This window comes from Ictidomys tridecemlineatus, chromosome 4 (assembly GCF_052094955.1).
Source record: "Ictidomys tridecemlineatus isolate mIctTri1 chromosome 4, mIctTri1.hap1, whole genome shotgun sequence".
Classification (NCBI taxonomy): Eukaryota; Metazoa; Chordata; class Mammalia; order Rodentia; family Sciuridae; genus Ictidomys; species Ictidomys tridecemlineatus.
Window position 1 is genome coordinate 18,794,159 of NC_135480.1, and position 288,358 is coordinate 19,082,516.

The 288,358-nt window shown below is 44.3% G+C and overlaps 1 protein-coding gene and 2 long non-coding RNA genes across 5 annotated transcripts; 1 reads left to right on the plus strand and 2 right to left on the minus strand.

The window, feature by feature from the left end:
• Positions 1-23,975: 23,975 nt before the first annotated feature.
• Ptprj (protein tyrosine phosphatase receptor type J) lies at positions 23,976-204,822 on the minus strand. 3 transcript variants are annotated; one of them, XM_078046007.1, is made up of 28 exons: positions 204,351-204,822; positions 96,643-96,661; positions 95,376-95,579; positions 89,339-89,602; positions 85,024-85,287; positions 80,697-80,960; positions 74,808-75,071; positions 69,016-69,279; positions 66,109-66,327; positions 64,942-65,172; positions 61,958-62,221; positions 60,501-60,758; positions 55,672-55,923; positions 54,490-54,768; positions 51,583-51,873; positions 46,699-46,830; positions 45,218-45,428; positions 45,008-45,132; positions 43,889-43,976; positions 41,968-42,009; positions 41,300-41,387; positions 39,857-39,947; positions 37,877-37,950; positions 37,640-37,774; positions 34,045-34,164; positions 30,662-30,822; positions 29,801-29,936; positions 23,976-27,711 (listed from the first exon to the last, which is right to left on the minus strand). In XM_078046007.1, the coding sequence occupies exons 1-28, from the start codon at positions 204,792-204,794 to the stop codon at positions 27,553-27,555; spliced, it is 5,343 nt and encodes a 1,780-aa protein (XP_077902133.1). In that variant the 5' UTR covers positions 204,795-204,822; the 3' UTR covers positions 23,976-27,552. The 3 variants fall into 3 exon arrangements, with proteins under 3 accessions (XP_077902133.1, XP_077902135.1, XP_077902134.1); XM_078046009.1 differs by lacking the exon at positions 204,351-204,822 and adding an exon at positions 203,731-203,882; XM_078046008.1 differs by lacking the exon at positions 80,697-80,960 and having other exon boundaries at positions 204,351-204,821.
• LOC144377031 (uncharacterized) lies at positions 99,438-102,635 on the plus strand. The gene is made up of 2 exons (XR_013437566.1): positions 99,438-100,954; positions 101,047-102,635. It is a non-coding gene; the product is annotated as an uncharacterized LOC144377031 (long non-coding RNA).
• On the minus strand, positions 170,731-181,113 carry LOC144377032 (uncharacterized). Its single transcript, XR_013437567.1, has 2 exons — positions 178,771-181,113; positions 170,731-170,801 (listed from the first exon to the last, which is right to left on the minus strand). It is a non-coding gene; the product is annotated as an uncharacterized LOC144377032 (long non-coding RNA).
• Positions 204,823-288,358: the final 83,536 nt, after the last annotated feature.

The following is a 288,358-nucleotide window of genomic DNA, read 5'->3' on the forward strand; positions in this document are numbered from 1 at the left end:
AAAGAGGACACCAAGGAGGAACTTTCAGTCCAGAACTTTTCCTTTTTACAGTTGGCACCTGAGCCTAAGGGACAAAAAGTGACTCACCCCAGATCACACAGCAATTTGAAGCCTCTTACCCACTCATTGCACCTGAGAAACCTCGTGGTTGGGCATTACTTACCTTCCTTGGGTAAATATTCCATCTCAGAACAAAGAGTTGAACATGGAGTTTCCACTCCTTAGGTTCTGAATAACGGCCTTCCCTGGTGGCACGGCCTCATCACCCAGATGGATGGCCAGGCCTGAGGATACTGGAGGGGTGTGGCTGGAACAAGACTGAGCAAGACTCCTCCAGCCGGTTCCAGGATCTGCACTGAAGGCACCCAGGGGACTAAACCACTTCATCTGAGCCAAGGCACCAAGGGAAGTCAAAGACATTTTAGAGCTGAAAGGAATATGTACACCATTAATCTAATCTCTTTAGTTCCCAGACGATAGGACTAATGAACAGAGAGTTTAACTGACTTCTCAAAGTCACACAGCTAGTTATTGATCAGGATTCTAACATAAAAATAAATGCTGCTCCCAGGTTTTTATTTTGTGGTTGTTATCATCAATCAACAAATAAATCTTACTTTTTTTGGTAACAAAATTCCCTAAGTCCTAAATTCCTTTCATAAAATGAACAGCTTATGGTGATGTAGACAAATCACAAAAGGAAAGATTTAAGAAATCAATCCCATGGTCAATCTTTGGATCAGTTATTTAGAAATAGAAAAACAACTAAAGGGAGCAGCCAACCAATTGTTTTTAGATTCTGGGGATTATTTTTCTTTTTGTTTTGTTTGGAAAACCCATTCTCACTGGGTCCACTTCCCACTTATAAGATCTTGGGCAAGTTAAGCACAGTCCATGAGCCTCAGTTTCTTGATACAAAGTGATGTTACTTACTGTCTTTATCCTCTGGGATTTCTGTGAGAATTCAATGATGGAAGTGAAACAGTTAGAACAATATCTGTACTCAGTAAATGTTCCCTATTAAGAATCTAACTGTATAAGCCATTTGCCCAGAAATGTAAAAGAAGATCCTTTTATATTTTACTTTCAAAATCATACCATATTTAAAAGAAAAAAAAATTTTTTTAATCCAGAGAAGTATAAAAATCCAATAACAGGTAAATAGTGAAATTTACTATTTCACTATCCTTTCTTCTTTCTCATCTCATTTGGCTTCCATTTATCAAAATATCTTGCAGAATCCATCAGTATGTCCTTTGAAATCCTTACTACTTTGATATAATAAATGTGCATAATTTTCTGAACTGAATTGAATCTCTCCAGACTCTAAATCCCCTTCTGGAATTTCCTCCTGTGACCTCCCCCTAGTCCAGTATGTGAGCCCTGTGACCGCCTAGCCGAGCTTCAGTGCCATCTATGGTGACCCTTCTCTAGCATGCTTAGGAGGGATTCTGCATATCAAACCTTGAAGAAAAAGGAATCAGTCACCAGATATTCTGCTTATACAGTCATGTGTTCATTCAGTAACAGCATTTTGCCTTCTTTAAATGATTTAAAATTCATTATTTCAGAACATCACTGCATAACAAATGAGTCTTTAATGCTAATAGTAATGAAGATACATTCCATCTTACAAGGCAACAACAAATTTATAATCAAATGCATGAAGTGGACATTTGAAAAGGAAGGAAGCCCACTCACTCACTAGAAGATCAAGGATTGTTTTCCGATACTGAGATCCTTGAACACTTTCAAATAAATTGGGCTCACTTTGTGGATCAGGAAACCAAATTCCCCTTGGAATTTCTTGTCTCCAGTGAAACTTGGCCAAGCAATTGAGTTAGGAAAATTTTCAAAATGTGTTTCAATTAATTCAGTTTCAAAGCATCCATGGGCATGCTCATGAGAAGGGACATTGGGAGAGATTTTATGCCATTGAGTTTCTATGTCACCATGGGAAGATGAGACCAAAGGGAGAAGAAAAAAGAGGGCTGGTCTGGGGGTATAGATTGCCGACTGGGTGCCGACTGGGTGCCAACTGGGTGCCAACTACTCTATCTTTAATTACACATTGAAGAATAGAGACCAATTCTTGGAGAAGTATTGCAGATGCCATATGGGACAGCTTTTGTACCCATGGGGAAAGGGGACTTTGGGAACCAATTAATAACAATGCACAATAGGAAGAGATAATGTCTAGTCTAAAAATGTTCATCAAAAAAATGTTCAAGAGAAAAAAAATATCATAATGGAAAGTATGCATCAGGGAAAAGACAGCTACAGATTGTTTCTACCATTTAGTAACTTGAGAAAATTTAGTTAACAGCTAGAAGCCTCTGCTTTCTCATCTATTAAATGGGGATAATAATATATACCTTCAATGTTGTTAAAATGAGAAATCAAAATGACCTGGGTTGAAATATTTATCTAACATGGTGCTTGATGTATAGTAGATGTTGCATGAATGTGCATTAGGATTTTTAATTATGTGGAATTTCTTGTCTCCAGGGTGAAACTTGGTTGAATTATTACCCAGTTTAATGTGAAGGGGTTTGTATTGAATTTTATAGGGGAAGGGACACTTAAGAGTAAATTCAGGCTGGGGTTGTTGCTCAGTGGCAGAGTGCTTGCCTCGCACATGTGAGGCACTGGGTTCAATCCTCAGCACCACATAAAAATGAATAAACAAAATAAAGATATTGCATCCGTCTATAACTAAAAAATATATATTTTTTTAAAAAAGAGCAAGTTCAGCAGCATCCAAAAGAACCAATAATATTTCTTTCTTGCAACAAATTGGATAAAGACATCTCTTCTTCTATGGCAGTTACTGCTCCTTCCTTTGTTACCTTTACTCCTTTCTAGTCCTCAGAATAAAACAGTCACACTCTCAGACTCCCTTGCAGCTAGACACGATCTTATGACCCAAGTCTGGCTGAAGAAATGTAAGCAAGTCATGGGTGGAACTTTTTTAAAATGTTAAAGGGTTCAAACCTAGTTGGTATGCCCAGAAACACACCTGTTCCTCTTTCCTCTCCTCCCTTCCCTCTTTTTTCTGTCAACCAGGTGCCAACTGAGTGCCAACTACTCTAATTTTAATTACACATTGAAGAATAGAGGCCAATTCTTGGAGAAGTATTGCAGATACCATATGGGACAACTTTTGTCCCATATAGTACAGAGATGAGGAATAGGATCTGTATCAAGCTTTCAAAGAATTAAATAAATTGAATTAAAACCACACCCATAAGCATAGAAAGAAAATTCCTCCAAACAAATGTCCTACGAAAAAAATCTGAAAATGTGAACAACAGAACATCAGTTGATGAAAATGATGTAAATTCTTCCTAAAAACACAAACACAAAGCTGAAGAATTGTGCAACACCATAATCACAACTGAATTACAGATACACAAACACAAATTTATAGATAAAATTAAAACTTTGAATTAGAAATACAAAAAATTAAGACAAAAATAGATTTTAATGATCAGGATGAAATGAAGTGAGAGGAAAAAATAGAATAAAAAAGAATCCATATGGATAATGAAGATTAAAATACCAAAGGGAGAATAAATTAAAATATAATAAAAAGAATGAAAGTAAACCAAATAATCAAAGTAAAATGAAATGTAAAAGAAGTAAAAAATGTCAATAAGAAAAAGATAGAAATGACTAAACTGAGGCTATCTGGCATCTATATAACTGATGTCCTGAAAAAAAGAAAATCAGGCCAATGAAATGGAGCCAATATTAAAACTGCAATCCAAAATATGTTCCAGAAATTTTAAAAATATCTGAATCTATTCAGAGGCACCAGGTTTGATCCTCAGCACCACATAAAAATAAAAATAAATTAAACAAAGGTATTTTATACATCTACTATATATATATAATTTTTTTAAATATCTGAATCTACACAATGAAATGATCCACTGATGTCAGAAAAAAGTAACATAAACAAACAACAGGGGCTGGAGTTGTAGTTCAACAGGAGAGCACTTGCTTGGCACCTGTGAGACACTGGGTTCAATTCTAAGCACTCCGTATAAACTAAAAAATATATTTTTAAACTATAAGTAAACTATATATAAACTAAAAATATATATATTTAAAAAAACAACATTAAGACGTATTCTAGTAAAACTATTATAGATTTAAAATAAAGAAAAAAATCCCCAAGCACTCTCAGGAGAATAATAAAACAACTTACAGAAGTAAGAAAATTCTGGTGCAACTGATTTTTTAAAAACAGTATACAAAGCAAAGCAATAGCATAGCAGCACTTTTAAGGAAATTAAGAAAATATAAAACAAAATCTTTTAACCAGCTAAGATTTTCTCTGATAACCAAAACTATAGCACAATAGTTTTGCTTGTGTTGGGTTTATTTTTAATTATCAATTCTACCTTTTAAGATCTCACATTGTCTTTGGTAAAGTATTTCATTCCTTTTTTTTAATGCATAACAACACAATAAATGCTGCACTTAAGCACCCTTCTGAGGAATCTACCACATGATGAAGTTCATCCAATCTGTTATGGTTTCAATATTAGGTGTTCCCCAAAAGCTCATGAGTGAGACAATACTAGAACATTCAGAGGTGAAATTATTGGATTATGAGAGCTCTGACCTAATCAATTTGCTAATTCACTGGTAGGGATTTGGTGGTAACAGTAGGCAGATAGGGTGTGGCTGGAGGAGGTGGGTCACTGGGGATGTGCCTTTGGGATTTATGCTTTGTCCCTAGTGAGAAATGCTTCTTGATTGTCATGTCCTGAGACAGTTTTATCCTTGCGCTCTTCTGCCCTGATTTTCTGCCTCAACTCCAGCACAGAGCAATGGAACCAGCCATCTGATCTCTGAAACTGTGAGCCCCAAATAAACTTTTCCTCCTCTACCTTGTTATCATCAATTCTTTCTGTCACAGCAGCGAAAAGCTGACTCAAAACACAATCAAAAGTTGATTGGGAAAACTTTGGTAAAAGAACCATCAGCTCTATACATTTTGTCATGTATTTTTGAGACTCTGTTGTCAAGTGCATAAGCATTTAGGATTATTATGTTTTCTTGGAGACTTGGCCCAGTTATCATTATGCAATGTCCCTCATTACCTCTGGTAATATCCCTTGTACCAAAGTCTACTTTTCCTGATACCAACATAACTGCTCCAACTCTCTTCTGATTAGTGCTTCTATGGTATATCTTTTTTTATAATTTTACTCTTAACCTATGTATGTCTTCATATTTAAAGTGGGTTTCTTAATGGACAGAACTTGAGAATATTGTGTTTAAGTGAAATAAGCCAAACTCAGAAGGTCAATTGTCATGTTTTCTCTCACGTGTAGAAGCTAGAGAGGAAAAAGGAAAAGAAAGGTGGTGGGTAGAATCTCATGAATATCTAAAGGAGATCAGTAGAGTAACAGGACCAAGAGGAGAGAGGAGAAGAGAGAAAGCAGAAATACTGGGAATGATATTGGCTACATTATATTGTTATATTGTGTGCATACACAATTATATCAATGAATCCCATTATGCACCATTATGGACAACTATAATGGACCAATAAAAAGCATGGAAGAAATAAATAAAGTTGGTTTCTGGCCTGGGGTTTTGGCTCAGTGATAGAGTACTTGCCTAGCACATGTGAGGCACCAGATTCCATCCTGAGAACCACATAAAAAAAATAAACAAATAAAAAAGTTATTAAAATTTTAAAAATTTCAAAAAAATAAAATGAGTTTCTGTGAACAGAATAAACTTGGGCTTGCTACTTTATACAATTTGAATTTCAAATTTGTATGTTTAGACTATTGACACTTAGTACAATTATTGATTGGTTTGATTTCAATCCAGTCTTAATCCTTGTGTTCTATTTGTTCCGCCTGACTTGCGTTTCTTTTTTCCTTATTTCCTGCTTAACTTTGGATTAATTGTACATTGTACCTCACCATTGGTTTATTATTTATACCTCTTTAAAAAAAACATTTTAGTAGTTTCTTTCGGAAACATTGTATGCATCTTTGATTGTTCAAATCTACCATTAAATATTTTTATACCTCCCCACATCCGTGTCAGAACCATGCAGCAGCCAAGTTCTAATGCCCTTCCCCACATTTGTGCTGTCCTCGTATCGCTCACTTTTACATTAGCTAAAAATCTGCAATATATTGCCTACTACTTTTGCCTTACATAATCAATTATCTTTAAGAGCAACTTTTCCAAAAAGTATTCCTCTATGTTCACCTTTATTTTAACCATTTGGGAGCACTCCATTTCTTTGTGTAAATCCAGATTTTTATCAGGTGTTATATTCTTTCTTCCTGAAGAACTTTAATATTTCATATAGTGTGGAAATTTTTGTGCAAATACTCCAAATACTCCATTTTTGGATTTTGCCCAAAATATCATCATTAGGCTTTATTTAAAAAAAATTTTAACAATGGTATCAAACTAGAGATTAGCTGGGCCATGGAGAGTGGACGGTTCCCAATACTTTAAAGCCATCGCTCCTTTATCTTCTAACTTGTATAATTTCTGATGAGAAGCCTGCTCTGATTTGTTTCTTATTTTTTATATAATGTGCATTCTTCCCTGGATGCCTTTGTTCCTTTTCTCGTTGCCTTGGTGTGAATCGGATTCACCATGTGCTATATCCATACCAACATTTCAGCAATGCTTTGCGCTGGTATCAGCCCACTTGCATGAACCCGGGTGAGAAAGAACACTCCCACAATGAGTTAAACAAAACAACTTCACTACTCATAGATACACACCGAGGGACAACAACAGCCTGGGATTCACGATGAGCCAGTCCTCCAACGCTCAGGAAAACTGTCCAGGGTGGATGGAATCCCATCTGCACCCATGTCACACTATGGCTGATGGACAGCTAAAGCATGCTGGGGCTGGCACCTGGGAGCTACTTGATCCTCTGGGCTAAGCCCTATAAAACAATGTGTCCAGGAGAGATGTTGCTGAGCCCAGGCTATTCAGGACCTTTCCTCTTTGCCTCAGGATGATGTATTCTTGACCCCATTTTAGTTATTCTTGAGAACTACTAGCAAGAGAGTGAGAAGAGCTGGATCCACTGAGGCCACCTGGGGACTTGTCCTGTACTTCAATTTTCAGCAGGTAGGACCACATTCCTTTTGTCATTGTCTTTTCTGTTTGGAGTTCTCTTGGATCCTTGGCTCTGTGGTTCTATGTATTTCATTATTCTTTGGAAATTCTCGGTCAGGTTTCAGGGGGCTGAGTCTAGCTTCATGATATTCGCTGTCAGCAGGTTGACTGACATCTAGGAAGGCCACACTCAAGGGCACAGTAAGAGAAGAGGACACACAAAAGGTGTTTCCATGGAACATTCTATCCCAAACAGGGCAAGGGGTAATATTACAAAGGAACAGGTGAGTGTAGCTCCACCCATGGGGCTGTAGGAAGGTAGGCAGGAACCCAAGAAGGGCGGGGCATGTAGCAGCATCTGCCTGAAGCCTCAATCACCCAGGCAGGAAGTGACTCAGGCAGGTGCAAGGTTGGTCTCCCACATCAAATAAAACACAGACACACAACTTATCTTTAATTCAAGCCCCAGGATGTCTCCTCTGCCCTTGGCCTCAAGTTTCCCAAATGGGAGAATGAGGAATGTCACGAGAGGCTGGCGAGAGACAGAGAGCTAGCACGTTCAGGAGTGGTCTTTAATTGGGGGGACTCTCATTCTTTAGAAATTTTCATCCAATAAAGATCAAGAGGGGCGGGGTTACAAGGACAGGTAAGATAACTGCACCCCTGGGGCTGTAGGAAGGCATGCCTACGCATGAAGACGCATTTTGTGACATTTTTATAACTTCCAAGATCAGGGCTGCAGTCTAGGGCCACTTGATGTGGCCAGATCACGGAAAGTGACCAACAGAGCCTCCCCAATCAGGAAGGAAAACACTGGTCACATGGTGTGGTGGCCTCCCACGAGAATCATGGGATTTTCTATAGGGACCACAACAATGAGATAACCCTGTCACAGGGGCGGCAAGACCAATAGACTAAGCCAAAGGTCATATAGAGAACAGACTGGAACTCAGGGAGAAACCAGTAAAGGAGAGAAGGAAGCACAACCCATAATATCCTATAAAACAATAAGGAAAAGTTCAACAACCAAAGCTAATGAAAAGACAACAGAAGAAAAATACAAGTAGTCAATAAAACATGAAAAAAATTCTCAACTCACTAGTAGGGAAATATATATTGCTTTAGAAAACATCATTTTCACCATCAGTTTGGCAAAAAAGAAAAAGAAGAGATTCACTTTTGGTTTGCACTAGGATGTATCTGTCTTTGTGGACGTCCAGATTGAATTGGGAAATACATTTGTAGGTTTAAAAAGAAGTACAAGGTTGATAATGCCCATTGTTTGGTACTGTGCAGGACAACAGTACCCTCAGATATTGCTGGAGGGAGCATTAGTAACTGGGGCAGAGATCACTAACTATCCACCAACACCCGATATCCCCCTCCTTAGACACACAGTTTGACCACATTGCTGGCAATCAAATGTTCTATTGTATTTAGGTATAATTTTTTTTATTATGTTAAAACTATGCTTTATGTCATAAGCAATGATATAGTGCCTTTCTTTGTGTATTTTAACCACAAATGCAATTAGGGAGGCAATTAAATAGCTTTTCACCTGCTGAGCATGAGAAATGATGTAAGCCACTGACTCTGGAAGTCCCCCATGCACACACTCTATAATCTTCCTCTTCCACTACCTGGATACAGATGATGCTGAGTCCTTAGTAGACATCCCTGAATGACAGTGTAGGGAAGAGCCACCCACAAGCCTGATACTGCCCAGAGCAGCTACCTGATACTGCTTAAGCCCTTGAAGTTTTCTGGACCTTCCACTAGCCTGGCCAATCCTAACTTAAGAAACTGAGCTGTTGAGTTTTTAGCAGAGCAATTCAGCCTCCCCCTTTAAAATATAAGCATCCCAATGACCCAGAAATTCTCTTGCTATTTACTTCTCCTAGATCATTATTGCAGATGATCAAAGAGAGATGTACACAAAGAAAGGCACTATATCATTGCTTATGACATAAAGCATAGTTTTAACATACCAAAAAATTATACCTAAATACAATGGAACATTGCCTGCTTGAAAGGAATGGGAGAAAGAAGAAGAAAGAAGATAAAAGAAACACACAAATAAGAGGGACCTTACATGGATCAGTGACAAAACAGTGAAAGGAGCTCAATCTTGAGGTTGATACACGTATGCGGCTGCACACACACACTTGGGGACATGTACATATAAAATACTAAGAAACAGTCAAAAGAATGAATGTACATATACTGACATTGAAAGAAATCCAAAATATAGTGTTGGTTTAAAAAAAAAAAAAAGCAAGTTGCAAGATAGTGTTCAGAGTATAATGCCATAGGTATAAAACAAATAATGCTTGTTGGTTAAATCCATGTTATTTCATTATTTTCCACAACTCTCCACAACTCAGATGTTGTCCTCTTTGAGTTTAATAGAAATGCTCTCTGCTGATACCGTGATCACCAAGGGGAGAAAAGGGGCCAATTAGCCCTGTTCTGTGAGTTTGATGATCCTTCAGTCCTCTGCCTTCTGGGTCTGTGCCCAGGCTTCTTGGCATGGTGACAGTCGCTGGCAAGTAATTATACCCTAAGGAGCAGAGGCAAAGAGTTAGGAAAGTTTGCAAAGAAACAAATTAATGCTATCCCTTGGAGGTTCTTCAGAGATGACTGAGAACTTCTTTTGCCTCCTTGAGATTCCCAGGAGCCTCAGATCACATAATTAGTGGCACAATTAGCGGCCAGGTGAACACATCCTCGCTGATGAGCCAGGACTTGCAGCTCCAACTCCTCCTGAAGCATAGTGTAGACCATGCTGTGGCCTCGCCAGGAACCCTGTTAGGTCCACAGCACACATTGAGAAGGAGTGGGTTGCCATGCCAACCCAGGAAAACAGAGGCCACATCCCACTTCTTTGCCCCCTATTCTTTCTCCCCACAGGTTGCTCTGAAAGGAAGGATAGTGCCATTTATGGAATCCCTACTGTGTACTGAGTACTGTGCTGAGCCCTTTATCCAATACCTGACCAATGTGGCAGAGATGCCAGCAGCCAGCATCATCCACAGTTGGGCACACAGCTAAATGCTATTTCCCTACCAGAGGAATGTAGATGAAAATGATACATGTCACTTCCAAACTTGACCCATGACCCACTCTGCAAACTGTTCCTATCTTCTAGCTAGATGGAGACACTGTGGGTGATCTTAAGAGGTGTGGGTTAAAGATCATAAAATCTCATCCAGCCTAAGTCCTTGAGCGGTTATCAGCCACGTGTCACATGGGTATAAAGTCAGGGTGATCTGGTGGTTGTTTGTAATAATAGTAAATTTACCCAACTCACAATCTATTTCACCATCTGGAAAATACTAATCAAATCATATCTTCTGTTTCCCCAGCCAATGGATCAAATCCTCACCTGCCTTTTTAGCAAAATATCCACTCTCTCTCATAGAATGTCTGATCCACCTCCATCCAAACTGTCCAAGAAAATCCAAAGAACACTCAACCAAAAGGATTTCTGCTGCCAAAAGCCCTGGGGGGGGGAAGAAAATTAAAAATCTGACCAGTCTTTAATCCCAGCCACTCAGGAGGCTGAGGCAGGAAGATCACAAGTTCAAAGCCAGCCTCAGCAACAGCGAGGTGCTAAGCAACTCAGTGAGACCCTGTCTTTAAATAAAATACAAAATGGGGCTGGGGATATGGCTCAGTGGTCAAGTGCCCCTGAGTTCAATCCCTGGTACCAAAAAAGAAAAAATATCTGACCAATGATTGTTTTCCATAGTTGGCCCTGCACAATCTGGGGTGGGGGATGGGTCTACTGCCCAAAGTTGCAGGGATGCTGCTGCAGGTCTGGACTCGGCCATGCCATGGTTAGTCTCCATACTCCAAGGTCAGAGTTCTCTTCATTAATTCTCACATGCTCAGCTATTGATCCCCCAAACACAGTGGTCCAGGATGGCTGGATCTAAATGCTGCACTGTATCAAGCTCCCCACCAAAACCCCAGTTCTGAACCTACATCACCAACACAGGTATCCCTTTCCCTCATGGTAGGATCCCTCTTGGGAATTCTAATATTCTTTTATGCGGAGAGAGCAAGCATAGTCAATGTCACCCTGAAACACCAGAAGAGGCTGACCTAATTGCAAATCTCAGAGTTCAAAGTTGAGGAATCTTATCCTCTTCCTTCATGAAAACCCCTCGTTCTTTGTGAAAAATTTACTTATAAGAGGAGAGTCATTTTTTGCTCTACCTCAGGACAAATAGGTATCTACACTTGCGACATCTGCACTCTCATGCAAGGCACACAGTTAATTTATCAGAACAAGGACATCTAATCCAAGGAAATTTTCGGCCTCTGCTTATATAGAACAATAGTTAATCTTGAATTTTGCACACATTATCTCATTTAAAATTTAAGTAGGATATTATCACGATTTTCACTCTACAGGGAGGTGGAGTGGCTTGCCTAGTGTCACAGCTAGTAGGTGGTTAGCCAGGACACAAACCAGATGCATCTGGCTCCTAAGTCTGAAGTTTTCCCATCCCGGTACCACCTCCCCGCCAGCCCTGTGATTCTACCAAGTATCTTTTGCACATCTCTTCCCCACCTCACTCCTTCTAAGCCTCCTCCTTTTCCCTTTTCAGTGACTCTGCATATTGCAGCTTCTCTACTCCCTTGACCCCATGTGTCACCACGCCTCCTGTGTCCCCTGCTCACTAAGTTGGAAGGAAGGTCCACATCAGAAAGCTGACCTAAGAAGTAGCTCCCTGGTGCAAAGCCAGGGTGGAGCCGTGGACACAGCCCTGACTTTTAAGCCAAATAGATGGGGGCCCAGTTCCCAGGATTGTCACTTGCTGACTGTGTGGCTTTGGCAATGCTGGTCACTTCCGGTTTCCTGATAAGGATTTTGCAGGGCCTGAGAGAGATGGACTGCTATTCTAATTTGATGCCAAACAAATCTGTTTTTCCCTTTGTTTCTCTCAACAGATTTTAATATTTCATGAGAAGGATAGATGCGGGCTACAAAAAGTTCTGATTTGGCTTTGGCTGTTAAAATAGACGGTTGAAATAAGCCAGTCCCACTAAGTCAAATGTCAAGTATTTTCTCTGATATGCAGAAGTTAATCCAAAATAAGGGGGAGGATAAAACAAATTTTTTTTAAAATGAAAGAAAGATTGGTGGAGTCAATGAAGGGGAAGGAAGGGAAGGAAGGAGGGATGGAATAGGAAAGACAGTGGAATGAACGTGACCAAACTTTCCTGTGGACATATATGAATATACCACAGTAAATCTCACCATCATGTACATCCATAAGACACTAATTTTTCAAACAATTTCTGATAGCAGAAAGATCAGTAGATTAGGGGGAAGGGAGCAGGGGAAGGGAGGAGGGAAGGGGAGGGGAAGTACTGGGGACCAAATTAGAACAAATTATATTCCATGCTTTTATAACTCTGTCAAGATGAATCCTAATGTTATATATAACCTAGAAAACAATAAAAACTAAAATTTAAAAATAGACGGTTGAAACACTCATGTGAAAAGAATATGCAAAGCCAAGTTCAATGGAGCAGAGTCAGTGTCACCCTGAATCCATTCTTAATTGCAACTCTGAGAGTTCAAAGTTAGAGAACAGCTTTTCCAACAGGGTCTTCCAAATTCCAGAAACAATCTATCTATCAAGAATAAAGCTCAGACTCTAAGGACACAATTTTACTGTAACTACAGGAAAAGAAAACAGAATATGTGACAGGGAGGAGGTGAAGAGGCTGTGGCTGAAGGCTGAATAGAAAGAGACATTCAGAGGGAACTATACTGGAGCCCCTGAGGACTTGCCCAGCTCCTGACAGGGATCCTAGCATCTCGCCCTTTTGCCACTTGACCTAAAAGCAGGAGAGTTGGGACTCAAGACAATAAAAACATCAGGTGGAGGGGCTGAGGTTGTGGCTTAGCTCAGCGGTAGAGCACTCGCCTAGCATGTGTGAGGTGCTGGGTTCGATCCTCAGCACCACATAAAAAATAAAAACAAATAAAAATAAAGATATTGTGTCCAACTACAACTAAAAACAATATTTTTTTAAAAAAAAATCAGGGGGAGTTGAACACAGTGGTGCATGTCTGTAACCCAGCTATTCCGGAGGCTGGGATTATAGGATCTCACATTTGAGGCCAGCCTGGGCAACTTGGTGAGACCACATCTCAAAAATTTAAGAAAAAGTCAGGTGAAAATTCCAGATGGTGAGAACATCGAGACGGGAGTTGCACCCCGACCTCCAATAGAATGAATGGTGGAGCTTCATCAGTGAAGGAAGAGTGACAGCAGTACTGTGTACGGGAGACCCAGAACTTTCCATGTAGCCCCATCCCAGAAGTTTCAGGGCTGCTGAGAAGACCTCTAGACCCGAGGTGGGGACAAGAAAGTAGCCTAAACTGGAGACCTCAAGACAGTAGTAATAACAGAATCCATGGCCAGCAGCAGCAGACATGATGGCCAGGAGCCAAATTCATCTCCTTAAGATTCAGCAATGATCAGAAGCAAGCAGAGGCATCAAGAGAAGGGCCTTCACCCATCAGCCTGGAAAACCACGGGCCTCCCCCACAACCAGCCTCCATCACAGAAAGACACAGAGGACGATGGAGAAAACTTGATGGCTGAGAACTGATGCAAAAGAATCTGAGTTCATCTAAAAAACGGTTTTTAACCAGAAGACGCTGGATCACCTGGGACAAGTTGTGCTTTCCCTGGCCCTTGGCCATCAGCAAGGTGGGCTTCAGAGCAAGATGAGGTCAGCTGTGGACCATCAAGACCTTTACTCGGCTGAACTGCGGTGCACATTTTGGACCCCACAGCAATGCCTATCTCCTAGGATTAATCCAACATTTATAAAGTGCCAGACAGCCTCAACCAGTCACTCCACGAACATTAGGTCATTCTCTCCTTCAAGAATGGAACTTTAAGCAGTGGAAGGAGTTGAGTGGAAGTGTTTCCTGGTATCCTTTAACCATATTATGGCAATAATGGCCCACTCTGAATATGTATTTCTGCATGCACTCATTCATTCATTTAGCAAACACCAGAAGCCAAGCCCTGTGCTGGCCTCTGGGAAATTGTAATGACTAGGAAAGGGTTCCTGTCCCACAGAGTGAGGGTAAGGCCACAATTACGATTCAGAATTGCAAATGTGATAGACACAGCAGCAAACTGTTTTTGGATGCCTTAGTGTGTTGCAGGCACTGTGTGAAATGTCACTTAACACTGACAACAACCCTGCGACCCTAGGTTTTCAGATGAGGACCCTGGGCCCCAAGGTTACCTAAGAGACTCTATGGTAGTGCAAATCTAAATAGGAATGAGGAACAGAGGAGACTTTCTGGGATAAGGAATGCCCGAAACTGAGTTCTATGTCATTTTGTCTGAGCACAGAGAAGACAGAAGCATCTGAGCAAAAAGAAGCTTCTGTGGAGAACCGGGGGAGGAGGTGCGCTGTGGCTGGAGGGTGGATTCTGAGCAGAATGCAGAGGAGGTTGGTAATTGGATCTTACCATGGAACCTTCCAGTATGAAACTGAAGTAGCACACAGGTCTGTCCCAGCCCACCCTCCTGCCTCCCCTGGGTACCAATGAAGGGACTGAGATGAGGCCCTGCCATCAGAGGTCCATTCAAAGGGCTGATCCGTCCTGTTCTCTGATGCTTTCATTCCACCTTCGCTGCTCCCAGAGCTGAAGACACAGCACCAGGAGCTAGACCTCACGGAGGCACAGACTCGAGGTCAGGCTCCAGGCTCCTGGGCCCGGCCTTCTCCAGCTGAGCTGCGCTGAGGGGCAGCTGACCTCTAGGGGACTTCACTCCTCAGGAGGCTTTGTCTCCTGTTTAGCAAACCTGCCTTCCTGTCACTGCTGCTAACAGGTCCTCCATCAGCCTGTGGGGCCTCACGAGACACGTCTGCTCCTTCTCACCCGTGGTAACCTTTCACCCATTCCAAGAAACCGCCCGCCTTCTCCCTTCCTCCAAAGATCCTGCCACTTACGTAAGCTTCCAGGCCAGGTCCCGTAGACACGACCCAGGCAGAGACCAAAGACTGATTAGAAAGGTCTTTAAAGATCCTTCCCATCTTGGGAGCTGATGCCTTGGATGGACCTCACTGCCCAGGCTGCTGAGGTCAGGACCTACAGGTGGGGATCAGGTTGTCCCAGACACAGTCGTGACACCTGGCTTCACACCCAGGGCTGTAGCCATGGGAACCCCACAAAATTCCCTAGATCTTCAATGCATGGCACTGACTAAGTGGGAGAATTGGGCTTCCCAACTCCACGTAAAGGTCCCCAGAGGATTTTCTTTCTTTTTAATTTGTCCTAAAGTCACAAAGCATCTGGGGTTTGTTGTTGTTGTTGTTGTTGTTGTTGTTGTTTTGGTGCTGGGGATTGAACCCATGGGCCTTAACCACTGAGCCACATCCCCTGCCCCCCGCCTTTTTTAATATCTTTATTTTGTTTATTTATTTTTATGTGATGCTGAGGATCAAACCCAGTGCCTCACCCATGAGAGGCAAGCGCTCTACCGATGAGCCACAACCCCAGCCCCTCCCCAGCCCTTTTTTTATATTTTATTTTGAGACAGGGTCTCACTGAGATGCTTAGGGCCTTGCTTATTTTCTGAGGCTGGCTTTGAACTTGTGATCCTCCTGCCTCAGCCTCCCGAGTCGCTGAAATTACAGGTGTGCACCACCGCACCCAGCTCCACAAAGGATGTGCTTATGAAGTGCAAGGCCCTAGGCCCAATAACTAGCACTAAAAAAAAAGAAGAAAAGTCACACATAAATACAAGGGGGGTTTGTTTACTATAATATTTATGTTGTCAAAGGTGCAGAGAACCCTTCTCAACACTGATTAGAAGGAAATGGCTGTCTAGAAGGAAATTCCACAAGATTTTATCTCAACTCTTAACTTTTTATATGCATTTTTGATTCACTCATTTTATATGTATGGAAAATTTGCTAAAACAGAAAACACTAAGAATTAGACCAGAAACTTTGCAACTGAGAGAAGAGAACATAGACCCAACACTCCAACATATCTGCACAGGCACCGACTTCCTTAATTTCCTGAAGTGCAAGGAATAAAACCAAAAATTAATAAGCAAGATGGCATCAAACTGAAAACTTCTGCACACACACCAAAGGAAACAATTCAGAGCATGACTAGAGGCCTACAGAATGGGAGACTTTGGCCAGCTGCTCCTCAGATAGGGCATTAATATTCCAAGTATATGAAGAACACAAAAAAACTTAACACCAAAAAAATAAATAACCCAATCAATAGATGGGCAAAAAACTAAATAGACATTTCTCAAAAGAAGAAATACAAATAACCAATAAATATATGGAAAAAAATTTTCAATATCCTAGAAATCAAAGGACTGCCAATCAAAACTACACTGAGATTTCATCTCACCCCAGTTAGAATGGCAATCATCAAGAATACAAATAATAAAAATAAATGCTGGTGAGGATGTGGGGGAAAGGTACACTTCTACCTTGACAGCGGGACTGAAAATTAGTACAACCACTATGGAAAACAGAGTGGAGATTCCTCAAAAAAAAACTAGGAATGGAACCACTATATGACCCAGCTATCCCATTCCTGGGTGTTTACTCAAATGAACTAAACCCTGCTCTGTCAGTATACTGATACAGCAACATTAATGTTTATAGCAGCTCAATTCGCAATAGCCATTATGGAACAAGCCGGGTTCCCCAGCAACAGATGAATGGATACAGAAAATGCAGTATATATACACAGTGAAGTATTAGCTATGAAGAAGAATGGAATCGTGGCATTTGCTGGGAAATGGATGGAACTAGAGAATCAAGGGTCAAATGCTTCCCGAATGCAGAAGCTGGATCAAAGTAAGGGAAAATAAAGGGGTGTAATCCCAAGAAAATAGAAGAGAGATCAATGGAATAGAGAAAGGGGAGGGAGGGGGGAAAGGGAAAGGGAAAGACTGCGGAATAAAATTGACTAAATTGTGCCATGTACATATGTGAATACATCAGAGTGGATCTCACCTTTATGTACATCTATAAAGCACTAATTTAAATAACACTAAATAAATAGAATGAAGACCAGTAGAGGAAGGAGAATGGGAGAGGGAAGGAAGAGGGGATTGAAAGAAGTACTGGGGACTAAAGTAGAGCAAATTATAGTCCATGCGTGTATGATTAGGTCAAAATGAACTCCACTCTTATAAGTAACTATAATGCATTAATAAAAACATTAATTGGAACGTCTTCAAGATCAGGTTACTGCAAGAGATGCTGCAGCCTTGCAGAGAGTCAAATCAGAAATGACCTAATGTCAATCAACAAGAGTAGTTTAGCTAGAGTGACATGTAGCTGTCCTGTGGAATGTTATGCAGTCATTAAATGGTGAATAAGATGAATAACTAATGGCATAGAAGAAAAGTTCTGACACCTCAGCGTATTAATTCAAAAAGTGCAAAATCAACTCATTGTGTCAATAGTCAGGACGGTGGGAAGCGTTGCCAGGGAGCGTCTGGAGGAGGCCCTGCGGTTCTCTGGAGCGCTGGTCGTGTCTATTTCTTGATTTGAGGTGAGGGCCAGTTGCATAGATGTGCTCAGTTGTTTTTTTAATTCCTCAAACTACTGACCCATAATTGGTCCATTTTTCTGTCTGTATATCAGGTTTCCAAAGAAGATATTCAAAGACATGTTAATCTTAAAAAGGGAATATTAACATATTTGACTCCAGTTTTGCAAGAAAAAGAGTGTGTGTGTGTGTGTGTGTGTGTGTCTGTGTGTGTGTGTATTGTGATGTGTGTGTGTGTGCTCTGTAGAGAGAGAGATTAGGAGGATGAATACATGCATTGAAAGCTCTTAGAATTATTGAAACCAAAATGTTAACAGTGGTATTACGTGTCTGGTGGAATGTTCTCACCTATGCATTAGTTATCTCTCACCATGAAATGAATAATTCCAAAATGCAGCAGCTTGAGATAGCAAATCCCATCTCAGTGTCCATGGATCAGGAATCTAGGAGTGGCTTCTCTGGGTATTTCTGGTTCAAGGTTTCCCACGAGGCTGCAGTCATCCAAAGGTTTGACTGGGGCTGGAGAGCTGCTTCCAAGCCCTCTCCTGTAGCTGCTGGCAGGAGGCTGAACCCCCATCCCACCTGGGCCTCCCATAAGACTGCTGAGAACATGTCATCTGACTTCCCCAAGAACAAGAGATCTGAGAAAGGGGGGCACAAGGAAAAGAGAGAGAAACCAAGAGAGACACTGCAGAATTTTATAGCCTAATCCTAGAAGTGAGCTATCCCCACTGCCTCTGTCTTCTGCAGTCACACGGACCAACCAGCTACAAGCGGGAGGCTACTACCCAAGGGTGTGCATGTCAAGTGGCAGGGTCACTGGGGGGGCCTCTCACTGGCTGGTGACACATGGGATTTCTTTCCACTCTGAATTTCCCAAATTTTTCACCATGAATATATTTTATGTATAAAATTATAAGAGAAAGCTACTAGACTAACCGCTGACAAGGGCACTTGCTTAGCCCCTTTGTTACTATTGGAGCTTCTCTCACCTCCTCCTGGTTCCTTTCCCAATCCTACTTAACTCCATTCTTGCAGCCTGGCCAAGCGTTTTGTTTTTTTTTTTCTTCAGCCTGGACCTCTGGCACCATCTAGTGGCAGCCTCCAAAACCACCACCTTCAGCTGACATTTGCCCAACTTTTGGGTCAGACCTCACCTGCATGCAAGAGGGTGACTTTGATAGGATGCAACAGGTAAAGCCCACGATCTCTTTTCCCACATGGGCCATAGAGATTCTCCACATTCATCCCCACAATACCAAGGACTTGTGAAATCCCAGAATGGGTAGGAGGGCTGTCACAAGTTTGGGGAATGGGAACCTAAAGCCCTTCTGCACTGACTGCTCATTCCTCTGGCTCCCCAGATGCCAGACAGGCCCTGAGCCCTCGCAGACCACGCTCAGCCAGAAGCAGAAAAGTGGTCCCTTGTTTCTTATCACATTTCAGCTCAGAATCTAGTATCCAAAACTTTTCATTTTTAGCAAGCTGCTACCAACAGGGGGTGCTCAAAAAACAGAGATGGTTCACACACATCTAAAGAATTTGACAAAATTTCACTATTTTAAGATATGTTGTAGCTTTGGGTTTTGAGGCAAGGGGGAAAATAGACTATGTTTTTGTTGTTGTTGTTGTTGTTGTTGATGTTGTTGTTGTTGTTTTGCATTGGTTTGACTTTGGTACTAAGGACTGAAACCAGTGAGCTACATCTCCGGTCCATTTTTCTTTTCTTTTCATTTTTTCTAAAGATAGGGTCTGATCTCACTAAGTTGCTGAGGGTCTAAGTTGCTGAGGCTGGCCTTGAACTTGTGATCAGTCTCCCACGTTGCTGCGATTACAAATGAGTGCCACTACACCCAGCCAAGTTTTTAACTAGTTATGATGATGATGATGTACTCTATGCTTAGTTGGAGAAATTAGAAAATATAGGCAAGTAAAAATAAAAGCCACTCACAATCCTATTGTTACATTACTCTAGAATTGTCTCTTTTTCCTCCTATGTATTCAATTTTTAATGAGATTATTTTCTACTTAGAGTTCTGTACGGTGTTTTTCTCAGTTATGCCTGACAGGTGATCATTTGATTGCTCCTTCCCATGATAGCTCCGTCTCTAGGTTATACCCAGGCCATCTTAATTAAACTAAGGGCAAGTGTTCAGAAGACGCTTGAATGCTGTGTTATTTTGGTCAGGGTAGCCTGGTTTTATATACAAAATACCCAGATAACATGTCAGTGAGAGTCTGAAGGTCTCTTGCATCCTCCTACCAATAGTGTACGCACCAGAGCTGTGGGACAACTTTGGCCTGGCACAACAGGAAGAGTACACACACTGCCCCCACCACCAGCCCAAGTGTGGTCACTGCAGGAAGCTCAGGATCTACCTACAACAGGATCTTTAGTGAAGGCCTTTGGGGTAGAGGTGTAGGAAAAATTTCTTACTGTTTTATCTCCTGATATTTTCAGGTTCTATTCGTAGTTGTCTATATCAAGAAAAAGACTGTTTTAAACTCTATTTAAAGCTCTAGAATTTATTCAAATCCCAGGACCACCAATTTCCTACTGTTAATTACCTAAGTGTTTCAGGTAATACCATTACTTTGAGAATTAGGATTTCCATATGTGAGTGGAGGGCCTGGAGGACACAGATGTTCAGCCCAGAGCATTACCGTGTTCCCATCATCTCTTTCCTAGACCACTGCTAAACCAGAACCATGACAGCCTTTCATCTTCCCTCCATAATCCACTGTCCATACAGTGAGTGGCACAATCATGACACTCCCTGGTCTAAAACTCTGGTGACTTCCCACTGCTCACAGACTAACACCCCACCTCCTTATTATGGTTTATGAAGCCCAACAGGACCATGTTGGAGGGGACCTGATACCCCTCCAGCTCCCTATCACACTCTTAGCTCCCTCCCTAGCTTCACCCCAGAGACCTCAGTCTTTGGACTAGTCTCCATTCGTGCCAAATCCACTCTTGCCTTGGGGTCTTGGCCTCTCTGGTCCTACCTTCTGTCCTGCCTGGCCCTTCTGCTTCCTCCCTCCAGGGCTGACATTTCATCCTAGCCACACTGTGAGCGAGGGTACCTGCTTGGTCCCTTTTTAATTGCAGTCTCTCCCATAGATTCTGAAACACACAGGGTAACGATTGTGGCTGCTTTGTCTACACGTGTACATATCCAGAACTCACTGCCAGCCCAAAACAGATCTGCAGTAGAAACTCAAGTTGAAGAGTGAATAGCTGCCACTGTTTACTGTGGTCCAGGCAACATCCCAAACGTCTCCGCATGCAACAGCATCAAGACTTTAACAACACTCGTATGTGCAAAAGACTCGCCATCTTTTCCTTCCTACTGAACCTTAAGTGAGTAGCAGAGTCTGAGGCATGAAAGTGGGTCCCTGTAAATGTCCCCCTTGAAGGTGTGATGGCCAGATGAGATCAGGGCCAAAACTTACCCATGGGAAGCTGCCCTTTAGCAGTCTGAGTGTAAATGTAAATTAACAAGATGCCACACCACTTCCATCACCCTGGACAATCGGCAGTTTCTGCACTCCCAACACTCAAGGAACACTTCAGTTCTCTGCCACCTAGTGCTGACCACAAGGAGAAATGGTCTGTGGTTTCCACTCCACCCCTTGAGGTGGAGGGAGAATCCAGGTGAAGGGAAAGTTTGGGACTTCCTACTTTGCACCAGTCAGTGTACCGCCACATATCCAGAGGGATCTTCTCTTTTTTTAATATTTTGTTTTAGTTATCATTGGACACAATACCTTTATCTCATTTTGTTATGTGGTACTGAGGATTGAACCTAGCACCCCACACGTGCTAGGTGAGTGCTCTACCGCTGAGCCACAACCCCAGCCCCCAGAAGGATCTTCTTAAAAGCAAAATACTTTCTACCCTCAACCAGCACACTTATATTTGGAATGACTTATGCCTAATCAGAAAAAAAATGGTTCAATAGTCCTTGGACTGACCTGGACATACTAAGGGACAATGTGCATGGAACTGACCTTATTTCACCCACTGTTTCGCATCCATGCCTCGAGAGTCTAGTTATTTTGCACGTAGCAAGCAGGCCAACATTTAGGCATGGCCCCCAGAAAGGCTGGAGGAGAGAACGAGGAGAGGGACAGAGGCGGGAGGGAGTTGGGGGTGGGGGCAAACTCCTGACCTGCCCCCATCAACACCTGCTGAGAGTCTGGGGGGACCTAAGACCAGGGAAACGTGTCTCCCACTGAAAGTGCCTCAGCATGCCCTGCTCAGTGTTGCAAACTGTTATCCTGTGTCCACATTAACAGGACTGTACCTTCTGCCTGTGTCTGGTGTTATCTTTCTTTCATGCTATGGTCACTTGTGTGACCACTATGCACTTCCCCTCACAAGAAAACAGTGAACTAGAGAGGCTGAAGCAGAAGGATCCCAAGTTCAAGACCAGCCTCAGCGACTTAGCAAAATTCTGTCTCAAAATAAAAAACAAAAATGATTGGGAATGTAGCTTGGTAGTTAAGCAACCCTGGGTTCAGTTACCAGTATCAAAAAAAAAAAAAGAAAGAAAAAAATACTGAAGGTAAAATTCTGTGTGTGTGTGTGTGTGTGTGTATACGCCCACCTATCCACCTACACACACACACACACACACACACACACACACACACACACCTGTGCAATGGTTTAAAGGCAAGACCGTTTTAATCACTTACCTATTTCCATTACATGCTACCGCCTCATGGCACCAGGCCTCTGCCTGCACGATCCTGCTCTCCCAGCCACCCCCCAAACCTTCCTGTTCCCCAGCAAAGCCTGCACTTTCATGCCCTCCACCTCTCCCTTCTACCCCGCTGCTAAAACTCTGTATCTTTAGACTCCACTTCAATAGCACTGTACTCGTACCTCCCCCACATCCCTGGTACCCCTTCCTTTACACCTCCTCAACGCCTCTGGCAGGTTGAGCGTGGGGTTCACTGGCTTCCGAGACACACAGGCCCAGGCCCCTCCTCCTAGGCTATCTCCCCCATAAGGGAGGGCTCCTGCTCCTTCCTCGCCTCCCCACATGCACAAACTCTCTCCTCTCCTCTCTTCCCCCAGAGCAGGGTGGGTGTGGAGGGTGGGTCAGAGAGCTCTCCCCTAACAGCTATTGAGTGAAAATGGAGAGTTGCTACGTGGAGACGTGAAACCCCACGTTTCCCCATGTTTTCACACTCTAACCTACTGAAGACGTGGTTTAAGTGTGTTTCTTGTTCATCCCTTCTTATCAAAACGTAAACCCCACAGAGGCAGAGATCCTAGTCTGTTTCATTTCTGCTGAACCCTCAGTCTCTGAGCTGTGGCGCCTGCCCCACAGCAAGCCCTCTGTCAGTCACTGCGGCATGAATCTGTCCCACAACAGAAGCATCTTGACATGCCAGCAATTTGGAGATCCCCAAATCCATCAACAAAGGAGTAAAAATCCCGAGAGCAAAAAAATAAAAGTAAGAATCCTGGGAGCCAGGTGTGGTGGCACCGGCCTGTAAACCCAGCAACTTGGGAGGCGGAGTTGGGAAGATCGTGAGTTCAAGGCCAGCCTTGGTGACTTAGCAAGACTCTGTCTCAAAATAAAAGTCAAGAAATAAAAATCCCGGGGACTTGCCCAAGGCCGGCATGCCTCCACCAAGCAGGTACCTGCCCATCTGCGATCCATGCATCTGAACCTCTGAGAACCCACAGCCATGTCATCTGAGCCTCATCTTCACTAAATCACCCGGCATGTGTTATGGGCTGAACTGTGTCCCCTTAAAATTCATATATTGGAGGCCTAACCTCCAGGACCTCAGAGGGTGACTGCATTTGGAGATGGGATCTTTAAAGAGGGAATTCAAGTAAAATGAGGTAAGATGGGCCCCAATCCAGTGTGACTGGAGTCCTTAAAAGAGATTAAACAGAGACGTGCACAGAGGGACAACCATGTCAGGACACAGGGAGAAGCCAGCCAAGGAAAGAGGCCTGCTGACATCTCGACCTCTGACCTTTAGCCTCCAGAATTGTGAGAAAATAAATTCTTGTTACTTAAACTATGCAGTCTGTGGTATTTGTAATGGCAGCCTTAGAAAACTAACTCTGTGTGGAAAATCCCAAAGGGAATCATGTTTTTGGTGGGAGGGGGTTGTTTATTTGTTTTATGTTGTTGTTTTTTTTAAGCCTACCCCAGGCAAATATAAGCCAATAAACTGCTTGGTAAATAGTGTGAACATGAAGTAAAGAGAGAGGGGGAAATAAAAGAAAAAAACAAAGGCATAATGTGTTGACATTTTGTATATTTGGTATTTGTAAGTCTTTAAAAAAATTTTTTCAGGCCATTTTTTTCCTTAAAAAAAAAAAAGCAACCAACAGCAATACTCTGTACAAGTATAACAAACATTAGAAATATGCATCATTCCAAAATAGTTACAAGAAAATTACAGTTTAGAGTCCACATCAACATGTCCTATTCATATGTGCCCCCAAGGGAGAAAAAGCTACAGTATGTTAAACACACAACTGCTACACAGTAGTCTGAAAACTCAGAAACTTGGACTTTTGAGGCAAATCAACATCAGTCACCAAGACTTTGTTTTAGCTCATCAAGCGCAATCAAGCATTTCAAAAAAAATAAAATAAAATAAAATAAAAATCAAGCTTTTTCATCCCACATGAAATACAAATATGAATCAGCTGCATAGTTGACCCCACCCCACCCCCACGCCCGAGAGCCTCTGACTTCGCCAAGTACAAATCCAGTGGAGTCAATTATGTCCAAGTCTGGTTGGAGGTCACAATGCGGCCATGGGGAACAGACACCAAATGTCACTTCCCACTGGTGCCAGTCGTTACTAGATTCAACTTTGGAGGCAAAATGTTTTTGCTTTTGGGAGAAGATATTAATGGCCCAAGCCCCCCAAACCAGCTGGTCACCAATCTGTAGCCCTTTCATGGACAGCGGATCACACTGGCTGCTTTTCTATGTGCAACTGTCAAATACTGAGCAGGGAGCACAAACCATCCCCACGGTCCCAATGGACTCTCCAAATTCTAGTTCATTGTTCCTGGGAGGGCTTGGGACAGAAGCTCAGGGCACCGTGGTCTTATATCAGACCCGCTCTCAGCCTGTCCTTACTATTTACACATTCATCTTCCCTTTCCAATGACAGTGCTATAAATACACTGGCCACCCCCAGTGGCTGGTCCCCAATCCTTCCCAGGCTGCAGAGCATCATCATGACCTTCGTGTGACCTACCCATTTGGAATTCCAGACCTCTCCACCTCAAGCCTTCCTCCTAGGATCGGGGTGACGTCGGAGAGTGGCTTGCTGGGGCTGTTGCCCAACTATTTCCCAAGCTCACGTCAGGCAGGGGAAGGAGGGTCTCTGTGCTTTGCAATTTTTACACAAGATGTTTACAATTATGTTGACTTAATCTTTTGAGGGACTCTGATATTCTAAAGGACATTTTTAGGGGCAAGTCTTTCCTCTGGTTTTTCCGTGGCAGCAGTGCAGACAGAGCAAGGCTTAGAAACTACAGTGGGATTTGATACTTCAGGCCCCCACCATGAGTGGGAAAGGTGTGGCCCAGAGAGTGGCTATTGGGACAGGGAGCTCTGAATGGTGCCTGGGACTCTCCGCAGCCTGCATGAGTTGGGGGCAGATCAGTGTGAAGGTGCCGGAGCAACAGACCCAGAACCAGCTCCACCCCAAACCCAGGGACGGTGTGGCTTTCCTGGTCCCCACCTACAGAGCCACAGCCCTCTGTGACATGGAGTTAGGAGGGCCCAACCTGGCCTGTCCACCTCATGCTTGAAAGCCTGATACTGAATGGACTGCTTACTACCTAAGAATGCAAAGGATTCAGCAAAAAGTGCAATTTCCATTTGAGAAGCAAACTCTCCCCAAATCATGACACCACCATGACCTCTCCTTTTAATCCTTTCAGTACCTCACAGGGAAAGGGGGACAAAAGACATACAGCATGAAACCTCTGAACCACATCGAGGGCTTTCAGTACATTGAGGTTCATCCTATATCACCCTAAAATACCCAATAACATGTCCAGTCGCTTCTCAAAGTGCCAGTGAGGTGAGGAACATGGCAGCATCGGGTGGCAGGATCCCTCGGGCCCACAGTGACCAGGGAGGCAGAGAAGTCCCCGCTCCCATTCTCAACAGGACACATGGTCCTGAGTGTGCAGCAGGATGTGTTACTGTGGGACACGGCCACAGGACTCCAAGGACTCGGTGATTCCTTCATAAGACCTTGTATACTTCATTGCCTATTGGAAAACAAACTCGAAACTTCTTCAAAATATAACCTGAGCCACAATATAAAAGAAACAAATCCTTTCATGTTAATGCCTTGAGAAGTTTACAGATGATGTACCCATAAAGTAAACCCACATAAATTCTGAAATTCTTGGTGAATACACACCTGAAGCCAAAAAAAAAAAAATTAATCTACATTAAAAATCAAAGTAATTACAGCAGCAGTATAGTGAAAAGAGGTTTTAAAAATAATAATTACATCTTTGATACAAATCAGACTTTGTACACCTCAATTCATAGGAATGACTGTTTTAAGAGTTTAGTATTTATATGTACAGTAGATACCGATATGTGTCACTGCAGATAGGGACTAAAGCCAGTGGACTTTGGGGGAGGGGGATTCATCTGACACTGAATTCACACCGAAGTGTTCACAGATTGCCACACTTTAAAACACACACACACACACACACACACACACACACACACACACATACAGACATACAGACACACACAAAATGCCAACCTGAGTAAAACATTACTAAAAACCCAGAGCATCATGAATCACTAAGTCACATATTGCACCTTTAAATAATCCTTCTTACCAAAGACAGAAATGAGAGAAGGGTTGAGACAGGGACAAGGAAAGGATTTATGTCACCGTAGGATTCCTCTGCTTCTCCCATCCCCACCCGCAGAAACTCTCACTGTGATATTTTAGTTTCCATTCTCACCCAACCAATGGGCTGAAAATGTTGCCAACAGAAGTCTTTGGAGAAAACTGGGAGGGAAAAAAATAAAATAAAAGCAAGAAAGAAATGGAGCACAGATGTCCGTGGGGGGAGGGAGGGAGCAAAGAGAGGCCTCCTCGAGTTGGGTGAGAAGAGGAATGTGAGCGAGAAGGCGAACCTCGGATGCTAAACTATTGTTTAAATATTCCACATACTCCAATTATGAGATTCGATACAAAAATAGAGATATCTACTGAGTTTTGCCTGTGGAAGCATAATTCAGAAAAGGCACATGTTCAAATAGAAAACTTATGCGGAAGAGGCACCGCATCCCCCTCCCTACACAATTATCACCCACAATTATGTATTTTCCATCAGCTAGATTCCAAGATACAGTAGGTAAAAATAGACCTCTGATACTTAAAATATATTCAACCCAACACAATCCTGGCTTTAGCATGTGAATCATATAAAATAGTCTCTTTTAAAAAAAAAAAAGAAAGAAAGAAAAGAAAAGAAAGAAAAAGAAACCTGTTTTGAAAAAGAAAAAAAAAATCGTAGCTCACTTTTCCTGATTTTCCACAATTCTCAAAGAAAATAAAAAAGTGAACTCATCCCATTGGTAACAGGAATGCAGTTGATTTGCTCACCCCCATCCACAGCCCCTGAAAGCCCCAGCTTCTCATCTGCCACGTTTGACATGCGCAGCTTCACACCCTCCAGAGTAGTTCTAACAGAACAGAACACAGAATTGAGATAAGAGACGTATGAAGACATGTCAACATCGGGGCGTTTTCCTCTGCTGTGGGTGCGTCGGTCTGGTTAACTTCAAAAAGGATCTGCTTTGGAATTAGGCGATGTAACCATTTGTTTTTCCAAACATGCTCACTGGCTCGAGGTTTTCATAGATTGTCATTGCAGTCATATTCTGGTAGATGAGATTGACTTTGGAGTCTTTCTGGGATCTGATAATATCCAAAACACACTGATTGAGGAAAACATACTGGTCCTGAGAGAGAAAAGGAGAGAGCCAATGAGCACAGGTCCCAAGATTAGCACCCAAACTACTTTCCAATACATCATCCCTGTCACCAACCACCCAAACTCCACCCCACCCAATGGCAAGCAGCGAGCAGGTTTTAAGAGGTTCACAACATTCTGGTAAAATCTGAAAGCCCAGACAGCAAGATTTCTGCATCAGTGATTCTCAACCAGAGAGGCACATTCCCCCCTGCCCTCCCCATGGACACATATCGGAATCCTGGGGAAGGGGAGGATGTGGAGGAGATAATGCACAGATGTTCAAAAAAATAACAAGCCCAGCAAGATTTCCTGGGCTCGGGAAGCTGCGCAGCAGAAGTAAATCATAATTCTCAAGATAGAAGATGGGATAAAGGAGTGATGAGGTGAAAAGCAGTGAGAACTACATCAGGATCTGCAGGTAGCCATGGGGGAAAAATGAAAGAGAGAGAGAGAGAGAAAGGACTAGGTTGTGGCTCAGTGGTAGAGCGCTTGCCTAGCATGTGTGATGCACTGGTTCTTTCTCACACAAAAATAAATATATAAATAAAAATATTGTGCTTATCTACAACTAAAAATATATCAGAGGAGGAGGAGGAGGAAGAGGAGGAAGAAGAGGAGGCCAGGCACTGTAGTACATGCTTATAATCCCAGTGGCTTGTGAGGCTACAGCAGGAGGATCAAAAATTCGAGGCCAGCCTTGGTAACTTGGAGAGGCCCTAAGCAACTTAAAGACCCTGTCTCAAAAAATTAAAAGGGGCTAGGGGTGTAGCTCAATGGTTAAGCACCTCTGGATTCAATCCCCAGTACCAAAAATAAAAAGAGGTGTATGCCAACACAGAAAGATAACCATAATCCTGTAAGGAAAAAAAAAATGAGGAAGCCTTATGAAGAAAACAGGATCCATTTTTTTCAAAATACTCTACTCCTTTTGAGTGAGTGAGTGAGGCTGTATATATACTGAGGAACATAAAGTGGCCTATAAAAGACATATTCCAAACTAGACCCATTGACAGCCTCCAGGAAGCAAGCTTGGGGAAGAAAAGGGAAAAAGGAAAAATATACTCTACAAAGTCCTATATTGCTAAATTTTTTAATGACTAAGTACTATTTTCAGAACATAAAAAAAAAGAAAAGAAAAAAATCCACAGGCACAAGACTTCTGTATTTCTTAAAAGAACACAGAGACTGAGAGATAGATGACTCTATACAATTATAGCAGAAAAATGAAACTCAAATACAGGAGATAAATGTTCCTCTTTTCATTCAATGGCACAGTTCACCTTGAAGCACACAATGTACCTGGGCCTCCAGAACATTCCCTGCTAGACTCAAAAACACAGTGCATATTCAGAGGGTTCTAAATTGGTATAGGGCAACAGCCGGATACAAAATTAATATTCTGCTCTCATCTTGGTCAAGGCACATCCATCCCTTAGAGGAAGGCTAGTCCCCACTGTACTGTGACGAGAACATGCCTTGAAAACACTGTCGATCGGGAACATTTCGGGGAAAACAAATCTAACAGTCCTGCACACGTTCCATGGTACACAGTCAACGTTCATTTTTCCCACTGGCCGTCACCTCTGTATCTCTTGACAACTAATGTTCTTTAACGGCTACGAGGATGGGTGGGGACTAAGTGCTGCATTAATGCTTAAGCAGAATCATGCTATTTCCTAGCTTTCCTGCTTAAGACATCTGTTTGGTCAGCTTACTTTAAAGATGTCAGATCTTCTTAGAAAAAAAAAAAAAAGTGGAAGGATCAGTTTTACTAAAACCCAGACACCAAAGTTTGGAGACGTGAAAAGATTATTTGATAAGTCAGAGGCAGCACGGTGAAGGATCCTGACACTATCCAGGTAGTTCCACGACTGGGATCAGTGCCACTACGTCACTTGTATCAGGTCATTTAATTCCAACTCAGTTTAGGATTTGCAACGAAATTCAGTGTTACTCCAGAGCCAAGAGCTAGAAGACCTGGAAAGGTGAAATATTCTAATGCAAGCATGTGACCCCGTGCCACCTTGAGAAACAGATGGGCAGGGCAGAGTGCCCGTCACGGATCCTGGCCTCACCTCTGTCTGCACCATGAGAGGCCTGTGCATCCGAAGGTCATACACGATACCATACACGTCCACAGTGTTCTCGTTCTCTATCTGATAGATGAGACGGTCGATAGCAATGAAAGTGCCCGTCCTTCCAACCCCAGCACTGAAAGAAAGGGACAGAAGCCCATCACTGTGGTTTGCCTCAACTGTGGACTTCCAAAAATGCCCCCATTTGTTCTCATTTCTTGTTCTTCTCCACTAGCACTGTTGGAAAGCCATGGCCAGGATCAGCCAACCTTGGCTCAACTGAAATGGCAGCAAGTCAGGATGCACTAGCTCGAGCCTAAGGCCTAAGTCCCAAACTCACTTTTGAGTTAAAAGTCTTAAATAAAACACCTTGTCACAGAGTCTCCACTCATCCCACTCTAGTGGCCACCCTAACCTAGGAGAGGACCTTTCATCTATTTATTTCCCCCACAGAGCAACAAAGCCCCTCCTCCTTTCTTCAGCCCCAAATTAATTCCTTTAGCTTTAAAGTTCACTTCTTATTGTTCCAGAGTAGGAGTGGGCACACTCTTTCTGCAAGGGCCAAATAGCAAATACGTTCAGCTTTGCAGGCCGTAATAGCACTGTGCATGAAGGCAACTATAAAAGATGTGTGAACAAATGGGCTGGCTGTGTTCCATTTTATTTGTAAAACAGGTGACTGATCACAATTGGTCCACAGGCTACAGTTGGCCAACCACTATTCAAGCACCTTGGAGCTTAGGGAATCAATTCAGATCTTTCTTGAATTTGTAAATGACTACTGCAATCCTTTATGCTGTTTTCGTGAACTGCTCATAAATCGCATGTGGAATTGTCACACATTTAGTGCCATCTGCATACCTGCAATGCACCAGAACGGGTGACTCAGGAGGACTCTGCTTCATGTAGTCACGAACAAGGTATCGGAAGTTGATGAGCAGGTCCGTGGTGTCGGGTACGCCGTGGTCTGGCCAAGAGGTGAAATGGAACTGTCGCAGCGGGTGACTCTCACTGGTCTGGATCTACAAGACAACAAAGGGGTCAGGTTCAGAGACAAGAACTGTTTGACAATGTCGCAAAGGAGAGCAGAGCTTGCTCACTGCATGCCTGGGACAGACAACAGGCACTGCAGCAGGAGTGGGCACAACCAGAGAAGAACTTCACAGAGTACCAACGCCTGCTGTGGACCTTCCACATCCTTTATCCTCATCAAATCCTCATAACGTGCGCACGAGGAAAGGGAGAGTCAGAGGAAAGTGAGTGGCTTCCCCGACATTCACCTCAGAGCCAGCCGAGACATCTACTCCTCCTCCCGTTCCGATCTCTTCTTCCCTTTCCAGTTGCTGGCCAACAATGGACTCACATCTTTGAACCTGCACCTCCTGAGAGATTCACAAACCCCCTTCCTAAGCCCACCTGGGGACGTCGCTGACCACAAAACCAAAGGTAGTTTACCCAAATAAAACCATGAGGATCCACACCTCATAATTCATCAAGGTCCTCCAGAGACTCCAAGAGAATGGCAGGCAATTAGCAAGCGCCAAGCAAATATTTACAATTGCAGGGTTTTGAGAAAGGTTCCTGCCCACCCTGCCCACTGCCAAAATCTATTTCAACATCTAATAGACAGTAGAAACTGGGTCCTGTTCCAACAAACTAGTTATTATGCCTACTGATTTTCTACCTCTGACCAAACATGTACTTTCAAGTATCAGAACTGACCCAGCTACAGCCCATGACTGAGCCTTGGCCTCACCAAGTGGACTCACAGCTGGACCGCAGGCATCTCCGTCTCTTTTATGAATGCTGTCCTTTGAGGCTAACGTTTTACTCTGTATTTATTATAAAAATCAATGATTTCACATTAATCAAAATTTTGAAAACAGTTGGAAGAAAGGGCAAAGTGAGGTGGAGCCTCATCACAAACAAACTTAACATCCCCAAGTTTCACCAAAAGTCCTCATCCAAGGAAAGGGGCTAGCTAGGCAAAGTAGGAGGAGAGAGAGGGACAGAAAAAGAAATCAAGGAAGGAAATAGTCCTCACTGTTATTTCTGCAGAGGGGCTCAGGTTAGGGGTGGTGGTAAAAGGAAAACTCTTAGCTGTATTAATGCTCTCATTTTTTTTAAAGGAACATGTATTCGTGCATTTTATAAAATTAAAAGAATAATATTTTACTAAATGCCATCTGGTAACCTGGATTGGATTCTAATATAAGAGAAAGCTTTAGTGGGAAAAAAAAGTGAAATCTGAATTAATCTGGAGTTTAATTAATGAAACAATAATGACAGCCATAACAATCTTTTTATATGATGTGGGCAATTTGACCCACAGTTCCCCTCCACAATGGCAAACTCCAAGCAGGAAAAGCAACCAGAGATAAGCCACTCAGTTTAAATGGGCAAAGCATACAGAAGTAAGCAAGGTTTTTCAACTATTAAACCTAATTGTTTAGGCAGCCCAGCCAGTGCCTGGTAACAGCTTTGACAACAAAGGAGGAAGTAAAATATTAATTGAGCCTAGAATCTTTGAGACACAGCAATAAGTGAAGAATTAATATTTATTATCCTGTGCTTTACCTCTGACTTATAGAACCTTCAAGGATAATCCTTGTCAACTAGAATTTAACACCCCAATTCCCAGAAGAGTCGGCACCACTGGGTCTGCTGCCCGGCTTTTCTTCCACACACTTTTCATAACACTCATAAGATTTCATCTCCTCAAGTGTCTCAGTCACATTATGTTCTAACATCTCATGATGACAGTCATCCCTCAGCAACCTTGGGGGTTCCAGGACCCCCACAGATATGAAAATCCATGGATGCTCAAGTCCCTTAAATAAAACGACACAGTATAAAATGACACAGTATTTGCACATGACCTACACACATCCTCCTGAACACGGTCATGCACAAAGTTTCAACAGCAGACCATCTAGAAGATATTGTGTGTGCATGACCTAGGAGTGCAGTAGTTTGTACCATCAGGTTTGTGTAAGCACACTCCATGTCGTTCACAGGATGACACACTTCTCAGCACCTACCCCTGTCATTAAACAACACATGACTGTACTTTAAGTCATCTCTAAATTTACTTATAAAACCTAAACTATAATATAAATACTATGTAAATGGTTGTTACACTGTATTGTTTAAGGAGTAATAACTGGAAAAAGAAGTCTATGCACTCAGTGCAGATACAACTTTTTTTCCTAAACATTTTTTGATGGTAAGTTGGTCAAATCCATGGATCTAGAGCCTGGGTATCAGAGGGCCAGCTGTATACATACTATGTATATGTATCATTTCAAATAAGTGAGTAACAATATAGTTAGATAAGTCAGAGTTTCTCCTTTCTCCAAAGGCTGGGCATGTGCACGGTTTCCATCTTTCATCCATTATAAATAATGCCCAGACTCATCTTTATGACTAACAAAGCCTATTCCTGTATTTCCTACTATTTCTTTAGGGGAGAGACTTAAACTTGGAACCAGAAGATAAAAGAGAATAAATTGCAAATAGTTAAATCCATCTACACAGCTGTCAGGAGGTATCAGTGTCATTTCATGGCATGGCCTCTATTTCAAACACTGTTTAAAAAATAAAAATAAGAACATATAGACTTGATGTCCTAGAACACCTGCACAATTTAATTGGATTTGTGTTTGTAACTTTTTGGGGAAAAGATGCAATGTGCATAGTAGAGAGGCCCTGAAATCCTATTAATATAACCCTTATAAACCACTCCTGGGCTGGGCTTGTGGCTCAGTGGTAGAGCACTTGCCTAGCACATGTGAGGCACTAGATTCGATCCTCAGCACCACATAAAAACAAATAAATAAAATAAAGGTATAAACCACTCCTAACAGCAATTGGCACCCCTGATGACATATTCCCAACCAAATAATCCAAAAGGCTTCAGTGTGTGACAAAAACTCCCTGAACAAATCACCTGGAGGAGGGAGGAAAGAACTACTGATGCAGGGTCATGCTCTTAAGACTCATTTTATTCAGGAAAAATTCACAAAATTTCTCTCCAGAAAATAAATACAAGGAGTTGCCTTTGAGTGTATTTATATAAGAATACCTTTATTCTGCAAAATAAAGAAAAAAGAAAGAAAACTAAAATCATTTTCCTGATTCAAAAAAAAAAAAATAACCTAACAGTCAACATCAATCTAAACGTACACCCCGAAATCAGAAACTGCTAGCTTTTTAAGATCTATCTATTTTCACCTCTTACTTACATTTTTCACTGTGAAATCTCTGATGGTCCATTCCGGAAGAACAATTTCTGATGTCATTGCCACAGTTATGTCCCCATAGTCCTGGGCCTGCTTGGAGGGCCAGTACTCCTCACATTTTGTCTGAAATAAAATTGCAAAATTGCACTTTTCATGAAAAGACTCAGATCACATCAACTACTATCACTAAAGCCTCACAAGGAAAACCAGGTAACAGAAACCAGCATGAGGGACAGAACTGGTCCCTTAGCAGGGCTCTGGGTTGACCCTCTCTGGCTTTTAATTTATAATTCTTGTCAACTCCTTTAAAATGGGAGCTTTCAGACTTTGTAAAAATCAGACCTGCCAACACTGGGTCATCATTTTCTCTCCCCTGCCATCCCCAGTTTTACCACTGAGCTACATTCCTGGCCCTTTATAATTTTTATTTTGAGAGAGTATCTTGCTAAGTTTCCCAGACTGACCTAGAGCTTGTGCTCCCCCTGCCTCAGCCTCCCAGACAGCTGAGATCACAGGTGTGCACCACCGGGTCCCATCATTTCTGCATTTCTGATTTAGAGCCAAACACCTGCGATCTCTTGACATTGGGACACAATCCCCATCCAGTTCCTTTTGGCCTTTTGAGGAGCCACTCCACGACAGAGCACTGCACTAAACTCAGGTTGGCCCATAACCCCAAGCAGCCCAAAGAAATGAGAACTATTCCCAGCACTTGTAGATACACCCCATTTGCAGTCCAAATACACACAGCAGTAAAGGGGATCAAGTTGAATCACACTGAGATCTTCGATTCTGATAAAGTTGGTGAGCAAATGTAAACAGAAATCAAAACTAGGAAATAACTGCTCTTCAAGAATAGCTGAATCCCCATTTGGCAAATACCTTACACACCAGCGCACAAATACACAACTTCCCAAGGTGTGTTCACTTGCTAGTAGCTTCAAACTTGACTGATTATCTGACTTATCAGAGAGGTTTGTTTTGTTTTTAAAAACAAATGCCTGGGTTTCCCCTCCAGAGATATGACTCTGGCTGGGGAATCTCTGCTTGTTTTTTTTAAAGATCCAAGCTTCAAGAAAGAACTCAAGACTGGGATACATTCTAATACAGATTGGATTCCCAGTTCAGCCTCTTATCAGCTGGATTCTGTTGCTACTTTGTGAGCAAGTTATAAGGTTCTCTGAGCCTCAGTTTCTCCCTCTATAAAGTAATGATAATATCTCCCAGGGTTGATCTAGGAAAACCATAATAAATATGGCAGCAACTTAGGCTGTAAACAACTTAGTGAGACCCTGTCTCAAAATTTTAAAAAATAATAAAATAAAAAATTGTTTAAAAGGGGGATGTGGCCCATGTGGCACCCCTGGGTTTAATCTCTGATGTCAAAAAAAAAAATGCAATTCTAATGCAGAAAATGCATTGGCTTCCTTTCCCTTTGACCCAGTCAGTAACACCCACTTCTACCCTGACCTAAGATGAATGGCCCATCTAAATTCATCTTCATGTTCTCCACACATTTAACTATTCATTTTCACTTGTCTAACAGTTATGATAATATTCCACGGACAAGGTCCTGGGATCAGCAGTACTGTAAAGTTTATCTGCATTCATAAAATGACGGTTCTTTCATGCCCTTAAGAGCCTATTGTCCTGATGCAAGAAGGAATGCAGAACCCAGCCCTGCGTATCACAGGCAACCGGAAGCCGAGCACCATCACCTGCCGACCCTTGTGATCCCTCCTGCTCCATGACCTCCACTAGCACAGGAGCTTACCCACACTTGAAGCTGGATAAACATCTAGTAACTTTATGTTTTAAAGAACTACTTAATAATTTAGCCACATTCCTAAGATACACTCATAAGATAAAAAGAAGAGGTTTTAAAAGCCTCAGTATAATGTCTATTATGAAATAATAGTGTGTGTGCATTTATACACATTGACAGAAATTTTACTTTCAAAAATAACCAGAAAAAAGAAAAGTGAGTAACCATCCAAAACTTTTTTTAAAAGAACATTTTTTTTTTAAATGACAACTGATGAGTTCCCACTATCACCTAGGATGGTACCAACTTAGTATGTACCATGGACTTCAGCATCTGTATCACCTGGCCACTGCCAGAAATGCTGTTCTCAATGAGAAACTGGGGGTAGAACCACCTTCCAGGTGATTCTGAAGGACATCCAGTGTGAGAACCACTAGCTTAAGGAATCCATTCCTATTCCTCAAGAAGTAAAATCTACATTTTTTTTTAAATCAAGAATGCAGCTCAGTGGTATGGCTCATGCTTGGCATGTACAAAATCCTGGGTTCAATTCCCAGCAACAACAGCAAAAATTCACGGAGTAACATCAGGCACCAAAATTTTGAATTCAGCACGTTTTTCTATCTTCTTTATATCCACTTAGGGAAACACAGAGTCTTATTACCAGAAGAAATCTTATCATTGATGGAAACAATAGGAGGATTCCAGGACATCAGGAAGAGCTGCTGCTGAGACTTATCTGGGGATAACACTGAGATTTTGCTTCAAGGAGGGGCCTCACTGATAAAAATCTAAGTGTGAAAATCACCGAATTGGTGAAACCTCCAAGCTGAAAGATAAAGAAGCCTGCTACTTACTGACAGGGTGCACACAGCTGATTATGGAGAGAGCTATGCATCTCTGTTATAGTTTAGATATACAGTGTCCACCAGCTCCTCCTGTGTGAGACAATGCCAGAATTCTCAGAGGTGAAATGATTAGATTATGAGGTGTGAGCTAATCAGTGGATTAATCCACTGATATGGATTAAGTGGGCAGTAATTTGGGCAGGTCAGGTGTGGCTGGAGGAAGTAAGTCACCAGGATGTGCCTTTATAGGGGTTTATGTTTTAGTCCCTGATAAGCAGTCCCTGAGAGCTCTCTCTCAGCTTGATGGTTGTCACGTTCTGAGCAGCTTCCCTCTGCTGCGCCCGTGCGCCATGATGTTCTGCCTCACTTCAGGCCCACAGCTGTGGAGTCAGCTGCCCATGGACTGAACCTAAGAAACTATGAGCCAAGATACATGTTTTCTCCTCTAAGTTGTTCTTGTCAGGTCTTTGGGTCACAGTGATAAAAAAAATTAACTGAAACAGTCTCACTGGAGATTTTCCACAGCACTAACCCAACTCTTGCTATTTACTAACTCCAGCAGCAGTGACTTAATGAATTGAGGATGTTGCTATTTGTATACAAATGAACATAATGAAAAATCAGATGTTTTTCAAGATTAAAAAAATATAACATGAAAATCAACAGAGAGACTTTTAGAGGAGAGGAAGGGAATCTGGAGGAGGAGGAAGAGAGGCTAATGGGAAAGTGAACATAATCAAAATGTTATCTGCATGTACAAATATGCCACAATCAAATCCATTATTCTGCATAATTAAAACACTAATAAAAATGAATAAAAGCTTAAAAGAGAAAAAACTTTTTAAGGAATAAAAGGAAAAATAAAGTTCTAAGAATAAAGATAGTAATATTTAGGAGGAAGGTTTTTTTTAAAGACATAGTTGCACCACAATTAAAAAAAAACATTAATTAATTTCATTTGATTTTTAAATTTTTAAAGACTTACCCTTCCCTGTTCAACACATTTGGTCAACATCACAATGGCATAGACATTTTTCTCCCAAACCATGCGCCAAAAATCCTTCAAAGTGTTGGGTAAAGGTCCTTGTGTGGCAATAAACTCTCTTTTGGAATGGTAGCCCTAAAGACAGGAAACACATACTCAGTGTCCAAGAAAACAGAAAGGAACACTCTGATATTTCTGTCGTAACAACCCAGGACTATGAGCCATCTGCCGACTTACTGGCATGTAGTTGGCATTAACGTAGTCATCAGTGGAATGGGTCTGGACTGAAAGTTTGACTCGAGAAATATCATCTGTAACCATAAAAGGAGAAATCAAGGTCCACGTTAGAAGCCAGCGTTTTAGAGAAGTTGCAGACATGAAAGAGAACAGGAGTGCAAGATCTGGGCTGTGTCTCTTGGAAGAGGAGCAGCTTAGGATCCTCAACATCAGCTCATTTAATCTCACGGTCATCCTGTGTGACTGCGGCATGGAGGAGTTACACGGTCGCCCAAGTAGGGCTCATAAATGGCACAGACAGGGTTAGAACCCAGGAAGCCGGACACCAAGGCCCCAGCTCCTAACCACACCAGTCTCCCTGCTCAGACAAAGCAAGAGGCCGCAGGTGTCTGCCATGAGCAGAGTAGGAATTGTACTGGGCAATTTTTTTCATTCCTCAAAAGCACCCCACAAGCTTTTACCCTGTTTTACAGAAGAGGAAACTGGGGCTTATGAGTTGAAGTGACTCATGGGAGCCTTTGTATCTGGTGAGCAGCAAACAATGCAAAGTTAATGCCTGTTCTACCACGACAGGGTACACGCCCAGGTAAACCTCTTCCACCCTGCCTCTATCCTTATATAAAAAGGTTGTTATAAAAAATACTAAGTTCAAGAATAAACTGAATGTATAAGACTACTATGCATAGAAGTGTCAAAGTACTCACGTTTTCTAACTATGACTATCATTTTCAAAAGCATGACACACAAATTTGCCTGATTCCCCAGCAGTGAAATAACCTTAGAACTCCAAGAGTCAGGACAGGCCTTGAGTGGTACCACCGGGGCTGCCCTGTCTCTGCCCACACCCACCTCACCTTCTCTGGGACAAAATAACACAGCAATGTTAAACCCAGTGACCAGTGTGAGTCTCAGTCAAAAGTCTTCCAACAGAAACCATACCCAGACACCAAATTCCCAGCCCTCGCTCCAGATCCGAAACTCTGCACAGATGTTCACAAGAGCAGGCTGATAATCTGAGGTGGCCTCAGAAGCAGTGCTAGGGCAGCTCCCCCCAACCCAGACTAAAAAGATTTTTCTCAGAAATGGAGTCAATACTCCTTGTCAAGTGTAAGGGGAGGAAATGAAGAAAAAAGAACCCAAGAGCTAGAGAAAAATGCTGAGACTAAACTGAGAAATTCATGTTTTTGTCCAGGAAAGAGAAAACATGGCTTCAAATTGAAAAGACAATGTCTCTAAATAGCCTGATGTACAAATTACCCACAAGTCTGTCAGTTTCAGCTAAATCAGAACATGGCTGCCATCCACCTGCACTTCCTTCTGGGCCCTAACTAACCCCCATCCCCAAAGAGAGACCACAACCCACTTTCATCTAACAGCTGATGTAATAAATGATTCTCCTTTTAAACTCAACTTGCTGTTTTCCCTGTTGGTTGTGTGGCAAACATGGGTAATTCTTAAAAATAGGAAGGATCCCACACATAACTCATATTTAGCTGTGGAATGTGCTTAGCCAATCAAAGGAGTGTCTGGACGAGCAGCAAGTGCAACCGGCCTGTTATGCATCTTCCCACCTTCACCCTGAACTCTACAAATTGAAATAAACAGGCTGAGAGACAGACAGCGGGGTTGAGAGCACAAACTCTGGTTTTCCTTGAATGAGGCTTGCAGCCTGGTCCAGAGCCTGGTTTTGCCCTTCCTGCCTGTGTGACCTTGAACAAATCACCTACACTAGGTGCTGCGTTTTCCGCATCTACTCATAGTAGTTCTATACATTCAGTTTATTCTGCTACTCAATTCACAGTGTGATCATGAGCACTCAATTAAATGAGATGTCCCTGAGAGTAGCATTGAACATACAATAGGTGACCACTGAATAGTTCTGGAATGTGCCTATTAGTTAGAGCCACTATGCCCCGACCCCGTTAGAGAGGTGTCGGCCAGCAAGAAAGAAGGGAAGGGCGTGTGGGCGAAGTCTCTTACAGGGCAGAACGTTATTATAGCGATTCTTTCCTCTGTTCTCTGCCAGCTCAGCCGCATATTTAGGTAGACTAATTCCAACAAGCTTCAGATCCTGAAAACAAAATGAATGAGTTGATTATTCAGTCTTCACATATGATTACACTGAGCACAGAGTGTGGCAGGACCAAGGGGGAATGCAGAGGTGATCATTTATCTGTGTCCCCCAAAGGTATGCTGAACATCCAACTTCCAGTACCAATGATTAGTGGCATCTAACTGGAAAACTCCATAACTATTGACGTCATCAAATTAAAATGAGGTCACGCTAGAGCAGGGTGGTCCTTAATCTCATATGGGTGTATTGATGTAAGTGGAAAAGAGGCAAAGAGAGACTCACACAGGCAAAAGAGACGCCACGAGAAGATGAAGGTAGAGATCAGTGACGCTACCACAAAACCAAGGAACAACCGGGGCCACCAGAAGCTGCAGGTGGGAAGCGAGGACCTTCCCCTAGAGCTAAATTGTGCCTAATCCCAGTGACACAGGATGCTGAAGCAGGAGGACTACAAGTTTGAGGCCAGACTCAGCAACTTAGCAAGACTCTGCCTCGAAAAATAAAAAGGGCTGGGGGCTTGACTCAGTGGTAGAGCATACGTTTGTTTACATAAATACATTTCTGTGGGCTTTAGGCCCAGAAAACCAACACACAGCTAAAAGAAGAAGAAAAAAAAGGGCCAATTCCTGCCTTTCAGGGCTTGCAACCTAGGGGAGAGGTGTAGACAGAAATCGCCAACATGACAAGACAGAATTGAACAAACACCGAAGGTGGAAAACAGCAACGTGCCACAGGTGGAACAAGGCAGTCTGAGGACAGACACTGCAAAGGACAGAGAACTGCAAGGACAGACAGAGACTTCATGTTCCCCCAATGGGATCTGAGGAAGGGACATGGAGAAGGGAGTGTACTGTGAGCTGTGCCAGGTGGCGAGCAGGGTCTCGGGGGTGTAAATGTGGAGGACCAGTGTGCAGGGATGCTCTGAGCAGGGCAGTTCCAGGGCTGCTCTGGGGGGCAAAGGCAGGGATGGAAGTCAGACACTGGCAGTGAAACTGCACATAATCCTCCAAGTCAAACTTGGAGACCTCTCAAAGCCCCATCTGGTTTTCTTTCCAGCTCCTACAGTGTGCTAGTTATTCTATTCAATAGTCCTCTAACTTGAATTCCTAGTTTCTCTACCCCTCTGCGTAATCCCCAAATATCAAGATTAAACACATAATCTACCAGAAGTGACAGTCAGTCCATCTGAGCTCTCAGGGTCAACAATGGGATCTCCAGGGTACAGGCACAAGTTTCAGCCCTCTGACATAGTCACCTCTTACACAAAGCATCACCTTAACACAAAGATTGTCCAGACACTCAGGAGAAAACACAAAGCAATGGAAAACACAACATTTGCAACCACGGACCTCATATTCCTCTGCAAAGCCACAGTTGGAGTCGGCTTGCTGTTTCTTAAAGTAAGCCTCAAAATTCTCCACTCTGATTAACTTGGACCTAAGAAAACCAAAAAAACAAATTATTAGCATTGTGTTTACATTTGCAGAAGTTCATACTAAAAGTAGAAAAATGTAAGTCATTAAAAAAAGGTGTTACTCACTTTTTAGGTCTTCATCACAGAAGGGGAAAGAAAAAAGTAAGCAATTAGAAAGACTTGCTAATTTGGAAAGTAAAAATCATCTCAAAAGAACAAAACACACAACATAATTTGTTGGGGGGAGGGTAGGATGAGGGCTGGAGATTAGAATAATATTATTCATAAATCACTGAACTGTGAATCAGGGAATCAAACGCTCTTCTATAACTGATCATATCTCTCCCCTTAAATCTAATAATTCACTTAGTTTTTTAAAGAAGAAAATCACAAAGTATGTGTTTACTGATAAAACAATAGAACAAAGCAAGATGCTAGCTTCAGATTTCTTGTAGAAAACAGCCAGCAAGAACTTGCAGATGATCATAGCCAACTCTGTCAATCAGGAAAAATGACAGCAAGTTCCATCAGGAATTCTTTTGTCGCTGAGCAGATTGGGGGATTGGGTGTCCTAAAGTAAAGCTGATAACTATAGAAACTTACTTAATTTGAGAAAAGGACACGTCATTGTTCTTTGCATCTTTCCTGTTTAGAAAGAAAAAGAGATCCATTAGACAAAATAGGCTCATTCTGCATTTCCCCCTTTCACACCTGCACTAAAGCCTTGTCCCTGGGCCTGGGTTCATATCAGACACTAAATCCTGCTCACTAATACCAAACTCAACAGCCCAAGAGCAAAAGCTGGTTACAAATCTGGAAAGTTATTCTCTTTTATATTCTGGGAAAGTAGGTGGAAATCTTACTCAAGAAACTGTCAGGAATTTCCTTGCAAATACATATCAGTGGCATTTCTTTACTGAAAATCAAGACTTGTTCATACTCCCATTTGTGTGAAGACCTGTCTGGTAAGTTAACGTGATAAACCAGAAAATCACGTCAGACCCAGAGCTGCCATGCTGGTGGGCACCCGCATTCTTCCCCATTGCCAGCTCAACTCCATTCTGGTGATTAAAATACACTTTCTGGAAGGCAATTTGGCAGACATGTACCAAAATTGAAGACATGCATACCCACTAACCCAGTAATTGCCCAGTTTGGAATTTAACCTCAAGAAAGAATCATGAGTGTGCCCAAGGATATGTAACTATGGCCAAAAATTAGAAACATCCAATAAATCAGTTAAATAGATGGCACATCCACACAGTTAAATATTCCGTGGCCACTTGAAATAATGATGAAGCGAAGCTGTCCACTCTGTCTTACGTGGATGTGGCAGGCCAGACACTAACATGTAGGATATGACTCCACCCATGTGTGAGCTTTGTAAGCACATCAAAATGGTAAGAAAAAAAAAAAGTTAAGAGCAGTCTTGTGTGTTTCTACAATTATGGATTCCTTTTTTCTCTCTCTCTTTTTTTTCTGTTTTTTTTTTCCCCTTGCATTCATTTTATTTTTCAGTACTGGGGATTAAACTCTACTACTAGGCTACAGCCCCAAGTCATTTTTTGAAACTGAGTCACACTAAGTTGCTGGGGCTGGTCTCAAACTTGTGGTCCTCCTCTCTCAGCCTCCTGAGTCGCTGAGATTATAGGCATGAGCCACCACAGATTAGGCCTACTCTATTTTTATAACAAAAACACTATAAAGCTGTTTCACCCAGCCACTGATCTTTCCTTCCCAAAATTTAAGAACTGTGAGCACTGCCATCATCTCAACAGTGCAAGGTAGCAGCACCAGAAACCAGACACAGGTCACATTAAAAACCCTGGGTCAGGGAGGAAATCCCCTGGTTGACGGCACCTGGATGCAAATCAACCCCAACACCCAGGTTTCCCACAATCAGGCAGGAGGGTAGGCGACAAAGTGCAAAGACCACGTTCAAGTTACGTTCTGCACCTCTGCATTCATGGAATGGGGCTCACAAGATCTGCCTCTCCAGATCCTTGGGAAGGAAATAATTCATGGAAAGCACAAACCCAAGCACACTAGGGGCACCTAAAACAGGGCTGCTATTTTCCATCACTACTTAACCACCCACACCTGCTTACACAGGTCAAATACCAGCTCTCGAGGGATAAGACAGTGTGCAAAGCACTTCACCTTCCAAGGCTCCGCAGCCTCCAGAGCTGGGCACGATTGTTATCCCCACACTACAGAGGAGGCTGCTGAGGCTCAGGTTCCCAACAGCAGGTGAGAGGGGGATCCTAGGTTGGAACCTGGCTGACTCTAAAAGGAAACCTCTGACCACTACCCCGTGGAACTGCCTGTGGACTAGAACACTCTGAGGGAGCACAGCATCCTACGCCGCGGGGTTCACCAACAGCCCAATGCAGCAGCCAAGTCAGGCTGAAAGGAACAGGGCGCTCTCCCAGTGACTCCTTCCAACCCTGGGATGTCTGAAATTTCCCACGATAAAAAGCTCCCTTACGGAGTAGAGTGTTACAATCAACATAAACAATGTCACCTTTTCTTCCTCCAGAAGATGAAGCCTCCCACAGCCACGATGACCAGGGCACCAAAGATACATCCAAACACAGCTCCGCAGATGACACCTGGGCAAAGTCCAAATGGGAGGCACTTGGAAAGGTGTTCCTGCAGGACCCCCAACAAGCAGAGAACTGGCCAGGGGCCTCATAGCACAGGGTGGGGGGTATGGTCAGAGTGCCAGAGTACACGCATGTGCATGTATGTGCACACGCATATGGAGCATGGTTACCTATCTTTGGACCTTAAACTAGTCCAGGCATTTGGAAGCTAGGCTCTTTATCCCCATTATTCCACCACTACCTGGACAGTTGTGAGAAAGGCCTAATTCATCTCCAGGTCTTAGTTCCTCAACTACAAATTTAGGGAACTGGGCTAGATCACTGATTATCCTACCACTTTAGGGTTTTTGAGCCCAACACCCTGTATGAGCAAAAAACACTTTACGGCACCATGCTAAGGTGATGTGGATCTCTCATTTACTGGGGAGGAGTGGGGACTCCCCAGATTTTGCTCCTAGGGAATTCTTTTTTCTACCCAACAACTCCCAAGTAGAAAAAACAGACAAGTCAATTTGTCTCTGGCATGAAGGTGGGGGAGGTACCTCCCTTAGGTTCCTGAAGCTCCCATACCACTCAGTTCTACCACGATGGATAGCAACACTTGACAAGGAGTCCAAGGCCAGAGTTTCAGGCCTCTAAGCCGCTGTGTAACCCTCGGGAAGTGACTTTCCATCTCGGGGTCTTAACAGCCTTGTTTCTAAAACAGATTGAATGAGGCAATTTCTATGATTCCTTCTGATGCAAATATTCGAGAATTCTATGCACCAAAAGTCACACAGCGTGCCCAGCTACTCTGAGATTAAAGGACTAAATAATCTATGCAGATTGGAAATGCAGCTGGCTTTTCGAAAAGGGAGAGTGAGGGTCAAGGGCTGCCGGGACCTCAGAATGGGGAAAGCTGAGCTGAGCCCAGTGAACAAGTGACATCTCCACTTCTAAGAGGGGAGAGGCAGGCACTCCCACCCCCTGGGGTCCAAAGGAGGTGGACACCGGAATTGATGACGGAATTGATGACGGGACTCCTGTCTTTCCTCTACCTGGATCCTGGGGCAAGAAAACCGCCTCTGAATAGGGACCAAAGGTCACGTAGCTCTCAGCTCCGTTGATGAGTCCATCACTTTGAAGGTTAAAGGTAATATTGGTGAAGCCAGCAACACAAGCCCTGTGGATGACAAGGACCACAATCAGGCACACAGAGCTCTGTATTCAGGAGGCTCGGCCCCAAACACAAGAACAAAGGGCCTCACCGGTAGGAGCCCAGAGGCTCCAGCTTCCCGTTGTAGTAGCCGTGGGTGGTTGACTCATTCCCAACGTTGATCTCGTATTTCAAGACCTCAGACAAGCCCTGAGAACGTCCCTTTTCTTCTGTGCTTATGAAGTACGTCACGTAAGTGTTGGAGGCCCCGTTTTTGAAATCCTTATATGTATACTTCAAAACATCTGCGGAAGGGTTATCAGCTAAGAAAGGCACGGAGAAGGCAAATCGTTAAGTGACAGCAGAGACTTGAGTCTCCCGTTCACCTACCGTATGACACTGACGCTGCGTGCCAGTGGCCTCTCACTGTCGGGCTTTGCTTACATTAACTCACTTCACCCCCACGGATCCCATCACAAAAGCTTATTATCCCCACTCTATAGACAAGAAAATAAAAGCACAGGTAAACGGACAGGGCCTGGCCCAAGGTCACAGGGCCCCCATGGTCCTGGATTTCTAAGCCAGACCATCCGGCCCAAGGCCTGGGGTCCCGTTCGTCACAGGCCAGTACTGGTCAGCAGTGCCACTAGGCAACATCAGCACCCTCATTCAGCAAAGGTCTGAGCTGTGGGATTTGTTGAAAACCCTCCCAGCAAAATAAAAAAGAACTTGAAACAGACTCAAAGAGAGAAAGAGAAAAGAGAGAGAAATGTGTCTCAACTCTGCTCTTTGAAATTTTGGAGCCAGCAAACTTTTATCTCCTAGGATCCCTGCAGAGTGTGTTTGGTCCCCGTCTTCTTCAAGGAGATGAGGACAGCACCACAGGCTGAGGTACAGGGAGGGCAGAGGTGGCCCTGCATTTTTCACATGAAAGAATTGCCCCAAACAACAAAGCTTGGCATTTTAAATTCAGGCCCATGCGGTGCCCTCACAGGCAGCAATTGAGGACACTCTGTCATTCCCTTCTGACCACCAAGGAATGTAACGGAGCCCCCTAAGGAAAAGCAGCCTGAATCCACTTCTGCAGGGATGCACTCTGTAAAGGAAATCGTTTTCTGTTTTCTTTCAAAAGAAAGTCATCCTTTAAGGATGATCTGGATGGGAGGGAAGATAATATTGGTTAAGACTAAATAACATTCTGCCTCTAAAAGACCCTGTGTTGCAAAAGAAAAGAAAAATCTACATCAGAGGTTGGCACCTTATGGTCTATGACCCAAATCTAGCCACCACCTGTTTGGTAAATAATGTTTAAGGAGAACAGCCACCACCATCTAGATGTCTCTCCTACTACAACGGCCGAGCTCAACAGGCAGAGGCTGTAGGGCAGGCAAAGCCTGATTCATTTGCTCTCTGGCCCTTCACAGAAAGTTTGCTGACCCCAGATCAAGACTATCAGGCCAACAGCCAACTCCCGCTCTGGGTGCCAAAACAGGGGCTGAAGTGTGAAGAGAGGCATGTGCTTGTGTCACTAGTATGCCCCAGTGGTCACGGCATCTCTCGCCCACCGATTTACCCGTGGCAGCCCCTCCTTACCTTCCCCAGTGGTGAGAATGACAGCGTAGGCTTTGATGGGTCCGTGGCTGGCTTCAAACCCACTGAACTTGACCTTTACTGAATTATGACTGACAGATGTAATATTGGGGGATCCATCTGGAGGAGGGGGGTCTGAAAGAAAACAAACCAAAACCAACGTGAGCACCCAACACATAAAACCAAAACAGGAACAGAAACATTCCTTAGCCAGAAGCAATAGCCCATGCCTAAAATCGCAGGGTAGCCCGAGACAGGAGGATCACAAGCTCGAAGGCCACTCTGAGCAACTCAGCAAGACTCTGTCTTAAAACTTTGAAGGAAAAAAAAACAAAACTTCAAAAAAAGAACAGGGGAAGGCTGGGTTGTGGCTCAGTGGTAGAGCACTTCCTTGCATGTGTGAGGCCCTGGGTTCAATCCTCAGCACTGCATATAAATAAATAAATAAATAAAATAAAGGTCCACTGACAACTAAAAAGTATTAAAAGAAAAAAAAAAAAAGAACAGGGAGGTAGCCCAATGGTAAAGCACCACTGGGTCCAATCTCCAATACAAAAAAAAATAGGGGAAGAATGTGCTTGAATGTCCTCCTGTCCATGCTCTGTCCATGCTCTGGGAGCTGAATGACAGGTTAATGCAAAGAAAATCCAGAAGGGAGAGGCAGGAAAGAGAACCAGTGATGAGGAGAGACTGTAGATCCTGCAGAAGCCTTGATCACAATGACTCCTTCAGTGTGTCTAACCACATTTCCAGGGTAGGCTCCCAGAAACCTCGTCTGACTTCTAACAACATAGACTTTTATTTTCTTTTATTTTTTTAAACAGATTTGTGGAGGTAAAAGACTTGTACACTGAAAACTACACAACACTGCTCAGAGCATTAAAGACACAGGTAAATAGGAAGACATCCCATCTTCATGGATTGGGAGAATTCATATTATCAAAACGTCCACCCTACTCAACGAAGTCTACAGATTCAACGCAATCCCTGTCAGAATCCCAATGGCATCTTTTTTATAGGAATAGAAAAAAAAAAAACAATCTCAAAACTCCTATGAGCCTATGGAAAGAGAGAGAATAACCAAAGTGATCTTGAGAAAGGAGAGCAAAACTGGAGGCCTCACACTTCCTAGTTTCAAAATATCTACAAAGTCACAATAATTAAGGAGAGGCATAAAGACTCACATAGAGCCATGAAACAGATTGAGAGTGTCCAATTAAACCCACGCATATGCAGCTGATTGATCTTCAACAAGAGTGCCAAGATACACCGTGGGGGAGAAAAGACAGCCTCTTCTGCACAGCAACGGAAACAAGTGATACGGTGAAAAGCCAGCATCCCGGTTGAAGATAACCTGCCTTTTCCATCTCCCCACAGACCTTATAGCTTAAATTGGGCCAGGTCCCTTTTCCAGAGAAACAGGTGGAAGGTCAGTGAGAGAGACCATGTGGGTAGAACCCGAGGTGTGGACTAGGGAGCTGTACACAGACATTTGCTCGCACACGGATGGGTGCCGGGATCATCACCAGCTCACAACAAGGATGAGCCAGATGCCCGGAGACGAATCAAAGACGAGAACGGGAGAGGACTCAATCTCTCCTGAGACCTGGCCACGCTTCTGCTTCCCACCCTTCAAGCTGTAATCCCCATTTTGGGTGGAGTTGATCTGAAATGCCACCTAGAAAAACTGAACCAACCCTTTTTCCTGAAAGCAGAAAAGCCCACGCTGGAATGTTCCACGGGTGACCTTCGGGATTATACACCTTCCCTTTCCAAGCCAGGCTCTGAATTAGCACAGAAAAAAAAAAAAAAAAAGAAATGCTGAATTAAAGTGAATCCCTCTCTACCTAACCTGTCTCCCATAGACAGTTTGGGCTGTTTTCATTACTACATAAAGATTCATAGAGAATGAAAAAACCAAAGTCCAAAAAAACCCCACAATACAATTCTCTGAACTCGCGCTGTCCAAGATGGCAGCCTATGCCCCAGCCACGGGCAACAGTTGAGCACATGAAATGTGACAAGGGCCAATCCAGATGTGCTACAAGCACAAAACAGAGAGTGGCTCTCAAACTTAGTAGAAAAAAAAAAGGGCAAAATATCTCATTAATATTTTAAACAGATTATATGTTGATTTTTTTTTTTTTTTTTTTTGGTACCAGGGACAGAACTCAAGATCACTTAACCACTGTGCCACATTCCCAGCCTTTTTATTTTTTTCATTTGAGACAGGTCTCGCTAGGTCACTTACAGCCTCGATAAATTGCTGAGGCCGGCTTTGAACCTGCAATCCTCCTGCCTCAGACTCCCGAGCCACTGGGATTACAGGCATGCGCAACTACACCCAGCAAGATATTTTTAATATAAAAGTTAAATTAAGCGTTATTGATTTTAGCTCTTCCTTTTTACATTTTTGACATGGCTCCTAGAAAATTCTGAATGATAGTGAGGCTCTCATGAATGAAAATGAGGCGCCCATTCTAGTGAAGGGGTGGCTCTGTGCTACATGCTGGGAAACCTCTCATGTAACGGACAGCAATGACCACTTGGAGGTGCTACTCCCACGTATGTCAACTGTTCCAACAGGGGTTTCCAAACAGACTCCCACACCTTCCATTAGCTCTGCCTTTCAGCTTGCCAGAGAGGGTCCCCAGCTCTCTGCCCTCGGACTGGCACAGCATGCCCGCTCCCCTACTACTAAACCTGGAAATCCTTCCCTCTCTTTCTCTATCTGAATCCTGAACTCAGCAGGGTCCCTGCCGACCTTGTCTACCGCAGTGCCCCTTAAGTGTACCACCACCATCCCCCCAACCCTGGCACACAGCAACAAACAGCGAATCCTGGCAAAGACTATCACCCTGGCTCTCCTGGATCCACCCCACCTTCCAACAGCTCCAAACTCTTGAGAAAATGCAGCTCCACTTTCATGTGACACACACTACATTTATATATAAAAATTCATCTGCAAAAAGGAAGCTGTGAATTAGAGTGAGAGAATCGCTGGACTAAATGATGAACGGTTATTATCCAACCCTGACCCACGTTGTTCAGCCTCAACAACTAATTCTGCTGCTCTCCTGGGCTTTGTCCTGGAAACACATAATCCAACATGGTTTCTGATCTTTAGTAGTTTATACACACTGAAATATCAAAAAACAGAACTATGGAAAAGCAAACAAAATGTTCATTGCTTCTATTATGTTCTAGAGTGCTGCAGAAACCCAAAGGGGTGTGACCCAGGGTCCCGTGCAGTTGTGTACTACATAACTTCAAAGAGCACCCCCCCACACACTGCACTCAGTCTCCCTAAATGGTATCCCCAGGAATTGTGTAGTGCACAACCTAAGCAGCCACACGTGGCAACTCTAAAGTGGTCTCTGGCTCACATTACTTCATCTAATTTGTACAACAGTCCTAGAAAATAAGTATTATTTCCCCTTTTACAACTAAGAAAAACAAGGCCCAGAGAGGTTAAACAGTTTTTCTGAGCTCACACAACTGATAAACGGCAGATCTTGGAATCCAACCCAGGTCTGCCTAAATCAAGGCTCTGTCCATACAATTCCTCAACCACTTTCCAAGGCAGCTCTCTGAAGTAAGAGGCTTTGTTCCTCCCTTACTATTGCAAGCACTAATTCTTTAGATTGTTAGGAACATTCTTATGTCCTAAAGAACATATATCCAAAAGTCAAAAAGCACAAAGTAAGACGGATCCCTACCAGGTCATTCAAAGACGTAACTCTGGCAAAGACACAGGGAAACGGAGATCAGAAGCAATGGAGCACAAATTCATAGAACTTGGTTTTTTCCCCAAGCACAAACACACACATGTGCAGCAAAGACCAGGCCTGAAAAGGTTACTGAGGAGGATCCCCTGCATAAGAAGTGTCTGCTTCCCCCGGCAGCTCCAGAGCTTGTTAACAGGGACGTACTCCAGGGAAATATGAAACTTGACTGAATATCTAACAATGATTTTTTAAAGGTCTTGTTCCATTTAAAGTAATATTATTGTAGCTATGTCTGAAAGAAAGAAGACGGGTGTCCCTGACTTGAAGTAATTCCTACTGAAATATTTACAGTTAAAAGTACACAACCATCAGAACTGGTTTAAAAGTCATCCTACATGGGAAAGGTGGCGGGGGCGGGCGGGAGTAAATAAAATGAGATTGGCCGAGTGCTCTTCACGCGTGTTCAGCTGGGTGCGTGAGTTTTATCATACGTGGCTACTTTGTGAGGATTTCTATAGAAATGTCTTTTTTTTTTTTTTTTCCTTTTTTGGTACCAGGGATTGAACTCAGGGGCATGCGACCACTGAGCCACACTCCCAGCCCTATTCTGTATTTGAGAGACAGGGTCTCACTGAGTTGCTTAGCACCTCACTTTTGCTGAGGCTGGCTCTGAACTTCAGATCTGCCTGCCTCAGTCTCCCAAACCACTGGGATTACAGGTGGGCGCCACCACACCCAGCTACAGCAATGCCTTTTCAATGCAGGAAGAGAACTCCCTACTTGAAAGAAAATGTGGCAATATGCTATTCTACAAAGCAAGAGAAGCTCCTAGGATGTAAAAAATGAGACCCTCTTATTCTGCTCTTCTAGACGAATTTCTACAGAATGGGATACCAGTTGATGCCAATAAAAATAAACATATGGGGGCTGGGGTTGTGGCTCAGTGGTAGAGCGCTTGCCTAGCATGTGTGTGGCACTGGGTTCAATCCCCAGCACCATGTAAATATAAATAAATAAATGAAGGTATCGTGTCCATTTATAACAACAAAATTAAAATAAACATTTGGGGGGAAACTTAAAATATAGATTTCTAGGCTACATTTGCAAACCACTGGGTCCACCTGTCCAGGCAAGACCACCCTCCTGCCATGCAGCTCACCTGTGATGCCAGTGACACAGGTGTTCTGGGTGGCGAGTGCCTTCTTTCCACAAGACAGGGTGGTGATGCTGAAGTTGTACGAGGTAGAGAAATTCAAATAGGTGACTTCTTTCCTGTACTCGGTGCCGTTCTCGGAGGTGCAGCTCTCCAGGTTTGTCACGTTGTCCCAGGCTCCACTGCTGACCTCTAGCATGAAGCCTTCATTGGTGCCAGGCGGGCAGGCCCATTTCAGAACCAAGGCTGGCTCTTTGGGGACCACTTCACAGTGGAAGGGGGCCACTGGGGCAGGCTCTGCAAAGCAAGCACAGTGCTTTGTGAGATTCTGGAACTTTTGCTTTTGCAAACATGCAGACACGGGGAGCAGAAGGATACTGGCCCAGCCATGATGAACAGACAGGCCTGAACTGAATTGGGCAACACAAGATAGTGCAGCCTTGGATCAGCCCCCACCTGCTCTGAGCCTCCACTGCAGAACTTTCTAGGGTCAGAGGAAACACTGGGTGTCAGTCTCTGAGCAAGTGGGAAGGCAAGTGGGCTCCCTGGCAAGTCCCATACTGTGAGTGGTAGCAAGCTCTTCACCTGCAATGCCCCACGTGGGGCCCTCTTGACAACTCTTTAGGGGCAAAGTAAGGTCCATACTGTTCCGTTTTGCAGATAAATCAGCTGCAGCTTAGCCAGGTGAGTCATCTGCAGAACAAGACACAGCTGGGGATCAGCACCGCCAAAACTGGATCCCAGGTTTTCTAAATGCATGCTCAGGGCACTTCCTATCCACACAGCATGCTGAGGGATCCAGGCCCAATGGCATCAGTGTCTTTGCCTTGAAAATACAGTATTATGTGTCTCTGTCTGAAGACCAGCAGTTTCACCAACGGAAACATCAAGTTGATGTCAATGGGAAATTGTGCCCACATACTGGAGGAGGCTGTTATCACTCATGCCACAGAATTCTAGAGCAGGGAAAGCTCTCACCAGTCACTTGTGTGGCTCCCACATCCCCCCCTCACCCCGAGGCCTGAAAAGTAACCTACCCAGTGCGCCCACTTCAGCAGTTCTTGTTCCATCCTCCATAAATAGGCGTATGAATTTTTTCTCTTGCTACAGGCTGCAATAATTATAGCTACGACAGGCATCAGAAGTGGAAGCCACCCAGATGCCGAAGATCAGAGACTAGACCAGTTGGGATGCAGCCCAAGTTGGCAGGGGTGACTCAAAGCTGCAGGTTTTGTAGCCACCCCATGGGAAAGGTCAGAGGCCAAAGGTCCTGCTCCAACACACAGGGGAGCCGTGGTCCCATGAGATTCCCACCTCGGAACCTGAACCCACTTGAACGATGTGGTCTAAGGAAGAGAGGCTGCAGGAGCTAAGGGAGCTGAGAATGAGGGGGTCCAGGGTAGAGAGGTGACAGCGCGCCACCATCAACAGAGAGCAAGAGCACTCATCAAAACCACCGCAGCGTGGGCTGGGGATGTGGCTCAAGCGGTAGCGCGCTCGCCTGGCATGCGTGCGGCCCGGGTTCGATCCTCAGCACCACATACCAACAAAGATGTTGTGTCCGCTGATAACTAAAAAATAAATATTAAAAAATTTAAAAAAAAAAAAAAACCACCGCAGCGCCTTCCCTGGATGCTCTCTCAACACACCCGGCTCAGCACGGGCTCTTCTCCATCCCACCTTCTGAGTTGTGAGATGGGTAAAAATCAAGAAGGGAGAAAATGTTGAGCAATATCCTCTTCATCTTTTTCAATGGAAAAACCAGGCCAGGAACTACAAGGATGTGGTCCATGCCCCGGCCAGTCACCTCTAGCTCCTGTGGTCCACTCCTGCCACTGGCCTCCTGCTCTTCCTCCAGCACAGAGGCTCCCTCTAGCTTCGGGTGTGGTAGACCAACCTTACATGTGACTGAGTCACACTCCCCGGCTGGGTGCTGAGGCGCTCAGTCGCAGAAATGTGGCAGAGCTTTCCCCACCCTTCTTGGGTCCCAGGGTCGGTGCCTCTGCATGGGTGTGTGTTGCTACAGCCCCATGGGTGAAGCTACGCTCCCCTGTTCCTTTGTAATATAACCCTTTGCCCTGTTTAGGATAGAATCTTCCATGGAAGTGCTTGTGTGAGTCCCCTTCTCTTACTGTGCCCTTGGGTGTGGTCTACCCAGGTGTCAGTCAACCTGCTGACAGTGGACATCATGAAGATGGACTCAGCCCCTGAAACCTGACCCCTTGCCTCATTTGAATAGCTTCTCTTCAATAAAAGGGGTCAGCGCATGTGCTCGCTCTCTCTCTCTCTCTCTCTCTCTCTCTCTCTCTCTCTCTCTCTCTCTCTCTCTTCCTGTGGACCCTTAAGGTCAGAGGAGCCGTCACAGCAACCCCAAAGACAAAGGAATTTGTGTCTCTTGTGTGGTTATTTTGCACAGCCCAGTTCAACTGGAGTGACCCCTGAGCCTTTTAATCGAGAACAGAAACCCGGCACTAGGGCCTTTGCACGGCTGCTCCTTCATGTGTGATGCTTGGATACTCTGACAGCCACACGCTGGCTCCTTCCCTTCTTTGGGATCTCTGCTCAAAATTGCCTTTTCATTGAGCCTTGCCTGGACACCCTAGATCAACATCCCATGGTGCCCTTCTCTGTGTCTTCCTCCTCTCTTTAGCAGTAGTGATCACCTAACAATTTACTCATTTATCTTTATTATTTGTCTTCCCAGCCAGAATAAAATAAATAAAATCTGGCACCCAACAAGCGCGCAGTAAACATCTGCTGACTGAAGGGCACCAGGACAACAGGACGTCTCAGCCAGCCACCTACTACTGCACACCACCTGGGACCTAAGAAACCACCGGCCAGGGAGGACGACGTGAGGACATGGTCAGCACCACACAGGCAGAGGACCGAGAGGCACCTGGGGCTGCTCACCTGTACAGAATGACTCCAGGAATGGCAGCGACTCGGTGGCATTCCCCACCTGTGCAAAGATCTCCACTCTATAATGTGAGCCAGGCATCAGGTCCCCGACTGTGGCATTAGTGACCCCAACGTCTGTCCTGACCACTTGAGTCGCGCTGCTGGAATTATCAGCCTTCGCAATCAGAAGGCGGTAGGAGTATGAGGAAGAGGCCGTGTCCTGGTTCCACCACTGCAGGGTCGCCGCTGTGCTGGTGGTCTTTATTGTCATGTTGGACACATTGCTTGGCCCTTGATTTAAAAAAAAAAAAAAAAAAAAAAAAAAAGATTTAAAGAAAAGCACAGACTAATTTGAATTCCAGGACTATTTTACTTACCATATGCAAAAACAGCCCCGTTTCCTTCAGAAGAATGAATAAAAGCTAATATGTGCTGGCTCAAAGGACAGAAGACTTTCCCAAAAAGACACTCAGGAAATAATTATACAGGTCAAATCTGAAAAGAGTTAAAGTTTTTCAGACTTCTTCTAATACCTCAAGGTGTATCTGAAATGTATTTTTAAGGTCTGATTTCCAATCTGTTTTTCAAATCTGACTGATGAAAAGGGGGAAATACACTGAAGGTATATTATAAACTAACATTGCTACCGTCTGTTTGGTTTGAATATTAGCAAAACATCTCCCTCCCTACAAGCAAAGCTCCTCATCCAAGCAGGATTTTCCAATACCAGTGTGACCAGGTGACTCTCCTCCAGTCTGTGTTCCCAAGGAATGAGTAGAACAGTTATGTCCTCCACTCCCATGGAGTAGATCGCTTTGTTTCGAAAGCCAGGTACGGCAGTATACACCTGTAATCCCAGTGACCGATGCAGGAGGGTTTCAAGTTCCAGGTCAGTCTGGGCAATTTAAAGGGAGCGAGGGATGTAGCTCAGTGCTTGCCTAGAATGTGGGTTCCATCCTCAGGATCACAAAAAATAAACAAGGACAATTCCACGTTCGCACAGGTTCCACACCAGGTGCTGCCCGACAAGAACAGGAGAACCTTTGCCAAAGCTGAGGTTCTCCACTGAAGCCACTTCAAGGTCACCCTGGATCCCAGAAACACAATGGACCCTTATCCCATCATCCAACCAGTGCTGCCCCCAAGTGATAGGCAGGGAGACTCTCACCTAGAAGGGCATCCTAAGAGACTTACGTGTGTACTGGACAATGGAGCTGGGGTGCCCCTTGTCAGCGACTAGAGAGACTGAGATGTTGTATAAGGTGCCCGGCTTGAGGTTCTGCAGTGTGACGGCTTTCCCCGAGATGTTCTCTTCCCTGATGTAGTTCTCAGACCAGACAACCAAATGGTAGATGTACTCAGCTGCACCATCTGTGTTCTGCCACTCCAGCTGCATCTCGTTGGTGGTGACACGGACCACACGGATGTCAAACACCACACTAGTGTCTAATCAGAGGAAAGAAAGGAAAAAGGAAAACACGACCATCGTGACAACCGGTTTCCTTTCAACTCGTCCAACCAAAAAAAACCTGCTCTTCTGTCATCAAACTCCGCAACGAGCTCGCAGAGGGCAAACTCCAAAACTGGGGAAAGAAATACACCAAGTTCTTTCAAGAATCCAGGCTCCTCCGTGACTTGGATGAACTTACCAGTTCTCGGGTCTTTTGATTTTGTTGAAAAGTGACCCCTTCCAGGGGTTTTATGAAGTGGAAATCGTGCTTGGTTCTTTCATCTGAGCTGGTACTCCCGTGTGTTTGGTTCGTGAAAACGTATCACACTATGTACCGAGGATGTGTGTGCACTTTTTGGTTTGTACACCACACCTCAATAGAGAGCTTGTTTGTTTTAAATCATTCCCTCAAAATAAAAAATGCTTTATTGTGACAGAGCCTGGAACACTGAAAACTGAAAAGGGGAGTTGACTTATTACTAAGTTGGAGCACCTGAGGTTGGGGGAGGAAGGGAAGAACGCCCAGGAGTGCTCCCACCACAGAGCTGGGAGTCCAGAGAGAAGTCAGTGCGAGCCTGGACTTGGACCGCTCCATACCTGACCACGTACAAGGTGAATGCAAACTTGCAGCCCGGAAATAACAATGTAAGCAGGGCGTCTTCTCTGCCCTCGCTTTCAAAAGCCTCCTCTCTACCCAGTCATCAAGGTCACCTCCGGGGACAAGAATTGGGTGGTTGGGGGACAAGAAAGGGGAACATTTCCACTATAACAGTAATACACGTAGGTACTATTTGCACCAAAAATAATTAATATTTTAAATGGGTCCTCCTAAAGGGAGCAGTGTGCAAAGCCTTGTTTCCCTAGCCCCAATTTCCTGATGTCAAAGGGACCCACAGACAAAAGACTATGCAAAGCAGCTTTTTTCTATAAACATACACAAAAAAAAAAAAAACAGAAATAACCTAAATATTCCAATAAGGGTGGTAGGGGAGCTATGGGCTGTGATAACTATGAGGGCATACTGGTGTCCACTGAGTAAAACACAAATTCAAATACAAAATAAAATCATCTGCATAATAACTATGATGATGTAAATAAACTCCAGACCCAGAGAGAAACAGAATTTGATCAGGTCAGGAGTCGTCGTAACTGTCTGTTAGTGTACCACTCAGTGGCTTTAAACACATTCCCTTCCTGGTGTAATCGCTATCACACCCCAGACATTTTCATCATCCCAACACAAGCTCTGTGTCTATTGAACAGTAACTCCCGAGCCCCCGTAACCCCTGTTCTACCCTCTGTCTCCGCGAGCCTGCCTACCTAGGCACCTCATGTGGTGGAATCCCACAGCATTCATCCTACCAAGCACAACATTTCCAACCTCCACCCATGCTGTACGTTATCAGAGCTCCACTCCTTTTTACGGCTCAAGAATATTCTGCTGCATGGAGAAGCCACGTTTTGTCCATCCGCTCACCTGCTGATGGACCCTGGGTTGCAGCCACCTGTTGGCAATTGTGCATACACCACTGGGAATACTGGTGTGCAAGGAACTGCTCCACACCCTGATTTCAATTCCCATGGATGTATACCTACAAGTGGAATTGCTGGGTCACATGGAATTTATTTTCCTTCTTCAAAATTGCCTTTCCTGCTGTTAAACTGGTTTTTCTCAATATCAGTGACGGCTACTCAACAATGGACAGGTAACCCTAGGCCTCTAGGGCCTCCCTGCGAGCCTTCTTGATTTCCCTTCCACAGGACCCAGCTCCAAGCTGCCCTGAAAGACATCTTCTCCTGGTGGATACTAGACTGCTGTGCAGCCACACCACATCCCTGTCAGTCCACACGGTGGTCAAACCCCTGGTCTCCATGTGCCGTTCTGTCACGCTGGGCCATTTACTAAAACTCACAGAGCGCCCCCCCCATTTCCTGTTCTATCAAACAGAGATAACAGAACCTATCCCACCAGGTTGAAGATTTTAAATACAGCATGGAGAACCCAGCACTCCGCAGACTCCCACCACATCACGTGATTATTACAATAACTCGGTATTAGCGAGTCACACGGTGTATCAAGGGTTCTCAGAGATGATCTTCTTACCAATGTTCAGAATAAGACTGAACCACCATCTCAACAGTCTCACCTAAAAGGTGAGCTACTGAATTTTGCCTGAGGGACAGATTTTACCTGTTGCAGTATTTTGGAAGCAGACTAGTAATGCTTTGCCATAACCAGCACCACTTCACCCACCCAAGGGGGTGGAAGACACCTCCCCAGCCAGAAGGACTTGTGTGTCTCAAAGACTCCAACTCATTATTTTTCTTGCCCTTGATATAAAGGGTCTTAATATCTTGCAGTCAAAGATAGAGGAATACTGTATGTTTTCCATGCTTTCTGAAAAATTTATGCCAAACTTTAAAAACAACAAAAATTAACTTTATGGCAAGAATGTGGGTAAAAAGGTTCACTCATACACTGCTGGTGGGACTGCAAATTGGTGAACCACTATGGAAAGTAGGATGGAAATTCCTCGGAAAACCTGGAATGGAACCACCATTTGACCTCATTATCCCACTCCTCCTTTTATACTCAAAGAATTTTAAATCAGCATACTACAGGGACACAGCCACATCAATGTTTATAGCAGCTCAATTCACTATAGTTAAACTATGGAACCAACCTAGATGCCATTCAATAGATGAATGGATAAAGAAAATGTGGTATACCTATGAGATGGAATATTACTCAGCCATAAAGAAAAATGAAATATGGCATTTGCTGGTAAATGGACGGAACTGGAGACTATGATGCTAAGTGAAATAAGCCGATCCCCAAAAACCAAAAGCCCCATGTTCTCTCTGGTGTGCGGATGCCAACACACAATAAGGTGGGGGATGGGGAGAACAGAAGTTCATTGGATTAGACTAAGGGGAATGAAAGGAAGGGAGGGGAGATGGGAATAGGAAAGATAATAGAATGAATTGGACGTAGGTTTTCTATGTTCATAGATGAAACTCCACATATGTATAATATATCAAAAGATACTCTACTGTCATGTATATCTAAAAAGAATAAATAAATAATAATAGTGATAATAATAATGTGCAAGGAATTCCCAATTTATAGAACTAACATAACTGTGTCACAAAGTTCTTTCTGAAATATCTTAAACAGTCGAGGTGCCCGAACACAGGGTAGTAGTTGACTTACAACAAACACATCTAGACCACAGCTCTTAAAACATGTTGGTCTCCAGGCCCCTTTCCCTTCTTAAAAGTTATTAAGAATCTCAGAGAACTTTTTGTATATAGGTTATATTTACCAATATTTACCGTATTAGAAATTAAAATAAGGAATTTTTTAAAACATAAGAATGCAGAGCATACATCCCACTGGCCATCAGAATGAAAATGACATCCCATTTCACACAGTATCTAGAAATTTCCACTATATACTCTTGAGAGAATGATCGGGAAAGTCAAAAAAGATTTTAGTACAATGATGATGATGATGGTGGTGGTGGTGATACCTCACAGAGCCCCCGAAAGAAAACAGGGGGCCACTTGTTAAGGTTAGACATGTGGTGTCTCTCAAAAGCTCATGCGTGAGACAAGAAAGTTTAGAGGTGACATGATGGGGTTGTGACAGTCTTAACCCAATCAGTGTGTCAATCCCTGATAAGGATTAACTGGGTGGTGAGAGTGGGTGGAGGAACTGGGTCCCAGGGGTGTGTCTCTGAGGTTTATATTTTGAGAGCTGAGTGTAGTCTCTCTCTACTTCCATGTTGTGACATCCCAGGCCGCTTTCCTCACCCTCACCCTTCCACCATGATGTTCCGCCTCACCTCGGGCCCCAAAGAATGGAGTCGGTCATCTATGGACTGAGACCTCTGAAACCATGAGCCCCAGATAAACTTTTCTGCTTGTTCTTGCCAGGTCTTTTGGTCACAGCAGAAAAAAAAAAAAAAAAAATCTGACTACAACACTGTTAGAGCTCCTGGACCACACTTTGAGAACACTGTTCTAGATCAGGGGTCAGAAAACTTTCTCAGCCAGGATCAGAACATAAGTATTCTTTCTTTTTAAGCCATAAATTCTCTGTCAATGCTACTCACTTTGTAGCATGAAAAAAGGCATAGACAGTACACAAATGAGCATGGTTGTGTTCCAGTAAAACTGAAGTTACAAAAACACACACACCCATCAACCATTACTACCTACCAGTCCCAACATTTACACAATGGAATACAAGGTAGGTGTCAAAAATATCTTGTAGAAACACTCACATTGACAGGGGAAAATACTGATAACAAACGGTTAAGTGGGCTAAGACAGGTGACAAAACCACATGCATAAAATGACCTCAACTGAATCACCTGATAGGTTACATGCATTTTTTTTTCATTTGCCTGTTTTTTAAATCATGATATGCAAAATTGTCATGAAAAGTTTTTAAAGGTTTTTTTCCTTAATAAAAAGAAAAGCAACACGTGGAAAACGTGACATCTATAAATCATACAACTTTCCTTTAAGAAGCCTCACTGACAGAAAGCACAGCCCACTTGCTTACCGGTTCTACTGTCAACTGTTTGGGGTGGCCCTTCAGTCCCATCCGGTCCTCGTGGAAATATTTCAAAATGATAACTGGTTCCAGGGGACAAGTTACCAATGGTAATACTTTGGTTGGTGGTTGTGTCATTTTTAAGTTCTCCAATTTTTTCCTGCACAGTAAGAATCCTAAAGGACTGTGAGTCATCGCTGCTCCAGGCTAAGCCAATTTCCCTGATGCTGACATTCGTCACTCGAAAGTTGGACACTGAACCAGGGGCTGTGGGAAGACAGAGGATGATTAGGTGAAGAATCTGCACCCCGAAAACAGGGGTGAGCAACTCTCACAAAGTATCGACCCTGAGATGGAAAGCACACAGGACACCTGAGCTCTCGTCTGCTGTTCTCTGGCCCATCAACTATAGCACCGGCCCACGGACACCTGTGTTTCTCCCCATGGAACAGACACCTGGCCACACGGGGGCAGATGCTGTGTGCTTACGTTATACAAAGCCATTCCCAGGAAACAAGAGGAGGCTAGAGCCCAGGAACATGGGCTCCAGCTCTGGGTAGATAACTGGTCACTGTGGCCTGCTTTCTAAGCCTCTTAGGAAGGACCTCTGTTTACAGAGCAGAGTCTGCGGTTGACCTGCAAAATACATCTCCATCCTACCTCCACTTCCTTTGTCACATACCCGCAGATTTTCAGCTATGTACATGAGTATAGGGAGTAAAGACTACATTTCCCAGCCTCCTTTGCAGCCAAATGGAGCCATGTGACTAAGCTCCAGCCAATCTGATGTGAGCAGAAGTACTGTGGGACTTCTGGCAGCAAGTAAAGTCCTCAAGGGTGAAGCTCTAGGCTCTGCTGGGCATCCTTGTTATAGCTGGAAAGTGGAGGTGATGGCTGGCGCTCAGGCTGCCTGGCTCTAGAACCAGCTAGGTCTCTACCATGCTAGAATAGTCACTACCCGCACAGGTTGGAATGGAGACAGACCAGAGGTCTAATCTCCCCTGTCATTTAGCAGGTGTGACACCTGCCTACGCCACCTCTCAGTCTTGCCCTCTTCATCCATAAGATAAGGCTAATGGCAACCACATCACAGGGTTGTTGTGAGCATTCAATGAGATAGCACAAGGAAAAATGTCACAAGAAGTTCAGTGTGTGCTAGGGGCAACCGGTGATCACACAGGCCAAAGAAGGGAAGCGTCCCTGTGGGTCCACAGGATGCTCTGGGGACTCCTCCAGAGAAAGAACAGAGCTTCTTTGTCTTAGAGCTGGTCCTGGCACATAGCAGGATGCAAGAAAGGTCAGTTAAGAGCTATGGTTGTGGCTCAGTGGTAGAGTGCGCATCTTGCGTCTGTGAGGCCCTGGGTTTGATCCTCAGCACCACATAAAAATAAATAAATAAAATGAAGGTCTTTCAAACTAAAAACACATATATTTTAAAAAATAAAAAGAGCCATGGGTGAACTCACGGGTATACACTTGGAGAAAGCCTGGCGTGCCCTCGACGTCCCCCAGGAAAGGCCACACCGTGATGCTGTACAAGGTACTCGAGTTGAGTCCCGAGACCGTGGCATGAGTCTCCTTGACAGTGAGATTGAGGACACTGGCCTCCCCGGCCACTTGTATCTTGTAGGAGTAAGCAGAGGATGACCCATTATAGACGGCTTTCCAGGTCAGGGTCATGCTTGTGGCACTGACGTTCACCGCTTTGAGGTCAGAAACCTGATTAGAATCTGTTAAGACACAGAGAAGTGAAAATTAATCGGATTGCCAAGCCAGAGTGGGGAAAGGGAGAGGGCCACCACGAAGCACGTCACGGGGCCTAAACACCGGCAGGAATGGCTCCTCCTCCCTGCTACCCCTGCCAGGACTGGAAACACACTCGGGTCCTGGAAAAGTCAGGCATCACCGGTGGGAGAAGAATCCACCTGGCCCTGCACAGATGCCCTTTGTTATTTTTTGTGAATCAACCTTCAGAGAAATGACAGGCTCCTGATCAAACAATAACATGGATTCTTCTGATGCCAACCCCCACTTGGTGCCCAGGTGACCCAGGAAAGTCCTCAAGTATATCCATCCTGGAGCGAACACTGCAAAACTCCACATGAACAACTAAAGACCACAGGCTCAGGCTTGAGGCACATCTGATCAAGGCTGGCTGAGCTTTAATAGTCAGGCAGACCTTAGAAAAATCATCTCAGCTCAATTTGCGCATCTATAAAATGGAGATAACAACCCTAATCTCAAGCAAAAGAGAACAAAAGAAGCCAGACAGGGTGGGGCCCTCCTGTCAAACCGCTCAGGTGGCTGAGGCAAGAGGATTGCAAGTTCAAGGCCAGTCTAAGCAACTTGACAAGGCCCTGTGTCAAAATTTTAAAGAAGGGCTGGGGATGCAGTTCAGTGGTCCTCAGTCCCAGAAAAAAAGAAAAGTAATTCAAGAGCACACTCGTCACTGTCCCTTCCCACCCCAACCTCCCAGTCCATCCTCTTTCCTCTTTTCTGCTCTGTGCCATCGAGGGCTGAGCATCACTGGGGGCCCTACCACATGGCCTGTGCGCAGGTTCCACAGTGAATGACATGTCGGGCTGCTGAGGGCAGGTTGGAGGAGAGCAGTCGGGGTCCTTCCTCCATGCTCCTGCTCTGTGCCCCATGTCCTGGCACCTGTGTGCCCTCCCCTGGCTCAGCACTCCCTGGGATCCAGAAAAGCCATCGCCTCCCCTTGCCTTCAAGATGTATCCCTGCCATGGGCTTATGTGGGGCACCTCAAACCCCTCTGGTTTCCTTAACCCTGCCCCACCTAACTAGTCACTTGGAGAATGCCAGGCATGTGTGTGCATGTGTGTGCAAGGGACTGAACGCTTATGTCCCCCAGGTATGTGGAAATCCTAACTGCTGAGGCAATGGTACAGGAGGTAGGGCTGTGGGAAGGGGATCAGGTCATGGGGGTGGAGGCCTGTGGATGGGATTAGTGCTGTCACAAAAGAGGCCCTGTCTTACCCCTTCTGCGTGTGAGGACCCAGGGTCTACAACCCAACACAGGGCCCACAACCAGAAACCAACTATGCTTGTGCCCCAATCTCCAACTTCCAGCTCACAGGACTGTGGGAAATCAATAGCTGTCCAAGTCTGTGGTAACTGGTTACTGCAGCCCAAGCTGACTAAAATGTAAAATGCAAACACACACACACACACACACACACACACACAAATTCAAAGCTCCCCAGATGGGCCTGGAAAGGAGAGTTACAGTCCCCCATTAATCTCCCCTCCACCGCCCTCAGCCCTCTACCTTCATACCTGGGGTCTGTCACTTGCTCTTTCACTCAGGACATTTCCTCATTGAGGTGTCCTGCTCTCCCTTCTCTCTATCCTAGTCCTATTGCCCCTCCAAAGGGACTTCAGATCCTCCCTACAGAAGAGGTCTTCCCTCGGGAACGGAAGTTAAAATCAGCTCCCACCTCCAATAGCCACAGCACTCCCTGGGCAGACCCAGGGGTCGGTGCCCACGTGTTACCTGTGCAGTAAGCATTCCTTCCATCAACACCCCAACATCCTTGGTGGGAGGAACCGCTTGTCCCTCACATGGAAGCTGGGGGACAGTGGCTCCTTCTCCCCACACAGCCACCCAGCAAGCAGGTATGACATTCTCTCCTTCCAGACTTTAAATCCTGAGGGGGTCACTGGACCTGGTGTGGCCCAACCCTCCCAGAGCTTTCTGGGTGCTGGTGTGCTTCCTGTCCTTGCTCCGCCAACCTCCACCCTCAGTCCCTCAGTTCTGTGGGCCTGTTCACAGTCCTGCCACCAAGGCCCCAGGAACTGTGATGTTGCAGCCTTTGTCCCTGAGCCCCACCACCTTCTTCTCTATGAAGGTTTGTCTCAACTCCCCATCTGCACTGGGAGCTCCCTGAGGGTAGGAACTGTGTATTTCTTTACTCCCTCATCAGCACTGACCCCAAAAGCCACCGAGCACTGGTCAATTGATAGAGCAGAAGTGCTGATGGATCACAGCTAGGGAGGAGGGATGTGCTCATCAACAAGCGTTTCCACAGAAAGATCAGCGTGAATTCCAAGGACAAGCCAAAAAGGGAAACTCATTTCCTCATCTAACAGTGGGGAAAATTAGGCAACGATTATCTATTTATAAGAGAAAAAAACATGACCGCAGTTGTCTCTTGAACTAACAAGCAGAGACAGGAAAGACACGTGAGTTGGGGCCACAGCCTGCACACAGCAGCTGCCCGGGTGCTCTCCTGAGCCTCATGAAAGGCGTACTACAGCCACAGACGAAAGGAGACACCCCACAGATCTGTGCTGCCCAAAATCTCTCCCAGAAAACTCTCCCTGACCACAGAACTCATTGACAAGCCACAGATAACTCAGATCCATAATCACAGGAGGTAAAACTCTGTGCTGGGAAACCCAGGTTGAAATCATCACACAAAATCCGACATACTTGTCCTGAACTCGATGGCCTGGGGCTGTCCTTTTGTGCCATCCGCCGCTTGAGAATAAACAGTGGCCTTGTATTGAGTGTTGGACTTCACCCCAACAAGCAGGACGTCAATGTGTTGGGACTCCTGGCCAGAGGATGGGTCTGCAGATACACGGCAGTATGCAGTCACGGGGCCCGGAGGGCTGATGCATGGCGGGTGTGTGCTCACCTCCTTTCCCGTGTTGCTGGCATCTGTTTTAAGTGCAGAAAGCAAAGACACTGACCACAAGAGAAACACATCCCCAACTTCTTTCAGTGTCCCCACTCCCCAAAAGATGACACATCTGACCATGCCCACATTTGATACTCCATAAATATCTGCTCCCTTCCTCCCCTAAAGAGAGATATGGTCTCTTAAAAAGGCCTTGATATTTTACTTTGTGTTGTTATTCCAATAACACCCCAGATATTTTGTGCTTCTCTCTCAAGTTCGCTATTTTGGACCATTCTCCCTTCTTTGGGACATTTTTCTTCTCCCATCCCAACATGATCTTCCAGAGACGGTCCATGATTCAGATTTTGCTAACCAAAGCCCACTCGGGGAATGCCTCTCTGGACCGCAGTGGGTAGGGGAGACGCAGGGTACGAAACAGGGAGGCCTGGTGGCCACTACTCCCTGAGTGTGTGGAAGGGGCCCCTCTGACAAGAAGCTGCCAAACAGAAGGAAGAAGAGAGGAGAAATGCCCCCTATCTTTCTTTAAGGCCTTGCTGCCTGAGGTGGGGAAACACACTCGCACCATGAATCCCTCTCCAAAGTCTGATTTCTGTCTGTCACTTGCAGTAGAGAATCCTAACACCAACTTTATAGCTCTGGCTCTACTTGGGTTAATCCACCTGTTACTTGTTCCAGTGAAAAATAAAAAGCTAAGAGGTCCGCCTACTTTCATGGATGGCAGAGTCCAGAAGTTTGAAGACCCACTGCTTTCTGAACCCCAATTCACCTGTAAAATAAGAACACTCTTTCCTCCTTCATAAAGGAATTGGATCAAACTAAAGTGTGGTGGGAAAGCCCTCTACAAACCCTGAAACCCTCTACCAATATAAGAATAATGTTTTTTAAGTAAAACATTGCTGAAAGGCAAAACTAGGAGACACACGTTCACAACTTCCCCCAGTCACTGTCCATACCCAGGGTGTCTCCTTGTGTCTCGTTTGATTCTGGACGAAGCGGAAACCCCGGCTTCAGGACTGAAATATTGATGGCCAAGTCTCTGGTCATCTCTGTCTGACTTCCATTGGTTTCAAGGAGAATCTGGAAAGACTCAGTACCGTTGTCCTTGATCCAGGTAAGAGCAAGCAGCGTCACACCCATGAAGGTAACACGAAGCCCAGACACTGGACGAGGCTCTATTTTAAAAACACACAGTGGACATGACTGGACCAAGATATCTGCAATCATCTTTCATTAAGTCACTGACGTTTCGATGTGACCCACTAAAACATTTTATTTATACCGGGATCCAGCACATATTCATCATGTCACAGGAGAGGTAAAAGGACATTATATAGAAAGAAGGAGGAATAAACCTTAAGACCAAAATTGTCTAGGATCTGTACAATCCCTCGACACTAACCCCAATGAGGATTGGAAATTCTTTTTTGAAATGTCCCTTTAAACAGCAGCATTTAATTATGTTTGTTTTAGACACTAACAATAAAGGATCAAATAAAATGATTATTTCCTAAGTCTAATGGTCTCAATTCGAGATAAGGCACACAGCATCATTTTATAATACCAAGGCACTTAGGTTACGGAGCACATCCTGTATTCTAACCCCTGAGGGGATGGTCCAAAAGTCTATCTATGTACACCATACCCTCGTCCTTCCTTCCACTACCTTATTTGGCTGACAGTGACATAAATCAAACCATTGCCTCTAACATGACATCTACTCCACTTTTGAGATGAAAAAAAGACCCAGAGAGGCAGGGTGGCTTGCTCAAGAACACACATTACTGGTGGCAGTGGGGAAAGTAGAATCCATACACTCACAGGCAATATTGCACATAGAGGAAAACACTTAACCAGAGGTCTGCAGGTGGCTCAACATAGAGACACCGGCCCTCTCCAGCCCTGCAGCAAGGTGGTCTGCTCTCTGATTTCCTTCCTCACCTTAAATATCTCTCATGCAAAGATTTCTAAGATTTCTAAACCAGGTCACTCAGGTGCGTACGTGTGTGTGTGTGTGTATGTGTGGTGTGTGCTAGGGATGTAACCTGGGCCCCACTCATGCTAGGCAAGAGCTCTACCACTGAGCTACATCCCCAGCACTCTTTTGCACTACTAGTATTAAGAAATGTAACACTAGTAAACCACTCAGCTTAAGGACTCTGGCTGCCTATTATGTGCGTCGTGGTACCACAGTGGACTGCAGACAGGTTCCCTGGGCTCCAATTCCATCACCTGATATTGGAAAATCTGGTATCTTGGAAGAAACTTAATTTCTCCACATTTAGTTTTTTCAGATGTAGCTAGATGGGCTACTATGAGGACAAGCTAATCAATTAGGGACAGCTCTGCACACGGTAGGTGCTAGATCCACAGCAGCTGATGTGCTCTGCACTGACACCAGAATACTCAGCTCCTCTGCCAGGTGCTTCCTGCCACCTTCCATCATTCCTTCTCCATCATTCTACGTGCTTTTCTCTTATTCATCTCCTCTATTGATCCTCTGCTCTCCTTTCCCTCTGTCTTTTACAAGGCAACAAGGAAAACCTGTAATGTGGGCTTGTTATCCCCCCACAACTATGCTCTGAGAAGCTCTAGGACATTTTTGTGAGGTACCTGAGACACCCATCCCTGTGGCTCCTGTCTCCGGTTTTGTTTTATTTTAACAAATGTGGTTTCTGGGCAAGATTTTGTTTAATAAAATGGCTTCCCAGCTTTAAAAACAAAAATGCTGAAAGCCACTGGTTTGATATTTGCCTATTCCATGTCCAGATAGGATATTATACTAGATCTAGCTGACTTCAAGTTGTGGGACCCAAAGGCCGGGTTTCCACAGCCTTCACCAGCCAATGAGATCACACACCAGCCTCAACATCCAGAAAACCAACAAAGGGCCTGTTTTCCCTTCTTACCTTAAAAAATAAAAAAGAAAAAAACTTAAATTTCCAGCTATAACAGGAGCCTTACAGTACTGGTATCCAAGCTACGCCATAATCTAACCTGCCTAACATTATCTAAAGTCTAAATGTCATCAGGCCCTTCTGTCATTTGAAACACACGTTTTTCTACAATGCATACCAAACTCTCCCACACAAAAGAAACTCCTGGGAATACAAAAACAGCATTGATTTCCTAAAGATACAAAATTCCATCATTTGCGGGTAAATGAATGGAACTGGAGAATATCATGCTAAGCAAAATAAGCCAACCCCAAAAACTCAAAGGCCAAATGTTTTCTCTCATATGCAGATGCTAATGCACATTAAGGGTGGGGCACTGGGGAAGAATAGACTTACTTTACATTAGGTAGAGGAGAGTGAAGGGAGGGGAGAGGGAAAAAAAGGATAGTAGAAAGGATCCGGCATTATTACCTTATGTACATCTATGACTACACAACCAGTGTGATTCTACATCATGTCCAACCTGAAGAATGGGAAATTATACTCCATTTATGTATGATGGGTCAAAAGTGCATTCTACTGTGCCATATAACTAATTAGAACATAATAAATAAATAAATAACGTCTTTAAAAGCTAATAATTACTGATATCATCAAAGCATACTTCTAAAGCAGTCTCCGCTACTTAAGTCTTGGCAAAACAGTAGGCATGAACCAATAACAGCAAAAGAAATTTTGAAAACAAAACAGGTGGAAATAGTTAAAACTCCCCAAAACACACAGAAGCTTAACACTGAAGGGTCTGGCAAGCTGAACTCCTGGGCTTGACACAATACACACGCTGTTCTCCTCCTCTAGCAAATGCACACCCACCTTATCACAACTGGCAACCTGAATGGACAAGGTTCCAGAAGACAGAATGAGAAGAAACAGTCCGTCATCACCCCTGGGAGCCACAGAGCTCACCTGTTGTGACAGTTGTGGACGTGGGACTTCCCCACGTCTCATTGGCTATTCCTGGAGTGATGGAGAATTCATAGGAAGTTCCTGGACTTAAGCCTGTGATGGTACACTCTGTTTTATTTGTTACAATCATCCTCCAGGCGTTGTCCCTCTCATTCTTTACTGCATACGTGTACTCAGAAGCATCTCTGTCATTGTTTTTCCAGGTCAGGACCACGCTGGTTGGACTCATGGAAACAACATCAATGTCAAACACAGGACTGGGTGCTGTTTATAGGTTGTTTTCAAGGAAAAAGAAAAAAAATACATTAGAAAAATACATGTGTCAGGTCTGCTGTGTCTAGTATAAAAAGCAAATCTTACAATGTCAGTTTCATTTCTCTTCATTTGCCCCTTAGGCGTTCCTGCAACAAAAGGCATTTAAACAAATATGCACATGTATGAGCATGTGTCCCTGAAATGGAGGCTTTAAAATGAGGCAAAACTCATAGAGGTTGACCTTGTTGTCTATGACTTGAACTTAGGGTTAATTCTGTCTAGCAGCAGATACAAAAAGAGATATAAGAGGCAAAATGAGTCTGTCTCCCAATTCTCTGGAAACTCTGCATGTAGAGAGATGGCATAGGATGCAGAAGCATGTGGTAATCATTTTGCCAATCCCTGGCATCATAAGGAAGCTCAGACATAAGCAGCTCTAGGAATCCCAATCTGGACTTCAAGACCTGCTCCACTTGTTAGCTGCGTCACCTGCAATCTGTCCCTTGAAACACTCTCTGGTTCCCCTGTTGACAGGTATAACACACCACCAAATGCAAATGATTACTACTGGCCACCATAACATGGAAACAAGACACTAGACTTGGACATTTAGAACTCTGGGCTAAGACGCCATCCTGCTAGTCACTAGCCTTATAATTTGCTCAGAGTCGTCTCATCTACCCAACATCACTTTCACCATCTATAAAATTGCAGATGTACAGAATCATAAACTAACGGAAGCCATCATGTTTATAACAGTAAGAAGTAAAAACCAGAAACCACATAAACACAGATGATGTGGCCCTTACCCTCAAGGAGCTTCTAACTGACCCCAAATGAGCAGAGACTCTCCAAGTGACACCATCTTGGCATGAGCATGGAGAAGGTACCTCATCTGGCTCATAGGAGGTGAGAATGTTTATCCAGCAAGTTAAAAAAAGGGCAGGAGAGATGATTAAAGAAGAAAAAAAATGGAACAAGTAGGAATCATGTCAGGGACGATTCAAAAGGTTTCACGACATGAAGTTTCCTCTTTCTAAAGCAACACACACCAGTGTCCGAGAAGCAGTTTTGGCAGATGATCACTGGGGTGCTGCCCTTTACACTCAGATGATGATGGAGGATCATGAGAAAACAAGAACAGCAGCAGGGGCAGAGGTACCTTCTTTGGGGGCTGGTCATCTCCCTCACACTGTGCTAGGGCACAACTTTCAAGGAGAAAGAAATTTTGTTCACTCATTTAGGGGAGTTTGGGAAGGTCCGGGAACGAGATTCATAAGTTTCAATACTTCGGAAAAGAAAGAAATGGGGTTTTTGTTTGTTTGTTTGCTTCAAACTCTATTTCCTACATTTGCTATCATCCTTCATCCTGTCAATGTGAGATATCGGGGTAATACCACTGCACCATCCTTGCCTCCCTGGAATGAATCCCACTTCATCACAGTTGAATGGTCTTTTAACTGTACTCTTGAATCTAGCTTCCAGTATTGCGGTTAAGGATTTCTGCACCTGCATTCACTGGGAATCCTGGCTCACAGACTTCTTGTTGCCATTGCTGTCCTTGTCTGGTTTCTGTATCAGGTAGAATGCTGTCCTTGTAAAACCGTTTTTGAAAATATTCTCTCCTCTTTGATTGTTTTGGGGAAAAAAATTAGATAAATTGATATTAATTATTTTTTAAATAGTAGATAGAATTCCACAGTGAGGCCATCAGGTCCTGGGCCTTTCTTTGAATGGGAAATGTTTTATCACTGATTCAGTTTCCTTATTCACTGGTGATCTGTTTAGATTTTCTCCCTTCACACTTCAATCTTGGTTGGTTTATGTGTCAAGGAATTTATTCATATCTTCTGGGTTATCCAGGCTCATGATGTCTCTTTTTATGCTTTGCATGTCTGTGGTGTCAGGTGTAATTCTCCTTCATTTCTGATATTTAGTGAGTCCTCAGTTTTTTTTCTCTAGTCACATTTCTGGTCAATTATTACTATATTCACTTCTCTGAATTCTTTCTCTGTCATCTTCTGAAGTTTACTGGGCTTCCCTAGAGGAGTTATTTTGTCAATTTTGTTTGTCTTTTCAAAAAACAAGTTCTTCCTTTTTTGATTTTTGTATTATATTTCTAGTTTCTGGGTTGTTGTGGTTTTTTTTCCTTTCTTTCTTTGATCTTTATTATTTCCTTTCCTCCACTAATTTTGGGCTCAGTATTTTCTTATTTTTCTAGTTCCTTAGGTGCAACACGGGGTTAAGATCTTTCTTCTTTTTCAATATAGTTATTTGATGCATAAACCTCCCTCGTAGAACTCTTCTTGCCATATCCCATAGGTTTGGGCATGTGATGTTGCCACTGTCATTTTTCTCAGTAATTTTTTAGTTTCCCTCTTAATATTTTTATTAAACCTCTGATTGTACAAGAGAATAATGTTTACTTTCCAAACACTTTTAAAGTTTCCAAAGTTCTTTTTTTTTTTTTTGTAGTTCTACATGGACCTTTGTTTTATTTGTTTATTTTTTTATGTAATACTGAGGATCAAACTCACTGCCTTATGCATGCTACGCAACTGCTCTGCCACTGAGCTACAGCCCCATCCTTAGTTTCCAAAGTTCTTGTTATTAATGTCTACTAGTATATTGGATTGTTACAAAAGATAAATGAGATAACTTCAGTATTCTTATATCGTTAAGACTTGTTTTGTGACCTCCCATATGATCTATGCCAGATAATGTCCCATATGCAACTGAGAAAAATGAATATTCTGAAGCTACTAGAGGAAACGTTCTATACACATCTGTTAGGTCAACTTGGTCTCAAGTACAATTCAGGTCTTTTTTTAAACTTTGGCACTTTTAATCTATCATTCCACTCACTCATGGACTGTAAAGTTTCTGCTGAGAAATCTGCTCCTGGTCATATTGTAACTACATGATATATTATTTGCTTCTTTTCTTTTAAGATTTCAAGATAATGTTTTTGCCTTTGATATTTGATGGAATATTTATAATTTGTAGAGGTAGCTTTATTAGGATTCGATATGAAAGGAGATTTTTCTACTTCTTATACCTTGATATTTATATCTTTTTCCAGGTTTGGAAAGTTTTATGCTATCGTTTATTTAAATAAGCTTTCTAAATTTTTGTATATTTTAAAATATTTTTTAGTTGTAAATGGACTTTTATTTTTTTTACTCATTTATATGTGGTGCTCAGAATAGAACCCAGTGCTTCACACAAGCCATGTAGGCACTCTACCACTGAGTCAAAACCTCAGCTCATACTTTTTTGTATTCTTCTTCTCCCTCTTGAATTCCAATGACTTGAACACTTGCTCTTTAAATGCCATTCCATAAATCCCGAAAGGATTCTTCATAACTTTTCTCTTTCTCTCTCCTCCCACTGTATATTTTCAAATAAGTTCTCCTCAAATTCCTAGATCCTTTCTTCAGCTTTGTCAGCTCTGCTAATAGTGCTGTCTAAGGCACTGGTCCTTTCACTCACTGTATTTTTCAGCTCCAGGATTTCTGTTTGATTTTGTCTATACTAGTTCAACCTTTGTGTACAGTTCCCATTTCTGGTCACTTACTACCATACTCACTTCTTTGAATTCTTTGTCTGTCATCTTCTGAAGTTTGCTGGGCTTCCCCAGGAGTTATTTTGAATTCTTCAGAATTCAAACATGCATCTCTATCTCTTTTTGTCCAGTTGCTAGCAACTGTATCTCTGGTGATATCGTGGCCTTTCTCATTATTCTTAGTTCTTGTCACTAGACATTAATATCAATGCATTTGAAATATAGGGATCATTCCAGTCTTTGAAGACTGGTTTTGTCTGCAAGGACCAGCTGCTATGTTCCCGATGCCCAGCACCACTGTGGCCACTGAAGCACTTGAGGTGTCCTCAGACTGAGACCAATTTTAAAACACCACTGATGACATAATCTCCTTAGGAACACCTAAAATTTCCTTATCTTGCCCTAGGAACAATTCGGTAGTTTGTTTAAACTGTTTTCGAAGAATAACTTTATCAATACCAAAAAGCCTCATAGAACTAACAAAATTATTGCATCACAATGAAAATAATCGACCTATTCCACATTATGAGGTAACTAGTTATACAGCTTACAAAACCTGCAGACCAGCAGTTCTTATACTTTTTTGGATTAAGGACCTATTTACCCTCTTCAAAATCAGGAATCTAGGGAGCTCCAAAATATTTTTGTGGAGATACACACTCATCCCTGTGGCTACTTTCTCCAGTTTTGTTTTGTTTTAACACATTGGGTTTCTGGGCAAGATTTGTATAATGAAATAATTTCCTAGCTTTAAAAAACAAAAAATGCTGAAGGCCACTGGTTTGATACTTGCCTATTACATGTCCAGATAGGATACTATACTAGATAGAGCTGACTTCAAGTTATGAAACCCAAAGGCCAGGTTTCCATGGCCTTCACCACCCAATGAAATCACACACCAGCCTCAATAACAAGAAAACCAACAAAGGGTCTGTTTTTCCCTTCTTACCTGGGAAGTGGGGGGAAAGGGGGGGTTCATTTGTCAAATAACTTTTTAACTTTGGGGGGTACTTTCAGCTTAAAAAAAAAAAGAAAAGAGCTAAACTTCCAGCTATAACAGGAGAATTAGGGTACCAATATCCAACGACACAATCACAAAAACTGCTTAAAATTATTTAAAGTCTGAGTGTCATCAGGCTCTTCTCTCATTTGAAACACACATGTTTTCTACAATGCATACAAAACTCTCCCACACAAAAGAAACTCCTGGGAATAGAAACACAGCACTGATTTCCGAAAAATACAAAGGGACGAAAATTTTGCAGGAGAATGGATAAAACTGGAGAATATCATGCTAAGCAAACTAAGCCAACCCCAAAAACTCAAAGGCCAAAGGTTTTCTCTCATATGCAGATGCTAATGCACATTAAGGGTGGGGCACTGGGGAAGAATAGACTTACCTTACATTAGGTAGAGGAGAGTGAAGGGAGGGGAGAGGGAAGCGAGGATAGTAGAAAGGATCCGGCATTATTACCTTATGTACATCTATGACTACACAACCAGTGTGATTCTACATCATGTCCAACCTGAAGAATGGGAAATTATACTCCATTTATGTATGATGGGTCAAAAGTGCATTCTACTGTCTCATATAACGAATTAGAACATAATAAATAAATAAATAAATAAATAACATCTTTAAAAGCTAATAATTACTGATATCATCAAAGCATACTTCTAAAGCAGTCTCCACTCCTTAAGTCTTGGCAAAACAGTAGGCATGAACCAATAATAGCAAAAGAAATTTACAAAACAAGTGGAAATAGTTAAAACTCCCCAAAATACACAGAAGCTTAAAACTGAAGGGCCCGGCCAGCTGAACTCCTGGGCTTGACACAACACACACGCTGTTCTCCTCCTCTAGCAAATGCACACCCATCTTATCACAACTGGCAACCTGAATGAACACGGTTCTGGGAGACAGAATGAGAAGAAACAGTCCGTCATCACCCCTGGGAGCCACAGAGCTCACCTGTTGTGACAGTTGTGGACGTGGGACTTCCCCACGTCTCATTGGCTATTCCTGGAGTGATGGAGAATTCATAGGAAGTTCCTGGACTTAAGCCTGTGATGGTACACTCTGTTTTATTTGTTACAATCATCCTCCAGGCGTTGTCCCTCTCATTCTTTACTGCATACGTGTACTCAGAAGCATCTCTGTCATTGTTTTTCCAGGTCAGGACCACGCTGGTTGGACTGATGGAAACAGCATCAATGCCAAACACAGGACTGGGTGCTGTTTATAGGTCATTTTCAAGAAAATAGAAAAAAAAATACATTAGAAAAATACATGAAAGTGTCAGGTCTGCTGTGTCTACTATACAAAAGCAAATCTTATAATGACAGTTTCATTTCTTTTCATTTGCCCCTTAGACTTTCCTGCAACAAAAGGCATTTAAACACATATATGCACCTGTATGAGCATGTGTCCCTCAAACAGAGGCTTCAGAATGTGGCAAAACTCATTTTGACCTTGTTGTCTGTGACTTGAACTCAGGGTTAACTCTGTCTAGCTACGGATACAAAAAAGAGATTTACGAGGGAAAATGAGTCTCTCTCCCAGGAAACTCTGCATGTAGAGAGATGGCATAGGATGCAGAAGCATGTGGTAACCATTTTTGCCAAACCTTGACATCACAAAGAAGCTCAGACATAAGAGCAGCTTTGGAATCCCAATCTGAACTTAAAGACCTGCTCCACTTGTTAGCTGTGTCACCTGCAATCTGTCCCTTGAAACACTCACTCTCTGGTGCCCCTGTTGACAGGCCTAACACACCATCAAATGCAAATGATTACTACTGGCCACCATAACATGAGGAACAAGACACCACACTTGGACATTTAGAACTCTGGGCTAAGACGCCATCCTGCTAGTCACTAACCTTGTAATTTGCCCAAAGTCATCTCATCTACCCAACATCACTTTCACCATGTATAAAATTGCAGATGTACAGAATCATAAACTACCAGAAGCCGTCATGGTTATTAACATCATTACATGTGTGCATCTTAATGATATTCAACATTAAAGAGTAACGACCAGAAACCACATAAAACACAGATGATGTGGCCCTTACCCTCAAGGAGCTTCTCACTGACCCCAAATGAGCAGGGACTTTCCAAGTGACACCATCTTGGCATGAGCATGGAGAAGGCACCTCATCTGGCTCATAGGAGGTGAGAATATTTATCCAATCAGTGAAAAAGGAAAAATGGAACGAGCAGGAATCGTCTCAGGGACCACGATTCAAAAAGTTTCATGACATGAAGTTTCCTCTTTCTAAAGCAACAAATGCCAGTGTCCGAGAAGCAGTTTTGGCAGATGACCACTGGGGTGCTGCCCTTTACAATCAGATGATGATGGTGACGAGGATCATGATAAAACAAGAACAGCTGCAGGGGTGGAGGGAGCAAGAACAGCAGCACCCTCTTTGGGGGCCGGTCGTCTCCCCCACACTGTGCTAGGGCACCATTTTCATGGAGAAAGAAATTTCCTTCACTCATAAAGGGGAGTCTGGGAAGGTCTGGGAAACAGATTCATAAGTTTCAATAGTTCAGAAAAGAAAGAAATGGGTTTCTTGTTTGTTTGTTTCAAACTCTCTTTCCTACATTTACTATCATCCTTCAGCCTGTTCATGTGAGATATCAGGGTAACTGACTTGCAGGCACCACTGCACCACCCGTTCCTCCCTGGAATGAATCCCACTTTTCAGAGTTGAATGGTCTTTTAACTCTACTCTTGAATCCACCTTCCAGCATTTGGTTAATAATTTCTGCACCTGGGTTCACTGGGAATCCTGGCTCGAAATCTTCTTGTTGCTGTTGCTGTCCTTGTGTGGTTTCTGTATCAGGTTGAATGCTGTCCTCGTAAAAACACTTTTGAAAATATTCTCTTCTCTTTGATTGTTTTGGGAAAAAAATTTAGATAAATTGATATTAGTTCTTTTTTGAATAATTAATAGAATTCCACAGTGAAGCCATCAGGTCCTGGGCCTTTCTTTGAATGGGAAATATTTTATCATTGATTCAGTTTCCTTATTCACTTATGATGTGTTTAGATTTTCTCTCTTCACACTTCAATCTTGGTTGATTTTTGTGTCAAGGAATTTATTCATATCTTCTGCTTTATCCAACCTATTGGCACATAATGGTTCATCATAATTCTTATTATGCGTTCCATGTCTGTAGTATCAGTTGTAATGTCTCCTTTCTTTCTGATATTTAGTGAATTCACACTCTTTTTTTTTTTACTGTAGCTAAAAATTTGTCAATTTTGTCTTTTCAAAAAACAAACTTTTCCTTTCGTTGATTTTTTAGTTATATTTCTAGTTGGTATCTTTTTTTTTTTCTTTCTCTGGTCTTTATTATTTCCTTTCCTCTACTAATTCTGAGCTCAGTATTTCTTATTTTTCTTGTTCCTTGTGTGCAAGACTTGTTAAGATCTTTCTTCATTTTGATATAGTTATTTGATGCATAAACCTCCATTTTAGAACTCTTCTTGCCATAACCCATAGGTTTGGGCATGTGATATTTCCACTGTCATTTTCCTCAGTAATTCTTGACTTTCACTTTTAATATTTTTATTGAACCTCTGATTGTGCAAGAGAATAATGTTTAGTTTCCATATACTTCTAAAGTTTCCAAAGTACTTTGTGTGTGTCTGTGTGGTATATCTACATAGATAAAATACCTTTATTTTATTTCTTTATTTTTTATGTGATGCTGAGGATCAAACTCAGTGCCTCATGCATGCTAGAAAAGTGCTCTGCCACTGAGCTACAGCCCAACCAACATAGTTTCCAAAACTCTCATTACTAAAGTCTACTTTGATATTCTGATGGTTAGAAAAGATGCCTGAGATAATTTCAGTATTCGTATATTGTTAAGACTTGATTAATAAACTCCCATATAATCTATGACATATAATGTCCCATATACAACCGAGAAAAATGTATATTCCGCAGCTACTCGAGGGAACATTCTATACACATCTGTTAGGTCAACATGGTCTCAAGTACAATTCAGGTCTTTTATTAAACTTTGGCACTTTTAGTCTATCATTCCACTTGCTCATGGATTGTAAAGTTTCTGCTGAAAAATCTGCTGCTGGTTATATTATAAATACATGATATATTATTTGCTTCTTTTCTTTTAAGATTTCAAGATCCTGTCTTTGCTTTTTATATTTGAAGGATTAATTATGTATAGGGGTAGCTTTATTAAAGATTTTTAATATAAATAGAGATTTTTCTTCTTATACCTTGATATTTATATCTTTTTCCAGGTTGGGAAAGTTTTATGCGATCATATCTTTAAATAAGCTTTCCAAATTTTTTATTTTTTTTAATTTTTTTTAATTGTCAATGGACCTTTGTTTTTTAATTCATTTATTTATATGTGGTGCTCAGAATTGAACCCAGTGCCTCACACAAGCCATGCAGGAACTCTATCACTGAGCCACAATCCCAGCCCATACTCTTTGTATTCTTCTTCTCCCTCTTGAATGCCAACTACTTGAACACTTGCTCTTTGGGTGCTACCCCATAAATTCCGAAAGCATCCTTCATATCTTTTCTTTCTCTCTCCTCCCACTGTATATTTTCACAATATACAAGTTCCTAGATTCTTTCTTCAGCTATATCAGCTCTGCTGATGGTGCTCTCTATGGCACTGGTCCTTTCAGTCACTGTACTTTTCAGCTCCAGGATTTCTGTTTGATTTTGTCTGTACTATTTCAACCTCTCTGTTACAGTTCCCATTTCTGGTCACTTATTACTATACTCACTTCTTTGAATTCTATCTCTGTCATCTTCTGAAGTTCACTGGGCTTCCCTAGAGAAGTTATGTTGAATTCCTCAGAACTCAAACATACATCTCTATCTCTTTTTAACAAGTTAATAGCATTTGTTATTGTATCTCTGGTGATATCAAGGCCTTTCTCATTATTCTTAGTCCTCCTGACTAGACATTAATGTCTATGCAGTTGAGAGAGAGAGATCATTCCAGACTTTATAGACTGGTTTTGTCTGCAAGGACCATCTACTTTGTTCCCAAAAACCAGCACCACTGTGGCCACTGAAGCACTTGGGGGTCTCATAACACTGAGATCAATTTTTAAAACACCTCTGATCAACATAATATCCCTAGGAACTCCTATAATTTCCCTAATTGCCAGAGGAACATTTCAGTAGTTTCTTTCAACAGCTTTAGAACAAGAATTTTATCAATACCAAATAGCCTTACAGAACTAACAAAATTATTGCATCACAATACAAATAATCTACATATTCAACATTATTAGTACTAGTTATGTAACATACAACACCTGCAGACTACCAGTTCTTACACTTTTTTAAATGAAGGACCTATTTACCTTCTTTAAAATCAGGGATCTAGAAAGCTCCAGAATACTTTTGTGAAGATACATGAGACACTCATCCTTGTGGCTCCTTTCTCTAGTTTTCTTTTGTTTTAACGCATTGGGTTTCTGGAAAAGATTTTCTTTAATGAAATAATTTCCTGGCTTTAAAACAAAATATATGTGTGGCTAGGGTGGTGGCTCAGTGATAGTGCACGCGGCTAGCATAAAAAAGGCCCTGGGTTCAATCCCAGCACCACATAAAAATAAACAAATGTATTGTGTCCAACTACAACTAAAAAAGAAATATTAAAAAAAATACTGAAGGCCACTGGTTTGATATTTGCCTATGACATATCCAGATAGGATAATTTCAAGTTGTGTAACCCAAAGGCTGGGTTTCTAAACACTTCACCAGCCAATGAATCACACACCAGCCTCAACATCCAGAAAACCAAAAAAGATCCTGTTCTCCTTTATTTCCAAAAAAAAAAAAAAAAAAACTGCTCATTTGTCAAATACTTTTTACTATTTTTTTTTGGTTACTTTCACCTTAGAAAAAAAAATTAAAAGCCTACACTTCCAGCTATAACAAGAGACTTAGGGTACTGATATCCAAACTACGCCATAATCTAAACTGCCTAATATTATCTAAAGTCTAAATGTCATCAGGCCCTTCTGTCATTTGAAACACACATGTTTTTCTACAATGCATACCAAACTCTCCCACATAAAAGGAACTCCTGGGAATACAAAAACAGCATTGATTTCCTGAAGATACAAAATTCCATCATTTGCGGGTAAACGAATGGAACTGGAGAATACCATGCTAAGCAAAATAAGCCAACCCCAAAAACTCAAAGGCCAAAGGTTTTCTCGTATTGCAGATGCTAATGCACATTAAGGGTGGGGCACTTGGGAAGAATAGACTTACCTTACATTAGGTAGAGGAGAGTGAAGGGAGGGGAGAGGGAAAAAAGGATAGTAGAAAGGATCCGGCATTATTACCTTATGTACATCTATGACTACACAACCAGTGTGATTCTACATCATGTCCAACCTGAAGAATGGGAAATTATACTCCACTTATGTATGATGGGTCAAAAGTGCATTCTACTGTCTCATATAACAAATTAGAACATAATAAATAAATAAATAACATCTTTAAAAGCTAATAATTACTGATATCATCAAAGCATACTTCTAAAGCAGTCTCCGCTCCTTAAGCCTTGGCAAAACAGTAGGCATGAACCAATAATAGCAAAAGAAATTTTGAAAACAAAACACGTGGAAATACTTAAAATTCCCCAAAACACACAGAAGCTTAATACTAAAGGGTCTGGTCAGCTGAACTCCTGGGCTTGACACAACACACATGCTGTTCTCCTCCTCTAGCCAATGCACACCCATCTTATCACATCTGGTAACCTGAATGGACAAGGTTCCAGGAGACAGAATGAGAAGAAACAGTCCGTCATCACCCCTGGGAGCCACAGAGCTCACCTGTTGTGACAGTTTTGGATGTGGGACTTCCCCACGTCTCATTGGCTATTCCTGGAGTGATGGAGAATTCATAGGAAGTTCCTGGACTTAAGCCTGTGATGGTACACTCTGTTTTATTTGTTACAATCATCCTCCAGGCGTTGTCCCTCTCATTCTTTACTGCATACGTGTACTCAGAAGCATCTATGTCACTGTTTTTCCAGGTCAGGACCACGCTGGTTGGACTGATAAAAACAGCATCAATGCCAAAAACAGGACTGGGTGCTGTTTATAGGTTGTTTTCAAGGACAAAGAAAAGAAAATACGTTCGAAAAATACATGTCAGTGTCAGGTCTGCTGTGTCCGCTGTACAAAAGCAAATCTTACAATGTCAGTTTCATTTCTCTTCATTTGCCCCTTACACTTTCCTGCAACAAAGGGCATTTAAATACAAATATGCACCTGTATATTTTTGTGTCGAGGGGTTTATTCATATCTTCTGCATTTTCCACCTGTTGGCACATAATGGCTCATGATGTCTCTTATTATGCTTTGCATGTCTGTAGTGTCAGTTGTAATGTCTCCTTCATATCTGATATTTACTGAGTTCACAGCCTTTTTTTCTCTAGTCACTTTTCTGGTCACTTGTTACTATACTCACTTCTTTGAATTCTTTCTCTGTTCTCTTCTGAAGTTCACTGAGCTCCGCCATAGGAGTTATTTTGTCAATTTTGTTTCTCTTTTCAGAAACAAGTTTTTCCTTTTGTTGATTTTTGAATTAATTTCTAGTTTCTGTTTTTTTCTTTTTCTTTTTCCTTTCTCTGATCTTTATTACTTTCTTTCCTCTACTAACTCTGCGCTCAGTATTTTCTTATTTTTCTGGTTCCTTAGGTGAAACACCGGGCTAAGATCTTTCTTCTTTTTTGATATAGTTATTTGATGCATAAACCTCCATTTCAGAACTCTTCTAGCCATATCCATTAGGTTTGGGCATGCAGTGTTTCCATTTTAATTTTTGTCATTTTAATATTTTTATGGAACCTCTGATTGTACAAGAGAATAATGTTTAGTTTCCATACACTTCTAATTTCCAAAGTTCTTTTTGTGTGTGTTTTTGTGTGTGTTTGTGTGGTATTGCTACATAGACAGAATGCCTTTATTTTATTTGTTTATTTTTTATGTGATGCTGAGGATCAAACTCAGTGCCTCACACATGCTAGGCAAGCGCTCTGCCACTGAGCTACAGCCCCACCCCATAGCTTCCAAAATTCTTGTTACTAATGTCTACTTTTATATTGTGATGGTTAGAAACGATGCCCGAGATCATTTCAGTATTCGTATATTCTTAAGACTTCTTTAGTAACCTCCCATATGATCTATGCCAGATAATGTCCCATATGCAACTGAGAAAAATGTATATTCTACAGCTACTAGAGGGAATGTTCTATACACATCCGTTAGGTCAACTTGGTCTCAAGTACAGTTCAGGTCTTTTTGTAAACTTTGGCACTTTTAATCTATCATTCCACTCGCTCATGGACTGTAACGTTTCTGCTGAGAAATCTGCTCCTGGTCATATTATAACTACATGATATATTATATGCTTCTTTTAAGATTTCAAGATCCTGTCTTTACCTTTTATATTTGATGGATTAATTATGTGTAGGGGTAGCTTTCTTAGGATTCGATAGGAATAGAGATTTTTCTTCTTATACCTTGATATTTATATCTTTTTCCAGGTTTGGAAAGTTTTATGCTATCATTTATTTAAATAAGATTACTTAATTTTTTTATTTTTTGAATGATTTTTAGTTTTCAATGAACCTTCATATTTAATTTATTTATTTATTTATTTATTTGTGGTGCTCAGAACCCAGTGCCTCACACAAGCCATGCAGGAACTCTATCACTGAGCCACAATCCCAGCCCATACTCTTTTGTATTCTTCTTCTCCCTCTTGCATGCCAATGACTCGAACACTCGCTCTTTGGGTGCTATCCCATAAAACCCGAAAGCATTCTGCATAGCTCTTCTTTCTCTCTCCTCCCACTGCATATTTTCACAATATACAAGTTCCTAGATTCTTTCTTCAGCTTTATCAGCTCTGCTGATGGTGCTCTCTATGGCACTGGTCCTTTCAGTCACTGTACTTTTCAGCTCCAGGATTTCTGTTTGATTTTGTCTGTACTATTTCAACCTCTCTGTTACAGTTCCCATTTCTGGTCACTTATTACTATACTCTCTTCTTTGAATTCTATCTCTGTCATCTTCTGAAGTTCACTGGGCTTCCCTAGAGGAGTTATTTTGAATTCCTCAGAATTCAAACATACATCTCTATATCTTTTTATCCAGTTAATAGCACTTGTTTTGGTATCTCGGTGATATCATGGCCTTTCTCGTTATTCTTAGTCCTCATGAGTAGACATTAATGTGTATGCATGTGAAACATAGGGATCATTCCAGTCTTTGTAGACTGGTTTTGTCTGCAAGGACCATCTGCTATGTTCCCAAAAACCAGCACCACTGTGGCCACTGAAGCTCTTAGGGGTCTCCTGAGACTGACACCAATTTTTAAAACACCACTATGAACATAATCTCCCTAGGAACTCCTAAAATTTCCCTAATTGCCCTAGGAACAATTCAGTAGTTTGTTTAAACTGCTTTCAAACAAGCATTTTATCAATACCAAATAGCCTTACAGAACTAACAAAATTATTGCATCACAATGAAAATAATCGACCTAGTCCACGTTATGAGGTAACTAGTTATATAACTTACAAAACCTGCAGATCAGCAGTTCTTATACTTCTCTGGATTAAGGACCTATTTACATTCTTTAAAATCAGGAATCTAGGGAGCTCCAGAATACTTTTGTGAACATACATGAGACACACATCCCTATGGCTCATTTCATTTGTTTTCTTTTGTTTTAATGAATTGGGTTTCTAAAAAAGATTTTCTTTAATGAAATAATTTCCTACCTTTAACATACAAAAAAAAAAAATGCGTGGCTAGGGTTGTGGCTCAGTGATAGAGCACACGCCTAGCATAGGAAAGGCCCTGGGTTCAATCCCAGCACCACATAAAAATAAACAAACGTATTGTGTTCAACTACAATTAAAAAAAATATATTAAAAAAAAAATGCTGAAAGCCACTGGTCTGATATTTGCCTATTACATGTCCAGATAGAATAATATCAAGCTGTGTAACACAAAGGCCGGGTTTCCAAACACTTCACCAGCCAATGAGTCACACTCCAGCCTCAACATCCAGAAAACAAACAAAGATCCTGTTCTCCCTTCTTACCTGGACAAAAAATAAACTAAAAAAAAAAAAAAAAACCTGCTCATTTCTAAAATACTTTTTAATTGGGGGCGGGGTTACTTTCAGCTTAATAAAAAAAAAAAAGGAAAAGACCTAAACTTCCAGCTATAACAAGAGACTTAGGGTACTGATGTCCAAGCTACACCATCATCTAAACTGCCTAATATTATCTAAAGTCTAAATGTCATCAAGCTCTTCTGTCATTTGAAACAAACATGTTTTTCTACAATGCATACCAAACTCTCCCACACAAAAGGAACTCCTGGGAATACAAAAACAGCATTGATTTCCTGAAGATACAAAATTCCATCATTTGCGGGTAAACAAATGGAACTGGAGAATATCATGCTAAGCAAAATAAGCCACCCCCAAAAACTCAAAGGCCAAAGGTTTTCTCTCATATGCAGATGCTAATGCACATTAAGGGTGGGCCACTTGGGAAGAATAGACTTACCTTACATTAGGTAGAGGAGAGTGAAGGGAGGGGAGAGGGAAGCGAGGATAGTAGAAAGGATCCGGTACTATTACCTTATGTACATCTATGACTACACAACCAGTGTGATTCTACATCATGTCCAACCTGAAGAATGGGAAATTATACTCCACTTATGTATGATGGGTCAAAAGTGCATTCTACTGTCTCATATAACAAATTAGAACATAATAAATAAATAAATAACATCTTTAAAAGCTAATAATTACTGATATCATCAAAGCATACTTCTAAAGCAGTCTCCGCTCCTTAAGCCTTGGCAAAACAGTAGGCATGAACCAATAACAGCAAAAGAAATTTTGAAAACAAAACAGGTGGAAATAGTTAAAACTCCCCAAAACACACAGAAGCTTAATACTGAAGGGTCTGGCCAGCTGAACTCCTGGGCTTGACAGGACACACATGCTGTTCTCCTCCTCTAGCCAATGCACACCCATCTTATCACAACTGGCAACCTGAATGGACAAGGTTCCAGGAGACAGAATGAGAAGAAACAGTCTGTCATCACCCCTGGGAGCCACAGAGCTCACCTGTTGTGACAGTTTTGGACGTGGGACTTCCCCACGTCTCATTGGCTATTCCTGGAGTGATGGAGAATTCATAGGAAGTTCCTGGACTTAAGCCTGTGATGGTACGCTCTGTTTTATTTGTTACAATCATCCTCCAGGCGTTGTCCCTCTCATTCTTTACTGCATAGGTGTACTCAGAAGCATCTCTGTCATTGTTTTTCCAGGTCAGGACCACGCTGGTTGGACTGATGGAAACAGCATCAATGCCAAAAACAGGACTTGGTGCTGTTTATAGGTTGTTTTCAAAGACAAAGAAAAGAAAATACGTTCGAAAATACATGTCAGTGTCAGGTCTGCTGTGTCCGCTGTACAAAAGCAAATCTTACAATGTCAGTTTCATTTCTCTTCATTTGCCCCTTACACTTTCCTGCAACAAAGGGGCATTTAAATACAAATATGCACCTGTATATTTTTGTGTCGAGGGGTTTATTCATATCTTCTGCGTTATCCACCTGTTGGCACATAATGGCTCATGATGTCTCTTATTATGCTTTGCATGTCTGTAGTGTCAGTTGTAATGTCTCCTTCATATCTGATATTTACTGAGTTCACAGCCTTTTTTTCTCTAGTCACTTTTCTGGTCACTTGTTACTATACTCACTTCTTTGAATTCTTTCTCTGTCCTCTTCTGAAGTTCACTGAGCTCTGCCATAGGAGTTATTTTGTCAATTTTGTTTCTCTTTTCAAAAACCAGTTTTTCCTTTTGTTGATTTTTGAATTATATTTCTAGTTTCTGTTTTTTTTTCTTTTTCTTTTTCCTTTCTGATCTTTATTATTTTCTTTCCTCTACTAACTCTGGGCACAGTATTTTCTTATTTTTCTGGTTCCGTAGGTGAAACAACGGGCTAAGATCTTTCTTCTTTTTTGATACAGTTATTTGATGCATAAACCTCCATTTTAGAACTCTTCTAGCCATATCCATTAGGTTTGGGCATGCAGTGTTTCCATTTTCATTTTTCTCACTAACTTTTTCTTTCCCTTTTAATATTTTTATGGAACCTCTGATTGTACAAGACAATAATGTTTAGTTTCCATACACTTCTAATTTCCAAAATTCTTTTTGTGTGTGTTTTTGTGTGTGTTTGTGTCTTATTTCTACATAGACAGAATGCCTTTATATTATTTATTTTTTATGTAATCCTGAGGATCAAACTCAGTGCCTCATACATGCTAGGCAAGCGCTCTGCCACTGAGCTACAGCCCCACCCCATAGTTTCCAAAATTCTTGTTACTAATGTCTACTTTTATGTTGTGATGGTTACAAATGATGCCTGAGATCGTTTCAGTATTCTTATATTCTTAAGACTTCTTTAGTAACCTCCCATATGATCTATGCCAGATAATGTCCCATATGCAACTGAGAAAAATGTATATTCTGCAGCTACTAGAGGGAATGTTCTATACACATCCGTTAGGTCAACTTGATTTCAAGTACAGTTCAGGTTTTTTTTAAACTTTGGCACTTTTAATCTATCATTCCACTCGCTCATGGACTGTAACGTTTCTGCTGAGAAATCTGCTCCTGGTCATATTATAAAAACATGATATATTATATGCTTCTTTTAAGATTTCAAGATCCTGTCTTTACCTTTTATATTTGATGGATTAATTATGTGTAGGGGTAGCTTTCTTAGGATTCGATAGGAATAGAGATTTTTCTTCTTATACCTTGATATTTATATCTTTTTTCCAGGTTTGGAAAGTTTTATGCTATCATTTATTTAAATAAGATTACTAAATTTTTTTATTTTTTGAATAATTTTTAGTTGTCAATGGACCTTTATATTTAATTTATTTATTTATATGTGGTGCTCAGAATTGAACCCAGTGCCTCACACAAGCCATGCAGGAACTCTATCACTGAGCCACAATCCCAGCCCATACTCTTTTGTATTCTTCTTCTCCCTCTTGCATGCCAATGACTCGAACACTCGCTCTTTGGGTGCTATCCCATAATACCCGAAAGCATTCTTCATAGCTCTTCTTTCTCTCTCCTCCCACTGTATATTTTCACAGTATACAAGTTCCTAGATTCTTTCTTCAGCTTTATCAGCTCTGCTGATGGTGCTCTCTATGGCACTGGTCCTTTCAGTCACTGTACTTTTCAGCTCCAGGATTTCTGTTTGATTTTGTCTGTACTATTTCAACCTCTCTGTTACAGTTCCCATTTCTGGTCACTTATTACTATACTCTCTTCTTTGAATTCTATCTCTGTCATCTTCTGAAGTTCACTGGGCTTCCCTAGAGGAGTTATTTTGAATTCCTCAGAATTCAAACATACATCTCTATCTCTTTTTATCCAGTTAATAGCACTTGTTTTTATATCTCGGTGATATCATGGCATTTCTCGTTATTCTCAGTCCTCATGAGTAGACATTAATCTGTATGCATTTGAAACATAGGGATCATTTCAGTCTTTGTAGACTGGTTTTGTCTGCAAGGACCATCTGCTATGTTCCCAAAAACCAGCACCACTGTGGCCACTGAAGCTCTTGGGGGTCTCCTGAGACTGACACCAATTTTTAAAACATCACTGATGAACATAATCCCCTAGGAACTCCTAAAATTTCCCTAATTGCTCTAGGAACAATTCAGGAGTTTGTTAAACTGCTTTCGAACAAGCATTTTATCAATACCAAATAGCCTTACAGAACTAACAAAATTATTGCATCACAATGAAAATAATCGACCTAGTCCACGTTATGAGGTAACTAGTTATATAACTTACAAAACCTGCAGACCAGCAGTTCTTATACTTTTTTCAATTAAGGACCTATTTACCTTCTTTGAAATCAGGGTTCTAGGGATCTCCAGAATACTTTTGTGAAGATACCTGAGACACTCATCCTTGTGGCTCCTTTCTCTAGTTTTCTTTTGTTTTAACGAATTGGGTTTCTGGAAAAGATTTTCTTTAATGAAATAATTTCCTAGCTTTAAAAAAAAAAATTATGTGTGGCTAGGGTAGTGGATCAGTGATAGAGCACGCGCCTAGCATAAGAAAGGCCCTGGGTTCAATCCCAGCACCACATAAAAATAAACAAACGTATTGTGTCCAACTACAACTGAAAGAGAATTATTAAAAAAAAATTCTGAAGGCCACTGGTTTGATATTTGCCTATTACATGTCCAGACAGAATAATATCAAGTTGTGTAACCCAAAGGCTGGGTTTCCAAACACTTCACCAGCCAATGAGTCACACTCCAGCCTCAACATCCAGAAAACAAACAAAGATCCTTTTCTCCCTTCTTACCTGGACCAAAAAAAAAAAAAAAAACCTGCTCATTTGTCAAATACTTTTTAATTGGGGGCGGGTTACTTTCAGCTTCAAAAAAAAAAGGAAAAGAGCTAAACTTCCAGCTATAACAAGAGACTTAGGGTACTGATGTCCAAGCTACGTCATAATCTAAACTGCCTAATATTATCTAAAGTCTAAATGAAATCAGGCTCTTCTGTCATTTGAAACACACATGTTTTTCTACAATGCATACAAAACTCTCCCACACAAAAGAAACTCCTGGGAATACAAAAACAGCATTGATTTCCTGAAGATACAAAATTCCATCATTTGCGGGTAAATGAATGGAACTAAAGAATATCATGCTAAGCAAAATAAGCCAACCCCAAAAACTCAAAGGCCAAAGGTTTTCTCTCATATGCAGATGCTAATGCACATTAAGGGTGGGGCACTGGGGAAGAATAGACTTACCTTACATTAGGTAGAGGAGAGTGAAGGGAGGGGAGAGGGAAGTGAGGATAGTAGAAAGGATCCGGCATTATTACCTTATGTACATACATGACTACACAACCAGTGTGATTCTACATCATGTCCAACCTGAAGAATGGGAAATTATAAACCGCTTATGTATGATGGGTCAAAAGTGCATTCTACTATCTCATATAACAAATTAGAACACAATAAATAAATAAATAACATCTTTAAAAGCTAATAATTACTGATATCATCAAAGCATACTTCTAAAGCAGTCTCCGCTACTTAAGTCTTGGCAAAACAGTAGGCATGAACTAATAACAGCAAAAGAAATTTTGAAAACAAAACAGGTGGAAATAGTTAAAACTCCCCAAAACACGTAGAAGCTTAATACTGAAGGGTCTGGCAAGCTGAACTCCTGGGCTTTACACGACACACACGCTGTTCTCCTCCTCTAGCAAATGCACACCCATCTTATCACAACTGGTAACCTGAATGGACAAGGTTCCAGGAGACAGAATGAGAAGAAACAGTCCGTCATCACCCCTGGGAGCCACAGAGCTCACCTGTTGTGACAGTTTTGGACGTGGGACTTCCCCATGTCTCATTGGCTATTCCTGGAGTGATGGAGAATTCATAGGAAGTTCCTGGACTTAAGCCTGTGATGGTACACTCTGTTTTATTTGTTACAATCATCCTCCAGGCGTTGTCCCTCTCATTCTTTACTGCATACGTGTACTCAGAAGCATCTCTGTCATTGTTTTTCCAGGTCAGGACCACGCTGGTTGGACTGATGGAAACAGCATCAATGCCAAACACAGGACTGGGTGCTGTTTATAGGTTGTTTTCAAGGACAAAGAAAAAAGAATACGTTCGAAAAATACATGTAAGTGTCAGGTCTGCTGTGTCTGCTGTTCAAAAGCAAATCTTACAATGTCATTTTCATTTCTCTTCATTTGCCCCTTACACTTTCCGGCAACAAAAGGCATTTAAACACACATATGCACCTGTATGAGCATGTGTCCGTCAAACAGAGCCTATTAAATGAGGCAAAACTCATAGAGGTTGGCCTTGTTGTCTGTGACTTGAACTCACGGTTATCTATGTCTCGAAGCGGATACAAAAAGAGCTGTAAGAGGCAAAGGAGTCTCTCTCCCAATTCTCAGGACACTCTGCATTTAGAGAGATTGTATAGGATGCACAAGCATGTGGTAACCATTTTGCCAAACCTTCCCATCACAAGAAAGCTCTCACGTACGAGTAGCTCTTGGAATCCCAATCTGAACTTAAAGACCTGCTCCACTTGTTAGCAGTGTCACCTGCAATCTGTCCCTTGAAACACTCACTCTCTGGTTCCCCTGTTGACAGGTCTAACACACCATCAAATGATAATGATTACTACTGGCCACCATAACATGAGGAGCAAGACACCAGACTTGGACATTTAGAACTCTGATCTAAGACGCCCTCCTGCTAGTCACTAGCCTTCTAATTTGCTCAACGTCATCTCATCTACCCAACATTACTTTCACCGTCTATAAAATTGCAGATGTACAGAATCATAAATTAACAAAACCTGTCATGGTTATTAACATTAAGGAGTAACAACCATAAACCGAGTAAAATACAGATGATGTGGCCTTTATTCTCAAGGAGCTTCTAACTGACCCCAAATGAGCAGAGACTTTCCAAGTGACACCATCTTGGCATGAGCATGGAGAAGTCACGTCATCTGGCTATAGGAGGTGAGAATATTTATCCAATCAGTGAATAAGGGCAGGTGAGGTGATAAAGAGAAGAAAAAAATGGAACGAGCAGGAATTATCTCAGGGACGACGATTCAAAAAGTTTCATGACATGAAGTTTCCTCTTTCTAAAGCAACACATGCCAGTGTCAGAGAAGCCGTTTTGGCAGATGACCACTGGGGTGCTGCCCTTTACAATCAGATGATGATGGTGACGAGGATCATGATAAAACAAGAACAGCTGCAGGGGCAGAGGGAGCAAGAACAGCAGCACCCTCTTTGGGGACCAGTCGTCTCCCCCACACTGTGCTAGGGCACCATTTTCATGGAGAAAGAAATTTCCTTCACTCATAAAGGGGAATCTGGTAAGGTTTGCGAAACAGATTCATAAGTTTCAATAGTTCAGAAAAGAAAGAAATGGGTTTCTTGTTTGTTTGTTTCAAACTCTCTTTCCTACATTTGCTATCATCCTTCAGCCTGTTCATGTGAGATATCAGGGTAACTGACTGGCAGACACCACTTCACCATCCTTGCCTCGATGGAATGAATCCCACTTTTCACAGTTGAATGGTCTTTTAACTCTACTCTTGAATCCAGCTTTCAGCATTCGGTTAAGGTTTTCTGCACCTGGGTTCCCTAGGAATCCTGGCTCGAAGGCTTCTTGTTGCTGTTGCTGTCCTTGTCTGGTTTCTGTATCAGATTGAATGCTGTCCTCGTAAAAACACTTTTGAAAATATTCTCTCCTCTTTGATTGTTTTGGGAAAAAAAATTCAGATAAATTGATATTATTTCTTTTTTGAATAATTAATAGAATTCCACATTGAAGCCATCAGGTCCTGGGCCTTTCTTTGAATGGGAAATGTTTTGTCACTGATTCAGTTTCCTTATTCACTGGTGATCTGTTTAGATTTTCTCTCTTCACACTTCAATCTTGGTTGATTTTTTTTTGTCAAGGAATTTACACATAGCCTCTGCTTTATCCAACCTATTGGCACATAATGGTTCATCATGTCTCTTATTATGTTTTGCATGTCTGTAGTGTCAGTTGTAATGTCTCCTTCATTTCTGATATTTAGTGAGTTCACAGTCTTTTTTTTTTTACTGTAGCTAAAAATTTGTCAATTTTGTCTTCTCAAAAAACAAACTCTTCCTTTTGTTGATTATTTAATTATATTTTTAGTTTGTTTCTTTTTTCTTTCTTTCTCTGGTCTTTATTATTTCCTTTCTTCTACTAATTCTGGGCTCAGTATTTCTTAATTTTCTTGTTCCTTAGGTGCAACACTTGTTAAGATCTTTCTTCATTTTGATATAGCTATTTGATGCATAAACCTTCCTCGTAGAACTCTTCTTGCCATATCCCATAGGTTTGGGCATGTGATATTTCCACTGTCATTTTCCTCAGTAATTTTTTAATTTCCCTTTTAATATTTTTATTGAACCTCTGAATGTACAAGAGAATGTTTTGTTTCCATACACTTCCAAAGTTCTTTTTTTTTGTAGTTCTACATAGACAGAATGCCTTTATTTTATTTATGTTTTATGTGATACTGAGGATCAAACTCAGTGCCTCATACATGCTAGGCAAGCGCTCTGCCACTGAGCTATAGCCCCACACCATAGTTTCCAAAATTCTTGTTACTAATGTCTACTTTTATATTGTGATGGTTAGAAACGATGCCTGAGATCATTTCAGTATTCTTATATTCTTAAGACTTCTTTAGTAACCTCCCATATGATCTATGCCAGATAATGTCCCATATGCAACTCACAAAAATGTATATTCTGCAGCTACTAGAGGGAACGTTCTATACACATCTGTTAGGTCAACTTGGTCTCAAGTACAGTTTTTTTTTTTTGTAAACTTTGGCACTTTTAACCTATCATTCCACTTGTTCATGGACTGTAAAGTTTCTGCTGAGAAATCTGTTCCTGGTCATATTATAACTACATGATTTATTATTCGCTTCTTTTCTTTTAACATTTCAAGATCCTGTCTTTACCTTTTATATTTGATGGATTAATTATGTGTAAGGGTAGCTTTATTATGATTTGATATGAATGGAGATTTTTCTTCTTATACCTTGATATTTATATCTTTTTCCAGGTTTGGAAAGTTTTATGCTATCATTTATTTAAATAATTTTTATTTTTTTAATATTTTTTAGTTGTCAATGGACCTTTATTTTTAATTTATTTATTTATATGTGGTGATCAGAATTGAACCCTGTGCCTCACACAAGCCATGCAAGCACTGTATCACTGAGCCACAATCCCATCCCATACTCTTTGTATTCATCTTCTCCCTCATGAATGCCAATGACTTGAACACTTGCTCTTTGGGTGCTATCCCATAAATCCCAAAAGCATTCTTCATAACTTTTCTTTCTCCTCCCACTGTATATTTTCACAATATACAAGTTCCTAGATTCTTTCTTCAGCTTTATCAGCTCTGCTGATGGTGCTCTCTATGGCACTAGTCCTTTCAGTCACTGTATTTTTCAGCTCCAGGATTTCTGTTTGATTTTGTCTGTACTACTTCAACCTCTCTGTTACAGTTCCCATTTCTGGTCACTTATTAGTATACTCACTTCTTTGAATTCCATCTCTGTCGTCTTCTGAAGTTCACTGGGCTTCCCTAGAGGAATTATTTTGAATTCCTCAGAATTCAAACATACATCTCTATCTCTTTTTATCCAGTTAATAGCACTTGTTATTGTATCTCTGGTGATATCATGGCCTTTCTCATTATTCTTAGTCCTTGTGACTAGACATTAATGTCTATGCATTTGAAAGACAGGGATAATTCTAGTCTTTGTAGACTGGTTTTTGTCTGCAAGGACCATCTGCTATGTTCCCAAAAACCAGCGCCACTGTAGCCGCTGAAGCACTTGAGGGTGTCCCTGAACTGAGACCAATTTTTAAAACACCACTGATGAACATAATCTCTCTAGGAACTCCTAAAATTTCCCTATCTTGACCTAGGAACAATTCAGTAGTTTGTTTAAACTGTTTTTGTAGTATAATTTTATCAATACCTTATAGCCTTATTGAACTAACAAAATTATTGCATCACAATGCTATTTATGGAAAAAGTATGAAAATAATCTACCTATTCAACATTATTAGATAACTAGTTATACAACTTAGAAAACCTGCAGACCAGCAATTCTTACACTTTTTTGGATTAAGGACCTATATACCTTTTTTAAAATTAAGGATCTCAGAGAATTTCTGCTTACATAGGTTATATTTATTCATACTATAGTACAAATAAATAGGAAATTTTTTAAACATAAAAATACAGAAGCAGGATCTGGGCTCGTGGCTCAGCTGTAGAGCACTTGCCTTGCACATGTGAAGCACTGGGTTCAATCACCAGCACCACATAAAAATAAATAAAATAAAGGTATTGTGTCCATCTACTATTTTAAAAAATTTTTAAAAAATATATACAAGCATACATTCTATTCGCCATCGGAATGACAATGTCTTCCCTTTCCTTACAACATCTGGGAAACTCCATTGTGTTCCCAATAAAGAATGAAGGGCAGGAAAGCCAAATAACATGTTAGTATTATAATACTTCATGAAGCCCTGAAAAAAAAGGGGGAACCCTAGATTCCTTTGAACCATTATGTTAAGAGCCAATGATCTACCCCAGAAGTCAGAAAGCTTCTTCTATGAATGCCAGAGTGCCACTCCCATCCATTACGTGTGGTGATGCACAATACCACACAGACACAAAATGCCTTTATATGAGCTTCAGGACGGCTTCCCCATCTCTGGCCTCAGGCTCCCCAAAGTGGTGTAAGAGAAGGCCACAGGAGACTGACAGGAGTGAGATCACGTTTGGAAGTGGGCTTTTATTGGGGGGAATGCTGTTTCTTAGAACATTCTATCCAAAAAAGGCAGAAGGGGTAGGATTACAAAGGAACAGGTGAGTGTAACTCAACCCCAGCAAGTGACACCTACACCTGGAGCCACACCTTGTCATCCGAGCTGGGGTAAGCCCAAGTTACTGCAGAAGGAAAGCAATAATTGTTCAGGACCCCAGGGCATCAGGACTTAAAGGCGTGTTCATCCAGGGTGGCTCCCTGCACCAGAGAACAAATACTTCAGGCTTTCCATCCCATAAATTCCCTGTTATGCCTCCTCAATTCTAACAGGAAAGCAGACACAGAGAGTACAGAAACAAATTAGCAGGACTGTGTCCCAGTAAAACATACATATAAAACATACAAAAACGCAAAGTGGACCTGTTTTGGACCATGGGTCATTATCATTTACCAACTATGATTCCGACAACAGACCGGCAGGAAGGTGTTAAAAGTATGCTATATTCAGGCACCTTGGCCCACTCCTGTAATCCCAGTGGCTTGGGAGGCTGAGGCACGAGGATTGCAAGTTCAAAACCAGCCTCAGCAAAAGCAAGGCCCTAAATAATCATTGAGACCATGTCTCTAAATAAAATATAAATAGGGCTAGGGTGGTGGCTCAGTGGTTGCATGCCCCTGAGTTCAATCCCCAGCAACCGCCCCCCCAAAAAAAAGTATGCTGTAAAAATATTTATATTGAAGAATAATATTCATAATAAACTGACTAGCAGAAAAAAATATATACACATGTCTTAAAATTATAAAATAACATCATAATTCATCAGTGATTGTTTCTGATTGATGGTTCATACGATATCTTTTTGCTGAGATGCATTTTATATTATGAATACGCACTTTCATAAAGAGAAATTTCAAGTCTTTTAGATGATTAAAAGAAAATATTTAGAAAATATGATATATACAGATCTTACAAGTTTCCTTTAAGAAGCATCACTGACGAAAAGTACCACCCACTTGCTTACCAGTTCTACTGTCAACTGTTTTGGATGTCCCTTCAGTCCCATTCGGATAACTGGTTCCAGGGGACAAGTTACCAATGGTAATACTTTGGCTGGTGGTGTCCTCACTCTTAAATTCTCCAGTATTTTCCTGCCCAGTAGGAATCCTAGAGGACTGTGAGTCATTGCTGCTCAAGGGTAAGCCAGTTGTGGAAACTGAACCAGGGGCTGTGGGAAAACAGAGAATGATTAGATGAAGAATCTGCACCTCGAAAACAAGGGTGAGAAACTCTCACAAAATAACGACACTGAGATGGAAAAGTTCACTAGGACATCTGAGCTCTCGTCAGCTGCTCTCTGGCCCATCAGCTACAGCACCAATCCACAGACACTCATGTTTCTCACCATGGAGCAGGCACTTGGCCACACGGGGGCAGATGCTGTGTGCTTACACTGTACAAAGCCATTCCCAGGAAACTAGAGCCACTAGGTTCCATCAGTTGCCCCCAGAAACACTCTGGGGTAGACCCCTGGCCGCTGCTGCCTGCCTTATGATGACTGTGTTACTAAGCCTCCCAGGACCTCTGTTGACAGAGTTGCAGTAGAGCCTGCTGTTGACCCGCAAAATACATCCCCCCTGCTTCCTTTGTCACATACCCCTAGATTTTCCAAAGGTTATCCTAGTATATGGCTTTTTTTTTTTTTTAACATAGCAAGGTAGCACCAAAAGAAAATACCTATGGAATAACAGCACATAAAACATAAAAATACTATGTTATAATTTCTAATAAGTTAAATCACCCCTCGGTATTGGGGGGAAAAAAAAGTCACACAGTATACATTTTTCTTAAAAGACAGGGTTTCACTATGTTGCCCAACCTAGTCTTAAACCTCTCAGCTCAAGTAATCCTCCTGTCCCAGCCTCCCAAGTGGCTGGGACTAGAGGTACACAGCATCCAACTTAGAAAATATAAATTTTTATATTTTATACAATATAATTTTTTTATAAATAATCAGGACTGCAGGATTATTTGAAATTTTTTTCCTTTTATTTGCTGATTCCATCCTCACCCCACTTCTTCTAAAGAAAATTTGGAAAGTTACAGGGCTTTAACAAATTATCCTAAAACAAAACTAGATATAATAGTTAAGTTTGTTTTGTTTTAATATCAGGGATTGAACCTAAGGGTATTTAAAATTCTGTGATTTTTCACAGTTGCCGTTAATGTTGCTCTGTGTTCACTAGGGGGCAGTAGCGAACAATACAAGAACAGAGGAAAATGGTACTCACCATCACCTGCGCACACAATCTGTAACAGAAAAAAAAAAAAACAGAAGTCAGCAGATTCATTCAGACATGGAAAATGCAAATCAGAAATAGAGCAGTTGAGGATTTAATAATGGGGGGTGGAGTGGTACGTGCATTAAGCTAAGGCTTGCTGGCCAGGGCTCAGGTGTCTTGGGACATTAAATATAGGGACTCAGAGAAATCAATGGTTAACTACAAAGATTAACTGGGCAGCTGTTGGCTACGCAGTGTTTTTCCCACGGACAGCACTGGAGCAGCTCCCAGGCCAGCACCTCTCTCCTGCCCTTTTTTGATGAACTGGGGCTGTCAGGACCAGACTGGTGCACCCCTTCCCCAGAATGATTTCCAGGTCACAAGTGCAACATGCAAAGCCAGATGTAGCAGGAGAAATCCACTGGGTTGGGGGTTTTCATTGTACAAAAATTCATCTTCTATCAGTAGGTGGCAGTAACATATTTTTTTTTAATCATAGGACGACCAGCTTTGGGTGGAATGAATCCGCCATCTCCAGATCCTCAGCAGGTTGGAGGGGGGTCCTCAAGGATATTCGTTGTGATCCATAAATTATTTCTCTGTCCTTTTAAAGCCTAAAATAATTCAAGGCGGTATGTCCCATTGTTTCATAAACATATCTTTTTGGTGAGCTGGATTGTTCAAAGGATGATGCTCAGGAAGAAGAAAATAATCAAAAGTAGTGGGGAGTGGTGGGAGTCCACTAACTTCCCACCACACTGAGAATAAAATTCCACCCTTCAATCACAGCCCGCCCAGCCCCTCTGGTCTCAGTGCCCCTCACGTTGTTGAAGCTGGTTTCCCCCTTAGGTATTTATCCCTCCTGAAGCTTTCTGCCCCAGACCTTCCTTCTCATGGCATGGCCAAAACTGTCCCCTCTTCACCAAGTTCTCCCAGTCAGCCATGGAAATCAATGCCCCTTATCCCCCGCATATCCCATCTCCCCCAAATACAATGCATGCCTCATGAGAGCAAAGACTATGTTGCACACAGTAGGCCCTCAGTGAATGCCACTGAAAAGAAAGAATGAGCCCAACAGGCAGGGAAGCCTGCCGCAATGTTCCCCCATTCTCAAACTTCCCACCCCCACCCCTCCACGTCAGCCAGTAAGCCCTCAATGCAACGCTCACCTCGGGCCCCCGCCCCGCCCTTCAGTCCAGGCAACACACCAGTCCACATGGTCTGAGACGGGCAGGGAGTCAGTGGCCAGGCAGGCAGCACAGGGCGGTAAACGAATTCTGCCCAGGAGTTCGAAAATGTGAGACCACAAAACCTCAACACCCTGGGAGGGCACGTCCCAGCCCCTCCCAGTGGCATCTCTTCGGCATGTGCCATCCTCTCTCCTGGAACCTATCCATCTAAGTATCACCTAAAATCTTCACGGATCTCGGTCCCGCCCGCAAGCTGTTTCCTGGAAAGTAAGGGAAACGCGACGTGCCCAAAAACAAGTGATTCAGGAGAAACACGGATGGTTGTCTAACAAGCGATTCTCAAGCACCTGAGTGGGCCAAGCACGCCACTCAAGGGCCAGAGCTACAGCAGACAGCCTGTGTGTCGCAGGGAGGATGGTGGCTGAACGCAGCTGGGGGCTGGTGCCATCTGACGGTGTCTGTGTGTTCCGATGATCTGGCCCCTAAGTCAGAGGCTGATGACCACTACACGGGACAACACGTCCAAGGGCTGTGAGTTCTACCGTTAGGAGCGCAAGGACCACATCTTGGAGGAAAAGGCAGGTTTACGGGAGATTAAAATCACAGCTTTGAATCTGTATTCTCAACCTGTTTCCCAGGCTGGGCCCTGTTTTAAGTGCTTCCCAAAACCAGTCTCGTCCTGCAAACAACCTGGAAGGCGGCACAGGTCACTAATGAGCTGGGGAGGTGAAGGGCCTGGATCTGAACCCAGGCACGCAACTCCAGAACCCCTGGGCTTAGCCACTAGCCATGTGCCTCCCAAGTGCACAGAAACACTCTAAGAGTTTGGGATAACTTATAAGTTAGTTTCAAAAGATGATATCTGTGTGTCCCTTTTTAACCTCCACCCTCTAAAAAAGTAATGCCACCATGTCCTTGTCCAGGACCACAGAGCACCGGGAGAGAGGCAGAGCCAGGATCTGGGTCATCAGCCAGACCTCCAGTCTCTGGGTAAAAAGGCCCTGGGAAAGACACCATGGGCAAGACACCTGGCACAGGGGGTACTTCACTAACACCTTTTTAGAGAACGCAATCAACAGAAAGCTCATCTTTCTCCAATAAAGTCAAAGACCAATTGTGCCAGAGGAGATCAGTTTCCATAGACGCACATGCAAAGCAGAAAAGAAACTTTTGGGGGACAATTTTCTACCAGTTGACAGAGAGGCATAGTGACAAGAATAACCTCAGCTCCTTCCCCACTAATGGAGAAGGACTCCACAGAAATAATCCCTCGTGAATGACCTTCCAACAGTGGGTCTCCACCCCAGCCTCTCCCGATCCTAGAAGGCAAAGAAGTGAGCACATCACAGCTCCTCCCTGGGACTCCGGTACTGTACAGCAGCAGCTGTAAATCTCCACTTGACAGATAAGGACCCTGGGTTACACAACCCAAAATCACGCAGCAACCATAACTTGCCCCAGGGACCAGGGAACAGAGGAAAAGAGCGGGAAAGAGGGGCTTCAGGCTGGAGATAAGCCCATCCCGCCCACTCCGTACTTCCCTCTGGTGGAAATGAAACCTGATAAAGAGGGGCAAGCTCCGTGCCAGGGGCACATCTCCCTGAGCTCCCAGCCCTTCCCTTGGGACCTGGCAGACCCTTGGATCAGAGGGTTATCAACCAGCCCGCCCTGTGGCCAGGGCTGAGGGGCACCAGAAGTCAGTCCCAAAACCTAAACTGAAACCCGGGGGCCATGCTCGCATGAAAGACAGCACGTGTTAGGGCAGCCGAATTCGCAAAAGCCAAAAGGCAGAGTCCACCCAACCCGTTCCAACAGAGGCTGAAGTGCGGTCTATCCACGGGACCAAATATCCTTTGACCACAAAGAGGAGCAAAGTACTGATCCACGCTACCACGGGGACGGACCCTGAAAACATTACGGAGGCCCCACTTGTTGTATGATTTCATGGACATGTAACATCCGGAACAGGGGACTTCACAGAAACAGAAAGCAGGCTAGTGGTCGCCCGGGCTGGGAAGAGGGGAGGCTGCTAATGAGTTTGGGGTTTGGGGTTTCCTGTGGGTAACGTGTTTGGAACTAGATGAAGCGATGGTCACACAATATTGCAGACGTACTAAAGGCCGCTGAAGTCGAGTGTTTCCTCTTATGCTATATAGGTTTCACCTTGATTTTTTAAAAAGATAAGAGTGGGTGACTGTATGATCAAGCCCAGCCACTGCTGGGGGAGAGGGGGGGAGGCTGTTGTTGGAAAATAAGTCTTGGGAGGTGGATTTGGGGAGGCAGAGAAGAGGGAGAGCAGTCACCCTGAACTGAACCAAAAACACTGGCGCTCCAGAGCCCGGGGCAGCCGGAGGAGGATGAAGAAGTGACCCAAGTTCACTAAGTGCCAGCCCCGTGCCGGGTGCTGGGCTGGGCTCTCTGCAACCCCCGTCTCAGCAGAGTCGTGCGTCAGGCTACGAGACGGATCTAGACTCCGACACCGTGAAGGGCACCACGCAGCAGCCCCGGCTGCGGGCAGGCAGGCTGCAAGCTCAACCTCTGCTCCCCGACCCGTCTGGCTCCTGGGGGTGAGGAAGAGCGTCAACGACCTCCTTCAGCTGCCACTATTACCGTCACCTTCACGGCAACCCTGCAAGGTGCTTCTGTCCCCTCTGCACAGATAACATGGCCAAGGCTCAGGTCCCATTGACAAAAACCATGGATAATCTGAAATTCCTACTCTCCTGAGTATTCTTTTCCCCCAAGTATGAAAAGGAACCATCCAGATACAGAGGAGGCCATCAAGGCCCAGAGACAGTAAGTGGCTTGTCCAAGGACACACAGCCAGGGAGGAGCACCAAAACCCAAGCCCAGGTCTCGGCCTCACCCCCTCTCACCAAGGGTCCTCAGCCCCTCCTGTCCTGGGTACTCAAAACTCACCCTTTTATTGCTACTGCCCTGAAAGGTCACTCATACAGGGGACCCAATGCTTCTGCCGACCCCCACAGCTGGACAACAGGAGCAAACCCTGAGGAGCGAGAAGACACCCAGCGATGACAGGAGGAAGGGAGCGGTGTCCTCTGTCCTGTCCAAGGCTTCGGCTACCCAGACCCCCCAGGTGTGGTGGACAGCCCATCAGACAGCGCCTGGAGGTAGGGAGAGTCTCCTCCTCCCTGCGGAGCCCTGGCTCCCTCCCTCAGAGATGGGTTCCTGTTTCACAACTTCTCCTTCCCTTCTGCTGAAGAGGCAAACCCTCTCTGGGAACCACCAGCCTCCAGGAACTGTGGCTCCAGTCACAAGGATCTCCCCCTGGCCGGAAAGAAAAAGCAACTGTCAACGCTGCTCCTCACGCCATCCCTGTTTAGCCAAAGCTGCAGAAGGGACATCAGTGATCCACTCTGAACCCTGGATTCTTCTCACTCCACAACTACGCAACAGGGCCTCACCCGTCATGTCCGCCTTAGACCTCTAAATCCCCACCCCCCTCACTCTCCATGAAACACTACACACCAAAACACCCCAACCTCTTCTCCTCCTCCCCGCTGTCTGACATGACCGTTCCTTGATACCTGTCTCCCTGTCTACAAACTGTGGACTTCTTGCTCCCTGGGCTCTGTTTCTCGGCCCGACGCTCCTTGACTTCCCTCTTCTCCGCAGTAGCCAAGTCCTCATGACCCCGAATGGAACAGCCTCACCCTAGGGCTGAGACAGACTCAGGTGGGATCCATTTTTTGATGCTCCCCATAAACACATACACATACAATCAGCAGGTGCCAGACAGGATTCTATCTGCTACCATATATTTTTGTTTCAGTCTGTCAGATTCTCACTGTAATTCTCTCTAGATCCTCTTGTTTGGAACATAAAAGACCAAAGCCTAAAGTCTCCTGTGAACACGGAGGGGGGACAGCCGGGCCCTAATGTACCCGGATGCCCCTCCTCTAGCAGCCTCTCTCTTCAATCTACAGAGGAAACGTAACAGAACTACTAGACTACTTCCCAGAAACATGTTCAACCAGGGTAAGGAGAGTTTGAAAGGTCTGTTTGCAATGTGTGGGTAGGGGAAGGGACATTAGCAAGGGATGTGCAAGAATCCTGGGGTAGCCACATTAGGAAAGAGCAAACAGGCATCTCCCAGGAGGCCCTCTGGCTGGGGCCTCCTGCTGGGCTGGCCCAATGGGAAGCCAGAGGTCAAGGTCACCCCTGGTGTAGAACATAAAGGTCAGCCTCATCTTGGTGGGCAGAGCAGGTTGGGGACAGGTGAGCAGGGGTCCACAGGAGCACACAGAACAGCAGCACAGACCTCAGAACGTCACTGCCGAGAGCCTGGGAATCTGGGGTCAGGTCCAGCTGCTCCTGGTCCTTGCGCTCTCACAGAGCCACCCCTTCACCAACTACAGAATGACAGAAGGTGCCTGACCTGTAGGTGCCACGTCTAGGTTCTCCTAAGACGTGAACAAAACAGACTTCCTTTACTCCCAGCTGACGACCTTCCCCTGCTCCAAGAACCTCTGCCGCCGCTGCCCCTGGGCTTTGCTGGGCGACCTCTGACCTGTGCAGTCCCTCCATTCATGCCTCCTCCTCCACCCTGCACCGTCCCAGGCTCTGAAGAGATGGGGGGGGGGGGGAACTCAGGTGGTCCCAAGAGCTCACCAGCAAGAGACCCACCAAAAGAAAGTGACAGTGTGGCAGGGCGGGGGGGGGGGGGGAGGGGGGGCACACCTGTCGTCCCCGCAGCTTGGAAAGCTGAGGCAAGAGGACAGCCACTTAGAGGCCAGCTTCAGCAACTTAGCGAGACCCTAATTTAATAAAAAATTTAATAAAAAATTAAAAGGGCTGGGGAAGTAGCCAGTGGTGGGGCCTCCAAGTTCAACTCTGAGTACCCCCCCAAAAAAAAAAAAAGTCAAAGCCTGATACCACAATGTGGACAAGCAGCCAGGAGCCACCGGAAGAGCAGGCAGAGGATGCAAGGACCTCGTGAGCTTGGGGACAGGAAAGGAGGGGCTCAAGTGGTTTGAGGGCAGCCTGCAGAGGAAGAGTGGCAGAAAAGCCTCAGGAGTGGCCCTGTCCCGTGAAGTTTAATCCTGGTCGGTGCTACCTGTTAGGCTGACTGAGCTCCTCGCTGCTGCCCAGTCACTGTGCTTCGGCTTAAAACGGTCCCGGGAGGCAGCAGCTGTGTTTATCCCCATTTTACAGACGTGGACACGGGCCCTCAGAAAAGTCAAGAGCCCCGCTGGGTGTGGCAGCCCCCGCATGTCATCCCAGGGGCTCAGGAGGCTGAGGCAGGAGGATCACAAGTTCAAAGCCAGCCTCAGCAACAGTGAGGCCCTAAGCAACTCAGTGAGATCCTGTCTCTAAATAAAATACAAAACAGGCTCAGGATGTGGCTCAGCGGTTGAGTGCCCCTGAGTTCCATCCCTGCTACAAAAAAAAAAGAAAAAGAAAAGTTAAGAGCCTTTAGGGCATCTTACAGATTCTGGCCCAGGTCTGCCGAGCCCTGAAGCCCTTGACCTGAACCACGCCCAGGCAGCACTAAGCAGCTTCATCCCCAGGAAAGTCTCCACTGAGACCAGGAAATCAAAAGCAAACCCCAGGCCTGCAGGTGGCCGGGCCCAAACGGGCCTCACAGCCAGGTGCCATCAGGCCAGCCGAACTGAATGACTGATGCGGCTTTTGCACTATTCTTAAAAAAAAAAAAAAAAAAAAAAAAGGAGCCAACTGGCAGAGCCTGGATTTTAACAACTGACAAAGCTTCAGGTTTTCTATTATACACGTTGGTTTTTCAAGGGTGGGTAATAAGTGACTGAATAGCACAATGGGTAACAATAGACTCTTTATCCTTCTAAAACCAAGCCCACACACCATATGACAATAGTTATTTTTACTCACTGACGTAATTAACCAAAATGTGAACCGCTTCAAGCAATGTTTAAAATCAAATAGCATTTTATGGGATCTGGAGCATGCAAAGACTTCATTTCTCAAAGACCATCATTCTCCCTAGTCCTCCTGTATCTCCCATGTGAAAATCACCCAACGGCTCCCTAAAATAAAAAAAAAAAGCCCCCAAAGCAAATCATTGATCGTGAAAATGGCAGATTGGGTGGGCCCTCCCACCAAACCCAGAAGCCAGGCAGCAAACACCTCTGCAAACACTTCCCACAGGCAGGTGTGGCATTGTGGGGTGGCCTGAGCCCCCGGCATCTGCTTCCACCCTAGAGTCCAAGAGGCAGGGGATGGGCAAGCCAGCAGGCAGCGTGGCCAAGGGTACCCAGGGCCCAAGACGGCAGGCAAAGCAAGACGATCACGGCTGGCCTACTCTGCCTCGTTGGCAAGTCAGTGACTGAACTCGTTGCTGTCAGCCAGAAGGAAGGGTGGAGAGGAGAGAGCACAACCCACAGTTCTGTGCTCAAAAAAAACCACAGGAGGCTTCGGGGAAAGAGAGGAGGACCAAGCACCTTGCACAGCCCAGGTGGCCCCTCTCCCCGAGACCCGGGCCAACTGGAGGCATGAGGGACTCTACCAAAGGCACTGAGAAGAGAGTCACCAGAGGCACTATTTGGGTGAGACTATGTGAACTCTTTGAGATTTAGAGCTGAGGGTGGCGAAATCCCAGGCCAAAAGTGTCCATGGGTATTTTTAGCAGCAGAACTATTGTTTAAGGATCTTATGAAGAACTACATATAGACTTAGAATTCCACTCTTCATATTTGATCTAGGTATGTATGAATGTAAACCTGTGTGTGTGTGTGTGTGTGTGTGTGTGTGTGTGTGTGTGTGTGTGTGTGTGTATGTGAGCGTATTCTTCAACGAAAGCAGCCTCTTCCGAGTTCAAGTGGCCCTGCTCTTCTTTTGAATGTAACCAAGTGAAAAGGCTGAGAGCCTCGGCTGTAGGCAGACTTGGCGGGAGAGATGCGGGGACAAGTATTTTCATTATCATTTTAAACACACTCAAAGGGTGAGGGGCGGATATGAAATGAAACTCAGATGGACATTTACGGATTTCCCGAGCGACCTCGAGAACACAAGTGGCCTACCTTCCCTGGGACAACTGAAGGCCAGAGTAAGCCCCCGCGGGGGTCACCACCAGAACAGCGCTGGGCCTGAGGCCCAGGTCCCAGAGCGTTCCTCAGGGCTCAGTCCTCGTTCACCGAGGCCAGAGGGTCTGAACCCCTGCTCCACCTCAGATACCAGGTCTGGGGGTGCTAAATCAGGGCTCCGTCGTCTGGATCTAGCCCACTGGCACCTTTTGTTTGACCCGTGATGTTTCTTAAAATCTTAAGGATTGAAAAAAAAACAGGGAGACTTAGCAGTTTTTAAATCCTGATTTTCAGCTTCTCAAATAAAATTTTTAAAAAAAAAAAAAAAAGGATTTGGTTTTCTTATCTGGCCACGTTCAAGTTATTAATTGGATCTGACTGTCAATCCCCTTTGGGGAGGGGGGGGGTGCTTGGTGTTCACAGTCTCTCCCAGATACTGTCACCCCAACGCTGAGGACAAATGGCAGTTGCCAAGCAACGTGGCACCCACACTGTGGGCTTCCTCCACCACACGAAGGCCTGAGAGGATGTGACTTTTCACAATTTGGCCCAATCCATTTATTTATGTTCCCAACTGGCCCTGAAGACATCTGAGTTTGGTGACCTTTGATTGAAGTGTACCTTGTAGCCACAACACCCGGGTCACAATCATTAACAGACTGTTTACTTTCTCGGGTTCTCTCTCAGGAAGAGACTTCTAGCCAATGTCAGCCGTGAAGAATGAGCACAAAGGGAATACTAAATGTACACTCGACTGCCCCCAAATTCCCACTGCCTCCCCACGCCTCGCCACCAACGCTAGGTCCAAACCCCCCAAAATCAAAATGCAAGGCAGAGAGTTCGGATCTTCTAGTCGAAGACTTCGATTCCATCCCCTGAATCTAATAAAACTGCTCCATAAATCCCACCAGTCCCCTTCCCTCCTGCCCTGTCCAGCCCCCTTAGAGTAAAAACAGCCAATAGCCACCATGGTACGCCAAGCCACCGCCCACTGACCCTGCTATTCTGAACTGAGGGGACTGAGACAAGGGGACTGAGACAAGGGTAGAAAAATCAGCAGGACTTGGAGTTAGGTCTGAATCCTGGCACCAAAACCTTAATCAGCAAAGAGTCCGAAGGCCAATGACCTGACTTCATGAGTTACTCCACCTGTGCCATGTTTAAGAACAGTGTGTCCCCACCAAGCTCCCACTGAGACCTACGCCCTCCATGCAGCAGTGCTGGAAGGCGGGGCATGATGCAAGGTGTTTGGGTCAAGGGGGCAGCACCCTCGTGAGTGGATCAATGCCTTTCTCAAGTGAAGAGGGGACTGGCCTGGTTACCATGAAAGCAGGTTGCCCTTCTGCTTCCCCCATGAATTAAGACAGCATGAGGCCCTCAGCAGATGTGGTCCTAGACTTACAAAACCATGAGCCAAAAGCAACCTCTTTCCTTTATAAATTTCCCAGTCTCTGACATTCTGTAATAGCACCAGAAAACAGACTAAGACAGCTTGTAAGTTATGGTCTACTCTGCAGGATCCATGTAAGGAATTAAGCAGCATGGAGTACGGGCTCTATCAATGTCAGCAGACACCCATAAGAGGGAGTCAACCTGGCACTGCCACCATGGAGCACAGGAATTACAGAGGACACACTCGGGAATCTACTTAACCACTTTCGACAATTATCAACAATACCATCTAGCTGGAGCAAGGGCAGGGTGAAATATCTGAAAAGGACTGAGCCTGAGAGGTGGGTGTTTGGAAGTTCATTTTTGTACATTTGATAATTTTCATAACTACAAGAAAAGGGCAGGGATATGTGAGGTACATCTGTAACTTCCTCTCAATTTTGTTGTGAACCTAAAACTGCTCTTTAAAAAAGTCCCCCCGCCCTCCCACTTCTCGTGGTATAAACAGTATTTACCTCATACGATTATTGTGACAAGTCTTCAATCATAAAATCCACGTGAAGAACTCGGCATACAGAGGGTGCAGAGTCAATATTAGCTATTATGATCATTATCACCTCCAGCAGGGCCTCGGGGAGGAGGGTGGAGTAATGGAGCACCAGAGGAGTGGGCCGTCTCACAAGACTGAGAAGAGCAGGGCTGGAGGGGAATCTGCCAACACAGGAGCCTGAACAGCAGGGGAGAGCGAGTGGGCGTTCCGGGCTCTCTTGCATGCCGAGGGGACCTGGGGTTACGATCCTCGCTGCCGCTTCTCGGGTCTCACTGCCCATCACAGCCAGAGTTGCACCGAGCCCCCAGGGAGGCCAGGCTGCATCAGCCAGGAACACACTGCTTCCCGAAAAGCCACCACCAACCCCACTCCCCACACCTGCCAGCAGGGTCTGCCAAGGTTGGCTGAGCGCCCAAGACCTTGGTGCCCTTCTCCCCGTGTGCCAGGACAGTCTCAACGTGGGCTCAAAGTCTGGGGGCGGTGGAAAGTCAGCCTTACGGATCTTCCCATCCAATGCACAGCACATCCCCAGAACATCCACACGACAGTTCTCCAATCAGCAACCTAACAGCCCCCAAACACGGGTTTCACAGGAAAGCCACACAGTTATCACAGCAGATGCTGTCAAGCCATAAACATCACCCAGGAGACACTTTTTTATTTAACATCCAAGCAGTGAAAAGAAGACGGAGTCGTCAAATAAATTATTGGAGAGCTGGCGCAGCAGAGCTGGCCCACAGAGAAGATGGTGATAGGAGATGACAGGTGATTCTCAACATCTCATCAAGCCTGATGAATGTCCTAAATTGAAGGGTCAACAAACTTCTTCTGTAAAAGGCCAGACAGTAAATACTTCAGGCCCTGCAGGTTGTACAGTTCTGCCAGTGTGTAGCTGGGCATGGTGGCACATACCCCGGATCCCAGCCACTCAGGAGACTGAGGCAGGTAGGCTGCAAATCCAAGACCAGCCTGGCAACTAAGTGAGACCTTGTCTCATAATAAAAATAAATAAATAAAAATGGCTGAGGATGTAGTTCACTAGTAAGTGCCCCCTGAACTCAATCCAATACTACTCAAAAAAAGAAAAAGAAAAATACTGCCAGTGTAGTGAAGTCAGCCACCTACAATATACTAATGCCCATGGCTGTGTCTCTATACAATTTTATTAACAAGCATTAAATTTGCATTTCATGTGATTTTCATGTGTCACAAAATATTATTCTTTGATTGTTTTTCAACCACTTAAAAATGTGAAAGCCATTCTTAGCTCATAGCCCATCCAAGAATAAGCAGTGATTGAAACCGGCACACAGGCTATAGTTTGCTGACCCTGCCCTAAATCACATATTTACCCTGGACAGAACCCACAAGTATGGGCCTTGTGGTCGGATCCTAGCTCCACGTCCTGGTTCTGACAATTACCAGTTTCAGCACTGAGCTAAAACTCAATTTTCTCATCTAAAAATAAGAATTATGATCAGACCCTCCTCAAACACTTGCGAGAATTAAATGGAATGGTATCAGGGACAAGGCAATGTTCAAGAGAGGACAACTCTATTATTATTACCATTGTCTCTTTGCTTTGGGCTGGATTTCAATCAACTCAGTTTTGGAAAGCACACAGATCTCTCAAGGCTAGAATGAAGTTCCAACTGGAAATCTTTGGCTGATAAGACATGGGATGGAACAAAGTCTTTCTTAATGAATGCAGGGTATTTGGGAGATTGAAATAATTTGAAATGTGAGTCCATCGTCAACAGAGGATACCTGGTGATCAGAACAGCATGGGGCCACGGAGATGCCTTCCCAGAGCAGCCCCGTGGCATCCTGTGCATGCAGCTGACCTTGTGGGAGCACTCAGCATGCACCAATCTATTTGACCACATGCCCACCTCCTCTCTCTGGTTATAGTACAAGCTCTGCCAGGGTAAAATGGGCTGCTCTTCCTATCCACCCACGCCTAGCCCTTCGCCTTCCCTGTTCTGTGCTCATTCGGCACGGGCAGGTCAGAGGACTTTTACCGGGATCTCTGGGGTCTGAGACAGCTGGCCTGGGCTTCCATGGGCATAGCTGAGTGTGTGAACTTCAGGGCCTCAAGGACAATCAATGATGAATGTGATCAGTCACACAGTAGGATAAAATCTTAGGGATGATCTAAACCCACCTGCCTCTATTTACAATTGAGGAAACAGGCGCAGAAAGCTAAGAGTGATCTGTCCCGCACACCTGGGTCTGAAGCTCATTCATTCATCCCCCGTTTACTGTTGTGGCTCTGCCAGGCCCTCAGATCACTGGAGGGCACAGAATGAAAGTCTCCTCAATCCCAAATTGCTTTTTTAAAGGCCAGCAAGAGAGAGAAAGACTTTTATCTTATTTTAGGTGGAACCACTAAATTTAATTTTTTAATTTGGCGCGAACTCCTTTAATATTCCACTGCTTTATGTCTCTCCTTTGTCATCTTCATAATTTTTCAATATACGGGCCTTTTTTTTTTTTTTTAACAGAGGTACTCAGGGCTTCTGTAGAGGAAAGGGTGACTCATGAAAGCGGAATTCCCGTTGCACACAGGCTTTTCCGCACACACACACACCTCAGGGGCCCTGAACCACCCGCGGTCATCCCCTACTCTGGCCAGTGCTGCTCCTGCCACCTAGAAAGCAAGGCCGTCTCACTCCCTCCTTTCTTTACTTGACTCTGGCTCCTTCCCCTGCCAGGATAACTCACGGAAATCCCTCCCCAGCGGAGCCAGCGAGCTCCTCTGTGGGTCTGCTCCGCACCTGGCGCTCACCTGGAGCACAAGGCACTGTCGCTGTCCACTGACTGGCTGACAGGCGGCTGGACGGGCTGAGCAGGATGTGGGCTGAAAGGATGACAGGGCAGAGGGCGGGCAGCGAGAAAGCCAGCTGGAATTGGGCCTCGGGGAAGAACAGAGAGCCGTGGAGCCGAGGGTGGGGAAAGGATAGCACGTCCAGAAAGCACAAAAAGGGGTTCTCGGACTCTGGCAGGTTCAGAACTGGGAACTTGGTAAGAAATACAAAGGCCCGGCCCTGTCCTACCTCCACTGCTCTGGACGTTGGTGCTCTCTAAGTGACCCTGAAGCGTGAGAACCACTGGCACATGGCACTTTAGGAGAAAGGACGCTACAGCCCAGGGTCCCCCTGACTGCAGCAGCCACAACGCAGAAGCCTCCAGAAAGGTCCCGAATGCCCTAGGAGAAGGGTTGGGAGTTGTTCGACCAATAGGCTGAAATAACTTCTAATGGTTTTTCAACAAGGAAGGGCCCGGTTTCCTGGAACCCCCAGGCCACCTGCCCAGCAGGTTCTCACTGGGCAAGAACCAGACTAATCTGGGAAGAGAACCAGGGCCAAAGAGAATGCTCCCTTCTTCTGACAGCTTCTTCCAGTTCTCCCTGCGACAAATCCAGTAATCCAACACATCTTAGAAAGTAATCCCGTCGGCCTAGTTGCGAATTTGGGCTAAGAGTGATTTTCCCCACCGAACAAGAACTTGAAATGTTTTTCCTATCAAGGTCAGGAAGACCCATCCTCCACCTCTCAGCGCGTAGTAAATCCCGTTCCTGCCCATTGACTGGCACCATCTGTCCACCCAGCACATTACTGGTCACATTCGTGGACCCCTGGCTTGGCTTTGTGTGCTTTCAGGAAACAAAGTCAACACTTAAAATGCACGACGGACGTACACATAGTCTGTCAACTGCAATGAACTGTGCTAAATTAAACAAGTCAGCATTTTACAGAAAAAAAAGATTGTATGGTTGTGGAAGTCACTGCTGGATTAAGATCTCTGCCCCACCATTTAGTAGTTGAAGGACACTGGGTGAGTCACTGATGATCCTGAAGCTTCAGTCTGCACATATCCACAGGAGAAATGCTGCTGCCTGACCCCCCCCCACAGCTGTGCCTGCCCCCCCCCCCAACGAGAGCCCTGGCAAAATAGAGGGCTTAATAAATGTTAGGCAGTTACATCCACAAGGTAGACTCTTCTTCAGAAGTAGCAATAGCTAACTCTTTGGAAAAAGATTCTCTTTCTCTCTCAAGCTCAATGGTATTTTACCCAGTTGAAGATAATTATTAGCTATTAACAATAATTACCTCATTGTGCAAATAAATTGCATTATAGAAAGAGTCCCTCTCTTCCAAAGTTTGCATTAACAAAGAAAAAGCTAGAATTCTCAAAGTCTCCTAAGTCCAGTCCATCTTTCTTTGCCATCTAATAAAACACTTTTTATTTCCTTTCATGGGCTTAAACTTCACTAAAAGGCAAATTGTCTGAGGGCATGCTGCTGAGACAACAGGACTCTGTGTGTGCTCAAATAATCCCCTGTTCCAGTTGACTGTTTTCTATTTTTCTGAATAGACACTGTACAGAATCAGGAATCAGAAACGGTCCTGTGATCTCCCTAATTGCTTCCACAGACAAGTCCAAAATGGGTAGATTTTTTTTTAAAGACACAACTGATTCAAACCCTAAATGCTCCTCCAGGAGCTCTCAGCCTTTCTCCCACAATGGCCTGCCCCCCGCCCCAGCCCTCATACCCCAGGGCTGGGCAAGAATTCAAGTGGCAGAAAGGGTCTTCCCTCCAGACAAGACCCATCTCTGCCCAAGAAAGGCCAGAACTCAGAAGAGGAAGGCCAGGAAGTGGAAGACAGCATGTTCTTGGGCAAGCATTACCCTGAAGCTGGTCCAAAGTCTAATCCAAAATCTAGCATTTGGGAGCGGCTTTATTACCAAGAACTCCCATAGACCAAAAATATCCATAAAGGCCACAAAAGGACTTCAAATACACCCATCCCAGTAAACACAGCAAAAAGCTCACCCAATCTCAGGTTTGACAGATATCTCAGTAGAGATCAGGGTCTAGGTCTGCCCAGCACTATTCACTAGGATTCTCCAGGTCCAGTTAATCATAAGGTTGGGCTGACACGTTTGAGCAGCCACTAATGCTGGTCCAAATTCCCAACAGGTTTAACACAGACGCCACTGATTTCAAACAACAGCCTCTGTCAAAGCCATCTCAGTAAGCTTATGCCACAAGTATCTCATTAGGGTACTCGGTAAGCTTGATATTGATTATTGCCATTTGTTAAAGATAATAAGAAGCTCCAGCAAGATCTCTTGGTGATGAAAGAGGGAATTTTCTACTCTTGCATGTTTTAACAAATTAGATAAGAGGGAATTTTTAACTTGGTCCCTGCTGTTCAAAGAAAAATTTCCCTGTGCGCACTATAGCTTCTGACATCCTGCCAAGTTTCAGACGCTGAAATATGAATGGGATTAAAAAGGATTAAGACAGAGTAAATGCTATTAACAGCTCCTCCATTGCATGCATCTATCTTACTCAGGAGCCAATGACCCACCAGGGAAAAAGAAGGGCTGAGAAGGAACCGCGCTCATTCAACACCTACTCGCTGGGGATGGCAAGGTCAGCAGTTAATGCTGGGCTCTCTCCAACCACAAGCCTGTCAAAGGTCCGCCCCACTCACCTTGACACATAATCAAAGCACACTTCATCATGGATCGTCAGGGCCGCAGAAGCCATTAGCAACCAGTGGCTTCCCATTTTTATGCTAGAATAGCAAAATCCTCCTGATAAATTAAATGTTATGAGAAACCCACATAAAATCGGATAACATTATTAATAAGCCTTCATTTTAAAACTACAAGTTTATAACATGTGCTTTTTACAGAGTATCGAGTCTGTTTTTAAAAAAGCAACTCGGGAAAACACAAAACCCAAAGTCATTCCATCCATCTCTGCATCTCATTGGACTGCAGGAGATCAATAAAAGTCTGATTCGCATAGATGTAAACCTGCAAATGGTACAAGGTTAACAATTCATCTCCACCAAACAGAGAGCAGAGACTTTACTCATAACGATGTCATGAAAACTGGTGAGGCTGGAGGTCAAAGGAGCATGTGGACAGCTACCAAGGGTAAAACTTTTAAATAATATAAAAAAGAAATATAAAAAAAAATTTTAACCAAACATTTAATGAAAGTCCTGAAACACATTACAAAGCATTTCCTTCAGACAGGCTTTCGTTACTCATCTACACTCTATCTTAGACAAACTGTACTAAAGGATTATTTTTTTAAACGATGAGCATTTCCTCACCCTAGGAAGCCAATATAACCTTGATACCAAGACACGCAAGTACAAAATGAAAAAGGAAAGTTACAGGCCAACCATATACATGATCACAGATGCAAGCATTCCAAACAAAATTAATCTAGCAATGTATAAAAACAATGTCTGTCTGGATCTAAGATTATCCTCCAAAGGGCTCATGCATGAGGAAATGTAGTGTTCAGAGGAGAAAAAACTGGATTATGAGAGTTGCAACTTCACCAGTGGATTAATCCACTTGATGGATTCCAATTTGGGTAGACTACTGGATGGTAAATGTAGACAGGTGGGGCATGGCTGGAAGACACAGGTTGCTGGGGGGCGTAGTCCTGGACTATATCTGTCCCAGGCCGCCTTCTTTCTCTCTCCCCCGCTCCCAGGACTCGGCTTCCACCTGCTATGAGCTAAGCAGTGTTCCTCCACCATGCCCTTCCACCAGATGTTCTGCCCCACCCCAAGCCCAGAGCAATAGACTTGACTGACCGTGGACTGAACCTCTGAAACCATGAGTCCAAAATACTTTTGCTCCTCAAGTTGTTCTTGTCAGGTTACGTCACAGTGACAAAAAGGCAAATTAAGCAGTATCCCAACCAAACTGATTTACCAGAGGAACAAAAGTGTGATTTGTAAATAGAAAATATATGTCATTTATTGTGTGATTAGATTAAAGGTAAAACCTACCAAGTCACCTCAGTGGGTATAGCAAAAGCATTTGGGGATATTCAACAGTCATCCATGAAAAACCCTTAGCAAACTTAGACTAGAAAAGAACTTCCTTCGCTCCATAATGGCCACCCACCATGTCCCACTGTGGCATTATTCACCACAGCTAAGAGAGGAGAACAACCTGACTGCTGGCCCATGGATGACTGGACAAGAAATGCTGAGACAGATATACACCTCAACATACATATCCACAGTATTCTTCTGCCTCAGAAAAGCAGTAGATTCTGCCTTTTGTAACGACTCAGATGAACCTAGAAGGTAATTCGCTAAGTGAAATAAGCCAGGCCGGGGGGAAAAAAAAAAAAAAAAACAACTTCATGATCTCACTCACACAGTTATTCATCACTTAACATGGGGGGTACTTTCTGAGAACTGGGCTAGTCAAAGTCATCACTGTGCAAACATCATGGAGTGAACTTACACCAACCTTACAGGTCCATCACTCAATGTGGCCTCTTCATGCAATCAGGAGACATGGTTAACACGAGACTCATATGAGGCTGCTGTTTTACAGAAAAAAAAAAAAATCTTAAGCCAGGCATGGTGACACAAAAACTTTTTTTTAAGCTGAGCATGGTGACACACACCTGGAATCCCAGCAGTTCAGGAGGCTAAGACAGGAAGACTGCAAATGCAAAGCCAGTCTCAGCAATTTAGCAAGGCCCTAAGCAACTTAGTGAGACCCTGTCTCGAAATGCAAAATGAAAAGGACGGGGGATGTTGGCTAGTGGTTAAGCGTCCCAGAGTTCAATCCCCAATATCATTAAATAAATAAATAAATAAATAAATAAATAAATAAATAAATAAATAAATAAATAAATAAAAAAAAGTATATAAGTCAATACATGAACCAATATCATAATAGTTTATTAACATTATCAAAGTAGTATGTACTCTATGTAATTATATGTACCATATGTTACTAGCAGTACAGTATGTTTTACACAAGGAATACCACAAATTTGTGAAGACTACACTGGGAAAAAAACACTATGACAATTTCAATGTCACAAGGCAACATGAATTTTGTAGTTCATTATAAACTTTGGGGCTGCAGTCCATTGTTATGCAATGTATAGCTGGACTTGGAATCTAAACGTAAGTCAACTTCACTGTAACAGCAGAGCTGCAAGTCCTAAGGGGTGAGGGAGAGCAGGGGGTGGGGTCACACAGATCAGAGGGTACACACTTGCAGCTATGTGGGAGGAATACATCTAGAGGGCACTGCACAACATGGGACCTATAGTTAATAAGGGTGCACTGTGTTCTAGAGAATAGATTTTGGATGCTCTACCACACACACACACACACACACACACACACACACACACACACGCACGCACCAACTCTCATTCCACGCACAGCAAGACACATGTGCATCAGGAACAGCCCAACAGGTAGGAAAAGCCAAATGTCCATCACTCAGGAAAATGAATAATCTACAGGATATCATACCAATTAATGGTTCACATCAATAAAAATGAATAAACTGCTATAACGCTACAAGATGGATAGATATTAGAAAATTGATACTGAGTGACAAAAAAACAAGTCAGCCAGAACCATGTGACCCCACCTTAATATACTCCAGGTCAGTAGGTGACCTGGAGCCATGCACAGATATACTAAAAGCTACTTAATGCTGAGACCCAGTAACATCAGAATGGTGTGGTCTGGCTGAGGTGCGCATGTAACAGGCTACAGAAGCAGCACAGCACAGGTAGGTGGAATGATCAGGCTGTGGATTCACAGGTGTTTGCATTATCACAGTACTCACCCCTCTATCCTCTCCAATCATCGAATATTACGTTTCAATTTTTAATCCACTAACATTATCCATTGTCGTCGTCATCATCATCAAGGACAATGACACCAGCTAACTTTTATCAGGAGATTACTTGATTACTAGACACCAGGCACTGCTCCAATTCCACAAGCGAGAAATTAGAGAAACCAGGTGACCAGCCCAAGGTAGCACTGCCAGGTAGGAGGCAGGAAATAAAACCCAGACCTCCTCCCCCCTCTTGGCCAGTGCTCCCTGCACCATGCCCAGTGCTCTGCTTTGTTCCCACCTGTGGGTATCTGTTCACCTCATTTCTGCAATTACAGTGTCCATTAAAGGGCATGCCTTATCACTCTCTTTGCTCCCTTCTGAATGCTTAGCACACAGTAGGTGCCCAATAAATACCTGTAGGCTAGATGCATAGATGAAAGGCGCCAGACCCTCAACCATAACTTGTTCTGTCATTTAAAGAAGATCCTGAGAAACTGATCCATGAGCACACGTGGGCACCCTAGAAAAAGCTTCCTGCTTTATGCAATTTGCAACTAATCATTAGTTTCCAGAGAAATGATTCTTGGCCAATAAGGAAGCAGCAGACAAGTGAGTGGCCATCCGTCAGGAGAAATACTGCCTATGAGGTGTTACTAATAAGCTCATAAATGGTTGGCTTCTTGTCAACGCAACGTTGAGCAAATCTGTGGCTCTCTGCAAACAGCCACCGCAGGCGCTCTGAGCTAGGAGGGAAAGGGATGGGTGGATAAACAGGCTACCAGAAGCTTGGGTGCAGAGTTGGGGTGGGGAGGTACGGAGAACCTAGACTCTAGGAGGAGCTGGGCTGTGTCGGCCAGCCAGCAGGCTGGGTCACGTGGAAACAGCACTAGAGGCCACCATGGTCACAGGCCACCCTCCTACTCTACAACTGATCTAAGGACAATGAAAGAATACCTGTACGTCTAGAGACCTGCATTCTGGTCCTGGATCTAACTACCTGTTCCATCCCTGGGGTTCCATCCCTCGCCTTGGTTGGGCCACTGTTCTTGGGTCTATAAAATGAGATTTGTCAGGCCTGCCTTCGAATTTCACAGAATCATTCAAAGATCCCGTGGGATGGCACATACTGCCCCCTCTCCTACTGCAGACTATTCAAACGTGACACAAATTCTTTTCTCTCAGTGAAAGTACATATTTAAGAACACTTTTCAGAAGCAAGTCGCCAACCTTATCAGTCTGGCAACAGCCTCACTGTCTCACAGCTAGAAGCACCTGCATTTCTGGACAGCACCCAGGGGAATTCAGAAACAAGGAGTTCTGTTGCCAAACACTACAGACTACGTATGTTCGGGCTTCACAGGGAGACTCAACCCTACCCCACAGAGCAGCCGTGCCCCAGGCCCCAGCCCAACTCCCAGCCGATGCTGCCTCCTCTGGGCCCAGAAAACAAGCTTCCAGTGGGGAAGGGACAACTTGAAATAAGTTAGGATCAATCCCAGAGGCTCAGGAGGCTGAAGCCCAAGGATCGCAAGTTCAAGGCCAGCCTCGGCAACTCAGCAAGGCCCTAAGCAACTTAGCGAGACCCTGTCTCAAAATGAAAAATAAAAAGGGCTGGGGATGTGGCTCCATACTTAAGCACCCCAGGTTCAATCCCCAGTAAAAAAAAAAAAAAAAAAAAAAATCAGTACTTTTTGGAAGTTACTTCCCAAAAGTTGACTTCCCTTGAATTGGTTTGCTTTGTCCTGTCTTGACACCAATCCCGAGGAAGCAGGTGATCTTAAGAAATTTAACAATCACCTGAAGGAACAAAAGGTCAAATCCAGAGCAGAAAGGGAAAAGTTGTCACATCAACAACTACTGTTTTTCACTAGGAGGAAGCCAGTCCAGACCTGCCTTTAAGAAGACAGCAAGGGTGAGAACAGCTGGGTATGTGACTTCTCCCCCGTCACCCACCACCACTAACCAAACAAGACCCATCCTGCCCTGCAGTTTCCAATGAGTTTTATGTCGGAGACTAATCTTTTAAATACAAATACACACGCTTAACTCCTCACAGGGAAGTAACAGAAAATGCAAATTTATGACAGTGATGAGAATAACGTTAGGACAGCGGCACACTCTTACAAAGCTCTGCCCGTAGGCCCAGCGATTTTTCTCCCAACACTTCCAGCAATCCCAGTTGCATTCCTGTGAAATGTGGGATGCTATTAGCTGCATTCTACAAGTGAAGAGTGTGAGGTGCTAACATAAAATGGGAATCACCCAAGGCCATGCAACTAGATGTGGCAGCTCCAGGAGCTAAGTGCCTGACACAGGCCCTCCCTCCCCGGGAGGCCACTTGCCCACGGCCTTGATGGCCCTGATCACAGAGGGCAAGGCCTGCCTGCAGACTGAGGAACCCCCGGGCAGACAGGTAAAAGCCCTTGTCTGCGCTGTCTGGAATGCAAGTGATAAGCAGCCTTGGATGGGAAGCCCTGCACCAGCCCAGAGCCTCGCCCGCTCCAGTGGGCAGGCCGTGTCCTCCTCCACCGTGGGAAGCACAACAGGGCTTGGCCTAAATGGCTCAAACATGGAGGGCACTGGCCACATGCCTGGGCAGAAAGGACCAGCTGGCCAACAGATCCAGGAGGAAACTAGAAGACCAGCACCCAAGACCTCACCCTCTCGGGAAAGGACAAAGGGGCATTCCTGGACACACAAGCCCACTGAGAGCCGGGGCAGCAGATATTCCAGGGCAAAGGAAAATGGCCTGTGAAGCCGGAGTGCCCACTTCTGGTCTAGGAGGGCAATGGAGACACTCGGGCCACCCAGATGTGCAGGTCTGACTACTGAGGGCCAGTGGGCTCTGCTCTGGCCAGGAACAGGACACCAGAGCCGCGTCCTTGGTAAGGTTGAGGGGACAAGGCAATGTTGGGTGCAGGAGCTTTAAGAAAGGGCAGGTGGTCTGGAGGTCTGGGAAGGAGAGACCACTCTTACTGACGCCCTGAGGCTTGGGGAGCAAGTGGCTGTGAGAGCGAAGACGTGCACCAGGAAGGAGAAAGGCGTACAGCACCTGGGGCTGCACAGGGGAGACGAATCCTGTGTCTGCCTCCAGGCCATTTCCAGGCTGACAGGGGCCCTCAGGTCACATCAGAAATTAAAGAGAGTGTCCCTGATCCACTCAGACTAGAGGGGTGGAGGGAGAGGGTGAAACACTCACTTGGTAGAAAAAGGTGTCTACCCACATTCCTCCTGAATGATAACAGTCACCTTTACTGTGAGCTGATAGAAGGCAGCACTGCCCTAAGGGCCTGATGTGGGCTACTTCATTAAATCCTCGTGACACTGCTTTGGAGTTAGGCTGCACTCCACTGCCTGGCTTGGGGCCTGGAGCAGGGTGCTCCGCCTCTGAGCCCGCAGAAAGACTCCTGTCACCTCCTTTGAACATGGCTGGGTGCCAAGCATCGTGTTAAGCATCTCACACACACGATCTTACGACCACCCTTGGAATGAAGTATGCATCAACTCCACCTAAATTTTGTCCACGGACAGTATGACATCAATTCTTGAGCACGTTTTTTTAAAAGACACAGGCTAAATCACTAACGATGGTGTCTTCAGGTGGTAGGTGGCGGGAAAATTTTTTTAATGTGTTTTTAACACAGGATACAGCTTCCTTTCACAATAAAAACAAATGAGACAGTATTTAATTCCGTGTAATACACATTTGGGCACGATAAACAGCCAAAATAAAAACGTTCAAAGTGGTTCTCAACCGTAGCAGGCAGATGGCCCTCCCAGCCACATGACTCACTGACCAGCGATGACAAATGGTGTCACACTGAAATTACGAGAGAGAAGTGTGCTAACTGGGTAGACGATGGAGGATGAACTCCTCGCAGAGTTCTAAAGCAAAGTCTGTCAGCTGACTTGACTCAGCTGGTGCAACTTAAATTTTCTTAATATGACATGCCAGGGTAGAGACTGCCTTGTTAACACCACCCAGAGCCGAGCACAACAAGCCCCAGCACAGAATCCACACACGATTCCTGGCCTTCACCTGGGGCAAAGGAGAGGGGCCCATCTTGGTGCACAAATGGGCCCAGGATGGGAATCTAATTCACCCATCCTTCAGAACCAATAGCTAAGTAACAGGTAGAAGACCTCAGAACCTGGCCAGGGTCCAGAATCCCAGCAGTGTCGACCACCGCCTAGGAAGGGCCACTGGACACGAAGAACAAAGACAGTCATTTTTCACACATCACTGTGCCCTGGTCTCGAGGACAATCCTATGGCAACAAGCCAGGGGCATTTGGGACCATTTGCCAAGTCACCATGTTTCCTTCATCTGTGAACAGATGGAGTCACCACACTGTCACCAGGAAAGCACGGTCCGCCAGGACCATTCCATTCCCACAAGGTAATTTATGTCAGTTATTATAAGGCTTCAAGAGGGAGCACGGAATGTTCTTTGGTCTTAAAATTTGATGGTACGTCATGAGAATTTCTGCATGCTTGCGACTCTGTGATATCTCTGTTAAAAGGCTGTTGCCGGGTGCCCCAGATGAGAGTGAAAATGCTATAATTGAATGTTATCACTGTCAATCATCTTAGGTCCCAAAAGGCAGGCAGGTCATCTCAAGAAAGAGAAGAGTGACAAGCTGCATAAACAGCATTTGAGTCTGAGGCAAAGCCTTTCTTACTCTATCCTCCTTAGACCTGTGCCTGGGGCTGGGGACAGGGAGGCAGGGGTTTCAGATCTTTGAAACCATTCAGCAGTTAAGAACAAGAGCCCTAAGAAAAGGCTGAGGAACAGCCCAAGAAACAACTCAGATTACTCAGAATCATAAGTAGCAAATGCAGAGTCTTTGCTAAAAATAAAACCCTCTGGCTGCTGTCCCTCACTGACTTATCACAAGGACCTATGTGTTAATGGGGGAGGGGGCCAGGCAAAGAGAAGAGGGTTTCCTTTGCTCTTGAGCCAAAATTTCTCCTAAGCCAAGTCATCTCATTAAAGGATCGTGTGAACCACTTGCATAGGTACACCAGGTAAGACCTCAGCTCATAAATAAGTGAGAGAGGATTTAAGCACAGGTGTAGCTAACTCAAAAAACTGGTGCCTATAACCATCCTGTCTGGATTTCAGCCCCTGACTGACCTCCAATCTGCTGGGTGACCTTGGGCAAGTCCCATGCCATCTCTGAGTCTCAGGTACTTAAACCGTAAAAGGAAGGTGGTGTGCCTTGACTGATTCCTGAGATCCCATCTAGCTCTGCTGTTTGATTTTTATCTACCAGTGTTTGGGATTTCACAGTCTACTGCATTTTCAAACATCACACGTACCAAAATGTTAAAGGTCAACACAGGGCTCACAACTTTTTACCTTCCCACCTATCGTCATTCTTGTTTCACAAAAGGATATACTTTCCCCCTGAAAACTTGAGCTCTGTATATGTAGTAAGAATTGTAATGCATTCTGCTGATATACATAAATATAAATAAATAAAATTTCAGGAAGGACTTATTCTAACTGAAGGAGAATTCTTTGAAATGAGTAACAGTTAACTCCGTGAGAATCTCAGTACTGTGTCCTTTTCACTCTTCTTAACATGGACCCCCACCCCAAAAACTGGACCACTGGAACAATCTGCAGACCAGTGTTTGGGAACCACTGTCACATGCATTTCTAACCCTGTTAATCCCAGCAAATGAAACGCAGCACTGTGCCTGGCATACAGGAAGAACATAATGTTTTTTTGTTATTGTTGTTTTGATTTTTTTTGGGGGGGGGGGTTAGGTTTTGCACTGGGGATTGAACCCAAGGTTGCTTAACCACTGAGCCACATCTCCAGCCCTTTTGATTTTGAGACAGGGTCCTGCTGAGTTGCTTAGGGCCTCACTAAATTGCTGAGGCTGACTTGGAACTCAAGATCCTCCTGCCTCAGCCTCCCAATCCGCTGGGATTCTAGGCGTGCACCACTGTGCCCAGCTACAGTATATTTTAGTTGCAGAAAAAAAAAAAATAACAAGGTGAGTTGTACAAATCTTCTATCAAGATTACTCAAGAGAAACAACGTTGATCATCACCACAATGCATGACATCATCATCAACATCATCACCATCATCATGGAGCCAGGCAACAAGCTCCAGTGTATTAGAGACATTGGTTCATTTGATTTTCTCAACCCAAGTTTTAACCATTTTCTGTCAAAAGTGTGCAGCTCCCCAGGGCACAATAATGTGAAACACACTCAGGTTAGGAAAAAAAAACAGATTTCAACATCATTTGACGTTCAAAGTGGGGAAGCACACGCACGCAGTCTTTTTTTAAACCACCCTTGCTCTGGGAAGAGCAGCAGGAAGCTGGAGAGGAGCCACGAAAATAAACATGCAGTGTCTTCTGGCACTAACTGGTCAGCTGGGAGAGGCAGGTGGCCTGAAGCCAACCACCTCAGTGACCCAATAAACACCAGGACAGAACCCCAGGTGAGCTCACTGCTGTCGTCTTGGACTACAGGGTGAGGATAAGACACCAAACTTCAGGCTACAGGCTGGGGAAAGCCTGGGACCCAGGATGAACGTAACAGCCCCAGGTCTCAGAGAGCCCCCATTTCCGTATCAGCAAGGTGCAGTGGTCCCCACATCCAGAGGTCCTTCCTGCTCACAGGCGACCCTGGTTCCCCATTACCTCTTCCCTGAAACCAACTCTCGCTGCTGCAGTTCTCACCAATCTCTTTTCAGAGGGGTGAACAATGCTAACAGATGGAGAAGGTTCCGGGAATTAAATACGAAAGTGTCACAGCTGGAGGAAAACCATCGCATTTTCCTACCACACAAGCCCCCGGCCACTCCGGCCAATCTTTAAACACACAAGACAACAAGACACACGGAGAGTGCGACTCACCCAAACCTACGAGGCTAGGAAGGCAAACAGATCAATCATTCAGACAGACAGCTCCTGACATCAGGGAGGATGAATAAACCTGATCAACCACCTAGAAGAGACTCCTGAATGATGTGCTACAAGATCACTTCGGTCCCCGAGGCTCCGTCTTAACCAGCCCAAGTCTTGAACAATCTGGTTTCAGGGCCCCTTTATGCTTGTAGAATTTCGAAGACTCCAAAGAGCTTTCACTTATAATAAACCTATGGCTCGTTAACATAAATAACCATTTTATGAAAAGTGATGCTATTTTCCAGTGCAAACAAAAGTGAGAAGAGTGGTGACGTGATTTTAAGTTCTTGCAAGTCTCTCTCAGATCTGGCTTGAGAGACAAGCCTCTGCGTTCGATATGTTACAATTCAGTTTTTTAGGTGGTGAAGAAACCCTGGACTCACACCAACAGCAGCTGGGAAAGGGGTGTCTTCACAGGCTTTTCAGTAAGTGTGGATATTTTTCTTGATGCTACACCAAAACTGTACAAGTGGATGGCTGGCTGCAATGTGGAATCTGAAACTGTCCGTGAACTTTTCATGTTGTTGTATAAAAATCCACTGGTCTTTGCATCTATTATTGTACTTTGGGGGTTTTTGATTGTTGTTCTTTCTTTAATTGACAAATAAAATTGTACATACTTATAGGGTGTCCCCTGCACTTTGAATGGCTCCTTTTACCCTGCATAGCTTTGTCATCAAGCATCGGTTACTTGGGAAATACCAGTTCACAGAGATCTGCACATGAGAGAATGAGAGGGAGAAGGCAAGTAACAGTCGACTAACACTATGGACATAGTTTTGACCTTGCAGGCTCCCAAAGGGGTCTCAGGAACCCCCAAACCACTCTCTTTTTGAGTAAAGTCAAAAAACTTCACAGCCAAGTGCTTGCTCATTCGTTCGTACATCCATCCCACAAATATTTACTGGGCACCCGCTACATGCCAGCAACCGCTCCAGGAGCTGGGAATTGAGAAGTCAACAAAATGAAGCCCTGGCCTCGTGCACAAACGATACACAAACAAGCAAGCAAACGTGCTCTCTCGTGTCAGACAGTGGTAAGTGCTGGTAGAAAGAAGAAAAAAAAAAAATGAAGCACTGTTTCACCAGACGTTTGCACATGAGGGATGTGGTTTGCCTGAGAAGCCTACTTCACCCAGCCTGAGATTTGCTAATTTAAGGGTTTCACAATAAAATATGGGTTTCTTTTTAATACCAAAATACTTGCAGACCTGGGGGTGGAGCAGGGGGACCTGCCCTAGAAAGGGCTGAGAGCCCATCCCTGAGGATTCCTTTCCAATTCTCTAGGAGGGGTGAACCTGAGACGCTCTGCCCTGGGGCAGGGCCCAGCATGCCCTCCCTGCTCACACACACCATCGCTTCTGCGGTCCCAGGCCTTCACACAGCACGGTCACATATGCTGGCTGGTCTCAGCCCCCAGTGACTCCCAGGCAGTGGAAGAGGTGGGCACTATTCCTCTATTTACAGATCAGGAAACCGAGCCTGGGTGAAGTTAATAAGTTCAGAAATACACAGTGCAATCCACCACACGGATCTTTACTGTTTCTTTAACTTGTGATAGTGCTACATGTAAAGAAGAGAAATTGAGAAAGGAATGGGGGGGGGCAGGGGAGCAAGAGGTTTTAAAAAACAATGTAAAAAAGAGGCTGGGGACGTTTAGCTCAGTGGTAGAGCACTTGCCTATCATGCACAAGGTGCTGGTTTCCATCCCCAGCACTGCAGGGGGGGGGGAGGAAAAGAAAGAGAAAAAAACTGGATGAGACACTAAAAACACAGGTAAAAATCCTTCCTTCCAAAGGTCCGTTTCCTCAAGTCCCCATTCAAACAAGTCAAACCCGTGAAGGCAAAAAGAGCTGAGGCCCAACACCCAGCAGGTGCTAGTATCGGGAGTTTTGAGCTCTCCAAGTATTCATGGAGACCCCCTGTGCCAGGACCAGTTCTAAGCAGGGGGGACACAGAGATATGCAAGAAAAACCAAGTCCTCATCCTCCTGGAGCTTATGCCCAAAGGACCCATCATCCACACAGTCCCGGGACACCCTTCACTGTGAGCTCCCTGAAAGGGTTAACTCTGCGGGCTTCCTGAGACTTGCCAGTAGCATCGGACCAACCACGGAGCCCTGTGTCCAATCCTGACATGGGCCTTGAAACATCCCTTTCAGGAGATGAAAGAAGCTTTATGGCTCTGCTCCTTTAACCCACCCATTTTACAGACAGAAAAGCAAGCCCAGGGCCCAGAAGCCACGCCCTCTGGATCTTACAATGAGTCAGTGGCCTGGCTAGGCCAAGCCAGCTCCCCTGTCTTCCTGTGAAGCCCTGGCCTCAGCCCTGCCCGATTCTCTCCTTTCAGCATCCCAGGAGGCGTCCCTGAACCACTGCCACGCATTTGTGGCCAACGACCAACACACAAGCCAGCCAAGGAAGTGACCATTTAGAGAGGAAAGAGACACCTACAGCAATGGTCTCGGCGGCCACCCAAAGTACAACCAGCCCCAACCTTCGGCCAGCCCCGAGCCCCACACTGAGCTTCCTATCCTCCCGGTTGGCCTTGCCAGCACGGTTCCCACCCGGGTTCAGAAAAGAAGTGGAAGTTCCCTTCTGCCTGAGAGGCCGGCACATTCCACTGACTCAGACTGTTCTGGGCACCGTGGTGGAGAAGACACTGTTCATTTTCCCTGGGTTGAGAACTGGCCCACATCCGGACCTGTCGCCAGCAGGAGCGGCACTTGGCGGCTCAGCACAAACAAATGAATGAAGAGCTATTTTTAATGCTCAGTTCCTGTCTTTATTCCAGGAGGCTAGGCACCTGTGCCAGGGTTGCTCCAAGTGTGGCTCGAGAGCCACCCGCATCAGAAACACCTGGGCAGCAATAGACAGCTTCTGGGATCCAACTCAAAACTGGGAGTCAACCACGGTGGCAGGAATCAGGAATTTGAAACCCCTCCCCCAACTGAGGATTGTACCCTGGGGCTATCACTGAGCTATATTCCCACCTCTTTTATTTTTATTTATTTTTATCTATCTATCTATCTATCTATTTATTTATTTTTGAGGCAGGGTCTTGCTAAATCGCCCAAGCTGGCCTTGAACTTGCAATCCTCCTGCCTCCGTCTCCTGAGTAGCTGGAATTACAAGCATGAACCACCACCATTCCCATCTCAATGAGTCTTTTGCCGAATATTTAAGGATCACTGGCTGTCTAGGTTTGTATTCATTCATTCACTCATTCATTCATTCATTTATTTATTCAATGAATGAGTTGCTGAGTATTCTCAATAGGCACCAAGCTTATAAGTAGAAATACAAAGATAAGTGCACATGCTCTCAATTCTGGGGTCCAAAGGAGACGCAATGCAGCCTGCAGTGCTAAAGAAAAAAAGCATGAGGAGTTCAAAACTGGGAGAAGTCAACCTGCCCAGTAGGTTGACTTTAAGGAGGAGGGGACCTTGGAGGGCATTGGCATCCCCTTTGGCTTGGCCAAAGTCAAGGTAGTGTCCAGCCTGTCCCCATCTAACCAGTGTCCTCCTGACTTCCCACAGGTACTCAGTCCACATTTGGTGAACAAATAAAAACCAGAATGGCCTGGGCACCGTGTGGGAACGTGAGTCAGGAAGCCACTCCAGATTGCTTTATCTGCACCTAGTGGTTAAGGCCTCGGGCTCTGGTGGAAACTTTAAAACATAAAAAAAAAAAAAAAAATTAAAAATTAAAAAAAAACTGAAAGCGGGGGTACTACTGGGGAACCAGGAAGGGGGCCAAGATAGGGCAGGAAGAGGAGGCTGAATGGACATGGTCGATATACAATATATGCATGAATGGTAATGTAGCAACAAATCCCAATAAATTGCAAAATTAATGTATGTTAATAATTGTGTATATATATATATATATATATATATATATATATTTTTTTTTTTTTTTTTAAATACACAGGCTCTGAGGTTAGATTAGGGGTCCATGATCATCTCCAGTTCGCCTTCGTCATCTGTGAAACAGGAACAACAGGTACTTCCCAAGGTTGTAGTGACCAGCATCAGCGACTATTTCTGTACAGGACCTGCATGTAAATTATCCAGCCTGGAACCCAGTATGCCCTTGAAAAAGTTAAAAGGCCTGAGATTAAGTCCAAGTTCTAACACCAACTCTTTTTGATAAATCCATCTACTTTGGGCTTTGGGTCTTCACCTACTAAACAAGAGGCTGAGGCCAGATCCTCTCTCAAATCGCTTCCAGCAATAAGACTATTTTTTAATTTTTTTTAGTTGTTGATTGATCTTTATTTATTTACTTATATGCTGTGCTGAGAATCGGACCCAGTGCCTCACACATGCTCGGTGAGCGCTCTACCAACTGAGCCACAACCCCAGCCCCAGGCTCTATTTTTTTTTTTTTTTTTTTTTTTTGATGAAGTAAAAGTTTAATTGCCCAGGGTCTTTCCTGGACTGATGGGCACTGCCCTCTGACTCACGGCATTGGTGACGCCCATTCAGCACCCCTGATGCTGGGAAAGTTGTGCCTTGTCCCCTCTGGGAATAGGCCTCAGGATGTTGCACTATGGTCTTGAACTCCCTTCTCACCCTGTGCTTCCTCTTTGTACATTTCCACATTCAAAGCGCTAGGGGTGGCACTCACCCCCAGAAGCTGGCACCTGACCATAGAGAAGTTGACCTCCCAGCCTTGTCCTCACTTGAGGCTAATGGAGTCACTCCCAGAGGCAGGGAGAAGAAGTGTGAACCGAGCCAGAAAAAAGCGCTCCAACTTCTTAGGTCATACACAAACACACCCTTGAGAAGCCGCAGCTGGGGTGAAGGCTGCCTCTGGGAGCCAATCCTCCTGATCCTCCTCCTCCTCCTCCTCCTCCTCCTCCTCCTGATCCTCCTCCTCCTCCTCCTCCTCCTCCTCTTCCTCCTCCTCCTCCTCCTCCTCTCCTCCTGCCTTCTCTGCAGAACACAGTGGCCCCCAAAGCCTCCTCCATCAGCTGGGGGTGGACATCTGAATTTCCATTCTCATCTCACTTTAGCAGCCGGCAGGTGCCCTTGGTCCAGCCAGGAGACCAGCAGTGGACTTGGAGCCACCATCACCAAGACTGGGATTTTATCAGAAGAAAAGGCTCTCCCGCACTGCCTCTTCCTCTAAACTGACCCCTGATCCTCCATCCCTTCCTCTCTCTCACACTCTCTCACCCTGGCTGGTCTTCACCAGCATCAGCAACTATTTCTGTACAGGACCAGAAGGTCATTATTTTAGCTTTTGCAGGCCACACAGCCTCGGCCACAACTGTTCAGGCTGACACAACTATGTGAAAGCAGCCACAGACAACACATAAACGAGTAAACACGGCGGTGTTCCAACTCAACTCGTGGACGGACACCAACATTTGAATTTTATCTAATGTTCACATCATAACATATATGGTCACATTGATTTTTTTTTCAATTATTTAAAAAAAATGTAAAAAGCCCTTCTTAGTTCCTGGGCTATACAGAAAGAGGTGGCAAGCCACAGCATGTGGCCCCTGGTCTACCCCTGTTATCTTGCAACTTTCTCCTACCCAGCCTTCCCAGCACCACCACCCCCGTCTCCACCCCACCCCACCCCTCCCCACTCCTCCCCCTTGAGTTCATCCTGCTCACTCCTACTCAGGCAGATATTCCTACAAATTCCACTTTAATCATCCCATTCCTTTTCTAAAAATGGCCGAACACCTTGGCTGGTATTTGAGGCCTGTCTCTATAGGGCTACAGGACACTTTTCCACCCATGTCTCCTCACAACCTGAACTTCCTAAGTTCATCCCATTTAATTTTGTAAATAAACTGTATCCATCTGCAAAGATTTGGCAGCAATCTCTGCCTGGCCACTCAACCCCACCTCAGAATCAATTTCTACAGCCCTTGCCAATGCCAATCATTTATCTATCAAAATGTGCAAGGAAAAAAAAAGTGGAAGTACATAATTACAGTAGAATAAAATAATTCTAACATTTGTTCACAGGTTACAAATATTCAGTTGCTATTTACAAAGCAACCAGCTGAGGGGAATTTTAGGGAAAGGATCCATCAAGGATTTACACCTGGAACTTGAAGTTGAATAAGGATTCATCAGACAATAAGAGAACAAGGTTTGGAAGTTAAAGAAAGACATATTCCGGGCCAGAAAAATTTGTGCAAAGGCACAGGGTTGGGCAGAGGGTGTGTGCAGGAGCAGGTGGCAAGATGTGAGCTCATGAGGAGGACAGCATGCTGGGTAAAGCTGGGGAGCAGAGGGGCCAGCGTGGGCCTGAGACTCAAGAGTGGGATTTGGGGACTCAACATACAAACTAGGAGGGATCCACTTCTCATTCCTGAAAGAGTCACTTACATCAAGCCTCAAAAAGTCAACAAACAAGAGCATCAAAGGGTCCATGGAAAGAGACCACTGGTCTTTAATCTCCCTCTCTCTGTTCTGCCCACACCCTCAGCCAGGAGGAAAGCTGGTGAGAAGGCTCAGCAGGCCCAGCACTCTTCTTGTGCTCTATAACACGCAACCCCACTTGGCCATCTTGGGAAATGCTGCCCACAAGTCAGGGCTGTGTTTCTATCCCAAGCTCTTGTAACTAGGGCAGAACAGCACAAGTAATCTTTTTTTTTTTTTTTAAGAAATAAGACTTGTTCTTTTTTTACCAACTATAAAATCACTTTTTTTAAGCTATCTTAATTTTTTTTTAAATTGCACTGCCTTATATTTGATGTTTTAAAGAAGCAGATGTTTCAGTAACCCTCCTCCCCCGCCCCTTCCCCATTAAAGAGATTATAAAAATAGAAGTTTGAAAAAACCCTTGAATGCAACCGCCACAGGGTCCTCCATTGACGCCAGCTCCCGTAGGCTTCACTGGAGAGTATTTCTGGGCTGAGGGGGCTTTGAAGTCAACTCTTTGAAGTGAGCCTGGTGCTCTCTGAGTACTAAAGGAAGTAAAAATGGAAGCTAAAAGCTGAGGAGGAAGACGGAAACACAAGAATGAGCCAGGGGAAGAAGGCCCTTTTGAACACAGGCCCTCTGTGATTTCATTCCATTTCTGGAGTTGACTCCAGACCAACTTGATTCTATAGATACCAGCAATGACACTTACTTATGCACAAAGTGTTGTGCTAGACACCTCTGGAGAAGCAAAGAAAAAACAGTGCCATTTTCTGGAAGATTATATTTCATGAAAAATAAGACGAAGACACAAACTCTGTGGAAATGGAAAGACCTCCTTGGAGACACCACTGTTTAGAGAGACGTTCCCAAGGTCAGGCCCTATATTAGGTGCTCGAGCTATTCAGTCTCATGAGAGTCAGGGACCCTCTGCACCCTGTTCTCAGAGCTGACCCTCCCATATCATTCCTCAGATAAGCAAACGGGCAGGATGTGAACTCAAGTCAAGCCGCCTTGTTCCCCCCACAGGGTAGTCCAATAAGAGAAAGGGTCGCTGGGTGGGATAGGGGGAAGACCTCGAGAGGCTTCGTGAACAAAGAGGCCTTTGAGCTAAAACCTTGATGGCCAGGACTTTAACAGGCATAGCTGGGAAGGGAGAATATTCTGTGCGAAAGACTCAAACGCCTGACTTTGGAGAGAGACAATGCGCAGGCTAGCTGCACCAGAGCCTGGGCTGCGTCTAGGGAAGGAGGCCAGGGGAGGAGGCCTGGCAGAGGGTGCGGAATGCCAAAGCAGAATGTGGCAGAAAGCAGCAGCCAGCTGGGGCCTCAAAGCAGGTAAGGGTCATGATTGTACATCAAAATATTATTCTTGAGCGTCTCTGGGAAGAATGCTAAGAGGAAAGAAGCTAGCAGTCAGTTGCAAACAAAGACCAAAGAATCCTGGAGATTCAACAGTTCTCAGCTACTCTTCATAGCTCATCTGATGTACTCCCACGGGCTCCCCCTATTTGCAAAGACACCTAGACAAGGGACTGACCTCTCCCCTCTCTGTGCCTCCCTGGACTTAAGGCGCAAAACTTACATAAAATACATAAAAAGTGAGAATCTTTCATGTTAATAGGACCAACTCCTGACCCTAATTTGGTGAAATCCCATATTCTTTTCAATTATTTTAGCAAGCACTTTGTGACCCTCAAAAATACCTAAAAACCATGACACACTGTACTTCAGAGAACATCAAGCAGGATGGTCAAAACATTCTTTGAGGCAGTGGCATAGGGCTAAGGGTCAAAGCCTCCATGACAGGTTGACACTGACTTTCCTGGTTTCACCCAAACTGCACGGACACAAAAATTGATTTTTTTTTTTTCCTCAAACCTATTTTATCAACAACCTCTCATTTACAAAAAGAAAGGGTCAATTAATTTCACACCAAGGCTCAGAAAGGTGATGTACCTTGCAGAGGTTCACAGAACAGGTGGCGAGGAATGATTTGCTAACACCTAATCGTTCCTCGCCACCACCTAAATGATACCAATTTCTATGATATAGTGTTGCCTGAAATCTAAACAGTGCATGTTAATTTGGGTCCCACGCTGGGTGATGACAAATTTGAGCATGATAAATGTGATTCTTATCAAGCAAAATGCTCTAAATATACCCAGACACAAATTAGTCCACCATCCAACATGCTAACAACTGAGGACGGCTGAAATCATTAAAGCTACAAAAATAAATTGGGAACACAAAACCTATGAAGATAGTTAAGGTTCTCACATTTAAAGTGCCTTAAACACCTTTTTTTAAAAAAAAAAAAAGTTTTTAAAATTTAGTAAGTTTTTTCCTCAATGGTTTGAAAATTTAAGTATAATTTTGCCATGTAAATATACATAAACAGCCAAGCAAGGTGGTACATGCCTGTAATCCCAGCGGCTTGGGAGGCTGAGGCAGAAGGATCTAGAGTTCAAAGCCAGCCTCAGCAAAAATGAGACCCTAAGTGAGTGGTTGGGTACCCCTGAGTTCAATCCCCAGTCCCCCCCAAAAAAACATACATATGAATATATACATAAACTGCTACAAGCTATCTTAAATGTAATATCCTAAAGATTTTCAAAGTGCATTGGTCAACTAAACACTGGAGAAAGTTCTTTTAGACGCTTTCAGCTCCATGGATTCATCCTTACATCACACGCACATGAACTGCTTTTAAATAATGAGACTCCAACCATCACCCAGAAAAAAAGGAGAAGAGAGAAAAATGAACTTGAAAGTGAAAAGATTAAAATTAAACATCCCTTTTTTATTTTCTTGTTTAATTTGAAAGGAAAAACTGTGAAAGGGAATTGGGAAGAGGATCTTTCACTGTGAGGCCAAGAGTCTTAAATCAGGAAATTTTCAAATTACAGCTGATTAGTTCATATTAACAAAGTTATAATCAAAAATCAATATGACTTGGCTGGGGTTGTGGCTCAGTGGTAGAGCACCTGCCTAGCATGCGTGAGGCACTGGGTTCAATTCTCAGAACCACATATAAACAAACAAATAAATAAAGGTCCATCAATAACCAAAAAAAAATTAGATAACAGTATGATCCATTTTGAGTGACTTTACAATAGCAATGATCGTCTGTGTAGAGTAAGCACTGTGTGTTCTCTCTCCAGACTGTGAATGTGGAAACTGAGGTGCTGGGTTCGTAAGACCCAGGGGTAGACACCAGGTGGGAGGCTGGACTGCCCCAGTGTCACCATTAGGGAGCAGCATTTCCAGAGCTCCCAGGGGGATCTGAGTCCAGGTGGGGAAGGAATGGGGCAGAAAGACCAGGGCACGTGGGGACTGACAGCTGGGGAGGTTCAAACTGCCGAAGAACACACAAAAAGGAACAGAAGATATAGATACGCAGGCTCCCTGCATGCGTCTCCAAAAGAGCCAAATAGCAGAAAGTGCCGCCCAGGAGACCACCCCATGGTAAGAACTCTCCAAGCAGGAGAGCCACCTCGACAATGGAGAACAAATGCCCCTCTGGAGTTACTTCTGACACTCAAAGACCACTACTGTTATTTTACCATAGCCACAGAGATCTACACCGTTATCTATTTAATACTTTTCTTTAAATTGACCCATGTATTTTTTACTGAGATGAGCTTTCATTCTATGCAATACGACCCAAGAAGCCATGAGGTTCGTGGTATTATGGGGTTTTTTTTTCCTAAATTCATATTAAAATAGTTGACTATTAAAATAAATATTCACCTAATTAGATAGCATCTAAAATCATCCTCTACGTCAGTAGTGACATGACCAACACATTTAGAAACATAAATCAGAAAACAGGTCACTGGCTTGTGGATTAGACAGTTATGTATTAAAACTCCATGCTATGCATTTTCTCACCTGCAGATGAATACGATATAGCTCTAGGTCCACTGTTAGGGTGGTTCACCCTAGTACTAAGCACCATGTCAAGGACCTACTAGTTTGACACTTCTTATAACCCACCTCTACGGGTGTTTTCACACTGTCTGACATGAGAGTTGCATCAATAGTCAAAAGCTATTTTATCTGCTCAGAACCTCGTAGAAAATTCCCTGCTCTTGGAAGGTGGGTGAAACAGGTGGTATCTTACCCTTTTATTAACTTGTGTGAAGTTCTAGTGAACAAATATTCAAAAAATCCCAGGAAAACCAAGTCCCGGCACCTCTCAGAAAACAGGTAACAACCTATTTCCTCAGCAAGAAGCACTATTGTGACATTCAGGCCAGCTAAAGGTCCTAGCATATAGCACAAAATTACCAGATTTCCCTCTACATTTGACAATGTCAAGGCCACTTCTTAATTGAAGAACACAAAACTAGTTCTGTCCTCCCAAACAATAATAATGAATGATATTTGCTGCTGTGGATAAACTGCCAAGGGATAAATAATAAAGTATACTTCAGTAATGCCACTTAAGAAATTTTCCACTGGGCTGGGGATGTGGCTCAAGCGGTAGCCATCATCACATACAAACAAAGATGTCATGTCTGCTGAAAACTAAAAAATGAATATTAAAAATTCTCTCTCTCTCTCTCTCTCTCTTTAAAAAAAAAAGAAATTTTCCACACAGAACAAAAACTCTGAGCAATGGTATATTTATATTATAAAAAGAAAAATAACTTAAATACAGCTGGTTATTCTACCCACCCTCTGGAGTGAGCCTGAGTTGAGAGACCTAAATCTACTCTAGAGTTCATCCACCTCATGGGATCTAACTTTTTAAGAATATGGATTTTCCATTCCACACAGCCCTTAAGTATAATATTTTGTCTGGTGCTCAATCAAATAAATGGCACTTCTTTCATCCTTGGAGAAGTAACTGGCCGGAGTGGGGCTTACTAAGAGATGGTATGTGTTCCCCAATACGGTGGACAAATCACTTTGTATACTATATGGGGAGGTGGTTCAAGGGATAATTTTTCACTTGTGCTTTTGACTAAACCTCACTTCTGCCACCATTAGTAGAAGAATCTACTACAAATGAGAGGCGCTCTCACTACATTTGCTGTTACTTTGAACACCAACTTGGCATCCTTACTGGTGACCTTGCTCCAAAACCAAAGTAAGTCTTATCCAGTCAAGCTGCATTTGCCCACCACCAGCAGGCGATACGGCATTCCATGCCAAAACAAATAAAGGCCAAAGCACTTTTTAATCACAGTCAACTGGAACAGCTAAAAGTTGAAAGTAGGCACACATCTTATTCTCAACAGATGTTGCCTCCTTTGCACCTGCTCATGGTGATCTCAAGGCTGGGTTCAAACATTACTTCCTCTCCAAAGCTGCCCTGGACCGCTCCCTGGGCAGATGTGGAGGGTGAAGGAGCATGAGAGCAGCTCACAGGACACGCCACACTGTACAAGGCACTTTCCATGCCTTTTCTTGCTTAATTTTTCGGAAAGATCTCAGAGGGTAAAACTGTTCCTGATCTTCGATTCATACAGAAGCCAAGTAGGAATTAGGAGAAAGGGACTTGGCCAGATCTTCTTGAGAAGGTAAGTAGCAGGGCCAGGTTCAAGGCAGGACTTCTCCTGGCTGCAGGATCCTCGGCCTTGGCGCTCCCCCATCTCAGTGCAGATCACAGGGATTCTCACCACTGATGAAGTCCAAATTCCTCAGGCAAGTCTGCGTCTCTTTCTCTGCCTATTCCTAGAACCTGTGCAGCGGCAGACCTACAGGTCCAGCGGATTAATGGCCCAGAGCAGGGCATCCTTTCAATCAAAAGTCAATCTAATGCAGCCATGGCTAACAGGCCCTGCTCAGCTCTGCTGCCTCTTTGCATAAGGAATAAAAAATGATGGAGATCTGTATGACTCACACTGTCTCGTCTTTTTAAACGGACCATGCTGAGTTGAATACTAGCACTCTAATCTTTGGAGGGGGACTCTGATCCAGCAAGCAGACCACTTACGTGAGCTGGATTAATATTTTCCAGTCCAACTAAGGTATGGACCTTCTGCACTCATTAGAAATGAAAGCCGCAAAGGTCCCCAGGGTCACAGTTATTTGAGGGCTTTCGTCTCCTCTTTTCAGTTCCTCCTGTCATACCTCCACCCGGGCTACTCATTCGTATTCTGCAGATCTCTCCTATTCCTCCTAATTTCCTGCTGATCTGGACAGGAAACTGGAAGAACTACATTTGTGGGCCATCTTTAAAGCATGAGTGAGAAGACTCTCCCCTGAGGAAAACATCTCACAGGCTCTGGGGGACTCCCGGCCTGCTCAGGCCCCTGGTGGGCTGGGTGCAGGGCAGTGGCTTACATAATTGCTACTGCCTGGCCAGTGGGATCTGAGGAAAAAAGCAGCTTCCCGGGATAAGGTTCCCGTCTCTTTCCAATTTCCCTAAGAATTCACAGAATTCAAGGCCCTGCTGATGGTCTGAAACTTTCCTTCTTGGACAATAGGATGTGGAGAGTGAAAGCAAATCCCATCCGAAGTCGACCTGTTGACTGGGGGACTCCAAGTGGAGCATTTTCAAAGCACAAGCCCGAGGCCTGCATTGAGGAAGTCATCGGCACCACGGGCCAACGCATTGCTTTCCCTTCCTTCCCCCCATTGTTTGTACGACAGTGTCTCCTCCAGGCTGGTGAGGAAGGTTCCAGGCCCAGGCTCTGCCACTGCACTGGTCAGGGAAAGGGCTGGTTTTATCACAGGAAAGGGACTCCCTTCCAGGAGGCCTCCTAATCCCCTCTCTCTCCAGGAGAGAAAAAAGGGAGGGGAGAGAAGAGGGGGAAAAAAAAAAAGACTCGTCCTACTTCCTTCTTTTCTATGTCCCCACCACAAGTTTCAGATTTTCTAAACTGAAACTGAAGATTTGCATTCTTCTGTCAATTCCCTTTTTCACTGTGGCCCTGGAAGGTGCCCGAAACAACTGAGAGACCCTCTATTAACAACGCAACCAGAGCATTCCTATACAGAAGCACCCTACACACACACACACACACACACACACACACACACACACACACACACACACAGTTCTCCAGGTGGCAGGCGGCACTGAAAAGGGGAAATCTGAATTCAAGTCTGGCCTCTTCCCTTGCACCTGTTCCTGGAGCAGACTTCACTCTGGAGCCTCCATCAAACCACCTGCAGGACCAGGTGGGGGCCTGCTAGAGTGGTCAGATGTTATGATACTTAATGAGTGAAATATGTAAGTACTCCACGTGGAGGGTCTGTCAAGGCATCCCCCTGTGGTCCGGCTCAGGGCATTAAAGGAGAGGGATTCTCCCTTTCTGCTTTTATGCATCTCATGTTATCTGAGTGTTTTTTGCAGTGCATATTATCTTTGAATGTTTTTTGAAAAAGTTTTTCCTTTTTGAAAAATAAATTAAGAGTGATAAGTCCTAATCCTGCAAACATGCAGGCCAGGGAGGTATGGTTGTTGAACACCAGGATTCTGGAGCTCAACCAGCTGGGTAAGAGTCCCAGCCCTCCATTTGGCAAGTGTGAGGCCTCAGGAGTGTCATTTAACCTCCCTCTACCTTCATCTCTCCTCTCTACATTCAGGGGGGGACACCAGCCCTCTGTGTGGTTGTGAAGTTTAGTAAATCAGCATCACGAAGTTCCCTGAACAGAACCTGACTCGGAGCAAGCCCTACAACAAAGTTCTGCTGTTGGTGTTATTTAGAAGTAAGAAAGTGCCTGAGGTGCCCTGAAATCTGAGATGTGCTATACAAACACACTGCAGCAACACAGAAAGACACTGAGTTTTTACGTTTTCAAGTCTAACCAAAGATATACAATTCACACACAGGAAAAGGGCTTTGAGGTGTTTCCGGAACATGTAAATACAAATCCAGGTGATGGGGGAAAGCTGATGGGTGCACAGGGAGCGAGCAAGGACAAGAAGAGTGTAGAGGTGGACACAGGGTCACCCCCTCCAGGGAGGGACCATGCTGGGGCGTCAGGGAATGGGGAGGGCTAAATAACCAATGCAGCCAGCAGAGGCAGGCCCCAGACCAGCTGGAGCAGGAGAGCGTGCTCCTGGTCCCCTCAGACTGGCAGCTCCTAGCAGAACTGATTCCTCTCCCTGCTCCACGGGAACATTCTGAGGGTGCTGGAGGAGGAGGGTGGGCTCAGGCAATGCCCAGTAGACACCTGTGCCCAGGCGGCTGATTCTGTGCACAACTGCCCCTGGGCTGCTGCCCACTTTGGGTCCAATCATTCCTCCTGACGGTAACCTTCCTCCACCCCCACGGTTCACACCCCTCCCACTTTCTGAACTAACCCAGCCCTTGGGGGAAGAGAACTTGAGTTCCGCAGAGGAAGGGCCATGAGCAGCCAGAGCACAGTGGCCTTCAACATCCCCCTGCAACCGCACGAAACTACCCCCAAGGAGAAAGCGCTGACACACGGCTACAGAACTAGGGTTAGGCTGGAGGGATGGGAAGATGGACTCTGAGAGACCCTGTCCACATGTGAACTAAAAATAGAGGGAAACACAGCTGGGAGCATCAAGTAGAAGGCCAAAGAAAATGGTTTCCAACTCACCCCTAAAACTGAAACTGAATGTTGAGCACCCACTTACGAGCTGGCCTTCCAGGGAGCAGGAAAATCAACTCACAGGCATTGAGGGGGGCGGGGAATCACTGGGAATCAAAACTAAAGCCAAAACATGAGCTCTTAAAAACACACACACACACACACACACACACACACACACACACACACACGCACGCGTGCTCACACGCAAGCTGAGAACTTTCTCCACCAAATGCCACATTTTCACTTGGGAGAAAAACAGAAGCCTTTGGGTAAAATAAACAGGAGGGGGGGAAAGTTCTCCTCCCATAAACCAAGGGGAACCTCCTTCCTGCAGATCTGAGTTCTGACCTTTACGTGAACTTGAAATAACTAGCTCATGATTTCACAAAGCAAGAGGAATGGCAAGCATTTTGAATGATGCTAAAAAATCTTCATTTCTTCTCTGGGTTTTTGTTAGGCAGCCAAGTGTATCAGTCAGAGCAAAAGTAGCTAAAAAATGCACACTTCCCTCAGTCGGGAACTAGGGAGGTGTTCAGTAACCAGCCACCCTCCTGGACACTGCCCCATTTGTGAAAACCGGAATTTTCAATGAGAACTAAAAACGGAGGCCAATTCCTTTTGTTAACTCCGTCAACAAATACTTACTGACCACCTACTATGTGCCAGTGACTATATTAGAGCAGCTGACAAAATAGCCAAAACCCCTCTGTTTGTGGGGCTAACTTTTCTGAGTTCTCTTTTTACAAATGGACATATAAGACATTCCCCGGCCCCGTGCCCTCCTGGTACCCAGCTATGTGCTCTTACCTGGCCCCTATTTCTAGATAGCTCACAGCCTGGAATAAAAACCAACTCCATGGCCCCTGCATCCATCCAAGTATTGACTGGAGCAAATCTTAGCCCCAGGCTGGAAGGAAACTCTCCTTGAAAAAAAGGGCTGCTAGCAGTCATAAGGGAGCAGGTGATTACATGTGAGAACAGATGAGAAAGTGCTTCAGAAACAAAGCTGCCCAGGGGCAACTCCATCTATGGTTCCAAGTCCACCCCTCTCCCCTGCTGCTCCCCCACCACCCTCCCTATCCCTCCTGGGCTATTTGTGTCTCCAGGTGCACTGAGCATGGTATACAGTAGGAGATCAATAGTCACTGCGTCACTTAACCCTGCTGTGACAATAACAACACAGCAGTGCACATGTGCCAGGAACTTGGTTTCTAAGAAACAGCCAGGATCCCAGCTCTGCCACTCGCTCCGTGTGTGGTCCTGCAGAGGTCCACAGCCCATTCTCAGCCCTTGGATTTCTCATCCATCCAATGGAGATCATTAAAGTACCTATCTTACAGCAGGGTTACTGTGAGCAAGGAACAAGTTCAGAAAGGGGGCCCTGAAAAGGACATGCCACACAGATGCACCGTGTCCACTGGTATTGATTACCATCCGCTGTGGCAGGGGCGTGACGGTGCACATCCAAGCACCACCGCCTTGCTCCAACCACTCCGGAGTCAATCCTCTGTGCAGGGCTCTTCCAGAAGCCTCACCACGGGTGATGGCAACTTGCAACCACTTGCTAGAACCTGTCACATGGCCACCCCATGTGTCAGTGACACACAGAGGCTTGTGTCCAAAGGAGATGGAGAGTCTAGCAATTGAGGAGGAAGCCAGGAGCATCCACCAAAGTGACGGAGGCAGGAGAAGACCCAGGCAGCCCAGAGCATGTGTCTCCCAGAGGAGGGCTCCCTGGGGCAGACTGGGCAGTGTCCTCTGCTGAAGTCACTGATCACACAGGACTCAAGAGCCCCTTCACCATGCAGAGTAGTTTTCCTCTCTGTAAAGGGACTTTTCCATAATGTTGATATTTTTTTCTAACAAATCTGTTGAGGTATTGGTTCTAACAAAAACATTAAACTGCCTCAGAGCTCCTTCCAGAGTTACTAAAATTAACAGGAGCCCTACCACCCCTCAAAAAAAAAAAAAAAAAAAAAAACCTGGCATTACCTCACTGTCTTCCGACTTCTTCAATCCTGCATCTTTCCAAGTTTGTGGGTGGGTAAAGCAAATGTTTGTTCTTGGAACGTACTGGTTTATTTTGCTGTTTGTGTGGCAACATGAGTTTAGATTTTTTTTTTTAATTAAAAAGAAAAAAAAATAGCTTCTGTTTCTTTAAGTTATGCAAAAGTGGCAGCTCCCAGGAGCACGATCTGTTTATAGTACACCACACACACACTCTGATGGAGAAGAGTCTTCCTGGAGCATGCTTCCTGGCTTCTAAAAGAACTCCTCGAAAATGTCTTTCAAAAGATGAAACTGCATTCAAATATTTCGATAACACACCTCTTGGATTCTCAGTTACCATAAGAATCATTTAAATTTTGTGAATAGCAAAAGCCTTCTTCACAGACAGAGAGGAAAAAGACAGGCATATCTTCACAGGTGAGCGCCTGACGTACTGCACTTAACTCAGAAAGCAAACTGACTTTGAGAACATCAATCGGCTTACCAAGGAAGTCTTCATCTACAACATCCCTTCCCCCAGGCACAGTGGCGCATGCCTGTAATCCCAGTAGCTCGAGGATGAGGCAGGAGGATCACGAGTTCAAAGCCAACCTCAGCAAAAGCAAGGAGCTAAGCAACTCAATGAGACCCCGTCTCTAAATAAAATACAAAACAGAGCTGGGGATATGGCTCAGCGGCTGAGTGCCCCCTGAGTTCAAACCCACTACCCCCTAAAAAAATCCCTTCCAGGCCAAAGTCTCCCAGCCCTCAGAGCACCTCGTTACCACGCACAAGGCTCCTTGGTAGCTAGCCCCAGCCAAACTGGGTTCTGAAAGCAAACTGAGTGGTCAGTGGGGGCAGTAGGCATGGCACAGACTCAAGGGGCTGATGCTCGGTAGCATCGCACAGCAGATGTGTGGCCTGGGGTTAATTAATTATCCTTTCTTTGCCTCACCTATTAAAACGGGGGTGAAGAAAACTGCTACCTATTGGGGTCTGGGAGGAAGCACTTGGTACTACATAGGCCATAGTGACAGCTTTGCAAGTGTGCACTTCCTTATCACCAGGGAGTCATACCCTGTGAGGGTGAGGACGATGTGTGTGCCTGGCTCCTACTCCTCCGTGGGCACACACAGCACAATCTCCAGTATTTCTTCCAGGACCATATTCTCCACCTACTACCCGAGGGGCTGGAGATGTATCAGCTGACAGAACAGATCAGCATCCCCAGACATCTCCCCTGCTGGTTTGGGAGGGGCACTATCATACACTAAAGATGGTGAATAAAACACAGGGCAGGGTTAAGGGGAGAGCAGGAGTACGGGGTGCTGCTGTAAGTGGGTGATCAGGGCCTAAGAAGTGAGGAAGGGCCCCATGCACCACAGATGCTCCTCAACTTAGGATGGAGCAATGTCCAAACAAAACCACAAGTCCAAAATAAGGTAAGTCGAAAATGCACTCACTACTCCTACCCTGCCACAGCTCAGAGCTTGGCCTACCCTGCTTTGAACACGCTCAGAACCCAGTTGGGTGAAATCACCTAGCACCAAATGTATTTTTTTTTAAAGAGAGACAGAGAGAGAGAGAGAGAATTTTTTAATATTTATTTTTTTGTTTTCGGCAGACACAACATCTTTACCTGTATGCGGTGCTGAGGATCGAACCCGGACCGCACACATGCCAGGCGAGCGCGCTACCACTTGAGCCACATCCCCAGCCCCAACACCAAATGTATTTTATAATAAAGTGTTGACAACCTGACCTCACATAGTGGACAGGGAGCTAGAAATCACTACTGCTGCCCAGCATTACAAAGTCTCAGAACACATATTGCTACCCCAGGGGGGAAAGATCAAAAATTAAAGTTTCTAGTCAGTGTGTCCCACTTTTGCACTATCACATAAAATCATAAGTCAAGGGGCTGGGGTTGTCGCTCAGCGGTAGAGCGCTCACCTCACACATGTGAGCCCTGGGTTCCATCCTCAGCACCACATAAAAATAAATAAATGAAATAAAGGTGTTGTGTCCAACTACAAAATAAATAAATAAATAAATAAATAAATATATATATATATATATATATATATATATATATATATATATACATTTTTTTTTTTTTAAATCATAAGTCAAGCCACTGTAAGTCAGGCCCCGAGCTTGGGAAAGGACTTCCGAGCAGAAAGCACAAGGCTGTCTGAAGCCCTGAGGCGCTGTGAACCTGGTGTGGTTAGGAACTGGCGGGGCTGGTGGGGGCCCTGCAGGGAGGGCAGAAAGCAGAAGGAAGAGAATCGGTCAGCAAGCTGAGGAGGAAGATCATTCTGGGCTGTGTGAGGACCTTGCCTTTTTCCCTGCGTGGGAATGGGGAACGCAGGAACACGATCCAACTTCAGTTTTCTGGCTGCCTCATGGGAATAGACTGACTAGGGTCGAGGGCAACAGTGGGAGCCCAGCAAAGAGAGCCAGGCACCAACCCAGGTGGGAGACAACAGTGCCTTGGACCAGGGCCGTGGCTGGGAGGTCAGAGACCCCGATCCTGGCTCTGCTCTGAAGGTCAAGCCCACAGACTGGCAGATGGACTGGCCGAGGGTTTAGAAGAGAGGAGTCAAGGATGACTCAAAAGTTTGGGATGTGAGCAACCGGAAGGCGGAGCAGCCGTGGACTGGGAGGGAAACGGCTGGAACCAATAGGGGAGGTCGCTTTGCTGTTTCTGGGCAGTCGTTGTGACCTCTGTGCCTCTTCCCTACTTGTGGCTTCCAAACAGGGCTTTCCGCTCAACACTGCTGGCTTCCATCTGCCCCTCACACAGCTCCCCCCCAGGAAGCAGAGTGATTTACCCACCCAGGTGGTCCACTCCTCCACCCACAAGCTGCACATGGCAGCCCCACACCCATGCAGAAAGGTGCCAGGGGACCCAAGGCTGCCAGTGAGGGTAACGGGTAAAAACATCCACCTAATTCAGGTTCACACCTGAGCCACGTCCTCCAGCAAGGCTTTACCAGGAATAAAGGCGAGATTTCAACATTCTTTAAGCTGTGCCCCTCACTGAGTGGTTCAGAAATGTGAAAAAATACGCATGCTTTTTAAATCCTAACATTAAGTACCTTGGAGTATTTCAAATAACTACCAACTTTTACCTAGTTTCATTGGAACCTCATAATAACCCCTTCAGCTGGTTAATCAGCAGATGACTCCTAAGCACCTATTATTAAGCACTCTCACTGCAACACCATGCCAGGCAATGAAGGGAAGGGTGGGGACAGGGTCTAAATCAGCAGCTCCACTTGACAGCTGACAAGGCCACTCAAGAGTTAAGTACACTGCAGTCGGCCACATCCTGAGATGACACGCAAGCATGCCATCCTGGTCTTCTGATTCTGAAGCCCAAGCTTTTATTTTTTACTTATGAGCTGGGTAAATTACTTGACCTTTCTGTGCCAGCATTTCATCATCTGTAAGACTGACATTATGAGAGCATGTCCTTCCTTGTTTTACTATAAAGATGAAGTGAGTTAACTGATACAAAGTTCTCAGAGGAAGAGCTGACACACAGTAAGTAGGCAATAAGTGACATCCTCGCCATCATTAACTACCCTACCGAGATGCCCCTCTAACAATTAGGATAAAAGTTACCATCATTAAATCGCTCTGTGGCAAGAACTGTACACCAAGGGCTTCACATGTAATGACTCACTGAAACCTTACAACAATCTATGAGTTTTGTCTCCGTTTTACATTCAGAAATCTAAAGCTCAGAGCAAAGTGGAGTGTACTAGCTAGAGCTCACCCAGCTAGCAAGTGTTGAAGTCAGGAGCTGAACTCGTGTCTTAGAAATTATTTTGCGGAACCATATTTGCGGCACAAAATAAAGTAACATGTGTACCCCTGCCTTGTATTCAAATGTTAAAAATACATGCAGAATTCAGGGCACCTCCCTGATACACAAAGCTCCTTTTGAGGAGCCTTAGCCCAACAGTACAAAAGGAAAAAGAGGCTGCAAGGTCCCGGTTAACTTTATCCACAGTGTGTAACAGTAATCACCCCAGACCACATCCTACACCCGCCACAACCTGAAAACCCACTTCCTCCCTAGAATACATCCCAGGGAGCAAAAGTCAACATCCAGCTCCGGCTTCTCCGAGAACACCTTGTGTGTTGACCTACGCATGCCAGCAAGTAACCAGGCTGGAAAAACATTCTCCCAGAGCCCAGAAAGGAATCCAAGTGATCTGGATTGAACTGCTTCGCGTCTTCAACGCTGCTTATTATTCCCAGCACCAGGTGGCTGAGCCCACCCATCTGGTAGCATCCTGCAAGACCTTGAGATCAGCATCACAGAGCAGAGGTAAGCTGGCCCCAGTGGTCTGCTCTGGCCCTGACTTCAGGGATCTGTCTTCAGCACCTGACCCGGAGGCCTTCCAGTGGAATGGAACCCTCATGCCCCCAGGCCTGCACAGAATGGCAGGAGGGCATCTAGCAGCTTGGCTGAGAAAGCTGGGCCCCCCTTGAATCATGGCGCCTAGGGGCCCTTCTAAGGATCTGGAGCAGGGGGTGGCACTGTTCTTCACATGTCCGTCATGAGACCAGCTCTCAAGCCTCCCCAGTCCAGAATTCATCAGAAACATTCTAGAGAGAATGTGACTGTCACACTGGTGGAGACGGAAAAAACAGACACTAAGAAAGAAGAGTAAAAGGCTGACCATGTGTTAACCCAGAGATGTGGCGGGAGACCTGGAGCCTCACACACCAACAATCACTGTTGTATCAAAAGTTCCAGGCCTGCGGGCAACCGGCCAGCGGGGAAATGCAGTCTGTGGCCCTGAAAGAACCCAGATCCCATACACAAATGTCAAGTCCTGAACACCTTAGAGGGGTGTCTGCTGAGTGCCGGCGTGTGCCAGTCCTGGGCGAAAGCTTTACATTCCCCTCTTCAGTCCTCCCCGGGAGAGATGGGGACCGGCCCTGTTTTACAGATGAAGAAACTCAACACCCAGGAGTGATTTACTTGTTCTGATACAAAGCAGACTCTAAGGTGGTACAGAATTAAAACCTCGGGCTCAGAGCTCAAGTTCAACTTTTTCTCATAGAAAGGTATCGTCTGGAGTGACGTCACGAGAGACCAGGTGAACATGAGCAGCGGGCGAGTCCGCAGAGAGGCAAAGGTGCACCGGCCTAAAAGGACCCAGGAGTCACAAGATGATGGTCTCTAGCTGCGCTAACCGGTAACCTTTCCAGGCCTGGATAAGGTGTCAACTTGAAATAAGATGATGCAGACAGAGCCTGTGGCACAGAAGGCCAGCCAAGATGTCAGAGATATCATTTCTCTCCACGCAACTTCTCAGTGAAATAGCAGCAATGCCCTCTACTTCCTAGGGTGAGAGTAAGGGTAAGCAAGAGCCCCGCCCTCAGGCAGCTTCACACTTGGCCTTCAGGTTGCCAAAGCCCCCTCTTCACCATGGTCTCCATCACCATCTTCATCAAGGCACAAACTCACTGATGGCTCACAGCCGCTCCACACGCTACACACTTCACCCTCAGGAGCACACCCAGGCGTGACTACTAGCCCTATGCAAGCGATGAGAAAACTATACTCCAGATGCCAAAGAGAAATAATTTCCCAATTTTCAGCCTCAAAAAGTTTCTAGACTTTGTCCAAAATGATTAAACCAGAAAGAGGTCTCATTCCCAGGCACTGTCCTCTGCTCCCTCCCTCCTGGCTGCCTTGGGGTCGCCACTGCCAGCAGTTACTCTGCACCACCAACATTCAGGCTGCATATGCCACTGTGGTGGGCCTTCTACCAGCACCCCTGGCCAGTAGCACCCTTAGAACTCCTTGCACCAGATCATGACACCTCAAAAGGTCTCCTGGCATTGCCAAGTGTCCCATGGGGTACAAAAATGTCCCCAGTTGAGAACCACACAGTACACCCAGGGCGCAGTTCAGAACATATGGCAGAACAGGTGAACTGACAGAGGAGCACCTTGGGCATGAGCCGGGCCTGAGTCCAAGCCCCACACCCTTGGGCACATAACTTGGCTCCTCCTCTTCAATGCAGGAAGGATCATGGTGTCTCCCTCACAGGGCAGACGTGAAGAAGGACCTGGTCTGGTTATGCAGAACACTTAGGTCAGTGGCCGCTTCTCGTAAGCTATTGGTAGCATAGTGATTCTGTCCAGCTGGTTGAGACCCTCCCCACAGTGTCCTTGAAAACCTCTCTGGAAAAACAGAGCAGGTTTTTCCACATTTCAAGTTAAGCAAGCATCAGGGGGGAAAATTTTTTTTTTCCTATGTCTTGGGAGGAGAGAGGGCATGATCAAAAGACTTCCTCTAAATCAAAAACAAAAAACCACAAGCAGAGGTTTACATTTGATGTGGAAGTTGACTCTACCAGCTCTCGCCTGGATTCCAACAGCCTATCACACAGCCTTGGTACTGAGGGGTCAGTGTGCACAAGCACATGTGGGTGCACATATGTGAGCACGCGCATACGTACACACCCTGAACAACTGAGCAGCACCGCAGTCACAACTCTTCACGACCATCAAACAACAGAACAGCAAAATGCCCAACATCAGAACAGTTAAATAGAGTCTCCAACAACTTATGCTGGCATACACACAGAATTACCAACATGAGAAAGCACACGTCACTGTACACAGACAAGATACCCAAAAAATGATACATACGATCTGATCAGTTTTGTAACATGTAGAGTCATAAGTCATAAGGAAACACGGTTAAATGGTAAAAGGTTAACAATGCTGATCTCTAGACAGTTCATTCAGGGATTTTTTTTTTTCTTCTTCTTCATTGTACCTTCATTCATTTTTCCACTTCTTTACCTCCAACAACCACCCAAAGCTAGAGAGCCCTGGGCTGTAATTCTAGTTCCACCGCGTACCTGCTGGTGACCCTGAGCCAAGTATTTACCTTCTCTGAGTTAATAACATTTCTAATAATAGCAAGGATCCTGAACAGTAGCTATTATTATCACCCTTATAATGCAGAAGGGGTTAAGCCTTGGGAATAAAAATAATGATATACTATGAGATAAAAGATGTCATCAGTTAATTGGCTGTCGCCCCAAGGGAGCTACGTTAGCACTGAAAGGAAGGCAGAAATATCCACCAGGCATTTTTGCAAAACTCCTGTTGGAGTTACAAGTGAGCCATTTCCTGAAAACCATCCCGGCTCACGAAATGGACTAAAGGTAAGATCAGCAGGACACTCCCTCAAAGGGCTGCTGGCTACAGAAGGAAGCAAACTACATGCTGGCTCAGCCGTGTCCCAGGAAAGCGTAGGCAAACAGGAGCTGCAAAATGAAGTCCACTCAGGACACAACAAGCAGGAGCTCTGTTCTACAGAACACGAGAAATGAAGGCACCATCCAAAAAAACAGATCGCACTGTTCCATTTGAGGTCTTATAATAAATTAGATTTTCTCGGTAAAGGCATCTCATCAGGTTGGATGCTCTAATATTTAATTAACTCCAAATAAATGCTGGGAGGCTTCAAATGCAGCCCAGCACACAGTAGGCACTTAAGCATTCTAACAAATGAAATGTGTGAACAAATGAGCACCACACATGGAACCGAAGAAAAGGAATCACGATACGTGTCATGATGCATTTGTCCAAGCACACAGAACACTCAACACCAGAGTGAATCCTAATGTGAACCTGGACTTGGAAAACAATGTGCAACCGTAGATTCCCCGATTAAAACAAATGTGTCGTTCTGGTAAGGGATGCTGATGAACGGGGGAGGCTGTACACGGGGGGGGGGGGGGGGGGGGGCACAGGAAGCCCAGGAGAATTCTCTGTGCCTTCTACTTAATTTTACTATCAGCCTAAAACTACTCGAAAAGCATAAACACCATTTTTTAAAAAATCATATTTGACAATCCGTGGCAGGTTTACCAGCCACGTGTACTAGTAAAATCAAACTCACACAGGATCGGGCACACACACCTCAGAACGCATCTTCTCACACCATCTGGCTGCAGAGGCTATGAAACCAGAGGAGCAGGTTCACCAGGGGCACTGAGAAAGCAGGGGAATGTTCTGCACACCACAAGTGCTCTAAGGATCAGGAGACTCGCAGGAAGCCCTTCTCACTTTCACCTTGTTCTTTCAACAACAACAACAAAAAAAAAAAGTGCTTTATTTTTTTAAAAAAGTGCTTTAAAAAAATCTAAGGCTACGATTTCTTTTTCTCCTGCCAGTTCCAGTGCAGAAAGAGAATATTTTAAGGGGCTTCATCTACAAGACGCCCCCAGGAGGCACACAGCACTGTAATTTTCATTATGAAAGGTTATCTCCAAATAAAGTCCACTGTCAATCTCTCTTTCCCAGGCAGAAGACTGTAGTTAAAGAAACGGAAGGTTCCCAGTGTTCTCAGAAGACAGGCGGGTGTAAAATATTCTACCTGTCCCCATCTCCGCACGCTGAACATCCCAGCACTGGGTTGGAAATGATCGCCATAACACAGTGTTTCTCCCTGAGGTGAAATCTGGCTCTCCAGGGGATATTCTGCAATGTCTGGAGACAGTCTGGTTGTCACAGCTGGGAGCAGAGGGGAGGTGCTCCTGGCACTAGTGGGTAGAGACCAGGGATGCTGCTGGCAGTCACACAATGCATAAAACAGCCCCCAAACATCACCAGGTGCCACATGGCAGCAGTGCCACGGCTCAGGAGCCCCCTGGTAAGGGAAAGCTGAGACAGCTCTAACACACAACTCTCTTCTCAGGACTGTAAGCGGGGTTCATGCCTAACAGCGCCCTGTGGGCAGGCAGCGCCTCCACCACTGCCTGTGAGGGCTGGGATAACCACCCACTCCCTCCACGCATCTGCCTCTTGGCTGTAAAATAGGGACAACAGAAACACATGCCACCCAAACACTTGTGAAAATGACATGACAGCCTTATGTCCATAAAGCCCCCCGTGCCTGACTTCCCAACCCCAGACCACCGGAGCACAGGGAGGTCCTCCAGGCTGCACTGGTGGACGCAGCTCTGCCTGCGGGGCACGAGCGCCCAGGACCCACAGGGCAGGGACAGGAGGCTTCCTGAGTCGGACAAGGCCCGAGGAGACCCAGAGATCTGGGACAGATCAGGGTTCTCTGAGAAGAGACAATAACAACTGAGCAGAGTGTGTTGGGGTTACCTGGCCCCGCCCCCAGGATGTCTGAGAGGGGAGCAATGAACTCTGAAGCACAAGCAAGGAGAAAGCAGAGTCCGAATTCCGGGCGGCCCTTAGGCCTGTACTGGGTGGGAAGAGGCAGACCTACCAAAGACAACCGTCATCATTCAGGGCCCCAGGAAAGAAGAGTGGCCCAAACCACACCCCCGTCCATGTGTCTGTTGATCAAGGTGCACAAAAACTGGGAATGTAGTGTCCAGGGCCCCAAGCAGGTTCCCCAAAGATGCCGCCAACTACCTACAACACACCCTCCAAGACAGCCACTCATGATAGGAACCCAACAGAGCCGGTAATAACCAGTCTGGGAGGCTCACAGGCCCCACAGAAGCCCCATAAAAGGTGAAGACGCACCACCCTGGAAATTCTGTTTCCCAAGAGCCACTGCAGAGACTGCAGAGACAGTGTGATCCTCCCCCTCCCCCATCCCGTGTCACACTCATGCTCATGTGCGGGTGGGGAAGGAATTTCCAGACTTCCGTTTTCTAGAATTTTGAGCAGAGTTTTCAAATACTAAGAAAGGTCAATGTTGGCAACAAATTTGAGAAAGCTTATTTTGAAAAGCTTATAAACCCCAATCCCAAATGGAGCATATATGTCAGACCACGACCAAGTTCATCTCTTAGATGAGACCCTCCCTTCAGACCACAGACAACCCACACTCCTCAGAGTCCAAATTACAAGAATTGATCCAGGCCTCCACCCATATTTGGTAGCAAATTTGAACTTCCTTCAAAATATGTTTTGAGAGTTCAACAAAAGATTGACAGCCTAGAGCCAGGCAGGGTGACACACACCTGTCATCCCAGCAACTCAGGAGGCTGAGGCAGGAGGATCGCGAGTTCAAAGCCAGCCTCAGCGACAGCGAGGTGTTAAGCAACTCAGTGAGACCCTGTCTCTAAATAAAGAGCTGGGGATGTGGCTCAGTGGTTGAGTGCCCCTGAGTTCATTCCCTAGTACCTGCCCCGCAGCAAAAAAAAAAAGAAAAAAAAAAAAAAGATTGACAGATTATTGATTGTTTCTCTGCAAACTGCTTTTTAAAATCATTTTTATGTAAACACATTATTCACACACAGGCAGTCAAGGATGATACAACACAACTGGATTCTGTTTGAATTCTAGGCCATTTTCTGCACAACCTTGGATAAGTGGCCCTGCCTCTCTCAGCCTAGGTTTACCATATGTAACAGTGCTCCTACCCGACCACATGGGAGAGGGGCTGGGGAAGGGGTCATAGGGAATAGGTTGGTAACATGGTACATTACAAAGCAATTCATAAAATGGGCTAAATCCTAACTTGTTCCCTTGCCCCAGTCCCTAATCATCTCCTGGGAAGCAGGTTCAAGGTTCCTGCCACAGAATCCTTGACAAGGGATCCTCATCACCATACTCTTGGCTCTTTAAGAATTGAGAGCCTGCCATTCTAGGTCCACTGTTGAGGGCAGGGTTCAGCACACAGCAGATGATCAGTAACAATCATGTGAACAAAGAAATGAATGAAATGAATGAATGAAAGGCAAAGAGCCCCACCTCTCCTGTCCATAAGACAGACAGTAACCTGCTGTGTTCTCTGAAGACCAAATGAGCTGCTGGGTGCGGCGTGTCAGATTGGGGCCTCCACAGTGGTGGTTTGTTGTTTTGGGTGTTTTGTTGTTGTTTTTTTTTTCCTTTTGCAGGGCAGGGGGTACCAGGGATTGAACTCAGGGGCACTCAACCACTGAGCCATATCCCAGCCCTATTTTGTATTTTACTTAGAGATGGGGTCTCACTATGTGGCTTAGCACCTCACTGATGCTGAGGCTGGCTTTGAACTTGTGATCCTCCTGCTCAGCCTCCGAGCCACTGGACTTATAGATGGGCGCCACCACACCCGGCCACAAGGGTATTCTTAAGTCGCTCAGAGAAGATGGTGAACAGTCAGTCTGGAATGGGTGCACAGCACAGGCACATCACCAGGTGGCTTTTCACTTTCTGTTCCACTTGAGGGAATACACCCAAAACCAAATCCATGGCAGGTGGCCACCAGCAAGCAGCAGCAGGGCAAGCCGCGGCCTGTAGAAGTCAGCCACAAGGAGAAGCAACAGGACCACAACCACCTGCCCCTACCCAATGAGGCAGAGGAAGGGGCCCCATGCCCCCCAGCACAGCTCCCCACTCAGAACTCCACCAGTTCCCCTCCACCCATCACTGCCCAGGCAGCCACGAGGGGCCACAACACACGATGGGTAGAGAGAAGCAAAGCAGAAGTAAGGGAAGAAAAAATGAGCCCACAAAGGAAATATCCAAGCGCTACGACAGTCTTGAGCAAAGAATTCCACGTTTTCACACGGACAAGGAGACACCCAAAAGAAATCCCTCTCCCAGCTCTGTGTGGCAGGAACTGGAGAGATGTGTATCTCCAAGGAGGTTCCTGGTCACTTCACAGTCCAAGGCCACCCCTGGGATTGGGACCAAGAAACCCCATGAAGTGAAGCAGCAGGTTCAAGGCAGGGGTGCGGCTCACAGAGGAGCACTTGCCCAGCATGTGTGAGACCCAGGGTTCGATCCCCAGCACCACCAAAAAGGAGGAGGATGGGGAGGTTGCTCAAGTCCAGCTCTGCTGCGCGGAGTACCAGGGCATCTTCCAAAGGCTTGGTGGAACCTACTCTCTCCTGGAAAAACAGAAGGTCCAAGAGCTCCCTCCCAAATCCAAAGCAGTCAACTGTACCAGAAGCAAGTTTGAAATCCAGATCAAACACACAAGACCAAAAAAAAAGATGTCTCTCAAAGAACAATCCCAATCCCCATGATTTTGAGGGGAAAAAAGTAGAACTGGATGTATAGGCCAAGGGTGCTGCTCAGAGCTGATCCCACCCTGGGATAAGAGGTGTAACCCAGGGAGGAAAGAGAGGGAGATCACATGGGGAAGAGGAAATTCCAGAAGGTGCTGGGCAAATAGATGAGTTCATCCCCAACACCTAAGAGATTCTTCCAAGTCCTCAGCAAACATTGAGAACTTACTATGGCCAGCGCTGCTGGAGACCAGGCACAAAAGCACTGAATGAAACCAATAACAACCATGAGGGCTCTGACTCTGTCTCAGTCACTTCGAAGTCCAGCTAGCCCTCCCACACCCCTGCAGCTAAAGGCACGACTTGGCAGGTGTCTTCACCCTGGTTTGCTTTGGTGGTTTGGTTTGGTTTTCGTACCAGAGATTGAACTCAGGGGCACTCGATCACTGAGCCACATCCCCAGCCCTTTTTTGTACTTTATTTAGAGACAGGGTCTCACTGAGTTACTTAACACCTCGATAAATTGCTAAGGCTGGCTCTGAACTTGTGATCCTCTTGCCTCAGCCTCCCAAGCCACTGGGATTACAGGCATGTGCCACCACGCCGGGCTTCACCCTGGTTTAGACAGAGTTGTACAAGGAATTATCAGACTTGGAAGAGTTCCAACACTTGATATTATGCAAGTCTACACTATCTCACCTACGCAACGAAAAAGAGCACTGGAGCTGACCTACTCACCTTACAGGTTTCTTCTGAAACCCAAATCTCAGTGGGCACATGCGAAAGCATTATACCAACAAGTTATTCCTTGTCTAATGTCACTAGCAAGCCAACCAACGTTGGAAATGGATTGTAATCCTGCTGAGAATCACATGCAACCATCCAAGCTCCAGCCTAGACCCTGGATGCTCGGATTCCTCTTAGACCCTCACCACACCCATCAGGCTTGACCTCAGAGCAGCTGTGAATCTACCCAACCGTACAGTGTCCTTCACTGGAGGATGAGCCCCCCACCCTCCATCCCCCACTGAAGCAGTCAACCCTGCGTCCAGCTGGGCAAAGAATTAGTTTCACCCCAAAATAAACACAGGTGGAAAGCCAAGGGTGGACCTCACCCTCCCAGAGAAGGCCTATGCACCCAACATTCCTGATGCCCAGTCCCTCTGCCGGAGGAAACGCGCTCAGTGTGACAGCAGCCCTTCGAGCAAACTGAAACGTGGACGTGGAATCTTCCAGAGTGTCAAAGCATCTGTGAAGGGTCCCACCTCCCCTCAGAGGGAGGGGAGACGACCGCACGACTGCTCCTCTCCAGCTGTCAAAGGTGCCACCCGCCAGCCAGCCACTGTGCCACTTAGAAGCTGTAGATCCTGGAGATGTGGTTCACCCTCCCTCAGCCCAGCTTCTTCTGCCTGTCGGGTGGTCCTGAGGATCAAGCTGAGGCTGGCACACAGCCAACACCTGGCGCACGGCAGCCATTAGCCACCTGTGGCCCTTCAGGAATCCCCCACCACCACCCCCAGGGATCCCACAATTCATCTCATTAGACACTGAAGATCTGAAACGTCCCTCTTGATGGAGGGGTAAAGGAAAATCATTCAAGAAAGAAGAAAAAAGAACTAGCCAACCATTTCCTTCCCTCTTCTGCTCTGACCGCCCACCGTCCCATACAGGTGGCACTTGTTCTGGTTAACTAAACACTGAATTTTTTCTAAAGACAAAAACTGCAGCCTTTTTCTACACCGGTTGACTCTCAGCTCCCACTGCCCTCTAGCCACGCAGCGCTGGCCTCTCCGCCTCCCCCGGGTCTTCCTGGTCTGAGGGGTGTGGTTCTGTTCTTCTGGAAAAGAAAAAGTTCTGACTAAGTGTGACCTCATTTACGAATGTGAGGCTAAAAGAGAAAGTTCTGCCTAAAAGAAAGCCTGCCAAAGGCTCTGAAGACCATTGTCTGTGCAGGGACTAGGTTCTGGACCTCACAGGTCGACGCCCTCTGTAGGGGGCATTCTTCTTCCAAGGTGGCCCACCAGCGGGCACTGTCACACTTTTAAAGACTTCTCACACCAACAGAACCCCGAGTCATAAGAAAACCTTTTATCACACCACAAGCCTGACTCCAGGCCTGGAAAACACGGTCATCTATGATGTCTTTTTGGAGCTCACATTTTAAAAAGCCTGTTCTGCTCTGGGCTACAGCTTCCTAATCAATCAGTACCTCTCGTGCATAGCTCTCCCCCCCACCACCTCTCTCTCTCTTTCTCTCTCTCTCTCTCTCTCTCTCTCTCTCTCTCTCTCACACACACACACACACACACACACACACACAGTCAGAGCCCAGGGACACAGATTCATCATGCAAATGTCTCAAGTGTTCTAAACCGCTGTCCCCTAGTCCTACTGAATAGCCCTTCAGCTCTTGGAGATAGCACTTTTTTTGGTCGGGCGAGTGGAGGAGTGAAAGGAATCCCTGATCCCTGGCAGAACAATTCTAGTGAATTTGCTAAAATACACCTTCTCAAACTCAGACATAGAAGAGCAAGAAAGAGAAGGTTTCCTGCCACTCAGAAGCACCAAAAAACCTTTACCTGGATCGCCCCAAATAGAAAAAGCCCATTGGTTCAAATGTTAGGAAAACACACCACGTGCTGTCCCCATGGGGCAACCATTCAGGACAGAGTGTTCTATTCATGAGCAGAACATAAGAGAGATGTTTTCTTTGACTATTCAGAGTCTCGGTCATGTCCTACTGGGCAAATAAAACTCATATGACCAAGAAGACACTAAAGAGACCCTTATAACATAATTCCCCGTCGCCACAAGGCCCCATCCAGCAGCCCTGCGGCCCTCACAAAAGGTGGACTCAGTCTAGGAAGGATACCAAGTCTGAAGTATTCAAAGAGATAGTTTATTTTTGATCCAATAAACAAGTCCATTTTGATCTTTACATAAACGCAAACCATTTGAAAAAGGAAACACCCACCCACCCACTCCTGCTTTGCACCCAAGAGTTAGGCAACTGGCAACCTCCCAGGACCCAAGCACCTGAAATTGTATTTAAAATACCATCCTAATATTTCTCTATGTATCTCGGGTGAAGTTTTCCAGCTTTAAATACAGAAGATGCTTTGAAATGCTCACAAGCCATGGTCTACTCTGGAGCAAAGACTTTAAGAAATAAAGAGAAATCAGCAGCCCTAAAGAAGAATGAAATTATAGCATCTGCAGGTAAATGGATGGAACTAGAGACTATCATGCTAAGTGAAATAAGCCAGTCCCAAAAACCCAAAGGCCAAATGTTTTCTCTGCTCTGCAGAGGCTAATACATAATAAGAAAGGGAGGGGGAAGAACTGAAGTTCACTGGATTAGACAAAGGAGAATGAAGGGTAAGGATGGGGATGAGAAAAGGAAAGACAGTGGAACTAATCAGACATAACTTTCCTAACCTTATAAATAAATATACCACCAGTGAAACTCCACATCATGTACAACCACGAAAATGGGATACTAATTAGTTATATTCCATGTATGCATAATGTCAAAATACATTCTACTATCATATTTATCTTTAAAAAATCAAAAGAGAGAGAGAGAGAGAGAGAGAGAGAAGTCAGGTGTGGTGGCTCACACCTATACTACCAGCAGCTCAGAAGGCTAAGGCAGGAGGATCACAAGTTCAAAGTCAGCCTCAGCAACTTAGTGAGGCCCTAAGAAACTTTTTAATTTTCTTTAAAGGGCCAGGGATGTGGCTCAGTGCTTAAGTGCCTTTGGGTTCAATCCCAAATACCAAAAAAAGAAGAAAAGAAAAGAAATAAAGAGAAAGATCTCCAGGCTCTTGTCTTTGTGATAGCTGGTAATGACACACCACATATCTGGACATACTAGAGGGTTTACAATAAACTGCATAACACACATGAATACACGCAGCAGGCAATCGACTAATGGTAGTTCCTGCGCACACCTGGGAATGCTCAAGGAACACAAAATGCTGTTTTCCACCTCGTGTTTCCACACTAATCCTCGTTCAATGCACAGTTCTGAGCTCCTCCATGTGCCAGGGGCTGGGTTGGGAGGAACAGAGATGAAGGCACCTTGCCTGCCCTTGGGAAGGGGAGGAGCTGGCTGGGAAAGACGCAGCACAGAAGGCTGAATGAGGCACCAGAAGGTCAGACCCAGGACAGACCTGACTGGCGTGACTTTCCAGAAGGACCAAGAGGAATCAGCCATGTGGAGGAGGGGAGGGAGACCCGGACAGAGGGTGCAGCCAGCCCAAGAGGCCTGGAAAAGAGAGAGAGGCTCTCACAGGGAGAAACAACTTGAGGCTGGGGTGAACACAGGAGAAAAACCCAGGAACCTAAGAAAGACACTGGGAGAGGTGAGTAGCCACCTGGCCCCAAACCCTGAAGGCAACAGGGCCAAGGAGGACGTCTAATGGAGGGACGACAGCATGAGACTGGCTTCTAGGCAACATGTCTCTGGGTTTGGGGTGGCTGATGGCAAATAAACTTGTGGAGCTGCAGACAAGCAGAGCTTAGCAAAGTACATGGAATCATGGTCAAAGCTGTAAACATAAGGAGCTGTGCAAATTGTGATTCTGGAGAAAGAATTTCTTGTACTCCCACAAAGGTTGGCACCTCACTGGGCACACAGGCACGTGTGCACACACACGGCCTCACGGGGGTCTCCCGTGGAGCCCCTGGTGCTCTGTCGTTGAGCAAAGTCTGTGCCATCTGGGAACTCTTGGGAAGAAGTAACACCTATTTGGAGTTTGTCTCCCAAGAAAACAAATCAGAGACTCAGAACCTGGCAGATAGGAAGGGGCGCTTAACCTTTACTGTCTTACTCGATGGTGGGAGCCCTGTAGGCTCACATCAGCCAGTTTCTCAGTAAAGTTTCAAAAACAAAGAGGAGCGAGGGGAAAACAGAATTAGGAAAATTTGTAATGCAGGTACATTAGACACGTTTAAATCCACAAACATCCATGTCCGAAATAGAAAAAGAAATAGTGCTATTCAAAAAGGCAAAGGGAACGGGAAAGCAGAAGGGTAGATTCCAAGAGCAATTAGATAAATGAGGAAAAGCCACATGCACATGCACACCCAGCGTAGTGTGCATGTGGTGTGATGACCGCAGAGCCACCTGAGGCTGATTCCAGCTCTGCCTTTCATGAGATAACCTTGCTTGAGCCAGTTATTTAACCTCTCTGAGCCACAGGCCTGTCAATACCTGAATGGCAAAACCTAACTCACCAGGTAGAGGTCAGGATTAAAGAGAAAGAATGCAAAAAGTATTTTGCATATAGTAAGTGCCCAGGAAAACAAAAGCTCTTGCCAGTAGTTTTCTAGATGAGATCTTCATTTAACTGATCAGAAGAAAACCGGAAGGCTATCCTCCCCAGAGAGCTGAAGGAAGGAAAAGGCAGATTCTGTGTCTCAGGCAGGAACCTACTGAGTCAGCATCAAACGTGGCTAATGTACCTTCCAGGAGAACATCTGCGCTACCAACACTACCACCAGGCCCTCCCTCCACTGGAAGGCACCCAGCACCATGAGCACCTGCTCTACAGCGGTCAGGTTCACCTGGCAGGTACAGACAGCAAAGGTGAGTACAGGAGGCCAAGAGAGAAACCGTACAGAGGATGCATAAGGACAAGGCAAAGAAAGATGATCTACACTGAGCCTTGGAAAGTGGGTCAAATTGAGCCACGTGGAGGGAAGCATGAGGGCGGGCCAAGCAGAGGCCGGCATGCACAGACCGGAGGCCAGGAGGAACAGGAAGCAAGAAGGGAGAGCAGGGATGGGGGCCGCCCTGTAGGGCTTAAAAGCCCTCTCATTCTTGGCTCAGCAATATCCCACATGCTGCGTGTGATGCTGGGTGTCCGCCAGAGCTCCGTGGGACACACGGGCCTCCGTGAGACCAACAGGCTCCCTGACTGCAGCGTCTTTGAGCCATCAAGGGCTTCTGGAGTCTCCTCATTCCAGAGCCCTTCCCCAGCTCCTATGACCAAAGGGCCATTTCTCCTCCATCATGTTATCTCCTGTTCTGAGCGAATAGTTTGAGGAAGACTGGTGTCAGTCAGGGGCTCTGCCTCAGGAAGTCAACTTTATAAGTTACCGACAGAGAGAACACGTTACTATACCGACTCAAGCTGATAACGGTGTTTCCAAATGGGAGCCATGAGGACTCTACAGGAGGCCTGAGTTTTACGAATTAAAGAGCATTCCTTTGATTTCATGTGATCTTCACACTATACTTTACTCTTACGTGGAATTTTCTTGAAAAGTGTAATCATCTTGAACATGTGGTAGTTGCACGTGCTACACACAAAAGGTGTGTAGGTGTTCAGGGTGAAGAAGTTAGTTTATCCCAAGATGCTCCTGAGAACGTGAACCACTGTCAAATTTTACAATGAAAACCAGGCGCAAAATTAGGGAGGCTGAGGCAGGAGGATCACCAGTCCAAGGCCAGCCTCAGCAACTTAGCCAAGGCCTACACAACTTAGTAAGATCCCATCTAAAATAAAAAATAAAAGAGGTAGAGATGTGGCTCAGTGGTTAAGCACCCTTGGTTAAGCATCCTTGTTATCAAAAAAAAAAAAAAAAAAAAAAACATTCTTTTTCAAAAGAGGAGGAAAAGAAATCCAGAGCAACTCACCCTAGACCACCCAGGTGAGAAGCAGCTCACTCATGAGGAACAGTATGTACCTGATTCCTCTAGGAAGGTTCTAGAACTCTAACAGGTAAAAAATCAGGAAAACTAATACCAGTAGAAACAGCACTGAATTTGAAGGCAGGCTGAGCTGGGTTTAAATCCAACTTTGTTTTTTTTATTGTGGTTTTGTTTTGTTTTTGCTTTTGTTTTGTTGGGGGGATGATACTGAGGATTGAACCCAAGGGCCCTTTGCCATTGAGCTAAATCTCAGCCCTTTTTATTTTGAGACATATCTCCCTAAATTGCTTAGGGTCTGGATAAGACGCTGGCCTCAAACTTGCGTTCCTCCTGCTGCAGCCTCCTGAGTCTGGGATGACAGGAGTGCACCCACCGCATCCAGCTACTTTCTCTTCTTTTAAGTTCAGATTCTCAGTAAACTCATTTCTAGGAATCCGTCCTGGGCTAATTGCCAATATCATATGCCTTACAATAGCAAGGGGGAGTGCAGGTTGGAGGAACAGGATCCAAACCAAATATCCAAAAACGGTGCAAGGTAAGCAGTGACACACATGTATGATTAACTTTAAGGCCACTACTTAAAAAAAAAAAAAAAAACACTTTCCAAAAAAAACTCTTTGGAGTAATAATTATATTCAAAATCGAGGCAATCCTACAGGGGAGCAAAACTACATGGCTTTCGATCTGATACTAGCGATGTGAAATTTGCAGACTAAAGACAAGGAGAGAAAGGAATGCCAGAAGTTTAGGACTGGGAAAGGTTCAAAAAGAGGGAGACCGCAATTAAAAGGAGGTAGAGAAGTCAACGGCATGAAACCCAAGAGGACCTGCCTGGGACAGACTCCCCCGGAGGTTGCGTGGGGAATGCCAAGAAGGGCATTCTTCTATCTGTTCCAGCCAAGATGTAGGTCAGTGTGTCATTTCTTCAAAGAGGTGAGTCGGGATCAGAGGAGCCGAGAATTCAAAGGCAAAAGAGACAAGAGCTAAATTAAAGAAGGCCCCTCCAGAGAGCCCAGCACTCCCCAGAGACTTCAATCTCCGTGCTATTTTTTACCCAGCTATTGACTGAGAAGAATGCACTATTAAGTAGACCACATCTCCCCCTCTCCGACTGTCCTATAAATTGGCCCTGTGTTTCCCAGCACCAAAAGGGGTAGTAACTCACAAGAGAGCAAAATGCCAGTGGTACAAATTTAGAAGATGGGTTAAAAAAGATTCTGATCAAACCCCCAGCAACAGCCCTGAAGAGACAGGGAGCAAGAGCCTTGCTCTCCCTACAACTTAATTCCATGCTCCAATTCAGAGCAGTATAATTAACCCCGAGTTTCGCCGCTAACACTGAAGTTTTTCAGCCTGATGAGAATATCATTTAGTATCCTGCAATCGCCAATAATAGCAATATGGCACAATGGTGCCTATTGAGGATCTAATCAGGGCACAGAGTCATTTACATAGAACATTTTCTGTGACTCTCTGTAATACAACGCCACAAAGACTCAATTGAGACACAAGTCTCCCTTTCCCATAAACTAAAAAAGAGAGAGAGAGAGAGAAATAAAGAAAGAAAGAAAAAGAAGAAGAAGAAAAGAAAGAAACCACAATTTCCTTTACAGGAGAGCACAGATGGTCCCCACCCTTGCGGAAGGCTCCCCAGGGTCAGGCACTTCACGGGAAACTGCTCATCCTGATGTTGACCAGACTAGATGCTCACGCATCGCCCAGTGTGGACATCTGCACAATCACTTCTTGCAGGAAAAGTATCCACAATACTTTAGGGAAACCTTAGGAGGCCAACGGAGCAAGGGATGGATCTAGAGGGTGTAGGGTGGATTACAAGCTCCCACAGTCAAGCTCTGGCTTTGCTGGCTTCCCTGGGGTGGCCTGAGAAATGTGGGCCACGATCCCCCAGTGACCCAACCAGGAGCCATGGGCCACAAAGTGAGTCTGAACAGGAGGCAGCCAGGCATGTGGTCACTAGGGAAGGAGAGCGGGATAGCTCTGAGGATGGCCCCTGTGCTGAGGTCACAGCAGGACTCAGAAGCCAGAGAGACCCAAATGTGAATCCCCACGTCCACTCCTTAGCCCCAAACTAACGACTCTGCGTCTTCGTTTCCTTCTCTGTAAAATGGGCTTCTAATGCCTTGCGAGGATGAAAATTCTTATTCATGCATCTGAAATACACAACATAGTGCACGCCATATGAAAAACAGAAATTCGCATGGACATTGTCATTATTCTTAGTAAAGGTTTGTGTGAAACTGATAGGCCTTGGAGTGACCTCATTCAATCTTTCTGTGCTTGTTTCCTCATCTGTAAAACAGGTGAAAAGGCAAAACCATTCTGACCTCCTGGGGCTACTGTGAGGATTAAATGGATTAATACATACAAAGCATTTATACAGTAGATGTGTGTGTGTGCGTGCACACACATGAATGACAGGCACTTGGGGGCAGGGGGTGGGGGTACTAGAGATTTTAACCACTGGGCATTTTATCAATTTTACCACTGAGCTACATCTCCAGTCTTTTTTCTCTTCTTTTTTCTTTTTTTGAAACAGTCACTGAAATTAGCTTTAAACTTGTGATCCTCCTGCCTCAGCCTCCTGCGTCACTGAGATTTACAGGCATATACCACCACACCTGGCTCGTGCCAGGTACTATTCTAATGATCAGTTTCATTAATAAAAATAAGATGAGGGCTGGGGTTGTGACTCAGAGGTAGAGCACTCGCCTAGCAAGTGGGATGCTCTGGGTTTGATCCTCAGCACCACATAAAAATAAATAAAATAAAGGTATTTTTTTACAACTAAAAAAAAATAAATATTTTTTTTAAAAAGATGAATCAGTAAGGGAAATAGAGATGAGCTTTAATGCTCAGAACAATTACCAATACCTACATTATGCTTTCATCGCCACTATGTTAGTTAATCTTTGAATTGAAACCCAGGAAAAACAGAATCCCATGGTGCGAAATGGAGGCCTACATTCTAAAGAAGGCCTGATAACAGTCCTTTCTTACAGGTTTCCTTATGGTTGATGGGAAGTGATGAATGAGTAACCATTTGTTCTTTTTCTAGCTTGAGTTTTTGCCTAGACAGCCAAGTTCATCTGCACACAGCACACCCTTCTCCCGGGTCATCTTGAAAGGATGGCCAGCCAGAAGGCCAGAGCCAATGTCCACAGCAGGATGGAATACAGGAAAAAGGGAGAGATGGGCCAAGTTTGCAGGTTACTCTTCAATCAGGAGAGAAGGGCATCACTAGACAATTGTCAACAGGGCCATCACCTGGAGTCTGCAGTCCTCACAAGTCCCTGCTGCAGTCCTCACATGCCCCAGTGAGCTTTGAAGTAAGCACAGCATCTGCTGCTGACCACTCGGCTAGCTACCAGGGTCGCATACTTTGTAATCTGCTAATCAGCCCCCAAGAGGCCACAGAGACGTAGGACAGGTGTCTCTTTCTGTTCCCCACCGCTGATCTAAACCATCCCTCCTCTTCCTCCTTCTTTAAAATCTTCAGGTCCTCTGAAGAGCCACCAGCAATGGAACCACCCCTCACACAACTATCAGGGCCACATCTCCAGCACTCACCTGTCAGTGACACTCTTCTCACCAGGGCCCTTATCTGACAGCAAGGCATTTCACACCTCAGTAGTTAATCCATCCCACAGGCATGCTGGAGGAGCTAAGTCCTTGGTCACTCTGCCTAGATTAGACCACCATGAAATCAGAGATTGCTGCCCATATTCGCAATATCCACTCTCTTCCTTGAAAAAAAAGACCCTTGGTTTTATACATATACTGCACCTGACATTGAAGACTATACTTCTCAGCCTGCTTTGCATCTAGGTGTCTGCATGTGACTAAATTAGGATTGGTGAGATGCACACAGAAGTGCTTGGAGCAAAGGGACTTGGAGCAAAGTTGCTCAGAGAGAGCTAGTGCAGCGGGAAGCCTCCTTTTTGACCTGTGCCTTTCCTTCTTCTGCCAACATATGGCTCAGACATGAGAGGCAGAGTTCCAGGAGCCAGCCCCAGTTGAGAGTGACCTACAGGACAGAAGCCATGTGTAGGAGAAAGATGACAGCCTGGAGCCTCTAAGGGTCCTGAACTGCTAACTGCAACTGACTGGTATGAGAGAGATAACTAGAACTGCATCAGTTAAGTCACTGTTCAATTACTGTTAATCTGCTGTTGTTAAATGCAACTAAAGTTAATCCTAAAAACATCAGCCCAAAGCAAAAACAAAAGCATCACTAAAACTCTGCCCCCACCCCTCACTGCCAACCAACTCCATTAAAAGCAAAACATCTGTCCAGATAAAAATCCAACATTCCTACAAATGAATCTGTTTTACATTTGAATTTCCTGAGCTTCATATACCATCATCTCTACCACTGGCTCCAAAGAACATGCAACCAAGATTCTATATCCTTTTCTAATTAAGAGAAAACATCCCCTAGCTTTTATGAGGAGTCACTGCACTGTCAGGGGCCTTCATGAATCTGGGAGGTGGGAGGGTGCAGAAAGCAATTTTAAGTTCCCAAATGAAAAGGAAAGAAGGGCAGGACTTCATGTTGAAAACAGTGCAGGCCATCTTTACTGTCTTCCGTTCTTTCTCTTACACAGGTACGAATATGTTCATGGAACACAAACTGTGCTGAACCACTATAGCATCCAATCCCCCAAATCCCACAGTTCTAACTTTAGTGCTTCTGTAGCAATTACACGGGGGATCACTAAAGAAATCCTGACCGTACAAAAAGGGCCCATGAGCACCCTTTATGCATGCACAGGATGTCAGGAATTTCTTGTCAACTCACTTAATAGATGTTAAAAATGATAATGAGAGTAATATGGGTTAGGTTTTATCATGATCACAGAAACTTAGTTTTGGAAAGGTCAAAGGACTGGTGTGAGGTCACACGGCTAGTCAGACATCCTTCTTGTTAAAAGAATTTAGAGAGGAAGAGGGAATAGAAGAAAAAGTACTTCCCCCTTTCCGTCTATCTTTCTGTATAATCTGAAATTTATAGAATTGTGCATATGCATTAGTTTGATTTTTTTCTCTCTAAAGAGGTAACAGTTACCCCTAATTAGAATAAGTTATATTCCATGTATATATGCTAAAATACACTCTACTGTCATGTGTATCTAAAATAGAACAAATATTTTTTAAAAAGAATAAAAAATATTAAGGAAACAAATCATTATCAAAGAAAAAAAGATTACCATTACTTTTCATGGCTCTGAGAAGGAACAGAAGCAATATGCAATGAGGTCACAATACACAAGGAACACAGGTGCGAGAAGCTCACCTGACCCAAGAAGATGAGCCCACGCACGTCCTCTAAGCATGAGTGGGGATGCTTCATGACGCTGGACAGGCAGGACCATGAGCACGGCACTGCCTACGTACATGCAGCCCTGGGCAGAGGGCCTGGCCCACACACAGCAGGTCCAACACCAACACTGTATTCAAAGTCACCATAACAGGGACAACCTGTGTCATGCAGCACATGCTACCAGAAAAAGGTATGAAATCATAAAATGTCTGCTTTAGATTCACTTCCTCACTTGTAGCTTCAAGCTCTCTCTCCACCAAGAATTGGTGGCCTACAGGTCAAACCAGGCTTGCACATGAGTTTGGTTCATGCACATGATGTTTTTAAAACAAATCTAAGTAAGCTTTTAACAAGTAAAAGATTTTGCATTTAAAGTCCAGACTTCCAGTGTTCATGACGATTTGGATGATGGGCCAACACTGGTCCACATTCTCAGGCTGATGAATAAAGGAGGCATGGAGGCCACCAAGCCACACCTGGCACCACTGCTGAGGGGCCATCAACACTCTTTGGCCTCCGTTTCTCAACAAAACAGAAACATCTCAGTATCCATGCTCTGTTGAAAGCACAAAATAAAAGGATAAACCAAGAAGAACCTGTGTTCCAAAAAAAAGTGAGACCACATAAGACTCAGCAAAAGTGAAGCGGTTTCCTTTGTGTCTTAAATGCAAACCCAACGCCCCTGTTCAGAAATACTATTAACGCTGGAGGCCTTTACTTCTGCCTGGGGGACCTCCTTCAGGCCCATTCACAACCTAGACCCTGGATGCACATGACCTTGGGACCTAGAACTCTCCAAACAGTGTGGTGGGCAAGGCAAGCATTCTACCACTGAGCCACATCTCCAGCCCCAGAACCTCCATTTCTTAAGTACCTACCTAACTCAGGTGCTTTACATGTGTGATCACATTTCATCCTCACCACCTCAGGACTCAGGTCTCACCCACCCCATGTTTACATATGAAAAAACCAAGGTGGGAAGCTCATTTGTTGAAGGTCACTGCCAGTAAATTGCAGAACAACAACAAAAGGCTGGATTTGGGAACTAGGGGACATTCTAGCTCCTTTTTTTCCTTCCAAAGCGAAAACATGGGGTACTATGTTCCTCCCAGGCCACAGGCTTTCTGTATGGTGACTCTTGCATCTTTACCTTTGGGTCCCAACCCCAGCCACCTGCTGACCATCCCTGCATCCTGTTGGTCTACTAAGCAACAATATCTTTGACTTGGTCTTTTCACTACTTGGTAAGGGCCTGATCTGGTGACACTTCACCTGCAGCCCCTACAACAGTCTTTGTTTACAGGCAGAAAGTGGGCCACGACCTGCAGATTTCCCAACCTAAACACAGACTATCAAACAGGTCTGAAAAAAAGACAAAAATATTACCTACCACATTTGCTCTCTGACCCAAGGCCCCAAGCAAAACCCATCAGAAAACAGAAATAAAGGGGGAAAAAATCTGCCTTATCTTTCCAACAGAACCTCCTCGGAGTCTTAAGTCACAAATTTCTCACACCTACTCTGTTTTGTTTTATTTTGTTTAGTTTTGTTTCGGTGGGGATTCAGTTCCACATTATTGGCAACAATATGGAAATACTAATCTCAGCTGCTTCAGGACCAAGCTGTGTATCTTGACTGGTGGCCCTTCCTTTTATGGAAAGACTTTGTGTCCTGGGATCTTGTCCATTTCTGGCCATGATATCACAAGGAGGTTCTGAGGCTCACCCAAACCTGGCCACTGTCATGGAACCAAGTTTCAAACCTTGAAAAGGGCCCTTAAAAACACACAAACACACACTCTTTCCTCCAAACCATCCCTTGCTAATGCTTGCATTGGATCCGTTCATTCTTCGTGGGTGGTGGGAAAGAGGGAATGACAAATACGTTTACAAGCCTACAATCATGACCACCTGACCCTGAGTCATGGGATGCCAGGACCCAAAAGGACCCTAGCAACCACATAAACCAGGTAAGGAAATAAACCCTGAAGCTAAGAGTCTCACCCAAAGTCACCCAGCTGGGAGTGGCAGACCTGGCCCTGGAATCCAGTTCTCCGGGCTCCAGAACAAGGGTTCTCCTCATGCTCTCCCGGAAGGTGGGCTTCTGCAGGCTCACGGCCCTCGGCTGTCCTCGGGGAACCCACAGAAGATCTGTCACAGTGAGCAGGAGGAATGTATGTGGGAGGAAGCCATCCTATCTGGGCAAAGGTGGACTTGGTTTGTTCAGATCTGTCCTTGCCTCTGACATCTTGCAGGTGTCAAGGACAGACCTCAAATCCTAGCACTCAGGTCAGGCCCACGCAAGGCTCACTGACACAGCAAGGAAGACACACAGGGGACTGTCCTCCCAAGCAGGGAGGCCGGATGGTGTCACCTTCGGTTGAGGAGGAGTTGGATTCATCTTTACCTGTCCCTCACAGCCCCTGTTCCAGCCACTGCCCCCTTTCCTGTGGTCACCACACACATTTCGCAGCTGCCTCTCGAGAATCAGTTATTCACAGTCCAACATCCAGCGTCTAACCTCATCGACTGTTACCCCAAGACAAACACCGAGGGGACACAGTGATGAACAAGATGTGCACCTTCCACAAGGACCCCATCATCTACGAAGACACACCTCTCAAGAGCTGTGACCCAAGGCCTATGGTGGAGGTGACGGGCGGATGCTGTGGAAGTTGAAGAGAAAGATGCGATTGATTCCAAATTTACAGACTGAGGAGGGCAGCTGACGTCAGGGAGAATGTGTCTTTTGTGCAGAGTCTTTTGAAGACAGAGTGGGCAGTAGGATTTCCATAAATTGGGGGACGAGCATTCCGGGACGATGGGACAGCATGAGTAAAATCTGGGAAGAAACCGAGGGTGTGTCTGGGAACACCCACCAGTCTGGGGCAGCTGCGGCCTGGGGTGTCTGGGAGGAAACCCTGTGTCCAGTTGAGGTCACAGAGTGAAGCCGGGGCACCACATAAGGGTCACGGGAGGCTGGGAATGCCAGATCATAAAATTTGGATCTATGCCAGAGGGAGCAGGGGAAAGCCCCTGCAAGCAGGGGGAGGGAGGCAGACAAGGAACAGAAGGCTTGCTGGAGGACAAAGGACTTTGTCATCAACACCTCCTTGACACCAACTCTGCCTGCTCAGCATGTCGCCTCCATCTCTGTGGTGATCCTGGTATCTGACCATGTGGATGGCAACCAACACCCATATAATCTGACCCCAGGGTGCACATGGGAGAGGGTTGCCACATGGCCTCACCTGACCCACCCCCTGCTTAGAGGTCAGCAGGTGTGATTTTGTTGTTGAACTGGTTACCGAATTTTATAAATTAGGGGACCCATCACATTTTAAAAACTTGGATTTTCTGGATCTATATTTTTACACGACAAAAAAGCTGACGGAAGCTGCCCCACTGCAGAGCACCCAACCTCTGGTGTCCCACACATCACCTCCTTCATCTCTAAGGCTGAGAATAAATGCCCACTAGTCACGTGTCACCAGTCAGCAAATACCTACGACACACCAAAAAGGCCTCTGGTTTGCACAACCCAACCACACTTAACTTAGATTTATGGGTCCACTAGATTCCTGCTCCTTCCAGTTCCAGGCTCGAACCCCTTACTCAGATCCCTCAGCCCACCTACAAGGTCAGGCACCGACAACCCAGCACCTGTCTCATTCCCACATACCCTCAGGCCCTGCCAGATGGCACTGCTGAAAGAAATCAGAAGGCCCCTCCAGGAAACTGGGCAGCAAGCCTGGAAGAAATGGAATATACCTTACTCTCCCTTCTAGCACTAGAGGACTCTGTGAATTCAGCTCTTCCTGTTACCTACTGTGGGTCAGGCCTTCTAAGCAGGGCTCGAGAAATCGAGCTGAATGAGACAGGAACCCTGCCTTTACCAGGTGCTGCTGGACTTGGAGAAACTCCAGACAGCCCTGGCTTAGATGCCACACACTATACAGGAAATGACAGCACAGCTCACGCGTGAAACTTAGCAGTCCACATACACTGCACAACCAAATGTTCAACACTCTCCAGCCCATAAATAAGGCAGGAGGCACGGCATTTCAGAACAGGGTAGATGGACAGTACAGTCACTCCCGTTAACATCAACCGTTGGAGACGCTACCACTTTGATTTCAGAGAAAAGATTGGTCAGGGAAGTAAAGTAGAATAATGTGGTTCCCATCTTAGGTGAGCTAGCTGGGGAACAAAACACAGACTCTTAGAGCTGAAAGAAGCTACTGAGTGTAGGTGTGGGAGGGGTGTGAACAGGAGCAGGGTCTAGGCGGGAGGCCTGCTGGATGAACTGCTAGAGCTGAGTGCTGAGAATTCTGGATAGGTGAGGTGGCCTAGTAGGACACAAACAATCAAGAATTCTAGTTGTGTCTAAAAATGTATGTGGCTGGGCCAGGTGGTGCATGCCTGTAATCCCAGCAGCTCAGGAAGACAAGGTAGGAGGATTGCAAGTTCAAAGCCAGCCTCAGCAACTCAGCGAGGCCCTAAGCAACTCAGTGAGATCCTGTCTCTAAATAAAATATAAAAAGAGCTGGGGATGAAGCTCCGTGGTTAAGCACCCCTGGGTTCAATCCCTGAACAACAACAACAAAAAGTGAATAAAATAAAACAATTTAAAAAATGGAAAAAGACATTAAATTCCCTTTTTAAAAGGGTAAAGTTCTAAAAATTCACGGAAAACTCTGACTCGGAAGGCCGCAGATTTTGCCTATGAATAGTTTTTCCACTTGGCAAGTCAGCTTCTCAGCTGAGGGGCAACGCAGACGAATGAATGGGCACTGGTATCAGGGAAATTCCTAGTGATCATCCAAATGGAAAGGAAAGGAAAGGAGAGATGGGGGAGGAAGCCAGAGAATTTACTCCTGACAGGCACCCTCTGGTCTAAGTTCTGGCACAGGCAGCAGCCCTTCTGTTCAAACAGGAGACTTCCTGCAAACTCAATTTCTATACACACTTTTTTTTTTCCCTGTCTTACTATAAATTTCTCCTCCAAACTCCAGTCACCATATCCAAAGGAGGAACTTGACACCTTATAATTCACACTATCTCCCCAATATAAATCGCTCTAACCACCCAGATACCACTGTGCACAGCTCTTCCCCGCTGACCCATCCCATACCACGCAACCTCGGGTCTTCAAACCCCTCTCCCCAGGCCCATTATGTCTACCATGCCCACCTCCCCTGACTCCCCCACTTCCTCCTGCCTCTTCCCCCTGACTGAGAACTCGGGGGACTCAGGTCATCTCGTTGGTCACTTCTACGCCCTTCTTTATCACCTGCACATACAAGAGAACCTTTTCTCCCCAAAACCAAAATCCACAAATGAAATGAACCCAAGCTGCTCTCTTTGGCTAAAGCAGGGACAGAGGGCTAGAAGCTTCTGGAACAGAACAGGGGCGTTCAGCTCTGAGACCCAGCAGAGCAGTCGGCGGTCCTCCCAGAAGCTCCAAGCTAGAAGCTGGCGACAGTGCAACAGACACACAGTGTGGTTTTCGGACTTGGTCCTGGGGCTGCCCCCGACCTCTACTCCTTAGTATTCAGAGTCTAAGAAAAGCGCTGTTCAAATCAAAGTTCTTCATTTTGCAGGTGTGAAATCAGAACCCAAGATAAGCAAAGTACCTGGCCCAAGGACACACAGCTTGTTAAGAACAGGACAAAGTCAGACTCTAGACTCACCTGATCAGGGCTCTTCTCCAGGCCCCACACTGCATCTTAATTTTCTCACATAACCAACACATTGCTGTGTGCCTGGCACTCCTCCCAGCACCCAGGGTCACATGTTTAGTTCCCAAAATGTCATGACGTATGTTCTGTTATTCTCTCCATTTTACAGAGTAGGAAACAGGAAGATTAGGTAACTTGGCCAGTGCCATCCAAAGGTAGCACCAGAGCAGGTATCTGAACTCAGGCAGCGTGGCTCTGTGCCCACGGTTCTTGAGCAGTGTGACAGAAGGAATCACTTGCTGCCTTCAGGCAGAAAAGGGAATGCCATGTCATTAACCACCTGATAAATGAAATAGAGTTTAGGGCTGGGGTTGGGCTCAGCGGTAGAGCACTTGCCTAGTGCTGGTGAGGCACCGGGTTTGATCTTCAGCCCTACATAAAAATAAACAAATAAAATAAAGGTATTGTGTCCAAAAAAAGAAAGAAAGAAAGAAAGAAAGAAAGAAAGAAAGAAAGAAAAGAAACAAGTTTTCCTGGAAAAGTAACTCAAAGTCTCATAAAATGAGAAACAGTGACACTGGAGATGGCAATGAAAGGCTGAGCGGACTCAGCCCACGGCAGAGCATTAGCTTTCTTCCTCAGGTAGCATGTGCTCAGGGTGTAGTGGGTGCTGTGTGTGTTCAGCCACATGGTGGCCTAAATTTTGCTGCCTGTTCTTGATGATCTGTCATTTAGATATACCCACGTTTTGTTTCAGTCCCACCCGGGGATAGAAATGGCTTGGGTACAAAAACCTAACCTTTTGTTAATAGTTCGACTGTGGTCAGCCTTCCCTCCTACCACAGAAGAATGAAAGTCCACTGTCCTTTCTTTAAAAAGGAAAAAAAAAAAAAATCAAGCCAGGCACTATGGCACATACCTGTGATCCCAGCTGCTCAGGAGGCTGAGGTTGGCCTCAGCCACTTAGCAAGACCCTATCTCAAAATGAAAAAATTAAAAGGGCTGGGGTGCAACTTAGTGGCAGAGCACTCACCCAGCATGTGCAAGGTCCTGGACTCAAATCTCAGTACCATGGCAAAAAAAAAAAAAAAAAAAAAATCACCAGTAGCCAGCATGTGCCTTTGGCAATCTGTCTCTGAGGATCTTTTCCCACCTAACATTGCCATGTGCTCCCCAAAATAAAGTCAAACAATCTGAGATAAACCAGATATATCTTCACTTGCCCACGGCTGTTCTTAGCTCATACACGTGTCCACACCAGTGCAGGGCAGAGAGCAGAACAGGGGCGTTCAGCTCTGAGACCCAGCAGAGCAGTCGGCAGTCCTCCCAGAAGCTCCAAGCTAGAAGCTGGTGACAAGGCAACAGACACACAGTGTGGTTTTCGGAGAGTTTTCAACCAGTGCCTGCTCAGCGGCTGCCCACCTCGAAGAGCTGAGCTGTAACCAACTGCAGCCTGGGTACTTGCTCTGCACCCGACTACACCCCGTTGAGTCAGAAGACCTTCAGACGTGAGATGAGGGAAGCAGGTATAAAGGCTCTCACAAGCCCAGGGAACTCCAAATGTCCTCAGAAGGAAAGGGGCCCCACCAAATGAGGTGACAGAGAGATAAGGGATGTCCCATCATCGCAAAGAACAAAGAGCATCCCCACTCCCCACACCACACCCTCCACCACCACCAAAAACCATGGTACTTTATGCCATTAGCTGAGGCTACTGACTCAAATCTGTCCACTTTCACATTTGCATCTGGGCTCAGACATTTGGCTACCAGTTAACTGTCACCAAGTAAGACACGGGGTGGAGACCTCCTCACAAAGCAACATTTATTGTCTTTGGATCACCACTGGCTAAAAGCTCCTGAAACTTCACCAAATGCAGCTCTGTAAAACAAAGGAAAAAGAACACCATTATAAATTACAATCTCCCCAGGATCTCAGGACATGCCTATACTTTGTATTTTCTAATTTTTGTATAAATATTGGAACAGTACAGAAACAAGTGATCTCAGAAATATGCCACTTTGAAAGCCACATGACAAAACCCAACTATTTATTTCATTTTATTTTACTTCTTATCTCAAATACACAGTTCCTTTTCCTTCAATCCAAAAAAAAAAGCCTCTTTTTAAACAATATGTAATGCAAAGCAAATATAACAAGGTACCAAAACAAATCTTTCCTGCAAAATTTATGGTTCCTCTTCTGTCCCCAGTTGCACACATAACCATCCCCCAGGCCTATCTCTATGCACAAAACACAGGCCACTAATTCTAAAGAGTTGTGTTAATCTCTCGACCCTGTGGAGCGTGACCAGGCATGCTTAGATGCTGATTTCTAAAAGCAATCAACTTTCCTCAAATTAATAAGGAAAAATTGGAAGGAGAAAGCGGGTAGCAAGAAGTACAATAGGAGGAAAAAAAAAAAACCTAACTGTTCCTAAGTCTCAGTGCAGTGCCTTGGAACAGGTAACACTGTTGGCTCCCCAGTAAATTGCCCATCACAACATTTTTCACCCCTAACTTGGGTCAATATTTTACTTTCTAGGCTTGTGAAAATGAGCAGTGATCAGTCACCACTAGGGCCCCTTCCTGGCCAGGACAGGCCTGTCCCTGAGCATCTGCCCACTGGTCATCTGGAAGGAGAACCAGGCAGGCAGGACAGGACATTTCCTTTCCACTGAGAATCCTCCTCTGCTGCTCTCATAAAAGCCAAGTGCCCTCCTAGCTCCTGCCACCCCTGTATTCCTAACTAGAGGGTGTCCTAAAGGAAGGGGAAGAGGATGGAGACTGGGAGCCATTCAAATTCCCAGCAACCTGCAACAGCAGGACCAATGGCCTTATTCCACTGACCCCAGCCTCGCCACCCCAACTCTCCTCTTTTCTCTATTGCACACACACACACACACACACACACACACACACACACACGCACGCATAGTGTGCCAAGAAAGCATGGAAGCATGGACCTGACTTCTCTGTCCCTCGGGGTGGCTTGGAGAAGCAGAGGGAAAAAAGCAAGACCTCTCTGTACTCCCAGGTATCTAACCCTGCCCAAGGTGGCTGCCTGCTGCCATCCCCATGGAAGAAGACTGTGGTCAGCTTGTACCTGGGAGAGAACAAAGCGGCATATAAAAGAGGCTGTCACTCAGGAGGGGTGTGCTCGGTGCCCCTCCCCCACTGGCACTTACAAAGGCTGCTGTTCTCACTTAACCTGTTTCTAGTCTCCAAGGGCACTGACTGCACTTATATTTTTATTTAGCTGCTTTTTAGGTTGATTTTTTTTTTTAAGTATCACAGTTACTGAGGGCAGGAGATGTAACTCAGTGATAGAGCACTTGCCTAATATATACTTAAGACCCCAAGTTCAACCCCCAGCGTTGGAGGGGAAAAAAAAAAATCTAAGCAAACAATGAAATCTTGCAAAATCTTCCTCCCGCCTCAGAACCCAGGAATTCCAGTCTCTTGTGGCCGGAACTTCATTTTTAAGACTTTCCCCAGCTCCCCCACAAGTCAGCCCAGGTAGGGTTCTGTGCCACCCATGGTCACCCCCAGGCCCCAACCTCAGCTGAGCTGGAACATCCTCACTCTCACCAGGCGACATCCCTGGGTGTGTGACTCGCACTTGGCACTGTGCTAGGACTTGGCAAAATGAACTTCAAATTGGCTGGGGCAAGAAAATACGTGGAACGGTTTCCAGAATGTAAAGGGTTACAAACCCTTTGCCTACATCAAAGCCTATATTTTGTTTGTTTGTTTGTTTTTAACGTTTGTAAGTCATATATTTAGTGAGGGAGTGATATGCAAAAAAAAAAAAAAACAGAACTCCTAAAACTCAACAACATAAATATAAACCACCCAATCAGAAGTAGGCAAAGGACTTGGGTAGACATTTCTACAAAGAAGACATACAAATGGCCAATAAGCACATGAAAAGATGCTCAGGATCACTAACCACTACAGCAACCCAAATCAAAACTGTACTAAAATGCCTGACACCCTGATGTTGGCTGCTCTCAAAACAATAGGTGTGTGAGAGGTTGCACAGAAATCAGAAGCTCTGTGCACTGTCAGTGGGGTTGGTGGGATGCACAGTTACACAACTGCTATAGAAAATAGCTTATGATCCAGCGACACCATTTCTGGGCATAAACCCCCAAAAAATTGAAAGTAGGGTCTCAAAAAGGTCTTTGTACACCCACATTCATAGCAGCATTATCTGTAGTAGCTAAGCATGGAAACAATTCTTTTTTTTATTGGTTATTCAAAACATTACAAAGCTCTTGACATATCATATTTCATACATTTGATTCAAGTGGATAGTGAACTCCCATTTTTACCCCGTATACAGATTGCAGAATCACATCGGTTACACATCCACGTTTTTACATATTGCCATACTAGTGACTGTTGTATTCTGCTACCTTTTCTATCCTCTACTATCCTCCCTCCCCTCCCCTCCCATCTTCTATCTCTACCCCGTCTACTATAATTCATTTCTCTCCCTTGATTTTTTTCCCTTTCCCCTCACAACCTCTTATACATAATTTTGTATAACCCTGAGGGTCACCTTCCATTTCCATGCAATTTCCCTTCTCTCTCCCTTTCCCTCCCACCTCTCATCCCTGTTTAATGTTAATCTTTTTAGGGCTGGGGATGTGGCTCAAGCGGTAGCGCGCTCAACTGGCATGCGTGCGGCCCGGGTTCGATCCTCAGCACCACATACCAACAAAGATGTTGTGTCCACCGAGAACTAAAAAATAAATATTAAAAATTCTCTCTCTTTCTCCTCTCTCTCTTTTAAAAAAAAAAAAAGTTAATCTTTTTCTCATGCTCTTCCTCCCTGCTGTTTTTAGTAGCTCTCCTTATATCAAAGAAGACATTTGGCATTTGTTTTTTAGGGATTGGCTAGCTTCACTTAGCATAATCTGCTCTAATGCCATCCATTTCCCTGCAAATTCCATGAATTTGTCGTTTTTTAGTGCTGAGTAGTACTCCATTGTGTATAAATGCCACATTTTTTTAATCCATTCATCGATTGAAGGGCATCTAAGTTGGTGGAAACGATTCTTATGTCTATTGATGAAGAAAAGAATACAAGCAAAATGTGGTACACACTTACAACAGAATATCATTCAGCCCAAAAAAGTAAGGAAATTCCGACTCGTGCTACAACATGACTGAACCTTGAAGATAATACTAAGTGGCACTGTCATGCCAGTCACAACACTGTAGGATCCCACTGACATGAGGTTCTTAAAATCATTAAATAGAGAGGAAGAAAGTAGAACCATGGTTGCCAGACTCTAGGAAAGAGCCCCGATGGAGAGTTGCTTAATGAGAATAAAGTTTCAATTAGAGATCCGGAGTCGGACAGGTGGTGCTGCCCAGCGATATACATGTACTTAATGCCAACCAACTGTACACTTAAGATAGTAGTTTTTGTCACATGAATTTTACCATAATAAAAAAACTATTGAAAAAAATTAAAGGCCCCAGATGAGATAGCAGAAGACTGAGACCTGCTGGGCTTGTTAGGGGAGCAGAAGTAAGGGCCCGCAAGGTCCCACTGTGGCCCAATGAATGAGCGTCCATGATCTCCTGCTTCCTGCCATCTGCCTCCGGTTCTTCCTCATTCCTTTTGCCTGATCTATCTTCCTGAGAAGAATCTGCTTCACTGAGATCTAAACTTCCAAGTTTGATGTAAGGAATACGGAGTAGGGTGGGGGTACCAAGGTAGGCAAGAGAAGGTGGGACACTAAGGAAGGCCTTTTAGTTTTCTACTAGTCACACCAACTTTTAAAAGTGATCTGTGGGACCTGGGGACCTTGCAGGACCAGTGCGGTGCCTTGAAGTAAAGGAGTGAGCAGTTTTTAATGATTTGTTTGGGTTGGTGGTCTAGTTGCCAGCTAAGGGTACAGTTTAGAGAGATGATTTTTTTTTAATCATTCCTTAATTAACTTGTTTTCAGAATAAACACAGCCTTGGTGAGATGACAATCTCTGTTCTTTCCAAAATGAGGACAATGTTGCTTATTTTCTGAATGACGGTATGAAATCCGAGAAGGAAACAGGAAGGCTCACAAATTAGAAAAATTTGAATATCCACAGGTTATTGTTGTCCCGTTTCTAAACCTGCCTGTGAGACCTTCCAAATGAATGAACTTTTATGTCTGTATTTCAAACTCAGAATATTCTCTTGACTTGCACTTGGCACTGTGCTAGGACTTGGCAAAATGAACTCTCAACAAATTGGTCGAAGGGAAAAAGAATACATGGAACAGCTTCTAGAATGTAAAGGGTTACAAACCCTTTGCCTACATCAATGCCTGAATTTTCTTATTTAAGTAATATCTTTTAAGCTAAAATCAACCAGCATTTCTTCAGGAAGTCCAGCATGTCAAACTTTATAATCAATCAACTACCTACTTTATCTTCAAAAGGAGTTCTACATATCAAACCATCTCATCACATACCTTGACTATACACACACACACACACACACACACACACACACACACACACTTTTGTCAATTAAATATTTTTTTAATTTTAAAAAATTAAACCCTTTGCAGAAAGAGTAGAAAGACATATACTAATGCAGTAAACGACATGGCTACTTGTTAGGATTATGGATGATTCTTATGTTCAATTTCATGTTTTTCTCTATTTTCCAAGTTTACATAAGTAAGCATACACTTGTGATAATCAGAAATAAATCACATCCATACATGCATTCTCATTCACCTCCCCGCCTGGCAAATCCATCCGTTTTTATGCATTTTGTTTTTGTTCCATGTCAGTGAGGGAACAAATTTACATTTCTAAAGTGCTTTACAGTTTATATATACGGTACTTTATAACCGCAAGGCTTTCCAGGAGTGGACACTGTCCGACAACCTTCTGCTTCCTGACAGCACCCCCACCCCCACCTTGGGTTAAGCCTGCTGTCACTGTGCAGAGTTCCATCAAAAACTGTGACACACGGAAACGTCCTCACCCTGTGCCTTGTCCACACCCCCACCAGGCAGCCTACAGCTGGCCGGCCCTCGGCAGCTCTCTGCAAAATGGTTTTTGAATCCAACAGAGGCAGCAGCACTCCCCTGGCTGGCGAGAGAGCTGAGGCTCAGCAAGCATCCGGCTTGTCAGCAGGGCTCCAGCTCACATGCCTGTTCCCAGCGGGCGGTGACCCGTGCTGCACACTGAAGGTGAGCTGGCCGTTCCAACTCATTCACATCCACCCCACATGTTTTTGGGACTGTCACAGGCCATCACAGACATTGTTACAGCCATGCACAAGGGGCCATGTAGCCACTGTACCTCTCCGTCCACAGGTGACAAGCCCAAAGCTTGAAGACAAGTTCAGTGTCCCAGAGCTATTACCCAGCCACATCCCAGGTTCTACACCACCACCAGGGCCAGCTGACACCCACACACAACTTCCTTCCCCTGATGGTCCTGCTGTCCCAACCAGACTGATGTGCAGAGATGTCAACCCTCAAAAAGAGTCCCAAGCTCTTCCCTACGTGATCAGAGCGGTATCACGGTGGGGTCAGCTGCCAGGGGTCAAGTCTTGCCTCTATCTCCTAAAACCTCTGTGACCTTGGGCTAATGACTTAACCTTTATTAAGCCTCTGTTTCCAACAATAGAGAGAAGAAAGGAATAGACCATCTCTACTCATCTGCTTGTTTTGTGCATTAAAATCATGTACATAAAACTGACCAGTGTCCAGCCCAGACGTCAATGTTCTTCAAATGTTCGGCACATTATCATTATTAGTAATACCATCGGGGGCAGGAGCAGTGCAACACAGGCACAGCCAAGGACGGACACAATGCCTAACACCAGACCAGAGGCTTCCCGTTCAATTTCTCTTCTCGTTCAATTTCTCACAGGCTGGCAGGGCAGGAATTAAGGACCACATTTTAAGGAGGAGGCTACTAAGGCTCAAAAAGAGACTTCTCCCTATACAAAAGGCTGGGGTCCTAGCTCCCAAACCCTAAACTTGGCCCATTTCCCATGCCACCTCCTAGCCCACAGATGATTCAGTGAATGATCCCTGCGGCTGTCTGACCTAAGAACTGCAAGGGAACAGAGGTTTTATGTTGGGGCGCAGGCTCGGCCATCCCCTAGTGGGCAAAGTCACTGCACCTCTGCTGGCCTCAGCTTCTCCATCCACACCACCTGCTCTTCTCCTCCCATCAACCCAGTGAATGGAAAGTAGCTGGGAAGAGTAGACGGGGCTCATATCGACCGGACGCTGCCTGGAACCTGGGAGCAAGAGTTAGAGGCTTGGATTCTCTCCTGGACAAGGCTGAGCAGCATTCACCAAGAAGGAATCGACTGTTCAGACTCCTCCTCAAGCCACGTGTGTGACACTCAGGTCAATTTACCACTGGAGCCTCCGGTCCAGCCAGACCAGCTTCCTCTGGAACCCACAAGATGATGGCTAATAAGCCAAACTGATCTGCCTCCCATTACAAAAGAAGCTGGTAAGTCCTAATCCAGAAAGGCAGGTAGTGTCATGGGAAAAGGGTGGAATCCACAGTCTGCAGAGCTGGGCTTGGAACCTGGCTCCCTACAGACTCCCTGAGGAATGTTATAAAAATCATCTTACCATTATTGTTTAAATTCTAGCTATACCCAGCTCCATTCCACCAAGTATTTACAGTGACTTAGAATAATACAAACAACACAAAAGAATAAACAGTCATGGGAACCAGGCCAAGAGAAAATGAGTGTAGGGAACCTAATAAGAAAGCCAGGGGTAAGATTAGCACCTGGAAACGCACACCATATGGCCTCTTCCTGCAGAGGTGTCAAGATGGGCCACAAATCTAGCTCTCAGGTGCTTAGTAACCAAAGCCAAAGAGAAACATGATCCGCCACGAGATTCTCTGTGCCCATAATATGAAAACAAACCAGCAGTCAGGGAGAAACCTATGTTTCCCTGCTTGATTTAAAGGCTCAGGGAAATTTCTCCACTGGACCTTCACAAAGGGCAAGTGGGTGAACAGCAAGGCTGTAGCAATTCCACCGCAGACCCTAGTGTCTCCACCAGGTATTCCTCCTCCTTCCGGCCCCTCTGTAAGCATCTCCTTTTGCATTTCCAAGATATAATCCAAAAAGGACAATTCAGCCAAAGCAGGCAAGTCACTCTACCCCTACAGCCTCAGTTACCTAATCTACTTCACCAGGCTGTTACAAAAGCTAAACAGGATAACATGAAACTCAGGAGCCTAACACAGAGTAGGTACACCATCACTTCTGCTGGAATGTAAGTTTCTATGAGCTGGGGATCTTGGTGTGGATTAATCACTGTTGTAGCCCAAGCATCTGAAGCAGTCGCTAGCACACAGTAGATGCTCAATAAACATCTGTTAAGTAAATAAATTTCCTAAAGCAAATTCCTGAAAACACTGGTCTCATGAGCTATGTCTAAAGAAACAAGACAGATACAGAGTAAAACAAAAATCTAGGGAAAATAAAGGTCTAACAAGTCCCCTCCTCTTAAAGAACCACAAGCACACTGAAGGTTCTTATGAGTCCTGCAAGAAAGACATCTCTTTGACTGTGTTTGGCCCAGATTCTTCAAACTCATTTGAACACAATGTTCCTTCTTTTCCCCCCGAAAGAATGGGAGATGGACCCACAAGTGTTCTCATGACCCCCAGGGGACTCTAAATGATCCTAAGAGGGAAACGGGGCCACCAGCCCACAGACAATAACTGTCCCATAACAGCAAAAGAACAAAGGACACCCCCACTCCCCATGCCAACCCCCTCCACCATCACCTGTAAACTTTGGAAAACCAAATGGGTACTTCAGACCTAAATAGTTCCCTTCATACAGACCTGGCTCAGGGCCACCTGAATGCATCCAAGCCAAAGCCAACATCACGGACACCGGGGACAGGGGAGGGTCTTCATCACCCCAGGGAGGGTCTTCATCACCCCAGGGAGGACAGTACTTTCTGAGAAGCAAGCAAGGCAGGAAGGATCTGGGTTCTGTCCTGGAGTCCCTGAAAGGCCACCCACAGGGTGTTATCACATGGTTGTGTTCAGCTCCCCACACCCAAGGTGCTGGGCAACAGGCTCTCCTCACTGTGTCCTCTGCTTATTGACCCACACAGACACTCTCGCTGTCCATGGAAATCTGCAGTTGGTTCCACGTCATTCATGAGCTTCCAGAGAGCCAGCAGGTGGGCAGAAAGTCAGGTGATACCCAAATGACAAGTGCACATACACACACACACACACACACACACACACACACACACACACACACATACACACACATACACACTCTCCTCACTGTGTCCTCTGCTTATTGACCCACACAGACACTCTCGCTGTCCATGGAAATCTGCAGTTGGTTCCACGTCATTCATGAGCTTCCAGAGAGCCAGCAGGTGGGCAGAAGGTCAGGTGATACCCAAATGACAAGTGCACATACACACACACACACACACACACACACACATACACACACACACACACTCACACGCAGCAGAGCTCTCCTGGGCATGCTACAGACCTTCACCAGTTCACCAGGAAGGAAATGATTAACAAATGTTTACCAAACACTTCCGGGCAGCTGGCCTCCTGTCCCCAGCTGTTCTGCAGGTCTTGAGGCCTGCTCCCTCATCACTCTACCTAGAACCCTGCCCCGGCTCCTGCAGGAACCCAGGTTCTGATTACAACACTGGCCTTGACTTCTGACCTCTGCATGCTGCTGGACTCCAGGCCCACAGACCACACCTAGCGGGGACCCTATGTGGCCACCAGATTGATGGTCCTCTAGTTCTGGGTGCCCAGTTCATATATATATAAAAAAAATAAGGTGGCCTATAGGTGAAGGTGGACCCAAATGGAGTTCAGTGTCACCTCGTGCCTTCCGCCCCACAAGGCTTGGTATCTTCAGTGCAACCGTGAAACCCATTCTCAGCAGCCCCTGTGTGCAGGCCCTGAGTGAGGTCCCAGGACACAAAGATGATTGAGGACCAAGAGCCCTCCCTCCAAGGGCTCACCTGAAGGGCTCTTCTCCCAAGGCCCCCTCCAGAGGTGTCTTTACCGTCCCACCTCCACCTGTCTGCCTGTGTTGTTCCTGCAACATCCTTCCTCAAAGGCTACCCCTGCCATGTCTTGCGCAGAGTGGCTGCTCCTCCCACCCCCTCCTCACCAGCCTGAATGCCATGACTACTATGGGGCACTGCCTTCGCCATCCACCTTCTCTCCCCTGTGCTCCTCGGGCTTGGCACAGAGCAGGCGCTCAGGGAAATCCTGCTGAATCAACAGGCAGTCAGCAGTTTGGCTGGAGAGAATGCAGTACAAGACCTGACAGCCTCCCAGATGCCAACCTTGAAAGCACAGCCTTGGACTATGGCTCAATTCAATTAGCACCACTTAGAGAGGGTGTGGATGCCAACGGCGGATCTGCAAGGCTGCGACTAGCAAAGCACCACAGGAGGAAAAAAGGAGAGTAAAGGAGGGACAACGGCTAGCAGGCTAGCAGGACAGCCCACAAACACAGCCCACTATCTGACATCTGACTGCTCTTTATAGGTTATAAAACATTCCCACATGCATTAAGCCCTCCATTCTCTCCTCCCCACTGGAGAAAAGGCAGGGTAGGTAGGGGACTCCAGTGAGTTATCATGAAGACCCTGCCCCAACTATAATGGAAATGGTTCAGTCTGGCCCCAAGAGGGTTTTCTTGGGTTAATGTGAGTGGGATTGCTGAAAAGCAGATTTCCTTCAACAGGTAACAGGACAGGGCTCTACGCTCACATGCCACCCTGGATTTCAGAACTGCCATGGACCAGTGACTGCAGTTCCCTTCCCCTCTTCTAAACGTGTTGAGCCACATGACAGCTCAACATGAGGTGGATCCAGACTGGATCCTGGACCAGGAAAAGGCCGCTCACAAGACAATTAGAGAAATGTGAACGAGGTCTGCTGCAGATGAGTTAACGGAGTCCCACCAGCACTGTTAATTTCCTTACAACTTGTAAAAATTAATTTTGCATGTTGTGTCCTTTGGGAAAGGTGGGCAAAAGTATTTGGAAACTTTGCACTATTTTTTTTTTGTAACTTTCCTTTAATTCAAAAATTATTTCAAATTTAAAGAAAAATAAATAAATAAAGACAAAGGCATTTTTCTAAAAAGGAAGGCCTGGGGTGAAGCACACACAAGGCCCTAGGTTTATGCCTCAGCTCCACCAAAAAAAAAAAAATATATATATATATATCATATATGCATATACATATGCATATATTTTTAAAGGAGATTTAACATTTTAAAAATATCTCTGTTTCCAGCTCTTCAGGGGGAAAGAAAAAAAGAATCAGAATCAGTGTCAACACGGGACTCCCTAAGGTTAGGATCCCAGCTCCAGCATTAACTATTACATGGCCTCTGGGGAAGCTACATCGGGACCTCACGCTCCTCAACACACAAATCAAAGTTTGAAACGTAGATTCCTCAATGGGCCGCAGTGAGGATGAAATCAGTTAACATTGGCAAAGCACAAAAAGCAGGATTTGGGGAAACACTGGTGACTCAGGCAGGCACAGCCCTGAAAATGTATTTAGTGATGATGAATTTAAAGCTGGTGAAAATGATAAATTTTATTACAATTTTTTAAAAAGGTACCTGAAACCTGGTGAGAATATACATGTTCATTAAAAAAGGATGATAAGAAGAGGCACTGTCCTTCAGACAGGACACATTCCTAGTGCCTTCTTTCCGAGTTCTGCCAAAGTCTCCACCATACTCTACTGTCTCATCTATACCAACCACGCACCTGCGCTCCACTCCACTCTGCGCTGGACCCCTGCCAAGTGAGAATACTGCTAGTAAAGCCACATGGAACCTGCTGGGCCCCTGATAAGCATTACGGTACTCCCCTAAGTCACTCGGCTCAAGTTGACCAATCGAGAAAATGGTAAGGGCCAGAGGCAGAGCCCAGGCTCCCTCTGCCTGCAGGTCCAGCTCTCAACTCAACCATGCACACAACCTGGGAAGACACACACACATACACACACACACACACACACACAAACACACACACACACACACACACACGCATACATATACACGACATCACATCTACACAGGCTTCATCTTGATGGAGCACTCCTAGAAACAAGCACACATGGCCCCAAGCTACAGAAGGTAGCAAAACCCATTCCACATCCTAAGGTAACTCCTATGTGACAATAAACACTGAAACACAGGTGGCTCCAAAGCTGATCTCGGCCTGTTCCCAGCTGGCCTGTCTCTGAATACGCAGTAGTAGCCACCTCTGCCCTCTGTCCTGCCTATCTCCTTAAACAGTGCCCCTGCTCTGCTCACCAAACCCTTTCTTTTATTTAAAGGTCCAACTCTTTTTTTATTTAAAGGACCCACCTCTTTGATTCATTCAGCATTCACTGAGCACCTGCTGGGTGGCCAGGCCTCACAACATGGTACCCAGGGGAACCCAGTTTATTCAGGGAGACAGAAGAAAAGGGCATGTGCAGCAGCATGTGCAAGGGTTGAGGACTAAAATGGGGAGTGTGAAGCTGCAAGAAAATTGGTACGGTGAGTCCCAGAGGACTTAAGAGTACCCAGAAGACACCAGGAGCCTTGCTGGGCTAGGAGCAGTAGATAACTTGGTCTTATCTGATCAAAACAACAGTGCAAGGATCCAACTGGGGAGGTCCAAGAGCAGGGGTACCGCTTTCTCCGAAATGTCAGACACCTCATTGCTTCTCACTATGACCTAAAGAGAGAAGGTACCATTCTCATTTTGCACATGAGAAGCCTGATCGGGCACATCCTATGATCTATCCAAGGCCACACAACATTTACGTGGCAGAACTTGGTTCCAGTCAGGTCTGCTTAACATGCTTTTAAGAGCCACATTAGAGGGGTTGGGGATGTGGCTCAAGTGGTAGCATGCCCCCCTGGCATGCGTGAGGCAGTGGGTTCAATCCTCAGCACCACATAAAAATAAAATAAAGACATTGTGTCCACCTAAAAAACTAAAAAGAAAATATTTAAAAAAAAAAAGAAAGAGCCACATTAGAGAGACAGCACCCATGCACCCATGCAAAGCACATTGTTAAGTTTCAGATCTATTTGACTGTTTTGCCCAGTTAGGTTTATACTTTATTTTTGTAGCTTACAACTTTAAATTTCTTATATGAATATCTTCCCATTATATGAATATCATTCAACAGTCTTTCAAAGCGTGTCACAACTGCAGAGTGGTTGGCGATCCCCTATTACTTAACATTTAGGTTGTTTCCAACACATGACTTTTTGTTTTGTTTTTATATTTGTTCGTTTTGTGTTTTTGTGATACTGAGTATCAGGCCCAGGGTCTCAGGCATGACAGACAAGTGCTCTACCACTGAGCTACAGCCCCAGCTGGCTTGTCTTTAACAGACAAATCCACACACAGTTCATCCTGCTGTGTCCTCACAGGGGGAAACTCTGCACCCCTGATACCACCCATTGCATGACTTATCTCAGATGAGGATGAGTAAGACAATGACTTTCAAAGTTATATCAGCAAGTTTTATTATAGAAGCAACAATTTTTTTTTCCCCAACCCACCTCCCAAACTCAACCTCACATTTTTGGCAGCAGTAAATTCATCTGCTTATTGGGCTGGTTTCTCTACTGAATGCAAATGCAGTAAATGGGGTAGGTTCTGGCAGCCAATGCCTCCAGAGGGCAGGCATGGTCTCAGATGACAGGAAACAGCAGAGATTCCAGAATCCAGCCCATTCTTTCAACTCTTCACTGAACGGAATGGCAAGTTGTCAGAATTCAACAGGTCAAAGATAGATATATTCCTTGAAAATGCTACAGAACATTAATGTTGGAAAGAACAAAGGCTCAAGTCAGGACACTGAGCTCACACTGTGACAAGCTGTGTGGTCTTGGACAAGTCACTTCCCCTCTCTGAGCCCTGGTTTCAACATCTACAAAACGAACAGTTTAAATTAGAAGGCCATCAAGGATCCCCTCTTGCTCAGAATGAGGTCCTTGGGCCTGACCAGTTTCATAAACGTGCCCTGACTATATTCATAATGCAAATTTCTACAGCTCCAAGATGGAAGAAGGGGTCTTCTCCACCCCATGTCCATTACGGGGGCACTGGTCAGGATAAAGAGGAACACAAAGGAACAAGTGCTTTCTGATTTGAATGTAGGGAGAGAAGTCTGGCTTCGAATTTTTAAAAATCATCTAATTTGCATCACCTGGGCCTCGCTTGTCATACGTAGACAAGCGTGTTCATCATACTCAAAAAAAAAAATAAGTGACTGATTCATGACAACCCAGCAAAAGAGTGGAGTCAGAACAAGAGCAAGTCATCAGGACACCAGCTCCAAGGGACAGGCTTCTGTCTCTATTTTCTAACCGGCAGTGACAAGCTTCTCAAAAAACCCCAGGCCAGCTGCAAGTCAGTGATAAAGGGCACAGTGAGCCCTGCCACTCCAACAGAGGCAAGCCCAGATGGGCGAGGCCACCAGCCACCTCCACAGCCGGGAAGCCTCCCTGGTGTCAAGGTAACACCCAGCAGGAGGGAGGGGGGGTGCCCTGTGGGTGAGGGAGGCTACTGACACTGTGGTTGGTTCCACACCAGACTTTTCCCAGAAATGAAGGCTCAAATTCAAATACTAAGAAAAATCAATAGCCTCTGGATTACAACCAGCTCATTAGCCTCCGGGTGGGAGCTTTGGCGGGCAGGGATGTCCTCCCAGACCAGCAGGCTCCCCCTCCCACACCGCCCACACCTGCTGCCCAGTCCCTTCCTGCGCCCCCACCCCCAGCTGGGCTCCACAGGTTCCAGCAGGTTCTTCCATCTGCACTCCACCTCCCCTTCCCCCTTCCCTTCCGGCTTCTTTCCCCATCCCTCTTCCCTCCCCCAGCTCTCTCTTCCTCCCTCCTTCCCTCTCTCACATCAGCCTTAGGGGTTGGCAAGAAGCAAGGACCAGAGCTCCAGGTTCCAGATGAAGAAGCTGAAGCTCAAAGGAGACAGGATCAGCCCAAGATCACAAAGGTCACCCCAAGAATCAAACCCTGTCTGCCAAGTCAGCATGCTTTCTCCGGCCACATCCAAAGCCAGGCAGGCCCTGCTGATGGGTCTTCCAAAACATCTCCCTCGCCCCACAACCTCCCATGTCGGTCACGGACACACCACCCTGCCCAGCCTGCTGCCTCTATGACGCCACTGAGACCTCACCTGGCCTACCGGGGAGAGGTGGCCACAAGCTGGCTGAGAGCCCACAGGGCTGGAGGCTGCCACTTTCCAGCTGTGCAGCCTGAGTGTCGACTGCTGTAAAAGGGACCAAGATAGACCCTGCCCGGAAGGTCACTTACAAGAAATGAAGCACACAAAGCCTGCCCTGGGTCTGGCCTGGTCAGGACAGACACACACAGGGATCCTGGCAGCAACCCCTGCCACTCCCAAGGTCCAAATGTTCCCGTGTGGAAGACCCACATCCATAGAATCTGTGTACACACAGGTTCCCAGCAGTTTCACTCAAAAGAGCAGAAGTGGAAAGAACCCAAATGTCCACCAACCATGAAAGAGTGATCAAACCACGGCCCACTCCTGGGGCCTATGATGAGGGCCATCAAAAGGGACAAGGTCCCCATGCAGGCCCCAAGGTGCACTGACCTTGAAAACACGAGGCTAGGTGAAATTAGCCAGGTGCAAATGAGACATATTGTTGATTCCACCTTTTTGGGAATACACCAAGTAGGCAAATTCGTAGAAATAGAAAGCAAATTAGGGGTGGCCAGGAGCTGGGGGAGGAGGGGCTGGGAACACCTCTAATGATATGGGGTTTCCTTTGGAGGTCATGAAACTGTAACAGGGGTTCACCTGATGCTCTCACTATATCCCTGTGGCTTTGAAACTTAACATATTTTTTTTTTCCCAATCTTCTTTTCCCTAAACTTCTGCTCCCTGATCTTCTCCTTCCTGATCTCTCCCTTATCTCGTTTCCTCTAAATCACCTCTGTAAAAGCCCCCTGCTCCTGCAGATGGGCAGAATCACAGCCTTTGGGACAGGAGTCCCTCTTTCTCCTTTGCCAGCAAAGCAATAAACCTTCTTTTTCCTTTTTCTCAAGACGCAGTCTTCATCACTGAATTGGCGTCGAGGACGGGGACCAAGCTTTCAGTTACAAAACTCCCCTGGAACTTGATGGTGGTGATGGCTGTGTACCTGAACATGCTAAAAACAACTAAAGTGCACATTTCTGAAGGGTGGTGTTTATGGTGTGTGAATAACTTCTGAATAAAGCTTCTTTTTAATTGCCATAAGAATACAAGACAATAAAATGTTTAACGTTTACAACATGAAAAGAAAATCCTGCCATGATGCCTCATTCTCCAGAAGATCCAGTCTAAGTCAAGAGGCATGTGGGACCTCCAAGTCCCAACCCAGTGGGTCTCCCCAACAGCAGCCTGGGCCCCTGATAATCACCCCAAGCAGCAGCGATGGTAACTCACATGGCTTATCCCTATCTCAGCGTACGCTGTCACCTTGAAACCTGCACTGTCTGTGATTTGAAACTCTCTCCTGCCAGCCCGGCTTATCTCCCCAACTAAGTGGAACTGCCTACAGGAAAGAGGAGGAGACCAGCCCTTTTCCCTCTTCTTTTATCCCTGCCCCTCGGGCCACTGGAAGGTCAATACCAACACCAGCCTCTTCCTGGCTTCCCCTGCGCTAAATCCTTGACAGCACGATGTCCTTACTGCTGACATTGTAGATGGGGAAACTAAGGCTAGTGGTGGAGGAAGGGGAGGGAGGAAGACCAGGAGAGCGTGATCAAGGCCATGATACAAGGGGCCAGGTGTTTCCCCCAACTGGGAGCACAGGCTGGCCTCGGCATGCAGTAGACGCACAGCTGGATTTCATTCTGCAAGTGTTCATCCGACAGTCACATGGCTTGGGTTTTAAGCTAGATCCTGGAGACAAGGCACCCCTAAAATCAGCTCTAAAACTCAAACAGTCACACCTGACAGTCTTTGCAGGCAGGTAATATACAACGAGGCCTATCTGATTTCTGGCTCCGGTTACAATTTTTCACCACCAGACAAACGCAGGCTGTGGTATAAAACACAGAATGTGACTTAGCATTTTCTCCACACATTCAAAAATACTTAATTTTTAAAAAGGGATTACACAAAACAGGTCCTGCGTGAGTCACGCAAGGTCATAAAACGATGCGAAGCAGCCACCACACAGGCCAGTTGGCATGCCTGCCAATGCAAATATTCAACATCAAAATCTGCTTTTAAAAAATGATAACACCCAGTGCCAGAGTGGGCGTAATGAAAAAGGCAGTCTCCTACATTCTAACGGCCATGAAAACAAAGCATCTCTTTTGGAAGTTGTTTGGCAAATGGTGTCAAATATTATTAGAAAGATGCCTGGAAATTAATCCTGAGTAATCTCTACTTCATATAAAAAGCTGTGTATGAAAATATACATCCCTGCAATGGTGAGAAATTGGCTGCTGCCTAAATCCCTAAATATGAAAAAGGTTAAGTGGATTGCAGCGATCCACTCAGCAACGGGCTGCAGCTATTAACAACCGTGATGATATCATCCCCAAAGCACCAGGGAAAAAATGTTCTGTTCATTCAATCTTTTGGCATTAAAGAATCTGAAACTGTCCCCACTGTGTGAATACAACTATTTGAAATAAGAAGCCACCTGGAATAAATCATAGCCATAACTACTTTAAATGATCACTCTTCTGGGATGAGGTGGTTAAATAACTTTTTTTCTTTCTCTAGTTCTAAATTTCTTTTAATGTTGTTATATGCCATTTTTACATAATTAGGAAAGAATGAGTTTAAAAAACAATGACTAAATTCATTTTTTTCTAGAGAGAGAGAGAGAGAATTTTTTTAATGTTTATTTTTCAGTTTTCGATAGACACAAAACATCTTTTATTTTTTTTATTTTATGAGGTGCTGAGGATCGAACCCAGCGCCCCACGCATGCCAGGCGACCGCATTACCACTTGAGCCACATCCCCAGCCCCCCAGATTCATTTTATAGAGGCTCTGTCTCAACCCCCCAGGTCTGCCCACTCCACCTGGAACAGGCTGGCTTGCCCACTCTTCCGTTTATCAAAGCAAAACAAACTATACTTCAGCAAGGTGACACCCACCTCAGGCCCACCACAGTCACAAATCTGCATCACCAATAAGTCTAGTCACAACCAAGAAAAGCATCCAGGTAACAGGTCACGGAAAAATACAGAACTTACAGAAGTGGGGGTGACGGACAGCAACTTAATGTTTGAAAATGTTTTATTGGTTATAGTCACAATAACTGGCACAAAGTAGTCACTTAATAAATATTTGAGGCAGAAATGTTTTTGAAAGGGAAAATGCACTCATTTGCCCACACTCCCCGAACACCAAGGCCCCAGCCACCTGGAATGGCCCCTGAAGTCTGATCAACTGAAGCTCAGTCTAGAAGTGAGCACCTCCAACCGACAGGAAATTGATACTTTTGTCACCAACTTGAGAACAAATCAGTGAGAAAACTTAAATGTCACCACGAGAGTAAATGTCAAAGTGGGAAGGGTGACGGTAACTAATGTTTACTGAGCCTCTGCAACACTACCTGCAAACTCATAGAAATAGAAAGTAAATTAAGGGTTGCCAGGAGCCACAACAGCCAGTAACTACAGTCAGAAACCAACTGGGCTTACTGGTGTATTCCCTGCCTGCATCAGGCTGTCTGGACGTGAGTTCACAATTTCCTAACACTAACTGCAGAGCTAAGTAGGCTAGGCTTCAATCCTGTCTCCTGGACTGACCAGCTGTGTGACCTCAGGAGGTTGCTTCAGTTCTCTCTCATTTTCTTCTATGAAACCAAGTAGAGACCAACCTCATTAGGTTGCCATGAGGATTCACTCATTAAACACGCAGAAAGCACTCGGTACAGTGCCTGGCACATAGAAAGCATTCAGTCAACGTCAGTTAATTATTGTGGTTCTATTTTTCTGCATATCAAAAAAAAAAAACTGAGGCTCAGAGATTCAGTAATATTCTGTGCTCTTTTTAGCAGAGCATGCTAAAATCCACTCACAAGAATTATTATGACACACTCCCCCCCCACCCACACACACACATACACACACAAAAAAAAAATATAGGGTTGTCATTGCAAAAGGTAAGAAAATTATGAGCTAATTCAAAGTGACATGGGACTGAAAGGTGGTTTAGCCCACAGTAACTTGGGGATAATACCAGCTCACGTCATTGTTCTTCAATTTATCCATTCTACAAATATCTAGACAGAAGGGAACCAGACAGGGTCCCTACCCTCCTGAAAGTCATACTCCAGGACATGGGGACCCAGAAAGAAAGAGAATGTGGTAAGAACGGGAGGTAAAGCAGGATAAAGAGAGGAACCCTGATGAGAAGGGGTCAGGGGACCCGTGGAAGAACACTGCAGCAAGAACCAGGCCCAAGGGAGAGAGGCCACACCTCTGCTTTAACAGGTGACCGAGTCATGAAGAAGGCACAGGTGGATGAGATAAGGTCGGGAGAGAGGAGGACTCTGATCATTCAGATAGAAGGTTCAGGGTCTTGTGGGCGACCGGCTGGATCTCAATGGAGGGACTGAAGCAGTGGAATAACATGACGCTGACTGTGAGACCAGAACATGTCAGAAAGTAAAGAGCCTAGCCCATGGGGCTGGGGATGTGGCTCGGTGGTAAAACACTTGCTAACATGTGCGAGGCACCAGATTCAATCACCAGTTCTGCAAAGACACAGAGAGAAAGAGCAGCTAGTGTGCGGCTGAGACCTGAGGAAGGTCCAGGGTCCTATTATCCCTAAATTTTCCTTCTCTTTGCCACTAACCCCCCAAAACCTAAACGATCATGCCCCCTTTCTGGGTCTCTATTTCCAACAGAGATTTGGCTTATGTGGTTCTCAACCCGAGCTGCATATTAACATCTCATGAGAAGTTTATAAAACAGCACAACTGGGAATGGTGTGTCCCCACCCACCCTCATACCAGATTGTCTTGGTCTGGGGTGGGGGCCTCCAGTTGGCACTTTATAGCAAGAGCTCCTGAGGTGCAGCCACAGCTGGAAAGAACCTACCAAAGGGGGGTTCGAAGGCCTTTCCCCTCGATGGTGTAAGTGTGAACTTGGAAAGCTGCCTAAACACAGAACATGCTGCCTTAAGAGGTAACAGGGACGAAGTGGAGCAAATTATATGTCATGTTGTATGACAGTGTCAAAATGAACCCCAACATTACATATAACTCTAATGCACTAATAAAAAAAGAGAAAAGAAGAAGCGGGGTCCCTCCTTGCTGAAGACAGTCAAGCAAAAAGTACTCTCGTCTTTTCTAAAGATGAAACTCAAGCATCAGACCTTCTTCAAAGGACCCTTTCCAAGAGATTTTTGTGGTTTTATGACTTGTTGGGTGACCCTCCAGAGGGTAAGTCTTAGGCTTCAGTATCCTCAACTGGAACCAATGTCAGCAAACAAACAGCATGTGTGCCTTTCCCAAGGCCACAGCAGACATCACTAATGGATCCCAGCATGCTCTCCTGCTGAGCCAGGACATCCCAAGAGGTCTGAGAATCCCTTCTTTGCAGGGCCCAAGCAGTCACTATCAATCATTTGAAGATGGACAAACTAGAACTCATTTGTCTCTCCTAGCCTAATGTCCCTAAAGTCGTTTTCAATTCTGACATTCTTTGAGGCAACGCTCCTTTCTATCATCTTAGTAACAATCATTAACTTCCAAGTTGCCTGGCAATGCGCTCAGCCCATTTGAGGCTGGTCAGACCATAAGATCACATGTTCCATCCCCGAGGGTGGGTTTTGCTTGATTTCCTGAATCTCAGCCTCTTTGTCTTCTCCAGGTAAACGTCCCCCTGGCCCCACCATCCCTGCCCCTGGCAGCCGCACCATTACTAGCTGGGGCCTGATACAAACTGTAAGATTAGAGCACAGAAAAGCAGTCCGTATTCCTGGAAAAGTTCATCAAAGCAGGTGCTCTCTGCTGTCACTGGCAATTGAAATGATAATAATGGTAGCAGCTGGCATTTATGGAGCATTTCTGAATGCCAGGCACCATGCAGCAGTTCACATACATTTTCTCATGGAATCCTGATCACAATCTTCTCAGGTGTTTATGATCCCTATTTGGCACCTGAGAAAATTCAGCCATTGAAAGCTATTAAGTGACTATTGATCAAAAAGCAGAAGTGAGATTACAAGATAGCCACATACCCAGGGCCTGGGCAACTGCCCTCACCTCTCTGGGCCTCATCTCTAGAATGGACACAATTAACTGTAAGGAAGAAATGGGAGCCAAGCACATCATATATGACAGTTCAGTGGACATTCGGGAACCACCTGCCAAAGTGTGGGGGATGCCCTGGCCAGGTCTGTCCAACGCTGATCTGGGAGCTCTCTTTTGGTTCCTGATAAGTTGTGTGAGCACCGAGTTTCCAGAAAGCCAACAGAGCCTCACTGGCCCCTGGCGGGCGTAAGACTTGAGGAGGGTTTCTCCTTCTGACTGCGCTCACTCACGCTCACTGGCTCTCAAGGCACGCTCTCTAATTTTAAGCCCTGAGGCTTCTGAACACTCTAAAAGTTGAAAATTGCTCCAGGGAGCTGGTGGGCAGGCGAACTTGGCAGTGAATCTCTTTGTAATGGGATCTCCCTTTGACTGCCGGCCTATCTCCCGTGTGGAACTTGGCACGTCTGGCCTCACGCTCCCAGTGCTGCGAGCCTTCCTCTCAACTCCACATGCCCTGCAGCAGAGCTTAGCACCACCCGTATCACATTAACACAGGCTTCCTCTCCCACCCCAGGCAAGGCGCGGAAAGCTACCATTGTTCCCAGTTTACCAAGAAGGAAACTGAGGCTAGAAACACAGGGAGACGTGTGGCAGAGGAAGGGACAGGGCACTGAGATTCCTGGGAGGGTGCCTGCTCTCCCCTCCCAACCCTAAAAAGTACTCACTGGGCAGGCAGAGGGGTCGGAGGGGAATCCTCTCTGAGCCCAACTACCTGGCATCTGTCCCATATTCAATGCTCCTGTTAGTTGAGGTGTACTGACCCACTGGGAGGAAGTAAGGTACAGACACGAGGATGATCACATGGTGTGAAAGGACAGCTGGTCCCACTTCATACAGTCAGGGCATGGGCCATCCTCACCGGGGGTCTCTGGAGCATGGTTCTCGCCAAGGCTGCACCCCTCCCCCAACCATGGGACATGGGGCAACACCTAGAGTTGTGGGTTGTCAAGGGGGGGGGGGGGTGTTGGGGGATGCTACTGGTATCAGAAAGTAGAAGCCAGGGATGCTGCTAAACATCTACAGAGCACAGGATAATCACCCAAATCAACAAATAACCCAGCCCCAATGGCAACACTGCCAAGGTCTAGAAACTCTGGGCTAAAGGAAAAGAAGTCGTTCCCACTCGCCCAACCATGCTGTTGGAAGGCAGCAAAGCCTGAATGCCAGGTCCCATAGAAGAGCCAAGGTTAAATAAGCAATCCATGCACATCTTCCCAAAGAAGTCAAAAGCCGGGCACAAACTCTGTGGTCAGGCCCAGGCTAAGGGTCAGCGTTGTAACCTGCCCCCAACCCCAAACACACCATCTGAAATAAGAGCTGCTACTCTCTGTCCTCAACAATTTCCCTCCACACAGTACAATTCAGCGACCACTCTAGACGACACTCCTTGGCATCCAGAAGTTGTCTGAACACACCCTGGGTACGTGACAACCCGAGCCAGGCCTCCACACCACTCTGCAGCCCCAACGCCAGGAGGGGTTGTGTTAAAAAAGGGAACAGAAAAGGACTTACTAACTGCCAAGTCTGGATCGAGTGCCTCTCACACACACACCCCCCCCACACATAATCCAATGTTACCAATTCCACATATTACCAATTCCAGATGAGGTGACAGGTTCTGAAGGCTGCAGTGCCTGGGCAGGTGGCAGATCACAGGGTGCAGGTGAAGAGCAAGCACTCGGGTCCACGCTTCTACTGACACCAACACCCAGTCCCTTCCCATGTTCCTCTTTTTATGGGATGTCCTGATGTCATTTCATCTGTGCCTAATTTCAAGCTCTATAAAATCCAAATTCATTCACAATAGGAAGGCCAAGACCCCTACACAATGCCATTGTCATCCTGTTTATTGGGACTGGAAAGGCTTCATCACACCACACAGCTCCAGGGATCTACATCCTATGGCAAAGACACTCTTGAGTCCTGTGGCTTTGGGAAGCATGTCTCTGCTGCCACATCATGACTCTGAGCAGCAAGTCAACAGGTCAACCGCCCCACAAGAAGGCAACCATCCCCGCGGAGAGAACGCGGAGATCCCATGATCCCCCACGTCCTTCCTGACTCAGACATGTTCTGGCCCCTGCAGACTCTCCTGTCCAGATCCCCCTTGGCCCAAAGAAGACCCCAGTTAACTGACGGAGGTTCTGAGCCCTGGCTTCCCACACCGGACCACAGGATTAAATGAGTTAATGTGTGCAAAGTGCTGACCACCATTCAGAATAAATATTCAGTGTATGGTAGTTGTTTTTATTATCTCAATTTATCCTAAGACCAGAGAAGCACCAGAGATATGCCCAGAGATTTATTCACAAAGTCGTCTAAATAATGTTCATGGCAAGAAATTTTGGAAATAAACTGAAGACTAATCCTGGGACTAATTAGGTAAGTTAAGGCACCTGCATATAATGGAATGGGAGAAACCAGAGAAGAAGAGCTCCTGGCAAGGGGAAATGCCTTCACAAACTGGGCCCCCTCGCCCCTGAGAACGACAGAAGAGGGGCTACTCATGCCTCTCAAGGGTCCGTGAGGTAGAGATTTCTTTGTTGTCTCCTATATCAGCAGAAAAAAAAATTCTGATGCAAAATTGATATCTAGTCTATAATATGTCCATGTTTGACTTCAAAAACCATTTAAAAATACTTTCCACTGAGTAACAGTGACCTTTCAGGAAGAAGCCTTGTGTTTATCTTGTGGCTTCCTGGGGTACCCCTAGGGAGACATCTACACCAATTGTTAAAAAAAATAATAAAATGAAAAATCTTAAGTTATGAAGCAGGTGTGAGAGGCTATCCTATGTTAGTATATACAGAACAAGCATTAAAAAAGACAAAGATTACCCATCAAAAGGTATTTGGTGTTAACTTGGAGAGAGTGAGAACATTACATTTTGGGGTTTTTTTTTTTTTCTTTCTTAGTATTTTTTTTTTAGTTGTAGATGGACACAATGCCTTTATTTTATTTATTTATTTTTATGTGGTGCCAAGGGTTGAATCCAGTGCCTCACGTGTGCTAGGCAAGCTCTCTACCACTGAGCTACAACCCCAGCCCCACTTTCTTTTTTATTTACTGTATCTTCAAAAAAAATGTTTATATTAAAAAAAAAAAAAAGTACAGCCAGATGCAGTAGCTCATGCCTGTAATCCCAGCAACTCAGGAGGCTGAGGCAGGAGGATCCCAAGTTTGAGGCCAGCCTGGCCAACTTAATGAGATCCTCAGCTACTTAGCAAGACCCTGTCTCAAAATAAAAAATAAAAAGAGCTGGGAATGTAGAAGAGTGGAACAGCACTCCTGGGTGCAATCCCCAGTACCCAAGGAAAAAAGGACTCCTATGGGAAGGGAATCAACCAGAGCTCAGGCTCCTCCAGCCCCCTGGGCTATCAGTGCCCAGACACCCACAAGGGGGCCACTCTGTCAGATGCAGATCAGCACAGGAATGAGGGCAGCTCAGCCAGAGGGTCAGGCCTGCACTGTGAGGTCAGACAAGCAGTTTGTGCCTCCTGTGCTCACCCAGTGGGTGGTGGCGACTTCTCAGGCCTCAGCTCCCCTGTGCTGGTCATAAGTTCTCAATCAAAGCACACGACACAGCAGGCAGTGAGTGTAGCTGTCTACCAAACCCACGTGCCAGAACACCAAGCACTGACCAACAGCCTGTTCTGCCAGCAGTGGTCCCCAGAAGTCTCCAGAAGGGCAGATGCTAAGGGCTCCTCAGCTCTCAGCTGGCCCACTCCTGTCTAAAGCAGGGCTCCAGAACACGGTCCTCCAGGGCCAGCTCCTGCATGGTGGTGCCCAGCACAACTGGGGACTTCACCGGGCTTTTCACTATCTCTGCAAATAGAATCCACCTCCACCCCTCCCTCACCCCCAGCACCTTCTACCACCTCACCCCCTTGACAGTGATGTCCAGTTGCTTTTTTGTTTTGGGTTTCTTGGGGATTTTGAAATTCACTTTATATGCTGCTCAGCACCCGCTCGCACATGCACACACCCCCACCGGCTGGGTGCTCACTGCACAGTGCTCACCAGAAACGCTGACATCTTCTGTTCTAGCCTTCTTTTTAATACCGATCGAAACTTAACAAATTGACTTCTTTACCCACAACTTTGATTTTTACACTGCCTTTGATTTCCAAATTTCATTTTACAAGTACACTGCCTGGAGTATATTACAGTGGACCCACACAAACTGTCAACAGTCAGAGGATGAAAAAGGGATACAGAATTTTTGTATGGCTCAACTTAGTCATTCTGTAGGGACCAAACTAGAGGACACAGCTGATCCACCCCTTGAAAGCTAACCATAAATCTGAATAATCCTTAAAAGTGGGCTACACTACAAATGCACATTAGTGCAGGGCAAAAGACAGGTATCTGTCTGCACGTGGACATTGGAAAAGGGGCATCGCTGACAGCCTCTGAGTCACATCTCTAACAGGAATAACGATGACAACTCCCAGGGACGCTGTGAGGACTGAGTGGGCTCACGGATGGTCAAGGGCCCTACACTATAAAGTAAAAACTGTTTTTAATTTTTTTAATATTTTTATTAGTTGCTGATGGACCTTTATTTTATTTACTTATTTATATGTGGTGCTGAGAATCCAACCCAGGGCCTCACGCATACTAGGCAAGCGACCACTGAGCCACAACCCCAGCCCCATGTTTTTAATTATTTTTAAATAGTAATTTGTGTCTGTGTCCCAGCAAAACGGTAAAACAGCAGCCACCCCCGTTATCTGATGGGGGTTTATATCTTGCTGAGCACCTCAATCCATCACAGCAGTCCTATGGGGTAGGTATTCTTATTGTCCCCATTACACAGATGTCCCCATTACATAGATGTCCCCATTCTAAGAGTTGGCTGAAGGTCACAGAGCTAGAGGTGGTGGAGTCAGGGCAGTCTGACTCCAAAGTCCACCCACTAAGCACTGGTGGCAACTCCCTCCACGCTCCAAACCACCGGCATGCAGGACCGCAGCAAGGTCTGCTCTCCTGGGGGAGGAAGACCCCCACCCCATGCCACTTGAGAAGGCGATGGCCCCTGAGCCAGCAGCAGGAAATGCAGGATCACTCCGCTGCCCCGAGGAAACAGGTGGCACAGTCAGAGCGGACTCTGCAGCCTCCCAACTCCCGCAACTAAAGCCAAGGATTATGCCTTTAGGCTTTCCATTGGTGGCTTAAAATAACTCCTCTTGACCCTACAGAAAATGTACCCAGTGACAGGAGATGGCCACGGCCAGAGCTGGCCAGGTCACAAGATAAAGAGAAATGCTCAAGCCAACACAAAGAGAACCCTGTACTTTAAAGGCACACGGTCAATATCCCTGTGCTCCTTTTAGGGCTAGGACCACATGGCCATTCCTCAGTCACTTCCTGTGGTCACTTACCCTATACTAATTAAATTACACACATTTGTCAAAAGAGCAATATAACTTGAATTGTGGTATCTTGTGATACCCAAGAAATCTCCAGTCTTTCACATAACATTGTAATACATTTGTCTGTGTGTGGTATATAAGTATACAGAATGCACATAACCCACTGTGCATTTAGATTTTATAGCATAATTGTAACAAATTCATAACTATGGCTCTTGCCCTAGCTTTAGAATCTATCTCTGGAGTAAGTAGGATATTTCAACATTTTCTAAAATGTTGTTCTTATAATTCCATGTCCAGTTACAAGGAATTTTAGGAAAATGTGGTCTCAAGTAACTTACCACCTACCCTGTGTGAGAAGTACCACTATTATTAGCATTTTAGGAATAGGAACACCAAAGATCAGAAAGGTCAAGGCACCTGCCCAAGAATACACAGCTAGTTGGGTAATAACCAGGACTCCAACTAGGCAGTCTGGTTCCAAATTAATGCTCTCTTATTATCTCTGAGTTTAGGGAACAAGGACTTCATCTAAATTAGGGGGGAAAAAACATGTTTGCAACACAAATGAGAGTCAAAGAACTGACTTCCTTAATTTCCAAAGAGCTTGTATAAACTAATAACAAAAAGAATTTTTTTAATGAACAAGGAACTAACCAAAAAATAAGCTATGTAAGTGACTCCTAACACAAGAAATGATATCCAACTAAATCAAATTTTAAAATATAATTAAATTGACATGATAGAATTTTTCACCTCTCAAGAGAGTTGAACACATTAAAAATGTAACAAACCTCGCCAGGAGCAGTGACACATGCCTGTAATCCCAGCCCAGCCACTTCCGAGGCTGAGGCAGGAGGATTCAAAGAGTTTCAAGCCAGCCTCAGGGGGCTGGGGATGTGGCTCAAGTGGTAGCGTGCTCGTCTAGCATACGTGAGGCACTGGGTTTGATCTTCAGCACCACGTAAAAAAATAAATAAAATAAAGATGTTGTGTCCACCTAAAACTAAAAAATAAATATTAAAAAAAAAGTGAGGCACTTAGCAGCTCAGTGAGACCCTGTCTCTAAATAAAAAATACAAAATAGGGCTGGGAATGTGGCTCAGTGGTTGAGTTCCCGTGAGTTCAATCCCTGGTACCCACCCTTGAAAAAAAAAAAAAAAAATGTAACAAACCTCAATCCAGGTGAGAGTGTGGAGAAATAGGCCTCTCCAAACCTAGGAGTTCAGGGGCAAACTACAGCAACATTCTGGAGGACAACTGAACAACAACTCTCAAATTCTGAAATGCATGCATTTTCAAACCCAGCAACACTGAAAATATACTGAATGGTGACATTCCTGATAGTACAAGAACCATGCACCAAATACCTTCTTCCCAGAAGGGACTTGCCATGGGGAAAGGAGGAGCACCAAAACAACTAGGTGCCCATCAACAGAAGAACCATCCAATAAACAATGGTAATCTACCCATCAGAATTCTAGCCAGTCATTGACAAGAATGAGTCAGATGGATAGGCACAAACACGATATAATCTCCAAAATAACTGAACAAACTAAGAGGCTAAGTACAGAACGGGGGATGTGGTTCAATGGTAGAGTTCCAGCCTGGCCCTGGGTTCAACCCCCAGTATGTGGGAGGGCGAGAAGGGCAGGGTGCACTAAGTACAGAGCATGTGCACTTAACTGCTCTACAAGGTAACTTCCTAGATGAATATAGTGCTTCGGTACACCACACAGAAACACTCTTTTTTTTTCCTAGAAGGACATTCACCTTTAAAGAGGACTGACTTTTCTAACCTTACAGTAGCCCAGCCCCCGCTCCCCACTTATCCACAGGGATGAAAGCTAAGACCCCCAGTGAATGCCTGAAACCTCAGAGGACTGACTGCTTTTTCCTCTAGATAGAATACCTAGGATAAAGTCTAACTCCACAATTAGGCAAGGTGAGTATTAACAACTAATAAAATACTACAACTATAACAATATGCAGCAACAGAAGTTATGTGGTCTCTCCTCTCAAAATACAGAATTTTTGTATTTAGTATTTCAGACCTCGGTTTCCCATGGGTAATTGAAACCTCTGAAAGCAAAACCACAGATAAGTGTGTGGGGGGGAGCTATTGTATATTTTAGATTGGGGCGTTTAAACCTGGGCTTCAAGAGCTATTTTAAAGAGTCGAGGGGCTAAGGGTGGAGCTCAGTGGTAGAGTACTTGCCTAGCATGCCTGAGGCCCTGGGTTCCATCCAGCACCCTGAGGGGGGAAGGAAAAAAACTCCAGTCTATGAAACTCCTGGAGTCCAATACAAAATTGTAAGCACATGCATTCCTCTGGGGAAAGGATTATTCCCTTTCACATTCTCTGTAATGGGTCTTGTTCCCCCCACCGCCGCATTCTAAACTGCACACTGCTGCTCCGTTTAGTATTCACCAGGTTGGGTCCTGGCGCAGGGCACCCAGAAAAACACCACCCCACTCCTGCCCTGAAGAAGCAGATAGTTTGTGACATAATAACGACATTGTCCGCCCAAGCCTCAGAAATGGCAGCAGGGTACAGCTTCCCTCTAACAGGAAGAAGGAAAAGTGGAACTGAAAATTATTTGCATGTTTAAAATTAGATCTGTGGGAGCTGGCCACTTCCCTTTCAGATCGCCATCCCCCCCCCAGCCCGCCCCCCACCCCAGTCCACTGTGTCATTACCACCACCCCTCACCCAGGCATTTACATGCCATGGAAATTCTCAAACAATAGGACGACTACAGCTGTCACTAATAAGGAAGTAATAACAAATTTCCTACAGCTCCTGTCCTCTCCCGGGTCAACAGAAAAAGCTGCTGGAAAGCCAGCTCTGAGAGGTGGCAACAAAACTGTGTGGACTTCTGCGGTGTGAGCTATCTGCCACTTTAAGGGATCGCCACTCAGGGACTCTCTGCCCCTCTTATCACCATGGTTTCTCCTCTGGCAAATCCAGTGCTGCCAGCCCATTCTCTGACAGTGCAACAGGGATGTCACGTTCACAGCCAATGTCACAACTGTGACTGGTTAGCCGGGTGTGATGTGAGTTATATCTCATGTCCTAGCCGCTGATAGCGGCGAGAGAGCAGGCTCTTGTTCCTCACCCTGACTTCCGCTCAGCGCCTGTCCCCCAAGATTAAGCGATTTACCATCTTTATAATTTTGTGACAACCACATCACACATATGTAACTATTTACTCACTGTTTTTTCTTTAAACAACTATTTATTAAATTTAAACAAATTGATTTATCATGACACACACGTAGCCTCATGCCACCTATAAAATCAAGGGCTTGATGGGAAGTTTACATTTTTTTATTATTAATACTCCCTAAAATAAATCATTCTTAGCATTTAAAAAAGTGTACTGTAGGGCTGGGAGTGGATCTCAGTGGTAGTGTGTGTGCTTCACCTGCACAAGGCCCAGAAATGAAAAAAAAAAAAAAAAAAAGTACTGTGATTGAGCTAGGTTCATCTTGCATGCTCCACAGTTGTTCCATACCATTCTGAGGGAAACACTTGATAAATATTTGTTAAGTCAACTAATGACGTGAAGCCCCATCCCCCCACCCTTTACCCCCCACAGCAGCTACAGCTAGCAATGGGATTGCACTTTAGGTTGTACTTGGCAGTTCTTCTCCTATCTTATTTGATCCTCTCAACCACCCAGGGAAGCAGGAAGTATTAGTCCCATTTCCCAGATAAGGAAATGAAGAGTCACAGAGGTTAAGTGACTTGCCTATGCTTATGCAATCACTAAGTGTCCAAGCAAGAACCTAAACCCATTCCAGACCCCAATAGGTCTCCACTAAGGCAGGCTTGCCTTTTAAACTCAGGCTCCAAGGAAACTTGAGTAGAAAAGGCAACTTGAGCTGTTGTGTTACAAATGGAATCCACCCTACAGGATCTGAGACACAAAGAACCAAAAATGACTCCCCCCCCCCTATATCAGGGTTCAGGGACCACAAGGCTAACTCCTGCCACAAAAGTCGGCTGAAAACCTGACACAGAGGACTTCTCACAGTGCAGGACAGTAAACTGAGATAGCGGACACATCAGACCTGGCCCTGCACATACTATTTAGGACTCTTTGGAAGTTCTGAAACTTAGTTTTCTCTCTGATAAAATGAGAACATGAACGGCGTTGACTTCTTAGCATTTTGAAATGGTCAAATGAGATAATGCCTTAAAATCCCTAACAGTGCTTGCCACACCTAATGTTACCTATTAATTATAATATTTATCAGTAGCATTATGTTAGAGAAAATACACAGAAAATTGCATCTTATCCTGCACTTAAAATAATTCCCTTGGCCAAGAAGTGAATGAACTAAGAAGTAATTACTTATGATGCACTGGCTAAACTCAGGCCTGGCCTACACTCATTCAGCAACTCTACCTCAGCCTCAACCCAAGCAAAAATTATTTTGAGGAGCTAAATAGCTTCTTGCTGACCGAAATTACTCATTCAGGAGCCAGGATTCTCTCTGCTTAGGAAAGCTTGGGTATTCCATGGTTATCTTTATCATGGGGCTGAACTTGAAGTAAGCTCAAAGTCACAGTCTAACCATAAACCAATTTGCTCTGTTTTCTTAAACTGTCTGCAAACAAAACATAACCATTTGTTTTTCTGTTCTTGTTCTGAAGCAAAACAAAAATACTTAAAGTCATGCCTGTGATGGAGAAGTCAAAATATTTTTTTTTTGTACTCTGAAAGAAGCAGGTAAGTAATCAGGCTTATGGAATAGTTATAATAGATAATATACCCAAACAGTTATTATTCACCAGGAAACAAGAAAGCAAAAAAAAACAAACCAAAACATTGCAAGACCAACAAAACTGGTGATCAGTGGCCAGCTTTTTCATTTTATTTTGTCATTGTAAAGCAGCACACTATCAAGTTGATGTCATAAAAAAAAATCTATCAGGAATACATCTCAAGAGAAGGAGGAAAAGTGGGGAGAATGTATTTGTCACATTGCCTGAAACATACACACAAAAGTAGTGTGCAAAAGTGCTACTAGAAATAGGTGGAGTCAGACACTGCAACCAGTACAGTCCTCATGTTGGAATCATCTCTGATGGTCCTTCCTGTCTTAGAGAAGGGGAATGAGATGCCAGGCTCAAAAATTGCTTTTCCCGGCCTACTAAGTACTGAGTCTTCCGGCATCTCAGTTTTCCAGTTTCCACACCCCATTCTCATTAGTGTCCTAACAGAGCTGCTTCTTTTCCATGACTTCTCCATTTTTTTTAACCCATTACAGTTGATTCCATTTTAACGCACACACAATCCAAGCCTCACAGAACCAATCAGCTACTAGGGAGGCAGTCAGATACCTTCCCTCTTGTTTCCTAAACAAACAAACTGCAGAAATATCTCAAATCTGATTTGATTTTTTAAATTCAATTTACACTCACAGTTTGGGAAGTACACAGTGACGCAGCACCATGCCTCTGGTTAAAAGTAAGATCAAACTGAAAACCTCAACCAAAACAGCATTATAAAAATACTAAGCATAGGCAGGCAACCCAAGTTCCAATCCTGGCTTCTGTACTATCTGGCCAGGTGACGTTGGCCTGTTCATTGTCTCCTCTGGACCTCAAAAACCTCATCGAAGCAGTTTGAGGGCTCCGAGCTATCTTCAAATTCCAAAGACATCTCTGAGTCACCTCAAAAAATGCAATAATTCCCTGAAATGTCCAATACCAAAATGAACCGTTGAATGTGAATTTTGAAGATGCTTTTTCAGAGGCCCTATATTATAACATAACCAAAAAACGAGAAATATAAAGAGAACTCTCTTGAGTTTCTACAGAACAAACCATAGAGGAAGGAAATATCTGAATACAAGGTGAGTGGAGAGTGGCAATACAGTAATGAAATACAAGGAAGGATTGGGAAAGAAATAAATTTACCCAAGAAACTTTTTGCTGATTCAAAGCACAGCTAGCAACCACCATGGTTGAAACAAAAAAGTAAATAATCTGTATGCACCAAATTAAACTAAATATAAATGAAGCTTGAATATTTCTTTAGTATAAACTTTGGTACAAGAGATCTTCAAATATGAGGCAATTTTTTTTCTTCAAATTTCCTTAGAGAGACAGGGAGAAGACTGCCCATAAACACTGGGCTACACAGTTGGTGTTATATCCATTCTACACTTGCTATTAACTGAGGTTAGAAAGAGTAGGGAAGGCAAGTTCAACTCTTTTTTTTTCAAATATTTATTTTTTAGTTGTAGTTGGACACAATACCTTTATTTTATTTGTTTATTTTTATATGGTGCTGAGGATAGAACCCAGGGCCTCACACCTGCTAGGTGAGCACTCTACCACTCCAGGCCCACAAGTTCAACTCTCATGCCTAGTCTTCTGACACCTAATCCAGTGTGGTATTCTCTGCATGAGATCACAGTACCTCCCAGGCCATCAAGAGAACCAGTGCAAAATCTGCTGAGGAAAAGAAACTGAATGACCTTCTGGGTACTAAGGATTAGGAAGGCCAACAGGCCCCAGCCCCCTTCCTGTCCTGCCTGCTGGGCAACATTGCTGCCCCAGGGTGTATGTTTCCGTCCTCAGACAATTCTGTATCTGTGCATGAAAAGTTTTCCCCGAAACCAGGTTCCACCCACAGCCAACAGCTCTCTACCCGGCTTTCAAACTCCATCTCCCTATAGTAGGTGCCCAAAACAAGCAAGATTTTCATTAGCACAGTGCACAACAGGGGCACCACCAGGCCCCTGGCCGCTGCGGGTTCAAGGCTCTAGCAGGCTCCCAGAAGCCTGTGAGCATGAACCTGCTTGCTCAGCTCCCGCGGCCCCGGACGGCGATTCCGCTCTTTCACTTCTCTCCCTCGGTTCCGTATCTGTAAAACGGGAATGTCCCCCAGCTGCCCTGCCTCACTCCCTATGGAAATGTCACGAAGGGGAAACAGCGCTTTCTGAAAGGTCGGTCACCAAAACGCCAGGCACAGCATTATCTAAAAAGTGACGGGGGAAAAAAAGCGGTAGGGAAAGGAAAGCTGGCGCCCACAAAGCCCGAATTGGAGAGCCCTGAAAGCACCTTCTTCGGAAAGATGACGGGAAGAGGGCCGGCCACCTTCTCCCAGGACTGGGAACTTCCCCCTGAAACAGCGCCCTCGGCCCCGAGGTCCGGGGCCTCGCCCACCGCCCAGCTGCCCAGCGCCCGGCCCTGCCCGGCCGCCGCCGCTGCCCTTCAGCCCAGCCCCTTGGGCCCCTGCAGGCCAGGTCGGAGGTCGGCCGCGGCTTGGCCAGGCCGGCCCTGCTCTGCATGCAGAGCCCTCGGCAAACACGCCCCCTCCGGCCGCCTCCGGCGCGCGAGCCGGGCCCGCGCCGGCCAGATGTGACCACCTCCAGGAAAGGCCGGGCCGGTGACCGCCCGGAACCCGCGCGAGGGCTTCCACAGAGCGGTTACGGGCACCCTGCAGCCCCCGATCCCACCCTCCCCCTGGTACCGGCCAGCTGAGGAAGGGGCTCGGTCGCCGGCGTGCGAGGCCAACCAGGGTCCCCACAAGCCCGCCCAAGGAAGAGGGCTCCAAGGATCCGGACCCCTTGCCACCTTCCCCCAAAGCCCCCAGGAGGGGAACACCCAGGCAGGTGCAGGGGATGCCAGTGCCGTCCCCGTCCTCCTGCCCCCACACGCGGGCCCACCCGGCGGCTTACCTGGGCCACGAGAAGCAGCAGCAGCAGCGGCGGCAGCGCCCAGCGCAGCCCCGGCGAGCGCGGGGGCGGCCGCGCCTCCCGCGCCTCCGGCTTCATGCCCTGCGCGCCCTGGAACGTGCCCGGGACGCGCGAATCGGGCCCCGCCGTGTGCCCGAGCTCGGGCGCCCTTGTCGCCGCCTCCAGCCGCCGCCTCCGCCTCCTTCTTCGCCAGCCGGTCCGCCTCGTCCCCGCTCCGCCCGCCCCGGGCTTCCCCGGGGACATGGCAGCGGCCGCGGCGGCGGCGGCCACACGGCGGAGCCTGGCGCGGCTGCCGCGGGGGGGCCGCGTCCCTGGGCGTGCAGGGGCTTCTCGGGGCGGAGCGAGTGGCGCCCACCCCCAGCGCGCGGCGCCCGGATCCCTGCTCCCGCTGCTCCCGCTGCTCCGGCTGCCTCCTCCGCGCGTCATGCGGCTCGGGCTGCAGGGAGCCGCGGCGAGCGCTCAGCCCCCTCTCTTCCCCCTCCCCCTCTGAATATTCATCGCTTCCTCCCGCCCCGGCCGGGCGGCTGCAGAACACCGTGGCCCCTCGCTGCCCCCGCCCCTACCGAGCCGGCGAGCGGCGAGGAGGGGGCGGCGGCGTGCCCCGCGCGCGCCCTAGCGGCTCCCCTCCCGCGGGCAGAGGAAGCGCCCCCTCCTTGCCCGCCCTTCGCCCCGCTCTCCCGCATTCCTGGGACCCGGGACACGGCTCCACTCTAGAGCGCCACGAGCCAGTACCGAGAGAGATATGGGCTCCCCAGCCTCGGATCTTCTCTAAGGTCCCCGGTATGGATCACAAGATGTTAAAGAGACTCCTGCCGAGGTCACAACCAGGTCTGCTTCCAGACAGCAGTCTGGCCAAGGCCAGGATTGTGGGTGAGCTTGGGGATATGTGAACCCAAAAATTATAGGGGGCACGCCGAATATTGTGTTCTCTCCCAGTCCATGGTCAATGGAAGCAGAGAGGGCCAGGACTCCATCCAGTGATTAGAACCCCAACTGTTGCATATGGCAAACCCGGCTGTGCTAGTAATACTAGCTCTGTGATCTAGGAAGAGACATTTCACCTCTCGGGGGACCCCCTTTGCTATTGTGTGAAATAAAAATACTAATAGTACCTGCCTAGAGAGACTTGGCTGACGATTAAGTGAGACAATGTCAAGAGAATCCTGGAGTGTAGTTCAGTGTTATGGCACTTGCCTAACAGGCAAGAGGCCCAGGGTTCCCATCCCCAGCATGGGGGGTAATGGGGGTGGTGGGGATACTGGGAAAAAATCCTAAAGAGCAGGCCTGATACAGGGCCTCAATATACATTAGCTCTCTGGCAGTTCTCACCACATTTTAAAAAGGTGTCTAATCTGAAAAGAGTCAGCAGTTTATGCCCATGCACCAAGGAGGGAACTGAGGAGGCTAAGCCACTGGCCCAAGGAGAAGTAATGAGAGAAAGGGCCAAAGGAAGGACTGCTAGGGAGGAGTGATTAATTCCATCCAGTGGAAGAGGTGACACCTGAGCTGGGCTTTGAAGGCTGGGTTGGGTTTCACCAGGCAGATAGAGGGGATGGTGTCTCCAGAAGTGGGAGCAACTTGGCAAAAACTGGAAGGCAGATGCTTCAGCCTAGGCCTTTTAATAAGCCAAAATGGGAGGTTGAGGGTTCATACTTAGGGAGACTTCAAAGACCAGAATAAAGAGTTGGAGCTGGATTCTAAGTGCAGACCATGAGATGCCAGACCCACCCCCAGGTACCCCTTGGATTGTAGGTTCCCTGTCTTACATATCTTCACTTAGAGTTGAAGCAGTTCCCACCAGTGTCACACATACAAACACAAAAGGTAAAGGGACCACACATGTCCACTGACACCCCATGCTTTTATTTAAACATAATGTTGAATATCATAATTCACCAGGAATTGTTTCTCCCTATTTCCATCCCCCTTCTGAGGCAAAGACAGGTGGTTTAAAAGGTGTTCTTGTCCAAAAATCCCAGAGGAAAGGAAAGTCTGATGCTACCACAGACACAGACCTACTGAGACCCTAAAGACCCAGCTTGGCCTCCGCAGATGCATGGCTTGGGTCTGCAAACAGCTCTGTGAACTCCTGTATGCACTTGGGTTTTCTCCTGAATAAAATACGTGCCTGTACTTAAGTGTCAGCTCCAACTGGATTTCCCCCACTGCATAGTGATAAAACAGAAAAAAAACAGCTTTTTCAGTAAAGGGAGTTAAGACATGAATCATAAACTACCTCTCCAGTCATAAACACATCACACTGGACCCATGGCCAAGTAAGTATTAGTATAAACTTCATAAAGGCAGGAATTGGTTGTTCCTGGTTGCCCTGCAATATGTCACTCAGTGCTTTGCTGGTAGCAGGAACTCACTCTTTAGTGCAGATGCAAGGTTGCAAAAATGAATCCAGGGGAATCATGATGTGACCGTTGATTGTTTCAGAGAAAAATTGAGAAAGGATTATTCCCTTTGCAAAAGGTTTCGAGACTAGATTCCAGATTATAAATCTATCCTTAAAACTTACCTTTTTGTTTTGGGTACACGTCCCCCTCCACATACCCGTAGCTCCCTGTGCTTAACCTTATCTAACCATGGTTTTGTAATATTCTGCTTATTTATCTGCCTTCCTCACTAAACTCCAAGTAAGCCCCCTGAAGACAGGGCCTGCATCTTGTTGATGTGTGTTTCCAACACATGGTAGTCAATCAAATAATATTTATGTCATTAAATTAAGTGCATTTCTTTGAATAGCAAATTAAGACAATAAATAGGTCGTTTTCACATACATACAGCAAATCCCATCTGCAAACAACTTTTCAGGAATAAATCTATTCAAAGTATAGGTTACATTCACCTTGAGATTATACAATATAATGATACTTGACCTTTTAGCCATATCCCTTTCACACAAAGGGTAAAGCTTTACTGGATGTAGGGTCAGAAGATAAGAAACAAAAGGGTCAGACTAAGAGAGTGGGTGGATGATTCCTGGATGCATTCCAAAATTGCCTGATCAGAGTCACCAGCACTGGTGACATTCCAATGTCTTTCCTTACACTGCAAAGGGTGGAGCCTGGGAATCTGTATTTTAGCCTGCTCCCAAGGTAATTCTTGCTGTCAGGCATGATTAGAAAACATTGTTTACCCTACAACTGGCCCACATTGTGTCTCTAATAATAATAAACATCATGTATCAGATACCTACCAGGCACAAGCACTGATCCAGGAAACTTATATCCATTATCCTTATAGAACCAGTATCATTGTCAATATTTTACAAAGAAGGAAACTTAGTCTCAGAGAGGTTTAGTTACACAAAGTTGCACAGCTTTGGAGTGGCAAAACCAGGATCTGAAACTGAATCTTGTCACTATGCCATGGTGCCTTTTCCCTTGATGTTTGCAGAAGAGGTAATATAAAGCACTCTATACACTGTCTTATTATTATATATTTTATTATTACTCTCTTGGGCATGTTTCTCCAACTGTAAAATGGCTAGGGACAGAATACAAGACTTTACATTTCATCCCACAAGAACTGGGCATAGGCAAGGCAACCATGTTTAATGACAGGTCCACCATCCACCAGGAGGCAAGCCTGCTGGGCACCGGCCTAGAGCCAGGTCACCAGCCCCTCAGGGAGTCCATTCAGCCTGGCAACCCTCCGTTTATTTTAAAAGCCACCATGAGCAAACCATTCTCCAAAGCCCTCCTAAGCGGAATGGAATGTTTCTTGAGAGTCTGATTAGCTAATGTTGCAGGCATGGCTGCCCTGAGACCTTCCTGCCTCACAGACTTGAACTGAATCAGAATGGAAAGGGAGACTTTTAGAAAGTTATTTAAAAAAAAAAAAAATAGCACTTCATCTTTATAATAGTAACAGGATGTTTCCCGTGGACTAATAACTGGGCTGTGGTTAGAACTCCATGTTTGTCCACTAGACCTCAGTTCCTCCCTAAAAAGGCCCTTAATCACCTGCCCATGCACAGGGCCTGGGAGTGCCTTAGAAATCTTTTTTTGTTTCTGATGTCAAGCACTTGCAACATTAAACATTTCCCTCATTTCTCTCTCTCTCTCTCTCTCTCTCTCTCTCTCTCTCTCTCTCGTTCCAAAGACACAGTTGCATGTGATAGATTTTTTTCAATGCAAGAAAAAAAAGAAAGACATTTTTAAAAAGCCTATTGCAGCCACCTCAGGGTCTGGGGTGCACAGTGACAGAGCTGTGGCCTTCAAGGATCCCCACTCCTTCCATGGCAGACACCCACAGTGATGAGCCCACTGGCTTCTGTGCTCCCGGCCCACCTCCAGAGCAGCTGGGACCCACATCAAGCTCCCGGTTCTGGCAAAATGGACGCAGAACCCAGGGTCTTAGGTACCTGGAAAGGGGCAATGTGTAACAAGGAGACAGGGGCCTAGGGGACAAGGAGCTTTTGTCCAGGGCTTGAGAACAGCACCTCGTGCACAAAGCCCAGAAGTGGCAGGCAGGGGGCAGGAGGCAGTCAAGCTTACAGCAGAAATATCACCTCAAACAAAGAAAGAAAGGGCTGAGAGGTGTAAAGACAAGAAGAGGCCAGGGAGCGTGAGGCCCAGGCTCCTGGGCAGCTGGGTCCTTCCAGGCCTGTTAAAAATAAACTAATTGTTTTCAATTTGAAAAGCCATGTTCTCTTTTTGTTTTCAGATTGAAAAAAAATTCCTCATCACATTGTGCTGGTTGTATAGAACACCTGAGTCCCTATAGTCAGGCTAAGAAATTAACTTGGGACAATAGCTGGTAGGGAAGAAGTAACTGGCAATCTGAAAAAGCAAACATAAATTATATACGATATACAGTTAAATTATATATAAATGATATATACACATTTGTGTGTGTGTGTGTGTATACATCATGTTACATAGATACATGCATGAACTTTTCCCTTAGGAATCAAGCATAGTAGGTACAATAATCGACTCTTATCATGTAATCAATTGCTTGGTTCAAATCTTAGTCCTGCCCCTTAGCTCTGTGGCCCTAGACAAATTATATAAATTCTCCATGCATCAATATCCTTATCTATAAATGAGGATATAGATTTTGATAATATTTAACTCATAGGATTATTATATGTTTTAAAATAGTTGAAGCAGTTATAATACTCCCTGGAGTAAAGTAAATACTATGGACATGTTTGCAGTTATTAAAGTATCTTCTTGGAGGATCTGACGCAGATGGTGTGTTAGGGAGAATACGTGCTTTGGATCAGATGGTCACACACTCAAATCCCATATACTCACTGTACAACTTTGGCCTCCATTTCCTCAAATAGTTGTGAAGATGAAAGTGAATGACACATGTGAAGTACCTGGCGCATTATCTCAGGAGACTCAGGTAGTAAAGACACAATCATTGTTGCAGAGTAAAGAAGATTAGAAGTCAGAGCCTTAAGACTTCATTAACTTAGGTGTCAGATCACAGAGAAATCACTCTAGTTTGACATATCGGTCAGGATGGGTCAGGTTATGATGCAGTAACAAACTACCCCCAAATCTCAATGACTGAAGAAAACATACATGTTGTTCTCACTACATGTCCGCACAGGTCAGCTAAGGGGTGTGTTTCATGTTGTCCTCCCTCACTCCAGGATCTATCTGCAGGCACATTGACAACTGTTGCAGCAAAGAAACAGAAAGCTTTGGAGAGAAGGGTCTTTGTTACAGTTTGAATCTTAAACCTCTCCCAAAGGCCCACATGCTAAAGGATTGGTCACCACTTGTGGTGTTCTGAGGAGGTGGTGGAACCTTTAGGAGGTGGAGCCAAATGGAAGGAAGTCAGGTCATTGGGATACTCTTAAGGGGGATATTGGAATTCCCTTTCCCTCTCTGTCTCTCTTTGCTTGTCAGCCAACATGATATGAACATATTTCTTCCACTATAGACTTGCACCATTCTACCACAGCCCCAAAGCAACAAGACTAAGGAAGCATTGACTGAAAGTTCTAAAACCATAAACCAAAATAAACCTTTCCTTCTTATAAGTTGATTATCTCAAGTATTTTATCACATTGATTGAAAGCTAACAGAGTAAAAAAAAAAATACAGCAATTTAATAATTTAAGACTGTGCTTTGTGATGACACTCATATCATTCTTCCCCTTCCCCTCTAAGCTGAAATGGTTGGACTCAAAACTTATGTGAAATAAAAATACTAACAGTACCTGTCTAGAGAGACTTGGTTGGCAATTAAGTGAGATAATGGTAGGAGAATCCGAGGTGGAGCTCATTGGTGTGACACTTACTTAACAGGCAAGAGGCCCAGGGTTCCCATCCCAGCATGGGGGGAAAAAAAGGAGAAAGATAGGGGGAAATGGAGTGGGGGTGATTACAGGCATGCACCACCATGTCCAGCGACACTCATCTCTTTTACTCACAGCTCATTAGCCAGAACCAGTCAGATGGACCCACCCAACACAAAGAAGCTGAGAAGTACAGTTGTACCATCCACCCCTCAAACAGAGGTGGAAATGTCTGGGAACATCACAGAACCACTACAAAGAACCTCTGAAACCTTGCTATTGAAGCGGGGTCACCAGATGAGGCTTGGACCTCCCCTGCGAACTTATTGGAAAGGCAATATTTCTGGCCCCGCCCCAGACCTAGAATGAGAATCCACATTTTTTAAAAAAATATTTTTTAGCTGTTGATGGACCTTTATTTATTTATTTATAACCTCTCCAGTAAATTTCCATGAATATCAAAGGAGAACTAGCCTAGTCTATAGGGTGCAGGGCAGCGTGCTGCCTGAGTGTGGCTCTCAGCCTCTATCAGTGGGTTTAGTCAGCATGCTTCTTCCTGGGGCCTTAGACTTAGTGGGTTAGAGCTCAGGAATCTGCACTAAAGCAGACACAGGTAACTCGGATGCATTACCTTCCTCCACCCACTTAGACAAAATACTCTCAAGTTTGTTCTGGATGCATTTTTTTTTCTATGAAGCAAAAAAAAAAAAAATTTAAAAATAAATGGAAAGGCCTGGACTATCAAGTATAAGAAAAATACTTTAGGGCTGGGGATGTGGCTCAAGCGGTAGCGAGCTTGCCTGGCATGCGTGCGGCCCGGGTTCCATCCTCAGCACCACATACAAACAAAGATGTTGTGTCCGCTGAAAACTAAAAAATAAATATTAAAAATTCTCTCTCTCTCTCTCTCTCTCTCTCTCTCTCTCTCTTAAAAAAAAATACTTTAGGGATTTTCCATTTACTTTCTTCTAAACTATAAGATAGGGAGAGGGTCAAAAGCTATCATCAGCAATTTACTGTGTACTAGGCTCTAAGCAAGCTACTTATGTACTTTATCTCATTTACCACTAACCCCAACCCTACACCATAGGCACATCTTGATCCTTATTTCACGAGAGACCAAAGTACGCACGCTTTAAGTAACTTGTTCAAAGACACACAGATCCATAAGCTCAAGTTTATGTTCATGACATGAGCCACTCCCCAGGACCAGCATTCCTAGTCTAAGGAAGTCCCTCTGCAGAACTTCTTCCCCACTCAGAGCATGGCCCTCTAACTTTCAGCCTCTTGCCAAGGGCAGCATGATACAGATATTTCTGATTTCCTTGGATGCATATGGTAAATGAACATTTTTAGGGAGATAGAGACAAATTCCTAACCTCCTTCAATTTTTAGTCATCTACTGCTGAAATTTTCACTGGACATTTTTCCCCTGGTCCTTATGTCCACTCTTCTAAGGCTACTGCTGTTGTTGCTGCTCTCAGGCTTTATCATTCTGAACTTCAGGAGACTGTGCAAAGGAATATGATAATGAACCCTTGGATCGCATTCAATTCACCCTGCACATAAGACGATGGAGGATCAGGGAGTTAAAGTCACTTGCAAATGGTAACTCGGCTGTCCCTAGAAATCAGCAATGCTTTAACAGTAAGGCTCTGTTCTGCCATCTCTCTGCTCTGTGTGACTAGCAGGGAAGAAAAATGAGATCTCCCTCATTCTAGCCCTTCTCAATTGACCTCCATTAATTTATGGGCTGTTCATAAATGTCAGTATGCTTGACTGAGCCAAGTCTTGAAATTTGCAGTCACCAAAGACACACAGAATATGAAGCAATTTTGGAGCCTCTGGGCCCTGGAAAAGCAAGCTGGGCTGGGCTGATCCTGGTCCTGGTTCTCACTTGGCTGACTTGGCCGTCATCCTAAGCTGAGAAATCTGGCAGAGAGGAGCTTGCAGACCAGCTGTTGATCCTGGTACAGGCGAGGCTACAGCAGGTGTCCCAGGGGTCTTGGTTTTTCTGGCAAAGCCAGACTTGCCTTTCTCTTGTCCCTGCTGACACAATGACAAATCTGGAGGCTTGTTTTGCCTGGAGCAAGACATCACATTGCAGAACCATCAATCTGAACAGGGCAGAACAGTGAAGGGTCCTACCTGACTCTCACTCATCCTGGCACTTGCTATCTGGGAGGATCCCTGGCTCCCTGCCACCTGCCCTTCAGCACCAACCAGAAGCAGGTGTGCTTTTTGCATGCCTGAGCCTACCCAGGTGTTGGCCAGCCAACTCCACATTGGCCTTGTAGGGTTGGAAGGGAATTGAAAGGTCATACATTGGATCCCGATTTACTGATGAATAAGTGAAGGCTCAAACAAGAACAAAAACTTGCCTAAGGTCATGTAGAAGTTTAGAGTAAACGTCAGGATGAGGATGGAGAAGGAGATGGGCAGTGAAACATACAAATGTAAGTATACACATGCGTACACAATTTATACCATTTTAAAGTTTACAAAGTTCTTTCACATATAATCAAGGATGACAGCCTAAATATTTTAACCAGTTGGACATAGGTTCTGATGAATCAAGATGGATACCAGCTTGTGGCCCTACAAACAATACATTTGGCTCTCTGGACAACCCTGAGAAGCGGGCACTGTTACTGTTCCCATCCTTAAAGACGAGGAAACAGAGGCACAGAGGCTTAGGATTGACATTTAGCTCTGTTCATCACCTTACATAAGATCTGTGTTTGCCTGTTTGTAGATTACAAAGGTAGTTTAAGAAAAAAAAAATAGAGGCTTTATTATGAGGGTAATGGTGGGCCTCAGAGACCCTAGAGCAAATCAGGGTCACCAGGAGAACTCATATTAAGAATTAGAAAGCCACCAGAAGCCCAGCCAGGTATCTCTCTATATATACTTCTGTTTCCTGCTTCTCTCTCATAGCCCCCCTTTCTGTTTCTCTGTACACTTGTCCCCCCTTATCTTCGCCTCTGTTTCAGGTTTTTACAGCAATTCCTAGCCCATCTCAAATCCCAGTTGATTGGCCCAGCTGGTATTCAAGGCCCACCTCTAGTCCAATCAATGTGGCTGAAAGGACAGGGTCACTTTATATGAAAATGACTATCAAAGATCACCCGCACTGGGGAGCAGATGCACAGACAGGGGTGACATTGACCTTGGCAGACACCCCAAAGATCACACGACATGCAGAAGCAGGGCTCCCATCCCGGCCTCTGGGCTCTTAGAACACACTACTCTTTGCATAGGACTACTGGTCCCTCCATTCCCGCTTTCCTTAAACAAGGCTGCCTTACGTCACACACATCTTTGGAAAGCCAAGGGATGTCCCTGCTGTTCTAAAAAGACTTAAGCCAAAGGTGAGAGTCAATTCCAGTTATGGCTGGGCCTCTTGCATGTGTTTCAAGGGAGACCTCTGATTGGTTCCTGAGGGTATTGATGACATTGGACAAAAAGACAAAAGAAAGATAAAACCTTCAGCCATGGGAGCCCCAGACTCCAGCCTGCTTCTTTCTTGGTGGTTATCTGAGCCCTCTATTTGGGGGCAACTGTGTGGCAGCTGACTCTGTGGGGAGCACTGCATGGGGATATCTGCAGGGAACCGCAAAATTGAAGACCTATTCACAGCCAAACAGGAAGCCAGGGTCAGTGAGCCAGAGTCAGACAGTGCAAAATGTAGCTAGACTGAAAGGGTGTGAGGCCAAGGAAAGACCTAGAAGGAGGGGAGAAGCTGAGCAGGGAATAGAGGCCCAACATACTGTAGGGCACCTCCCTGCAGAGGCTGTCTGGAGCTGGCTCTTAAGGACAATGCAGGGATGGGTCACAGGAGACTCACATATTGCAGTTGGGAATGGAAACCAATCCAGGGTCTCTGGAGGCAACACTTGGTGGTATGTACCTATAGTCCCAGGGGAGCTGAGACAGGAAGATCACTTGAGCCCATGAGTTGGAGACCAGCCTGAGCAACATAATAAGACGCTGTCTCACCAAAAAAAAAAAAAGAAAAAAAAAAAGGAGGCGGAAGGAATAATGATGATGATGATGTCATCTTTACCCCAGAAGGAGCACTACTGTTTCTCCAGCCCCTAGAAAAGAACCTGATACATAGAAGACACTCTATGTATGTATGTTTAAAAAAAAAAATGCTAAAATGAATGATGTGAGCATCAACACAGAGGAATGTGAGGGTGCTCAACACAGTAGTGGATTAGAAACAACCTAAATGGCCAACAATAAGGGACTGAAGTTATAAAAAACAGATATTAAAAATGATGGCATAAACTCCTAGAAGAAAGTGTAGGATCAACACTCCAGCATAGAGGCATAGGCAACAACTTTCTCAAAAGGACTCCTAAAGCTCAGGGAATAGTGCCAAGAGTGAATAAATGGGATGGCATCAACATAAAAATCTTCTGCACAGCAAAGGAAACAATCAAGAATGTGAAGACAGCCAGGCTCAGCAGCGCATACTTGTGATCCTAGCAGCTAGGAAGGCTGAGACAGGAGGGTCTCGAGTTTAAAGCCAGCCTCAGCAATAGTGAGGCACTAAGCAACTCAGTGAGACCCTGTCTCTGAATAAAATACAAAATAGGGCTGGGGGTGTGACTCAGTGGTTGAACTAAATTCAATCCTAAATTCAATCCCTAGTACCAAAAAAAAAAAAAAAAGAATATGAAGAGAGAGCCTACAGAATGGAAGAAAACTTTTGCTAGCTACTCTTCTGACAGAGCATTATGATCTAAATTATAGATAAAGAACTCAAAAACTTAACATAAAAAACCAAATAGCTCAAACAATAAATAGGCAAATGAATTAAACAGACACTTCTCAAAAGAAGAAATATAGCCAGGCACAGTGACGTACACCTGTAATCCCAGCATCTTGGAAAGCTGAGACAGGAGGATCTCGAGTTCAAAGCCAGCTTCTGCAACTTAGTGAGGCCCTAAGCAATTCAGTGAGATGCTGTCTCTAAATAAAATATAAAAAAGGCCTGGGTATGTAGCTCAGTGGTTAAACCTGGGTTCAATTCCCAGTACCAAAAAAATAAAAATAAAAAAAGAAGAAGAAGAAATATGAATGGTCAACAAATATATGAAAAACATTCAATGTCATCAGCAATTAAGGAAATACAAATCAAAAGTGCACTGAGATTTCATGTTACATGAGTCAGAATGGCTCAAGAATACCAACAATAATAAATGCTAGAGAGAGGGCTGGTGTTGTGGCTCAGTTAGAGCGCTCATCTATCATGTGCAAGGCCCTGGGTTTGATCCTCAGCACCACATAAAAATTTTAAAAAATAAAGGTATTAAAAAACTAGACATAGAACCACATATGACCCAAATATACCACTCCTCAGAATTTATCCCAAAGGACTGAAGTCATTATACTACAGTGATACATGCATAGCCAAAATGTAAACAGGTTTTCATCAAAAATTAATGGATAAAGAAAATGTGATATATTTACACAATGGATTTTTATTCAACCATAAAGAAAAATGAAATTATGTCATTTGTAGGAAATTGGATGGAACTGGATGGAACTAGAGACCATCATATTAAGTGAAATGTCAAACTCAGGAGGCCAAAGGTCATATGTTTTCTGCTGCATTTGGAAACTAAAGAGGAAAAAGATAAAGAAAGGTGTGTTGGGGGTGGGTGGTCTCAGGAAAATCAGAAGGAGATCAGTAGAGGAGAGGAAAGGAACAGGGTAGGAGGGCTGGGGAGTGATTATCTGCCAAATTATATTGCTATGTTGTATATTGTGTGCTTGTACAAATATGTAAGAAACAAATCCTACCATCACGTACAACTATAATACACCAATAAAACAATGTAGGGAAAACGATGGCATCAACAGGGAGCCTGGAGCCTTCAGAGCTGGGCCACCCTGACACCTTGGTTTTGGACTTGGGGTCTCCAGCCTTATATGAGGAAACATTTCTGGTGTTCTGAGCCACCCAGTTTGTGGTACTTTGTTCCAACAGCCCTAGGAAATGAATACTTTTGTTCTTAGGCAGAATTGGAGGACTATTTTCTTGAAAAATTGAACAGTCCCAGGGGGGAAAAAAAAAAAAAAGCCTACAAATATTGACATTCAGGAATTTCACACCTATGATGGAGCTACTGGCCAACTGCCAAACGAACCATCGGGAAAGCCTGATTCTCTTCAAACACTGCTTAGTACCAGTAATCTGTTTCTAACCAGCTTCTTAATGCCTACGTCTTAAATATGAGTGGATAGCCCAGAACCCTCAGACATCGGAGGAGAGCCTTTGATATCAGAGACAGAGACAATGAGCTGCCTGCCCCACAATCACTCTCCCATTTTCCCTTTTGGTACTAGAACCTCAGGAACTTGTGTTGCCATGCTTCTCAAACTCCCTTCCAGGTAAAGGGGCCAGAGAGGTGCCGCAACTTACAATTTGTGTCCTTAAAAGGAAGCTGCTTAGCCAGTACGGTGGCACACACCTGGAATCCCAGCAGCTCAAAAGTTCAAAGCCAGCCTCAACAAAAGACAGGCTTGCTAAGCAACTCAGTGAGACCCTGTCTCTAAATAAAATACAAAATACAGCTGGGGATGTGGCTCAGTGGTCGAGAGCCCCTGAGTTGAATCCCAATAGTACCAAAAAAAAAAAAAAAAAAAAAAACCTTGGTTTATTAGAGATGACCAGTTTCCACCATGATAAAGAGGCAGAAGTCTTATAATAAGCCCAGGTCCCTGGATGACCCTTGGAAGACAAGCTATCCAGTCTCCCAGACTGTCTTCTTCCTTTTCTGTCAAATGAAAGAAAAACAATTTTTTTGTGTGTGTGTTATGGGGTGGGGATGGGAAATGATGGTATAAATGAATAGCTCTTGCTTTGGAAGAAAATTCTCACCATGCACAATGACACACACCTGTAACCCTAGCAAAGCAGGAGGCTGAGGCAGGAGGGTCACAAGCTGAAGCTCAGCCTGAGCAATTTAGCAAGACCTTGTCTCAAAATAAAAATAAAAAGGACTGGGCTGGGGTTGTGGCTCAGCAATAGAGTGCTCGCCAAGCACGTGCAATGCCCTGAGTTCAATCCTCAGCACCACATAAAAATAAATAAAGGTATTGTGTCCAACTACAACCAAAAAATAAATATTAAAAAATAAATAAACAAAAATAAAAAGAACTGCAATGTATAGCTCAGTGGTAGAGTGCCCCTGGGTTCAATCCCCAGTAGCAAAAAAAAAAAAAAAAAACCAAACAAACCTGAAAATATTTCTCATTTTAAAAGAGAGAAGTAGGACTAGAAAGGAGATGAATAAAAGCAGTCAATTGACAAATGACTTCTGAGCATCAGTTATGTGCAGCACCAAGCGCTTCATCAGCTGCCAAGGAGTCATCATGGTAATTAATGGCAGCAACCTCAGGGCAGGTGGGAGATGGCCACAGGCTGCTGCTGAGACTGTGGCCAGCACTTAGGCCACCAGCAGCCTTTGCTTCCCACCTAACTGGACCTGTGACCAGGGACAGATTATGACAAGGCAAGTGACAACAAAAGCTAGAGACACAGAGATGTGATCCGAACCAGCGAGAACTAAAAGCCAGAGTCAATGGATGAGTTAAATTCACCAGGAATTTAATTTAGCAGAAAAAAATAAACTAAAATAAAAAACTTGTTTTCATCTCCTTCCTAGTCCTACTTCTCTCTTTTAAAAGATTTTTATTCTGGCACCTAGCTATAGGGCTAGGTGCTAAAGATATGGAATTAATGAAAACCAGCAGTCTCTGTTTTCATGGCATCAAGTGTGTGTGGGGGGGTGACAAGTAAAGATAAACAATCAATGAATTTTTCTTCAAAAAATAAAGATCATGGAGAAATATAATATAATAAACATTCATGTACCTATTACCGGTATCTAACAATTCTTAACATTTTGCCATATTTACTTCATTTATTTTTCTGTTATTATTATTATTATTATTATTATTATTATTATTTTGGAGTACCGGGAATTGAACTCGGGGCCCTCGCCCACTGAGCCACATCCCTGGCCTGATTTTATATTTTATTTAGAGACAGGGTCTCACTGAGTTGCTTAGCACCTTGCTTTTGCTGAGGCTGACTTTGAACTCATGATCCTCTTGCCTCAGCCTCCTGAGCCTCTGGGATTACAGGCACGCATCACTGTGCCTGGCTTCTTCTGCTATTATTGTTGTTCATATTTTTTTTAAATTAAAGTGCAAACATTGCCAGGCATGATGGTGCACAGCTGTAATCCCAGTGGCTTGGGAGGCTGAGGCAGGAGGTTGGCAAGTTCAAAACCAGCCTCAACAACTTAGCAAGGCCCTAAGCAACTCAGTGAAATCCTGTCTCAAAATAAAATACAGGGCTGGGGTTGTGGCTCAGCAGTCGTGCGCTTTCCTCATACGTGCAAGACCCTGGGTTCGATCCTCAGCACCACATAAAAATAAATAAGTGAAATAAAGGTATTGTGTCCAACTACAACTGAAAAATAAACATTTTTTAAAAAAGAAAAATAAATAAAATACAAAAAAGGGCTGGGGATGTGGCTCAGAGATTAAGCTCCCCTGGGTTCAATTCCCAGTACCAAAATAAATATAAATAATAAATAGATAAATTGCAAACATTTTACCCCTAAACACTTAGGTATGCATCTCTAAAAATAGATATTTTTCTACTTAACCACACTATCACATTCAATAAAACTTACAATAACTCTTTAATATAATCAAATACACTGTCTATATATAAACATAGAAATAATGGTCCCCAAAATATTTTTTATTGCTGGCTTTTCAAACTAAGGTCCAATCAGCATCTACACATTATGTTTGCTAATTATACTTTAAAATGTCCTTTTAATATCTACATCTATTTCATCTACATCTATAGAAGCAACTCCAGTGCCAAAGGGACTCTTACCAAGCATCATGTAATCAGAAAAGGACACAGACAAAACCCAGACAAAAGAAATCTGGACCATTTGTGGATGGCCAATGTACGAGTAAGAGGCACTGACAATGGATAAACTCTATGGCCTTGGAAAAAGACAAATGACAGCCTAAACATAAGGGACTGTAGTCTCTTCCTCTTCACCTTTCTCAAGTAATCCAAAGAGGCAAATTGATGCAATAGGAAAAGCATAGGTAGACAATGGCTCAATCTGGCTCTCTAACCGTGGAGCTATATGACCTCGGGCAAGTCATTTTACCTCTTTGAGTCTCAGTTTCTATCTGTGTAAAATGAAATATCATGTCATCCTCACAATATTACCACATAATATTGTGAGGATGACATGAATTAATTATCCAGCATGCCCATCTCAAGGCTTGAAATCACTACTTGCTACCAAACCCATTTCCTTTCTTCCTAGACTATATTTTCCAATCTCCCTTGCAGTTAGGTAAGGCATGGGCTCAGCTCTAGCAGTGGAATGTGAGAAACTATTCCAGGCTCAGCCTAAAACTTTCTACTCTCTATGGCAGCCCTTGGAATGATCAGCTGGAAGAATCTCCATGTGGCAGGATGCCTGAATTGCCATGTAAAGTAGAGCCCTCGTTACCAATAAGGAACGCCTGACTTGGACTTCATGTGAGCAAGAAAGAAACCTGTACAGTGGGAACCGATGAGGTTTTAGGGTTTATCTGTTATAGCAGCTAGCATTGTAGTAACACAAACCTAAATGTGAGATGAAGTCATTATTTAGAAGGAAAACTGAAACAAGTTTGAGTTAATCCACAGTAGCTTTGGGAAAGTCAAATTGGGAAACTTATCTACTGGGAGGAACATTTAAATTTTAAAAATGTTGTGTTAACCAAACTTACAACAGTTTTTTCACATTTTTTACCTAGATGTGTAAATCAGCTTTCCATTGATGGCATCTGAAATTCCTGACATCCAGGCGAAGGTCCTGAGGTGGTTGTCACTGCCTGCACATGTAAAACCTGGTCACAGCTCTTTCTCTCTTGTCATTCTTCCCCTTAAGGCATGTGCATTCTTAGTACAAGAGGTGTTGAGTTTAATCGCCATTTACATTGACTTCAAAAAGCTTCCATGCTGACTTGTCACCAAAATGAAGTTCTTATGTACTAAAAAAGGCAAGGAAACAGAGCGGCTTTTTGACATATGATGAAAAATCTACTTCTCAATAAGACTTAAAGGAGCTCTTTCAATATGCATAACATGAAATTTCTGAGGGACAGAAATGCTTTGTGTCGTAGTTTTTCTTTTTCTTAGAAATGTATCAGCAGTAATGGATGGTAGGGGTTATAATCGATGGTGCCTTAGGTTTGATGAAATTGTCAATACTGTAGATATTTAATTGATTTTAACCCAGGAAGGAATCCAGTGTAATAATAATGATAATAATTATAACAACTCACACTGGCTGAGAACCAAACTCGTACCGCATTGTGGTTTACCTTCATTGTCTACAGAACCATCATCCTCACCGGTTCCTCTTCTATGTGATTGCAAATGGGCCTGCGTGCTCTATAGGAAAAGAACAGAGCAGAACAGCATAACTAAGATCGGGAAGGGAGGGAAGACCACAAGGTAGTAGGAGGAACATTTGTAGAGCATTTAGAATGTACCAGGTGCAATTCTAAATTGCCTGTATTAAGTCACTTAATTCTCCCCCACACTCTAAGAATATTATCAGCTCTTCTTTACAGATGAACAAAATCAAGACAGGGATAGAGAAGTTAAATAGCTTGCTCAAAATCACTCAGGTCACCCAGCTAATGAGGGATAAGCCTGGGATCTGAACCAGAACAGTCTGCGACAGAGCCATGCATTTTACCACTTTGCTACCTCCTCTCACTAGAGAGCTGTGAGAAGTAAATCTCTACCCCCCCCACACACACACACACAAATGGCCACAGAGATTATTTGATCAATGATGGTCAAATCTAAAATGAGCGCATCATTCCTATTTTACCAACGAGGGTAGCAGTAAGTGATGTTACCTACAGAGACCCCAGACCCTACAACCAATAATTTGTAATTTGTAATTTATTTTTCTGTGTCTGGTTCCTTCATTTGTTGCAAAGATTAGATGTGTTAATACCCGTATAAAACTTGGATCAGAGCCAGAAGATAGTAAGCCCTCAATAAATGCTATGTAGTGTTATCATCTTCAAACAATGTTCAAAACAAACCAAAGGAAACCAAGACTCAGAGAGGCTTAGCAACTTGTCCAAAATCACACATTTCCAGAAAGAAGCAGGATTCCAACAAGTCCTTTCACTCAGAAGCCCTTGCTTCATACATCATCCCAGGAGCTACCTACTAAAGATGAGTCAGTGGCTTAAGTCTTCATTCCTGAAGACTTTCAGGAAAGGAAATTCCAAATCTCAATGTGTCACACATTTTAACATCCCAAGCCAGGCACAGTGGCACACACCTCTAATCCCAGCAGTTCCAGAGGCTGAGGCAGGAGGATCATGAGTTCAAAGCCAGTGTTAGCCACCTAGCAAGGTCCTAAGCAACTCAACAAGAGCATGTCTCTAATAAAATATATTTGGGGATGTGGCTCAGTGGTTAGGCACCCCCGGGTTCGATCCCTGGTACAAAAAAAACCCCCAATAACAATAAAAACAAACAACAACACTAAAAAAAAAAAAAACCCTATCCTAAATATTACCATGTTTCCATCCCTACACAAAGAAAGCAGGGACCATTTTAGAGTCTGGCACCAAATAGGCACTTAACAAAAAATGTGGTGTCAATGAATGAACTAATGAGAAAATGGACTCATGACCTCTCAGGTCCCCGTCAGACAAACCCCACCCACTTGCTTACTTTCTTGAACTCCCGTTGCTTAACCTAGTGTTTCTCAACATGGTTGTCACCAGGGCATTGTGAGGACATCATGGAGCTGAAGTGGCTTTGGTATGTGGAGATACCTTGGGCTTCCTCATTCCCTTGGGCCCGTTTTTGACCCAGAGCACAGAGTAGAGATATCTTGAGGAGAGGATTGCTGAGGATGAGGGTATGCAGGTGGATGGGCTTATTCCTGCAGCCCCCACATGTCCTCAGAATAATCAGTCAAGGTCACAAGTGACACAGGTAGAGGAAGGTTGAGGGACCTACTAGACATTCATTGTTAGGACAGGAAATATGTGGGTATCAACTCCATTCATTGCAAATAATGGAAATCCATCAGGAACAAGTATTAGGGGGGAAAAAAAGGCAGGTATTGTTCACATCACTCAGAATTCCAGGGCTGGATTCAGATAGGAAGGATCCAGACGCTCAAACAAGGCCTCCACTTTTATCTACACCTGCCCCCTAACTTTTTTGCTTTCCTCTCTGTGTTGGATCATCCTTGCTCCCCAGCAGGCAGGCTTTCTGCAAACCATGGCTGTTGATAACCCTCAGTTCACATTCTTCCATTGCAGTGTTCTAGCCATTATAACTGTTTTAAGTTTGGGGCGGGAGGAAGAGTTTGCCTGTGAGAGGAAGCTGGGACTCTCCCCTTTCGTCAAAAAAAAAAAAAAAATCAAAAGCTTTCTTAGAAGCCACAGAGCAGACTTCTAGTTAGGTCCTTGGCAAAGCTGCAAGGGAGGCTGAAAAAGTGGGAAACAGAGTCGCCATCGTTAGCTTAAATATATGACCATCTATCATCACCTGGGACTCGCCATGCACACACCCTGAGCAAGCTGCAGGTTCTTAGATCAGAAAGGGGAGAGACGAAATTGGGTGGATAACTATGGCATGTATCACAATGAGGTATTGTAAAGCAGCCTCGCCGGATGGCATAACAAGAATGGGGAAGCCAGGCGCTGGGATATGTGCCAGCGATCCCAGTGACTCCAGAGGCTGGGGATTGCTATTTAAGACCAGCCTCAGCAACTTAGCAAGACCAGGTCTCAAAATTAAAAAGGACTGGGGATATAGTTCAGTGGTAAAGCAACCCTGGGTTCAATATCCAGTATCCTCCCCACCACCCTGCAAAAAAAAAAAAAAAAGAATGGGAAGGAGAAATTTGCCAAAGAATTGAAAGTGCTAGCCACACAGAAACAACTGGAGTACACATCAGAATTGAGGAGTGAGGAGATCAAAGCCAAAAAAAAGTGAAAGTGTTAAATCAGGGGGAGATAAAAAGAGAGGACAGTCCTGCTAAGGACAACACCTGTCAGGATATTACCTGGGACATTCGGTTCTGATCTAAGCATGCTAGAGCAGAAGTTCAAAAACACAGAGGGTTCTTGGCAAGCGAGGAGGAAGTGAGAGGTCTCCTTGCCACACAATCTGAGTTCTTTCTGCTGTCTTTGTTTCGTTCCACTATTCACTCTCTAAGGCAGATTAGCAAAGATGCAGCTCTAAGGCACCACGGAGAAACAGGCTCAAAAATCTCCAGCAGAGCCAGGCTGTAGTAGCAGGAGCCTGCGGTCCCAGCTATTTGGGAGACTAAGGCAGGAGGATCCCTTGAGCCCAGGAGTCACAGGCCTGGCTGGGCAACATAGTAGACTCTATCTCCTGAAATAAAATGTAAAAGAACAAACCTTGGTTAGGCTGGGGTATACCTCCGAGGTAGATGGCATCTTAGCATGCACCAGGCCCTGGCTCACTCCCTACCACCCATGAACTCAAGACCAAATCTAGGGTCTGGGCCTGCTGCCCCCTCCCACCTTGTCCTTCACGGTAACTCTCCCTCCATCTTCTTGGCCCAGTCCCCACACCCAGCTCCCTAAATCCAACCTGAACTTTCCTGACCTCAGGCTTTTTGTCCCCACACTGCCCTTTCCTGTGACATCAGTGTATCCCCATTTTGCTTCTCCCTTTTTTTGTTTGTTTATTTCCATATTTTTCTTGGGGCACTATAATTATGCACAATGTTGGGATTCACTGTAAGGTATTTTTACATGCACACAACCTGATTTGGCCAATATCATCCCTTGGTATTTTCCCTCCCTTCCCCTTTCCCTCTTTCTTTTCCTTTTCTAGTCTCCCTTTGGCTTTCACTGTATCTCCATTTTTTTTTTTTATCTATAAAGTAGGATAATCCTTCCTTATAAGGTGTTGTGAAGGTTATGAAAATTAAACAAGTGAGGTGCTTAGGATACCTTCTCGCACCTCCTGAAGTGCTCAATAGATGTTAACTATAGATATTACCGGTGGATCCACGTTATAAAGACTTCATGAGCCTCACTTCATGAGCCTGGTGTGCACTTCTAGTGATTACCTGTTTCTTTCTTGAGGTATTTGTGAATGTGTCAAGAAGGAGCTTCATGAACCCAGAGTGACAAGGATGGCCCCCCTTTGCTTCTTGCCCATCTTTATCCTGGCCACGCACACAGCTGCTGTTGAACAGTTCAACCTGAGATGGAAGGGAGTCGGCTGACAAGGGACAGAATGTGCCATCCAGGACACGGTAGAGAATGAAGTGCTGGGCTGGGCAGGAAGTCAACCTCCACGGCCGGCGGGCTGTTCGCTCTTGCTGGCTGTGGGGCCTTGTTAAGAAGAAGAGCCCACCACAATTTCACCACAGAGCTGCCAGGAAGTCAGGTGAATTCATCCGCTGTCAGGGGCATCTTCCCCAGAAGGCAGAAGCCTACCACCATGAGAGGGCTGAGCACCACTGGCCTCCCTCTCAGCGCAAGAACAGTGACTCAGCAGGAAGCCAGCCAGGGCCTGAGTCACTCCCTCTCTTGCCACCACACCCAGGGTTTTCCTCCAAGGCTTTGAAAATTCGCCTGAAGCCCGGTGCAGTGTCGCCTGCCTGTAATCCCAGCATCTTGGGAGGCTGAGGCAGGAGGATCATGAGTTCAAAGCCAGCCTCAGCAAAAGCAAGGCACTAAGCAACTCAGTGAGACCCCGTCTCTAAATAAAATACAAAATAGGGCTGGGGATGTGGCTCAGTGGTTGAGTGCTCCTGAGTTCAAATCCTGATACACGACCCACCAAAAAAAAAAAAAAAAAAAGTTCACCCAGAACTGGAGGTATGTCTTTGGTATCTGGGTCTACAAAGGCCAACACAACCTTTCCATAATAATTTAACAACTTAGTATTTAGGAGCACAAACTTCCTGGGTTAAAGCTTGCCTCTACTTCTGTGTAACCTGATGCAAATTTCTTAGCCTCCCTGGACACAGTTTGCCCATCTGTGAAAGGGAATAATAACACTACCTTTTTCATAGTGGTGAGAAAGTGAAGAATAGAACCTGTTGTGGTGACAGGTCACCTCTTGAATACAGCAAGCCTGGTCCCACTTCAAGGTGTTTTCTATGCCTAGAACACTCTTGCCCCAGTGAGCCCAGTGAGCTAGCTCCCTCACTTAATTCAGGTTCTTATTAAATATGCCTTTTCTTAGTGAAGCCTCTGATGGCTAACTCTTTTAACCCCACCTCCTCCAACATTTCTTACCCCCTGCCAAAAGACAAAATTGCAACAAATTTAGTATAGATCTGATTTCTTTTTTATTTGATCTAATTTTAGAGACCTAATTGCTTTTATTTGCAATTCATGAATCAGGGAAGCCCCTAGTCTACACAATAGAAAATGAAAGTTCCCATGGGGTAATGGCAGATCAGTAAGCTTTTTAAGGTAGGAAAAGAAAGCAGAACAATAGAAAAAATAAAAGCTGACTGGTTTGACATCAGGTCACTTTTTTGTAAGGGTTAAAGTAGGAGTTTTCCTAATTACACTGACTCAGGTCACCTAGGCCAGAATTTCCTTTTTTTAAGGAAAAATTAATCTGTTTTGAGAATATATTTGCTTCCTTAAAGTTTCAGTTTGATTTTGTGGCATTTAGCATGAGTGACTCCATTTTGATTTGGGTTGATTTCTTGGGACATAGGACAAGAAGGACCTCAGTCAAAAGAATGGGCCCACATAATGCTTGTTTAACACCCCTTCCCCATTTACTACCACCTAATATGTGTCTTCTTTATAGACTTCCCACCCACACTGGAATGCAAGTTTTTTGTTTTTTGTTTTTTTGAGACAGGGTCTTGCTATGTAGCCCACACTAGTCTCAAATGCATGCCTCAAGCCTCCTAAGTAGCTGTAATTACAGGTATGTGCCACTATGCCCAGCTTTTGAGTTCCATTTTTGTCTGTTTTTCTTCATTATTGTATTCCCAAGACATAGAAAAGTACCAGAACATAACAGCTCTCAATAAACACAGGTGGAATGAACACAAATGAATTTCAGCTTATTCACCATTTTTTATCAATTCTCATTATTGCTATAGAGATCACCAAGCTGGGCATGGTGGTACAGACCTGTAATCCCAGCGACTGAGGCTGAGGCAGGAAAATCACAATTTCAAGGCCAGCCTCAGCAATTTAGCAAGAAACTTAGTAAGAATCTATTTCAAAATAAAAAGGACTAGGGATGTAGCTCAGTAGTAAAGTGTCCCTGGGTTCCATTCCCAGCACCAAAACAAAACAAAACAGAGATCACTAATAAAGTTCATCATTACTATTTCATTTCACTGAGAGTCAGAGAACATTTCACAGCCAGGAATGGTGGCACACATCTATAATCCCAGAGATTTGGGAGGCTGAGGCAAGAGGATCCCAAGTTAAAGGCTAGCCTCAGCAATTTATCAAAACCTTGTCTCAAAATTAAAAAGGAAGAAGGATGGGGTTCTAGGTCAGTGGTAGAGCACTTGCCTAGCGCATGTGAAGAACTGGGTTCAATCCTCAGCACCACATAGAAATAAATAAATAAAGGTACTGTGTCCATCTACAACTGAAAAAAATAAGAATAAAAAAGGCAGGGGATAGTGGTGGCTGGGGACATAGCTCAATGGTAGTGTGACCCTGGGTTCAATACCCAGTACAAAAAACGAACCACATACAACTAAATCACCTTTGGTTCACCAATGCTTAAATGAATAAACCCCAAGACTTGGAGACATCTACTGTTAGGGTAGAACATGCAATTAGTTACCAGGGGTTAGACAGATGGCTGATGAATACATTATGAGTCATGTGGGGCTGTTAGAGAGCAGTGAGAACCTAGAAAGTTTGCAATTTCCATCTAAAGGTTTAAATTCAAATTTAAAAGATAATCTCTACAAGCCAAACACATCTTTAGGCTGCATTCCCAGATGCCAGTCTCTAACTGTAAGTATATCTTATCCCCCACTTCATTTTTCTGACTTTAAAATACCCCAATATTAATATCATTCAGAACCTTCTATTCTTCTAAAACTGTTTTTCTTCTATAGGGCACTTCCATGACACCAAGACCCCAGGTGGCTTCAATGGTCCAAATATCAGTTGCCATCTTAGCTGCCCTATTTTGGGGCTGGTCTGTTTCCCTTGCAAGTCTCCAAAGTTCAGCTAAGGGTAACTAGTCAGTGTATTCCTAAAGCCTAGCAGAACTCTCAAAGGAATGAGTGAATGAATAAATGAATGACTTGGCTCTAAGAAGGCAGTCACGAGTCTCCATTACTCAGTCTTCAATAACTTCCCAGGGAGGAACCAACTGTCATGTCCCCTGAGAAACACCATTTCTCCCCAACTCCTCAGTGAAGTTCTGCTGAAAAGACCCAATTCAGGTCACTAAAGAAAACTCTTTCGAGCAGTCTACCGCATCTGCGCGTGGAGACTCTGGTGACTCCACCCTTGTCCCCAAGGACAATGGGTGGGGATCTGCCTCACGTCTGCAAAAAAGGTCCCTCCTGTTCGATTTCCTAAACAAAGGGAGACAGCTCCGAAGTAGACAGCCTTCACTCCTTGAACGGAAATTGCCAGCACCCCTCCCACGCTCCCCACCTCCGCCAAGTGTCATTTTCTCATTAAAATAGAAAGACGGAATTAAGTCACCCTTTCACACACACCCCAACACACAGATGGGGGAAATGGAGCCTCGATGGACTTGAATTCTAATGTTCACTGGCTGTGCAACCTCACATCCCTGAGCCTCCGCCTTTGCATCTGCGAAAAAGGAAGTACATTGGAATGACCTTCCCGGGTGCTGGGAAAATGAAATGCAAGCCACGCCTCCTTCTGGTTTAGCCCCGCCCTGGGACTTAGCCCCGCCCCAGCCCAGGCACACAACAGGAGTTGTGAGGCCCCCAGGTGTGGCCTCATCACTGCATTTAGGCTCATTGAATCTTAGCTATTGTCATTAGCTGCTACTTAGGTTCATCCAGTGGATGCGGAGCCTAGACAACCAACCCACACGTCAGCTCTCAGTACCCGCCACCACCCTGCCTCTCAAAGCAGAGACTTTCAAGAGCAAATGAGATGTAACAGATGTGTCTATGAAGCACCACCCCCGTGGTTCTCGACTACTATTTACTGACCCATTACCCTCCCCCCATGCCCCTGCTGTTGTCCTGTAATAATATTTTTTTATGGGAGTTTTAAATGATCGTGTCTCATAGACAAACATAGGTATGGATATTTTCTGCCAGAAACATAACCATGTGAAGACAAAAGCTCCTAGTACTAAGATTGCCAGTGTCAGTGTCCATTTGCCTATAGGCTCCTCCCACTAACCTGCCAGCGCTGTGGAGGGTTGAGATTGGGCCTTGCTTCTGCAATCACTAATTTATCTCCAGTGTCTGGTACTGCATGGAAAACTCTTGTCCACTGTTGCTGGGAATGTAAATTAGCACAACCACTATGGAAATCGGTTCAGAGGCTCCTCAAAAAACTAAAAATAGAAATAACGTATGCTCCAGCTATTCCGCTCCTCAGTATATACCTGAAAGAATCATAAAGTCGCTTGACGCGGAGGCACACGCCTGCAATCTCAGCAGCTCCGGAGGCTGAGGCAGGAGGATTGCAAGTTCAAAGCCAGTACCTTAGCAAGGCTCTAAGCAACTTAGGAAGGCCCTATCCCTAAATAAAATATTTAAAAGGGCTGGGGTTGTGGCTGGGGTTGTGGCTGGTGGTTAAGTGCCTCTGAGTTCAATTCCCTGTACAAAAAAAAAAAAAAAATCAAGTCAACATACTATAGAAATACCTGCATACCCATATTTGTCACACCATAATTCTAAATAGCCAGTTATGGAATCAGCCTAGGTGTCTTCCAACAGATGAATAGACAAAGAAAATATGAGATACACACATACACATATACATACACAATGGAGTATTCTTCAACTATAAAGAAGAAAGAACACATGTCATTTGTAGGAAAAGGGATGGAACTAGGGATTGTTATTGTTAAGCAAAATAAGCCAGACTCAGAAAGACAAGTATCATATGTTTTTTTTCTCATATACTAAAGCTGGTGGTGGTATGGTGGGGGCAGATATGTATGACATGAATATAGAAGGGATACTATTAGTGAAGAGGAAGGGGAATCTGAGGGAAGCGGAAGGGAAGGGGAAGGTGGGATAACAGAGGAACTGGAATGATCAAATCATGTTACATGAACATATGAATTTGATGCAATGAAAACCCACTATTCTATATAATTATTTATGCACCAATTAAAAAATACTGCTTCAGCCAGGTGCCTGGCACATGCCTATAATTCTAGCAGCTCTGAGGGAGAAGGATTGCAAGTTCAAAACCAACCTCAGCAATTTAGTGAGACACAAAGCAACTCAGTGAGACTCTGCTCTAAATAAAAAGGGCTGGGGATGCAGCTCAATGGTTAAGTGCCCCTAAATTCAATCCCCAGTACCAAACAACAACAACAACAAAAACCACCAAAAAATACTGCTCGACTGTAAATCTAAATGAAAGCCAACCAGGGAGATTTTTTTTTTTTTAAGTGAGAGAGGAATTCTTTTTTTTTTTTTTTAAGAGAGAGAGAGAGAGAGAGAGAGAGAGAGAGAGAGAGAGAGACGGTGAGAGAGGAGAGAATTTTTTTTTTAATATTTATTTTTTTTTTTAGTTCTCGGCGGACACAACATCTTTGTTTGTATGTGGTGCTGAGGATCGAACCCGGGCCGCACTTGAGCCACATCACCAGCCCAGGGAGATTTTATATTGCCACCCCGCCCCCATCTTGGAGGAGTGGGATAGTGGGATAAAGCTTCCAGACTTTCTTCTCCTTCCCCTCCTGCCCAGGGTTCTTGTGCACTGGAAGTCAAGTCCTCTGTGGGCCTGAGAGTTTTTCCCTTTCATCAACACTACAACCTTTGACTTCTAAGGCTCAGAGGGTAGCTCAGGGATCTAGAAGTCCAGAGACTGTCCTAGAGTGCAAGCTTTGCTGCTAACCTGCTGTGTGACCTCAGGCAAATAGCTTTATTTCTAATCTGCAAAGGCAGAAAACAAACATTTGCCAACAGGTGTTTAGGCTCCTATTCATAATTTTATCCCATTTGATCCATAAAATGAAGGAATCAGGCGAGGTAACTTCTGAATTTTCTTCCCCAGAAGATTACAATGTGACTTTTAAAACCACTCGCAGGACTGGCGTTATAGCTCAGTGGTACAGCGTTTGCCTAGTACAGGTGAGGCACTGGGTTCCATCCTAAGCACCACATAAAAATAAATTTTAAAAAGGTATTGTGTCCATCTACAACTAAAAAAAATTAAACAAACAAAAAACAACTCTCGGGGCTGGGGATGTGGCTCAAGCGGTAGCGCGCTTGCCTGGCATGCATGCAGCCGGGTTCAATCCTAAGCATCACATACAAACAAAGATGTTGTGTCCGCCGAAAACTAAAAAAATAAATATTAAAAAAATTCTCTCTTTCTCTCTCTCTCTCTCTCTCACACACACACACACACACACACACACACACACACACACTGTCTCTTAAAAAAAAATAAAAGAACAACTCTCTAGCTCTCAAAAGTGTGGACCTGAGAGTTCTTCCCTTTCATCAACACTACAACCTTTGATTTCTAAGGCTCAGAGGGTGGAAGAGGCTGTGACATCACAGAGAGAGCACAGACCTGGGTTTAAATCTCTGTTCTGTCATTTCCCAATGGCAGCTGATGCTGGGCAAGTCACCTGGGCACTCTGAGCTTGTTTTGTCATCTACAAAATGAAACAACAAGACCTCCCTTGTATTGCTAAGCAACTCAGTGAGTGAGACCCTGTCTCTAAATAAAATAAAAATAGGGCTGTGGATGTGGCTCAGTGGTCAAGTGCCCCTGAGTTCAATCCCTGGTACAAGAAAAAAAAAAAAAAAAAGATGGGGTCTGTAGAAGCCTAGCACTGCACCTGTCACATAGTAGGGGTCAACCAATGTTGGTGCCTACCCTTCTTAATGTACTCTAAGAAGACTTGAGGATGAGTCTTTTTTGCTTGGGTGGGGTCTTCCAAAAGGAAACAGAAAGTTAATTCTGATGCTCCAAAAGAGCATCGATAGCTAAGGTTTTGTTTCAGCAGCCTACGCCGCAAGCCACAGTGTCACTGGTCTTCACCACACACCCCAGCATCATCAGCCTTTTCCTCAATGCTCCAAAGATGCTTCTTTAAAAAAAAAAAAAATATATATATATATATATATATATATATATATATAAATTAAAAAGAAAAAGTCCCCTCATGGTGCTAAGCACAGCCCAGAATCTGGGTCACTTTCTCTGAGAGGCCCTCTATGTACAATTCCAGCCCTTTCCCACCTCTGGCAACTCCCTATTCTTCTTCCCTGCTTTACTTTTCTCCACAGCACTTGTCATCACAGAACACACACACACACACACAGTATGGAAGCACAGTGAAGGTAAAAATCAAAAGTGCTGTGTTTATTTCAATGTAGCCAGTGTTAAGAGCAAGACCCACAATAGTAGGCACTAAATAGAAGTTTGTCGAAAGAATGAATCTGGGCCTCAGCCACAGCCAAGCTGGCAGTTAGAACCAAATGATAATAAAATATCATGTATGCCCTTCATCTCCTGGTTTGCAAAGGCCTCTCAATATTTGATTCTGTGCAGAAGACTTTGTCTCTGCATTTTCAGGCAATGTCACTTGATTCAGAGAGGTGAAGTGTCTCTGGGAGACAGAGGAAGCTTTTCTGGCCTCCAGACCTTGGGCAAGACACTTCCCTTCTCTGATCTCATTTTTCTTTATTTGTTAAGTAAAAAGGAACTGGCTCCCTTCTGGGGCTAAGCCTTTTAAAATCTTAAATCCTGAAACCTGATTGTTAATTCTCTAAAGACTGACTTAAGTGATGTCCCCCACAAATGGCAGAATTTGCAGAATCAGGCAAGCTACTTGTAGAATCAGGACAAGCTGAAACCTCAGTCTATCTGATTCCATTTCCAGTTCTCTTTCAGATCCCACCACCACTGGGAGACTTTCCAGCCGGTCCATTGAGACACTCAAACAAAAGCACACAGTGAGATCTACATAAACATGGATTGCAGTTTTTGTTGTTATATGGTCAAAGAAGACAATATATTTAGTTTAAAAATAAATCACTCTGGAGCTGGGGTTGTGGCTTAATGGTAAAGGGCTTGCCTAGCATGTGTGAGGCACTGGATTTGATTCTCAGCACTGCAAATAAATAAATGAACAAAATAAAGGTCCATCAACATCTAAAAATATAAAAATAAATAAATAAACCACTCTGCACTAGCTGGATTTCCAGTAGTCTCCCAACTTGACAGCCTACCTCTAGGCTCTCCTCTCCAATCCATCCTACATACGGCTTGCTATTTGTTGGACAAAATTTACTTTCAAGAACTCAAAAACCTAGTGGGGTGTGGTGGCACATGCATATAGTCTCAGTAACTCAGGAATTTGAGGCAGGAATATTGCAAGGTTGAGGCCAGCCTAGGCAACTTAGGGAGACCCTGTCTCAAAATAAAAAATAAAGAGCCTAGGGACGTGGTAGAGTGCCCTTGCAATAGTGCCCCCACTATTGCAATATAGCTGGAGGCTTTGGAGTGCCATTGGAAGCTCTTGTCAATTTTGCCTTAACCCTTTCAAATATATCTACCTACCCCATCCCATGTTTGTGTCACCAGAATTCCCTGCTTCAATCATTTGTTTATTCAGCAACTGTTAAATCTCTACTATTGCCAGATGTTCCCAGCTCTAGGTCCTGGTGTGGTGAGCGAGATCCTATCTTCATAAAGTGTGCATCTAGAGGGGGAAAGATGGATGGTAAACAACAAACAAGCGAACCAGATTATTTCAGATGGTGCTGAGGGCTGTGACAATAATGACACAGTAACATGAAACAAAGCAGGCTGCGGTGATGAAAGGCAGTGGAGCTACCTGAGATCTGTGGTCGGGAAGTCCTCTCCACCAGGCCACCTTAGAGAAGACCAGGTACATAGGCTCCATGTGTCTTCCAGGTAAAAAGAAGGCCAGGGTGGCAGGGGATGAGGTCAGGGAGGTAGGCAGAGGCCAGCTCAAGCAGAGCTTTGGCAAGGAGTTGTTTTTTTTTTTTTAATTTTGGTACCAGGGATTGAACTCAGGGGTGCTCAACCACTGAGCCACATCCCCACCCCACCCCCCTTTTTTTTTTTTTGTATTTTATTTAGAGACAGGGTTTCACTGAGTCACTTAGAGACTTGCTAAGGCGCTGAGGCTGGCTTTGAACTTGCGATCCTTCTGCGTCAGCCTCCCCTGGGATTATAGGCATGCAACACGATGCCCGGCTTTGGTAAGGAGTTTTGATTTTATTCTAAGTGCAGCAGGAAGCTGTTAGAAGATATTTGTAGGAAAGTGATGTAATCTGATATATGTTCTAAAAGATGATTCTGGCTGGGCCTAGTGATGCCTGTCTGTAATTCCAGAAACCCAGAAGGCTGAGACAGGAAGATGGCAAGTTTGAATCCAGCCTGGACAACTAAGTAAGACCCTGTCTCAAAATAAAAAGCAAGAAGGGCTTGGAATCTAGCATAGTGGTAGAGTGCCCCTGGGTTCAAACCCCAGTACCACCAAAACAAAAACAAAAACAAAAACAAAAAAACGACTCTGGTTGTTGTATGGAGAAAAAATTATGGAAAATACAAGAAAGAACTGACAAGAACAATTCTAGGAGGAAAAGTTTATTTGGGGGCTCACGGTTTCAGAGGCCCCATTCCTTGGGGCTCAAGCTGAGGCAGAACATCATGGCAGAGGAAAGCAGGTCAGGACATGGTCACCAAGAAGCAGAGAGAGAGAGAGAGAGAGAGAGAGAGAGAGAGCGAGGGAGAGAGAGAGAGAGAGACTAAGCTCAGCTCACTAAATATAGACTCCAAAGGCAAGCCCCCCATGACCCACCTCCTCCAGCCACACCCTACCTGCCTACAGTCACCACTCAGTTCATCCCTATCAGGGGATTAATACAAAGGTTGGGTTAAAGCTTTCATAGCCCAATCACTTCACTTGTAAATGTTCTTGCAAAGTCTAACACATGAGTTTTTTGGGGACACCTAATATCTAAACCGTATTGAGAAGCCACGTGGAGGCTTTTGAAGAGTTGAGGTGAGGTATAACGTGGCCAGAGCCAGGAGGTGACAGTGCAGATGAGAGGTGAAGAAAAGTACAGGGACCCTGGATGTTTCTGGAAGTAGAGCTAATGAGACTCGCTGAAGGGGACCTGGGGTAGCAGGACCAAGAGTTTCTTCATTTTCTCCACCTCTACTGTCTACTCTGCCTTCTCATCACCATCTCTGAACCTACCCATTTTTATAGATTCCTTACCTCTTCGGGTTCCAGAAGCACCGTTCTTTTCTGCCCTCTTCGGGTTCCAAGAACTTTCCTCCATTGACTCTCTGACAGTTTGAGGGTGTGTCCCCAGCAGGAGATGCTGAAGTTAATTTCTCCTGTGACAGCTGGGTTCTGCCTCCCCTACATGCTGATCAATTCTGTAAGACTAAGTACCCTAGCAAAATTTGGGGACAGAATACCATGTTAGGCATGGGCAGAGCCAGAATCTCTTTTTTTAGTGACACTCAACAAGTTATTGACTTAGGAGATCCTCAACCTCAGAAATTTAAAAAAGGACAGGCAACTGTGTGATTAAATAGACAATGCACGGCAAACACTTGGTGCAGCATCTGGCACAGCACAACCTCAAGGAGTGACAGCTGTAGTTACTGTGTGCAAGGCAGTTGAACTGCTGTGGCCATGACCTTGAGCAAGTTGTTTTCCCACTGAGTCTCAGTTTTGCTCATCTGTAACATAGGATGTGGCTAGAACTCAGCCCTAAGATTCTCAGTACCTATGTTCCATTTGTAAACATTTTAGAATTTAGCATTAAACAGCATTAACCCAAAAGGGTGTGATGTGGTTTTAGTCTTTGTAAGGTTACACTGCCCTCTATTGGAGGTCCTCTGCCAGCATTTTTGGAACCCTTAAGTCAACAGATGTACCTGAAAACAGTCTTTTAAGTAATGTCCCTCCCTGTGTAGCTGTGGATTATTTTTACAAAAACGAAAAAGAGCTTTAGTTTTTGTTTTCTATTTTAAAATTTCATTCCTACTAAATTTTCATTTCTACTTTTTAGGAGCTTGTAAAACTGTTAGGTTTTTAAAAGTTATTTTGACATCATTTCTGACTTTCAAAAAAAAATGCCAAGAATAAGACAAGAATTACATTATATCCTTCACTCAGATTCCCCGATGATAACATTTTACCCCCTTCACTTTATAACTCTTTTTTCTGCCTATACACACACATAATACATCCAAATATATTTGTTATGAATCATTTGAGAGTAAATTAGACTGAAGCCCTTTTTACCTCTATTAATGATGATGTGATATTGCTATCAAATTGTGAGACTTTATTTGAATTTATTAAATTATTTCAATAATCTTTAGACCAGAAAAAAAAATCCCACATCCCATTTTCCATTCAATTGTCATATCTCTTCAGTTTCCTTTACTGTAGAATAGTTTCCAAATTTCTTTGTCTTTCAAGACATTGGAAATTTTGAAGAATAAAGAATGTTCCTCAATTCAAGCTTCTGGGATATTTCCTAATAACTTGATTCAGACTGTGCATTTTTGGCAGCAATACTACCAAAAGTTATTTTTGAGTTAAAAAAATCTAGTATTTGTTTAGGAAGGATATACAACAATATAGAAAATTATTAGAGACTTGTGTATTTGTTTATTTATGTAAACAAACATTTGGCAAGTTTTTTATAAAATACTGATGCTCAGCCAGACTTCTAGAAGTTTTTATTAAATTGGGATGTTCCTTGATGGTTTTTTTTGGGGGGGGTTGGTAACTAGGAATTGAACCCAGAGGGGCTTGACCACTGAGCCACAATTATATAAAATATATATATGTATATATATATTTTATATAATTTTTAAAATATACATATATATATATATATATATTTTTTTTTTTTTAAGAGACAGAGTCTCACTAAGTTGCTTAGGGCCTTGCTAAGTTGCTGAGGCTGGCTTTGAACTCATAATCCTCCTGCCTCAGCCTCCCAAACTGCTGGGATTACAGGCCTGTACCACAGTGCCTAGCTGGGAGGTTGTTTGATTCTATTGTGCAACTAGGGTTCAGAGTCATTGGTTTCTACTCAGCCTTATTCCAAAAAAAAAAAAAAAGTTTTATCTTTTTGTAGAATGTTTTTATCTTTTGTAGACAAGTTACAGAGATCCATAAAAAATGTAAAGATAAAAATAAACCAGAAGGAGGGGTTTCAATAAGAGACAATGCATGAAGTCTCATGTTGCTTTGGTGGCTACACATTTCCTCTGAATTCTAATGATATGGATGATGAAATGACGTTAAGGCAGAGACCCAATTTTTATTTATTTATTTATTTATTGAAATTTATTTTTTAATTGTAGTTGGACACGATGCCTTTATTTTATTTACTTATTTTTATGTGGTGCTTAGGATTGAACCCAGGGCCTCACACCCAGGGCTAGGCGAGTGCTCTGCTGCTGAGCCCCAGCCCCAGCCCCTGAGACCCAATTTTTAAACAATATATGGAAGGTAAAATTACACCATGTCTAGAAAAAAAAAAAAAGAAAATCCATGACTATATTTGAATGGTGACATTATGGGTGATCTTAATTTTTTCCACATTTTCTTTATTTTTAAATTTTTCTTTAGTCTGAGGTATTTTTTTGCACTTAATTTTTTAAAAAACAATATAATTTAAATAATTTTAACTTGCATAGCATTTAATTCATAAAACAAATATATCTTATATCTAATAATAAGTAAATTATAATAATGACAATTTATTGAATATTTAGACTATGTGCCTGGTACCATGTTATAATCTTTTGTTTGTTTGTTTGTTTGTTTGTTGTTTTTTTGGTGCTGGGGATTGAACCCATGGCCTTGTGCATGCAAGGGAAGCACTCTTCCAACAGAGCTATATCCCCAGCCCCCCATGTTATAATCTTTTTTGTTAAGAGGCATGGTCTCACTATGTTGCCCAGGCTGGTCTTTTTTATATATATATTTATTTTTTAGGTGAAGATGGACACAACACAATGCCTTTATTTTTATGTGGTGCTGAGAATCGAACCGGGGTCCCACCCTTGCTAGGCGAGTGCTCTACTGCTGAGCCACAATCCCAGCTCCCCCAGGCTGGTCTTGAACTCCTGGGTTCAAGTAATTCTCCTGCCTCAGCCTCCCAAGAAGCTGGGACTATAATTACACACCCTGTCATTCAGCTACAAGGATTCCCTTTAAACTGTAGCCCTGTTCTTTGATGAAAGTACTATTGTTAACCCCGTTTTACAAAATGAATAAACCAGGATTAGGAGGGGTAAGTCACCTGTCCAAGCAAAAGCAGTTTCTAAGTATCAGAGCAAAGATTTGACTCCAAAGGCTTAACATTTTTCCCTACATATAATACTGTCTAATTGCTAGGAAAAATAGGTACCTTATCCAAACACAACTAAATTCAGCTATTTTGCATATTTTTTGTTAAAGGTTAGTTTCAGTATCAGATGAATGTTTAATATGAAAAATACCTTGCAGCTGGGCGCGGTGGCACAGGCCTGTAATTCCAGTGGCTTGGGAGGCTGAGGCAGGAGCCTCAGCAAAAGTGAGGTGCTAAGCAATTCAGTGAGACCCTGTCTCTAAATAAAATACAAAATAGGGTTGGGGATGTGGCTCAGTGGTCGTGTGCCCCTCAGTTCAATCCCCAGTACCCCCCCCCCAAAAAAAAAGAAACACTCTGCTTTGATTAGTAGTTTACCACAAACACTCAGGCACATATGTCTTTCTAAAAACAAAATGCACCAAATAAATGCCAATATTAGGCAATATTCAGTTATGTCACTTACAATAAGGATTTTAAAGCATGATGATGATGCAGTACTTAGAGATGTTTATACAATGGAGTCATTCATTCTTCCAAAGAAACTCAAAGAATATCTTAACATTTCTCCCATACATCAAGATGAAAATTTTTTTTGTTGTTGTTTTTGTTTTTTCTAAAACTGAGATCTGTCCAAAAGGCTCAGGAGTAGGAAAACAAAATCTAAAAAGTCTGGTTCAGTTTAGTGTAGTTGAGTTTTAATTGCTTTTGTTCTTGGTAAAAAGAATTGGAAAAACATGTGGACTATCGGCTGTGACAGAGCTGGGGTCAGGAATCTTGGGTTTTGGTTAAGTCAGTTCCCCTCTCTGGGTTGTTGTGTTTTTTTTTTTTTCCTTATTTATAAAATGAGGGGATTGAAGCAGACAATCTCTAAAGAATTTCTCAGGTCAAAAAAATTTATGATTTTACCACCAGAGCATCCTGCATCATTCGTTCTTCATTAACTGTATCTAATGAAGACCCCAGTGGTGCCACGTATAGTGGCACACACCTGCAATCCCACTGGCTAGGGAGGTTGAGATTGGAGGATCAAAAGCTCAAAGCCAGCCTCTGAAACTTATCGGGAACTGTCTCAAAATAAAAAATAAAGAAAGGGCTAGGGATGTGGCTTGGTGGTAAAGCATCCCTGGGTTCAAATCGCCAGTACCAAAAAAATCACCCCAGAGGCAGCCCTCTCACAGCATGGTGCAGTCCTGGGTCACTGCCACTTGCAACCGGACATAGTTAGACAACAGAAAGAACTGGGGCACTTTCTCCCTGTCAACCCTCTCTATCCACCGAGGCTGTTTTCAGCTCTAGCCAGAGAGGGAAGGGCCCAGAAAGAAAGCAAAGAGAAACAAAGAAAACAGCAAATAGAGTTGGGGAAGTAGGAGGAAGAAAAAAAAAAAAAAAGAGGAGGAGCAGAGGAAGAAGTGAATGGAAAAGAGGGGGTGGCTTTATAAATAAATTTTTTTGTCAAGATCCTCCAAAAAAAGCAAAGCAACTGGGGTGGAAGAAATGGGAGGAAGGAGAAAGTAAAGGAAATGAAGGAAAAAGATATCCTTTTTTTATATAGCATATATTTTATTAGTTTGTACTAATACATTTTCATATTACAAAGGCAACTGAGTGGAAGAAGACATCTTTTTTGTTAAGAATTTTTATATATTTAAATATTGCTAAGTTTTGTAAATTAATCAAAGCCTATATAATATATTGCTGTATTATCACAAATCAGAAAAAGTGAGTTTTCACCTCTAAAGAACCCTCTTAAAGTACAGTATGTATTTAAAATCCCCCCAAGTTTTTTTCATGGAAAGCTTGTCCTTCCCATCACTTGTAGTTTCTAGAGCTGTGTTGCCCAAAATGGCAGCTACTAGCCATTTATGAGTTCTACCAGTGTGTGGCTTCTTCCCTGGGTAAGCACGTCTTACTTATTCTTTAGATATAAATTTAAATTAGTTAAAATTAAATTTAAAAAATTTAAACCGACTCCTCCATCAAATGAGCCACGTCTCAAGAGCCAAATAGTCACATGGGGGTTAGTGACTACCATATTGGACAGCGCAGACATAGAACATTTCAATTATCAAAGGCAATTATTCTATTGTTTTGCTTTCTTGGGGGCGGGGTGTGCTGGAGATGGAACACCGGGCCTTGTGCGTGGTGGGCAAGACTACCACCGAGCTACATCCCTGGCCCAGCCATTATTGTATTGGACAATAATGGAAAATGGAGCTCAGAACGTTCAAGGAAATGTTAGACAATAGAGAATGTCTAACTTTTATAAAAGGCCCTGGGTCAAGCACTTTATTATGCATTCTGTCACTCATGCCTTGTGACGTCCTCATGAAGTGGAAACACGTGTTTTAAAAATGTCAAAACTGAGGCTTGCAGAGGTGAAAGCAACTTGCCCAAGGTCACAGAGGAAGCAGGTGAATCCAGTCCACGGGGCCCAGGAGTCCATGCTTTGTTGCCTCCTGTGTCTAGTTTAAGGGACAGGACAGACAGATCTATACTTGTATGTCCTGTCATCCCTCTCAGCACTGCCCTTACTGGGGACACAGCGATGACCACAACCAAGTTCCCACAATGAAGGAGTAAGCAGATAAAGACCATCTCAGGCCAGTGACTAAGGCAAAGGAATTCTTGAACAGTATTATGATAGTCATGGATTATGTGGCGGGGGGCACTCCTTGAGGCACTGGACAGGGAAGAAGTCCTCTCCAAAGGGCTGAGAAGGAACTGGCCTCAGAGAGGGCAGTGGCATGGACAGAGAAGATACCCTGAGTCGGGACAGAGCTTGATGGACCAATAGACAAATGGGGGGGGGGCAGGCACGGCAGCTGGGAGGGGGAGAGGAAAGCACTGGGGGTGTAGAAAAGGACGGCCAGTGGTTCCTGCCTCAGGAATAGTGCCACCTACGCTGTCAGGAGAGAAGTGAAAACTGAAGGCCATGCCGGCAGCTCCTGTCTAGCCATCCATCTCTACTCTGACCACCCTGGTCACAGCCACCCTTTTATCTTGCCCTAATTGCTGCATGGTCTTCTATTTCCTGGCTTCTCCCTCTGCCCCCTGGAGTCTATTACCTCCTTGGCAGCCACAGTGATCCTGTGGGAATGTGGGTCAGCTCATCCTCTCCAAGGGCCCCATCTCACTCAGAATAAGCACAAAGGCAGGATGATGGCCTGCAGCGCCCTAAGCAGTCCGTTCCCTGCCACTCCCTGCCCTCCTCTCCTCCTCCTCTCCCCTGTGTACTCCCTCCAGACACTGGCCTCCTGCTGTCCCCAAACATGTCAGACCCACCCCAGCCTTGGGCCAGCATCTGCAAGATCCTCATAACACTCTCAGCTCCCCAAGGCTTGCTCTCAGAGTTCAGTGCAGTGAAGCCATCATATTCAAAACAAAACCCCCAACCTGACTTCTCTCTCTCTCTCTCTCTCTCTCTCTCTCTCTCTCTCTCTCTCTCTAGCCCCTCCAGCCTTTTTAAATTTTTATTTAGAGATAGGTTTTTGCTAAATTGTTCACGGTCTTGCCAAGCTGCTGAGGCTGCCTTTGAAACTGTGATCCTCCTACCTCAGCCTCCCAAACGGGGTTGGGGGGATTCTAGGCATGTGCCATTGTACCCGGCTCATATTATCCATCTCTGCACCAAGCATTTAGCCAGACTTTCCGCAAAAGCAGGAATTTCTTATTTGTTCCCTGATGGATCCCCAGGCCCTAGAACATATACATATAAAGTACTCAAAATACATATTTTTTTAATAAATGTAGAAAGGACCTTGAATTTCTGTCCCTTTGGGGCTCTCTTCCAGATTTTTGTGTCTATCTCCTGGCATAGTAAATGTGACATAACCCCATTTATTTCTGTGACTCAACCCCTTTATTTCTGTGACTCATGGAATTTTGTTATTGGCCCAATAAAATGATTCATTTTTTTTTAAAGTATTTAGGCCAGGCATGGTGGTGCACGCCTGAAATCCCAGCAGTTCAGGAGGCTGATGCAGGAGGATCATGAGCTCAAAGCCAGCCTCAGCAAATTAGTGAGGCCCTAAGCAACTTAGTAAGACCCTGTCTCTAAATAAAATATTAAAAAGAGCTAGGGATGTGGCTCAGTGGTTAAGCCCATTCAGGTTCAATTCCCAGTACCCCAAAAAAAGAAAAGTATTTAAGCTGGTAGCACCTGTCAACTTAAAATTTCCCAGGCCCATATAGTCCCACCCTCAGCCTCAGGTATAGACACTCTAGCCCAGAGCTATCTCATCACCAGAAATAGTTTTAACCACATACATAGTTTTAACTTTTCTGGGGAGCTGGTGATATAGGTTAGTGGGAAAGTGAATGTCTAGCATGTGCCAGGCCCTGGGTTCAATCCCCAGCAGCAAAAAAAAAAAAAAAAAAAAAAAGAACTTATCTGGCAGTGGCATTTGGACATAGCGGTGCACACCTGTAATCCTGGCAACTAGGGAGGCTGAGGGAAGAGGGTTGCAAGGATGAGGCCAGCCTCAGCAAGTTAGCAAGACCCTCTGAAAATAAAGAATAAAAGGTACTAGGGATGTAGCTTAGTGGTAAAATGCACCTGGGTGCAAATCCTAATACCAAAAAAAAAAACCTGACAAAATACAATTTAGTAATACATTTTACTTAGCTCAGTGCACCCAAAATCTTATCATCAGTTCAATGTGTATATGTTGACTCTATGGTTATATATCTATATATTATAAAATTATTTTTGTTTTGTTTGTGGTGCTGGCGATTAAATCTAGAGCCTTGAGCATGCTAAGCAATTACCCTACCATTGAGCTACACCCCCAGCCCAATATAAAAGTTATTAACGAATTATTTTACTTCCTTTTTTCATAGAAAGCCTTCAAAATTCAGCGTGTATTTCATACCTACATCACATCTCAGTTTGGACCAGCCACATTTCGAGTGTTCCATAGCCACACGTGGCAAAAGGCTGCTGCACTGGACAGTGCTGCTGTGGGATCTCTGGAGGAGAGAGTAGGGGGTACACAGGGCCCAAAGCTCCCACTTAGGCCCTGAAGGAAGGGGCAGTATAAAATCTCACACGGCAGTAGCTGGGAAAGGAACTTCCCTCTCCTTTCCTGGACCCCTTCCTTAGACCACTTCAGGTCCTGGGCACTCCCTTGGGCGGTGGGGGTTCTTGCTCCTTGCAGTTGTCTTCCATTTCAGAGTTTCCCTCGGGCACAGTCCTGTAACCCACTAGGGAACCAGACTCTCTGTTTAAGGGAGTGTCTGAGATTCAGCCCCCCCCCCCCCTCAAGGGGAGGAACTGGGGAGGCCAGCATCCTCTCCGGGTGCAGCCCCAGGAATGGAATGCATTCAGTGGGTTCCTCTTCTCCAGAAAGAGGAATGACACACCCAGCCCCAAGGAACCAGGGGAGGGTGAGGAAATGAGCCCTTGGGCTGGAATTTCTGCTCACTCTTCTTTCCAGGAAAAAAAAAAATTTTTTTCCTGGAGTAATTTTGGCTTTTCTCTCTAACAAGTTGGGATGGTTGACCAGTTCCCAGGATAAAGTTATTTGGACTTCAGTCCCCCTTTTCCTAAAGCTCTCTTCCCCAAAGACTCTGCCATCTGGTCCTGTTTTGCATCTGCTATTTGGTCTGGTTTTAGTCCACGCTGCCCTATTTCTAAGACTCTCACTCACTGACTTTATTTTTATCACCCTCCCCACAACCCCACATACTCATTCTCCACCCCACCAGGCTCTGTTGTGGTTTTTGATGATTTCCCCCTTTGTTTAATCATTCTGGTGAAATAGGACCCAAAATAGAAAATAAGAGAATTGCTGAGTTGGGTGGGAAACAGACCCTCTAGGACAATTCCGAGCAACAACAAGTTGCTAATCGCCCTGCTGAGCTTTGCCAGCATGCACATTTATGGACAGAGTGTCACTTTACAAATCAGAAGCAACACTTTTACTCCACACTCCATACCCGACGTGTGTGTTGTCCTACTATGGACAGGGCTCTATAGTGCAGGCTCAGGGACCGACAGAAGTGGGAGTGCCAAGGCTTCTGTCCCCACGTGACCTTGTAGAAAGAAAAAAAGATGCTGCCTGCTCTTTAAAGACCCCAAGGCTTTAAGCCAGGGTAAGGGGAGGTTTCATGGATGAGGAGCATTTGAGTTGGGACGTGGAGGTAGGAACGATCTTAAAAGGCAGAAACAACGAGGAGCTGCCTTCCTTACAGGTAGAAGAGACACCCGCAAAGTCTGTGGCAGAGGCAGGAGTGGGAGAGACACAGCCATCAGGTTTGCTTCTGAATGATTGGTTGGTGCTGCTGCTAAACTGATTGGTCAGGTTTTTTTTTTCAGGAAAAAAAAATTTTATTTCCCATAAATTCTTTTTTTTTTTTATTGATTGTTCCAAACATTACAGAGCTCTTGATAAATCATCTTTCATACATTTGACTCCATTGGGTTTTGAACTCCCATTTCTACCCCAAATACAGATAGCAGAATCACATCAGTTACACACTCACATTTTTACATAATGGCACATTAGTGACTGTTGTAATCTGCTACCTTTCCTATCCCCTACTATTCCCCCCTCCCCTCCCCTCCCACCTTTCCTCTCTGCCTCCTCTGCTGTTGTTCAAATCTCACCCTTTTATTCCCCCTCCCCCTTGACCATCATAACCTCTTATACTTTTGTGTATCATTGAAGGTCTTCTACCATTTGCATATGCTTTCCCTTCTCTCTCCCTTTCTCTCCCCCCATTCGTCTTTGTTTACTGTTAGTCTTTTCCTCATGCTCTTCCTTCCTGTTCTGTTCTTAGTTGCTCTCTTTATATCAAAGAAGACATTTGGCATTTGTTTTTTAGGGCTTGGCTAGCTTCACTTAGCATAATCTGCTCTAATGCCATCCATTTCCCTGCAAATTCTATGATTTTGTCATTTCTTAGTGCTGCATAATACTCCATTGTATATAGATGCCACATTTTTTTTTTATCCAGATTGGTCAGTTTTTAACATTATCCCTGAAGGAAGGGAAAGAGTACCAGCTTCTGGGCTCAGGTCTCTGGTCCACATTTCCTGCCCTCAGGACTTTTTTTTTTTTTTTTAACTCTTCATGCATCTGAATCAGACAGTTGAATAAAGTGAAGAACAAATTGTCATCAAGATGGTTCACCTTAGCCACCATCGGTACCTCCGTGAGACTCGGTTTTGGAAAACTGCGGTTCCCTTAGAAGACAGGAAAACCCTGAATTCAGACAACCTGAATACCTACACCCAGGTCTCCCAACTGGCCAACGCTACTCATCTGTGACCTACCTTCAGAGGGAGGGGCAGCCCTCACTGGGGCGGAGAGTTGAAGATACTTACTCTTTTGCAAGAACAGGATTAGAGGAAAAAAGAAAACGCATCCATCCATTCCCACCCCAACCCCAACAAAGTAATTACTGCTATTTAGGCGATCCATTGATGGAGGAAGTCTGGAAAACCTTCAAAATCACACAAATTTCAAAGACCTGGGTTCATTTTCTCCTTTTCTAAAATCATCCTCCCAAGTGCAGCTTAGTTATCCAAGAGTCAGCCTGGTTCCCATCCAAAATGGCACCCCAGACAAGGACTGTCACATCACCTGTGGAGGGTGTGATTTTTTTTCCCCACCATATATGCCTATCAAATTCTCTTGTTCACTCATTTGGGTTTTTGATTGTTGGTGTCTTCCCCCAGTCTCCAGTCAAATTGCATCCCTGCAAGAGCAAGGCCAGTAGAGACCGCTGAATCTCCTGCATTATGAAACAGTGGTAACCTGAAGTGGGCATTTGGTGGATGGATACTTGTCAAAACTTTCCACAGGTTAAACGGTTTGAATGGTTGTATCTATCAAATGTATAAAAACACAAACTCTTTTTTTTTGCGGGGCGGGGCGGGGGGCACTCAACCACTGAACCATACCCCTAGCCCTTTTTTATTTTTTATTTTGAGACAGGGCCTAAGTTGCTTAGGGCCTTGCTACATTGCTAAGACTGGCTTTGAACTTGCAATTCTTCTGCCTTAGCTTCCTGAGTTTTCTGGAATTACAGGTGAGTGCCACGGTGCCCAGCTCAATACACACACTCTTAAACTCAGAGTGACCTTGATTATGAGGGTGAGTCTGACTTAGTCCCCTTAAAGGAACCAAGAGAAGCTCTCAACCTCAATCATCATTGTTATTTATTACACCATTCTTTTTTTTTTTTTTAAAGATAGAGTGAGAGGGGAGGGAGAGAGAGAGAGAGAGAGAGAGAGAGAGAGAGAGAGAGAGAGAGAGAATTTTTAATATTTATTTTTTAGTTCTCGGCGGACACAACATCTTTGTCTATATGTGGTACTGAGGATCGAACCCGGGCCGCACGCATGCCAGGCGAGCACGCTACCGCTTGAGCCACATCCCCAGCCCCTACACCATTCTTTATAGTAACAAAAGACTAAAACAACCTTAATATTTACCTGGCTAATAAATGATGATACCTGTATGCAATGATGATACTGTTGCTGAAAGCTTGGTCCTTGTCCTGGATGCCAATCCAATAACAAGGACATGGTTTGAGAAAAAAGAAAAGGTTGGCTTATTGCTTTGCTAGAAAAGGAAAAACAGGGCTGGGGATGTGGCTCAAGCGGTAGCGCGCTTGCCTGGCATTCGTGCGGCCCGGGTTCGATCCTCAGCACCACATACCAACAAAGATGTTGTGTCCGCCGAGAACTAAAAAATAAATATTAAAAAAAAAATCTCTCTCTCTCTTGAAACGGGGTGGGGGGGTTGGGGGGGTTGGGGGGTGGTGTTATAGCAGTGATACAGAGAAAATGAGATCCAGAAGGAGAGATCAGAGAAAAGATTTGGAAAAAGAAAAAAACGTGTAAATTTCAAAGCTACAAGGCATATAGTCAAAGCATCAAGTGAATCCCCCTTACAATACCATGCACACCTATGAAAGTGAGGAAGGCCAGGTGTGGTGGCAAGTGCCTTTAACCCCAGAGACTCAGGAGGCTATGGTAGGATCGCAAGTTCAAAGTCAGCCTGAGCAATTTAGCAAGGCCTTAAGCAACTTAGTCAAACCCTGTCTCAAAATAAAATAAAATTTTTAAAAAAGGGTTGGAGATGTGGCTCAGTGGTTAAGTACCTCTGGGTTCAAACCCTGTACCAAAAAAAAGTGAGAAAGCCCTTTGTAAACTAATATAGAAAGATTCCCCTGATATATTAAATGAAAAAAAAAAAACAATCTATGGAACAGGGTTAAGGTATGCTATCATTGTTTAAAAAAAAACAGGAGGGGACTATACATATATTCATTCACTTGTTCATACAGTCAAGATACAAAAACCTGGTTATAAGGAGGACTGGCTACAGGGAAGGGAACTAGATTACATGGGAAAAGGGAAGTTTTGTGGGTTTTTTTTTTTTTAGCATAAACCTTTATGTAACTTTTTGAACCATAAGAATACATTCTTTATCAAAATAATTTTAATTTAGTTCACAATTATATTTACAATTTATATATATATATATATATATATATATATATATATATATATATATTGATTAAATGTGTTGGCAAATGTAGTTCACAGCTTTCAGGAAATGGAAGACAGTAACCCCTCCCATTTTCATTCAGGGTCACCACCCTGGGCCAGCCCTTTCTCTTCCTCTCCTGCCTCTCTCCTCCCCCAAAAGACACAGTTTCTGAAGAAAGGGCCCCTGTGGCAGCTGTCTCCCTTGCTCACTGGAGGTGTGGGAAGGACAGGTAAACAGTAGCCTGTGGTGGCAACAGAAATTCCCTCCATGCCCATGTGTCCAGTAAATAGAATGAAAGAGTGTCGTCATGTTTAACTTCTAGAGAGTTCTACAATAAAATTAAAATTAAAATTCCTTTGTCATCTCAAGTGGCCTGTTTAATTGTTTGTTATGAAAATTATAATGTATTAGTCACTATTCATAAATTCAGTGTGCCTGAACTTATCAGGTACTTTCCTGGAAACTGTTTTAGAAGAGCTTGAGGATTCAGGCACTTGCACCTGTGGATAAGTGCAAGGAAAATGTCAGGTCATGGTCAAGGCCGAGGGACCCTAGAATCTTAGGATACAGGCACAACTGCATCCACTGCACCAAGAGTGGGCAGAGAAATCCTCATAGGCTGCTGCAGCCCTGGGTGGTGTTTTTAGGTCTGGAGAAGGGAGCCAAGCCATTCACCATTTCTTGTGCCCATGTCTCTCTTTCTTTCTGGCAGGTACAACCCCTTTAAGAAGAATCTTCTGAGGAAGACACTGGGACATGGTCTTTAATTTTTACAAGTGTTTGTTCTTTCATTCAAGGACTATTTGTGGTAAACCAGGCGTGGTGGGACATACCTGTAATCCCAGCTACACAGGAGGCTGAAGCAGGAAAATCACTTGAGACTAGGAATTCAAGGTCATCCTGAACAATATAGCCAGACACCCATCTCAAAAAACAAAAGGAAGAGGAGGAAGAGAAGGAGGAGGAGTAGGAGGAAGAGGAGGAGGAGGAGGAGGAGGAGGACCAGGAGGACCAGGAGGAGGAGGACCAGGAGGAGGAGAAAAAAGAAACAAATATTTGTGGAGCACATAGTTGCTGGAGATACAATGGGAAAGCATTTTTTAGACTTCATGAAGCTTACAGGGTAGTGGACTGATTAGGCAGTAAGAAATTAAATGAATACAATAACAAATATCAACTGTGGCTGGGCACAGTGGCGCACACCCATAATCCCAGCTGCTCAGGAGGCTGAAGCAGGAGAATTGCAAGTTCAAAACCAGTCTCAGCAACAGCAAGCTGAGACCTTGTGAGACCCTGTCTCTAAATAAAATACAAAATAGGGCTGGGGATGTGGCTCAGTGGCTAAGTTCCCCTGAGTTAAATACCCAATACCCTCTGCAAAAAAAATAAAATAATAATAATAATAAGTACAACAATGTCAATTGTGGCAAATGTTGTTGAGCAAATAAAAAAGACTATCAAGAGAGAATAACTGGAGAGAAGTGGGACAGGGAGACTACTTGGATAGGGGAAGGCCTCTCAGAACACGACCCTTTTCTGCTGAGACCTGAAGGATAAAGAGAAGCAGCTATTTGAAGAAAGAGAAGGACTGGCCAGGTAGGGGTACCGCCTAGACAAGCACATAAGGATATTGACCTTATTTGATTATCTGAAAAGGCCTCGAGACCAGGCAGAATTTATCATTAACTCCATTTTACATAAGAAGATCCAGAGAAGGCAGGTGCAGTGGTGCAGGCCTATAATCCCAGAGACTCTGGAGGCTGAGGCAGGATTGAAAGTTCAAGGCCAGCCTCAGAAATTTAGTGAGGCCCTGTCTCAAAATCAAAAGTGAAAAAAAAAAAAAGGGTTGGGGATGTAGCTCAGTAGTTAAGTGCCCCTGAGCTCAACCCTGGCACCAAAAAAAAAAAAAAAAAAGAAAGAAAGAAAGAAAGAAAGAAAAAATCATAGATGTTAAATAATTCATCCAGATCTAGGTTGCACAGGAACCAGGAAGAACCAGGAATTAAGTCGAGATTCAAAAAAACCTTCAGATGGTAAGAGAGAGGCATTTTCTAGCAGACCACATCATTCCATGCCAGGCGTCACCCATATTCAGAGAAAGCTGCCTTCACTCCTGTGATGGGACAGGGAGGCACTTGGAGGAGCCCACTGCCTGGGACACTGCCTGGGACCACCATCTATTAGAATCGCAAGAGCCCCGCAGAGGTTCTCCCCAGCCTCCTTGTCCACAGCTGAAGAGTAAACTGAGAGTCAGGGAAGAAGTCTGCGACGGCATCAGATCTAAACCCCAAATCTCCAGCTCAGATCTCTTTGCACTTCACTCACGGCCTCCTAGGCTTGGTCTGCCTCCATCTGGAGGAAGGGCGGCCCCTGGGCGAGGAGCAGCGAATCTAAAAGGTGAAAGGCTCCTTCGTGGCTGGAAATGTGGGCCTGCGTAGTTTGGCCTCGGAGCATCCATTAACCCTTCTTTTTGGTGCCTTCATCCCCAGGCTTCCCCTGGGGGCCCTCTTGAGGCTCATCATCTCAGTGGAAGACATTTCCGGGAGTTTGTGTCCCTACTGGCCCCAGGAGTGGGCCTGTGACTCGGGTTTAGCCAATCAGAGTATCACAGTCCTCTGGCAGCGGTGATTGATTCAGGAATGGACATGTGACGTAAGCTCAGCTGGTCACTTTCTGTCTCTCCACTTGCAAGGAGGAGAGAGAAGCATGGCGTTCAGGCAGCCCTATAGATGGACCCACTTGTGCCGGGGATCTCCCCACCCCTGAGCTGTACCACAAGGAGCACACCTACCTGTCACTCGGGTACAGCATCTGACTCTGCTCTACTAGAGGCTGCTTCGTTGCTGCCCTGAGTTGAGTACCCAGGCACTCTGGGCAAGGGCCTTCACAAAAGAGAAAGCAGACTGACCACTAATTCTTGGACCAGTCAACAAGAAAACAAGGAGAACAAAAAGTTCACCTGCTGTTGGATTTTAAGCTGGGCTCCTGTGCATCTCGCAAGAGTCCTACTCTCTTGAAGCCCAAATGGCAAAAATTCAAAATACCCTTTATCATTTGCTGCTTTCTTGGCTTATCTACATTTTCTATATTCCCTTCCCCACGCTGCGTGCTTATCCTATTTAAACCTAAATGCTGAAGCTCTAAGTGGAGATCTTTACCAAGCACAGCAATGTTTTTTTCCTCCCTTGGCGATGAGAGTGTAGAGCACAGGGAGGCTGAAGGGCGCATGCTAATCCTGAGTCTCTGGGTACCTTAGGACCACGGATGCTCCTTTTCACTGTTGGAAAGGGAGGATGAGAGTGTACTGGCAGGGGGCCGGGGTGGACGAGATCTTCCCATACAATTCATACTCAAGGGCTGGCAGCTGGCTAAAGTGTTTCACAAATAAAGTCCTGAGTCTAATTCTGCCCCCTCTACAAACCAGGCCACCATTTATAAGTGGTGGCTAACTGTTTATAAATGTGAATAAATAGGGCAGAAAATATGAACTCATTGATGCAAATCCATCAACCATACAACCCGATGTTCTGCTCAGGGAGGAGAAATGGAGAGCTGGGGAAGCCCACATCCTTCTCCAGACCTCTAAACTCACAAAGCACAGATTAGAAAAGAAGTGGCAGAGCCCCAGAGTGACCCATCTCCCCTATATCTCAGATAAGGGCATCAAGGTCCAAACTGAGAAAGTGAATCTTTAAGGACACACAGAAAGAAGGTGATCCCGGGTCAATGCCCCGTGGCTCGCTTTTTTTATATCATGAAAGTTAATGGGCCAAGGGGAATTTTTTGGTCAGATGATAGATCAGTTGGCCCCATAGCCCCACAGAGAGGATGTTTACCCAAAGTGGAGAATGCCCTCTGCCACTCCACGCCCTCACTAGCCACAACAGAGGTAGTTTGGACCCCAGATGCATTTTTCTTAGAATGTCTTTAACGAAGGATCTGCCCAGCCAAACCAAACATTCAAACATTGTTCCCTCTTCCCCCCATCTCTCTCTCTCCCCCCCCCCCGCTCGTGTGTGTGTGTGTGTGTGTGTGTGTGTGTGTGTGTGTGTGTGTGTGTGTGTGTGAGTATACAGGGTACTGGCTGGGGATTTAATCACTGAGTGTTATAGTTTAGATGTGAGGTGTCCCCCAAAAGCTCACATGTAAGAAAATGCAAGAAGGTTTGGAGAGAAATGGTTGAGTTATAGCCTTAACCTAATCAGTGAATTAATCCCTGATGGGACTAATTGGTAACTGGTGGCAGATGGGGTGTGCTTGGAGGGAGTGGTTTATTGGGGTCATGGCTATGGGATGCGTATTTTGTATCTGGAGAGTGGATTCTCTCTCTCTGCTTTCTGATCATCATGTGAGTTGCTTCCCTCTGCACTCTTCCACCATGATGTTCTGCCTCACCTTGAGCCCCAAGGAATGGAGCTGGTCTTCTATGGACTAAGACCTCTGAAACCATGAGCCTCAAATAGACTCTTCCACCTCTACAATTGTGCGGGTCGGGTCTTTTAGTCACACTGAGCTACACGCCCAGGTCCCTTTGTATTTATTTTGAGACAGGATCTCACTAAGTTGCCCAGGCTGACCTTAAACCTGGGATCCTCTTACCCCAGACTCCCAAGCAGCTGGGATCACAGGTGTTGGGCTATGGGGCCAACTGATCTATCATCTGACCCATGCCTATCTCTCAGCTGCATGACTTTGAGTAAGTTATTTCGCCTTCTTGAACCTCCACTTTCCTCATCTATAAAGTAGGAAAGACACTGCTTGCCTCTCAGGGTGCTGGATGACGTCTGTAGCTTCGATAGCTCTGGGCCTGAACAGGGAATTCTGGGTATGTAGTTCTCCTTATGCTCACTGTGTAGTATTGTGTGAGTGAAGAGTTAGAGGTTCATTCCTGACCTGGAGATGAGCCACAGTGTGACAGGCAGAGCCCACGCATGAGTTCTGAGGATGGCACTGAAGCTCACCAGCTGTGGCTAATCCCTTCTGTTCTCAAAAATTGAATTTCCCAGTCTCTAAATGGAAACCTTAATGCCTTCCCTGAGATTATGGATGTGAAAGTGACTTATAAACTGTAAAGTTTTATCTCTTCTTATTAGTACACACTGGTATGTAATCAAATCGTTCTACAACTTTGGGCAAGTCATTAAATCTCTCTAGGTATATCAGTCAGGGTTCCAGCAAGAAACAGATGGCACAGTCAAACTGGGTGATTTGATTAGAGTGTAATAATGGGGCTGTTTACAAAGATGTGTGCACAGAACGGAGAGTGTAGAAACTCAGAGCAAGGAACACTTGATACCCTTAGGCCTTGAAAGAATAAGGGAGATGCAGCTACTCAGATCAGAGATGGCAATGTTGCGGAGACAGCCACCATGCAGGAGCTATGGGCTTGCGGGGTGGGGATGCAACCCGTCCAGGGTGTTCTAGCAGGGAGTGGCTTGAGGAAATAACACCCTTACCTCACTCTCCTCCTGCCCTCTGATCCCCCATGGGTGCTTTCCTTTGGCCTATCCATACAGGAAGCCAGAGGGTAAGTAAGGAAAGCCACTGATGCAGTTCAGACCGGCCAGCCTCCAGGACACAGTGCAGGGTGGGAAAGGGTGGAGAGCAGGTCTGGGGTGGGTAGTTGGCAGGTATCCAGCATGCCGACCTTGAACGTTTTCCACAAGTACAGCACAGTTTTGTATGACATGATGTTTCTTTTGATCCTACCCTGACAGATTCTCAGCAATTTTTTTCCAAGCTTCAGATCAGGACTTCGGGTTACACCCTTGCAGGGAATCCAAGCCTTCTCCTAGGGAGATCTTTAGTTTCCTCAATTAATCACAAGCAAGGGCACCCTTTTCTGGCAACCCCAAATTTGAATTAATTCCTTTGAGTCCTGTACTCAAAGCAGTGGGTGAGTCAGCCACAGAGGGAGTAATTCTTTGGATTATTATATTTTAGTACTCATTTTTTCTCTTTTAACCGAAGTAGTCCAGGTGCATGTCTCAAATGTTAAACAGATGCCTTTCTGCTTTCACTCACTGGAAGAAATGTAATGCAATGGAGAGATCTCTTTGGGCCTTATCTTTAAAAATAATAAATTGTGCACAAGTGAACACCCTAGAGCAATCTGCTTTCTTCCTGTACCTCCCAGCTGACAGGCAGTGTTCCTCCCAGGGGAGAAATCAAGTGCTGAGTCCTCCTGGAGAGCAGTTCCTGAATTTCCTTTTACACTCCATCCCATTCCGGATGGGTGATATAAATCATGTGCCTAGAAAATAAAAGATAAGAGAGGGCTTCCCAGGAAATTTCAGCATGAACCATTTTAGGACGACAGTTAAAGCCATGAGATCTGAAGTCATAAAACTTGGGTTCAGATCTTTTCTCTGTTACTTACTAGTTGTCTTTGTGACCATGGCCAAGTGACCTAAGCTTCAGTCTCCTCTTCTGTCGATGAGCATAAAAATAATGCTTTACGACAATGCCTCCGCACTGGAGCAATTCAAGAACTGAGTGAAATGGTAAAGATCTTTAGCACATCGAGGGCATTCAAGAAATGGCGGCCAGCTAGTTGTGGTGGCCCACACCTGTCATCCCAGAAACTTAGGAGGCTGAGGCAGGAGGTCAGCCTCAGCAACTTGGCATGACTGTCGGTAACTTAGCAAGAACTTTTCTCAAAATAAAAAGAGCTGGGAAAATAGCTCATTGGTAAAACACCTTGGATTCAATCCCCAATACCTGCACCCCGACCTGCAAAAAAAATAAAGAAAACAAGAAAGAAAAGAAAAACAAATGGTGGTGAAGGAGAAGTGGGAAACTGACAGGCTAGATTCACCATAGTCACTCCCCACACCTGGCCAAGGTATTTCATCTTTGCTGCATCTATAGCCCTCATCACTTTTTTTTTTTTTAGTTGTAGATGGACACAATACCTTTTATTTATTTATTTATTATGTGGTGCTGAGGATCGAACCCAGGGCCTCACACATGCTAGGCAAGTGCTCTACCGCTGAGCCACAACCCCAGCCCCTCTCATCACTTTTCCTTGCATTTTTACCACCCATAGTATCCCCGTGCCTGGACCTGTCCATTGCAGTGCAACACTCCTACAGTGCCCTGGCTGAGAGAGCTCCCCTTTCCCCAGTACTATGGTTTGTCCCTCAAAGGTTCATGTGCTGGAAGCTTGGTCCCTAGTGCAGTGATGTTGGGAAATAATAGAACCTTTAAGAGGCGGAGCCTGTTATGAGGTGATTAGGTCGTTGGGGCATTGCTCTCAGAAGAGATTAATGCTGATCACAGAGTGAGTTTCCACAAGAATGGATTTTTAAAAAGAGTAAACTTGTTCCCTGAATTTCTCTGGCTTCCTGTCTTCTCCATACGACTTCTTCTGTGTATTCTCCCACCATTATGCCCTTTGACATGTTGTGATGCCGTAAAGGGAGCCCTCACAAGAGCCAGTGTTATGTGTTTGGACTGTTAGCCCCCCAGACTGCAAACCTCTTTTCTTTAAAGTACCTGCCTTCAGGAATCTTGTTACAGTGACAGAAAATGGACTAATATACACAACTACTATAAATCGAGGGTAGTTTTTAGCTCCCTAAGAGAATCATCATAATGAAGAAAACTGTAGAATAGTTGCAGAATGCAATGTATAGAATATGAAGCAAAGAAAGACCATCTTGGTTGAAGCTAAACCTAGAACTAAATGAGCCTACATACTAAATAGATTCTGGAAGATTGACAACCATAGAACCCGTGTGACAACTCAAATAGTACCTATGGAAAGATATCCTGCAAACACAAAGTACTCCCTATAAATAGGCCCTAAAGTTTTCTAATGTGTGGTTCTGAATCAATACCACAGACTATTTCACAACCTGAGAAAACTTCACTGTGACCCATTTGCAGTGTTACAATGTATTCAAATATATATATATATATATATATATATATATATATATTTAAAATGAGTAACCTCCACCTCTTTTTTTTTTTTTTTTTTTTTGGTACTAGGGATTGAACCCAGGGACGCTTAACCATTGAGCTACATCCCCAGCCCTTTTTTTGTATTTTATTTAGAGACAGGGTCTCACTGAGTTGCTTAGGGGCTTGCTAAATTGCTAAGGCTGGCTTTGAACTCTCAATCCTCTTGCCTCAGCCTCCCGAGCCACTGGAATTATAGGCTTGTGCCACTGCGCCCAGAAAATCCTCTCATCTTTTTTTTTGGGGGGGAGGGTACCAGGGATTGAACTCAGGAGCACTCGAACACTGAACCATATCCCCAGCCCTATTTTTGTATTTTATTTAGAGAAAAAGTCTCACTGAGTTGCTAAGCACCTCGCCATTGCTGAGGCTGGCTTTGAACTCAAAATCCTCCTGCCTCAGCCTCCGAAGCCGCTGGGATTACAGGCGTGCACCACGGCGCCCAGCAGGTTCTCTCATCTTTTACATCCATCTTTCAAGATGATAAACTGCTGACCTGGCAGAGCCAACTGAGAACTTGAAGTGTGGGGTGCTTTGTGCCTTGGCGTATGCATAAGCACTGTTCTTCATTTGTGCAGGAATGACATAAATAGCCAAGTCTTTAGTAAACGGCCAAGCCTTGCTTTAAACACTTGAGCCTACAGCCAGACCTGAGTCCTTTCCTTCTCTCCGGCCCCCTCTGGAGTTGCTCTGGGTCAGGTCTTGGAGTTGCTGCAGTAAACTCCCAGCCTTTGGGTCACTTCTTTTAAGACTATCCAGGAATCATCCCACCATGGGGTACCCCGATCAGGAGTGGTTTCATCTACTCTCACCCAGCAGGGATCTCATTGGTCCCAAACACAATGAGTAGAAGGTGAAGGCCATTGTCACGGGCCCCTTTGGGAAGCTGCTCAGCCCACAACAGCCCCTCCTCTCAGGATGGCCCTCTACTTCCACCCAAGGATGGTTTCCAGAAGCATGCTATTTTTGCTTGCATGATTGGTTTTATCTCAGGACAACCTTGAGATGATAAAACTGAAAGTAAGTGTGTGAGGCCACCTAACCCTGACATGCTAGTCGTGATTTCAACTCAGGTCTGGCTGGTGGCAAAGTTCAAGTTCTTCCCATTGTTGACTGCTGCCCACAAAATAGTGACAAATGGGGCTCTTTCGTTTGACTTTGGATACAACTAGACTCTCGGTTTTGGTTTCATTTTCCTTTCATTGGCATCAGTTATATTCATAACATCATTACCTTGAACTTCTATCTCGGCAATGGTCCATCTGTTAAATGCCAACTAAGCCCTTGATTTGTTTAACAAATTGGCATCATGGGTATGGGGTGCTTGTTGACTTGGTCATGTCCAAATGTAGGATTTGGTTTTGAAACAAGTGACTGTCTCAGGGATTGTCAGTCAAAACTGGCTTAGGATTCTCTTGCAATGAGGGTATTCCTATTGAGAAATTTTTCAGGGCCTGAGGGAAACGCTCTTTCAACTATGGAACACTTCCAAACTGAATGGAGTCGGAAATGTTCCTATAATGTTCTGATGAGAACTCATCTCTACAAGTCCAAAGTTATTTAAGCAAGTTTGGTCTAGAAAATTTCCCTGGATATAGTTAAAATCCAACTATTAAGTGGTCCTTGGCCTTTTATCAAATTGTTTCACTTTGGGATTCTAATGCTCCAGGTTTTATAAATAATACCAGACTGATCTGAAGGGAGGAATTTTTAAAATTTCATTTATAAAGTCATCAAATGTATTCTAATTCCACTGTATTGCAAGAGGTATTGATTCACTGGTGAATAAGCACCATCTCTTTCATTAAGAGACCTTAGTCTTTAAGGACTTTCTATAATTTCCTAATAGCAATGAGAAGAATTTCTTGCAGTTGATGTATTATAGTTCATTTGAGCTTCGCCATAATTCTGGGATAGGCAGAGCAGGTGTTATAATCTCCATATTACAGATGAGAAATCCGAGGATGAAAGAAGTTATGGGTTTTCCCCCAAGTCCCATAGTTTGTAAATAATAAGATTCAAGCCTACTTAATCTGGGGCTCCCTTTTATGGAGTTGAGGGCTCTGTGATCATATTTGAGACTTGGTATTTCTTGAAGATGCATGACTTTCTGCTCCTGGTACTCTGGAGAAATGGTTAGCAACCTACCACTCCTGGACCAAATCTGCTGTCATTTTTTTTCTTTTGTTTTGCTGCTTTTCAGGACTGGGGATTGAACCCAGGGTACTCTACCACTGCACTGTGCTGCCACATCCCTAGCTCTTTTTTTTTTTTTTTTTTTGAGACAGGATCTCACTAAGTTGTCCAAACTGACCTCAAACTTGTGATCCTCCTTGCCTCAGCCTCCCAAGTAGCTAGGATTATAGGTGTGTACCACTGCACCCAGTTGTCATCTATTTTGACAAATAAAATTTTATAGGACCACAGCTACACCGTTTATTTACATATTGCCTCTGGTTGTTTTCATACAATAGTCAAGCTAAGTAGTTGTGGTAGAGACTGTATGGCCTACAAAGCCTAAAATAATATTTCTGGCCTTTTATAGAAAAAGTGTGCTGACCTTCGGTCCACATATAAACTTAACTTTGATCGCTATCTTTGGCCAGTGTTATAGGTCAATCTGAGACGAGGATCAGGGTTCAATCTGGGGTTATCAAAGATTATAGTTGCACTATTTCTACCTTGCCTAGAACTTTTCTCCATCTGCTTGACCTCAAAGATTGTCATGTGTCTCCACCTCTTCCTGTATGACTTAGAGGGGGCCCCAAGAAGAGCATATGACTTCATAGCCAAAAGAGGAAAGAATGTGCATAAACAAGAGCTTGATTTGCCAGAAAACTGCCCTTGTTGACCCCATCCTATGGCCACGGCACATTCCATTCACGGTATGTCACATCTAGCTCAAGAGGAGGCTGTCCAAGAACCCACTTGGTCCAAAAGCCAAAATGACTCTCTAAGAACAATCTTGGGCCTTTTCTAACTGTGCCTGAATTTAAAACCAGTTCTCCTACTATGTCATCCCAGCAGAAGCCCAGGCAGTCGCCACAGTTTGCACATGCACAGGGTCAGGACTTTCAGCCATGCTGCTGTGCTTTTCTGCCCAGTGTGCCCCTCTGGATGCCCCCACAGAAATCATGTCCCATCAGTGAGATGCCTTATCCCTGGCACCCTCTGTTCTCATTCATTCCACACACAGGTCCTACTGGAGGTCCTAAGGTCTCTCTTTGATGCCAGAGAAGCCTAGTATGGTTGTGGGGAGGAGATAAGAGCCAAGAAATCCAGGTCTCACATTGAAAAAGACCTCAGATTCAGACTTGGCATGATCTACAAATGGACTTAGACCTTGGGTCACCATGCCAACTCTGGTGGGATTAACCTCAGTACTGGATGATGTCACTTAGAATCCACTTTAGAGTCAAATAATATTACTTTAGAACTTCTGCAATCATTGTGAATAGCATTTGTCTTAGTCCATTTGGGCTGTTATAACAAAATACCTTAGACTGGGTAGTATGTAAACAACAGAATTCATCATTTAACAGTTCTAAAGGCTGGAAGTCCAAGATCGAGGTGCCAGGTGAAGGCTCTCTGCTTCAAAGATGGCATCTTCCGGTGGCATCCTTATAGGGCAAAGGGAAGAACAGCTCCTTTCAACTCTTTTATAAGGACACTAATTCCATTAGTCACTTCCCAAAGGACCCTACTTCTTTCTTTCTTCCTTCCTTTATTTTTGGGGTACTGGGGATTGAATCCAGGGATGCTCTACCACTGAGCTACATTCCTAGTCCTTTTGATTTTCAGATGAGGTGTCACTAAGTTGCCCAGAAGGCCTTGAACTTGCAACCCTTCTACCTTGGGCTCCCACGTAGCTGGAATTACAGGTGTTTGCCATCTCATCCAGCCACGTCTCACTTTTTTTTTTTTCTTTCCCCAGGGCTGGGAAAAGAAACCAAGACCTCATGCATGCTAGGCAAGCTCCCTACTACTGCGCTGTGTATTATCACATTATGTATTAGGTTCCAACATAGAAATTTGGAAGGATATCAATATTCAGAATTTAGCAACATTTTATAAATTTATATTTTGAGGTCTGTGATAAAATTAATTTTTATTCTTTATTTTTTAAGTTAATTTTGGTTTTTTGGTGCACTGGGGATTTAACCCATGACTCACACATGCTAGGCAAGTTCTATAACCACTGAGTTATATCCTAGCCTTTTAAAAATTTTAATTTTTAAAATATGTTTGATATGCTACAACTTGTATAAGAGATTTAGAACTTCATATTTTCATTTGTCATAAGCTTCAAAAAACGGAAGAGGCCCAAACTTCTTCAGACTTGCCAAAATCCTGATGCCTTAGTCAGAGTCATCCGTAAAGTGGGTGCTGGCCTTTCCCAAAGGCTTCCCCAAGGTAGGCCACAGCTGGGTGTCTTACTTCCTATGACCCTCACCTCAGATCCACAAAGGTCAATGGAGGCAATCTCCTGCCATTGTGGGGATTATCACCTCTCCTGCATCTCCCTCCTAGAAACAAGGAAGAAAGATTAGCTCAGAGAGGATTTAAAGTTTCAGACATGGGGCAACCCAAGAACTGTCAGCCAATCAATAGAACCAATATGCAGACTCCATCACACCCAGCTGTAACCCAGTGTGGCATACATTCAAACATCAGCAGCAGGAGTTCCTGCAAATCATCTATTAAATTGGCATGGTGCCATGTATAATGCCGATGTTAATATACACATGATGTTAACTTACAGATGTATAATATCTATACACCTTCATGCACATGCATGTGCACACATACGCCCAGATAATGGATTGAATTAACACTGATTTTTTTTAAATTAAACTACCTTTTCCGGTGATAGAGATCAAAGCTAATGCATCTTGACATGATCTGAGGAAACCCAGAACCTAAGAGATCACTTAGAATTGGGGTGTTCACTCATTTAATAAATTTTCATTAGGTTGACTGGATATTCAGGATTGAAAGAGCTGAATCAGGTGGCCCTCCTAAAATCATGCAGTGGGGGAGACTGATTTATATATAAGACCACAAAACTGCTATTCCCAAGATATAAACGAGGTGCTTCTGTTTCTCTAAGGAAGAAGCAATAAATTAAGACTCAAGGAGACTTCACTAGAACAGGTTATCTTTAAATTGGGACTTGAAGAATGAAAAAAAAAATCCTGAAAGAGATGAGGAAAAAGGTTTTCCATTCAACTGAACAAATGCTATTTGATCACCTTCCCTCTGCCAAGAACACTGAGCTCTGTGCTTTTCTTGAATAAATGCTCAGCCCTGTATCGCTAGTATGATGCCAGGTGCAGACAGAGACGGCACTAGGAAACGTAGCACCTTTGTTCAGTTACAAAAGGCGTCCTCCCTCTAGACACTCAGGCCAAAATGAGGGGCCATGGCTTGGGAGACAGATGGAACATCAACCCCTTTTATACCTTCACCCTTCAAATTGGGCTCCTTTGTATAGTGAGCAACTTATTCAACTCTAGGAAAGAGCCAGGGGTACAGGAAACACAAAGATGAATAAGACAAGAACTCTGCCATTGAGAAGCTCATCTAGTCAAGGAGAGAAACATGGAATTGCATATGACATCTTATAAGTGACGTAAGAAAGGTATGTTCAAATGTTGTGGCAGAGAGCAGAAAGAGGGAAATGAAATAACAATAGGAAGGCATGTGATTGGCTTGGCCCATGCCCTTGACCAGAAAGGGGCAAGTGCGCTTTTATCTGTTATATTGGTTCCTAAGCCTACTGGGTTCACCAGAATAATTTGGAGAGCGCTGAAGAAAACATAGACCCCTGCCCTCCATGCCTTCCCCAGAGGACTCTGAGGTGGAAACTAGGGATCTGTATCATAAAAAGTCCCCCTGCAGGATGCTGTTGATCTGTTGGGTTAGGTAGCACAGGTGTGAGCAGAGCTTCTACTCAACCTCTGCTCCCACAGTGCCCACTTTCTCTGGGTGACATAACCGCGTTCAGAGCTTTCTCCTTCCAATAAAAAGGAAGTGGGAGTTCTGTGGTCACGAGAGCTGACTTCCCAGGTGAATTTTCAGTTCTGCTTTAGAAAGACAAAAGGCACCTGAGGTCTGAGATGACGGACATCCAAGAGGCAGTTCACAAAAGGGTTATATGAGCACTTTCCATTTGCTGGTGCAGCCACTGCCAAGATTCAGGGAGGGGAAGGGGCAGCCTGGCTGGGAAAGTGGCCTGAGAGCAGGAATCCTGATGATGAACCCTCAGAGCAAACCAATCTGCTACCCACACCCACCAAAGGACATTTCCTGACTTCCTTGGTTAATGACCATGGGCTGTGTATTTGGGGAATTCAGTGCTGGGTTTCTCAGTGGGTAAATGAAGTTTGTTCAGCAAGGCACGGGTGCATCTGTGCATGCACCATTAAAAAAAAGAGTCTTCTACCCAAGAACATGGATGTCTCTCCATGCACCGAATTCTTTGATTTCTTTCATTGGAGTTTGTATGAGTTCTCCTCATACAGATCTTGTACATATTTTGTTAGATTTATGCCTAAAGATTTCATTTTGGGGTACTAATGTAAATGGGAATGTCATTTTTGTTTTGATTTGCTTTTTGCTTGTTTTTGTGGTACCAGGAATTGAACCCAGGGAATTGAGGAGCGACACCCTTTTAAAAAAATGTTTAAGATAGGGTCTTGCTAAATTGTCTAGGCTGGCCTCAAACTTGTGATTTTCCTGCCTCAGCCTCCGTAGTCACTGGGATTACAGGTGCAAGCCACTGTGCTTAAACAGTTATGTGTTTTTTATTTCAAATTCCACTTGTTCATTGGTAGTGTATAAGAATATGGGTGATTGTTGTATTCTTTTCTCTCCTTGTTTATTTTCCCATTCCCCTCACAACCTCTTATATGTAATTTTGTATAGCAATGAGGGTCTCCCTTCATTTCCATGCAATTTCCCTTTTCTCTCCCTTTCCCTCCCATCTCATGTCTCTGTTTAATGTTAATCTTTTCTTCCTGCTCTTCCTCCCTGCTCTGTTCATAGTTGCTCTCATTATATCAAAGAAAACATTTGGTATTTGTTTTTTAGGGATTGGCTAGCTTCACTAAGCATAATCTGCTCTAGTGCCATCCATTTCCCTGCAAATTCCATGATTTGTCATTTTTTAGTGCTGCGTAATATTCCATGGTGTATAAATGCCACATTTTTTTTTATCCATTCATCTATTGAAGGGCATCTGGGTTGGTTCCACAGTCTAGCTATTGTGAATTGTGCTTCTATGAACATTGATGTGGCAGTATCCCTGTAGCATGCTCTTTTAAGGTTTTCAGGGAATAGTCCGAGAAGGGCAATAGCAGGGTCAAATGGTGGTTCCATTCCCAGCTTTCCCAGGAATCTCCATACTGCTTTCCAAATTGGCCGCACCAATTTGCAGTCCCACCAGCAATGTACAAGTGTACCCTTTTCTCCACATCCTCGCCAGCACTTGTTGTTGTTTGACTTCATAGTGGCTGCCAATCTTACTGGAGTGAGATGGTATCTTAGGGTGGTTTTGATTTGCATTTCTCTGACTGCTAGAGATGGTGAGCATTTTTTCATGTACTTGTTGATTGATTATATATCCTCCTCTGAGAAGTGTCTGTTCAGGTCAACAGTTACTAATAGGGCATTATGTAAAATTGTGGATGTGTAACCGACTCGATTCTGCAATCTGCATTTGGGGTAAAATTGGGAGTTCATAACCCACTTCAATCTAAAGTATGAAATATGATATGTCAAGAGCTTTGTAATGTTGTGAACAACCAATTAAAAAAAATATGGGTGACATATTAACCTTGTATCCTGTGTATAAGTCAGGAAGGTACCAGGGACAAGATATTGTCCCTAAGGGCATACCCCCAGTAACCTACTTCCTCCCACCATGCCCCACCTGCCTGTAGTTTCTACCACCTCCCAGTAGTCAGTTTTGCTTGTGTGCATGTGGGTGTGTGCACGTGTGTGTGTGTGTGTGTGTGTGTGTGTGTGTGTGTGTGTGTCTGGAGATTGAAACCAGGCCGGTACACTCAAGGCAAGGGCTCTACCACTGAGCCATACCTCAGCCTCCTTTTGGCTATCAGTGGATTAATCCAGTGATGAGGTCAGAGGCCTCACAATCAGTCACTTGCCAAAAGCTCAGCTCTGGACATAGACGCATTGGGGACCAAGCCTTCAACAGAGCTTTTGAAGGACGGGACCTGCCAGATCTAGACCATAGCATATGCCTGTGGGGGGGGGGGGATATTTTGTTTCATTTTGTTTATTGGCATTTAATTCTACTGGATTTCCTCTGGCTTCCAAGATCTGTGGTTTGGTGTTTGACATTAATTTGGGGAAATTTCTGTTGTTATTGTTTCAAATGTTTCTTCTGTTTCTTTCTCACTTTCTTCTCCTCTGGTATTCCCATGATGCACATGTTATACTTTTTTTTTTTTTTTTTTTTTGGTGATAGATTGGCGTCATGCATGTTAGGCAAGTGCTCTCCCACTGAGATACACCCCCATCCTCCCCTACTCCTTTTAATTTTCTTTTGAAACAGGGTCTCACTGAATTGCTCAGACTAGCCTCAAATCTACCAGCCTCCTAACTCAGCCTCCTAAGGATCTAGGATTACAGATATGTACCAGCCTGCCCAGTTACATTGTTCCCTGTTGTCCCACTGTTCTTAGCATCTTTGTGTGTGTGTGTGTGTGTGTGTGTGTGTATGTGTGTGTGTATGTGTGTGGTGCTGGGGATTGAACCCAGGGCCTTGTGCATGTGAGGCAAGCACTCTACCAACCGAGCTATATCCCCAGCCCTAGCATCTTAACCATAGTTAGTCTGATCATTCTAATGTTTCTGCTGCCACAGCAGATTGTGATTTTGATGTTTGTTCAGTGTCTTCAAACAGTGGGGTTTTTTTCCTTTTTAATATGCCTTGTGTTATTTGTTAAAAGGTAGACATGATGTATTGGGTAAAAGGAGTTACAGTAAAGACCTTTAGCAATATGGTATTTACAGTCTATGTCAGGAAAAGTGTTCTGTGGATTTAGGGTTAGACCTCAATCCTTTGGTCTGTGCACTTCAGTGCTTCCCCATCCTGTTCCCCTTTAGGTGAGACGGAATGGCTAAAGGGTCTGAAGTTGGTATTTCCCTCCCCCTAGGCTGGTTGTTCTTTTGTTGTTGTTGTTTAATTATTATTTTTTAGTTATAGATGGACACGAGACCTTTATTTCATTTGTCTATTTTCACATGGTTCTGAGGATCCAACCCAGCGCCTCACTCGGGCTAGGTAAGCATAGCGCCACTGAGCCCCAGCCCCAGCCCCCTGGTTTTCATAAAACCCAGCAGATTAAGCTCTGGTTCAATAGTTTCTCCTGAGGACAAACCCCATTAGGAAGAACAGAATGGTCTGGTGTGTTTCGAAATAGTCTTCACATGACATTCAAGGTAAGGATCCCACGGAGCTCCTGGAGGCAAAAGTCACAAAAGTGTGGCAGCGCCCCTGTGGCTGGTCTCCCCGGGGTTTCTAATTCTCAAACTTTGTCCACACCGGGCCTGAGCACTTCATTAATTGCAGTTCCCTGCTCTGTATTGGTTCCCACGGAGGCTTATGCTCTGGACTTGAGTCTCTGTATTCACCTGATTTTCCCTCCAAGTTGGGGGACAGGGATTTGCCCTTGAATTCACTTCTCAGAAGAGCTGTCGATTTTCCAATCTGTTCAGCTTTTTCCATTGAAGGGACAGAGTGGTGACTTCTAAACTACTTCTATGCCATACTGGAAATCAGAGTCTCTCTCACTATAATTTTTCCTCTCTCTCTCTCTCTCTCTCTCTCTCTCTCTCTCTCTCTCTCTCTCTCCCCCCACCCCAGGGATTGAACCCAGGGGCACTTTACCACTGAGCCACATCCCCAGCTCTTTTTATTTTTTATTTTGAGACTAGGTTTCACTAAGTTTCTGAGGCTGACCTCAAACTTGCAGCCCTCCTTCTTCAGACTCCCGAGTGTCTGGGATTATGGGGGTGCACCACCACACCTGGAAATATATGGTTTCTTAAAGATCTTGCTCTGCCCAGGGACAATTGAATTACAGTTAATATTTTAGCTCAAGCACTACGGATGAGCTTGATATCTGGTAAATTCATACTCATTACTTTATTAAGTCCTCACAAATGCCCTAAGAGGTAGGTGTTATTATTCCCATTTTACACATGAGAAAGAATACTCAAAAAACTAAAATGGGACCTGAAATGTAGCTCAGTGGTAGAGCACCTGCCTGGCATGCACAAGGCTCTGGATTCAATCTCCAGTATCAAAACAAACCTGTAGAGGCTTGAACAGCTCAACAACAAATACAGTTCTAACATCCTGATCCCCAAAATGTACCCCTAAAGTAGCAGACAATGGGCACGGTTTAATTTCTTTTCCTTTTCCTTTTTTCTTTCTTTTTTTTTTTTCTCGTACTGGCATTTGAACCCAGGAGTGCTCTACTACTGAGCTATCTCCAAGCCATTTTTATTTTTTATTTTGAGACAAGGTCTTATTAAGTTGCCCAGGCTGAACTTGAACTTGAGATCCTCCTGCCTCAGCCTCCCAAGTAGTGGGAACTGCACGTGGGTGCCACCACATCCAGTTCAGAGCTTGTTATTCAGAGGATATGAATTTCTTAAGGGTCCTAGGAGGTTCAAGAGGTCTGTGAACCTTTTAAAATTGTGTTATATTTTGTGGGTGGAGAAAATATAAATTTTTCTAAGGACAGTATTTATCCTTTCATTAAAATCTCAAGAAGATCTCCAATATCAACAAGTTTAAAAATAATTAATAGACTTTATCCAAGAAGGGTTTGTTTTTAAATTTTCTAACCCCAGCCTGTAGAGAAAACCAGATTCAAGCAAGGAATGCAGCAGTCCATATCAGGAAATAATAATAACACTAATACTTTTGTAATTACTGTTTTCCTCTATGCTGATTGAGACATAGCTCTGGCTTTGGTGAAACCAAAAGAAAGAAACCCCAGCAATTTGTGTCGAGACCAAGAGGATGCATCTGTTTCCTAAATCAGCCAGATCAAATGGGCACTGAATCAAAAGCTACCAGTGCTGAGACATTATTTTCTTTCAGAAAAAGATGAAGCGGTGTTGCTGTAAGGGGTCAGGAGGAGTAAGCCCAGCAAGATGAGAAACCTAAGCTCTAGTTTGGAGTGATGCCAATGTATTCTTGCTATGGCATCTCCTCTAAACTAAAGATCGCTCCAAAGGGGTGTTATTATTTTCAAAGTACCCGCAAGTTAATGCTTCTTTCGGAAATCATACAATGGAGGCTTTGGCTCAGCTTATAATTTATTTGTACAAGAGCGACACTGTGTCCTGCTGCGCGTGCCTGCATTTTCCTGTGTCTTCCACATACCTTCCTTGATCCATCAGGCTTAATTCTTTGCCATGTTCTCAGTTGCTTCTGTACCTTTGTATTTGCTGTTCCCTGTGCATCTGCTGTTCCCTCTTCCTGAAACACTCTTCTCTGATTATCTCCTCCTTAACCTAAGGAAGATCTCTTCTAGGGAGCTTTGTCTAACCCCTTAGGAAGAATTATGGATCCGCCCTTGAGAGCTCCCAAGTATCCTTTGCTTACTTTCATTCTAGCACCTAGTGGGAACATCCCACCGCCTGCTCCTTGCTGGGAAGAACCACATGTTTCGTCTGGGATCTCTACATGTTCCTGACACATCATAGGCTTTTACTGAATATGCTTGAAATGAATGTGTGGTTAATTTCCCCATCAGTGCCTACGTAAAGGTCATTAAGTAAGACACCCCTGTTCAAATATTGTGCTTGAAAGTGGTAGAAATATCCCCCTTCATTTTTTTTTTCTTGGAACCTAGGGATTTCAGAAATACTGTATCTCAGTATCAAAAAGATCTATGTAGGGCTGGGGTTGTGGCTCAGTTGTAGAGCGCTTGCCTGGCATGGGTGAGGCACTGGGTTCAATTCTCAGCTCTCTCTCTCTCTCTCTCTCTCTATCTATCTATCTATCCATCTATCTATCTAAAATGCAGCCCATTCCTATTAAAGGAATCAATATTTTAAGGCAAAAGAATATTTGATCTGACTCAATATAAGAGAATAGACTGTGTAATATATTAAAACAAAAGAAGCCTGGTGCTCTGGCCCACACCTGTCATCTCAGTGGCTCAAGAGGCTGAGGCAGGAGAATTGCAAGTTCAAAACCAGCCTCATGGCTCAGCAGTAGAGCTTCTTGCCTCACATGTGTGAGACCCTGGGTTTGATCCTCAGCACCACATAAAAATAAATGAATAAAATAAAGGTTAAAAAAGGGGGGAGGGCCATTGCTTTAAAAAAAAAAAAAAAGACTCATCAATTTAGCAACTTAAGGAGACCCTGCCTCAAAATGAAAAATTTTTAAAAAGGGCTGGGGATGTGGCTCAGTGGTAAAGCTCCCCTGGATTCAATCTCTAGTACCAAAATAAAATAAAACAAAATAAAAAATCTTCAGATTTTAGTCTCAAAAACAACTCTGTTTTCTTGTTCTGAAGACATTGCTTTGATATTCAGGGTAAATGACCACTGTTAGCCATTTTAACAAATTTGCTGCACAGGGCACACGAATCCCTTTAATTGTTGTTTTTTCTAGATGTTGAGTCAGGGCTGCTTAGTGAGTCATCATGATCGTCAACTTTGAATTTGAAAAACTGTGGTTAAAAACAGAGAGACTATATATGTAAAGCTTTTTACTTTCTTCCTCTAAGAAAAGCAATGCGTGAAACAAGAAAAGGAAAATGGACCAGAGATCAGTGACTTCGGCAGTTACACGCGACTAGGGAGACCTGAGCCTGTTCTCTTATTCACTATCTGGGCTTAAGGCAAATTAAATTAATCAAATCACGTATAAAAGAAACACTTTGATCCTAGAAGTGGGATCTGAAGTAAATCCAAATTATTTAATATTTTATTTTTAAATGACAATAATTGTATATATATATATATATATTTTTTTTATTGGTTGTTCAAAACATTACAAAGCTCTTGGCATATCATATTTCATACATTAGATTCAGGTGGGTTATGAACTCCCATTTTTATAATTGTATATATTTATGGGGCATAATGTGAGGCTTTGGTACATGTCTACAGTGTGAAATGATTAAACCATGCTAATTAACAAATCCATCACCTCCCATGCTTATTTTTTGGAGGTGAAAACATTTAAAATCTATTCCTTTATCGATCTGGATCTTTAAGAGTAGAATAGCCACTCTCTTTCCTGAAAGCTGCAAAGAATGACCTGCTGATGTTAGAATTCTGTGATTCTTTTTCATGTTAGGATGGTATTAAGATCAGAATATTTTAGACATAAAAGGGACTTTGAAGACCCTTTGAGAATCCAGACTCTCATTCTAACCCATCCTGATTTGATTTCGACCTCTGTCCTTATATCCCTGGAGAGCGCAGGTGGAATCCAGCCCAAAGTGTGCTGCTCAGAAGAGATTGGTCCTCTGAACCTTTGCCCCAAGGATCGTCTCATCTAAAGGCCTTCATTTCTCTCACAAGGAAGACGATGTCTAAATATAGCCTCCCCATAACTGTATCCAGTGCTTTATGGTTTACAAAACGTTTTGTTACCCAGTACCCGATTCAATACAGAATGGCTCAGTGGCTCTCCAAGGTCACCCAGCTTGTTAATGGTGAAACCTGGGCCAGAACTGCTAGCATAATACAAATTTATCCCTCATGGGGATATTTTCTTACTGGAAATTATTCCAAAATGCTACTTGTACAATTTCGAGCAGAGGGTTTTGGCCATATTCATGGATAATATGGAAGTAAGTTAAAGAGTGTGATGTTTTACAGTGAGATTACCAAATCCCTTCATGAGGTAGGCACATTGCACAGAGATCTTAACCAAGGAAATGTCAAAGGTGGTTCAAAACTGGGAAGAAACTGGTAATGCCAAAGATGGTGGCATTCTGCCTCATTTCAAAGCCTTTCACAGGCTTGGAAAGCAGGATATCTTGTCAGCAAAACTTCTCAAACTTTAATGTGCACAGAGGCATCTCAGTCTTGAGAGGGGCCTGGGGATATGCATTTCTCACGAGTCCTTAGGATTCATCAATGCTCCTGGTCCATGGACCACACTCTGAGTAGCAGGTTGTAATGAAGGGACATCAGACTTGAAGCCAAGTCTCAGCTGTGCGTTGATGAGCTATGCAAACCTAAGCAAGTCTCACTCTGAGGCTTTTCCTTGTCTATAAAATGGAGTTGTGGTCCCATCTCTGTACTCAACAAGACCCTTGAGACTGTTGTCAGCCAGCGCTTTCCTGGGGGGGGGACTCTCTCCCAAGTATTTGTGTATATGTATCCATGGGAACAATTTTGACCAGAGATGACCATCACAATACTTTTAGTTATACTGAGAAGCAAGAAACAATCTAAATAGCCAAAACTAGGAAAACATTATAGTGAGCCCAGATATTTCCACTCAGTTTAATAGAAAGCATCCACTTAAAATCATGTGTGGGAGCCAGGCATGGTGACACATGCTTGTAATCCCAATGGCTCAGAAGGCTGAGGCAAGAGGATCACAGGTTCAAAGCCAGCTTCAGCAAATTAGGGAGGCTATAAGCAACCTAAGAAGACTCTGTCTCAAAAAAAAAAAAAAAAAAAAAAGGCTGGGGATGTGGCTTAGGGGTTAAACGCCCTTGGGTTCAATCCCTAGTTTAAAAAAAAAAAAAAAAAAAAAAAAAAGGTCAGGTGTAGGGATAGAAAATGTACCTACATGGAAAAATGTTTATGTGGTTAACATTTAATTTTTAATTGTTTTAAAGACAGAGAGAGAATTTTTAATATTTATTTTTCAGTGTTTGGCTGACACAACATCTTTGTTTGTATGTGGTGCTGAGGATTGAACCCGGGCCGCACGTATGCCAGGCGAGCGCGCTACCGCTTGAGCCACATCCCTAGCCCCTCAATTTTTAATTTTTAACATTAAGTTTTTAACAACGAATTATACATGTACATAAAGCCAGGTACAGTGGCACACACCTGTAATCTCAGCTACCTGGAGGCTGAGGCAGGAGGATCACAAGTGGAAGGCCAGCCTTGGTAATCAGGCAAAACCTTGTATCAAAATAAAAAATAAGAATGAATGGGGATGAAGTTTTGTGATAAAACACCCTTGGTTCAATCCCTAGGAGAAAATAAAAAGGTTTTTTAATTCTGCATTTATACATAATATAAAATTAATAATAGCCGAGCATGGTGGTACACTCCTATAATCCCAGGATCTCTGGAGGCTGAAGCAGGAGGATCATGAGTTCAAAGCCAGCCTCAGCAAAGGCAAGGCACTAAGCAAATCAGTGAGACCTTGTCTCTAAATGAAATACAAAATAGGGCTGGGGATGTGGCTCAGTGGTCAAGTGCCCCTGGGTTCAATCCTTGACCTTGAGCAAGTCAAACACCAACTTCTCAGCGCTTCGGTGCTGCTCTATAGTATGTATCTCCTAAGGTTATTTGAGGAGTAAATGAAGTAATTAATGAAAAGGGCTAGCTCAGTGTCGGGTTCTCAGAAGACCCTCAACAAATCTTAGCTAATTTATGACAGCAGATTCCAGAGCGTCCCCTGCAGTCACACCCCTTTGGGTGCTGGCAGGATTTTTTACTTGCTTGTGACCAGTAGAATGTGGCAAATGATTAGAGCTGTGCTTAGGTACATAAGGTTCCATTTTGCTAGCACAAACCAGAGAGGCTTTCTCACCAATGCTGGCTCAAAAGAATTAAGCCAGCTAGATGCAGTGGTGCACACCTCTAAACCCAGCAACCCGGGAGGCTGAGACAGGAGGATCACAAGTTCAAAGCCAGCTTCAGCCATTTAGCGAGGCCCTAAACAACAACTTGGTAAGACTTGTTTTAAAATAAAAGTTCTGGGGATGTGGATAAGTGCCCCTGCATTCAATCCCTGAGATCAAGAAGGAGGAGAAAGAGAGGAAAGGAGAGGGGAGGAAGAGAAGGAGAGGAAGCCTCCATGTCATATGGGGATCTCCATGTAGAGAAGGTCAAATGGCAAGGAATCGTGGGCAGCCTCCAGCTGACAGCCTGTAAGGAAAGAGTCCTTGATCACCCAACCATACAGAAATGAATCACCAATAACCTACATGAGCTTGGAAATTAACTCTATCTTGGTGGAGCTCCAAATTGAAATGCAGTCCAACAAGCAACTTGATTGAAGCTTGGTGACACCCTGAACAGAGTGGCAAAGCCAGGCCCAGACTCCTGACTCGGAGAAACATGAGATCATCCATGTGTTTTGAGCTTCTGGATTTGTGGTCATTAGTTATACAGTCACATAACCAATATGTAGGTTAGGGCTGTAGCTCAGTGGTACAGTGCTTGCCTAGCATGTATCAGATCTTGGGTTCAATCAATCCCCAGCACTGCAAACATTTTTTTAAATTATATATATGTGAAATATATATTTACATAAAAGAAATACAACCTAGTTGTACAACCAGGAGTTATTTTTATGGCATGGGCACTGTACCTTTCCCAATCCCTGTGGACATTCCATGCCAGTCAAGTGGACAGGACATTCATGAATAGCCACTGGACCTCATTTTCTTGGCAACAGGGATTTGTCCAAAAGTGTTGGAATGTGACATCTTGTTGGAATGTGACATCAGAGGGCAGATGAGGGTGTTTTCCTGGGGCTGATATATGAATGATGGAAGAAAGAATATCCCATTCGGTTGGCACTGGGAAGCTGGAAGAAGGAATAGGAAGTCTGGTGCTACCAGCAGCCACCCTCCCTGGATGCACAAAGGAGGGAGTTTGTAGTAGGCGAGAATGAACTGCAAACATGCAAGAAGGGGCAGAGCCAAATTAGAGAGGAGAGACAGAGACAGTGATAACATCATCTGATCTTGAACAGTGCTAGCCAACAAAATCACAGCATGAGCTACCAATGGAAGCCACAGATGCAATTCTAAGTTTTTTTTTACTGTCCAAGTTAAGTAAAAAGAAACAGATGAAATTAATTTCCATGCTGTATTTCAATTAACCTAATACATCCAAAATATTGTGTCAACATGTAGTCAATGTGAAAGATCACTGATGAGGTTGTTTTGTTAATACTAAGTCTTTGAAATCTGACAAGCATTTTTCGCTTACATCACATTTCAATTTGCATGAGCTGCGTTTCAAGTGCTCCACAGCCTCCTGTGCCAGTGGCCCCCTTGTTGACACCATAGCCCAGATCCATTCCTGCAGAGGAGGCCGGTTCCCATTCTAACTGCATTTTCTTAGATTCTGTTTTTGTCCATTTGTCATTCATTTGTCACGGCTGTTTACATCTCCTGTGCAATCTGGCACCCATACTCTGAAATCATCTCCTCCAGCCAAAATTCACACATCAAACCAATACGTCCCTGCCCTAAATCAACCCTGATACCAGGCACCTGTGCCCCGAAGCCCACTGAAATTATTCACGTCAGCCAATCCTAAACTGCTTACCCACAATGCCTTGCCTTTGCAATGAAAATCCCAACAGAGACTGTGGCCTAGCCTGGTGTGGACTAGCCTGATGGAGTTCACCTGTAATCCCAGAGACTCGGGAGGCTGAGGCACGAAGATTGCAAGTTTGAGGCTAGTCTCAACAACTTAGCAAGGCCCTAAGTAACTTAGTGAGACCCTGTCTTAAAATTTGAAAATTTAGAAAAAGAAAAAAAGACTGTGGCCTACGCCTTCCCCTCCCTCCTCTTTGCTTCCTGGCCAGAGCTGGTGCCCCTCCACGTGGCCCTGCCTGGCATGGCACACCCACTTCTTTCTGGAAATGTAAGTAATAAATTCTCCTTTCAATGGCACTGACCTCCCATGTCATTGCTCAAACATCTCCATAAATTAAAATGCCACAGAAATAAAAAATTGAGACAGTTCTGTACTGTGAACTTCCTCATCAGAGGAAATAATGGATTTTTTTTTTTACCCTAAGCTAATTGAAGAATTCCTGTCACTCGCCTGTCATTTGCCATCTAAAGATCCGTACTAACTTAAAGACTTCCATGTTCTACCCCAAACCCTCCACTCTGTCTCACATTCAGCTGATTCTTTTGTACCTAACCGTGCGCAGACATCCCAGCTGGAGTTTGAAAATCCTTGCTGGGGACCAAAAGGTCATTGCAACTTATTTCGCTGATGGGAGGCAAGAACGATTCAATTTCAGTTTCAGGAAAAATCACTGAGGGCAGTTGGTTCATTCGGGAAGATGAACCAAGAGGGTAAGAGATGAGAGCAAGGCCACTCCCAGGCCCGAGCAGGCCCCACACAGATGGGTGGCCTGGATTCCCCAGGGCCGGTGCCATTCCCAGGCCAGCGGGTGTAGAAGGAAAGGGAAGGGCTGTGGGCATGTGCTGACGCCCAGCACTGGCTGCTCCCTTTGTGCAGCTTGTCCAGGAGGGCGTACTTTTGGGAAGGGGTGTGTTCTGAAAGCAGGGAGGAAGTCGCCACCCCACTGGAAAGAATCTGCACCCTGCCTTCCAGCTGAAACATCAGATAGAGTCTGTTCTTCTCTGGGGACAGCGGGGAACTGAAATGGCCAAAGGGATTTTTTTTTTTTTTTTTTTAAGGATTGTATGAAAGAACATGATGTCTTAGGTTCACCAAGGGAAAAAGATAAGGGGAGAGCGGCAAGTTAGAGCGTCCATTGTGTATGCTATCTCTGTTATTGTAGAATTAAAAAAAAATATGTATGGCAATCTGGGATCCTGGTTCATGCCAGCCTCTTGCAAGATCATTGCTTTGGCCCTTGTTCCTCACATTTTAACAGAGATTTCACTAGGAACTTTCTGGCATTTGGTACTACGTTGCCTGGCTGAGAAAGAACAGGAGGCCTACAGACACAAGCAAGGAATAATGCAAAGGGATCTCCAATGTTGGAAACATTAGAAGTGGTAGGACAATAAATAGGTGCTACTGTGCTTCAGAACGTTCTTCTCTGGAGGGAATATGAAAGGCAAGATTCACACCACGGCACGGGGAATCTCAAGTGGAAAGATGATGGGGAGCTTGGACATATCCAGAGAGGGTGGCAAGCTGATTCCCCAAGAGCCATACTACACTGGTGTATCTGTCCCAGGTCACCTTTGTCCTCACCCTAGCAATTCAGGATCCTGATCCTGTCAGCACCCCAAGGCAGTTTTAGACTTTGAAGACAGACATGAACTGCTGGGATTGCAGGCGTGCGCCATCGCACTCAACCATAAACTCATAAACCTGGTGGATAAAACCAGGTTTTTAGGTTGGCTGGAACTCCAACTTACTGAACAGTAAACGTTGGCTGGTGGAGCTGCGTCTCACTTAATATAACCAAACCTTCCAATACACACAATCATAGTAACAAAAGTAATGACGAGTTAGCATTTACTGAGCACCTATTATGTGCTACTCACTGTGCTAAGTGCTTTTCTACAGGAATTTTTTACTTAATCTGAAGTAGATTATTTTATTATCCTCATACTACAGATGGGAAGATTGATACACAAGAAGGTTAAGTCATTTGCCCAAGTACAGATAGAATGTACTTCATTCTTCCCCAGCTCTGCCTAGAGCCATCCCTGCCCTTTACCCTGAGGGAGTGGTTTTGGAGGTTTGGAGAGATAGCCTTGGATATAGTTCAGTGTTGTCACATTAAATGTCTTCACCTTTGGCCACCATGAATCTCCATCAACTGGCTTCAAGGGCAGGGCCCCTGGCTGGATGGAAGCCAGAAATTAAGAAGAAGACTGAGAGACTGGTTTGAGAATGTGTGAGATGCTTCTTTCAGGTGGGAGTGGGTTTCTAAAATTATTTAGGAACACTTTGGTGGTAGAGGCCAAGTTCCTACTTGAGCACTGTCCCTTGCATATTCCGGTAGAGGAAACCAGGGGATGGAGGTGACACTGAATGAGAGGGAGTCGCTGGGTGTGGTGGTGTCTCCCTGTAATCCTAGCTACCCTGGAGGCTGAGGCAGGAGGATTGCAAGGTCAAGCCCAGTTTGGGCAATTTAGTAAGATCCTGTCTCAAAATAAGAAATAAAAAGGGCTGAGGATGTAGCTCAGTGGTAAAGCACTCCCTGGTTCAATTCTCAGTATCTAAAGAGAGAGAAGGAATTGCTATGTTAGTAGGAAATTTGCTCCTTGAAGGTAGAGCCACAGGGTGAACCAAATTGCAATCCGTTTTGAGTCGCTTCCTCCAAGCCACGTCTTCTGATAACCCTTCCCTTCCCCTCTTCAGGCGTCATCTTGTAGTAATATACTCACATCACCATCCACTGGTCTGTTTTAGCACTCACCACAATTGGAGTTGAAAAATCTTTCGTTGAGCATCTCTCCCTCTGCTGAACTGTCAACTGTGTGACAGCAGGAACCACTTCTGTTAGTTCTCTGCTCTAACCCTGGCACCTCATATGGTGCCAGAGCAGAGCAAACATTTGATAGCTGAGCCAGGCGTGTGGCACATGCCTATAGTCCCAGTGGCTCTGGAGGCTGAGGCAGGAGGATTGCAAGTTCAAAGCCAACCTCAACAACTTAGAGAGACCCTAAGCAACTCAGTGAGACCCTGCTCTCATAAAATGCAAACAAGGGCTAGGGACGTGGCTCAGTGGTTAACTGCTCATGAGTACAAAAAATAAAACCTGATAGTTGGATGCGGTGGCGCACACTATGATTTCCAGGAATTCAGGAGGCTGAGGCAGGAGGATCACAAGTTCAAGACTATCCTGGGCAACTTTGCAAGACCTTGTCTCAAAATAAAAAATGAAAAGGGCTGGGGATGTAGCTCAGTGTAGAGCACCCCTGGGTTTAAACCTCAGATTCCTAGCTCCATTTAAAAAAAAAAAAAAAAAAAAAAAAGTAACCCTGCTCCAAAGTGCAGACAAGTTTCTCCTCAAGTTATCTTTCTTTTCTGCCATCCATTCACTCTTCCGTGTGTTCCAATCTGGTGATTCTTTATTCTGCCTCAGAACCCTTGCACTTACTATAATCTGCTAAAAATACAGATAACAGCATTTCTTACTATCTTGCTCTTTCGTTCTCTGCTCAAATGGAACCTTACCAGATGATCTTATAAAAAAAATAGCAAAGCACCCATCCTGGGCTCTTCCAATCCCTGTGAAACTTTATTTTTTTCTGTAGCTCTTATGACCATCTAACATACTATTTATTTATTTGATTTGTTTATAAATCATCTCCCATCCACTGGAATACATTCTCTGTGGGGGGGGGGACGTACTAGAGATTGAACCCAGAGGTCCATAATCACTGACTCCATCTCCAGCCTTTTTTTATATTTCATTTAGAGACAGGGTCTCACTGAGTTTCTCAAAGATTCACTAAGTTGGGCTGGAGTTGTGGCTCAGCAGTAGAGCACTTGTCTAGCACGTGCGAGGCCCCGGGTTCAATCCTCAGCACCACATAAAAATAAAATAAAGATATTTGCCCAACTACAACTAAAATTAAAAAAACATTTAAAAAAAAGATTTACTAAGTTGCTAAGGCTGGCTTTGAACCTGCAATCCTCCTACCTCAGCCTCCCAAGGTGCTGAGACTATAGGTGTGCACCACCATGCCCAGCTTTATGTTATATATATATATATATATATATATATATATATATATATATATATATTTAGTTGTAGATGGACACAAAACCTTTATTTTATTTTTATATGGTGCCAGGGATCGAACCCAATGCCTTACACATGCTACAACTGAGCTACAACCCCAGCCCCTATGTTTTATTTTGAGACAGGGTTCAATTCTCAGCACCATACATAAATAAATAAAAATAAAGGTCTATCAACAACTAAATAATTACCCCCAAATTTTTAAAAAAATAATGAAGAAGAAACAAACAAGCTGGGCATGGTACATGCCTGTAATCCAGCTATATGGGAGGCTGAGACAGGAGGATCCTGAGTTCAAAACCAGCCTCAGCAATTTTTCAAGGTCCTGAGCAACTTGGTGAGACTGTCTCAAAATATAAAAAGGGCTGGGGCTGGGGCTCAGTGGTAGGGTGCTCTCCTGTCATGCGTGAGGCACTGGGTTTGATCCTCAACACCATATACAAAAAATAATAATAATAAAATAAAGGTATTGTGTCTACCTACAACTAAAAAAATACATTAAAAAAAAAAAGGCTGGGGATGCAGCTCACTGGTTAACTGCCCCTGGGTTCAATCTCTGGTGCCAAGAATAAGAAATAAGAGGTGCTACATAGCCTGGTTCTGATCCCAGACATGTTTCATTGGCACAACGTAGGGCCTAAAATTAATATTATGTGCTGCCTTGAAATCTAATAAAATTGGAGACCTTGAATGGCCTGACTGTAAAGTTTCCTTCTCCCTCTGTCTACCCCGATAAAGTCCCCTACCTGATCCTCATCAAATGGACCAGGTGTCATTCCTGCTTATTCTTGGGTAACAGGTTTCAGAGTAACAAATTATCAATCCCCCACTGTGGGGTTGTTTAGTGTTGCTTTTTTTGTGTTTTGTGGTGCTGGGGCTTGACCCCCAGGCCTCATGCACGCTAGGAAAGTACTCTGCTATGCTACTGAGTTACATCCCCAGCCCCCATGGAATTATTCAAACAAGCCAATCATGTCTTCCCTAACCCACAAAACTTGCCTTCTGTAGCCCCTGGTACTTCACTCTTTTCCTGAGGGAAGTCCCCATGAGACACTAAGTGGCATATCATCCTATTGGCTGAGCATGTGTGACAAATAAACTGCTGTTGATCTCATCTATCCAGTGGTGAGGTGATGTGATTGTCACCATCCCCCTAACCCTATTCCAAGAATCTCTCCCTCCCTGACTGGGTGAGTAGGGAGTAGTTTGATTTTTAGAAGAAATATTAGTTAGATACATCTGCAGTTTTCAGACCCAATAGAGTGGTTTAAACCATGCAAGAGTTTATTCTTTCAATGGTGAAGTCACAGGCCCAGGCTTTCTATGTCATGGCTCCCGACATCTAGGACACAGCTGCCACCTGCATGACTCTACTGATGGAACCAACATATCTCCCTTATTTGGGAAATACTCAAAATTACTCTAGTCCCATGAAAATAGCTGCAACTGTCCCCTAGCTCCACAATGTGAAATCAGTTAGAGGAGCTCAAAATTTGGACATTTCAACACACTCTAAATGCTTAAACCTGAAGGCACTTGGGACACCTAAGTGATAGTATGGAATTATGGTTAAAAATGCAGATTTTAGGACTCAACAAATTTGGGTTCAAATTCCAATTCTGCTACTTGCTGACTGTGCATCCTCCAGCAAAAAAAAAACTCTACTAAACTTTTCTAAGTTAGTTTCTACAAATGTAAAATGGAGTCAATCATAGAAACTTCCTCAAAGGATTATTGTAAGGATTCATTCATCGTGGTGGACATGTGTTCCAGGCATGGATACAGAGCTGGGCACAGAGGAAGGATTCAATGAATGGTAGACCCAGTACCTCTTTATCTCACTTGCCCAAAGAATTTGAAGAGGCTAATAAATATTTAGGCTCACAGTGGCGCACACCTATAATACTAGCAACTTGGGAGGCTAAGTCCAAAGCCAACCTCAGCAAAAACAAGGTACTAACTAACTCAGTGAGACCCTGTCTCTAAATCAAATACAAAATAGGCCTAGGAATGTAGCTCAGTAGTTGAGTGCCCCTGAGTTCAATCCCCAGTATCTACCCTCCAAAAAAAATTTAAGTTTGGGGAAATTTTGACCTAGTGTATGATAATATATACTTTATATTCACTCACACACACACACACACACACACACACACACACACACACACACATATATGTGACTACCTTATTGTGACTATTGTATTTTTTTTTTCTTTTTGGTATTGAGGATTCAACTCAGGGGTGCTGTACCACTGAACCTTATTACCAGCCCTTTTATTTTTATTTTGAGATAGGGTCTCACTAAATTGCCCAGAGTGACCTAGAACTACCTCAGCCTCCCAAGTCACCAGGATTATAGGCATGTGCCATCACACCCAGTTTATGTGACCTTAAAGGAGATTGTTGTAAGGATCAAATGAAATGAATTAATATGTGTCAAATCTTAACATTCACAGTCCCTGGTGCATAGTAATCACTCTGCAAGTATGAGCTGTCATAATTATTATGATCGTCACATCTTTAAGAAATTGGTATTGTCCTTATAAGGGCATTTGCTATTCGATGGTACTTAAATGTAGATTATCCTAATGTGACTTTGCCTTCCTCTCCTAAGGGAGTTTCAGTATGCAAGGTAACTGGAATTTCACTACCCCCATCTGAGGCAGTTTAGTGAAGTTGGCGATCACTAACAGTAAGAGGGACAGATCATGCAGCTGTACAAAGAAACAAAGTCAAGTTATTTGAGGTTTCCTGACTGTCCAGGATTTAAAAAAAAAAAAAAAGATTCTCTGTAGAACTTTCAGTATAAAAATAGGTGTGAACTGTGTGCACTTTGGAAAGGAACGAGCTGGCCACTGTGGAGCTGAGATTGGTATTGTTCAGCAAACCAAATTCCTGTCCACTGATGTTGTTTTGGGTTGGGCTGACCTTATGAACTGGATTTCTTTTCAGATGGGTGTATTTTTCCTTATTGCAAATTTCCTTCAATTCATCAGCAGAGATTCTAGCCACTTTGCTGGGAGCTTGTGACCCTGGTTCAGACAGGGTAGGGACTTGCCTTTCAATAAGTGCTTATTTATTCTTTCGTAGTTTCTGCTGGGCACTGCCAGTTTTCCCCGGGGATGCCATCTCAGCCTTCTGTCACCACTCTCTGTTTTTGTCCCCTATGAATCACTTCCTTTGGGTCACTTAAGTTTTTCTCCTGCAGGAAAAAAAAAATCTAAGCTTCTTGAATAACCAACTTGAAAAAGACCTTCCTAAACTCTTGCTTTACAGTTCATTTAATGATTCCTGGGCTTTATGATGTGGGTGCAATGCCACATCATGGTATGGTATTTATCCATACCATAGCCACAGTGTTCAAAAGGGTGTGACACCTTCTAACATCATCGGCACCATTCTATGGGTAATTTGCAACAGGTCTTATCAATTGTTTGGATACATTAGGAATTGTTTGCTACCTTAGAAAACTTGCTTTTCTCTGGATTTTCCTATCCACAAAATGTTTATTTTATGTATTTATGTATCCTCTGTCCTCTCACAAGAAGAATGTATGGTCACTTATAAAAATGCAAACACTAAAACCAGAGAAAATTGGAAAGACAAGACATACAGCAAAGGAGAGGTTAAGGTGTAGAAATAAGATGCAAGTCAGGAAGGCTTTGCTAAAGACAGTACAACAGGCTCCAGGCCGAGTGCCGTGGCACATGCCTGTAATCCCAGCCTGTAATCCCATTGCCTCAGAGGCTGAGGCACGAAGATTGTGAGTTCAAAACCAGCCTCAGAAACTTAGCAAAACCCTAAGCAACTCAGCGAAACCCTGCCTCTAAATAAAATATAAAAAGGGCTGGGGATGTGGCTCAGTGGTTAAACACCCCTGGGTTCAATTCCTGGTACAAAAAAAAAAAGAAAAAAAAAGTTGGCTCAAAGCCTCCTAATAATCAACAGAGAGAAATCGGATGATGTACAAAATGCAAAGTCCACAGAGGATAAACCACGGAGTGTCGCACGCCTCTTGCCAAACTGCTGCGTCTGCTTTGGGTCCTCCTGTTCAGTGAACAATGTCCTTCATTCTTTCTCACAGCACAGCGAAGGTTTTCCTTTTCTACCAAAGCACAAATCAGCAGAAGCTGGAAACTTGGGAGTGTAGCAGTGGACAAAGGCAGGTGGAAGGGCTGCCGTGGAAATGTCGTGAAGCTTTCAAGGAGAAATGAGGAAAAGTGTCTGCCAACTGACGGCATCTGTGCTTGGAGACACCGGTAAAGTGTCAAACACACCCCAGAGCTAAGGATGTGATCAAATCCTAGGCTCTGATGACCCAAGAAAACCTCTTTGGGTTTTTGTCTGTTGTTTTTGTTGTTATTGTCAGCACTGGGGATTGAACCCAGGGGTACCCTACTACTAAGCTACATCTTGGGCCCTTTTTACATTTTCTTTAGAGTTGCTCACTAAATTATTGAGGATGCCTCAAGCTTTCAGCCCTCCTGATCAGCTAGGATTGCAGACATGCATCACCATGCAGCGGTCAAATTTGGTTTTTGTTTGGTTTGTTTCTTGGTACTGGGGATTGAACCCAGGGGCGCTTTATCATTGAGCTACATCGCCAGCTCTTTTTATTTTTACTTTTTTTTGAAACAGAGTCTCCCAGAGTTGCTTAGGATCTCCTTAAATTGCTGAGGCTGACCTCGAACCTGCAATCCTTCTGGCTCAGCCTCCCAAGTCACTGGGATTACAGGTGTGCACCATTGCACCCAGCTCCTGTTTGTTTTTATTGAACTCAATGATCTGAATTCCATGGTCACCTCCAACCCTTGTTCTTGTTTGGTCCTTTAGTCCCCCTGAATGGAGAATGGGAAAGGCCACAGAGGACAGTGTCTTGAGAAAGACTAGAGACCACCCCAGGAAAGGATAAGAAAAAGACCTGGTGGGAATCAGTGAAGCACTCTGAGAGGGCCTCACTAAATTAGAGCCAAGCAAACGTCCATGGATCCTTTGGCCCTACACTGGCATTTTTTAGATTCTTTTTTTTAATAGGCTTTATTTTTTAGAGAAGTTTCATGTTCACAACAAAATTGAGCAACAGATACCAGATATCCCATATGTCCCCTTGTCCCCACCCCTCATAACCTACCCCACCATTAATATTCTGGCATCAGAGTGATTCCTTTGTTACAATTGATGAATTTACAATGATACATCATCATTATTACCCAAACTCCACAGTTTACATTAGGATTCTCTTGGGGTTGTTCTTTGGATTTTGGCAACTGTGTAATGAATGACATGCATCCACCACTAGAGTATCATATAGAAGAGTTTCCTTGTTCTAAAACTCCTTTGGGCTCCTGACCTAGTCATCCCTCCTTCCAACTCCTGTGTTTTTTAGCTTTTAGTGAAATTCATTCGAGTGAGTTGTGCATGCTGACATGGCTTAGCAAGGATGGCAGTATTGGACATTATATTTCCTCTGTTCACTATCAACTTTTGTACTATCAAATATCTTTTTCACTAAAAACCTGCTTGAGCTCTGTCCAATCTGGGACCACAGGAGGTAGACAAATGGTTTCCAACTAAGAAAAAAAATTCAATTTAGCAGAATGCATGTGTTTAAATTTGGAACATCCCCTAAAAGCTCATGTGTCAAACACTTGATCCCCAAATGCAGCAACGTCTAGAGGTGGGGCTTTGGGGAAAACATGGGACGATGAGGGCTACATTTTTTTATTTTATTTATTTATTTAAAATATGCTGAGGATCAAACCCAGTGCCTCACAAGTGCTAGGTAAGTGCTGTACCACTGAGCCACAACCGCAACCTACTATGAGGGCTCTAACCTCATCGGTGAATTAACCTACTAATGGATTAATAATTTGAATGAAGTCCTGGAAGGAGATGAAAACTATAGGCAAGCAGGACAACGGACAACATGGGAGGAAGTAGATCACGGGGGGATTCCCACAGGGACTCTATCTTGTCCCTGGCCCCTTCCTTCTCTCTCTCTCTCTCTCTCTCTCTCTCTCTCACACACACACACACACACACACACACACACACACAAAATCATTTCCCAACTGCCAGGAACAAAAGAGAAGAGGGTAAGGATGAGAATGAAAGCTCAGAAATGTTGACAAGTGCTAATAATGAAAATTGAAAAATCCTTCAAAAGGACTGATAATAATAGATTTCTCTGAATCATCTTTTAGTTTTTTTATCTGCATAGAATATCATCAATAGGGGTCACATAACCGAAAAAAAAAAAAAAAAGAAAAGAAAAGAAAGAGTAATCACTTTTTATAATTTTCTTTTTATAGATAAATTTCTAATTCAGTCTCCAATGTGATAATTTAACATCATCTAGACTTGAGATAAATGCTTCTGTGTAGGCTAAAGCTCACTAGAAAATTTAAATTTAAAATAAATAAAAAGATTTTTTCAAAAGTGTTACCAAATTTAGATTTTTTTTAAAAAAAAAAGTTAAAGACTTTCAAAACTATATGTTACTAAAAATAGCACTGACCCTTGATATTTATCTAATGAGTCCTCTGGGGTTGGGGGGAGGGGTTTCCTCCTTTGGAGAAAGAGTAGGCCAACTCATCTGCAGCCTTTGGTTTAATTAGCTAAACTCTTCCAGATGGAAAACATTCAAAGCAAAGGAAGATTTCTGAGTCCCTTGGAATTGTTACTAAGCACAACAATATGTTACACGTAAAAGAAAATGTCCGTTTTCTTTGCCTTTAAAGAGCAAATGAGGAAGTGTTTGGTAGCATTATGATTTTCAATTTGACCACTGAAAAAGATGCTTTCATCTTATCCAATATTCAATAAGCAAATATCCATTGGTCATTTTTCCCCTGTGCTAATCCCTGGAGATAAAAATAAGACAGGATGCTTGCCCTTGCAGATCTCACAGTGCCTGGCACATTGCAATGATTAGATATCAGTTTGTCAAATCCAGGAGTGAATGATACAGATTCCAGAATAAGGAACTACATTCATAAAGGCCTGAACAAATTACTATAGTCAGAGGGACGCTTGGGCCTCAAGCTAGGTCTGGGTAGGCCTTGCAAAGACATTTATCAGGTAGGAGCAGGAAAGACTTTCAAACACAAAAAATAGCCTTTGTAAAGGCTTGGAGAGAAGAAAGAGTAATGTGTTTTTAGACCAGAACTAGTAATTTGGTGTGACTGGAGAGTAATGTGTATATGGAATGTGCCGGAAGGTAGTGAGACCACAAAGATTGGTTGGGGCCCATTGGAGAGGGATCCTGAAAGCCTGCTAAGTTTAGGTTGATCCTTTTCTATGTGTCAGTGTTTTAGAAAAGACAACATGAGACACGATATTAGAGGATGCATAAAAGGAGAGAAGGAAGCAAAGATACCGAAGGTTAAGTGCAGCGTCTGTGCCAAGCACCAGGATAGATCCTTTACACATTTACATCAAATCTCACTTAATCCTCACAGCACTCCCACTGGGTACATAATGGTGTCCTCATTTTCAGAGGAGGCACTCAGAGAAGCTGTGGAATTTTACCCAGATCACACAGCTCATAAAAGACAAAAGTCGGATTTGAAACCAAGGATTCTAAAAATCTCACTGGAGAATGAAAATACTGTTGGACTCATAAATTAGTATTGGGAAAAATGTGCCATGGAAGATAGAGAAAGTTAGTGACTATCAAGAAAGACACACAAGCAAGACACAAGGAAAGAAAAACATGACTCTACAAAAGGATATTTACAGTAAGGGAGAGACAACACAGGAAGTGGAAAGATAATCATAGAAAACCACAACATGTGTTTTTAAAATGCAAAGCCCCAGGGAGGAGAGCTCGAAGGATACAATACTGCCATTCACTCTGGCATCCTGTGCATTTGGTTTTGCTCTTTTACTTCTTTTTTTTTTTTTTAACTTTAAACAATTTGTTATGAGAGTTAACAAAGATACAGCTCATGATCTTGCAACGCTAATGCTCTAAATCAGAAACAGATGGTGCTTAGTTTCCTAGAAACTGCAGAATTTTGAGGACAACACTCTCTCTGCACCACACCACTGATTTCAGTTCCTTCACAGATACTAATACACGGCTAAATAATGCGGTTGCTGAGCATGGTATTGGAACATCTGCTTTTCTTGCTCGAGAATCTTTTTGAAGGTTAAAACTTTTCTCCATTTTTATTGCATTTTTTTTTTCTGTTTTCAAAACCAATTCCTTTTTGTTGTTAAAAAATTTTAAAATCCGGGTCTGGGGTTGTGGCTCAGTGGTACAGGACTTGCCTCACACATGCAAGACCATGGGTTCGATCCTCAGCACCACATAAAAATAAATAAGTGATATAAAGGTATTGTGTCCAACAGCAACTAAAAAATAAATATTAAAAAAATTTAAAATCCCAAACAGGGTGGTGGTAGAGCACATGCTTTGCATATGCTAGGCCTTGGGTTCAGTTCCCGGCACCACTAAATAAATAAGACACTGAACACAGAAGAAAATAAAAATCCCCTCTAATCCATCTACCCAACAATAACCAATGTCTGGGGTTAACATCATGACAAGTCTTCTAGTTCTTTTTCTACACACATACACACACACACACACATATCAACATCATCATCTTAGAAAATGGGATGTACAGCCCAGTGTGGTGGGGTTGTCCTATAATCCCAACTACTCTGGAGGCTGAGGCAAGAGGATCACAAGTTCAAGGCTAGCCTTAGCAACTTAGTGAGACCACTTCTAAAAATAAAGAACAAAAGGAGTTGGGGATGTAGCTCAGTGGTAAAGCACCTCTGAGTTAAATCTCCAGAACCCAAAGAAAGAAAGAAAATGAAGGAAGGAAGAAAGGAAGGAAGGAAGGGAGGGAGGGAGGGAAAAAAAGAAATAGCTTAGTGCAATCTGGCAAACACTGCTTCAGCTATGTGATAAGCTTAACATCATCCATGAGAAGTCATGCAGACAGTATATACCCCTGATATGATGGGACAAGGTGGCACAATACCTCTGTGGCCGTCCTTCCATAACACCAGTCTAATCATTATTTTAAAACCTTAGACAAGGATTGGGGCATAGTTCAGTGGTAGAGTTCTTGCCCCGCTTGTATGAGGCCCTGGATTCCATCACCAGTACCAGAAAATCAAAACACTAGCCGGACACAGTGGAGCACGCCTATAATCCTAGCTTCTCAGGAGGCTGAGGCAGGAGATGGCAAATTCAAGGTTAGTTTGGGCAACTTAACAAGAGCTTGACTCAAAACTTTAAAAATAAGGACTTGGGATATAACTCAGTTGTAGAGTACTTGCCTAACATTGCAGAGTCCTGGGTTCAATCCCTAGTACCACAAAAAAAAAAAAAAAAAAAAGCCAGACAAATCCAATTTGAGAGGCAATCTACAAAATACCCAACCAGCAACTCTGAGAACCTCTCACGGTCTTGCAGAAGCAAAGGAGACATAACAGCTAAATGGAAACTGGTATCCTGGATAGAATCCTGGAATCGAAAAAGGACAGTAGGTTAAAAAGCAAGAAGACAAGTACAAAATATGGACTTTAGTTAATAATAGTGTATTAACATTGGCTAACAAATTGTAACAAATTTATCCTGATAATATAAGCTGTTAACCATAGGGGAAATGAGAAGCGGGGGGGTAGGTGAAGCAGAAATGTGGGAACTCTGCTATCTTTGCAACCACATAAACCTAAAATTATTCTAAAATTCAGAGCTTATTTTAAAACAAACACCATGATAGTCATTTTTTTGTCTTGACATTTGTCTTTGATTCTTTCCTTAGATTAAAATCCTAAGAGTGAAATGGCTGAGTCAAACCGTATACACATCTTTATCCACCAGAGATTATTCTTTACTGTTCTAGGGGTTTTGCTGACTCTTAAAAGATAGTTCCACCTACGTCTGTATCTCTGCATTTTCTTTGTTGTAGATTCCTAAAGATGGAAGGAAACCTAGGAGATCATGGAGCCTAGATGCCTTGTTCTACAGTTCAGGAAACTGAAGCCCAATAAGTGAAGTGAGTTACCCAGGCCACACAGCTAATTAATGGAGAGAAATAGAACGCATCTCTGCTAAAACATCTCTGGGTGTGGCTAATTTCCTGGCTCACAGTGGAATCAGTGATCAACAACCAATCTAGTATCTTTTTTCTGGAGGTAAACGCTAGGGTTTACTTCCTGTGTTTTGGACCCGGTTGATAGGAATTGAAAGGATATTTAAGTACATTTAAAGAATGGATTCAGATACAACTAAGAACTGCTTTACTAAGTGCTGGGGCCAGTCATTTTTCCTTTCTGAGCTATCGCTTTCCAATCAGAAAATTTAGAATTCCAGTACCTACTTCTGTCAGAGACCTTGGAGAAATTAGTAGCTAGTGCAGATATATCTGCGGAAGCTTTAGACAGCAATGTCATTTAAGGAAAAGGCATTTGAGTGAGAACAAAGGGCACATTTTCTGTTAAGTGGTCTGTCTTATCCCCAGAAAGTTCGTTTCCTTGCTTGTATGGTCTCTAGACAAGGAAAATCCCAGACTTGGCATGAGTAAGGAAGAAGAGGGCAATGGAAAGGAAGGGAGAGGATTGTTAGACTTCTTGGCTGGAATTCAGAAACAAATAGTTCCCGAGCCTGGCATTGTTGGGCCAGCGTCAGAACCAGCCCAAGAAGGCAGACAAGGAACATTACCGTTCCTGCCTTGGCTCCACGCGCTGTTACCCTAGAGAAACTGGTGCGTAAGCAGGATCCTGGAGGGTGCAGAGAAATATAAACAATCGCTGGGTGGGGACCTGCGATTGCCTACAGAAGCTTTGCCAGGCCCCAAATTGCTGTCATACATTTTGACTTTTTTAACTCCCAGACATTTTTGCAAGATTTGGGCATAACAAAGGCAAACTGAGACCAAACTAAAGTCTGGGATTTAGGAGAGCATTGG

What these genes read in the sequence shown, in the direction of transcription:
- Ptprj (XM_078046007.1), bottom strand. Translation starts at nt 204,794, where the DNA reads ATGACGCGCGGAGGAGGCAGCCGGAGCAGCGGGAGCAGCGGGAGCAGG. An exon ending in ATCCAAAACTGTCACAACAG is followed by an intron (nt 75,072 to 80,696) that starts GTGAGCTCTGTG and finishes ACCTATAAACAG; the next exon opens with CACCCAGTCCTGTGTTTGGC. An exon ending in CTATAATAACGTTCTGCCCT is followed by an intron (nt 37,951 to 39,856) that starts GTAAGAGACTTC and finishes TTATGGTTACAG; the next exon opens with ATGATATTTCTCGAGTCAAA.